The sequence below is a fragment of the Schistocerca cancellata genome, chromosome 7, assembly GCF_023864275.1.
Source record: "Schistocerca cancellata isolate TAMUIC-IGC-003103 chromosome 7, iqSchCanc2.1, whole genome shotgun sequence".
NCBI classification, from domain to species: Eukaryota; Metazoa; Arthropoda; class Insecta; order Orthoptera; family Acrididae; genus Schistocerca; species Schistocerca cancellata.
In genome coordinates this window covers 577,779,246-578,067,603 of record NC_064632.1, presented here as the reverse complement: position 1 = coordinate 578,067,603, position 288,358 = coordinate 577,779,246, and the positions used below count along the sequence as shown (strand labels likewise).

Here is a 288,358-nt window from a genome sequence, read left to right as displayed (position 1 = left end):
AGACAGGGATATGTTCTCCCACCCCTTGCTGCTCAATCTCTATATCAAATAAGCAATGACGGACATAACTGAAAGAGTAAAGTGTGGGATTAAACTTCTTGGTGAAATGATGAAATTCGGTGATGACATTGTCATGCTCAGTGACAGAAAGAACAATTACAAGCCCTGTTGAATGAAATGAACAATCTAACGAGCACACACTGTGGACTAAAAGTAAAAGCAAGAAAGACATAATAAGAAACAGCAGTAATGAGATTACCACTAAACTTAACGACGAAATTGGAGACCACGAAGAAGATGAAGTGTAGGGGCGAAGTTACAAAAAACGGACAGAGCAACGATAAGACGAAAGGCGGGCTAGCAAAAACAAAATGGACACTCATCGCCGAAAGAAGTCCATGAGTACCAAACATCGGCCTTAATTTGAAGAAGAAATTTTTCAGAATGTATGTAATGAGTGGAGCGCTAAATGAAAGTGAATTATCAAACGTGGGAAAAGAAAAGAATCGAAGCATTTGAAACTGAAAATTATGTTAACTGATAAGAAATGAGGAGGTTCTCTGCACATTTGTTGAGGAGAGAGACCTCTGAAAAACATTCACAAGACGAAGGGGCACGATGCTAGGACAGCAGTTAAGAATCAAGGAGTACTTGGGGAGCTATATGACGTAAAAACTGTAGGGAAAGACAGGCTGATACATAGTGTTGGGGCATGAGTTCGTAGTGTTTTTCCATAAAACATACATATAACAGAGACTTTAGTCATCAATAATACAGGGTGATTCGAAAAGAATACCACAACTTTAAAAATGTGTATTTAATGAAAGAAACATAATATAACCTTCTGTTATACATCATTACAAAGAGTATTTAAAAAGGTTTTTTTCACTCAAAAACAAGTTCAGAGATGTTCAATATGGCCCCCTCCAGACACTCGAGCAATATCAACCCGATACTCCAACTCGTTCCACACTCTCTGTAGCATATCAGGCGTAACAGTTTGGATAGCTGCTGTTATTTCTCGTTTCAAATCATCAATGGTGGCTGGGAGAGGTGGCCGAAACACCATATCCTTAACATACCCCCATAAGAAAAAATCGCACGGGGTAAGATCAGGGCTTCTTGGAGGCCAGTGATGAAGTGCTCTGTCACGGGCTGCCTGGCGGCCGATCCATCGCCTCGGGTAGTTGACGTTCAGGTTTCATAACTAACCTTTTTCGTAGGACTCTCCATACAGTTGATTGTGGAATTTGCAGCTCTCTGCTAGCTCTGCGAGTCGATTTTCCTGGGCTGCGAACAAATGCTTGCTGGATGCGTGCTACATTTTCATCACTCGTTCTCGGCCGTCCAGAACTTTTCCCTTTGCACAAACACCCATTCTCTGTAAACTGTTTATACCAACGTTTGATACACCACCTATCAGGAGGTTTAACACCATACTTCGTTCGAAATGCACGCTGAACAACTGTCGTCGATTCACTTCTGCCGTACTCAATAACACAAAAAGCTTTCTGTTGAGCGGTCGCCATCTTAGCATCAACTGACACTGACGCCTAGTCAGCAGCGCCTCAAGCGAACAAATGTACAACTAAATGAAACTTTATAGCTCCCTTAATTCGCCGACAGATCGTGCTTAGCTCTGCCTTTTGTCGTTGCAGAGTTTTAAATTCCTAAAGTTGTGGTATTCTTTTTGAATCACCCTGTATATTCTCCTTCACTATTTACAACAATCTGCCAATGCTGGGGTAACTTTTCGGTTCCGCGACTGTAGAAGTCACTTGGTTCTGAGGCGAAGAACTCATCGAGCCATGTTCGGAACGCATTTTCATTCGGAAAGAAAGTTCCTTTAAGGCTGTTCGAGAGCGAACGGAAAATGTGAAAATCTGAGGCGCAATATCAGTGAACAAGGTGAGTGCGGAATGACATCCTAACCTAACTACAGTGTAGTGTTTTTGTCAGTCTAGCAGAATTCGAGCGGGTATTGTGGAGTAACATCACTTCACACAGTCTTCCTGGTCGTTATTCTTGTACTGCGACGTATCAGTTGTTGACAACAAGCGTCAGCAGTGATGGTTACAGCAACTCGCAGTACACCACACACAGTCGCCGTTCCACCAGATGCATAACATTATCTCTTGTGGATGTGCGCAGATCTTTGTACGTGGAGTTGCCGCTTTGTTTGGGCTCAACCATTCCTTTCTTTTCCTTGAGTTACTACACTCCTGGAAATGGAAAAAAGAACACATTGACACCGGTGTGCCAGACCCACCATACTTGCTCCGGACACTGCGAGAGGGCTGTACAAGCAATGATCACACGCACGGCACAGCGGACACACCAGGAACCGCGGTGTTGGCCGTCGAATGGCGCTAGCTGCGCAGCATTTGTGCACCGCCGCCGTCAGTGTCAGCCAGTTTGCCGTGGCATACGGAGCTCCATCGCAGTCTTTAACACTGGTAGCATGCCGCGACAGCGTGGACGTGAACCGTATGTGCAGTTGACGGACTTTGAGCGAGGGCGTATAGTGGGCATGCGGGACGCCGGGTGGACGTACCGCCGAATTGCTCAACACGTGGGGCGTGAGGTCTCCACAGTACATCGATGTTGTCGCCAGTGGTCGGCGGAAGGTGCACGTGCCCGTCGACCTGGGACCGGACCGCAGCGACGCACGGATGCACGCCAAGACCGTAGGATCCTACGCAGTGCCGTAGGGGACCGCACCGCCACTTCCCAGCAAATTAGGGACACTGTTGCTCCTGGGGTATCGGCGAGGACCATTCGCAACCGTCTCCATGAAGCTGGGCTACGGTCCCGCACACCGTTAGGCCGTCTTCCGCTCACGCCCCAACATCGTGCAGCCCGCCTCCAGTGGTGTCGCGACAGGCGTGAATGGAGGGACGAATGGAGACGTGTCGTCTTCAGCGATGAGAGTCGCTTCTGCCTTGGTGCCAATGATGGTCGTATGCGTGTTTGGCGCCGTGCAGGTGAGCGCCACAATCAGGACTGCATACGACCGAGGCACACAGGGCCAACACCCGGCATCATGGTGTGGGGAGCGATCTCCTACACTGGCCGTACACCACTGGTGATCGTCGAGGGGACACTGAATAGTGCACGGTACATCCAAACCGTCATCGAACCCATCGTTCTACCATTCCTAGACCGGCAAGGGAACTTGCTGTTCCAACAGGACAATGCACGTCCGCATGTATCCCGTGCCACCCAACGTGCTCTAGAAGGTGTAAGTCAACTACCCTGGCCAGCAAGATCTCCGGATCTGTCCCCCATTGAGCATGTTTGGGACTGGATGAAGCGTCGTCTCACGCGGTCTGCACGTCCAGCACGAACGCTGGTCCAACTGAGGCGCCAGGTGGAAATGGCATGGCAAGCCGTTCCACAGGACTACATCCAGCATCTCTACGATCGTCTCCATGGGAGAATAGCAGCCTGCATTGCTGCGAAAGGTGGATATACACTGTACTAGTGCCGACATTGTGCATGCTCTGTTGCCTGTGTCTATGTGCCTGTGGTTCTGTCAGTGTGATCATGTGATGTATCTGACCCCAGGAATGTGTCAATAAAGTTTCCCCTTCCTGGGACAATGAATTCACGGTGTTCTTATTTCAATTTCCAGGAGTGTATCAAGACATCATTTCTCGTAACCAGTAACGACACAAGTTAGGAATAGTCGGTGTTGTTTGCAAGCCAATTGAAGCCGAGCAAACAAAGATGCGCATATGATCACCTGCTGATTTTTGTGATTTTAGCTTAGAGCATGCGGTATACGACTTTCTGAACGTTCCCCATTGGATGTAAATGTCGCGCGATATGGAGTGAACACAGTTCATCATATTTTCCCGTTCTCAAGTACAATGACGTGGATCATTGTGGATTAATGCGTTTAAACCATTTTGCGCAAACCCTGAAGGTCTTCCTGAATGTGGAGAGTCGCTAATGTCAAAAAGATCCAACTTAAAATGGGAAAACAATTTTTTTGCCGTGCTCTGCCCAGTGGTATTATTCCCATACACTCGGGGAAGATCAGTTTGGATTCCGTAGAAATATTGGAACATGTGAGGCAATACTGACCCTAAGACTTATCTTAGAAGCAAGATTAAGGAAAGACAAACCTACGTTTCTAGCATTTATAGACTTAGTGAAAGCTTTTGACAATGTTGACTGGAATAATCTCTTTCAAATCCTGAAGGTGGCAGGGGTAAAACACAGGGAGCGAAAGGCTATTTACAATTTATACAGAAAGCAGATGGCAGTTATAAGACTTGAGGGACATGAAAGGGAAGCAGTGGTTGGGAAGGTAGTGAGACAGGGTTGTAGCCTCTCTCCGATGCTATTCAATCTGTATATTGAGCAGGCAGTAAAGGAAACAAAAGAAAAGTTCGGAGTAGGTATTAAAATGCATGGAGAAGAAATAAGTGAGGTTCGCCGATGACATTGTAATTCTGTCAGAGACAGCAAGGGACTTGGAAGAGCAGTTGAACGGAATGGACAGTGTCTTGAAAGGAGGGTATAAGATGAACATCAACAAAAGCAAAACAAGGGTAATTGAATGTAGTCGAATTAAGTCGGGTGATGCTGAGGGAATTAGATTAGGAAATGAGACAATTAAAGCAGTAAAGGAGTTTTTCTATTTGGGGAGCAAAATAAATGATGATGGTCGAAGTAGAGAGGATATTAAAATGTAGACCGGCAATGGCAAGGAAAGCGTTTCTGAAGAAGAGAAATTTGTTACCATCGAGTATAGATTTAAGTGTCAGGAAGTCGTTTCTGAAAGTATTTGAATGGAGTGTAGCCATGTATGGAAGTGAAACATGGACGATAAATAGTTTTGACAAGAAGAGAATAAAAGCTTTCGAAATGTGGTGCTATAGAAGAATGCTGAAGATTAGATGGGTAGATCACATAACTAATGAGGAGGTATTGAATAGAATTGGGGAGAAGAGGAGTTTGTGGCACAACTTGACTAGAAGAAGGGATCGGTTGGTAGGACATGTTCTGAGGCATCAAGGGATCACCTGTTTAGTACTGGAGAGCAGCGTGGAGGGTAAAAATCGTAGAGGGAGACCAAGAGATGAATACACTAAGCAGATTCAGAAGGATGTTGCAAGAGGTCCGAGCAGATGTAATGCAGATGTAATTTTATGTAAGAGGTCCGAGCAGATGTAATTTAGATGTATTGCTCATGCGCTGCCTGCGATATGCAAGGTATAAGAGAATCGCTGACCAGAGAGCAGTGTTGACTGCAGTAGGAACTGTGTAGCTGTAGCAGTAAGTTGTTGCTAGTCTGCTCTGGTCTGGAGTCTGCTCTGGTCTGGTATGGTGCATCGTGTTGGCTGGCGGGTCGCGGTGCAGCGATGCCGGAGCCAGAGTATTATTGTATAAGGTAAAAAGCAGCCTCGCGCATATCTAGTATTGTTAACTGAACTACCATGCAAATGTTTTAAAAATGTCCTAATAATAATCTTTGTCACATACAGTAATTTTTTTTAACAAGCATTCATTTTAACTTAAAGAATTTACTAATTTCTCCAATCCATGATCATTCCGATTGTTGCAAACGAAAAATCAGTTGCTTCCTTTCATAAATGACAAATCTATCGGCCAGCATTGCACAGAGCTGTGCCGGAAAAATTTATTGTAAGAACAGATATATAGGGGGACTTTACTGAGGTAAGAATTTTTCCTCTTTTTATTCACAATGATCTTACAGGGCCATGACGCAGCACTGCTGTCGTCCAAAATTTACCAGGTTACTGAATTTATGTTTTTTATTACGAGGTTTAGGAATTTTTCTGTTTCGAGCTCACATTAGATGAGAAAAGAATTTTGTGGGTACATTAAATGGGAAACAAATTTTGTGTGGAGGTTAAATCTGAATGAATTTCTGTAGGGAAGTTATAAATGGGAACCAATTTTGTTCTGAGGTTACACAAAAATTAGAATCATATTCACATTATTATTTAGACAATTTTGTGGGGAGGTTACAATGTAGGCTGCAGTAGGTACTGGGAGATGAAGAAGCTTGCACAGGATAGAATAGCATGGAGAGCTGCATCAAACCAGTCTCAGGACTGAAGACCACAACAACAACAGCGCAAATATTTCTGGCAGCCGTCTCTGCTGGCACCCCTCTACTAAACTCAGACGAATATGTTGGAAATGTTCCGATTTCTCCACTTGAAAACACCATTTTCTAGCGTCCACAACCCCACTCACTATCTCCAAATGACAAATTGACTCTGTGTAAACTCAGATTCCAACAGTGAACTACAAATATACTATTGGCCATTAAAATTGTTACACCAAGAAGAAATGCAGATGATAAACGGGCATTCATTGGACAAATATATTATACTAGAACTGACATGTGATTACATTTTCACGCAATTTGGGTGCATAGATACTGAGAAATCAGTACCCAGAACAACCAACTCTGGCCGTAATAAATGCCTTGATACGCCTGGGCATTGAGTCAAACAGAGCTTGGATGGCGTGTACAGGTACAGCCACCCATGCAGCTTCAACACAATAGGCCGGCCGGAGTGGCCGTGCGGTTCTAGGCGCTGCAGTCTGGAGCCGAGCGGCCGCTACGGTCGCAGGTTCAAATCCTGCCTCGGGCATGGATGTTTGTGATGTCATTAGGTTAGTTAGGTTTAATTACTTCTAAGTTCTAGGCGACTGATGACCTCAGAAGTTAAGTCGCATAGTTCTCAGAGCCATTTGAACAAATCAACACGATACCACAGTTCATCAAGACAAGTGACTGGCGTATTGTGACGGCCACCATTGACCAGACGTTTTCAATTGGTGAGAGATCTGGAGAATGTGCTGGCCAGGGCAGCAGTCGACATTTTCTGTATCCAGAAAGGCCCGTACAGGACCTGCAACATGCGGTCGTGCATTATCCTGCCGAAATGTAGGGTTTCACAGGTATCGAATGAAGGGTAGAGCCACAAGTCGTAACACATCTGAAATGTAACGTCCACAGTTCAAAGTGCCGTCAGTACGAACAAGAGGTGACTGAGACGCGTAACCAATGGTACCCCATACCGTCACGCCGGGTGATACGCCAGTATGGCGATGACGAATACATGCTTCCAATGTGTGTTCACCGCGATGTCGCCAAACACGGATGCGACCATCATGATGCTGTAAACAGAACCTGGATTCATCCGAAAAAATGACGTTTTGCCATTCGTGCACCCAGGTTCGTCGTTGAGTACACCATCGCAGGCGCTCCTGCCTGTGATGCAGCGTCAAGGGTAATCGCAACCATGGTCTCCGAGCTGATAGTCCATGCTGCTGCAAACGTCGTCGAACTGTTTGCAGATGGAAACGTCCCCATCTGTTGACTCAGGAATCGAGACGTGGCAGCACGATCCGTTACAGCCATGCGGATAAGATGCCTGTCGTCTCGACTGCTAGTGATACGAGGCCGTTGTGATCCAGCTTGGCGTTCCGTATTACCCTTCTGAACCCACCAATTCCACATTCTGCTAACAGTCATTGGATCTCGACCAACGCGAGCAGCAATGTCGCGATACGATAAACCGCAATCGCGATAGGCTACAATCCGACCTTCATCAAAGTCGGAAACGTGATGGTACGCATTTCTCCTCCTTACACGAGGCATCACAACAACGTTTCACCAGGCAACGCCGGTCAACTGCTGTTTGTGTATGAGAAATCGGTTGGAAACTTCGCTCATGTCAGCACGTTGTAGGTGTCCCCAACGGCGCCAACCTTGTGTGAATGCTCAGAAAAGCTAATCATTTGCATATCACAGCATCTTCTTCCTGTCGGTTAAATTTCGCGTCTGTAGCACATCATCTTCGTGGTGTAGCAATTTTAATGGCCAGTAGGGGTAAAAAATGACAGTCGATAAATAAGAAACTGCCTGGCAGATTAAAACTGTGTGCCGGACAGAGACTCGAACTCCGGAGCTTTGCCTTTCGATAAATAAACCCATAGCATCCGGAATACCTACACGCAATACAAAAACGCTACCAACTTACGCACCAACCTAATATATCAAACAGACTGTTTAAAAAAAGTTATTATTTAACTTTGTGGCCAGATGCCTTTCCTGATGTCATAGTTCTCAAGGCGACCTGAGTGAATTCGTGTGCGCCATCCGTTTGTGGTTCGTGTAAACTTCGTTCTGTTCGTTATCGTATTGTAATTGTTTAGTGTATCGTATTCTCTGAGGCACAATTTGCGGAACATCCCAGCAGTTGCCTATACAAAATTGAGAAATAGCCGGTATACCAGCACACAGTACTTAATCCATCGCACACAGCTGATTCCGGTTTTGCTGATCTCCCAGTCTCACTAGATGGTGCATTGCACATTACACACATACGAAAATCTCCAAATACAAAATTAGTGTCCATGTCTCCAAGGTGAAACAGAGAGAGGAAACTATAAAATTACAATTTACGTGTGTGATGATAGGGTATGACATAGTGAAAAGAGATGAAACAGATTCCTTTCACATTCTGCTCGATCTAATCTGCAGAACATCAATTTTTGCTCAGCATAAACATCATGTTTAGCTCTATTCTTCCTTGAGTCTCAGACTGTGCTGAATGAAGTGGTCGTGTGGCATTGATGGCCGAGAGGCCCCACCTGGGGAAGTTCTGCCGCCGGGTTACAAATTCTTATCTCACGTGACGCCACAATGGGCGGCTTGCATGTCGGTGAGGGTGAGATGATGATGACAACACAACACCCAGTCCACGAGCGGAGAAAAATCTCCAATGCGGCCGGGAATCGAACCCGGGCCCGCTGCGTGGGAGGAAAACACGTTACCACTCAGCGAAGCAGGTGGACCTGTGCTGAATGGCGAATGTTTTTCAGAGTGACAGCCGCAAGTAACTCAGATGCAATACTCTGTAAACTACATAGCTACTTTCGGACTCGGAAGACGTAAAACCTCAAATAGCAGACTACCACCAGTAACGTACAGGGCACTTGGGAAGCTTCTGAGATGTTGTGATGTTTCATCTGGTGCGACTTTGCCCTCAGGACTACTGCACGGCTCTGCAGATTGCTGTGGGTCCTGCAAACCCGCCACGGTGGAGATCGTTGCTGGGATACGGCGCGGATGTCCATGTCAGAGGTAAGTCGTGGCGGCCGGGCACCTTCGATGCTAACCAGCACACGGCAACAGTGGAACGCTCAAATGTCGGAGCGATTGTCCAGGCTATAGTTACGTAAGCATGCAACGGGCGTTACACACCACACCACACTTAACAGTAGTACATAAAAATGACGATAGACATCTGAGACACGGTCAAGCCCTTCCAGAACATAGCCATGACACAGACGAAACACCAGTACATCTGGACACACCTAAACATAAAAGTAAATTAATCCTCCCCTCGCCAGAGGGCAGGTTACCGTATAATGAAACAATAATACAGATACAGGGTGTTTCAAAAATGACCGGTATATTTGAAACGGCAATAAAAACTAAACGAGCAGCGATAGAAATACACCGTTTGTTGCAATATGCTTGGGACAACAGTACATTTTCAGGCAGACAAACTTTCGAAATTACAGTAGTTACAATTTTCAACAACAGATGGCGCTGCAAGTGATGTGAAAGATATAGAAGACAACGCAGTCTGTGGGTGCGCCATTCTGTACGTCGTCTTTCTGCTGTAAGCGTGTGCTGTTCACAACGTGCAAGTGTGCTGTAGACAACATGGTTCATTCCTTAGAACAGAGGATTTTTCTGGTGTTGGAATTCCACCGCCTAGAACACAGTGTTGTTGCAACAAGACGAAGTTTTCAACGGAGGTTTAATGTAACCAAAGGACCGAAAAGCGATACAATAAAGGATCTGTTTGAAAAATTTCAACGGACTGGGAACGTGACGGACGAACGTGCTGGAAAGGTAGGGCGACCACGTACGGCAACCACAGAGGGCAACGCTCAGCTAGTGCAGCAGGTGATCCGACAGCGGCCTCGGGTTTCCGTTCGCCATGTTGCAGCTGCGGTCCAAATGACGCCAACGTCCACGTATCGTCTCATGCGCCAGAGTTTACACCTCTATCCACACAAAATTCAAACGCGGCAACCCCTCAGCGCCACTACTATTGCTGCACGAGAGACATTCGCTAACGATATAGTGCACAGGATTGATGACGGCAATATGCATGTGGGCAGCATTTGGTTTACTGACGAAGCTTATTTTTACCTGAACGGCTTCGTCAATAAACAGAACTGGCGCATATGGGGAACCGAAAAGCCCCATGTTGCAGTCCCATCGTCCCTGCATCCTCAAAAAGTACTGGTCTGGGCCGCCATTTCTTCCAAAGGAATCATTGACCCATTTTTCAGATCCGAAACGATTACTGCATCACGCTATCTGGACATTCTTCGTGAATTTGTGGCGGTACAAACTGCCTTAGACGACACTGCAAACACCTCGTGGTTTATGCAAGATGGTGCCCGGCCACATCGCACGGCCGACGTCTTTAATTTCCTGAATGAATATTTCGATGATCGTGTGATTGCTTTGGGCTATCCGAAACATACAGGAGGCAGCGTGGATTGGCCTCCCTATTCGCCAGACATGAACCCCTGTGACTTCTTTCTGTGGCGACACTTGAAAGACCAGGTGTACCGCCAGAATCCAGAAACAATTGAACAGCTGAAGCAGTACATCTCATCTGCATGTGAAGCCATTCCGCTAGACACGTTGTCAAAGGTTTCGGGTAATTTCATTCAGAGACTACGCCATATTATTGCTACGCATGGTGGATATGTGGAAAATATCGTACTATAGAGTTTCCCAGACCGCAGCGCCATCTGTTGTTGAAAATTGTAACTACTGTAATTTGGAAAGTTTGTCTGCCTGAAAATGTACTGTTGTCCCAAGCATATTGCAACAAACGGTGTATTTCTATCGCTGATCGTTTAGTTTTTATTGCCGTTTCAAATATACCGCTCATTTTTTAAACACCATGTAAATACGCACATCAAAAAAAGTTATGCATCACCCCAGTTCCCAGACTCCCGAGGACAGACGTTGATTGTGGATATTGTATCACAGACACAGTCCCTCTGACTGTTCAGAGATGTCACTAAACCCGCCCAAAGATGTAGACAAGCGCGTATGAACAGCGCCTAATACCTAGACGGTCAATACCGCGGTTCGATCGCGTCCGCGTTGTTACTTTGTGCCAGGATGGGCTCTCAACAAGGGAAGTGTCCAGGCGTCTCTGAGTGAACCAAAGCGATGTTGTTCGGACATGGAGGATATACAGAGACAGGAACTGTCGATAACATGCCTCGCTCAGGCCGTCCAAGGGCTACTACTGCAGTGGATGACCGCCATCTACGGATTATGGCTCGCAGGAACACTGAATAATGCTTTTCGTGCAGCCACAGGACGTCGTGTTACGACTCAAACTGTGCGTAATAGGCTGCATGATGCGCAACTTCACTCCCGACGTCCTTGGCGAAGTCCACCTTTGCAACCACGACACCATGCAGCGCTGCACAGATGGGCCAAACAACATGCCCAATGGACCACCCAGGATTGGCATCACGCCTTAGACGCACTGTCCCGCGAGTGCAGCAAGGTGTGGGTTCCCTGATGTTTTGGGTTGGCATCATGTGGGGCCGATGTACGCCGCTGGTGGTCATGGAAGGCGCCGTAACGGCTGTACAATACGTGAATGCCATCCTCCTCCCGATAGTGCAACCATATCGGCAGCATATTGGCGAGGCATTCGTCTTTATGGACGACAATTCTCGCCCCCATCGTGTACATCTTGTGATTGGCTTCCTTCACGATAGCGAGATCTCTTGACTAGAGTGGCCAGCATGTTCTCCAGCATGAACCCTACCGAACGTGCCTGGGATGGATTGAAAAGGGCTGTTTATGGACGACGTGACCCAACAACCACTCGGAGGGATCTACGCCGAATCGTCGTTGAGGAGTGGGACAATCAGTCGGCCTTTGTGGCCTAGCGGTTCTAGGCGCTTCAGTCCGGAACAGCGCTGCTGCTACGGTCGCAGGTTCGAGTCCTGCCTTTGGAATGGATGTGTGTGATGTCCTTAGATTAGTTAGGTTTAAGTAGTTCTAAGTCTAGGGGACTGGTGACCTCAGATGTTAAGTCCCATAGTGCTCAGAGCCATTTGAACCATTTGAAGTGGGACAATCTGGACAAACACTGCCTTGATGAACTTGTGGATAACATGCCACAACGAATACAGGCATGCATCAATGCAAGACGATGTGTTACTGGGTATTAGAGATACCGGTGTGTACAGCAATCTGGACCACCACCTCTGAAGGTCTCGCTGTATGGTGACACAAAATGCAACCTGTGGTTTTCATGAGCAATAAAAATGGCGGTTTATGTTAATCCCCATTCCAATTTTCTGTACAGGTTCCGGAACTCTCGGAACCGAGGTGATGCAAAACTTTTTCTGATGTGTGTATAAATATGACTCATCAACATGTAAATTATATAAACAAACTGTACGTTTCATCCACAGTGGGAATACGCACGAAAAGACAGCGCAGGTGCAAGAAACAATTGCCAGTGTGAAACAAACGCAAACTGTAAAATTCAAACAACAAAAAGTGACCATGCGCGGTATGGATAGTGAAAACAACATGAACACTCAAAAAGCTTGTTGTGGGTTGGCAGGAGAGCCAACACCGTATTATTAGAGGAAGCCGAAAGGCACGCGTTTTAGCTCACGCAGGCTGGCGTGAGGTCTGGAACAGGACAAGGAAATTAGACTTTAGAAAAACGGACGTAGCAGGTGGAATACTTAACTTTAATCCATTAATGATGAGCGTCGCTCTTGACTGTACATGACTCAATATCAATAGTAACTGGTAATGGCGCCTTGCTAGGTCGTAGCAAATGACGTAGCTGAAGGCTATGCTAACTATCGTCTCGGCAAATGAGAGCGTATTTTGTCAGTGAACCATCGCTAGCAAAGTCGGTTGTACAACTGGGGCGAGTGCTAGGAAGTCTCTCTAGACCTGCCGTGTGGCGGCGCTCGGTCTGCAATCACTGACAGTGGCGACACGCGGGTCCGACGTATACTAACGGACCGCGGCCGATTTAAAGGCTACCACCTAGCAAGCGTGGTGTCTGGCGGTGACACCACAAAGCTCACCCAAAAAAATAACAAAAATTTTCAACTGACGAGACTCCGCATCACTCAAAAACAGAAATTACATAAAGACAACAGAAATTACATCAATAGATAAACACCACGATCCGTTACATCAGAGCTACAAAGCCATGAAGTACGAGACAAAACAGACTATGATGACATCGAAGAGAATTGCGCCTGTGTCGACTGAAAAAGAAAGGAATTTATCAAATTGCGCTAGTACTAGTAACAAGACTGAATCGCCCACAGGGCGACACTATATGCTAACCCATCACTGAACAAACAGAATAATTCTAGGAACCGAAAACCTACCAACAAATAAACGCGAATTCTGTAATGTTTTACGCAGATCATGTGGATGAAGAAATGAAGCCCTTAAGCTTGACAATGTTTACAAAGACCTGGTATGTGAGTGTGGACACGTGTATCTCGATCACTCCCAGAGCGCGCCAAAGCGCTTACTTCTTACTAAATTTCCATAGTGAAAGACTTACAGTTAAACTATATGGGAAGCACGACGGTGGACGCAGAGCTTGGCAGGTTGGTGAACTGGTGAACGAGGTGTGCACGGACATATTGTGTCTACAATAACCGCACACACGAGATGGAAGAATTTCACGCATTCCGAGGGCGTATATGCAAACCACAGACGCAAACAAAGCCATGGCTGCAATCGTTGTAGTAAACACTGACTTTATAGTAACACAAATAACGCATATATGCACGCAGTCGAAAAGAACATCAGGCAAGAAAACATGGATCATCTCATCGATCTACGCCCGGCCTTTTGTTGAAGTAATAAAAGAAGTTCCGCAATTTGCAAATGGAAGACGTCTTCCTATCTTAACAGATGTAAATACTCGGTCAGCCCTAGGTAGTCTGACAGAACGGATGCCAGAGGATAAATTGTGGTGTCACCGCCAGACACCACACTTGCTAGGTGGTAGCTTTTAAATCGTCCGTGGTCCGCTAGTATACGACGGACCCGCGTGTCGCCACTGCCAGTGATTGCAGAACGAGCGCCGCCACACGGCAGGTCTAGAGAGACTTCCTAGCACTCGCCCCAGTTGTACAGCCGACTTTGCTAGCGAAGCTACTCTGACAAATACGCTCTCATTTGCCGAGACGATAGTTAGCATAGCCTTCAGCTACATCAACTGCTACGACCTAGCAAGGCGCCATTTATCCTTTGCTATGTATCTAATGAAGCATGAACCATCAGACCGATGTACTCCAATTATGGATTAAAGTTAAGTATTACATCAACTACGTACTTTATTTAGTAGACTCATCTCCTTTAACTGTTCCAGACCTCACGCCATCCTGCGTGAGATTATAGCGTGCATTTCGGCCTGCTCTAGCAACACGGTGTTGGCTCTTCTGCCAACACTACATAAATAATAGTCGACGTTATAAATGAATGTAATCTCACTTTTAACAAACTTCCCGCAGGAACAGTGGAGTAGGCAGCAACATTCATTAATATTTCTCTGGCAAGCGGCGCGTCATTAATACAGGTAGCGAACTGGCAGGTGCTCGATAGGAGGATAGGAGAACACTCAGAGATCATAACGCAATAATTGTATACCTAAAACAAACACAGACACAGAAACATCACAGCATCCGAGGCTGCTGCCACACAAAGCAAACTGGCAAATACTATGGCATGTGGTTGAAGTTTCCTCTGTGTCACCCAATAAAGTATCGATTATAGAGCTCACATTCTAACAGACGTTTTAGAGGGCACAAGTTTCAGCAATACCTGCAATACAAATCGCACCCAAACAAAGGGCACCATGTTCAGCACTATTAACAAGGCTAAGGAAAGCCACTCGTGATAAACGACGATATTAATAAAAATGGAATGCAGCACAGGAAAGAGAAATTAGACTTCAATACTACCTCGACGCTAAAACACCATACAAACACGAACAACGAGGGTGGTTTGAAAAGTTCTCGGAATCACCACGACAGGTCAGCACCAGCGCAACGAGTTGTTCGCGTGATCTTCATTGGACTGTTGCCTGTGAACACGTGTCACTTCAGTGTTCTTGGAAGAGAGCTGTGGGGGTGACATCGCTCTATTGTTACTCCCACGTAGTGATCTGCGAAGATGGAAAAAATCGAGATTCGAGCAGTGATTAAGTAGTTCGTAATGAAAGCAAAGGACATTCGTGAAGATTTCCAGAATACACTGGGGGACTTTGCTCGTTCATAGTCAACTGTTGCCAAGTGGACAAATGAATTTAAATTTGGTCGGGAGAGCTTAGATGATGATCCGCGCAGTGGTCGGCCAAGATGTGTCACTACTCCAGAAATCATAGCGAAAGTGCCCAAACCGGTCATGGAGGATCGCCGATTGAGAGTGTGTGAAATTGCTCAGGCTTGCCAGATATCATCTGAAAGGGATATACCACATACACTCCTGGAAATGGAAAAAAGAACACATTGACACCGGTGTGTCAGACCCACCATACTTGCTCCGGACACTGCGAGAGGGCTGTACAAGCAATGATCACACGCACGGCACAGCGGACACACCAGGAACCGCGGTGTTGGCCGTCGAATGGCGCTAGCTGCGCAGCATTTGTGCACCGCCGCCGTCAGTGTCAGCCAGTTTGCCGTGGCATACGGAGCTCCATCGCAGTCTTTAACACTGGTAGCATGCCGCGACAGCGTGGACGTGAACCGTATGTGCAGTTGACGGACTTTGAGCGAGGGCGTATAGTGGGCATGCGGGAGACCGGGTGGACGTACCGCCGAATTGCTCAACACGTGGGGCGTGGGGTCTCCACAGTACATCGATGTTGTCGCCAGTGGTCGGCGGAAGGTGCACGTGCCCGTCGACCTGGGACCGGACCGCAGCGACGCACGGATGCACGCCAAGACCGTAGGATCCTACGCAGTGCCGTAGGGGACCGCACCGCCACTTCCCAGCAAATTAGGGACACTGTTGCTCCTGGGGTATCGGCGAGGACCATTCGCAACCGTCTCCATGAAGCTGGGCTACGGTCCCGCACACCGTTAGGCCGTCTTCCGCTCACGCCCCAACATCGTGCAGCCCGCCTCCAATGGTGTCGCGACAGGCGTGAATGGAGGGACGAATGGAGACGTGTCGTCTTCAGCGATGAGAGTCGCTTCTGCCTTGGTGCCAATGATGGTCGTATGCGTGTTTGGCGCCGTGCAGGTGAGCGCCACAATCAGGACTGCATACGACCGAGGCACACAGGGCCAACACCCGGCATCATGGTGTGGGGAGCGATCTCCTACACTGGCCGTACACCACTGGTGATCGTCGAGGGCACACTGAATAGTGCACGGTACATCCAAACCGTCATCGAACCCATCGTTCTACCATTCCTAGACCGGCAAGGGAACTTGCTGTTCCAACAGGACAATGCACGTCCGCATGTATCCCGTGCCACCCAACGTGCTCTAGAAGGTGTAAGTCAACTACCCTGGCCAGCAAGATCTCCGGATCTGTCCCCCATTGAGCATGTTTGGGACTGGATGAAGCGTCGTCTCACGCGGTCTGCACGTCCAGCACGAACACTGGTCCAACTGAGGCGCCAGGTGGAAATGGCATGGCAAGCCGTTCCACAGGACTACATCCAGCATCTCTACGATCGTCTCCATGGGAGAATAGCAGCCTGAATTGCTGCGAAAGGTGGATATACACTGTACTAGTGCCGACATTGTGCATGCTCTGTTGCCTGTGTCTATGTGCCTGTGGTTCTGTCAGTGTGATCATGTGATGTATCTGACCCCAGGAATGTGTCAATAAAGTTTCCCCTTCCTGGGACAATGAATTCACGGTGTTCTTATTTCAATTTCCAGGAGTGTATTAACTGAAGAATTAGAAATGAAAAAAATGATCTGCAAGATGGGTGCCGTGACTCTTGGCACTGGATCAAAAACATGTGCCATCGCCATGGCAAAATTACACGAACTAAGGTATGAATTGTTGCCACACCAGCCTTATTCACCTGATATGGTTCTGTCAGACTTCCATCTCTTCCCAAAATTGAAAATTTTACTTGGTGGCCGAAGATTCACTTCAAACGAAGAATTGATAGCCAGAGTTGACAACTATTTTGCATGCCTGGAGGAAAATCATTTTCGAGACAGGATCAAGGCACTGGAACATCGTTGGACCAAGTGCATTAATCTACGAGGGGACTACATTGAAAAATAAAAAAGTTTCAATGATGTAAGTTCCTTTTTTGTATTCCATTCAGAGAACTTTTCAAACCACACTCGTATATAAAATTAGGAAAGACCATTGGGACACATATGTTAGAACAAACTTACAGATCAACATCTGGGAGGAGCCATTTAAACTGTAGACTGAACGTATCAAGACCTTGACAGTATTATCAACACTGTAGAAACCATATGGTACTAGCACAAGAGGTTAGAGATGCACAGCACAATATCTCTTCAACAAACTACTTGCTGAGGATGACTACACTCTGGATAACAAACTACATACCGACCTTCGCAGACTACTTGACGACAAACATGAAGAACGAACGCATCGCCATCCCCTTTGCTTGCGAGGAAGTTGCATTGGTAGTTCGCAAAATAAAGAACATAAGGGCTCCAGGCCCAGATGGCATCCACCCCGAAACCATCAAATGAGCTACTTCACTTACTGAATGATGCTCTACTAGAAGAACGAATGCCGAATCTGTGGAAGACGGAAATGCAGTAATAATCAAGAAAGCAGAGGACAAAGACCCGACTGACCCTAAGACATACAAGCTAACATGCTTCATTAATATTCTGGCAAAGGTGCAGAAGAGATGGCTGTGCCACAGCTTTCAGCTGTACCAGCGCCATTTGGTCTTAGCCCATATCAGTTTGGCTTTCAGTCACATAAATTCACCATAAATTCATCGACAATGCAGTAAACAGGGCCACAGAAATGACACAGACAATAAATGATAAATACATAGTAGCAATCCTAATTGACAACCTTTGGTGACCAGCAATGCTTGCAAGACTTGGAGAGATAAGTATTCTGCTGGCTCTATACAACTGCCTTAGAGATTATTGTAAAAATAGGGTACTAGAGCGGAAGACTGGTCGCCAAAAGTTTATAAAGAGGATAACCAGGGGCTGTCTGCAAGGATCCACATGTAGACATAGCCATAGAATAACTGCTGAATATGTTAGAAGACAACAACATGCAAATGGGGTGGTTGCATATTCAGGTGACCTTGTGGTCATGGTATGTGCAAACTCCAGGTTCTCATCAGAGAGTAAAGCCATGCACCTTGTGTTCATTGGTGAATGATAAAAGACAACAAACTCACAACAGCAACTAACAAAACTTTTTTCCTTGCATCTAAGAGGCACACTGAAGAGAAATCCAATTATAAAGTTAAATAACATATCTATAAAAAGAAAAACTATGACAAGATATCTTGGCATTTATACTGACAAACATTTACACTTGAATGATTATGCCGAACTAACAATTAACAAAGCGATGAAACTCATACACAGACTTACAAGACTGAACACTATATGATACAGACTACCCCTACAGACAATGAGGAACGCTCTTTAAGTAAATACACTCCTGGAAATTGAAATAAGAACACCGTGAATTCATTGTCCCAGGAAGGGGAAACTTTATTGACATATTTCTGGGGTCAGATACATCACATGATCACACTGACAGAACCACAGGCACATAGACACAGGCAACAGAGCATGCACAATGTCGGCACTAGTACAATGTATATCCACCTTTCGCAGCAATGCAGGCTGCTATTCTCCCATGGAGACGATCGTAGAGATGCTGGATGTAGTCCTGTGGCACGGCTTGCCATGCCATTTCCACCTGGCGCCTCAGTTGGACCAGCGTTCGTGCTGGACGTGCAGACCGCGTGAGACGACGCTTCATCCAGTCCCAAACATGCTCAATGGGGGACAGATCCGGAGATCTTGCTGGCCAGGGTAGTTGACTTACACCTTCTAGAGCACGTTGGGTGGCACGGGATACATGCGGACGTGCATTGTCCTGTTGGAACAGCAAGTTCCCTTGCCGGTCTAGGAATGGTAGAACGATGGGTTCGATGACGGTTTGGATGTACCGTGCACTATTCAGTGTGCCCTCGACGATCACCAGTGGTGTACGGCCAGTGTAGGAGATCGCTCCCCACACCATGATGCCGGGTGTTGGCCCTGTGTGCCTCGGTCGTATGCAGTCCTGATTGTGGCGCTCACCTGCACGGCGCCAAACACGCATACGACCATCATTGGCACCAAGGCAGAAGCGACTCTCATCGCTGAAGACGACACGTCTCCATTCGTCCCTCCATTCACGCCTGTCGCGACACCACTGGAGGCGGGCTGCACGATGTTGGGGCGTGAGCGGAAGACGGCCTAACGGTGTGCGGGACCGTAGCCCAGCTTCATGGAGACGGTTGCGAATGGTCCTCGCCGATACCTCAGGAGCAACAGTGTCCCTAATTTGCTGGGAAGTGGCGGTGCGGTCCCCTACGGCACTGCGTAGGATCCTACGGTCTTGGCGTGCATCCGTGCGTCGCTGCGGTCCGGTCCCAGGTCGACGGGCACATGCACCTTCCGCCGACCACTGGCGACAACATCGATGTACTGTGGAGACCCCACGCCCCACGTGTTGAGCAATTCGGCGGTACGTCCACCCGGCCTCCCGCATGCCCACTATACGCCCTCGCTCAAAGTCCGTCAACTGCACATACGGTTCACGTCCACACTGTCGCGGCATGCTACCAGTGTTAAAGACTGCGATGGAGCTCCGTATGCCACGGCAAACTGGCTGACACTGACGGCGGCGGTGCACAAATGCTGCGCAGCTAGCGCCATTCGACGGCCAACACCGCGGTTCCTGGTGTGTCTGCTGTGCCGTGCGTGTGATCATTGCTTGTACAGCCCTCTCGCAGTGTCCGGAGCAAGTATGGTGGGTCTGACACACTGGTGTCAATGTGTTCTTTTTTCCATTTCCAGGAGTGTAACTTGTTTTCTGGCTAGTGCTTTGGGACATTGATAATGCTTATGTACACATAAAACCACAATGAGGCACAACCAGAGGAGTGTTCTACTCAAATTCTCGCAGCTTTCAGTGTGACCTCAGTTGAGGCACTGTGTATGGTACTGGCAGTTTCACCTATAGGTACTACAGTTCAGCACAGAGTAGCAGCCTACTGGCTAAGGAGGGGAAGACATTACAAAACAGGAGAAGTAACTGGACAAAACATAACCGACAATTGGAAATTAAACAAGTGGAGTATTGACACATGGCAAAAAGACTGGGACACAACTGACAAGGGAAGATGAGTCTACCTATTCTTCCACAGTATCCAAGAGCAGATGAACTTGAAGTACATAAACCCAACACACAGCATGGTGCACTTTCTCATGGGCCATGGCCCATATCCTGTACACCTCCACAGGTTTGGCCTAAAACAGACTCACACTTGTGCCTGTGGTGATAATGGCCGACCTGAACACGTAGTGTCCGCTAGGACACGTGAGGCGGAGTTTATCTAATCAATACATAGGACAGTTAATATGCAGACAGCATGACTGTAACTCTGTGAACAACATCGCAGACAAAGAATTATGTGCACTACATACGACATACAAACAGAAGAGACCATATGCTCCACATCTGACAGATCAGCAGTACAGGGATCGTATATCACATACAGAAAGTGAAGACAGGATACACATACAAACGTAGTAAAAGTAAGCTAAGGTCTTCCACCATTAAATCGCCTCTATCTGAAAACGCAACTCTCTATGTAGTTGGTTGCTATACCATTCTGGAACATGTGACATTATCTGAAGATGTGACATTTATTCTTCTCTTGCTGCATCAGGTGTGTTTAGTTCCAAGTCTTACTGAGCCCTTGCGCCTGATGCAGATGATTATGACATTAAATCAGGTCCCAATCTCCACAATTACCGAAGTTCAGAAATATATTGTAACCTAAATGATCAATACACTACTAATTATTGCCCCATATGTACCACACAAGTATTACCACATATGTAGCAGATGTATACCAAACACATAAAAGGTATAAAGGGAAGAAATATCACATCATATCTAAGTCAAATTTAATGTAAACCAAACACACAGAGGTATAAAGGGAAGAAATGTCACATCATAATTATCTAACTCAAATTTATTGTAATTTCCTATGTCTTCCATTAAATACAATTTTAATTTTAACTCAAAATACACCCACAACCTTTCATGTATCTTATTTATTATCATTACGTATGTTAGCAACAAATTTAAACAAAACTGTATATATGCATTTGTACTTTATTGCTACTTTTCCTTTTTTTGTCCTTTTGTAAAATTCTTAAAAAATGTGCTTATAATAAAACGGAATTTGCGTGACATAACATGTAAAACCACAAGATGTACAACCTGCTATATAATAACAGACAGCTGGTCTTTACTTGAGAAATAAATAAATAAATAAATAAAAGATAAATCCATTCAATCATTCCATATGTCCCATCAAGAAAGACAGTGGTCAGGAAACTGCAACCTGACCAAAGCATACATTAACTAAAAGATAAGCAAATCGTAGGAACTTGAATTGTCTGTCCAACAAGCTGAGCCGAGTGCATGATATGTAAGCTCTGAAAGTTTGATATTCACCTGTAATTTTCTGTTTACTGCTATCACTTGGTATCAATATAGGCTTACTGAACGCAAGAAAAATGTTAGACATATAATATTAAATGAATTTTATTACTATCCCTTTACCATTAATGTACCACAGTCCAAATAACTGCACAAATTACTAAGTGCAATATAAGTATACTTATTTTTCTTGTTGACCAGAAGCTAATTGTTTCCTGTTAGGTGAACAAGAGACAAATCAATTGAAGCAAACGCATTATTTCTTGCCAGCTGGCTGCAGTATTGTTACTGTGGTACACATGTAACATGGCCAGGTGATGAGATGATGCGCAATGGCAGTGAACGAAGTAGTGCCATGTGATGATCTCGCCAAACTGTGTGTTTTGAGATGCCTGTATAACATTTAGTACTGATTCTCATGTTAGATTAGGAGCTGCAAGAGTACTTAGACACTGTAGTGTTCATTATCGGTGGGACAAAGCAAATATCGTAAATACTGGGCTAAGAGGTGACAGTCGTAGTGTTTCAAGCATTTAAATTTACCTAAGGAAAGCCAAAAGCAGAAAAAATGGCCAGTTCAGCGTTGCGAGGTTCAGCTCCTACAAAATAAGGTGGCCCATGTGTAGAAACGTATTCTCGTCATCGCCACTGGGTGAATCCATCAGTAGTAGGAAGATGGCAACAAGGATGCAATTTTGATATCAAACTGATGTACAAATTAATTAAGTTGATCAATTAATTACCCCCCAGATGACATCATGCGCTTTCCTCAGCTGGCATATGAGTCCCCGCCCTCTTCCTACCCCTCCGCCTCCTCCACCTACCCCATTGGTGGAAATTTCGAATTTTTGCGAGAATTTTGAATTTTGGCGGGAGTTTCAGAAATGGCCCCCAAGGCTGTGCTGACCTCCCACCCTAATCCCCACCTGGGAATTCGGGAGAAATTCGAAATGGCAGTGCCCTTTCCAGGCCTCGAACTGGAAGGAAAGCTTGAGTGCACCCCCCAACACAATTATACCGCCAGAGAAGCTACAAATTGGCAGTAGCCAATAAGAACGTAGCATCTGATCACATCAGGGATTTAAGGTGGGCTCAGCAACTCTGCAGCCTCAGTTGTAGTCAGCATGAAGTGCCGGCTGAGATTGTCCAGCACCACCCAGCAGCAGCAGACTAGCCGCAGAAGAGTAAGTACCCCTTATGTAATGTCTGTGTTTACTGTCTTGTGAGGAAGATGAAGTCTTTGTGCCGCTATTATTGCTTGTAACGATTTTTCTTCTTTGTTCATCGGTGGATGCGAAGGACTCCAGCCTGCTGGAGCCTGCAGCAGTGATGTGTCTCAGCCCATTGGGACCCACAGCAGTGGCAGCACCCTGGGATCGAGTTGCACGTCTGGTCAAGTTGTTGGAGTAGGACAATGAGCTGTCATTGTCAACTGAAGACACCCAGGCAGCTCCTGACTCACAGAAGTGCCCTGGGGTACTAATCAGCATAATGCAGGTCGGTATTGGACCCAATCATACATGCCATCACAGAATATTTCAGTGGTACTGCATGGATAAAGGGACGATGTAGCGGACGAGAAGATACCTATTAAATCCTGTGCACCACTACAGTTAACTTCAGTGTATAATTTAACTGCTGGTATAGAGGTACCCGCAGACAGAGACTGGCATGTTGTGACAGAGATAGAGAATGCAGCTAAAAGTGTTAAAGGGCAGTTTGTGGAGGTGGAATGGGATGAACTGTGTAGTGCAAAAGCCTACATCAGGCAGCAGTTGACTGCCGAGTATCATCCAAGCCGTCCTCCTCCAGAGACATACTGTGCTGCTCTTACTCTGTCCATTACAACAGTGTACCATGACTACACTTCACATGAAATCAGGTGATACATCCATTTATCTACGGCACTCCACCATTACAACCTTGTTCGGTTTACAGATGATGCTATCCATTGTGTTGGAAAGACTGAACAGATGACTGCCTTTTGTTAAAGCTGTATATAGGGACATTGTACTGTATCACTGTACGAACAGGATGCATGTAGATGACTTTGAACAGGGGTCAATATGGTACCAACGGAAACTAATGTACTGCCAATAAGTTTGGGAGAAATACATGCTGAATTCCGTGCCTACAAGAATGCTTTATTTCCTGTATTCTGTACTGGCGTTAAGATAAAGAAAGAGCCTGTTGATATAGTGCACCCCGTGTAGAATTACTGAATAAAAATGTATATAAACATGTATATGTTTTTATTGCTTACCTCTTATTATATTGCAAGTACTAAAGCTATTGCTATCAGTATTTCCACTGTAAACATGCAACAGCAAAAAATCACGTCATTTAACTAAATTCTCTGTAAAAGCCCATTGCACGCTAGTTCCTGACATGGTTTCATGGCAGGGGATGGTGTTCATTATTTTCCATAAAAACCCTTTGCACGCTTGACATAGTAGGTATTTCAGCAGGGTGGGTGAAGCCTAAAGACTTTGTTGTAAGCGACTGGAGCTGTGACGGGGAGCAGAAAGACTGGAAGAATGGCATACTCCTTCCCAACTACACATGTGCAATAATTGTAGGTCCATCCAACCGCAACAAGACAAATATTCTCATGTCACTGCTAACACAGCCAGATGGAGTCCGCTTTGAGGATGTATGTGTATTTTTAAAAACACTGTTTCAGCCCAAATACCAACTACTACAGGAGATATTGCAGGGTATAGATGTTGTGACATTCACGACATTCAGAGAGAGCAGTGATATCCCTCCACTGGAAAAAAAATAAACACATTGTTCATGTCTGTCGACGTTGCTGTGAAAAACCAAGATCAATTTCGACGATATTTCTGTTTTGGTCGTCATATCGCTGTCCATGTATTTTATCTGAGTCAATTCCAGAATCCCACAACAGCTGGAGAGGGATAATGCAAACCTGATTATAGCATTCAAACAGGACAATCCGAACCTAAAACACATTTACAAGGCTCATGTAGGAATCGATAAGTCGTTCAAAGAGTTTGTAAAGATATGTGTAGATTTCTGGAATCACTCACAGTATGGGTTTCTCGTTATTGATAAAACAAGAAAAGTGAATGATGGCAGGTATAGATGGTTTCGTGTACAACGAGATGTGGACGAAGCATAAAGTGATCGAGGCATGGAAGACCGTTTGAGAGAAGCTACGGTTGCTGAGATTAGGGCATTTGAAGAGAGAGCAGACACTATAGAAACCTTTAAACCAATTACTCAATCTCTCTACGAATTCTCAGCGAAATTCCACAGTGACGACGATAACGCCATTGCCGATTTCATTACCCATCACAGTGATGCTAGAACAGACAAAACATTCGATGTCAGTGGTAAAAAACCATACATGTTGGGCACGCAGCCTATAGCTTTAACAGGGAACACAATAAAGATCGCCAATAGACAGTTTCAAAGAACGTCCGGTCTACTGAACCTTATTTTCCTAACACCCACAAAAACTGTAAATTATTCGCCTAATAATCTGTAAATGTATCGTGAAATATTACTTCTGACTGATTTGCATAAGAATGCAAAAAGCCGAAGCAATGTGAAATACAAATCCATTATAAAATCTGTATTTGATGGTGAAAAAAATAGCAGGAGTGATGGTATTTGCAGTCAGCATGGAAGATTGAGCAATCGACTCCCACAGTATATATATTACGACGCCCCAATGAGCTAATAGATTGGCTACGACTGCTCATGGCATCAGCTGCCGCTGGTAACATAGGTCATTCGAATGAAGTTGTTTCAGTAACATCTTAGCACAGAGAGACATCATCGAATAAGCATGGAGACTGTAGTTCGAGAACTGCACAAACCAGCACGCAATATCCTCGAAGATATGTTATGATTAAAGTTTTGGACGACCTGTCGCAGGAGCATCTTCTCAACATGAGGGAATATTCACATGTGAATAACGGATTCAAATATATCTTAATGGTCAATGATACTTATTCTAAATTGAAAGTGAAAACAGGGAAGGACGTCACGCATGTGTTTGAAAAGTCATAAACGCCAATCTGGTCAACCGAGATAATCACAGTTTTCAAAGTGCGAAGAACGAATCCTATAACCTACCTCTTAAAGGACAGCAGCGGTACTGAGATTGCAGAATGCTTTTACACACAAGAGTTGCAGAAGAGCTCGGAACCAGACGAGCATTCTCGTAGAGAGTGTCATAACAGGGTGTGCAGACTACAGCCACCTCAATAGTATAAAACGCATGATAGGAGATGCACTAGAGGAGGAGGCACTATTCTAGACAAACTACCAGTCGAATCACACGTTCCTAGATATAACTACAGTGTACCTGGAATAAAACTTCAAAATTGATTGGTCGCAATGATAAGAGAATAAATCTGCTCGACGAAGCGTGTGTGGAACACGACATCGCATAAACAACCGATAAAAGTAAGGCAATACATGCGAGAAGGGATATTTGTATAGGTCAACGCATTGCAGCATTTGCAGGTGGAAAAACTATTAATGGTAAAGTTAAGTTGGGCTACGGTGTGAAGAAGTTCAGCCAAGTTATGACCGCTGCTCATAGGGTGCTAAGGAAGTAGATGACAACCAAAGGGTGCACGAAAAACTGCGCCATTACAGCGATGTATGCAGCTAAAAGTGCAGCAGAAAGGAGCAAGAAAAAGAAGATCGATTAAACCACGCAGGGTTCTACCAATACCCAAGACGTCGGATGGAAACATTCCCTTTGTCATTTCTGCCCTAGCTCGTCCCTCAGCGATGGGGTCACTGGCTGGGGGTGCTACTGCTATTGCCAGGATGCTCAAGAATGTCACAAAACACTCAGGAGCAATTGCAAGAGACACGAAGACATAATCCATGTTGGAGGCAGCAGCCTTCCTAAAAGGGCTATACTTGAAACCATACGAGAAATCATAAACATAAAAAGCCCACTAGCAGTCATACTAGACAGGGCGCTTACACATACAGATCTGCTTGAGTTTTTTAAGAAGAAATTCAACATTCCGAGATTCCAAGGGGTGTTTATGTGGAATGCATTACCAAAGACTATATGGAAATCTGGGGAATGCAGAATTGTGAATCTAGATGTAACAGGAGGACCTGGTACTCGCTGGGTAGCATATGGTAAAAAAATAAATACAAATAACGTCTACTACTTCGACTCATTCGGCGACCTGCAACCCCCAGAAGAACACTTTAATACATTCCTGTGTGGTCATCTATGCATCACGTTCCTCCTGACATTTATGAATGATATATAAGGATGGGCATTAACCATCCATTTACCAGTTGATATTTAGATGAAACATCGTACACTCTGACATTAAAAGAATGATCTCTGTATCACGTGCGAATTACTTCCCACGAATTGATTTAGGCTTTCGAGGTTGGAGTATCACACTGATGGGACTCTAGACATACAACACAATTCCAAATACTGCAGAGGCTAACAGTAAGCGGCATCTGGAAATTAATGGTAAGAACGAAATTGTGGGAATTGAACCTTAGTGCATTCGATATTCACAACTTGAGTGAAGTTTTAAAACAGTCTGGAGAAGGGATTGAGATCTGTGCAAACATCAGTACACTTAAATCTCAAATAAGGACGGTGAATGCATCGATAGACTTTAAGCAGAAAGATTCAATAGGCCCATTACTGGGTTTCACAAAGGGATGGGGTTTGAAGGTAGATCCCAGTAAATTTTACAAGTGTGATCAGACAGTGATTACTTTCCCTGTCAGTACAATCCGTGTTGAGTGTAACATTGCAACAAACTCTTATCTCAATAATAGATTGATTCATTCAGTTTACGGATTCTTCCCATCATTTGGAACAGTTATAAGATTGTTGGGACTCCTACCAATGCTGTATACCTTCCAGTGACAGTTCAGACATTGGACTACCTGGAGCTGTATATTGTGGACCAGAGCAACCAACTTTTTGACTTTCATGGTGAGAAAATCATTGTACGACTACATCTAAGACACGATAGGCATACAGTATAAATCCAGCGCACACAATGCACAGCACAGCATTTCGCAGCAGAGCCGCAAGGTGATAACACGAGCAAACTACGATTTTCTTACATCAGTAGGCTTGAAACCCCACAATGACGTCATCGCTCAGTGTATCTCACCAAGTGGAATATGATGAGTGAATCGTATGCCAGGAATATTTCTCACATAAACCTTATGCTTCAACAACATTTGACTTGAATGATGAAATTAGGATTGTCATCCAGCACCAAGTGGCTTTAACTCTTCCATTGAGAGTTTCATACATTTGGATGGATCATTTAAGAAAAAGGATAGTAGTCATACAGTGGGATCGAAGATTACACGTAATGCTTTGGCATTCCTGTTCTAGGAAATACGATATGATCTTAATGGGGTAGACATTGGTCATGCATGTAAAGTTGGCATAGCATCAACCCTTAAAACATATGTCTCACCATCATCCTCGGATTTGAATGGTTTAGAAAATGCAGGATGTTTCATAGATGAGCCTGTGACCAGAACAGCAGAAGAATACCGCCGATTTACTGCATGAATACCTCTAAAAATGCTTATGGGGCACTTTGAGGACATGCAGAGAATTATTATGAATGCTAAACAGGAACTTATTCTGATGTGGAGTGCAATGGATAGCAACTCATACATTCAAGGAGCTCAAGAGGTGAATCAGATTATCATCAATAAAATTATATGGAAAATGCCACACATCACTGTGGCGGACAAGAGGCGTTTGAAGCTTTTAAAAGTTCTGAATACTGATACATATCTGCCATTAACTTTCTGCCCATGAGAGGTTTTTGAGTATCCACAGTTACTGATGGCGAGCAGATAAGCATGAGCTATTAAAACCTCCATGCAGCTGGAAACACTGATATTCATCGTATTTTCATTTCAGACCAATAGAAGGGGAAATTTAGCAAATTATTCCACCATATTTGACAAATGTAATTTAACTAACGCCAGAATCTACTTGAATTCAGAATTCTATCTATATGACAATTTACTACTACAGTGGGACCAAAATGTATACAGTCTAGCATATGACATGTATGCACGGTTCTGTGCTTCTGTCTAGCGTATGACATGTATGCATGGTTCTGTGCTTCTAACTAGGATGGTGTTGAAGAAGAAGGATACCTACTCAAACCATGGAAATTCAAGGAGCTGTCACCAAACATTACAACAGACTGTTCTAACGTGAATGAGATAATAAAATCAGGACCAATAGATGAACGAATCGAATTTGAACCTTCATCCAATATCCCAGAACACACTGCTGCATATATTTTACTTCTACATGAAGATGTGATTAACTGTTGCCCACTTACTGGTGTTATGTAGCGTCTGTATAAATTACCAAGAGTTGTGTTGCACCCAGAGCATGATAACTTGGAGTATGAATGTCGTTGCTGACATTCAAGGTTTCTATGAAGATGAGTACAGGCAATTCGTATTCAAAGATTTTGCATTCATAGCATACAAAGAAGATTCCAGTACAACAGAGTTATTCTCAGGAAGAAATGCATCACTGAGGCCTTTCAAGGATGCGAATTGTGCTAAAACATGAAGGAGTGCAAAGTGGTTAACATGTTTCTTCCATGGACTTCAGTGGGACGATCCTGGTATACCTTATAAAGAAATGATGATGTCACTTTTTTAGTATTCGATCATCCTGATGCCACCATCTATGTCAAAGACGAGGAACAGATCACATGAATGCGACGAATCTTCAAGTTTGTATCTGTTCAAGACCTGGAATTCTATGGGTGCCCTGCTATCCATCAGCGGAAGAAGAAGATATGCGAAAATAGTGTTGTGTCTGCTTATGAAAATGTAAAATTACTTTTAAGTTGTTTTAGACAACATATCTATATGGAGATAAACAGCGATTAATTTACTTATAATCAATTATTCAAAATCACAGTCACAATCGCATTATTTATTTTGCCGCCAAACGGTTTCAACCCGCAATGGGGTCATCTTCAGGGCAATTTACACCATTTGGTCGCTCGCTGGAGTCGTCACCCTGCCTGTGCACGGTTGGTAACTATGCCAACCGTGCACAGGCAGAGTGACGACTCCAGCGTGCGACCAAATGGTGTAAATTGCCCTGAAGATGATCCCATGATAGGTTGAAACCGGTTGGCGGCAAAATAAATAATGCAATTGTGACTGTGATTTTGAATAATTGATTACTTTTAAGTTGGATTAATGAAAATAAATGAATTTTTTACCTCATGTACTATGTTTTTCTTTCTTTACACTCAGTTGCCACTTAGCTAGTATGTAACTTTGCCCAGACCCTACATGTGTGGCTTTGTTCAAGAACAGGTGATATAATTTCAGACATGTTTGCCATATGTCTTCGGAAGTGTACACAATCATGTTCTGTCTGTTCCCAAAATCCTACACACGAAGGACAATAGGTGAAATCCCATGCAATCATTCCATATATTTTGTTTCCTCCATCATAAATGTCACCTCCCTCATGCTTCAAACTAGTACCTTGTGCATCTTGCACAGCCTTTATACAAATTTGTAAGGGTAGGGATTTATGAATTAACTACAAAGACATATGGTAACAAATAACAATTTTTTATGCAGACATAAATATTCACACTAGTAAGACAGCTTAACATCCACAAATCTTGTTGTTTTTACAATACACAAAGTAATAATGCTTTTAAGCTCACCATTCTAGTTACTATTTCAAATTTTTTATTCACAGTTCTTGGTTTTGGAATAATAGTACTGGCTGGAAAAAATGTTTACTTTAGATTGCGATACTGATTAAAGCTATTGCAGAGGTACAGTTTCTCTTATACTAATACTGTTACTATTACAAGTGAAATATCACACAAGACTTAATTTATACATTGAGCTGGGTGGACCTAAAAAATTTTCCACCTAAATCAGGTGAAATAATTTATTAAAACAGTGAAGTGGATGGCCCTAAACTGTACATCCCAAACAGCTGCACTCAAACGAACTGGATGGAATTCACACTTAAAACTAGTGTGACTGCGACAGTTAACAGTAGGTGAAACTTAAAAAATATTCTATTTACACATGCACTCACACAATTACATATGTATATGAAGTGCAAAAAGAGAGAAAAATATGGTAAAACTATTTTTTCTCCATTTACAATTTTTAAACTTTTTTATGGTTTTACTCCAATTTTTAAACTTTCATATAAAAATTGCGTATTTCTAACTCTTTTTATGACTTTTATGATATTTTTTCCAGCGCAGGGTGCTTGTATATTCATGCATACATAGTATGCTACTTATTAAGAAAAAAAATGTATTTACAAACAGTCATACATATTTTCACAGGCATCCACACTCAAACGCACTCACAAGCATACACACAGACACATAAGCAATCACAGATGCAGGCACATCATACATCATGCACATACAATATTTGCACTATGATACCAGTCACTCTCTCTAATTCATGCTCTCAGTATCCCCCACCCCTTCTCTCATGCTTCATTCAAATAGTATGAGTACAGGATGGTTTCGATCCTGTCGTCACAAATGGCTCTCTATCATCATGAGGTGACAACACGATTGCAGCACAGTTTACACCTCATGACCATATAAAGTAACTTTGGTTCTGCAAAAGGAATTTTATCAAACTGGTAGTGGAAATGGTACATGCGGAGTTTGGAGATGTCCAGCATACACATATCCAAATATATAGGTTTTGTAAACTCTACCGAAACCTTCGACATCTCCACAGCAACAAAGTTCTCATTAAAAATAGTGAACTGTTTAAAGTTTGGTCTTGTGATGCAGTTTCTTAGGTCCCAAGGCCTCTCCTATTCAGTGCTAATCAAAATATCGTGTTCATTTCTTACATTCTGCATGGTTTTGCCGAAAATGGAATTATTCATTAAATTATAAAAATCTTTTTGAAAATCACTAGTCACACCCATCCTCTTTCCAGTATTGAATTCAATATACTCCAACCAGGGGGACTGATGAAGGAGATTGTCCAGGTGATCCTACCTAGCTCCATCCATAAGCTGAGGCACTGCTGGAGGTTACAATAATGAATGATGTACCTCTGCTAGTGTTCAGTAGTGGTCATCAGTTTAGGTATAGTGTTTCCTCGCAGCACTTGTTGCTCTGGACATAACAGCAAGTCATTTGTCATTTCATGCATACCAACAGAGTATTTGAGGTCTGCCTCCACCACATACCCTACATCATAATCAGCTGCCAGACCCATTATTTTTCCACCTAATACTTCTAATTCGATTTAGGTACCCATTGAAACCCATCAATTGGCAGTGATTGCATCATGGCGTGTCCATATAAGTTATTCACATCCAGATATAGAATATAACTTTAATTGAGGGATGCGTCGAATCCTGCACCCAAACATGGATTTTTTGCCTTAAGGTGCCTGTGGACACACTGGAAAAGTCCCCTACAGATCCTGTGCTCAAAGAAAATAGGCATATCAGCGTCAGTCAAAAGTTCGATGCTGTGCCTCATTTTCTTGTTCATCATGTCTCCGAACTACTCAGGTTCTGTGCAATAAGTGGTGGGGTCTAGAGAGTAATTTTCAAAAACATCTGTAAGCAAGCGCACATCGGTGTCCATGTATAATCTTGCATATTCACCCAAATTTGGAATGTTGAATTCCTGAAATACGTTCATGGTGTGCTCATAATCTGCACTAGTTATGGCATCGCCTGTAAGAGTACTGGTAAATGCATATATATGGGTAGGCTGGTTTCGCCACATTTCACCTTACTATCCAGATACTCTTTGGAGGAAACTCCTTTCCTAGCCACTAGCTGAAACTTTTCCTAATTGGGGTACGCAGATTGGGTGATATGCATACCCTCCTGAGGCAGAGTTTCAACGACTTAATGGAGTCATGCCTGCATAGAACGTAGTGTATCAAGGAAGAGGAATGTAATATTTGGCGTCGTTCATTTTGAGAAAGAAATATACTTCTCTACAATCTCAGACACGAGACTGACCTGATTTTTCTACCAGACAAAACTAACCAATTACTCAACAAGAAAGTGAGCGTCATACCCACTTAAATTACGGAAGAAGATGCGTACATGTCATGGTAACTTATACTTCAAATTGCATGCATTGTGAACTGCACAGTGGAGCTTCCCCATAAGATAACAATGATCTCTACAGGGAGTTTCAGCTTTTCTGTCTAACGACAGCCCACAAATACGACAGTTAACCACATCATTGTATAATTTTTTATCCTCCTCTGATCTGGTCTGTAAAGGAAGCGGGACACATCTTTGATCCATACATAATGCTGATTATTACCTTCAGGAAGTGCAGCACGTTAACATAAAGATCATCCTCACTCACATAATTCGCAAAATGGAGTGGTCCAACTACAGTATGTTTCTCCTGCTTGCTTTTCTGCTTCTTCAGGCCATAAACATGAACTGACATTCTGGGAATTTGTGCCTCAAATTTTGTTGTATCCTGAATCTGTACAGGGAACTCGATACCATCAAAGTTATAACATCCACGAATGTTAAGGGCTATTCCGTATTGAGATGTGTGCTCTGGGTTCTGTTTAATTTTTCTTTTGCAAGCTAGGATTGACCACGCAAAACAAGCATTGTCCTTTTCATTTCGAACATTAATATGAGCCTACTTGTTCTTAATGTCCTCAGGGAATTTGATATAGTTGAATCCTCCATTTAACGGATCATAGACATGAATATGGATGTCGAGGTGTGGTATTTGACTGAGTTCTTTAGCTGACCCTCTTACTTCCACCTTGGAAAACCGGACCAGTATAGGACACAAGGTGGATTCACAGTACCACTTGGCGATTAACATACTCCGAGATCTAACACCGTTATTACCCCAGATGTAGAGCAGTCTTTTCTCCTCAGCAGCACCCTAGTGTATGGAAGAGTGAGCCAACTCACAGCAGAACACTATGTTACATTCAATGGCATTAAATATTGGCCCATCTAGGGTTCTGGGGAGCTCTGCCTACAGCACTGTGATGCATGCTTCTAGAAACCTGACTATATTGCAATACTCTCCGGCTGGATTCTCAATTCTGCTGAACGAGGTGCACCCCTCAAAGCCCCTGGCAACCACTGAGTATACTAGAGGGGTCATGACGCTGCTAATCTGATGTCCTTCACTATCAGGGTTGGAGGGAGCACTAGTGCTAGCCACAGGTTCATTATCATTAACACTACAACTAGGAGACAACTGCATCCACCTGGTGGTTGATGTTGTTGGAGAAGGGGTGGCTTCTTGGGTTAGGTGTATGTGCCAAGGCACACATATATTTTGCTACCAGTGAGGGCGAACAGTTGGAGCCGGAGCAGGAGGAGAAGGTGGCAGTGAGCTCCTGAGGGAACATCCAGGCTGTGGAGCGGGTAGAGGGTACTCATTGAAGCTGCTGCATGCTGAAGCCATCGTCCACCTGTCGGGTGGGAGATCATTGCTCCCACTGAACCACACACAGACGCCAGAGGGTATGTAATAGTGTAGGGGGCAGAACTGCAGTAACCACAGCTGTTTCAGCTGCCTCTTGCACAGTCACGAGCAGCACTTTGCATGGCAGTGAACCTCACTTGGTACATGTTTGATGTCTGACCCCACAACCACCGCTCTAGGTGCCCATGCAACACTAAGCTGCTGTGATGGTGGTGTTGGTGGCACCTCTGTAACATACGAATAATGGAAAAAATTAAGTACACACACATGGCTCTGAGCACTATGGGACTCAACTGCTGAGGTCATTAGTCCCCTAGAACTTAGAACTAGTTAAACCTAACCAACCTAAGGACATCACAAACATCCGTGCCCGAGGCAGGATTCGAACCTGCGACTGTAGCGGTCTTGTGGTTCCAGACTGCAGCGCCTTTAACCGCACGGCCACTTCGGCCGGCAATTAAGTACAATGCTCAAGATTTTTTTTAATATATGCTGTCAACAAATAACAACATTTAAGTACATCTGCACCCAGAACAATAATTATATACTATAATGACAATGGTTACAGTCAGCTTTTACACTCTGGGTCCCAGGAATGAGCAGTTCAGTCGATCTTTCTGCTAGTTCTCCTACCCAATCAAATATTACCTCCTCCTCATCCAAAAATGGCGAGAAGGCACTGCCTTTCAGCAGCCGCCATCTCATGCAACCACTTCTATTTCACGATCGCTGGAATTGCTGTTGTGGAGCCACTGATCCATCTCACAGAAATGTCTACAACAAGATACTGGTTATAAGAAACAACAACAAAATAAATCTATGCTGAATTTGCTTGCAGTAAGATATTGATTATACTTAACAACGAAAATATAAAAAGTTCATACTAGATGTAAGTGATGACTCCTGGTGATCATTCTCGATGCATACCCCTGCTAGATTCTCATTTTCCGCTTGCTCCATAGTAACATCTACAACAATGAAGAAGATATACCCCACACCAATGTATACGATGAAAAAATATATCTAACAGCAATATATTACAAAAGTACTCACATTTTTTCTGCATTTTGCTATCCAGCAGCCACTCAGGATTGGTCAGCTGCAGCTCTTATGCTACAACAGTGACATCAAAAATTGTTTAAGGGGCTCTGGAACGCCCAATACTTGCAATGTTAAAGTAACGCTTATAAATTACATCTTTCCTCACAAAGTATTTGAGGTAGGAAGTTGAACTTTTTACAGATTATTTATTGGAATATGGGCTACAACTTAACATAGGGATTTTACAAAATTTTAGTTCAGTTATTAAAGATGATTTTTTTTCAATTGTAATGAAAATTCACAACATTTTTTTGCAATTTTTTATTTATATATTCAAAAATATACAGTTTTTTTTGGAAAAAGGCTGTGTTAAATTATGCAGAAGGTACTGTGTAACATTTACTGAAAGTTTGAAACAAATATGTTTGGAAGATCCTTAGAAAACATGTAATTAGTATGAGAAAATAAAAGTTTTGGGAATCGAGCGACAAAGATTGGATTAACTTTTTAGTGCATTCCAGGTCCATAGGATGGATTATCTTCATCCTCTGCAAACTCCTCCTCCAGCTTCCTCTTGTTCCTCCTCCTGTTTACTCTTGCTTGTATTTCTAGACTCTTTACAGCCCTGTCTGCAGCCCGAAGGCGTTTCTTGTCTAAAGCAAGCATCGCTCGTACCATTTTAGAACCTATCGTCTTTATTGTTTACAGTAATAACACATACCTTTGGCTTTCCAACATTTCTCCTTTTCTTAAAAGCCTTCAGAGGATTTCTAATAACTTTACTTTTACTCATTATTATACTTCAACAAAACAGACACTCAAGAAACAGAATTAATTACGAATATTTTCGCTGGCCGGAGTGGCCGAGCGGTTCTAGGCGCTACAGTCTGGAGCCAAGCGACCGCTACGGTCGCAGGTTCGAATCCTGTCTTGGGCATGGATGTGTGTGATGTCCTTAGGTTAGTTAGGTTTAAGTAGTTCTAAGTTCTAGGCGACTGATGACCTCAGAAGTTAAGTCGCATAGTGCTCCGAGCCATTTGAACGAATATTTTCGAGATAACGACAGAGTAAATAAATATGAAACAATCGACAATCACACCAGCGATATATATTGAACCATCACAGGTTAGCCACAACACATACTTTATCTCACATCACTAAAATGTACCTGATGAACACGGACGTTAATAATAACACCATTTGACTGCAGTTTAACAGCGCCACAGTGGGTCACGCCCATGTAGAACACATTTCAAAAAAAATTTAAAAATAGTTGTAGTCTTCGGAATTGAAAAATTATATATCTATTAAAAGGTAATAGTCTGCAGATTCAGAAAACGCAAAAAAGTAAAAATTGAACTTTTCATGATTTTGATCCTTTCCGGAGCCCCTTAAACACTTATTACGATTTGAATACATCAGGAACTGTTTTCCAAATATGCAAACTACCATGCAGAATTTGGGGATGTATTTACATGATGGTAGCACAACCTCTTCAGCTTCCTGGTGACTTTCACCTTCCAGCTGACACTCTAATTCAGCCAGCATTTCGGGAATGAATGCTAAAATAGCAAGAAAAAGAACTTTGGTAACCACTTGTCACGAAAATGTATCACAATCTCGAAAAATCTGAATACCTTGCTACATTTTATAACTGTCACAATTTAAACTCTTATTTTTTTTATAATAACTTACATCATAACTGCCCCAAGCTGGGCCGTTTCCCACCACCAATGCCACTGGCATCGCTACTGGCTGGCCTTTTCATATTGTGAGAGTCACACAGACACAATTAGGCACTGTCAAAGACTGAAGATGGATGTGTGTGTGGAGGGAGGGGGGAGGAGGGGGGCTGGGCTTTATATTCCTTCAGACTCAATCCTGTGTTTTACAAACGACCAATAGCAACTCAGATTGCCATACCAGCAAGTTCTAACTTTCCTTCTTTTTCTTCAAGCAGGCTGAACGAGGCTTGGTTCAGGTGGGTGAGAAACAGAATACTGCCGTGCAGAAGAAAAAAATTTTGGGATAAACAGATAGAGGGATCTATTGAAAACATCTGCACCATTGATCAAGAACTGATTGGAGCTCTCTGGTTTGAGCTGAGTGGAAGGATGCTATGTGATGACTCCCTAGCCTTATGACACGGAGTTAAAAACTGTAGGATCCCACTAATACATTCTAGGGATCAAAGAATGTTGCCCAGGTGGCTAACTGTGTGTGGAGTGCACACGGGGTGTTTTTTAGCCATAATTGACTCTTCATCCAATGCTGATAATAACAACTATAGGGGAGATATGGGCAATTAGCAGCATGGGGGACTGCTTGCGACCTGCTACTGGTTCTTGTGCAACCCACCAGGACAGCCAGAATTTTTATGTAACGTTTTATACCTCTTCTGAAATGTAAATCATTTTAAAAGGAGTGGCCCTCCCCTAGCCCCTACTTTCACAAAGTGGCCTCTGAGCTAAAACTATTGATCACACCTGCTGTGGGAGACACAGAAGTTGTAGCATGAAACCAGTGAACTGTCATCCAAAGAGGAAACAGTTAAAATCCTAGTGATAAACTTCTGAAACATTCACAACAAATTCATTCCCAAGAATCAGTGGTGCTCATATAATACTAGGTGCAGAGAGTGGGCTAAAACCCAAAATTGACAGCAGTCGGATTTTTTGGGAAAATCTAAGTGCATACAGACATAAAACATAATAACAATATAACGCTTTTTACAAGAAAATATCACTCGGGACCAGTACTGGATGAAATTAATGTCTCTCTATTTTTTTCAAATTAAACATGTCACCCACCATGAGGTAACGCTGACAGATCTTTCTTTTTTGTCAGACAGGCAGAAGAGAAGACATGATGATATAAGTCATAGTTTTAACGTCAGCTGGAAGTTAGTATTGTGTGTGCAGTGATAGATTCAAATGAAGACTGTATACTTATTTTTCTTGTTATTGAGCCTACTTGTTCCAAGTATGTACAAACTTAAGACATGTACTTGTTCCTGGTTCAGGAACACTTCTCCACACAAGTGACTTATCATATGGAGCCCCCATCCCCTTTCCCTTGTATACTTTCATGTGCCAATTTTTGCTACTAATTATGATTCACACTGCATACAAAAGAAGCCTTTCAGCTTGGCACCCCAGGGTGACGACTTGAGTCACTTCGGCCTTAAACTTACCCTACTTGTAGGTTAGATACAGCCACATGAGGTAGTGCATTTGTTAACGTGGCAACCTCAATTTTGAGGGGATGGAGCATGATGCAGCTGCCTGGCCATCCTGATCTAGATGTTCCATGGTTTTCTTCACGAAAATGCTGGGATGATTACTTCTACAAGGCCACATCTGACCACCTGGACTCCCTTTATCAAAAACGTGTATGTCAACACACACGAAAAATGAGACAACCTTAACTTTAGAATAGGGCACAACTGAACAAGTACAAAATTTCAGGTACATAGGCATCTTAATAAAGGAGGATGTGTTATGAATCCAAGAAATTCAGTCTAGAATTTCAGTGGCTGAGCAGCCATTCTGCAGGAGAAAGAAGCTACTTTGCGAAGAACTAAACAGACCACTAAGAGAAAGACCAGTTAAATATTTTATGAGATGTATACATTAAGAAAGGAAGATGAAAAAGGACTGCACCCTTTGAGAAGTGAATAAGGAGGGAGTACTGAGAAGAAAAAATGAACAGAAGGAGTTAATAATCAAGAAGTACGAGTTAGAGTTGGTGGAAAAAGGCAAATATTACACTAGATAATGGTGTCTAAGTGGGCTATCGACCCATTTTAACTATCCTCAAGATATGTCTCTCTCCTTCCCAAGAAATGAACTATTAACTCGGAAAGCTAGGTAGTATTTAGTCTGTCCCTTTAACTTTTACATGTGTTTTCTGGAGGCAAGGGTAGCGATTATGTCTCATAAATAGAGACAGGAATGTTTCACAAAAACGATAACGCGAAATCGATGGTTTTTAGCAAACTAACGCGAATTTGGCGAGATATTTACGAAATACTCTAAACGTTTCATTTTCCCGCATTATAAATGTAATAAATTTTAATAGGACAGTGTATCAATATTCGTAACTATATTTATCGAATGTGGAATTTTCTTTTTACCTTCATTTTTCCTTCAGACTGAAGTTCGTGTACTCATATAATTTTAGAATGACAATTATTTTCCTGTGTAATCATCTATGAAATTACGTCAAAAATAGCACAAAAATTGGCAAAAAATTTCGACCTTGGTAAGAAACACCGGATATGGCACAAAATTACAACGAATTTGATAAAAGAAACGCTGAATCATACATAATAAAGACCAATTCTGGTAAAAAGGAACACTGAATGTAGCAGAAAAGTAATTCTGAATCTAACAGAAGTTTACATCGAATATGGCAAGAAATTACACTGAGTTTGGCAAAAGAACAACACCGAGTTTGTCAAAAGTAACACTCAATTTGGCAAGAAATAACACAGAAAGTGACAAAAAAGCCTCAAAACAAGACAAAATAAACACCAAAAAAGAAAAAGTATAATACCGAAACTTGTAAAAAAAGTACCTGTGACATCGAATTTAGCAAAAAAAACTCACCAAATTGGCAAAAATCACAGGATGGCCAAACTGATCAAAACTAACACCAAATTCGCACAAATATAACACCGCATTTTCCATAAAGGTAACTTCGAAATTGAGAAAAAATAACAACAAATTCGGCAAAAAATAACACAGAATGCGATCATGAATCAAAACGGTTTTTTCCTGTGCCTGCTCATAAATTATTAGGTTTCCCAGTAAATTTTCCTTTCATAGAAACAAGTGTGTTGGCTTATTTTGCATGTTTTTATTCCATGTTGTCTTAAGAAATTATACTCTGGGGCAATGCACCCAAAGCAAATAATGTGTTTTTTTCAGCAGAAGCAAGCAGTAAGAATATTGTGGAAAGTAAACAGCCATAAATTTTGCAAAAGCCTGTTGCCCACAGAAATTATCCACTCACTGTGATTTCCCTTAATGCCTCCATAAATGATCAAACATGTTTCACAATATCAGTCTTATTAGCTATGGATTTGCCAATTAAGCCCATACAAGTTCAAACTATGTTTGTCAGTTAAACCTCAGTTTGAAGTAGATGCTGTTCATGTTCATGAGTATTTTGACAGTAGTGAGAACAGCTAAAAACACGCACAACACAGTCCTGGCGTTGACTTTGGCATTGTGATTAAAGGAGAAGAAAACAAAACTCTGGTCCAGCAAATGGCTTAAAATTAGTGATTTGTCCATGAAAATCTTCTAAGGGGAATATTACTCTCAGAACCTGATGATTGTTTCAATTTTCTTCCAATGCACAATTAAACTTTTTAAAACTTGTTAAGACCTGATAAAAGAGCAAACTTTTCTGTCAAGTTCTTTCTTATTTAGCCAGACATGTGTCAAACAAAATAGTACATATACTAATAAAGCTTGCTAATTTAACCTTACTTTTGAATCAGGTGCTTTTCGTCTATTCTTTATTTTGGCACTAATGGGAATGGCTACAAATGCGGATAAAGCATTTCTAACATTGACTTTGGCACTGTGTTTAAAGAAGAAGAAAAGAAGAAGGTAATCCAGGGACTGGTTTAAAATGAAAGAGAATAGAGGGGAATGGTACACTTAGTACATGATGATTACATCAGCTTTCTACTGATGGATAGCGAAACCCTTAATATCTTGTTTAGCGTTACGTTGCCCTTGCATTGAAAAAGAATACAAGTCTGCGAAATTTTGTTCCCTTTTACTTGGTCCTCTAACGACAGTTCATTAAAATATCACAACATGGGAACATCATCCATGGAAGAAACGGAGAACATTGATTTCCTTTATTTCATTCCACTCCTACTTGTATGATACTCTATGCATAAAATATTGATCTCCATGCATAATATATGGTTGATTTCGTTCTTAACTTCTTCAGGCGTAATAGGCCTATATGGCTTGGTAAACTGTGATTTCTCTACCATTTTGGCACTTGTCAGTGCTATTTTGTTTTTATACTTAATCATAGTTTCCAGATATATGGAAACACACGATACAGTGTAATAAATTGTAATGAAACTATTTGCAGCATACTCTTGAAGTCACCGTAAATGGTACATACAAGTGTCCTGAACTGCCACACGATGCAACTGCGGAGAAAGAGGTGCCACATAAGCAGTGACTCAAAGACAATGCGAAAGCAGCAATTTCACTAGCAAGTGCATTAGGAAAGTCCATTCCCGAGCTCGTGTTAACATGCACCCATGCAAGTGAAATTTGGGATATGTTATTGTACATGCACTTGTACCAGTAACTTACGAAAATTTAGTTTTGTAAGCATCCGAAAATCCTCAAAGTAACCTATTTCTCAAGGAATTATACAATGAAATAAGAGAACGATTATTTTTGAACGAAGATAGGCCTACCATTCTCAAAAATTATTAAAAGAACACAGTTTAGTTTAGGCCTACAATTGATGATAACAGTACTAGTTTACCACGGCGCTCTCGAATGTTCGAAATTTCACAATATATCACAGTACAAAAGGGTGTTGATACAATCAATGAAAGATTACACAGAAGCGGCGCTAACAGTAAAATATGGGAATCTAGAACTTTAAATCAGCAAGTGCATTAGGAAAGTCCATTCCCGAGCTCGTGTTAACATGCACCCATGCAAGTGAAATTTGGGATATGTTATTGTACATGCACTTGTACCAGTAACTTACGAAAATTTAGTTTTGTAAGCATCCGAAAATCCTCAAAGTAACCTATTTCTCAAGGAATTATACAATGAAATAAGAGAACGATTATTTTTGAACGAAGATAGGCCTACCATTCTCAAAAATTATTAAAAGAACACAGTTTAGTTTAGGCCTACAATTGATGATAACAGTACTAGTTTACCACGGCGCTCTCGAATGTTCGAAATTTCACAATATATCACAGTACAAAAGGGTGTTGATACAATCAATGAAAGATTACACAGAAGCGGCGCTAACAGTAAAATATGGGAATCTAGAACTTTAAATCAGCACATGATCTTGTACATGCAGCGTCACATAAGGGAATAAGTCGGCTGTTATAAATAAACGTGCTTATTGCACGGATTTTTCACTTTGCTGAATCTGTGCACACTTCTACATGAATAACACCACAGCGTTAGTTTATCTCGATCAAAATCGCTAAAATGTGCAGCACCAACAAACACGTCTTCTGCCTGTTGCAACTATCAATGCTCTAGCTCAATTAATCGAGTTGTTCAGTGATTTGTGATAGTGCAAGGGACATTCCTGATGATGAAGAAATTAGTTTTTGTGTAGATAGTGTGATGACAATTTGGACCCTCATGAAAGTTATTTGGGGTTCCATAAAACTCATTTGTGTGGAACAGACACAGCTGCACTCATCTGTGATATTGTTATAATATATTGCACTTACCTATAAGTAACCTTCACGGGCAGATATGTGATGGGGAATAAAATGTAGGTGGGATTCATAAAGGGACACAATCAGTAATAATTGACAAGCAAACTCTGCATATTGTATAGGCAAACTGCGTAATTTCAGAAATGTCAAAGACTCCATCAAAGCAGCAATTAGGAATACTATTTTCAAATACAAAAACAAAAGTCAAGTTTATTCTTGTTATTGGAGATGCGGTTGAAGGACTTGTCAGTAATATCACCAAGATCAAGGCTTTATGACCTACAAGATGGCTATATAGGTGGTCACAAATGAATGAAATTTTGAAAAAAAATTCTTTTGTTCTCAACATACTGAATGAACAAGGAAGGAACCATTGTTCTACTTAGTGTTTTTGATGCTGGTTTCATAATGGAAAAAGAAGTAATTAAGCTTCTAGAAATCTTGAACAAGCATTTCCAAGGACTTTACCCATGAGCTAAATTTGTAATTGAGGGCATTAACAATCGCAGGATGAATGAAAAGTTTTCCTCCTTATACAAGGAATGTAATGTTAACGTATCTGAGCTTGGCTTAGAACAGCTGCAACTTCCAAGGAAAGAAGAAGTTCCTAAGTAGTTGTCCGAGGGCACAGATCCAGATGAATTTCTATCGCTTGAAATCATTGAGATGGTCTTCCAAGATTTTAGGTTTGAATACTTGGCCAACCTTGCATGAAGAAACACATTTGCTTGGGAAAAGTGTTGTCAGAGAAGAAATAACATGACATGGAACCTCCATGCCCAATCAATATCCAGTCTTTGAAAATAGAGCTAGAACTCTTTCATTTACAGTACAACATAAAATGCCTGAAAGTCACTATAGATGTTTTGGTATCTATTTAAAAAGAAGTTTTAAGAATTATTTGCTAATGCTGAAGCACTGGTAAGACTTATGCTTCTGTGTCCAGCATCAAGCTGCAAAGCAGAACATAGTTTTCCTGCTCTATGATGACTGAAACACTATCTGCATTCAACAATCATACAACAGAGGCTCAGTTACATAGTAGTTTGCAGTGTGCAGAAGTTGCTGTTCAATCAAATAGACTTAGGAAATGTTGCTAGAATATTTATATCCAATTTTGATAACAGGAGGAGTGTGTCTGGATCACTATAGGATGAACTTTGTAAAACTATTTTATCTTATGCTCTTTACATTGTATTTAATTATTGTTTCTCACTTTTTAAAAACTTACATTTTTATTCCCTGTTTTCTTAGTTTTTTTGTTTGTGTTTTTAGATGTATTTTCAATGTTTGAAAACTAAACCGAATAAAATTGTATACATACTAGGCTATTTATTTACTTTTGCCATGAAAATCAAGCAAAATTTGGTTTCAAGAACTATTCAACTTGAAATAGATTCCATGGTAACCAGAATGAAATTTTCACTCTGCAGCGGAGTGTGCGCTGATATGAAACCTCCCGGTCCCGAGTTCAAGTCTTGGTTCAGCACTCAGTTTTAATCTGCCAGGAAGTTTCATATCAGTGCACAATCCACTGCACAGTGAAAATTTCATTCTGGGAACATCCTCAAGGCTGTGGCTAAGCCATGTCTCCGTTAGATCCTTTCTTATTCTGGCAGAACTGAAGCTGTGAGGATGTGTCGTGAGTAATGCTTGTGTAGTTCAGATGGTAGAGCACTTGCCCGATAAAGGAAAAAGATCCAAATTCGAGTCTCGGTCTGGCACACAGTTTTAATCTGCCAGAAAGTTTCACATCAATGCACACTCCAGTGCAGAGTGAAAATTTCATTCTGGAAACATCCCCAAGGCTGTGGCTAAGCTGTGTCTCCGCTATATCCTTTCGTCCAGGAGTGCTAGTTCTGCAAGCCTGTAGGAGAGCATCTGGGTAGAGCATTTGCCCACGAAGGGCAACGGTCCTGCATTCGAGTCTCAGAGCGGCACATAGTTTTAATTTGCCGGGAAGTTTCAGATTCCATGGTTGTTTAGTACATACTACTTAACGATCATACACACTGTCAATTTAAATGTTAATATTATATAACTTTTTATACTTGGTAATCATAAACTGTGTTTTAATCCAGGCTTAAACTTGCACACTTTAGGAGTTTTTAAGTCTATTGAAATATATGATCTGAGACATCTATAATGCCCCAAAAAAATGGTTTCAGGTCCTAATTTTTCACATGAGATCTCCTATTTAAACCCCCTTGTGACATATAATCTATCTATTGAGTCATGTCCCCCGTCCCTCACCCCATCCCTCAAATAATTTAATGCTGCCACCTGGGCTCTGGTCTAACATAAAACAAGAAAAAAGAAAATTGCAAAAACCTCATTAGCCACTCTTTTACAAATTATGTGGATATTTAGATTAAGGGATTGAAAAGTTCTGTTACCTACTTGGCAAGCAGGAGTTTTCATCCTAAATCTGCATGACATATTGATGAAGTGTGAATAGGACTCAGTGTTTACAAATGTTGGTAAATATTTTCTTTGAAAAATAACAAAATAACATTGTGATCAAGTAAATATTAAGCTCTCAATAAACAGCAGCTTTATAGTATAATTGAGGATGCAGATTTTTTTTTTAAGGGTTAGTAGCTATCTTTCTAATTACTCACTTAAATTTTGCTGTCATTAGCATAAATAGCATAAAATAATATTGTTCTAGATTAAGGTCCTTTGATTTCTTTGTCTTTAATTACTTTAATTAATATATGCCTTGACTTGATCCACATTCCTAAAGGTTATCCTCCTTGATGGAATCTGTGGAGCATGATGAATGAATGAATGAAGCTACTGACATAATTTAGCAGGGACGATGAAAGAAAAAAGAAAAGGAAGGAAGGAAGATTAGAGTTAATGTTGACAGCATGGTCATTAGAGATGGAGCCCAGGCTCGGATTACAAAGAGATTGGGTAGGAAATTGGCTATGTCTTATTCAAAGGAATCATCCTGGCAAATGTCTGGAGCAATTTTAGGAAAATCATGTAAAACCTAAATCTGGATGCTCGGAGGGTTATTTACGCAGCTGTCCTCCCAAATGCGAGTCCACTGTGCTATGCACTGCGACATCTGACTCCATAGCAGGAAAAGATACCAGTTGACAGATAAAGTGAACATACAAAACAATTATGTAATGACAAAAACAATAGCTGAATACAGAGAAAGATGGAGAACCTAGACATGCTTAATGGGCAGAACACTAAAATAAATATAAAATCTATGTATGAATTTTCCTTATGTTAAGTTGACAAATCCTGTATTATTATTAAATGCCCTAGAATGCATAATCACTAATCCTAATACTCCCTTTATTAAATATATTATGAAAATAGTGGTAACCTCACTTCATTGCATTGATGAAACTGTAACATCTAATTTACAAACACTAGTCATGTAGAGAAAATGATGCATGGAAAACCTATACTAGCAATCAAAATTGGCTGAAGCTTAAAATCAGAACATGACGTTGAAAATAGGTTTCCAAAATTTTATTTCCATCTTCCACAAGTTGTGTCATGTTATTCTTTCTTCATCTGGGACCCTTACCAAATACAATTTATAAAAGACGTAGGAAAAATACAAGGAAGAGCCGTACTTTTTGTCATGAGTTGACCTAGCAAGAATGTGAGCATCACAGAGATGTGTGTCCAACTTAAGTGACACACATTAGTAGAGAGTTTTACTGCTACAATTCTGAGTGTGCATGTTTCAAGAAGTGTCAAGCATGTGCTCTCCCATGTATCTCTTAAAATGACCATGATGGTAAAATGACTGCTTACTAGCAGTCATCTGTTCTACTCACAATTCGGCAATAGAAGAAGAAAGGGGGGGGGGGGGGGGGGGAGGAGGACGGGGGAGCGATCACAAGGGTACCAAAAGTATCCCCACTATCCACAGTAATGTAGTTTGTGTATTATACTTACAGATGTATACACTGTATACAGGATGAACCATGTAACAGTTACTTCCCAAGCATATCATAGCTGTATCTATAGGTATTTAAACAAAGTTGCCAACAAATGGGAGCAAGCAAAAGCACAGGTAATTTAGTCTGCCCGGCTAGCTGTGAGGTGTAACGCGCTGCTTACTGAGTGGGAAGACGTGCTGGTCCCCAGCACGAATCCGTCTGGTGGATTAGTGTCGGGGAGGTCCGGTGTGCCGGCAAGCCTGTGGATGGTTTTTAAGGCGGTTTTCCATCTGCCTCAGTGAATGCGGGCTGGTTCCCCTTATCCCACCTCAGTTATACTGTGTCAGTGATTGCTGTGCAGACACTGTCTCCACGTATGCGTACGTCATAGTTACTCTACCACGCAAACATCTGAGGCTACACTTGTCTGCTATGAGATGTTCCTGGGGCGGGGGGCGAATTGCACAATAACCCTGGGTTCGGTGTGGGGCAGCGGTGGGACGTGTAGACCGCTGTGGCCTGTTGTGGGGTTGTGAACCACTGAGGGATACAGCGGTACGAAGCTTCTCTGTCATTTTTAGGTCCCTGGTTCAATACACAATACACACACGTAGCTAATTTGTTGTATTGGTGACAGTTTGTAATATATCATTCTCACCCGTGACATGGGCCATCCTCTTGGTGGATAGGGACGCCACAATTGGGTGCTGGTATTCTGGTGAAAGAGGGTTTTGTACAGTTTGGAGCTGATTGGTTGATCTTTATGTAACCAATCTCATGCAGTATGTGGTCAGAATGCACTAGACTTGTTAAGGGCATGTGAATTTTCCATGAAGGCAGCCATTCTCCCCCTCCTGTTGGAAATAAACTTCTGAAAAGTTCTGGCAGAAGCCAGCACTTTTCATAGAAGTTTTATTAGTGGAGGCGGGAAATGGTGGAAGAAAATGCGTGTACTTCAGCTCCTGGGGACAACTAGCTTAAAGGCCTTAATGCTAAAAGGATTTTGTGGAGCTGTATGATAACCTCCTGAGTGCACACGGTAAATCTTGGGCCCTGTGTGGGAGATGATGTTTTAAGTGTGTTGCATATATCTAGTCAGGTATGAGTTATCATTCACGATCCACAATGTTATATGTCAGTACAGAAAACCTCTTGTAATTCCCCAGTGCATTTCCATGTACGGGAGTAGAATTCTGGTTGAGCCGCTTCTGACTCTCTAGTTGAAAGTTCTGGATTCATGAGTGTGGGTGTGCTCAGGAGCAAGAAGCCTCTTTATCAGAACATGGAACATGCAGCCAATAGCTGTCTAGGGACAGTATTTAATAAAAGCGACACACTTGAATTGCAGTTTTTTGTGATTATGGAAGTATACTGCCTGATGAAAGAAAAATTTAGCACTCATGAGAGGAGGAGCAAATGAAACAAAACTTCATGGGTTAGAGGGTATGTTAAATTTAGTGATTAAAAAATTAGTCAAATTTAGAACTAACTTGCCAATATGAGCCCACTTACCAGTATGGCATTGCACATCCTCTGACCTGGATGCATGCACTGATTTGGTTGGGAAGGGTGTGATAGAGTTGTTGTAGCACCTCCTGAGACAAGCTGGCCCACAGTTGATGTAACTAGTTCTCGATATTCTGGATACTGGCACTGGGATGAGTTGACGTCTGAGCTGGTCCTATACGAGTCCTATTGGGGGCAGATCTTGGGAGTTGCTGGCCAGGGGAGTACCTCAATATTACACAGACAGTTTACAGAGACATGTGCCGTGTATGGACGAGCATTGGCTTGTTGAAAGATGGCAACACAACACTGCTGCGTGAGAGGATGCAGGATGTCCGTGACACTTTGTGCCGCTAGAGTTCTCGCAATCATTTCCAGCCATCACCTGAAGTCATACCTGGAGGTACCCCACACCTTGACCCCAGGAATAACATGACTGTGCCTCTCCTAAACACTGGAAGAATGGGACCTCTCCCCAGGTTGCCTCCTTATTTGCCAACAATGGTTATCCATGGTGGCGCAGAACCACAATTCATCACTGAACACAATGTGGCATCATTCATCGGCAGTCCATGCCTCCTAGCCACAGCACCATTCCAAACACAGCCATTTGTGTTGTGGTGTTAATGGCAGCCTACTCATTGGACAGTAATTCCCTAGTCCGGCTCTGTTAGTCTCCCGCCTATGGTGCTGGATGCCACAGAATGTTGGCAGCTCGATTACTTGTTCCGGGATGGCAGAAACAGATGTACAGGGGTTATTACGTTGTCCTCGGTGCACAATATTGTGACCGTCTCTTGTGGTGGTCAGACATAGTCAACTGGAATGATGATGATGGGTGTGCCTGCCATCACGTTCCCACGCAGTTCATTGGGCCAATGTCGCATCTGAATACCCTGCAAATCTGGATAAACTTCTGAAAAGTACCAACTTGACAGAAAATCCTGGGAAGTTCTGGTCTTAACGTTAAATCAGTAAGTGGATCGAAACAGCATATCCAGACACTCTGGGATGATAATGGCATTGAAACAGAGGATGACAAGTGTAAAGATTAAATACTAAACAACTTTTTCCAAAGCTGTTTCACAGGGGAAGATCGCACTGCAGTTCCTTCTCTAAATCCTCGCATGAACGAAAAAATGGCTAACATCGAAATAAGTGTCTAACGAATAGAAAAGCAACTGAAATCACTCAACAGAGGAAAGTCCACTGGACCTGACGGGATACCAATTCGATTCTACACAGAGTATGCGAAAGAACTTGCCTCCCTTCTAACAGCCATGTACTGTAAGTCTCTAGAGGAACAGAAGGTTCCAAATGATTGGAAAAGAGCACAAGTAGTTCCAGTTTTCAAGAAGGGTCGTCGAGCAGATGTGCAAAACTATAGGCCTATATTTCTGAACATCGATCTGTTGTAGAATTTTAGAACATGTTTTTTGCTCGCGTATCATGTCATTTCTGGAAACCCAGAATCTACTCTGTAGGAATCAACATGGATTCCGGAAACAGCGATCATGTGAAACCCAACTCGCTTTATTTGTTCATGAGACCCAGAAAATATTAGATACCAGCTCCCAAGTACATGCCATTTTCCTTGACTTCCAGAAGGCATTCAATACAGTTCCACACTGTCACCTAATAAACAAAGTAAGAGCCTATGGAATATCAGACCAGCTGTGTGGCTGGAGTGAAGAGTTTTTAGCAAACATAACACAGCATGTTGTTCTCAATGGAGAGACATCTACAGACCTTAAAGTAACCTCTGATGTGCCACAGGGGAGTGTTATGGGACTATTGCTTTTCACAATATATATATAAATGACCTAGTAGATAGTTCCATGCGGCTTTTCCTGGATGTTGCTGTACTATACAGAGAAGTTGCAGCATTAGAAAATTGCAGCGAAATACAGGAAGATCTGCGGCGGATAGGCACTTGGTGCAGGGAGTGGCAACTGACCCTTAACACAGACAAATGTAATGTACTGCGAATACATAGAAAGAAGGATCCTATATTGTATGATTATATGATAGCGGAACAAACACTGGTAGCAGTTACTGCTGTAAAATATCTGGGAGTATGCATACGGAACAATTTGAAGTGGAATGGTCATATTAAATTAATTGTTGGTAACGTGGGTGCCAGGTTGAGATTCATTGGGAAAGTCCTTAGAAAATGTAGTCCATCAATAAAGGAGGTGGATTACAAAACACTCGTTCAACCTATTGCTCATCAGTGTCGAATCTGTATCAGGTCTGGTTGACAGAGGAGATAGAGAAGATCCAAAGAAGAGTGGCATGTTTCTTCGCAGAGTTATTTGGTAAGCGTGATGGCGTTATGGAGATGTTTAGCAAACTCAAGTGGCAGACTCTGCAAGAGAGGCGCTCTGCATCGCAGTATAGCTTGCTGTCCAGGTTTCGAGAGGGTGCGTTTCTGGATGAGGTATCAAATATATTGCTTCCCCCTACTCCCGAGGAGATCACGAATGTATAATTAGAGAGATTCAAGTGTGCAAGGAGGCTTTCGGGCAGTCATTCTTCCCACGAACCATACGTGACTGGAACAGGGAAAGGGAGGTAATGACAGTGGCACATAAAGTGCCCTCCACTGTTTTAGGGCACAAAAACAACCTAGGGTCATACACACCCATGTCAAAACTGTAGAACACAAAGAGTAGTGGAGTTAAAAATGATTACACATCAATCCCAATCAACGGAAGAGGAGACAGCTAAAAACAGGGACTGTTGGGTGGCTTGCGGAGTATAAATGTAGATGTAGATGAATCAACCAGCTTACCAAATGTACACCCACCATGAGCCTCCTTTTAAACTGTCAGGTACTGATAACGCTGTGTCTCACAAATAAGTGGCATCTCCATGTTCTTCACAGTTAGCACTCAACATCTGACTGTGTTCACACCCCTTATTTCCCTACAGGCCACTTAGCAGCACTAAACATGAACTATGGTCATTCTTTATTAACAGCAGTGAAACACCTTGAGAAAGTGGAATTTAGTAAAAGATCATTGAGAGAGTTCTTTCTCCCTGGAATTTTCATTGTTGATGTACAAAATAATAAATATATAGGCACACACACACACAATATTGAACCAAAAGTACTCGTTGGAGGTTTATTTATTACATAGTACTTGCAAGACTGAATTTACCTTAGAGGTTTTAGATAGGTATAAAGAAAAGTCCAAAATAAGATATAGCTGAAGCAGTTGTCAAGCAGGACTGACCTGTCACCATAATAATGTGAGTGAAGTCTCCACCTATGCATATTATAAAAATGAGTATATGTATGTATATCAATTAACAATAAAATTAAAGGGACACTTTTTTGAAACCCCATCATTTTCCCCCAGTGTGATGCAGAAGTTCGAAATTTGGCTGGAAGGTGCCTACAATCTTCCCCTGTAATGATCAAAAGTCTGCCATCTTGTGACATCAACCTCATGCTCAGGGACACCTCAAACAGAAATATGCTCACAGACATCTCAGACAGCAAGGTGCAACAGAAAGGTCAGAGCTGTGAAAGTCATGTAAGATTGAAGGGGAGGTAATGATATCACATTGACACTACATTTCACCATAGCTCTGCCAATGGCCACTCCAGATGTGTCACACCGTGGGAAAATAATTACACCTCCTCTTACCCACATCTCATCCCTTCTCTTGATGCCTCTGCAACAGGAGTCAGAACTGCGATGTCCAATGCTTAAGTCCCACAATTTTCTTATGAGTGGCCAAAGAAAATATTTTGGACATACAGATGCTCAGAACTGACACGAAAAGGCTTCAGGAGGTATCATAAAGGGCATGAACAAAGCCATCTCTTCCCTTAGGGCATTCATTTTCACACATTTCCCACTCAGAAATGACACTTTGGAGTACAGTGTGCAGCAGGATGACATTGTTGACTACCATTGACACTGCTGACACCTCCCAAAAAATTCAGCCACTCTCTAAGGGCATTGCATGGCTGCAACACCTTTGAACATGATCTCTCCCTTTTGGAGTGCAGTACAAAGGGTGGACCACTTAAAACAATTCCAGGTTATTTGAACGTGATCTAAAGCAGAAAAGGGTGTTTTTCATGCCTTCCTGTGATGTGTGCAAGGGGGGGGTGGGGGGTGGGCACACTGAGACATATGTGAATAAAATAGCAAAGGGTTCCTCCAAGAATCCACAGTTTGGTAATGCCCTCAGTTCACTTTTGTTGCGTACTGTAAAAATGACCCTGTACACAGACACCTATTCCCCAATTGGAACACTTTTGTGTCATTATGGAGCGAAGCTTTTAATTGCCTTCAAGTCATATATAGAACTTCTGCACTGCAGTGGGAGAATATGGTGGGGTTTCAAAGAAGTTACCCTTTAATTTTGTTGTGCAGTTTACTTATAAATGTTCCACATCTCCTCCTAAACCACTGGACCGGTTTCAACCAAACTGGATACTTGTATCCTTTATTGTTTTGAAAGACGCACTGTGGAAGCACTTTGGGAGTACGAACCACCTAACTGCCATTGGGGAAGAGGTGGGTAAAAGCAGGATAAAGGAGCTGGAAAGAGAGAGGCAGAGAAGGAGATGGACAAAGAGAGGGGGAGTGGGTTGCATAGAGAGAGGGGGAGGAGGAAATGAACACAGAGATGGTACTGAGGAGATAGACAGAGAGAGAGGGGAGGGAGGAGGAGATGAACAGCCTGGCCCCCCGGGGATGGCATATCTGCAGTGACAACAACTCCCTTGCTCAGTATGCTGAGGGTCTCACCACGGCCTTCACAGACAAACACTGTCCCCAGACTTAGTCTGCAAACAGATCTCCCCCTGCCATCTCCCTTCACATCCCCAAACCTCACTCCACCCCCAAGAACAAGCCAGGAAGAAATGTCCCCTATGTCACCCATTACCACTTTGTACTGCAACAAGTGAACCACATCCTTCGTCAGGTGTCTGATTACCTATCATCATGCCCTGAAATGAGGGGCATCATACCCAAGATACTTCCCACCTCAAATACAATTATTTGTGTGGCTTTTTTTGTTTTGTTTTGTTCTGTTTTAGGGCACAAAAACAACTAGGGTCATACACACCCATGTCAAAACTGTAGAACACAAAGAGTAGTGGAGTTAAAAATGATTACACATCAATCCCAATCAACGGAAGAGGAGACAGCTAAAAACAGGGACGTGGAGAAATGTCTGTAAAATACGCCATAGAGAAATGAAGTCCAGAACTAAACAATAAATGGGTTTCTCCACATTGCTACAACAGACAAAAAGTAACACGCGGTCAACAGCCTGGGCATTGTTTGCTAAAATGGCTGATAACTCAGACAGAAAACACAAATGAGAAAGTATGCAGTTAAAAAATGGGTATTCTGTCAGAAAATGGTGGATCATCAAAACATTAGCGCAATGTGCACAAAGTGGTGGGGAGCACCACTTAACAAATGGCAAAGGCTAAAAAGATAGTGCCCAATACTCAACCTAGTTAAAGCGATCTCCTTGTGGCAAGAAAGCCATTGGGTGAGGCTTAATAACCCAGAGCTTATTCTCATGAAGGGAATAACAGTGGTGATGCCAAAGTGACACCACTTGCTGACGCACAGCAACACAGAGATCATCAGAGGGAATGTAAGAACTGGTGGGCTGACGTACGAGGACTGCAGCCTTGGCAGCAGCATCAGTGGTCATGCTTCCTGTCAGTCCAACATGACCAGGAACCTATATAAACATCAGAGTGGCCCCAATCAGAGTGAGCAAGTGACAGCTTTATTAGACCTGTTGGGCTAAGGTACGAAGAGCATACAGCACACAGAGGATCTGAAGGGCACTGAGAGATTCTGAGCAGATGATGCAACTGAAAAGCCTGTGTCGCCAGATGTACCGCATGGCCTGACCTCTACTGCAAATACTGAGCAGTGTTCTGGAAGCTGATACCAAAAACCATTGCTACCATCGAAGAAGGCACACCCGACATTACGCTCAGTCCAAGAGCCAACTATCGCCATGTTCCATGCGGAGGTCATGAAACTGAAGGCGATAGAGCCAGGCTGAAGTAGTGTCCTTAGGAAGTGAATGAAGGCCAAGATGAACACAGGCCACTGCACGAAGCCAAGGCGGTGAAGGATTTACACCCACCAGGAAAGTTGCAGGTAGCGTGAAGTGAAGCTGCCGGAGCAAGAGCCGAAAGTGAATTCCAGGAGGTAACAGAGAAGAGAGATGTGCCCCACACTGGTGATCAAGGAGTCATCCAAGAAGGAGGCATAGGATGGGTTGCCATGCATAGCAGACAAATGGCATGCGTATCTGCTGAGGAGAAAGTCACAGAGGAAGGTAGTGGTAGTTCGTCAGCTTCTGCATACAACCAGGCTAGCGTAAAAGGCACCAGGGCCAAATGGGTTCCACGATGGTGGTATTGAGACATCATAAGAGGGGTGGATGTGCATATGCATAAACAAAACACCCATAGTCTAGTTCAAATGGACAAGGGACCGGTACCAATTGAGGAGGGTGGTTCGATCTTAGAAGAAAGATTAAGGAAAGGCAAACCTACATTTCTAGCATTTGTCGACTTAGAGAAAGCTTTTGACAATGTTGACTGGAATACTATCTTTCAAATTCTGAAGGTGACAGGGGTAAAATACAGGGAGCGAAAGGCTATTTACAATTTATACAGAAAGCAGATGGCAGTTATAAGAGTTGAGGGACATGAAAGGGAAGCAGTGGTTGGGAAGGGAGTGAGACAGGGTTGTAGCCTCTCTCCGTTGCTATTCAATCTGTATATTGAGCAGGCAGTGAAGGAAACAAAAGAAAAGTTCGGAGTAGGTATTAAAATGCGTGGAGAAGAAATAAAAACTTTGTGGTTCGCCGATGACATTGTAATTCTGTCAGAGACAGCAAGGGACTTGGAAGAGCAGTTGAACGGAATGGACAGTGTCTTAAAAGGAGGGTATAAGATGAACATCAACAAAAGCAAAATAAGGATAATTGAATGTAGTCGAATTAAGTCGGGTGATGCTGAGGGAATTAGATTAGGAAATGAGACACTTAAAGTAGTAAACGAGTTTTGCTATTTGGGGAGCAAAATAAATGATGATGGTCGAAGTAGAGAGGATATTAAAATGTAGACCGGCAATGGCAAGGAAAGCGTTTCTGAAGAAGAGAAATTTGTTAACATCGAGTATAGATTTAAGTGTCAGGAAGTCGTTTCTGAAATTATTTGTATGGAGTGTAGCCATGTATGGAAGTGAAACATGGATGATAAATAGTTTGGACAAGAAGAGAATAGAAGCTTTCGAAATGTGGTGCTACAGAAGAATGCTGAAGATTAGATGGGTAGATCACATAACTAATGAGGATGTATTGAATAGAATTGGGGAGAAGAGGAGTTTGTGGCACAACTTGACAAGACGAAGGGACTGGTTGGTAGGACATGTTCTGAGGCATCAAGGGATCACAAATTTAGCATTGGAGGGCAGTGTGGAGGGTAAAAATCATAGAGGGAGACCAAGAAATGAATACACTAAGCAGATTCAGAAGGACGTTGGTTGCAGTAAGTACTGGGAGATGAAGAAGCTTGCACATGATAGAGTAGCATGGAGAGCTGCATCAAACCAGTCTCAGGACTGAAGACCACAACAACAAAAACGATTCAATCTGCACCCCAGGAAGTACCATGAGGACATGTAGGACACTGAGGGACCATATACGGTGGGCTGCCAGGTAAGACATGTGAGAGGACCTAGAGTGTTTCCTATCAAGCGTGAGCCCCAGGAATTTCCAAGTTTCAACAAACGGAAGAGCAACTGGCCCAAATGTAAGGACAGTGGAAGAAACCAATTGCACCACCAGAAATTCATACAAACAGTTTTTCCAGTGGAAAATGAATGCTGTCATCGATGCTCCATGAGTAAAGACGATCGACACACAGTTGAAGGTGCCACTCAATGAGACTGGTCCATGGAGAACTGCAATAGATGGCAAAATCGTCAACAAAAAGGGAGCCAGAGATGTCCGGTGGGAGACATGCTGTGGTGTGCGTACTGTAAGACCTTTGGTACACACACCATCAGATTATTTGACTTGTCGCTCTAACGAAGTAGGCGAGTGTCAGCAATATGTCTCGTGGTCTTATCGTGGCGTGTTTATCTTCTGCCGTTAGGTCAGACAATACAAATGCCACTTGCACGCTTAGAGTAACAGATTGACGGTGACCAACTTTAAACAGAACTTGATTAATTTTCACACACATTTATTAAAATAATAATAAGCATAAAATTACTTAACTTGATTCTGGATGCTGTTTACAATTGACAATCTGAAGTTCCTTTGGTCTTGGTACGTTAATCTTATTCTCACATATCTCTGATATTTGACAAAGTGTCTATACATTTCTCTTCATGGCTATGTACAGGAATATGGTAATCTTATTAGGCACAGACTGATACTTGACTATAGACTGGTACAGACTAATGCAGACTGATGAAGACTAATGCAGACTGACCAATCAGAGGGCTGTACACTCGTTATAATACCTCGAGCGTTCAGGTATCACTGCACGAGCGTGATCCGCGAGGAGGAAAGGTTCTACGTTAGCAGCAATCTCATTGGCTGCGAGACATATTAATACGTGGATCGGCGGAAGCAGAATTTGGTGCATCTCTAAGACAGCGCCATCTCGTAGTGCGGAGATGGACAAGCGCTGCGCCTGCGCTGTTGTGCTTAGCGGGGCGCGCTCTAGTGGGAAAGTTGTGTACGCGCTGACTATGCGGAACTATGTACACAACACATGCCATTACAGGGTTATTGGCGATAGCAAAGAGGATGATGCTCAGGACGGAACCCTAGGCACACCGTTTTCCTGGATAAAGGACTCTGACAAGGCAGAACCCACACATACCTTGAAAACTCGGTCTTTTAAAAATTCCTGAAGAAACTGGGGCAGATGGCCATGGAAGCCCCACATGTGGAGAGTACGGTGGATACCAGTCCTCCAGCAAGTGTCGTAAGCTTTCTCCAAATCGAAAAACACGGCCGCAGTCTAGGATTTCTGCAGAAAACCATTCATGACATGGGTGGACAAAGCGACGAGTCATCACCCGATGGACTGCTACGACACCCTGATCAGAGAGGTACATTTGGATTTCTGCCTCAGTCAGACCATTGAGCAGCCTAGTGTAAATAACACCACGGAAAGAATTCAGCATTCGATGGACCTCGACACGAACAGGATAGCCATGGAGGACTGAAGTTGCAGCAGCAGTGCTTGAGAATTGGAAGTAGTCTCCAAAAGCGAAGTGCCATTGCATAAACGAGAGCAGGATTTCAATGGGCCAGCAATTGTGTCAACACCTTTCTGAATAATAAACAGATCTGATAGTGAAGAACTGACCATCTTCAGTCCAACTGGAAGCCCCCTCCAGAAGGGGGTGCACCCGCATTAGGTGATTGTTCACACCTCAGGTTACACCTCCCAAACACCTGATAGAGGGATCAATTGGCAATTTGGGAAGGTAGTAGCTCAGCCAGCCTCCCCCTCCTGGGCCTGGCCTGTACCAGAAAGTACGTCCAAACCCTATCTGTCAACCTGGGGCTGGGAATAATGCAATACCCAGTCACTTGTTACGCATCAGATGTGTATTCTGGCCTTCAGGAGTGCACAGCGAGGAAGAAGAAAAAGAGGAACCTCAAACAAGAAAACAGAGGAAGGATAGGTGATGGGGAACAAAAAAAGAAAGAAGGATATATCAGCAATTGAATTGCAGAACACATTTCCAACAACATTCCAGACATGTTCCCCAAGGAAGGGGAAAAAGAACAGCAAGAAGAAAGACATGCAGCATGGAAGGGAAAAGATGCTGCAAAGGCTGGGGTCCTGTGGCACAAACCCACCCAAGAGCAGTGAGCCCCCTGGGGGACAGAAGTGGTGATCCATCGCTCACCCAACCTCCAAAACATCCTAGCCCATCCCTATGTTACTCCCCATCCCCATCCCATCCCAACAGGGATCATATCCCTGTTGAGAGACCCAGGAGTAAAACCTGCCCAATCCATCCACCCAGCACTTTCTATTCCAGTCGTGTGACAGGTTTATCCTACCCCATCATGGATCAGGCCACCTGTGAAAGCGGTCATGTCATTTACCAGCTCTACTGCAATCATCACACAGCTTTCTATATCGGTATGGCAACCAACCAGCTATCCACCACGACGAATAGCCACTGCAAAACTGTAGCCAAGAGCAAAGTAGACCACCCTGTAGTGTAACATGCAGCTGAACCTAACATGCTTGATTTCAATGGCAGCTTCACTACCCAAGCCATCTGGATCCTCTCCTCACCACCAGTTTTCCTGAACTGCGCAAATGGGAATCATCCCTACAACACATTCTCTGCTCTTTTAATTATTCTGGCCTCAACCTTTGTTACATACTGTCCCCACGCCGTTCACCCAACAGTTCCACCCTGTTTTCCCATAACCTGCTCCTCATTCTTGGCTCCCACCATTTTGTTTGTCACCCTCTGCCAATGCACCCGACCATCTTTCCCTGCTCCTCTAATTCTTTTGCTCCTTTTTTTCCCACCAACCTGCCCCACAACCTCCTGATGCTGTGTCTGTTGACATTCTAGTCCTGCACGCTCTGCCACACAATGTTTGTCTCTCTCTCTCTCTCTCTCTCCACCCGTAAACTACTACCCTTTCCTCTTCCCTGTCCCCTCCAAATTGCTGCTTACATTCCCCACGATATTTGCATTCCGGCCCAAGATGCTCAAGATGATGGTCATGTGTGGTTGCTTGTAGGTAGCAATGGTGTGTTTTTCTCTTTTGCTCATGAAGACTGTGGCCAAAAGCTTTATGCAAATGTTTTTAATTGTGGCTGTCTGCAGCTTAATGTGTCTTCTTTATGGTAAGTAGCAATCTTATCTTTTCCTGCATTGTTGATATTCCTACCTAGACTTTCCATTGTTTGATTTAAACAAGACGTGTTAATCTTGTTAACTTGCTTTGGACTGCCTTAATATGTATGACATAATGGTCTAGCAACTTTTAGCAATGTACTTGAGATTGGCATAAATGCCGAAATCTTGATAGCACACAAGATAAATATAGTAATACACAGTCAAATGGCAGTTTACTCTTTTAAGAAATATGTCATGACTGTGACTCAGCACCTTCAAAAACTCTTTGTGTTCTCAGCCTTGGCCTATCTTAACACTACTTCATGTATTTCGGCTTTGCTTGATCCTTCTCCAAATTAATCACTACAGTGTGACATTTCATTTAGCAGTGGGAAGTGACATCGTTTCTTTCAACCTGTGGTGTGGCATTTTACAGTCAGTATGACTTTCTTCAGTGCGGCAGAATCATGGGGGCTGCACTTTTTATCCTTTGCTGTTTGCTGAAAGTGTAAAGTAATTTGAAATGTCCAGTGACTCTTTGTGCAAAAGGTTCCATAATCAATGGATACTGCAAATTTCTGTAGAATGGAATAACACAAATAGTCACTAAGAACATAAAGACTTGCTTGACTATGAGAAAACAAAAAGTTACAATGATCAATTGACAATTTGTACAGGATTCGTTTTATACATAAAGAAGCACTCTGTGCTAAATTTGCAGGCATGGAGCATGTGATCAAATTAGTGGTACTTAGTACATTTTCTGAAGCAGCACTAATTATTACACCATCAGTTTCAATAGTTTTTAATGAAACTGAACAAAGAGCATGGAGACAGTATAATTACTGTGAAGTGGATTAGTTACGTCAGGGTGTATGTATGGAATGATTTTTTGATTTAAGACCTGCTATTGTAGAGTTTATAAAGGAGCCAAATTTACAATATCCAGGATCGATTGCAGATCTTGCTTGTTGTGGACTTCACTGCACACTGCCCTCAGTAAGACAAGAAGCAACTTATTTCTGATTTGATTGGGAAAGTGGATGCATTTGTACTGAAAATTGTGTTTTTGGAAGACAAAATTTTTGACAAAGAACACCGCTAATTTTCCTAAGCTCTCTGGCATTAAAGGAAACCCAAGGTTTGATGAACTCTTTGCGGTGTTGCAAAGTCTATAGGAACAGAATGAGATTTTCACTCTGCAGTGAAGTGTGCGCCGATATGAAACTTCCTCACAGATTAAAACTGTGTGCCAGACCGAGACTTGAGTGACTTTGCCTTTCGTGGGCAAGTGCTCTACCAACCGAGCTACCCAAGCATGACTCACAACCTGCCCTCACAACTTCAATTCTGCCAGTACCTCGCCTCCTACCTTTCAAACTTCACAGAAGCTCTTCTGCAAACCTTGCAGAATTAACACTCCAGTAAGAAAGGATATTAGCTACAACATGGGGGATGTTTCCAGAATGAGATTTTCACTCTTCAGCGGAGTGTGCACTGATGTGAAACTTCCTGGCAAATTAAAACTGTGTGCCAGAGTGAGACTTGAACTCGGGACCTGAGCTCAGTTGGTAGAGCACTTGCCCACAAAAGGCAAATGTTCAGAGTTCGAGACTTGGTCCGGCACACAGTTTTAATCTGCCAGGAAGTTTCTATAGGAACAGCCTTCTAAAAATTTTCAGAACACTGTCAGTCTCACATCTGTTTTTGAGATTGTTAACCATTTCTGTTGAAAGTGCTCACGTACATGTGCAGACGGAACCGACTGATCTGTAATTCCCATTTGAAAGCCAAATAATTTTACTTTAAAACTGTCCAGGAGTACTACGTTGTTTTCCTCAGGTAGTTTTTCCACATCTCCATAATGAGGCTGCAAAAGTGATGTCAGTCTTTTGATCAACATGTGTGTGTGATATCAAACAATGGAAAATCCACGATGGAATGTAACAATATTGTGAAAAGGAAAGTTGCTACTCGCCATATAGCAGAGATTCTGAGTCGCAGATACGCACAACAAAAAGACTTTTGGCCAGTAAGGTCTTCGTCAAAATTAGATGACAAACACACATATACACACTCTCGCAAATGCAACTCACCCATACACGACTGCAGTCTCGGGCAACTGAGGCTACACTCAGAGTGTGGTCTCAGTTGCCTGAGACTGCAGTCGTGTATGGGTGAGTTGCATTTGTGAAAGTGTGTATGTATGTGTGTGTGTGTCTGTGTGTTAGTTGTCCTTACTGGCCGAAAGCTATGTTTGTGACAGTCTCTTTGTTGTGCCTATCTGCGACTCAGAATCTCTACTATGTGGTGAGTAGCAACTTTCCTTTACACAATATTGTGTACGTGATATGCTTTTTTAATAATTATTATCATGAAACTTAATAAGGCACAGTTACATGGAAACCTAAGTGATGAAAATTTGCGAAAGTCCGTGTCTATTCATACATCAACAGTTTCTGCCAAATATAAATATTATTACGTCTTCGGCAGGAAACATGAAACCAAGTTGTTCAAAGTTCTTTGCAAGACTAAAGTGCCGCCATCTAATGTGGCACATCCACAGTTTCCCCATCTTCCCACTCAGACAGTGTGGGAATGGTTATGGGTGAAGTGTACAGTAACACAAGAGAGATCCACAGTGTTCTTGGCTGCCTTCATTTTGGAGAATCTAGTAAGTTTAGTGAAAGGCATATTTATATACATCTGTGTATCAACTTTACTGAAGTGTGATACTAGTTTCAGTCAATACGGACCACCTTTTTGCATTTCATCTAACAAAGATTGGAAATACATGTATGATCACATTTTATTCAATAGTTGTTCTAAAATTTACGGTTAGCCTAGTTTGAGAGATACAGAGGTGAAATTTTGCAGTTAACTGTTAATTCACCACAAAACTCCACCCTACAAACCACACTTGGTCACCATTCCTATTTTAGGCATTACTGAAATTTTATGATACTTCACATTTTTTCTGTATCAGTTACATACGGAGCACTAGAAATATTTAAGACATAGTATATACTTTTTGGTATAGAATAAAGAAAGTAATACAACTGTTCTGGGTCATATTGAACACTCGTAGAGAAAAATTATTATTTATGCAAGAAAAATTGCTATGTATAGCACATGTTCTGACTGACTGTCTTGTAGAGGAATACTGGCCTGTGAAAGCAGGAGAGCTGCAAGTCACCTAGGAAGGTGACTGACCGATTGAATAAAGAATTGAACTGGACCATCTTACATTTCTGAGCTTGGAAATGAAATCATGATATGGCATTACTGGTTGGAAACCCCCATCTGGGGTAGTTCAGCCACCTAGTGCAAGTCCTTTTTTATTTGAAGTCACTTCAGAGACTCTCACATCAAGGATGACAACAACATAGCTCACAGTCCCCAAGCGGATAAAATCTGTGACCCAACCAGGAATCAAACCCAGCATGGCAGTAAGCCACCTGCTACTGGGGCAGATAATTGGTCTCATTTAGTGGACTACAATGCTTCTGGATACCAGAGCAAGCAAATTGTCTCATGTTGTTTGGTGAGAGGATCTGTGTTGTTTGGTCATCTTGCACATCAGAACATTGAAATAGTATGGGACTTAAAGAGTATTTCTAAACAATGTCTTCACTGGACATGTTTTCTTCCCCAAGTGTTCACGAATCAGGATACAAACTTTTCATGTCATGAAGGACTTTGAATTATTTTTGAGTGATGTGGTGTTGGGAACTCGTACTGCCTCTCAGGACAGTAAACATTCTCTTATTGTATATCATCCTTTAAATTCTGAATGGCAACTGAAACATTTTTCATGACTGAATTATGAAATGTTCATCAAATAATTTTTCTATGCAGGAAGCATGGATTCACAACACATTGGTTCTGAGAAGTGTGTGTATGTGTATCTAGTTTTTGTCTGATATCTTAGTTTACTTTTAAATGTGTCGGTCTGCCTCCCAATGCCTTCTCTTTGGTATGTAGCAATCTATCTGAATTCATTTTGTTATTCTATCCTTTATTTTCCATCATTTCATTTCACCTAGTGGCCTCATACACACAATTCAGTCAAGATTTTGTACCTCCTAGAGTAATCATTTGTGGTACCAACGGTAGCACATCTCGGTTGATTTTCTATTGTCTGCATTATTCTACACCTGAAGGATTGAAACACCTTTTATTTGAATTAGCTGTTGAACTTTTAATTACTTACTAAACATACTTGGCAGGACTCATTATCCATAGCCTACAGCTCACAACATACTAATGGAAGAAAGTGAGGGATGAAATTGTGCAACAGAGCACAAAATAAACTGTCCCAGAAGCACAGTGGTTTGCAATACTCATACAATTTTATACATTTTGTCCCCAAACTCCACATCAAAGATGTTCATTTAAAGAGACACATCATTTTGATACCAGCTTTTCATAAGCAATGTATTTCTTTTTTTCTATTTACACCTCCATAAAAAATTGTCATTATCATGGACACATGAATGGGTGCTAACAGTTAACTCTTTGCATCTGATTAGGTGGCTGCAAGCATATCTTAACAAAGTCACAAGCGTCTGTGTAAATTGGTGGTGTATGGTAGCAGGTTAGAGTTCAAATTCCACCAACAGTCATATTAGAGGTGCAATCTATATTCTGCTGACAATGAACTAAATCTGCTAAGGGATTTATTTGCCAGCAGGGAGTCTGAGACTAATGTAAATCAGGATTTAAACCCACTTCTCCAAACATGAGTTGTGTCTTATCACTACGCAAGTTTCTTCAGTAACTCAAGACTTTGTTCTCTAAAAGATTACTGGCAATTACCTTCAAGTGTTAATAAAGCATTCTGTTTTAGTACATATTGATGAATCCTGAACTATATGGGATACTCACATAATGCTATACCACTGTCAGATGCAAACTTGTGACACTTTCCCAAAGAAAATGTATTTTTCAGATTTGAGCACAGATATGCTTGTGAACATCTGTCCCAGTTATCTAAAAAGGTGACGGGCATCATCCATCTCTGCCAAATTAAGGCAATTGTGAATTTAATACCAATAAATAAACATCCTAACAGTTACCTGAAATATTTCAGAAAGCTCAGTGTGGATTTCAGTCCCACTCCTGAACATCAGTATGTATCCAGAATGAGATTTTCACTCTGCAGCGGAGTGTGCGCTGATATGAAACTTCCTGGCAGATTAAAACTGTGTGCCCGACCGAGACTCGAACTCGGGACCTTTGCCTTTCGCGGGCAAGTGCTCTACCAACTGAGCTACCGAAGCACGACTCACGCCCGGTACTCACAGCTTTACTTCCGCCAGTACCTCGTCTCCTACCTTCCAAACTTTACAGAAGCTCTCCTGCGAACCTTGCAGAACTAGCACTCCTGAAAGAAAGGATATTGCGGAGACATGGCTTAGCCACAGCCTGGGGGATGTTTCCAGAATGAGATTTTCACTCTGCAGCGGAGTGTGCGCTGATATGAAACTTCCTGGCAGATTAAAACTGTGTGCCCGACCGAGACTCGAACTCGGGACCTTTGCCTTTCGCGGGCAAGTGCTCTACCAACTGAGCTAGTTCTGCAAGGTTCGCAGGAGAGCTTCTGTAAAGTTTGGAAGGTAGGAGACGAGGTACTGGCGGAAGTAAAGCTGTGAGTACCGGGCGTGAGTCGTGCTTCGGTAGCTCAGTTGGTAGAGCACTTGCCCGCGAAAGGCAAAGGTCCCGAGTTCGAGTCTCGGTCGGGCACACAGTTTTAATCTGCCAGGAAGCTTCATATCAGCGCACACTCCGCTGCAGAGTGAAAATCTCATTCTGGAAACATCCCCCAGGCTGTGGCTAAGCCATGTCTCCGCAATATCCTTTCTTTCAGGAGTGCTAGTTCTGCAAGGTTCGCAGGAGAGCTTCTGTAAAGTTTGGAAGGTAGGAGACGAGGTACTGGCGGAAGTAAAGCTGTGAGTACCGGGCGTGAGTCGTGCTTCGGTAGCTCAGTTGGTAGAGCACTTGCCCGCGAAAGGCAAAGGTCCCGAGTTCGAGTCTCGGTCGGGCACACAGTTTTAATCTGCCAGGAAGTTTCATATCAGCGCACACTCCGCTGCAGAGTGAAAATCTCATTCTGGAAACATCCCCCAGGCTGTGGCTAAGCCATGTCTCCGCAATATCCTTTCTTTCAGGAGTGCTAGTTCTGCAAGGTTCGCAGGAGAGCTTCTGTAAAGTTTGGAAGGTAGGAGACGAGGTACTGGCGGAAGTAAAGCTGTGAGTACCGGGCGTGAGTCGTGCTTCGGTAGCTCAGTTGGTAGAGCACTTGCCCGCGAAAGGCAAAGGTCCCGAGTTCGAGTCTCGGTCGGGCACACAGTTTTAATCTGCCAGGAAGTTTCATATCAGCGCACACTCCGCTGCAGAGTGAAAATCTCATTCTGGAAACATCCCCCAGGCTGTGGCTAAGCCATGTCTCCGCAATATCCTTTCTTTCAGGAGTGCTAGTTCTGCAAGGTTCGCAGGAGAGCTTCTGTAAAGTTTGGAAGGTAGGAGACGAGGTACTGGCGGAAGTAAAGCTGTGAGTACCGGGCGTGAGTCGTGCTTCGGTAGCTCAGTTGGTAGAGCACTTGCCCGCGAAAGGCAAAGGTCCCGAGTTCGAGTCTCGGTCGGGCACACAGTTTTAATCTGCCAGGAAGTTTCATATCAGCGCACACTCCGCTGCAGAGTGAAAATCTCATTCTGGAAACATCCCCCAGGCTGTGGCTAAGCCATGTCTCCGCAATATCCTTTCTTTCAGGAGTGCTAGTTCTGCAAGGTTCGCAGGAGAGCTTCTGTAAAGTTTGGAAGGTAGGAGACGAGGTACTGGCGGAAGTAAAGCTGTGAGTACCGGGCGTGAGTCGTGCTTCGGTAGCTCAGTTGGTAGAGCACTTGCCCGCGAAAGGCAAAGGTCCCGAGTTCGAGTCTCGGTCGGGCACACAGTTTTAATCTGCCAGGAAGTTTCATATCAGCGCACACTCCGCTGCAGAGTGAAAATCTCATTCTGGAAACATCCCCCAGGCTGTGGCTAAGCCATGTCTCCGCAATATCCTTTCTTTCAGGAGTGCTAGTTCTGCAAGGTTCGCAGGAGAGCTTCTGTAAAGTTTGGAAGGTAGGAGACGAGGTACTGGCGGAAGTAAAGCTGTGAGTACCGGGCGTGAGTCGTGCTTCGGTAGCTCAGTTGGTAGAGCACTTGCCCGCGAAAGGCAAAGGTCCCGAGTTCGAGTCTCGGTCGGGCACACAGTTTTAATCTGCCAGGAAGTTTCATATCAGCGCACACTCCGCTGCAGAGTGAAAATCTCATTCTGGAAACATCCCCCAGGCTGTGGCTAAGCCATGTCTCCGCAATATCCTTTCTTTCAGGAGTGCTAGTTCTGCAAGGTTCGCAGGAGAGCTTCTGTAAAGTTTGGAAGGTAGGAGACGAGGTACTGGCGGAAGTAAAGCTGTGAGTACCGGGCGTGAGTCGTGCTTCGGTAGCTCAGTTGGTAGAGCACTTGCCCGCGAAAGGCAAAGGTCCCGAGTTCGAGTCTCGGTCGGGCACACAGTTTTAATCTGCCAGGAAGTTTCATATCAGCGCACACTCCGCTGCAGAGTGAAAATCTCATTCTGGAAACATCCCCCAGGCTGTGGCTAAGCCATGTCTCCGCAATATCCTTTCTTTCAGGAGTGCTAGTTCTGCAAGGTTCGCAGGAGAGCTTCTGTAAAGTTTGGAAGGTAGGAGACGAGGTACTGGCGGAAGTAAAGCTGTGAGTACCGGGCGTGAGTCGTGCTTCGGTAGCTCAGTTGGTAGAGCACTTGCCCGCGAAAGGCAAAGGTCCCGAGTTCGAGTCTCGGTCGGGCACACAGTTTTAATCTGCCAGGAAGTTTCATATCAGCGCACACTCCGCTGCAGAGTGAAAATCTCATTCTGGAAACATCCCCCAGGCTGTGGCTAAGCCATGTCTCCGCAATATCCTTTCTTTCAGGAGTGCTAGTTCTGCAAGGTTCGCAGGAGAGCTTCTGTAAAGTTTGGAAGGTAGGAGACGAGGTACTGGCGGAAGTAAAGCTGTGAGTACCGGGCGTGAGTCGTGCTTCGGTAGCTCAGTTGGTAGAGCACTTGCCCGCGAAAGGCAAAGGTCCCGAGTTCGAGTCTCGGTCGGGCACACAGTTTTAATCTGCCAGGAAGTTTCATATCAGCGCACACTCCGCTGCAGAGTGAAAATCTCATTCTGGAAACATCCCCCAGGCTGTGGCTAAGCCATGTCTCCGCAATATCCTTTCTTTCAGGAGTGCTAGTTCTGCAAGGTTCGCAGGAGAGCTTCTGTAAAGTTTGGAAGGTAGGAGACGAGGTACTGGCGGAAGTAAAGCTGTGAGTACCGGGCGTGAGTCGTGCTTCGGTAGCTCAGTTGGTAGAGCACTTGCCCGCGAAAGGCAAAGGTCCCGAGTTCGAGTCTCGGTCGGGCACACAGTTTTAATCTGCCAGGAAGTTTCATATCAGCGCACACTCCGCTGCAGAGTGAAAATCTCATTCTGGAAACATCCCCCAGGCTGTGGCTAAGCCATGTCTCCGCAATATCCTTTCTTTCAGGAGTGCTAGTTCTGCAAGGTTCGCAGGAGAGCTTCTGTAAAGTTTGGAAGGTAGGAGACGAGGTACTGGCGGAAGTAAAGCTGTGAGTACCGGGCGTGAGTCGTGCTTCGGTAGCTCAGTTGGTAGAGCACTTGCCCGCGAAAGGCAAAGGTCCCGAGTTCGAGTCTCGGTCGGGCACACAGTTTTAATCTGCCAGGAAGTTTCATATCAGCGCACACTCCGCTGCAGAGTGAAAATCTCATTCTGGAAACATCCCCCAGGCTGTGGCTAAGCCATGTCTCCGCAATATCCTTTCTTTCAGGAGTGCTAGTTCTGCAAGGTTCGCAGGAGAGCTTCTGTAAAGTTTGGAAGGTAGGAGACGAGGTACTGGCGGAAGTAAAGCTGTGAGTACCGGGCGTGAGTCGTGCTTCGGTAGCTCAGTTGGTAGAGCACTTGCCCGCGAAAGGCAAAGGTCCCGAGTTCGAGTCTCGGTCGGGCACACAGTTTTAATCTGCCAGGAAGTTTCATATCAGCGCACACTCCGCTGCAGAGTGAAAATCTCATTCTGGAAACATCCCCCAGGCTGTGGCTAAGCCATGTCTCCGCAATATCCTTTCTTTCAGGAGTGCTAGTTCTGAAAGGTTCGCAGGAGAGCTTCTGTAAAGTTTGGAAGGTAGGAGACGAGGTACTGGCGGAAGTAAAGCTGTGAGTACCGGGCGTGAGTCGTGCTTCGGTAGCTCAGTTGGTAGAGCACTTGCCCGCGAAAGGCAAAGGTCCCGAGTTCGAGTCTCGGTCGGGCACACAGTTTTAATCTGCCAGGAAGTTTCACATCAGTATGTAGTTGTAATCATTGGGTATCACCGTAAAAGGCCTACATCAGCTCCAACATTGTTCCGGCACAGGATAATGTAACGCATTCTTATTTCACAGTGCACATGAAATATAACAACTTAGCTGTTTATCAGAAAAACAAGATTAATTAATTTTCTTGCTAGATTGCTGTATTGGTCATTTGAGCATACAAAATGAACAAATGATTAATTTTTGTCATCAGAATACTGTCCTGTATATTATTCTTTCATGAATCTTGCTCATATGATTTGTACATGTACATTACATGTTAGTAGTAATCACAATCACAGTGCACAGATAAATAATTTTAGAACATGCACACACAATTCATTTTGGCAAATAAATGCTCTGGTTTTATGTCAACAAATGCACAATGCAGCTCACATAATTTTATTACAGCCTTTTTTCTGTTAGATCATTGTTAGAATATTTATAAATATAAGCCCTTATTACATTACCATCTCGTTGTAACAATATATTGTGCAATTACAACTATGTAAAGATCTAATGACATCATCACACTTTTTAAGTTGTCAAAAAGTTGCTGTAGTAACATAATAGAGGCATGTAGGTCTTTGTATGGTAAAAAAATTCCACTCAAAAACAACCACAAAACTTTCAGAATAAAGTTATGTAACATTATGTTCCGTACTCCACTGAAGAAAAAAATTTCACTATCACAGTAATAAAAGGTGAAAAGCTGAAACACTCTCAAATGTAACTGCTTTTGTGACAGTATTCCTAAAACACAGCTAACCATCTGCTAGACCTTACTATTGTATATAAGTCCTTCAAAACACACATATCTTTAAAAAGAAGTCAATGTCCAATTTGCAATTAACTTTAGTTTTTGATTCACATCTGTGACATTTGTGCATTATTAAATAAAAGAATTCTGTTTTCAAAGCAGCCAAATGTGGATGATCTATACAACCACTAATTTTGAGAACTGAAAGAAACACACAGAAATGGCATAAGACTGTATAATTAAAACACAGTCGGTTTTCTATAGCACTTATACTTAACAGGTCTTTGGTTGTAATCCACTACAGAACAATACTACATAAAAGGAACATAATAGGCAAGTAACTGTGCTAACATCCTTCCAATATAAGTGTAATTATATATTTTTAAAAATCATAACCCCTTCATAACAGCAGACTGTACAAGCACACTTAACAGCAATAAAAGTACACAAAAAGCAATTATTTCAGCTATGAAGTATGGAAATCATACTGCACTGAGGCAACAGAGTCACCATTTCTGTCACAAACAAATATTATAGTGTTAAAGAAAAATGGAAACACTGATATGTCTATGTGTTTGTTCAGTACATCATTTTTTTTTAAATTTTTTTCGTTACCAAGTGATACTGTGTGATGACTGTAAAAATGACAATATATTGTCATTTCAATAGGTAATGGAATACTATACTGGACAACATACACTGCAAATCAGTTTTTTTTATTTTTATAGAGCATCATCAGATCCTGAAGTACAAAGAAGTTATGAATGAGATTCTTAATGTAAAAAAAAAAAAAAAAGTGTTCTGAAATTCGTATTGACTACGTACCTACCCCTCAGCTGTCTTGCACACAGCAGTATATTTGAATTTTCTTTTCACAACAATAATAAAAAATGCAGCATGCAGGAAACAAAGGTAAATCAGCACCAATTACATGAATTATGCCCACTTTCTATATAAAAGTATTAGTAACACTTGCTGAAAAAAAATTACTCCAATTTACTGCCTTCTTTTAATTAAGTGCTGATTTTAACACAATTCCTGTACATAACATGCCCACTCAATATACATAAAATGTCACACAGCCATTTAAACAATCATAATAGGTACATAATTTCTGTCACTTGCAACCATAATTACTGTACTGCATAATGTATCAATTTCCAAATTACAATATGGAAAATTTTCTACATAAAAAAAGAGGAAGAAGAAAGAAGAATAAACAATAATCTGGCAAAGCAACTGCAAAGTTCATTATCAGATATTTTATTCAAACCCAAAGGATGGTGAGTAGTTTCACATGCGAACATAACACAGTTTCTTTGAAACTGTTGACAATTAATGTCGACAAGATGTTATCATATTTTGTTTTATATTCTTTTCCAGTTTGAGGATTCACTATAATACATCAAAAATTTTAAATCTGAAAAGAAACAAAACTGCGCTTAGATAACTATGTTCATGGACTCATCACGCCATCTATACACATCATATTTATAGATATATATGTATATAAAAATATATTTTGCAATGAACTTATTTAAGCTACTATTCATATGAAGACATATGTATGTTGCAACACTGATAAACAACTGAATGTCACTGCCTTTTTCTATGTGCAAATGAGCTATTAAATTAAAGTAATACCAATAACAAAATTCAGAATACAAATTAAGCACTCCAGTATACATTTATGTTTGCAAACTGGGCAAAATAACATGATCAGAAATTTTGTTTACTATCACAAAATGAACAAAATACATAGAGCAAGCTCTAGACTTTATACAGGAAAATTACTATTATACTCTCATATAGAAAGTTACATGAGGACACAGAATCTGAATTTAGATTTACATTTAGGACAGTACATAAATAAGTTTTCCTACTGTAATTTTTTCATATTTCTTGTCAGCTAATATACATATCTAACAGCTATAATTTATATTTGTTTTAATGGACTGTTCCAGTACTTAAATACATCTTAAAAAGATCATTCATTACGTGACGAATTAGCTTGACATTGACAAAATACACTCCTCAGCAATATATGAAGGAATCTTTTCTGTATTTACCTATTTCCATGTATCATACAAATTTCACATTTTGATCCAGCAAAAGCAATTCCAACAGAGACCAAATGCCTGACTATGTTCTACTACTGAATGTGCTCCACAAATGTTTTGTTTTGGTCTTAGTTGTTCACATCCAAAATTACTCAGTTACACACTCACTTTTATTCTTGTTCAGGTCATTTGTTTCTAAACTTCAGAGTAAAATTATGTACATATAAATTTTCATTAAAGTATAATAAAATGTGTAACTCTCATAGAGAATATGTAGCACCACCCAATCAGTAATAATATAGTATAATTTTAATCCACTTCATGTATTCTTTACATTGTTTGAACATTACTTTTCAAATCAATGTAAAGCTAAGTCCCATAACAACACTATTCACTATATCACAAAAGAAAATTTATACTGATACGTCCACAAACAACAGGTAAAGTAATTCACATCAAAGCACCAAGTATAAACTGCATACATACCTCTTCAAGAAAATAAAAGAAGACTGATTTTCCAGCTGTTTCTATAACACAATTAGATATCCAAAAATAATTACACAAACAAAAAAATACTTTCTGAACTGTAGCGATGAGTCAGGCAAAGCAATTGACAGTTTATTTTTGCTCAATATTGATGTGAAATCAATGACATAAGTTTGGAGGTGTATTGTTTGCTTTCAACTGTGCGGGAACTTTTTGTTTACAAGTTGGCAACATTTTGAGATTGCACAACCCGAGCGGTATATCGTTTTGTCATGTCGGAAGCCCTCAAACTGTAACCACTGGTCCACTATCACAAGACGAGGCTCTGCAATTCCTTGAGCAGCTCATCTTCCTTTTTAATCTTTTCGAGCTGATTGAGTTCCAGTTGGCGACCTGCAGCACGTTGCTCCTTCAGGCGTGATATTTCAGTCAGCTTCTAAAAATAGAAACAATCAAATAACCTTTTGATTCAACATAAGTAACACAATGTCAACAATTCACACCTCTACTTTTATCATAATCACTCTATCTTCTCCTCCTCCTCTCCTTGTTACTACTACTATTACAAAAGTAGCTAAGAAGGTTTTGCATTATGTGGCTCACACTGAACAAATTAAAATTTTGTTCTGTGCATGTTTTGATACATGCCCACATGCACTATAACCTCTCCTATTGACTTTGTCACTACTGTTGAAAGTTAGCAATCAAAAGGTACCACATTTGTAGAAGATAAGCATATTCAAGGCACATCTTTCCTGATGCTTAAAAGTTGGTCATTGCTATTATGAAACATGTTTCACATTTGAAATGGATTTTAATCATCATTTTGGCATATTTGGATGGCTCAGAGAATTTCCAAGGCTTAACTTGCATATTTGCATATCTAAAATGCTTCCATTTGGCCCACCTTTCTTCAAGAGTCCACTCATGATAGAAATATATTGGCTCTATTGCCTACAGATAGACCTGAGGATGTCCACTTGTAACTGGTATCAGTGACCATAAGGCAGCTGTAGCCACAGTGTTTACCACATTATAAATGGAAACAAAAAGAAGTAGAAAGATTTAGATGTCAATCAAAATAGATAATGAGACAGTCAATAGTATCATATCTCAATGAAGAGATCTAGCTCTGGACAGAAGCATAAAAAAAAAAAAGAAAAAGAAAAAAAAAAAAGAATTGTGGTTCACTTTTAAGAGCGTTGTTCCCAATGCACTAGATAAGATATGTACCTAATAGAACAGTTCACGCTGGATAGGACCCTATGCAATCACTGAAAAGACACTTCTAAACCAACAGAGACTTCTGTGCAATTGGTTCAAAACAAAGAACAGGGACATAGATAGACAGATGATGAATGAAATGAGTTTGGCTTTCGAGAAGGCAATGTGTGAAGCCTTCAATGACTACTGTAGCAGAATATTATCAAAATTCTGGTCGTATGTAATGGTTATTTGTGGCACCAATGTTAGTCCTCTAATGACACAATAACCAAAATTGATGGTCGCAAAGCAAAGGCAAGAATGTTGATCTCAGTTTTCAAATGTTTCTTTACAAAGGAAAACAAATAAGTATTGCCCCAATTTAATCTTTGCAGCACTGCAAAGATGAAATAGACAGTAGCATCAGTGGTGTTAAGGAGCAGCTGACACTGCTAAACTTCAACAAAACTTAATCAGGGTTGCCACAAGTTTCCCTGACAAAAATTCCCTATTTCCCTGATTTCCAGACAGTTTTTAACATTTTTCCCTGACAAATTTTGACATCTCAAGGATAACTTAAGACGTAAGCTGACACACTTCTTTGCAGCTATGATACAAGAAACAATAGAATAGTGCAAATGACAAAACATCTAACAAAAACTTGTAAGCAGATGATGTTTCCTGATATGAGCAAAAATATTATGTACTAATATCAACATCTTTTGTAATAAACTGTTTTTAAATGGAGAAAGCAAGCCAAATGGTATACGTTTTTCATTTAGACTACTGATGTTATTTTATTTCAATAAAACAAAACGCATTTGGTGACAAAAATATGAATTTCTTGGAGTCGCAAGACAGATCTAAAATACCTTCACTGATTTCAGAAATAACTTCAGAAAAAAAATTAGGCCCCTTGAAAGAAGGGTATAAGGTGGGGAAGAATTGTGTAAACCTATACTGCAATAGAATGTTGGTTCTACTACGTTCATTATTGTTGGTTACTACCCACTGTGTTCTATCTATTATTTTACAGGTATTTTGTGGTTTTTATTTCGAGTAATCTATGAGTACATAGCATACAAACTGTCAGCGACTGACACAATTTTCTTCTTCTTATTGTCCATACTTTCCAACATATAAACTACTTTTGAAGTGCAAAAATGTACCAGAACAAATAAAGCGCTTACAAAATGCCACACTGTACAACGCACTTGTGGCGAGGTATTTGCAAATCCTGAAATCCCTCACCCGTGGCCTCTGGCGTACTGATGAGCACCACAGTCCTGGGTCCATGGATAAACCATAAAAATCTCCTGCTTTACTCCACATACAAACAGACCTGGCCAGCAGGGAGATCGGGGAGACTAGATCTGATGACCAGGGTCTGCACATTAATGGGAACCGAATGTCTTCAGATCAGCAGGCACAATCCATTACAGATACCCGCAGAAACGGCCTGCGGTTTTGGCCTGTTGTAGAAATCCACTCGTGTGGCCAGCTATTCATGAGCCAAAGACAACATGTTGTTGAAATGAGACCACAGTCATCAATCCATGCAACAATAATTTGTTCAAATACTCTGAGAATCAATAAAAATGAGGACAGGTAGCAACTCACCAAAGAGATAATTGCTGAGCTGCTGACAGGCATGTAGAAAAGACAATTAATACTCTCACAACTAAATTTTCAGCCATAGCTTTTGTCAGAAAATGAGAGCATACGCACATCCACACAATCACTCAGACACAACTCATGCACACATGACTGCCATCTCCAGCCGCTGCGTCTACAATCTCTGAGAATCAGGTCCAAACAAACCACTCCTCATGCCCCCCTGCCTCTTGTTGGCAGCTGCTAGGCTAGTGGCAAAAAGGAGTGGCAGCACTGACTGCAAGCTGAAGGGAGTGGTAGGAAGGAGAGAAGCAGTAGTAATGACCGAGTAGGGAAGCAGCGCACTGACTCAGCTGCACGTAATCGACAATAATGCACGACACCTCAGTAAAGAAACAATTTCATCTAATGAGACAAAAACAAGATTTTTCCTGTGTTTTTTTTTTATTTTTTCCCCCAAATTTCCCTGATTTCCTTGACGTATTTGAAATTCCCTGATTTCCAGAACCTATGGCAACCCTGTTAATGGCCTGATGGAATCTCTACAGATTCTATACAGAACTGAGTAAGTTCCCATTTTAATCATAGCAAATGAAACATTCCTAGAAAATGCAAGAACGACCAGTATGAATTCCCAAATCATCACGCAAAATTCAATTCATGCTTTCCTCACACAATACCCTGAAAGCCAAAGCCATAGATCAGGGTAGTCGGGTAAATGCAGTATTTTCTGAGTTCTGAAAAGCAACTGTTTCAGTACCACACCTATGGTTATCATTGGAAGTAAGATTGTTCGGGGTATGAAGTGAAATTTGCAGCTGGACGGAAGATTTCTTGGTAGGAAGGACAAAGCATGTACTTTGGATGCAGTCATTGACAGATATAAAAGTAACTACAGATTTGCCCGGGGGAAATGTTTTGGGACCCTTGCTGTTCATATTGCGTATTAACGATTTCCAGACAATATCAACACTATTATTTTTTCATGGATGTCGCTGCTATCTATAATTCTTTACTGTCTGAAAAAAGTTGCACAATTAGTCAGATCTTGATAAGATTTTAAAGTGGTGCAAAGATCAGCAAGTTGCTTTAACAGGTTTGGATATGTAAAATTTTCCACTTTACAAAATGGAAAAAACGTAGTATCCGAGAATGACAGCATCAATGAATCACTACTGGAACTGATTGCTCATACAAATACTTAGGTATAGCTATACTGAATCCTAATACTTATCTTCCAAGGTAAGCTGAAGAAATCAACCTCACTTATATAGCATTTGTGGACTTAAAGAAAGCTTTTGACAAGGTTAACTGGACTACATTATTTGAAATTCTGAAGGTAGCATGGATAAAACACAAGGAGCAAAAGGTTATTTACTGGTAGTACAGAAATCAGATTGCAATAATAAGAGTTGGAGGGCAGAAAGGTGTTATAACGTTCAAGTTGAACACATATATTTCAAAACGACACAACACATATAAATCACTGAGTAAGTTGACAAAACGAGGCATGTGAACAAGGTAAAATTCGAATGAACACTGAGTCCAAGTCTAGCGGCCGCTGCCTGGCTGGCCGCTTAGGCGGCGCAGCTGCTGCATGGCTGGCAGACAGCGCTGCATGTAGAGGACGCGCGTAATTGCGCGGCGGCACTTTGAATGATCGGTGAGTCACAACAAAGGGGAAGTAGATGTGCAGAATGTAGTGGAACATGACTGTAGCCTATCCTCAATATTATTTGATCTGTACAATGAGCAAGCAATAAAGGAAACTAAGAAAGGGAATTACAGTTGAGAGAGAAGAAATAAATATTTTGAGGTTTGCTGATGACAATGCAATTCTCTCAAACACAGCAAAGTACTTGCAAAAGTAGGCAACCGGAATAGGTAATGTCTTGGTAACAGGTTGTAAGATGAACAACAACAAAAGTCAAACAACAGTAATCGAATGTAGTTTAATTAATCAGGTGATGCTGAAGAAATTTCATTTGGAACTGAGACACTAAAAGTAGTAAATGAGTTTTGCTATTCGGACAGTAAAATAACTGATTATGGCTGAAGTAGAGGGGGTATTAAAGTGCAGACTGGCTATAGCAAGAAAAACATTTCTGAGAAAGAGGAATTTGTGAACATCTAAGATGAATTTAGATATTAGGAAGTCTCATCTGATGTAATCTGTATCTAGTGTAGCCCCCTACAGAAGGGCAATGTGGACAATAAGCAGTTCACACAAGAGAATGAAAGCTTTTAAAATGTAGTGCTAAAGAAGGATGCTGGAATTACAGGGATAAAGTTATAAACTGATGACGAAGTCTGAATTGATTTGGAAAGAATAGATGTGTGTGTGTGTGTGGGGGGGGGGGGGGGTGATTAAAAATTGTAGAGGGAGACCAAGCAATGAACACTGTACACAGATTCAAATGAATGTAGGCTGCTGCAATTATTTGGACATGAAAAGGGTCGCATGTGATACTCTGGCGTGGAAGTCACGTCAGATCAGTCTTTGGAGTGGTAATCACCACCACCACCACCACCACCACCAGCAACAATGATAACAACTTGTATGGATATGTAATGGAACAATTACATAGGTTAAGACATGTAAAACAGGTTCAGTGGCAGGATACTGGGAAAATGCAATCGTTCTACAAAGCAGGTCTTACAAATCATTCATGCAACCTACAATACTGGTCAAGTGTGTGAGGCCCATACCAATACGAATAGCAAGAGGCATTGAACAAATATGGAAGAAGGGTTGCATGGAACAGTCACAGGCTTGCTTAACCCATGGGAGAGAAAGTAGTGGAGATGCTGAATTGGCAGATGCTTTAAGACAGATGTGAACTATTCCATAAATATGTAGTTACAAAGTTTCAAGAATAAATTTTAATTGAGGAATCTAGGATTATACTACAACCCATAGGGTTCAAGGGGACAAAATTATTCTAATTACAGAGCGCACAGAGATATTTAAGCAGTCAGTCTTCTTGCCTTCAATATGTACATGGAATCGGAGGTAACCCAAATAATTGGTAGAATGGGAAGTATTCTCTTTCATGCACTTCACTGTGTTTTGCAGTGTATAAATTAGATATGTTTCATAGATGCTCATCTTTATACAAATTATTTTGCAAAAATAAATAAATAGAATCTCCAAAAGGAACAATCTGTGTCCAAAATTGTATTTACACGTTTTGTCCGCTATATTATAAAGACATCTTCCATATTCCAATGACTCAAAAAAAAAAGAGAGAGAGAGAGAGAGAATGATTTGATCCTGTAAATTGGATGAAAAGGATTATGTACTGCTATTATAGTAGAAGGCAACTGAATCTAGGAAGAATGCTGCTAAATCCACATCTGATGCAGCCAATCAGAACCTTACAATGTTCATTTGAAGACTACAGGACTTGCAATGCACAACATGTATCGTACTGTGAGTCAGGAGATTAGGAGTGTGAACAGACATGTGTCAGTTTTGGCTATTTCTTTAACCTCTTAATGCCGGCTATTGCAAATCTTCATCATAGTAATGTGACTCTAAAAAGTGAAGGGGTAAATGTTTTTGAGCACCAGTGCCAGCAGGCATAGATTCTACATGAAGCTACCAACACTTCTGACATCTGTCGTCTCCTGAGTGTTTTGGGTAGATATAGAGCAACATTATTTTTAATTTTTTTCTTCCATAAGAAATTTATTCAGGTATTAATCTATTAATGGCAATAACTGGCATTTAATGTTGATTTATTCTGATGGAATACAACAGACCTATAATTCTGCAAATATTAAATCTTTCACCAATCACCTTTAACATATAATGAATAATTATTGTTACATTTCTCTGCAATCACATTAAAAATATAAGAGTTTTAGTTTTAAATAGCCCGTTTAAACACAGGAGTCTTTAATGGTGTCTATAAATGAGTAACACATTTTTCAATTCTGTCTGTGTTCCTCATTGCCACAATAGAAAGTGCCAAAAACAATATATTTTGCACCTGAAAATATCTGTTAATAAAACTAAACAATAGACAGAGCAACAACATGGAATATATAGATTGCTACTAGCCACACAGAGGAGGCATCAAGTCGCAGGCAGACACAATGAAAAAAAAAACTGCTCAAATAATAAAACATTTGAGCAGTCCATTTTACTGTGCGTATCTGCCACTCAATGGGTGAATAGCAATCTATCCTTTCCATATATCATCTAACAAAACTAGTTTGTTCATTTGTTGGGTCAAACAGAAACTTAGCTAATTTTACTTCATTACAGTTCATCTTGTGCCTTTCATTACAGAATCTACAGCATTACTGGTGCGTATGGTGCCAGCCTTGTTATATGAGGAGCATTCAAATAAGTAATACAACCATTTTTTCTCACCCAATTTCAGCTTAAAAATGTGAAATTTTGTTGTGGAACATCATGGAATATTCCCGCTTCAGCCCCAAGAGTTTCATGAAGTCTAGCGGCGCTATACGTAGCCTTCAAAATGGTGTCTATTACAGATGTGCGTTTCAACCAGAGGGCTCTTATTGAGTTTCTTCTGGTGGAAAACCAGAGCACTGCAGGTTTTCATAGGTGCTTCCAGAACGTCTACAAAGACCTGGCAGTGAACAAAAGCATGGTGAGTAATTGGGCAAGGTGTCTGTCACCATTGGACTGTTCCTCGTCATCCACTTGACAGCCTGGATCTCGCACCTTCTGGCTTATGACTGTTTGGTCTAATGAAGGAAAGCAGCACCTGGATGACATGGAGATTGCTGATGCAATAAGATGTTGGCTCCAACATCGACCAGTACAATGGTACCACGTGGGCATAAAGGCCCTCCCAGTAAGGTGGTATAAGGCTGTCACATTTAATGCAGATTTTGTTGAAAAATATGGTTTTGTCACCAAAAGAATGGGGGATAACATGGTGTATTGGAATACTGAATAAAATCAACCTGTTTTCAGAAAAAAGGTGTTGCGTTAATTATTGAGCACTTCTCATAGCATAACTTACCAATGTTCATTGATATTGTATTGACAATTTATGATTGTTGTTTAACTTATATGCTAATAATTTCTGCTTTATTACATTTTCAATTTCAATAATTTCTTTGTGCAACGATAATGGCAAACATTTTCAAGCACTAAATTGAACCATCAATCTCTGATGATGTGCCTTTGATCTAATTTCACTACACTGCTGGAGACCAAATTTTAAACATGCCACAGAAAAGAAGGGAATTTCCTGAGGAAGAGGAGGCTAATGAAACTTGGGGATAAGAGAGATCTTTGACAAAACTCTCATCACTGAATGAAAAGGTAAGTAAATGATTGCTCGATAAGCTATTTCAAGGTAGTACAGACACAGCTGCATACCTCTCTCTTTATGAAACAGATTTTCTTTTCCAGATTTTCTGTCACTATTCTGATGATTTGTTATTTGTCAAAATAGAGTGAAATCAACTGATAATATGATTAAATTTATTTAAGGAATACAAGAGAAATGTATAAAATACTCTTGACATTGTTTTGTTTTGCTTTGTTTTTAGGGTGCAAAAAAACAAGTGGGGTCATACGCACCCAAGTCAAAACTATACAATATGATTACAGAGAGGAGGGAAACGACTATACGTCACTCCCAATGGAAAGAATAGGAGACAGCTAAAAACAGGGACGTGGAAAAAGGGCTAAAAATATACCATACGAAAATGGAGGTCCAAAACTAAAAATTAAATGGCCTTCGCCACAATGCTTCAGTGAATAAAAGGTAAAATGCGGTCAGCAGCCCATGCGTCATTAGCTAAAATGGTTAATAAATCAGACGGCAAACCCAAGCTGGAACGTAAATTGTTAAAAAAAAGGGCATTCCAGCAGGAAGTGGCGGACAGTTAAAATTTGGCCGCAAAGCATACAAAGTGGCAGGGTAGTGCCACTGAGAAAATGAGACGATGGCTAAAAACGCAGTGCCCAATACGTAGCCGAGTTAAAATAATCTCCTCCTTGTGGGAGAGCCAAAAGGTCGTCCAAGGGGCCAGGAGAGGCTTAATAAGCCCTTGCTTATTCCTGTGAAGGGAGGACCATTTGCGCTGTCAAAGGGACACCACCTCCTGACAGATGGCAATGCTGAGATCATCGGAGGGAATATAGGCACTTGTGGGCTGAGGTACGAGAACTGCAGCCTTGGTAGCAGCATCAGCAGCCTCGTTTCCAGGCAGACCGACATGACCAGGGCCCCCACAGAGACATGAAATTGGTTCCACCAAAAGTGAGCAAGTGACAGTTTTCCTGGACCCGCTGCACTAAGGGATGAGCAGTGCACAGCACACAGAGAGTGCTGAGTGAGCCTGAGCAGAGGACACAATTGGGAAAACTATGTCACTGGATGTACTTCGTGGCCTGATACAAGGCGAAAATCTCAGCTATAAATACTGAGGAATGTGCTGGAAGCCGATATTGAAAGACACGGGCGCCAATGACGAAGGCACACCCGACCCCATGGTCAGTACCAGAGCCATCAGTGTATACAAAGGTACTATCACGAAGTTCCATGTGAAGGTCGTGAAACTGAAGGTGATAGACTGAGGCTGGAGTAGTGTCCTTAGGAAGCGAATGAAGGCCAAGGTTAACATGGGCTGCTTCACGAAGCCAAGGTGGTGAAAGGTTCACACCCACTGGGAAAGTTGCAGGTAGCATGAAGTTAAGCCACTGTAGCAAGTGGCGAAAGCTGACTCCAGGAGGTAACAGAGAAGAGGGACGAGCCCCATACTGATGATCAAAGCAATCATCAAAGAAAGAGGCATAGGAGGGGTGGCCACACATGGCAGACAAATGGCATGCGTACCTGCTGAGGAGAAAGTCACGGCAGTAGGACAATCTTAGTTCAGCAGCTTCAGCATACAGACTCTCAGCCGGGCTGGTGTAAAAGGTGCCAATGGCCAAAAGGATGCCATGACAACGGATACTGTTGAGGCGGCGTAAAAGGGATGGGCGTGCAGATGGATAAAGAGAGCACCCATGGTCGAGTTTCGAACGGACAAGGGAGCGGTACAAACGGAGGACGGTGGTTTGATCGGCACCCCAGGAAGTACCATTGAGGACACGTAGGACATTGAGGGACTGTGTACAGCGGGCTGACAAGTAAGATACAAGGGAGGACCAAGAAAGTTTCCTATTGAGCAAGAGCCACAGGAATTTTGTAGTCTCAATGAACGGAAGGGAAATAGGGCCAAGATGGAGACATGGTGGGAGAAACCATTTGCGCTGCCAGAAATTCATACAGACGGTTTTGACAGGGGAAAAGCGAAAGCCATTGTCGATGCTCCAGGAGTGAAGACGATCAAGACAGCGCTGAAGGTGCCGCTCGGTGGGACAGGTCCATAGGGAACTGCAATAGATGGCAAAATCATCGACAAAAAGGGAGCTGGAGATGTCCAGTGGGAGACAGACAACTATAGGTGACAGCAAAGAGGACGACGCTCGGGACGGAACCCTGAGGCACACCACTTTCGTGGCTAAAGGTGTCTGACAAGGCAGAACCCACATGCACCTTGAAAACTCCGTCTTGTAAAAATGCCCAAAGAAAACAGGGCAGGTGCCCACAGAAGCCCCACGTGTAAAGAGTACAGAGAATACCAATTCTCCAGCAGATGTCGTAGGCCCTCCAAATTGAAAAACATGACCAGTCTGGGATTTTCACAGAAAACCATTCATGACATGGGTGGACAAAGTAACAAGATGGCCAACTGCAGGACGCCACACTCGAAATCCACACTGTGCATTCATTAGTAAATGGCGAGGCTCGAGCCACCACACCAGCTGGGTATGAACTGTAAGTTCCATCACCTTGCAAACACAGCTGGTAAGAGAGATGGGGCGGTAGTTAGAAGGAAGGTTTTTGTCTTTACCGGGCTTAGGTATGAGTATTACTGTGGCTTCATGCCAGTGTCCAGGAAATATGCCCTCAGCCAAGATGCCGTTGTACGTGTTAAGCAAAAAATGCTTGCCCACAAGAGAGATGTGCTAAAACGTCTGAATGTGGATGGTGTCTGCCCTTGGGGTGGAGGATTGGGATGAACTGAGAGCATGATACAGCTCCCTCACTGGTGGCATTGTAGCACTCACGATTCTGAGAAGAGAAGGGTATCACCCAAGTCTCCTCCACTCGTTTCTGATGGATGAAGGCAGGGTGATAGTGGTAAGAGCTCGAAACTTCTGCAAAATGACAGCCCAAGGTGTTGGGGATAGCAATAGGGTCCACAATGACATCGTCAGCTACCGTCAGGCCAGAAATTGGGGAATGGATCTTGGTTCCAGAGGGCTGTTGGAGGTTGGCCCACACGACAGAGGAAGGTGTGGAACTGTTAAAATAACTAGTTAATGAAATCCAGCTAGCTCTTTTGCTATCCCGAAGAACCTGACAATACTTTGCACACATCTGTTTATAATGAATGCAGTCTTCCAGCATAGGGTGGCAGTTAAAAATGCGGAGATCACGTCTCCGTGCGTGAATTGCGTCGTGGCATACCTCAGTCCACCGAGGGACTGGGACACGATGTGGTAAAGAGGAAGTGCGAGGAATGGAACATTCTGCAGCAGTGAGGATAACATTGGTGAGACAGTCCACACGGTCATCACAACAAATCTTGTTCTTTGTAGGTCGCCAGGGAGGAGTAAAGCTGCCAGTCAGCCTTAGTAAGCTGCCATTTTGGTGTGCATGCGGATGGGGTAGGAGTCAGCAGATGGAGGGCACACAGGAAATGGTCACTCAAGTAGGCGTCAGGAAGAATGAACCTCTCAAGACGATGGGCAAGCTGGGCAGTGCAAAAGGATAGGTCCAAATGGAAACAGGTGTGTGAGGAGTCTGAAAGGAAAGTGGGTGCTCCAGTGTTTAGGCAGAAGAGGTTAAGTTGGTTAAGTACGCCAGCCACGAGGGCACCTCTTTGGGATGTCCTGGGAGAACCCCAAAGAGGATGATGCACATTAAAGTCACCGAGTAGCAGAAATGGGGAATGTAGCTGCCCAATAAGTTGAAAGAAGTCGGCCCTGGTGACAGCGAATGAAATGATGGAGGGACATATATGGTACAGGGGGAAAAAGTAAGGGGGGGGGGGGGGGGGAGGAAGGAAAATGGAGAACTGCAACAGCTTGAAAACTGGTAGTCAGGAAGATGGGTTGACTATGAATGTCATCCCGTATGAGCAGCATGATGCCCTCATGAGAGAATGCCAACCACAGGGGGAACGTCAAAGGGAACGTCAAAATGAATCGGTAAATAATGTGAAAGCTCAAAGCGGTTGTGAGGGCACAATTTCGTTTCCTGAAGGCAGAGTACAAGGGAATGCTGCGATGCTAAAAGCAGCCGTAAATCCTCTTTGTGGGACTGAAGGCCATGAACGTTCCATTGGAGGACAGTCATGAGGAGGAAGAGATGCAGGTGTATCAACTTGACGGTTGCCATGTGACAGCCGGCGGAGAGTCGCTACTACAGGGCACATAAGCAGGAGGATCCTGCTCCGTGGGGTACACAGAAGCATCGGCGTGCTTGTGCTGTCGGTCTGTGGAGTCCAACACTGAAAAACGGTTGGTGGTGCGCACCGGTGAGATGGAGGCTGGTTAAGGGACCATGTTGCGACACCTTCGAGCAGGATCTTTGAGTTGGCGAAGGAGAAGACCATTTGTGGTGTTGTTTGGCTGGAGGGATGGAGGAAGTCTTCACGGGAGTACTCCTTCCGTCCTTTCCTGGCTGCTGGTTGTGTAGTGAGTGGCTTTGCCCCTTGAGGCAAGAGTTTGACGGTTTGTTACACAGTGGGACGGCGGTGCTACCTTGACACTAGGCGATTTCTCAACCTCAGAGCCGAATTTGAGGTTGCATGTCTGCAAGGCCATGTCCTTCATGGAGCGGGGGGGTAAAAAGAACAGAACTACAGATGCCAGAAGGGAGAACACAGGGTTTGTGACTAGTCAGAGACTTGCGAGCTACTGGGTAAGGCACTTTTTCCTTTACCCGAATCTCTTGAACAGACCACTCATCTAGATACATGGGACAATCCCAAGAGGATATGGCATGGCCACCATCACAGTTGATACAGCAGGGAAGAGGCGACAGACATTCACCCTCGTGCGCATCCCTGCCACAGGTTATGCATTTGGCTGGGTGTCTAAAAGATCTTCGAGTATAGTTGAAACGATGACACTTGTAGCAGTGCATCGCATTTGGAATGTACAATTTGAATGTGATAATTTCATAGCCTGCTTTGATCTTGGACGGCAGCACCACCTTATCAAAGGTGAGGAAAATAGTGCAGGTTGGCACCAAGGAGGAATCTACCTTTTTCATTACACAATGGACGGCAATAACATCCTGATCAGAGAGGTAAGATTGTATTTCAGCCTCAGTTAGACGGTCAAGCAGCCTGGTGTAAATTACACCACGGGAAGAATTCAAAGTTGTGTGTGCCTCGACACAAACAGGGTAGCCATGGAGAAGCGAGGCAGGAAGCCGTTGTTATGTTTGAGAATCAGAAGCCGTCTCCAAAAGCAAAGTGCCATTCTGTAAACGAGATCATGATTTCACAGGTGGAGCAATTGCTTTCAACACCTTTCTGAATAATAAGCAGACTGACCGTCTTCAGTACACGAGACCACAAGGAACTGTGGTGCAGGGGGAAGGATCTTTGAATCAGGAGCCTCATTAGGTTTATGTTTCACAGACATTGATGGGGAGGATGATTGAAATTACCGTGATTGCCAGCATCCTCGATGGCGAGCTCCTTCCAACTGGGGGCCCCCTTCACAAGGAGGTGCACCTGCCTTATGTGATTGTTCACACCTCAGGACACACGTCCTGAACACCTGATGGAGGTACCAATCGGCAATTTGGAGACGTTACAGCTCAGGCAATCACCCCTACATGGGCCTGGCTTGTACCAGGGACTACGTGCGAACCACACCTGTCGACCTGGGGACTGGGAATTATGCGTTACCCAGTCACCTGCTACGTGTCAGATGTGTGGGACGGTCTTCAGAATTGCACAGGAAGGAAGAAGAAGAAGAAAAGAGGATCCTTAAACACTGAAACGGAGCAATGAGAGTAGATGGGAAACAAAGAAAGGAAAAGGGAGCCAAAAACAAAGTTGTGACTGACTGTAAGTCAGTGACAGAATGCAGAACATTGAAAATAATACCCCAGACATGTTCCTTATATACAAATATTCCGCATGTCCAGGGCCTCGCTGCAATGGAGCACTTCCTTTCACACCGATCACCTGCCACCCTACCTAAAACCTCTTTCCTCATTACCTTAGCCAGCTTCATCCTGACCCACAACTTCTTCACTTTTTAAGGCCAGACATACCAACAATTAAAGGGAACAGCCATGGGTACCAGGATGGCCCCCTCGTACGCCAACCTATTCATGGGTCGCTTAGAGGAAGCCTTCTTGGTTACCCAGGCCTGCAAACCCAAAGTTTGGTACAGATTTATTGATGACATCTTCATGATCTGGACTCACAGTGAAGAAGAACTCCAGAATTTCCTCTCCAACCTCAACTCCTTTGGCTCCATCAGATTCACTGGTCCTACTCTAAATCCCATGCCACTTTCCTTGACGTTGACCTCCATCTGTCCAATGGCCAGCTTCACACGTCCGTCCACATCAAACCCACCAACAAGCAACAGTACCTCCATTATGACAGCTGCCACCCATTCCACATCAAACGGTCCCTTCCCTACAGCCTAGGTCTTCGTGGCAAACGTATCTGCTCCAGTCCGGAATCCCTGAACCATTACACCAACAACCTGAAAACAGCTTTCGCATCCCGCAACTACCCTCACGACTTGGTACAGAAGCAAATAACCAGAGCCACTTCCTCATCCCTTCAAACCCAGAACTTCCCACAGAAGAACCCCAAAAGTGCCCCACTTGTGACAGGATACTTTCCGGGACTGGATCAGACTCTGAATGTGGCACTCCAGCAGGGATATGACTTCCTCAAATCCTGCCCTGAAATGAGATCCATCCTTCATGAAATCCTCCCCACTCCACCACGAGTGTCTTTCCGCCATCCACCTAACCTTCGTAACCTCTTAGTTCATCCCTATGAAATCCCCAAACCACCTTCCCTACCCTCTGGCTCCTACCCTTGTAACTGCCCCCGGTGTAAAACCTGTCCCATGCACCCTCCCACCACCACCTACTCCAGTCCTGTAACCCGGAAGGTGTACACGATCAAAGGCAGAGCCACGTGTGAAAGCACCCACGTGATTTACCAACTGACCTGCCTACACTGTGAAGCCTTCTATGTGGGAATGAACAGCAACAAACTGTCCATTCGCATGAATGTTGGTAATGAGGATCACCCCGTGGCTAAACATGCCTTGGTGCACAGCCAGCACATCTTGGCACAGTGTTACACCGTCCGGGTTATCTGGATACTTCCCACTAACACCAACCTGTCAGAACTCCGGAGATGGGAACTTGCCCTTCAGCATATCCTCTCTTCTCGCTATCCGCCAGGCCTCAATCTCCGCTAATTTCTAATTTCAATTTACCGCCGCTCATACCTTAGGGGGAAAAAAGGACGGGTACACACTCGCGCGCACACACACACATATCCATCCACACATATACAGACACAAGCAGACATATTTTTTAAATATATATATATATATATATATATATATATATATATATATATATATATATATATAGGAAAGAGGGAAGGAGAGGGAAAGACGAAAGGATGTGGGTTTTAAGGGAGAGGGTAAGGAGTCATTCCAGTCCCGGGAGCGGAAAGACTTACCTTATGGGGAAAAAAGGATGGGTATACACTCGCACACACACACATATCCATCCACACATATACAGACACAATCAGACATATTTAAAGACAAGCACTTTCATTTGGTAAGTCACATCATCTTTGTTTTTATCTATATATATATACCAAACAAAAGCGCTGGCAAGTCGACAGACACACAAACAAACACAAACACACACACAAAATTCCAGCCCCCGCAACCAACGGCCATCCCGTCAGGAAAGAGGGAAGGAGAAGGAAAGACAAAAGGATATGGGTTTCAAGCACCATGCACCCTCCCACCACCACCTATTCCAGTCCTGTAACCCGGAAGGTGTACACGATCAAAGGCAGAGCCACGTGTGAAAGCACCCACGTGATTTACCAACTGACCTGCCTACACTGTGAAGCGTTCTATGTGGGAATGACCAGCAACAAACTGTCCATTCGCATGAATGGACACAGGCAGACAGTGTTTGTTGGTAATGAGGATCACCCTGTGGCTAAACATGCCTTGGTGCACGGCCAGCACATCTTGGCACAGTGTTACACCGTCCGGGTTATCTGGATACTTCCCACTAACACCAACCTGTCAGAACTCCGGAGATGGGAACTTGCCCTTCAGCATATCCTCTCTTCTCGCTATCCGCCAGGCCTCAATCTCCGCTAATTCCTAATTTCAATCTGCCGCCGCTCATACCTCACCTGTCTTTCAACATCATCTTTGCCTCTATACTTCCGTCCCGACTGACATCTCTGCTCAAACTCTTTGCCTTTACAAATGTCTGCTTGTGTCTTGTATGTATGGATGGATATGTGTGTGTGTGCGAGTGTATACCTGTCCTTTTTTCCCCCTAAGGTAAGTCTTTCCGCTCCCGGGATTGGAATGACTCCTTACCCTCTCCCTTAAAACCCATATCCTTTTGTCTTTCCTTCTCCTTCCCTCTTTCCTGACGAGGCAACCTTTGGTTGCGAAAGCTAGAGTTTTGTGTGTATGTTTGTGTTTATTTGTGTGTCTATCGACCTGCCAGCGCTTTTGTTGGGTAAGTCTCATCATCTTTCTTTTTATATATATATATATATATATATATATATATATATATATATATATATATATATATATATATATATGGAAACATCCCACATGGGAAAAATATATCTAAAAACAAAGATGATGTGACATGTGACTTACCAAACGAAAGCGCTGGCATGTTGATAGACACACAAACATACACACAAAATTCCAGTTTTCGCAACCAATGGTTGCTTCATCAGAAAGAGGGAAGGAGAGGGAAAGATGAAAGGATGTGGGTTTTAAGGGAGAGGGTAAGGAGCCATTCCAGTCCCAGGAGCGGAAAGACTTACCTTAGGGGGGGAAAAAGGACAGGTATACACCCACGCGCACATATACACATATCCATCCGCACATACACAGACACACGCAGACATTTGTAAATGCAAATAGCCAGTAAGTCTTTCCGCTCCCGGGATTGGAATGACTCCTTACCCTCTCCCTTAAAACCCACATCCTTTCGTTTTTCCCTCTCCTTCCCTCTTTCCTGACGAAGCAACCGTTGGTTGTGAAAACTTGAATTTTGTGTGTATGTTTGTGTTTGTTTGAGTGTCTATCGACGTGCCAGCGCTTTCGTTTGCTGAGTCACATCATCTTTGTTTTTAGATATATTTTTCCCACGTGGGATATTTCCCTCTGTTACATTCATATCATTAATTTGAACCCAACAATTACGTTTGTTATTGTCACTGTTGCATTTCGAAATCTTTTCTGTCATCTTACTTTATCTCTCTGTTTTTGCAAGCAGTTTCACTTTGTATTCACCTTCTCCTTTTTACCGTAATCTACCATACAATTTTATCCCGCCTATATATACTCAATAGTACGTAACCCACTTCCAAACTATAACAAAAAAAAATTTTTTTTCCGCTTTCAAAACTACTGCTGCTATCCACCGTTTCCAGTTCACAAACAGTTCCTTTCACCTATTAAACCACCATTTCGGCTAGTTCTAATAACTTCGCTTTATTTCCATTTCTGTTTTTCCCACATCACTGATCATTTTTAGCCGCCTCCCACAGGTTTTAACGTCATTATTTCTTTGTCAGACAATTGTTAGCCTCATTTTCATAATCTGCCACCACAAAACCACTCCTTTAATACATTTACACACAGTTTTTTTCGAAATTTTCCCAAATTTCTCCACCCTTTATAGTGTGTAGGCGGCAACACAACCACCTAACCTTTGTGCACATCGTTGTTTACCAACCCAAGTTCACCACAGGATCAACATAGCTCATCTTTAACCAACACCTTTTCGACTTTTTTCACAGCAGATCTCCAGTTGCTTTCTAGTTCACCTTTATCTCTCCCCATATATTTTTATTTTCATTTTCATTTCATCCTCATGTTACACTTTCCACCGTCTAGTATCATGTCACCGTCACAACATCCCCACAACGACCCCATTAAGTTTTATTTACATTCCCTCGGCAAACATGCCTTCGCCCTAGCCAGATTACAATCCCATATTTTATTTACTCAGGCTTGTCTGACATTTGGCACTACCCCCAAAGGCCTCACACTCAAAGTTCCCATCTCTGGCTGTAACCCTTCTTTCATCAGTCCCTATACCAGTTCCAAACTGAACAATCCATTGCCCTCACCCACCTAATCCTTCTCCTACAAAAGCCCAAACTCTTTGCCTTTACAAATGTCTGCTTGTGTCTGTGGATGTGTGTGTGTGTGTGTGTGTGTGTGTGTGTATGTGTGTGTGTGTGTGTGCGTGTGTGTGTGCGTGTGTGCATATACACGGACAAATGTCTGCTTGTGCCTGTGTATATGCGGATGGATATGTGTGTGTGTGTGCGCGCGAGTGTATACCCGTCAGCGCTTTTGTTTGGTAAGTCTCATCATCTTTCTTTTTAGATATATTTTTCCCATGTGTAATGTTTCCCTCTATTATATTCACATCTTTGTTTTTAGATATATATACAAAAGCGCTGGCAGGTCGATAGACACACAAACAAACACAAACATAAACACAAAATTCAAGCTTTCGCAACAAACAGTTGCTTCGTCAGGAAAGAGGGAAGGAGAGGGAAAGACGAAAGGATGTGGGTTTTAAGGGAGGGGGTAAGGAGTCATTCCAATCCCGGGATCGGAAAGACTTACCTTAAGGGGGGAAAAAGGACAGGTATACACTCGCGCGCGCGCGCGCATACACACACACACACACACACACACACACACACACACATCCATCCGCACATACACAGACACAATCAGACATTTGTAAAGGTAAAGAGTTTGGGCAGAGACGTCAGTCGAGGCGGAAGTACAGAGGCAAAGATGTTGTTGAAAGACAGGTGAGGTATGACATTTGTAAAGGCAAAGAGTTTGGGCTAAACTCTTTGCCTTTACAAATGTCTGCTTGTGTCTGTGTATGTGTGGATGGATATGTGTGTGTGTGCGAGTGTACACCTGTCCTTTTTTCCCCCTAAGGTAAGTCTTTCCGCTCCCGGGATTGGAATGACTCCTTACCCTCTCCCTTAAAACCCATATCCTTTTGTCTTTCCTTCTCCTTCCCTCTTTCCTGACGAGGCAACCGTTGGTTGCGAAAGCTTGAATTTTGTATGTATGTTTGTGTGTCTGTCGACCTGCCAGCACTATATATATATATATATATATATATATATATATATATATATATATATACCCCCCTGTAACCGCCCCCGGTGTAAAACCTGTCCCATGCACCCTCCCACCACCACCTATTCCAGTCCTGTAACCCGGAAGGTGTACACGATCAAAGGCAGAGCCACGTGTGAAAGCACCCACGTGATTTACCAACTGACCTGCCGACACTGTGAAGCGTTCTATGTGGGAATGACCAGCAACAAACTGTCCATTCACATGAATGGACACAGGCAGACAGTGTTTGTTGGTAATGAGGATCACCCTGTGGCTAAACATGCCTTGGTGCACGGCCAGCACATCTTGGCACAGTGTTACACCGTCCGGGTAATCTGGACACTTCCCACTAACACCAACCTGTCAGAACTCCGGAGATGGGAACTTGCCCTTCAGCATATCCTCTCTTCTCGCTATCTGCCAGGCCTCAATCTCCGCTAATTTCTAATTTCAATTTGCCGCCGCTCATACCTCACCTGTCTCTCAACATCATCTTTGCCTCTGTACTTCCGCCCCGACTGACATCTCTGCCCAAACTCTTTGCCTTTACAAATGTCTGCTTGTGTCTGTGTATATGCGGATGGATATGTGTGTGTGTGCGCGAGTGTATACCTGTCCTTTTTTCCCCCTAAGGTAAGGCTTTCCACTCCCGGGATTGGTATGACTCCTTACCCTCTCCCTTAAAACTCAAATCCTTTTGTCTTTCCCTCTCCTTCCCTCTTTCCTGACGAGGCAACCGTTGGTTGCGAAAGCTAGAATTTTGTGTGTATGTTTGTGTTTGTTTGTGTGTCTGTCGACCTGCCAGCGCTTTTGTTTGGTAAGTCTCATCATCTTTCTTTTTAGATATATTTTTCCCACGTGGAATGTTTCCCTCTATTATATTCATATCATTAATTTGAACCCAACAATCACGTTTGTTATTGTTATTGTCACAGTTACATTTCGTAGTCTTTTCTGTCGTCTTATTTCCTCCTTCTGTTTTTGCCAGCAGTTTCACTTTCTATTCCCCTTCTCCTTTTTTACCGTAATCCAGTATACAACTTTATCCCGCCGATATATACTCAATAATACGTAACCCACTTCCAAACCATAACCAAAAATTTTTTTTTCCGCTTTCAACACTACCGCTGCTATAAAATCCACCGTTTCCAGTTCAAAAACAGTTCCTTTCAGCTATTAAACAACCTTTTCGGCTAGTTTTAATAACTTTTGCTTTATTTCCATTTCCGTTTTTCTCACATCACCTATCATTTTTAGCCGCTTCCCACAGGTTTTAACGTCATTATTTCTTCATCAGACAATTGTTAGCCTCATTTCCATAATCTGCCACCACCAAACCACTCCTTTTAATACATCCTCAAGTAGTTTTTTCGAAATTTTCCCGTATTTCTCCACCCTTTAACGTGTTTTGGCGGTAACACAACCACCTAACCTTTATGCACATCATTATCTACCTACACAAGTTCACCACAGGATCAACATAGCCCAGCTCTAACCAACCCTTTTTCGCCTTTTTTCACACCAGATCTCCATTTGCTTTCTAGTTTTACCTTTATCTCTCCCCATATATTTTTATATTTATTTTCATTTTCATTTCAGCCTCATGTTACACTTTCCACCTTCTAGTACCATGTCACCAACACAACACCTCCATAATGACCCCATTTAGTTTTATTTACATTCCCTCCTAAACATGCCTTCGCCCTAGCCAGATTACACTCCCATATTTTCTTTTCTCAGGCTTGTCTGACATTTGGCATCACCCCCAAAGGCCTCACACTTAAAGTTCCCATCTCTGGCTGCAACCCTTCATTCCATCAGTCCCTATACCAGTTCCAAACCGAACAATCCATTGCCCTCACCCACCTAATCCTTCACCTACACATCCACTCAGCCAATCAACACACCCATCAACTCCTATCCTTAATAAAAGTCCTCAATCTTTCCTCTCCCACATCCACACCGGCTGTTCAGAGCATCCTCCTACAGGCCAACCGCAAATTAGAACAGCATGCCACCTCCACCTTAAAAAACTATCCAATCTCCTGGTTTCCCACCTCCGGAAAGGCAACTCACTCACCCTTCACAACCTTTCCAGCAAACCTCAACCTCCTCTCATTGCACACAAACCCAGTCTCTCCCATCTACTCAATCTCCCACTTCCAGCTCCACTCCCTCCAAAACCTCAAAATTCCAATCAACACAATCTGGAACCACAACACCCCAATTCAGTAGTTAACCTTTCCTCCAAACCTCTCTCCCAATCCAAAACCTCTGTCCTATCCAAAGGCCTCACCTTCAGCCCCACTCCCAGATTTAACCAAACAGCCCTCGTCAAAGATTTACTGTCCTACACCCGTACTCTCTGCTGGAAATATCACTTTGCCACGAAGAAAAATGATCCTAATCCTACCTCTAATGATCCAACTCCCCAAGACACTATCCAAATTGAACCATGCCTGGAACAGTTCCGTCCTCCGTCACAGTGGGACCCACCTCCTCTTCCTCAAAATCACCCTCTCCTAACCTTCCAGGAATTTCTGACTTCCAGCCTTGCCTCTCAATCCTTCTTAAAAAACCTTAATCCTACTCCCAACATCACCACTGCTGAAGCCAAGGCTATCCGTGATCTGGAGGCTGACCAATCCATCGTCATTCTTCCGGCGGACAAGGGTTCCACGACTGTGGTACTTGATCGTCGGGAGTATGTGGCTGAGGGACTGCGTCAGCTTTCAGACAACACTACTTACAAAGTTTGCCAAGGTAATCCCATTCCTGATGTCCAGGCAGAGCTTCAAGGAATCCTCAGAACCTTAGGCCCCCTACAAAACCTTTCACCTGACTCCATCAACCTCCTGCCCCACCAACACCCCACACCCCTACCTTCTACCTTCTTCCTAAAATTCACAAACCCAATCATCCCGGCCGTCCCATTGTAGCTGGTTACCAAGCCCCCACAGACACATCTCTGCCTACGTAGATCAACACCTTCAACCTATTACATGCAGTCTCCCATCTTTCATCAAAGACACCAACCACTTTCTCGAACGCCTGAAATCCCTACCCAGTCTGTTACCCCCGGAAGCCATCCTTGTAACCATTGATGCCACTTCCTTATACACAAATATTCCGGATGTCCAGGGCCTCGCTGCGATGGAGCACTTCCTTTCACGCCGATCACCTGCCGCCCTACCTAAAACCTCTTTCCTCATTACCTTAGCCAGCTTCATCCTGACCCACAACTTCTTCACTTTTGAAGGCCAGACCTACCAACAATTAAAGGGAACAGCCATGGGTACCAGGATGGCCCCTCGTATGCCAACCTATTCATGGGTCGCTTAGAGGAAGCCTTCTTGATTACCCAGGCCTGCCAACCCAAAGTTTGGTACAGATTTATTGATGACATTTTCATGATCTGGACTCACAGTGAAGAAGAACTCCAGAATTTCCTCTCCAACCTCAACTCCTTTGGTTCCATCAGATTCACCTGGTCCTACTCCAAATCCCATGCCACTTTCCTTGACGTTGACCTCCACCTGTCCAATGGCCAGCTTCACACGTCCGTCCACATCAAACACACCAACAAGCAACAGTACCTCCATTGTGACAGCTGCCACCCATTCCACATCAAACGGTCCCTTCCCTACAGCCTAGGTCTTCGTGGCAAACGAATCTGCTCCAGTCCGAAATCCTTGAACCATTACACCAACAACCTGAAAACAGCTTTTGCATCCCGTAACTACCCTCCCGACCTGGTACAGAAGCAAATAACCAGAGCCACTTCCTCATCTCCTCAAACCCGGAACCTTCCACAGAAGAACCCCAAAAGTGCCCCAATTGTGACAGGATACTTTCCGGGACTGGATCAGATTCTGAGCGTGGCTCTCCAGCAAGGATACGACTTCCTCAAATCCTGCCCTGAAATGAGATCCATCCTTCATTAAATCCTCCCCACTCCACCAAGAGTGTCTTTCCGCCGTCCACCTAACCTTCGTAACCTCTTAGTTCATCCCTATGAAATCCCCAAACCACCTTCCCTACCCTCTGGCTCCTACCCCTGTAACCGCCCCCGGTGTAAAACCTGTCCCATGCACCCTCCCACCACCACCTATTCCAGTCCTGTAACCCGGAAGGTGTACACGATCAAAGGCAGAGCCACGTGTGAAAGCACCCACGCGATTTACCAACTGACCTGCCTACACTGTGAAGCATTCTATGTGGGAATGACCAGCAACAAACTGTCCATTCGCATGAATGGACACAGGCAGACAGTGTTTGTTGGTAATGAGGATCACCCTGTGGCTAAACATGCCTTGGTGCACGGCCAGCACATCTTGGCACAGTGTTACACCGTCCGGGTTATCTGGATACTTCCCACTAACACCAACCTGTCAGAACTCCGGAGATGGGAACTTGCCCTTCAGCATATCCTCTCTTCTCGCTATCCGCCATGCCTCAATCTCCGCTAATTTCTAATTTCAATTTGCCGCCGCTCATACCTCACCTGTCTCTCAACATCATTTTTGCCTCTGTACTTCCGCCCCGACTGACATCTCTGCCCAAACTCTTTGCCTTTACAAATGTCTGCTTGTGTCTGTGTATATGCGGATGGATATGTGTGTGTGTGCGAGTGTATACCTGTCCTTTTTTCCCCCTAAGGTAAGTCTTTCCGCTCCCGGGATTGGAATGACTCCTTACCCTCTCCCTTAAAACCCAAATCCTTTTGTCCTTCCCTCTCCTTCCCTCTTTCCTGACGAGGCAACCGTTGGTTGCGAAAGCTAGAATTTTGTGTGTATGTTTGTTTGTGTGTCTATCGACCTGCCAGCGCTTTTGTTTGGTAAGTCTCATCATCTTTCTTTTTAGATATATTTTTCCCACGTGGAATGTTTCCCTCTATTATTTATATAATAGAAGGAAACATTCCACATAGGAAAAATATACCTAAAAACAAAGATGATGTGACTTACCAAATGAAAGTGCTGGCAGGTCGACAGACACACAAACGAACACAAACATACACACAAAATTCAAGCTTTCGCAACAAACTGTTGCCTCATCAGGAAAGAGGGAAGGAGAGGGAAAGACGAAAGGATGTGGGTTTTAAGGGAGAGGGTAAGGATTCATTCCAGTTCCGGGAGCGGAAAGACTTACCTTAGGGGGACAAAAAGGACGGGTATACACTCGCGCACACACACACATTTCCATCCACACATATACCACACATATATCCACACATATTTGAGGATTTGAGGAAGTCGTATCCCTGCTGGAGAGCCACATTCAGAATCTGATCCAGTCCCGGAAAGTATCCTGTCACAAGTGGGGCACTTTTGGGGTTGTTCTGTGGAAGGTTCCGGGTTTGATGAGATGAGGAAGTGGCTCTGGTTATTTGCTTCTGTACCAGGTCGGGAGGGTAGTTACAGGATGCAAAAGCTGTTTTCAGGTTGTTGGTGTAATGGTTCAAGGATTCCGGACTGGAGCAGATTCGTTTGCCACGAAGACCTAGGCTGTAGGGAAGGGACCGTTTGATGTGGAATGGGTGGCAGCTGTCATAATGGAGGTACTGTTGCTTGTTGGTGGGTTTGATGTGGACGGATGTGTGAAGCTGGCCATTCGGCAGGTGGAGGTCAACGTCAAGGAAAGTGGCATGGGATTTAGAGTGGGACCAGGTGAATCTGATGGAACCAAAGGAGTTGAGGTTGGAGAGGAAATTCTGGAGTTCTTCTTCACTGTGAGTCCAGATCATGAAAATGTCATCAATAAATCTGTACCAAACTTTGGATTGGCAGGCCTGGGTAACCAAGAAGGCTTCCTCTAAGCGACCCATGAATAGGTTGGCATACGAGGGGGCCATCCTGGTACCCATGGCTGTTCCCTTTAATTGTTGGTAGGTCTGGCCTTCAAAAGTGAAGAAGTTGTGGGTCAGGATGAAGCTGGCTAAGGTGATGAGGAAAGAGATTTTAGGTAGGGTGGCAGGTGATCGGCGTGAAAGGAAGTGCTCCATCGCAGCGAGGCTCTGTGCATGCGGAATATTTGTGTACAAGGATGTGGCATCAATGGTTACAAGGATGGTTTCCGGGGGTAACAGACTGGGTAGGGAATCCAGGTGTTCGAGAAAGTGGTTGGTGTCTTTGATGAAGGATGGGAGACTGCATGTAATGGGTTGAAGGTGTTGATCTACGTAGGCAGAGATGCGTTCTGTGGGGGCTTGGTAACCAGCTACAATGGTACGGCCGGGATGATTGGGTTTGTGAATTTTAGGAAGAAGGTAGAAGGTAGGGGTGCGGGGTGTTGGTGGGGTCAGGAGGTTGATGGAGTCAGGTGAAAGGTTTTGTAGGGGGCCTAAGGTTCTGAGGAGTCCTTGAAGCTCCGCCTGGACATCAGGGATGGGATTACCTTGGCAAACTTTGTAGGTAGTGTTGTCTGAAAGCTGACGCAGTCCCTCAGCCACATACTCCCGACAATCAAGTACCACAGTCGTGGAACCCTTGTCCGCCGGAAGAATGACGATGGATTGGTCAGCCTTCAGATCACGGATAGCCTGGGATTCAGCAGTGGTGATGTTGGGTGTAGGATTAAGGTTTTTTAAGAAGGATTGAGAGGCAAGGCTGGAAGTCAGAAATTCCTGGAAGGTTAGGAGAGGGTGATTTTGAGGAAGAGGAGGTGGGTCCCGCTGTGACGGAGGACGGAACTGTTCCAGGCATGGTTCAATTTGGATAGTGTCATGGGGAGTTGGATCATTAGGAGTAGGATTAGGATTAGGATAATTTTTCTTCGTGGCAAAGTGATATTTCCAACAAAGAGTACGGGTGTAGGACAGTAAATCTTTGACGAGGGCTGTTTGGTTAAATCTGGGAGTGGGGCTGAAGGTGAGGCCTTTGGATAGGACAGAGGTTTTGGATTGGGAGAGAGGTTTGGAGGAAAGGTTAACTACTGAATTGGGGTGTTGTGGTTCCAGATTGTGTTGATTGGAATTTTGAGGTTTTGGAGGGAGTGGAGCTGGAAGTGGGAGATTGAGTAGATGGGAGAGACTGGGTTTGTGTGCAATGAGAGGAGGTTGAGGTTTGCTGGAAAGGTTGTGAAGGGTGAGTGAGTTGCCTTTCCGGAGGTGGGAAACCAGGAGATTGGATAGTTTTTTAAGGTGGAGGGTGGCATGCTGTTCTAATTTGCGGTTGGCCTGTAGGAGGATGCTCTGAACAGCCGGTGTGGATGTGGGAGAGGAAAGATTGAGGACTTTTATTAAGGATAGGAGTTGATGGGTGTGTTGATTGGCTGAGTGGATGTGTAAGTGAAGGATTAGGTGGGTGAGGGCAATGGATTGTTCGGTTTGGAACTGGTATAGGGACTGATGGAATGAAGGGTTGCAGCCAGAGATGGGAACTTTAAGTGTGAGGCCTTTGGGGGTGATGCCAAATGTCAGACAAGCCTGAGAAAAGAAAATATGGGAGTGTAATCTGGCTAGGGCGAAGGCATGTTTAGGAGGGAATGTAAATAAAACTAAATGGGGTCGTTGTGGAGGTGTTGTGTTGGTGACATGGTACTAGAAGGTGGAAAGTGTAACATGAGGCTGAAATGAAAATGAAAATAAATATAAAAATATATGGAGAGAGATAAAGGTGAACTAGAAAGCAAAAGAAGATCTGGTGTGAAAAAAGGCAAAAAAGGGTTGGTTAGAGCTGGGCTATGTTGATCCTGTGGTGAACTTGTGTAGGTAGATAATGATGTGCATAAAGGTTAGGTGGTTGTGTTGCCGCCTAAACATGTTAAAGGGTGGAGAAATTCGGGAAAATTCCGAAAAAACTATGTGAGGATGTATTAAAAGGAGTGGTTTGGTGGTGGCAGATTATGGAAATGAGGCTAACAATTGTCTGATGAAGAAATAATGACGTTAAAACCTGTGGGAAGCGGCTAAAAATGATAGGTGATGTGAGAAAAACGGAAATGGAAATAAAGCAAAAGTTATTAAAAGTAGCCGAAAAGGTTGTTTAATAGCTGAAAGGAACTATTTGTGAACTAGAAATGGTGGATTTTATAGCAGCGGTAGTGTTGAAAGCGGAAAAAAAATTTTTTGGTTATGGTTTGGAAGTGGGTTACGTATTATTACGTATTATTGAGTATATATCGGCGGAATAAAATTGTATACAGGATTACGGTAAAAAAGGAGACGGTGAATACAAAGTGATGGCAAAAACAGAAGGAGGAAATAAGACGACAGAAAAGATTACGAAATGTAACAGTGACAATAACAAACGTAATTGTTGGGTTCAAATTAATGATATGAATATAATAGAGGGAAACATTCCACGTGGGAAAAATTTATCTAAAAAGAAAGATGATGAGACTTACCAAACAAAAGCGCTGGCAGGTCGATACACACACAAACACAGGCAGACAGTGTTTGTTGGTAATGAGGATCACCCTGTGGCTAAACATGCCTTGGTGCACGGCCAGCACATCTTGGCACAGTGTTACACCGTCCGGGTTATCTGGATACTTCCCACTAACACCAACCTGTCAGAACTCCGGAGATGGGAACTTGCCCTTCAGCATATCCTCTCTTCTCACTATCCGCCAGGCCTCAATCTCCGCTAATTTCTAATTTCAATTTGCCGCCGCTCATACCTCACCTGTCTTTCAACATCATCTTTGCCTCTGTACTTCCGCCTCGACTGACATCTCTACCCAAACTCTTTGCCTCTACAAATGTCTGCTTGTGTCTGTGTATATGCGGATGGATATGTGTGTGTGTGCGCGCGAGTGTATACCTGTCCTTTTTTCCCCCTAAGGTAAGTCTTTCCGCTCCCGGGATTGGAATGACTCCTTACCCTCTCCCTTAAAACCCACATCCTTTCGTCTTTCCCTCTCCTTCCCTCTTTCCTGATGAAGCAACTGTTGGTTCCAAAAGCTTGAATTTTGTATGTTTGTGTGTCTATCAACCTGCCAGCACTTTCGTTTGGTAAGTCACATCATCTTTAGTGTGTGCGCGCATGCGTGCGTTAAGAATAAATAATTAACTTACACTCTTAATCTTCTTGATTTTCTTGCTTTTCTCGGGATCGTCGGGCATTTCCACTTCTGCAATTGCTGGTGGGAGCTTCACTGTGTGTGAGGTTACTGGAGCTGATTCTCCATTTGTAACAACCTGAGAATTGTCTTGCTCTTTCCGTGCCTTCTTGGCTTCTCGTTTCTTTTTTTGTTTCAAGGCAGCTTTGGATGGGTTGGCTGTAGGGAAAAAAATACATTTTCTCTATATATACAAAAAACAGAAGCATTCTTCAAGAACAAAATTTTGTGGCTAAATTCCACAATTATTATTATTATTGTTGTTGTTGTTAGTGTCAAACCTCCGTATAGCAATTACCAATACAATGATAAACCCGGGTACAGCAATAATTTTATATGGTCCCGGCAGATTTCCTATATGTACTATGTTAATTACCCTCATTACAATGATGAACTTAATTTAGCAACACCTGGTTATAACAAAGACAACATTTTGAGCAATTTACTGTTTCCTACTTCTAAGAAGCTCACTATAGTGCACTATAGAAGCTACTAGACTTTCAGCGCTTTATTTCCTGAAGTTTCGCTACACAAAACTGTATTTATCCTAGCGGTAAAGAGAATAGCACACAGCCACAGGCAGGCTGTGCTGAGCGGCAAATGTCAAGAGAGCTCCTTTGTTTGAACGAGTGTTTAGTTTGTCTGTTGTTGAGATTCAGTAGCAAACAGAAGTGTTTTGTTGGGCTCACAAGCAGCTTATCTGCATGATTTTTGCAATCTGTGAATGTTTTTAATTAATGAAAACACTTTGGACTTTGCTAAAATTTGGACAATGACTGCAACTCAAAAATAAATAAGGTTGGAGACAAAAACAGAGATTTCCAAGGACACTGATAATGGAATGAAACAAGTAGATGTGGAGAGGAAGTATGGATTTGCACGATCGACATTATCTACAACCCATAAAAAATGAAAAGAAATTGAAGAAAGTTTTGCAGGTGGCAAATTTAACCCTTCAAGAAAAAGAATGAAGATGGCTGCTGCTGATGATGTGGACAGTGCTAAACTGCAGTGGTTTAATGAGATCTATGCACAGAATGTACCAATTGATGGTCCACTGATATGTCAAAAAGCTTTAGTCACTTAGTGATTCTAATTTTAAGGCAAGTAAAGGATGGTTGCAAAGATTTAAGGACAGGCATGGGATCATTTTTAAAGCCATTTCAGGAGAAGAAAAATCAGCATCTTCAGGTGATGCAGTATGTTGGAGGAAAAACACCACGTTTAAACTGTTAGAAAAATACAGTCCTGAAAATTTGTACAATCCCGGTGGGACAGGATTGTTTTATCAACTGATGCCAGAGAAAACGATGGCCTTTAGAGGAGAAAAGTGTAAAGGAGGGGAGCAATTTAAAGTACACCTAACTGTTCTTCTCTGCAGCAGTGCATCAGGGACACACAAATTGACACCACTGGTGATCAGACTGTCAGCAAACCCATGGTGCTTCAAAAATGTAAGAAGCTTACCAGGTAACAGGGTACATACATTTTATTTTACCTTCCTATAATTTATAAGTTAATTCAGTCCAGTATAGCTTCAGCTGTAATGTTTTGCTACAGACATATTGTGAATGTGATTTCTTTTATTGCAGTCAATTACAAGGCAAATCGAAAAGCATGGATGATGTCTACTCTCTTTACTGAGCAGTTGCTTTCGCTTGATAAAGAGATGTCAATGAAGAATAAGGGAATTGTAGTGCTGGTGGATAACTGTAGTGTGCGTAACAACATGCCAGCTTTGAAGAACACTGAACTATGCTACTTCCCCTCGAACTGTACTTCGATTCTTCAGCCACTAGATATGGGGAAAATGTGAGCAATTCCAACAGTTTCAATGTGAAGCAGGTTTGTGACATGATTGCTAGTTCCTGGAACAGTGTACAGCCGAACGTGATTGTGAACAGCTGAAAAAATGCAAGAATTTCCTAAAGTGAAGATGTTGGTGAGAATGTTGTGGTGGATTAAATAACACAGGATGATATTCAAAGTTATCTGGAGATTTATTCAGCAGTTACTGGTAAAACCATAGGTGCTTTAGTAGTTGAATACTTGTCAGTGGATGACGAGGCGTTGGTGTTTGAAGCATATACCGACAAATCTACCATCGAGGAGTTAAAAGAGTAATTCACCTATTGAAGACACTGACGATGACAGTGATGTGATAAGTGCGATCCCCCCTCCTCTGATGAGCTAATAGGTCAGCTGGAAACCATTCAGCAAGTAGCATCTTCAATCCCCAGTGTTTCAGCACAGAAATTGATTACGTTAGAGGAGATAAAGACAATATGCACAAAGAGAATATTTAGAGAAAAGAAGCAAAGGAAAATAAGTGAATTTTTCTGTACCCAAAACTAAGATTTTCTACAGGTACAGTATTAATAATGAAGTGAACAAAATGTGTTTCATTATTTGTCTTTTAATGTTATTTTTCATCAGAAAATTACTACAGTAATGCACTTCTCAGCCATGAAAACATGGCTCCTTGCTCCGAGTCATGGCAACAAAACCTCATTATAAAAATAGCCCTGGTACAGTTTGGTTGGTTTGTGGGGGGTTGAAGGGACCAGACTACAAAGGCCATCGGTCCCTTTTTTCCACGGCCATGAAACACCCACAAGGAAGAAAAACAAGCAACAGAGATAACAAGGAAGACACAGACAAAGACCAGAAAAAAGGAAATAAGAGCACACAGAGTTTTACAGTGGTTGGCCAACCATGGAAAAAAAAGGGAAAACCCAACCACCAAGAGACACACTAAAAACCCCAATATAAAACCGTAGGCCAAAGGCCTGACTCAACACTCAAAAGAAACAAACCCTCAGATTGAGCGATAAAAGCCCCCTGCGCAAATAAAACTCAAAACTAAGCCTGCCATTGCAGCATTATCCGTTAAAAGTGCAGGGAGCGTATCGGGCAGCGCAAACGTCTGCCTGGGCGCAGTTAAAAGTGGACAGTCCAACAAAATGTGAATCACTGTACGCTGAACCACAGTGACAGAGAAGTGGGTCCTCACGGTGCAATAAATAACCGTGCATCAGCCAGGTGTGGCCAATGCGTAGCTGGCAGAGTACATCGGAGTCCTTGCGAGAGGCCCACAAGGAGGAGCACCAAACACTGGTAGTCTCCTTGATGACCTGAAGTTTGTTGGGTAAAGGCAGGGTGCTCCATTCATCACCCCAAGCACCAAGGACCTTCTGCCGCAAAAAGGACTGGAGATCACACTCCGAAGGGCCAATCTCCAGGGCCAGTGCACCAACAGCCTGTTTGGCCAGCCTGTCAACCCATTCATTACCCGGTATGCCGACATGACCCAGGGTCCACACAAAAACCACAGAGTGGCCGCAACAGGCAAGAGTATGGAGGGACTCCTCGAGAGTCATCACCAGACAAGAGCGAGAAAAACACTGGTCAATAGCTTGTAAGCCCCTCAGGGAGTCACTACAGATGACTAAGGACTCACCTGGGCAGGAGTGGACATACATGAGGGCGTGAGAGATGGCTACCAGCTCCGCAGTGAAAACACTGCAGCCATCCAGGAACGAGTGTTGTTCAGAGTGATCCCCAAGAGTAAAAGCATAACCAACTCGACCAGCAACCATCAAACTGTTGGTATAGACTACAGCGGAGCTGGCAAACGCGGAAAGGATGGAAAGAAAGCGGCAGCAGAGGGACATGGATATGGAAAGGAGGCAGGAGAGGGAAAAACTCAAGCCCAGAGAGAAGAGACTGGACGCAAACCACAATTGGACACCCTGACTGGGGTCGCCGTTCTGGAAGATGGACGACCGAGTTGGGGAACAGGAGACGGTAATTAGGATGACCGAGCAAGCTACAAACATGTGCAGCATAAGCGGCCAGCAGTTGTTGGCGCCTGATCTGCAACAGAGTGACATCAGCCTGCACAAGTGGGCTGTCGACAGGGCTTGTGTGGAAAGCTCCAGTGGTGAGTCGGATCCTGCAGTGAATGATGGGGTCAAGCAACCGCAACCCTGAAGTGATGCCAAACCATAAGCCAGGCTCCCATAATCGAGACGGGACTGAATCGATGCACGATACAGACGGAGAAGGGTAGACCAATCGGCACCCCAGCTGATGTGACTCGAGCAATGAAGAGCATTAAGATGGCGCCAGCATGTTTGTTTAAGCTGCCTAAAATGAGGGATCAAGTCAACCAGGTATCAAAAAGCAAGCCCAAAAACCAATGTGTCTCCACTAGGCAAGAGGTTCGCTGTCAAGATAAAGCCTCGGCTCAGAGTGAACAGTGTGACACCGGCAGAAATGCATGATGCAAGTCTTGGCGGCCGAGAACTGGAACCTGTGCGTGACGGCCCAAGACTGTGCCCAGCGGATAGTGCCCTGTGGCTGCCATTCAGCAACCGCAATGCCAGTGGAGCTATAGTATAGGCAAAAGTCATCAGCATACAAATAAGCCGATACGAACATTCCCACAGCAGCAGCTAGTCCATTGATAGCAACTAAAAAGAGCTACACTCAAGACAGAGCCTTGAGGGACCCTATTCTCTTGAGCTCGGGAGGAACTATGGGAGGGACCAACTTGCACCCAGAAGGAACAAAGCGACTGAAAATTTTGAATAAAAATTGGGAGCAGGCCCCTAAGACCCCACCCATGAAGCATGGTGAGGATGTGATGTCGCATTGTTGTATCATATGCCTTCCGCATTTCAAAAAAAAGACGGCAACCAGATGCTGACGGGGGGCAAGTTCCATACGGATGGCAGACTCCAGGCAGACCAGATTATCAGTGGCAGAGCGGCCCTTATGGAACCCACCCTGAGACAGAGCCAGAATGCCCCGAGACTCAAGAATGCCCCGAGACTCAAGAAGCCAACTCAACCTCCGGCTCACCATGCATTCGAGCAACTTGCACAGAACATTGGTCAGGCTAATGGAGTGGTAGCTGTCCACCTCCGGTGGGTTTTTGCCAGGCTTCAACACTGGTATGCTAATGCTTTCCTATCACTGAGAGGGGACCTCACCCTCAACCCAGATATGATTGAAAAGGTCTAGGAGGTGTTGCTGGCAGTCCACCGACAGGTGTTTGAGCATCTGATAGGGGATGCATTCCAGGCTGGGAGCCATATCAGGGCAAGCAGCTAAGGCACTTTGGAATTCCGCTCAATGAATGGAGAATTGTACAATTTGGGGTGGCGTGTATGGAAGGAAAGGCTCCGACGTTCCAACCACTCTTTCAGGGAGCAAAAGGCCAGCAGGTAATTTGGAGAAGCGGAACTCTGAGCATAATGCTCTGCGAAGACTTCGGCAATCATGTCTGAGTCAGTACAAATGGCTCCATTCAGGAAACGCCCAGGGACACTGATGGGGGCTTGATATCCATACAGTCACCTAATCTTGGTTCAAACCTGCAATGGAGAGGTACGGATGCCAATAGTGGAGACATACGTTTCCCAGCACTCCTGCTTTGGTTGGCGAATAAGGCAACGGGCTCGGGCACGGAGCCGCTTAAAGGCAATAAGGTGGTGCAGGAATGGGTGCCTCTTATGACACTGGAGGGCCCGCCTGCGATCTCAAATCCCCTCAGCAATATCTGGTGACCACCAAGGCACAGTCCTCTGCCGAGGGGACCCGGAAGAGCAGGGGATCGCAGATTTCGATACAGAAATGATGCTGGTGATTATCGCGTGAACCACCACATCAATGGCATCATGAGAAAGAGGCGCAATATTGGCAATGGAGGCAAACAAGTACCAGTCAGCCTTATTCAAAGCCCACCTGGCAAGGCGCCCAAAAGAGTGACGCTGCAGCAGTGACAAAAAAATCGGAAAGTCGTCATGCACACTACAGTGGACGGATGGTAGAAGGCCAGGGCTGCAGACCAAAAAGTCGATGGCTGAGTACATGCCATATGCCACACTGAAATGTGTGGAGGCACCATCATTTAAGAGAGAAAGGTCAAGCTGCACCAACATGACAGTGCCTCGGCCCGTTGCCACCAATCCACCCCACAAATGATTATGGGCATTAAAGTCGCCCAGTAACAGAAAAGACGGCAGCAGTTGGGCCACCAGCGCAGCCAATACATGCTGCGGGATATCACCATCCGGTGGAAGATAAAGGCTGCAGACAGTAACAGCCTGCGGCATCCACACCCTACAAGCGACAGCCTCTAAAGGTGTTTGAAGAGGGACACGCTCACTGTAGAGTGAAGAACGTAAATGCAGACTCCTCGATACCCTTTCATAAGCTTCCCGATTCTTATAATAACCACGATAGCCATGGAGGGCGGAGGTTTGCAATGCCAGAAACCAAGTTTTCTGGAGAGCAATGCAGAAGAAAGGGTGGAGGCTGAGAAGTTGTCAGAGCTCAGCAAGGTGGTGGGAAAAACCACTGCAATTCTACTGGAGGATGACACTGTCTGCATCCGGAAAAGGCGTGAAGGGACCTAGGGGTCAGATTACGCTGCTGGGTCATCGACCGCCACCGAAGGAGAGCCTGAATCGAGAATCAGTGTGTCTGAGGTAGGGACGAGATTGAGGTCGTTGGGGGACGCCAAAAATCTGCAGATCCAACTCAGATTCAGAACTGGGAAGAACAGGGGGCACAGAGGCAACCTGAACCTCGGCCGTCTTACCCAGTCAATTCTTCTTCTTCTTCTTCTTCTTCTTCTTCGCCTCCTCCTGCTGCTCCTTAGGAGCAACCTGGGAGGGAGACTCAGAAGGAGCATCAGGGACAGACAAAGAGTGGAAAGCTCTTCAATCCGCCTGAGCCACTGACTGATGTCAGCTGTCGCACTGGAGGAGGCCTTAGAAGGTAGACTTCCAAGGGAATCTTTCCGCAAGAGAGAAGCTGGAGGAGGCTGCTATACCTCTGGCGGGAGGGGGGTGGGTGGGGGGAGGGAGGGGTGTCCGATATCCCCGTCAGTTTCAGGGGTTGGTCTCCCAAAGGAGGTACCTTGGGAGTACCAGAAGAAACAACGTCTCCCATCACAGACACGGGGGGAAGAGCCAGGGTCACCCCGAGGGCCCATTGGAGGCTTAACAACCGCAGGGACAGCCGTCGTCACAGCGAGCAATGAAGACCGCAATCCCTGCATGTGGCGCTGGAAGTACAACGAGATGACGTGTGACCAAACTTCCAACACTTGAAGCACTGCTTACGGGGAGAGACATATGATTTCACGCCACAATGGTAAACCATCACCTTGACCTTTCAGGCAACGAGTCACCCTCAAAGCCAAGATGAAGGCACTGGTAGCAACTCTGTTATCTTTGTGTCCCCTATGCATGTGCCGGACGAAGTGGACACCCCGCCACTCTAAGTTGGTGTGTAGCTCCTCATCCGACTGCAAAAGGAGGTCACAATGGAAAATAAGACCCTGGACCAAGTTAAGGCTTTTATGGGGAGTAAACAAACAACGCCCGTGACTGGGCAGGGGAGGCCGCTTGGATCAAAAATGCCCCGCTGCACATTTTAGACAACGCCGCCACTTCCCCAAACCTATCTCCTAGGTGGTATACAAAAAAGTGGGGCTTCGTTGCCTGAAAGGTCTCTGCATCAGTCCTGCTGCAAACCAGGTACCAAGGCGAATACGGCTCACAAAACCGAGTCGCCCTAGGGTCCTCCCAAAGCGTGGCCGGGTGAGGAGGGTGGGCTGGGGGGTTGCGGGGGAGCTGCAATCGGCAATCACAGGTCGCAGCATCAAATTCATTTCGTACGTCCTTTGAGACTGCTGGGGCTAAGCATCCATCAGATTGAGTTGATTTAACGTATTTCATTGCAGGTCATCCTCCCTGATGCCACCCACTCCGATCAGGGGCTCCTCCCACGGGCGCCACCCAGCTGCAACAAGGGCCACCTGGTAGGATGGCCATTGCCAGGAGTCCTGGGGCCCCAGAAAGGATGGGCACCTACTCCTTGGCATATGCAGGAAGGTTGTAGCTCACGCATCAGCAGTGGGATCCATGTGTTGTCAGGGGGCTACCACCAAGAGGGTACTTGACAACACCACCATGACGGACTGGCCACCGCACTGGATTTAGGGTGGCTAAATGGTCCAGAATTGTCGGAGGGGCGAAGGATGGTACGGTGCAGGAAACGAGAAGTAGGCAACCTACAAGACTGAGGGGGCCAAGCCCGCCACAGGACAATAAGTAGCATGCAAGATCTCAGTGCACGATGGACAAACAAAAAACACCATGTAAGGCATCCTTCCCCAAATGGCACACACTATCAACAGAAAAGGTGGAGGTCAAACCCAAAAGGGGACCATCACAGAAAAGCCAAAACGATGGAGACTCCTTTTAGTCGCCTCTTACGACAGGCAGAAATACCGTGGACCAATTCTAAACCCCGAACCCGCAAGGGGGGAACCCCTGTACAACAGCTTAATTTTCATGGTCCCAAGATGTTCGTCATATTGAGGTTTGACTGTATTGCAACTATTATTCTCACACTTTCTGTAACAACAAAAAACAATGCAAGTAATATACAAAAACATCATTACAAGGAGTTGTGTAAAACAATTATCTGCAGGAATAAATGAGAAAATGAATGAGGTGCAGGCTGTGACATGTAGATGGGAGGAAGTAAGTATGGTGCATGTGGAAGTGATCACAAAACAAAGAGGGTTCAAAGGAGCAAAAAATAGTCAATTGTTGGTTAAGATGAGATAGCTGCCAAGTGACATCGTTTAGATAGCACATTTACATGAGCTGACATGTAGAGGGGCACAACAATCACCACAGTTTATGGGATTTTATTGTAAGAATGATTTTACTAATCTTTGCCACCCGAGCTTTGATATACTTTCTTCTCATTTTCTTGAGTCTGGTTATTTGAAGGTGTGGGTTATATAGGGTGACAATCTGCGTGACAATGAGAGATATTCCGTATATGTGTTGGAGGAGGTGGTACAGACAGTGTTGCTTAAATAAATCAGGATACGATATGCAATGAGATGACCCATGATGCTCAAATTGGGTCTCCGTCATGAACTACAAGTAAATCCTAAGACTTCATACTAGTGGGTAGTGTTCACTGTGACACAATGATGACAGCTCAGGCTTCAGTGCACAGGTAACAACTGGACTGCATTGCCGATATTTAAGACCATAAATCCTGGTTGACTAATCTTAGCTTTTCTCTGAGGATATAACAGAGGAATGAAAACATTGCATTCACAATGTCTTGATAACAATGTTGTCCAAATTTCTGCAATTCTTCACAGTTTCTGAACATTACACTACAGTTATACATCAAGATGTGATGAATTAACTGAATTTTGAGACAATTCATCATTTTTCATAAAGCATGATTCATTATCTGATGTGGGACAATAATGATTAATCATTACATATCTGACTGAAACAGTCCTTTGGCGAACATGATAGCAGTCTGAAATCAGAATCTATTAAAAAATCATAATATTTGAGTTTAATATTCCATATTTCCGACCAATATTTCAATGACCGATCTAGTTGTGGTGTCAGGTGACTTTGTCAATCAACATAATATTTTGAAGAAAGATTTAGAGTTGTCAAGCTGGCTACATCGATCAAATTTTATCACAATTGCAAAGGAAACTACATTAATTCTGATGCTATGCTTACACTCTGGTTTAAGGTTGGTTGGTGGTTCATCTTCATGTAGCCGAAAGTTGCTCTCCCTGCCACGAGCTGATGGCGGTCGGTATACTTGAGTTGAGGCTGTAACAGAATTAACAACAAATATCACTATTATCACCAACACTAATATCAGTCATTATGTCATGAAATAATTAGTTGGCCATTAGGAACCAAGTCAGAGAGATTGTGACACTGTCCTTTGTAGAAAATTAGTAGAACAATGAGTCTGAATAGTCAACCCTTTCTGTATAATTTGTTTCATGTACAATGGGCATCATAAGGACATTTTATATTCAGAGAGTATATCTTTAAATATGTCTGCTTGTGTCTGTATATGTGTGGATGGATATGTGTGTGTGTGCGCGAGTGTATACCTGTCCCTTTTTCCCCCTAAGGTAAGTCTTTCCGCTCCCGGGACTGGAATGACTCCTTACCCTCTCCCTTAAAACCCACATCCTTTCGTCTTTCCCTCTCCTTCCCTCTTTCCTGATGAGGCAACAGTTTGTTGCGAAAGCTTGAATTTTGTGTGTATGTTTGTGTTCGTTTGTGTGTCTGTCGACCTGCCAGCACTTTCATTTGGTAAGTCACATCATCTTTGTTTTTAGGTAAACTATTTGGTTTTATATATAAAATAAGAGAAAGGCATCCACACATGTATAGCAGACTAATGTGTGGCAAATAGACACATGTAACACAAACAGTGTTCATTAGCTTTTGAGCTCTTTGACTCTTCTTCTGGTAGAAAGTACGCAGACATCCAATGTATACGCAGACATTCAAATGTATGCTAACGTGGTGACATTGGTTATTGATTATCAATCACTGAGAGCAGTTGCCTGACTGATGGGTGTGGGGACAGGGTAGGGACGGATACACGAGACAAGAAGGGGCAGTGGGGTAGTGTGAGGCAGGGGGTGGGAAGGACAGATGACTTAGACCACACAACGAGACAAAAGAAGTTCTGAGGAGGTACAGCACAAAGAAGAAGACCCACAGAGTTCAAAAGCTGCTGAACACTGTTCTCTGTTACATGTGTTTATCATCAGGCAACCATACGATACTGGTTGCCTTTCTGTTATTTTATTTATGTTCCACCCACGAATTTAAATTATTTAGTTTTGTTTTATTTGTGTATTTCTAAATTCAGTAATTAATTAAATTCCCTGAACAACTTCCCTCTTTCTGAACTGAAAACTATTTGGCAGATTTATTTTTTAACTGGGTAGTCACCTAACCACTTCATTCTACCAACTGACAAAATAAATTGCAACGGGGAAATCACTTCACAGTTTGTTGTGTCTTAAAGCAACAGAACCCACTGGCTTTAATACAGTGGACACCGCTGGGATGTTTTATAAGTGTCTGCCACCAGATGGAGGAGAAAAGAGAATGGGAGACAAAGAGAGCAGGGAGAGGAGTGGGAGAAAACAAGGAGGGAAGAGAGCAGGAAGAGGAGTGGGAAAAGGAAGGGAGAAAGCAAGGAGGGAAGGGGGAGGGGGGAGGGGGGGAAGGGACAAGAAAAAGAGAGAGAGAGAGAGAGAGAGAGAGAGAGAGAGAGAGCGAGCGAGAGAGAGTGAATATATTTGCATCGGGGGGAGGGGAGAGATTAGGAGAAACCAGTTTTATTTTGTTTTAGGGCGCAAAAACAATTAGGGTTGTACGCACCCATGTCAAAACTATAGAACGCAAAGACAGAGAGGAGTTAAAAATGACTACAGATCAATCACAATCGAAGGAAGAGAAGACAGCTAACAACAGAGACATGGAGAAAGGTCTATAAAATACACCATAGAGAAACGGAGGTCCAGAGCTAAAAAATTAATGTCCTTCGACATATTGCTACAACGGATAAAAAGTAAAATGCAGTTGACAAACGGCACATCATTCGCTAAAACGGCCAATACCTCCAATGGCAAACACAAACAGGAACATAAGCTATTAAAACAAAAACATTCCGTCAGAAAATGGCGGACAGTTATAAGTTAGGTATGATGTGCACGAAGTGGTGGGGGAGCACCACTGAACAAATGGAAATGGCTAAAGACACAGCGCCCAATAGGCAACCTAATTAAAATGATCTCCTCGCGGCGAGATGGACGAGAGGAGGTCATCCTAGCTACTGGGAAAGGCTTAATAGCTCGGAGCTTGTTCTGATAAAGGGAGAACCAGTTGTCATGCCAAAGTGACACCACATGCTGACATATGGCAACACAGAGATCATCTGAGGGAATACAAGAACTAGTGGGATGAGGTACAAGGACTGCAGCCTCGGCAGCAGTGTCGGTGACCTCGTTTACTGTCAGACCGATGTGGCCAGGAACCCACATAAACATCTCAGAACTTCCATCAAGAGTGAGCAATTGACAGCTTTACTGGGCCTGCTGCACTAAGAGAAGGACAATGTGCAACAAACAGAGACTTCGGAGGGCACTGAGAGAGTCTGAGCAGGTATTGCAATTGAAAAGCTTGTGTCGCTGGATGTACTGCATGGCCTGATACAGGACGAAGCGCTCTGCTGTAAATACTGAGCAGTGTTCCAGAAGCAGATACCGAAAAACATCTGCGCCAATTAAGAAGGTACATCCGACACTACGCTGAGTCCAAGAGCCAACAGTGTACACAAAGATGCTACGGCAAAATTCCGTGCGAATGTCGTGAAACTGTAGGCAACAGAGTAGTGTCCTTAGGAAGCGAATGACAGACAAGGTGAACATTAAGCCAAGGTGGTGAAGGACCACTTCCACCGGGAAAGTTGCAGGTAGTGTGGCGGAGCAAGAGGTGAAAGTGAACTCCAGCAGGTAACACAGAAGAGGGACACGCCCCATACTGGTGATCACAGACAAATGGCAAGCATATCTGCTGAGGAGAAAGTCACGGCAGTACGACACTGGTAGTTCGGCAGCTTCTGCATACAGACACTCAACCCGGCTAGCGTAACAGGCACCAGGACCAAATGGATGCCACAATGGTGGATAGTATTGTGACATCATGAGAGGGATGGACATCCAGATGCATAAACGGAACACTCATAGGCTAGTTTCAAACAGACAAGGGACCGGTACAAACGGAGGAGGGTGGCTCGATCTGCACCCCAAGAAGTACCACTGAGGACACGTGGGACACTGAGGGACCGTATACAGCAGTCGGCCAGGTAAGACATGTGGGAGGACCAAGAGAGTTTCCTCTGGAGCATGAGCCCCAGGAATTTCATAGTTTCAACAAATGAAGGATCAACAGCACAAGATGTAAAGACGGTGGAAGAAACCAATTTTCTGCCAGAAATGCATACAAATGGTTTTGTCAGTGGAAAAACAAAAGTTTCCGTCAATGCTCCACGAGTAAAGATGACTGACAAATTGCTGAAGATGTCGCTCAATGAGACAAATCCGTGGAGAACTGCAATAGATTGCAAAATCATCAATGAAAAGGCAGCCAGCCGGAGATGCCCAGCGGGAGACAGGCCATTACAGGGTTAACGGTGATCACAAAGGTGCTCAGGACGAAACCCTAGGCACATCGTTTTCCTGGATAAAGATGTCAGACAAGGCAGAACCCACATGAACTGTGAAAAAACATTCTTTTAAAAATGCCGGAAATAAATGGGGCACCTGGACGCTGAAGCCCCATGTGTAGAGACTATGAAGGATACCAGTCTTCCAGCACATGTCGTAGCCTTTCTCCATATCAAAGACCGTGGCGACAGTCTCACATTTCCACAGAGAACCATTCGTGACATGGGTGGACAAAGTGATGAGATGGTCAACTGCAAAATGGCGCACTCGAAAGCCACACTGTGCAGTCATCAGCAAATTGCGAGACTTGAGCCTCCATACCAGCCGGGCATGAATCATACGTTCCATCACCTTGCAAACACAGCTGGTGAGAGAAATAGGGTTGTAGCTAGAAGCAAGGTGTTTGTCCTTACTGGGCTTAGGCATGGATACGACAGTTGCTTCACACCAGCACCTGGAAAACCTGCCCTCCGCACAGATGCAAGTGTATGTATGAAGGAGAAAGTGCTCGCCTGCAAGAGACAGGTGCTGCAGCACCTAAATGTGAACTTTGTCTGGCCTTGGGGCAAAGGACCAGGTTGAAGTGAGAGAATGGTCCAGCTCCCTCATAGTAAAGGCGACACTGTATCAATTATAATTCTGAGAACAGAAAGGTATGCCCAAGCCTCCTCCACTCATTTCCGATGGGGGAAGGCAGGGTGATAGTGGAAGGAGCTCAAAACTCTGCAACACAGCGCGCCAAGGTGTCGGAGATAGCAATAGCGTCCACGATGACATTGTCTACTACTGTCAGGCTGGAAACTGGGGAATTGGTCCCAGACAGCCGGCGGAGGTTCGTGCACTGGCAACACAGAGGTCAGCCAGGTGAGGATATCGTGTGGCAACACCAGTGAAGAGGATCTTCGATTCGGTGAAAGATAAGACCATTTGCCTATATTTGACTTCTTGGAGCCTTTCCTGTTAGCAGAGCAAGACTCAGATGTATGTTGGTTGGAGGGATGTAAGAAGTCTTCACGAAAGTATTCCTTCTATCCTTTCTGGCCTGCTGGTTGTATAGCTGGTGACTTCGACCCGTGAGGCAAAAGTTTGGTGTGTTGCACAGGTGAAGGAGGAGACAGGGACACCACGACACTGGATGATTTTGCAACTGCCGTGCTAAATTTGAGGTCGCATGTCTGCTTGGCCATCTCCTTCGTGGAGTGACAGGTAGCAAGAATAGTACTGTAGGTGCCAGATGGTAGAACACAGGGTTTCTGACTAGCCAAAAACTTGTGAGCCATCGGGTAAGACAACTTTTCCTTCACCCGAATCTCCTGGACAGCCCACTCATCGAGATACACAGGACAATCGTGGGATGCCCTCGTGAGCATATCTGTCACAGGCTATAGATTTGGCTGGGTGTCGACAGGATTCTCGAGTGTAGTTGAAACGATGACACTGGTAGCAGCACGTTAGGTTCGTAATATATGGTCTGACTGTGATAACGTCATAACTCACTTTGATATCTGACGGAAGAACCACTCTATCAAAAGGAGAAAAAGAGTACGTGTGGGCACTAATGAGGCATCTACTTTTTTCGTCACCCGATGGACTGCTATGACACCCTGATCAGAGAGGTACGTTTAGATTTCTGCCCTTGTCTGACTATGGAGGCTGCCTAGAGTGAATAACACCACGGGAAGAATTCAGCATTCAATGGGCCTCGACATGAACAGGATAGGAGGAGCGAAGCTGCAAGCAGTTGTTGTGCTTGAGAATCAGAATCTCTCTCCAAAAGAAAAGTACCACTGTGTAAACAAGAGCAGGATTTCACAGGGGCAGCAACTGCATCAACACCTTTCTGAATAATAAATGGATTTACCTTTGCGAAGGACTGACCGTCTTCAGTATGGGAAACCATGAGGAACCTTGATGCAGCTGGGAATTCCATTTACGTTTCGTAGTCATTCACTGTGAAGATGATTGGCTCATTGTAAGAAAATCCCCCACGATTGCCAGCATCTCTGACGGCTCGCTCCTTCCAACTGGCAGCCCTTCACTGAAGGGGGCGCACCGGTCTTGGTGTGTGATTGTTCACACACCACAGGTCACACTTTCCAAACACCTGACAGAGGGACCAATCAGCAATTTGGGAAGGTGCAACTCAGGCAATCACCGCTCCCTGGGCCTGGCTTGTACCAGGGGGTACGTGTAAAACCTATTGTCGACCTGGGACTGGGAATTACATGTTACCATTACAAGTAGACAGTTGGCTACTTGTCATGCCAACATAGAATGCTGCACAAATAATTTCAGCATAGCCTGTATGTAACATGGTTGCTTCCACAAATGGCCCTGTCTTTTACAGTGTAGGAAATACCTGTGACTGGACTGCGGTAGGAAATAGTGGGTGGATGTATGGGATAGGTCTTGCACCTGGGTCAGCCATAGGGGATAGGTCTTGCACCTGGGTCAGCCATAGGGGAATGGCCTATGGGGTGCAGGATTGAAGCAGAGATGAACAAGGATATTCTGTCAGTTGGGTGAGCTACTTTGGATGATGTGGGTACGATTCTAGGAAGGATATCTCTAAGCTTGAACATGAACTCAGCATTCAAATTGTATTTAGAAGCTTGATATACCACAGTGATTACGATGGTGACAGCATTTGATTGTGATACTCTTGTTTTGTCCACTAGAAAACTTTAAAAGTGTGCATGAGGTTTCTCCTTCAAATGCATGAACCAATCTGCAGAATGACAATAGGCACATTTGGCTAAAGCAGTATCCTCAGCATCAAATTCTTGAACTGCAAAATCAAATGCCACTTGAATCACATTTTTTAGTTCATCAACATGTACAGGGGTACTGTAACCAGCTGCTTGCCAGGAATATTGAAGCATAGGCCGATACACTGGAGCACTGGATATGAATAATAGAATGCATTTTAATTGTGATAATTCCATTTCCTATTTTTCTGTCGAAGTCACTGCAGAGTCCTTATAGAGTCTTTTGTCCTTCTTGCGTATATTTTACATTGCCTAAAGAAAAATAAATCCAAAGGCTGTAAGTATTTTATCATTTTTTGGCAGAGTGATCATGCATTCAATGTTTTTACCAGAAAATGAATCATTTACTATTTTTGTCTCCTTGTGACTACTCCAAGAGCCAAAAAGTAGTACAAACTCCTGGATATTTGCAACATCGACATTAGCAGCATTCACAAAAAAGGATTTTAAATGTTCCTTTGGCATTTTCCCTCATACGCTAGCCTCCAGATCTATTTTTGGTGGAAGACTGTCAATTCAAAGCAACCTTTCAACCTGACCCTCTCAGATTTCTTTCAAGTTTGGTGCATTCAATGACCCAGATAAGAGATGGAAAAATACCAATTTGCAGATGTGTATTACAACTGTGAAGAAAGTTACAGGTGTGGAAAGTTTGGCATTTGTAGTAAATTTACATGCGAATGTGACAACATAAATGACCGTAATTCTGGTTCTAATTCAGTTACAGCAATGAAAATGGTACCAGTGGAAAGCTAACTAATAGACCTTTACATTGATATGCCACATGACAGGTTTCTGAGAATTTTCATACTAAAGGTAACTGGCCTTGGCCTTTGACCTTTAATATCTCAAAACACCCCATTTTCAATTTTTTTGAAAAAAAGATATTTAATTGCACCAGTATGTACTATAAATATGGTAAATATCAAAATGGCACACCAAAGGCATCATGCACAAAAAATTATTTGGTCAACTTAAGTACACCATCAACATGCGGTAAGCAGCTACATATCCAGTTAATTAACTAAAATCTCATAGAAAATTGGATAAACAAGTTACACAAATGCAAAAGTCACATTTATCTTGGTTGCTTGACGTGCATTCTGAGTAGTATGGGACGTGCTGGTTATCGATTCAAACAAACCCTGAACTCAACCACAAGACAATAAGAATTCATTTCTAATACATTGGGCTGAATATTAACACTGAAATGAACCCAACAGCACACAGTGGAAGAAATGGAAGAGAATACTAAAGCATCTGATAGGAACAGTCAACAGTAGCGACAACGACTAACTTTGGCAATATGGCCGGGTTACTGAATCACCATTTTAGCGGAATGTGAACGTCAACCACGGCTGAACAAAGGTGTATGATAGGTCTTACTTTGACTGATGCACACTCCGATGAATAGCTACTGGTACCGAGACACAGTCTTGCTACCACACTGGCAAAATAGAGGAAACAGCACTGATAGGGTTTCCATAACGCCTTGAATCAGACACCTCTATTGAGACCCAAAGCCAGTAACCTTATCGAGGCCACATCCACACTAGGCATAGAGCATCGACAACTGTCGCACTTCTCGTGACCACTCGCCACTCCCGGCCTTCCCACTCACCCTCAATTGCGCGTGCAACGAGGAACTGCTTCATACAGAGCACACAGCGACTCCTTGGGATCACTGGTCAAGAAAATATGGCGTGTGGCAGGAATTGAAGTTAATGCTGCAAGTGACATTAAGAGGCAGAGGAATCAAACTGTGAACACACAGTTCAGTCAGAGATTTTCTCCATTCAGGGACTAGGTGTTGTGTTGTTCTAATCATCACTATTTCATCCCCATCGATGCACAAGTTGCCGCAGTGGCATCAAATCAAAAGAATTGCACCCAGCGAACGGTCTACCCGACGGGAGGCCCTAGTCGCGCGACATTTACATCTCTTATCTTAATTTTCAATTCAATGTCCTTTCCTTCCAGATTCGTATCTTACTTCAAGGTCGCCACATGGGATGGTTCTGGGTGATAAAATCATAAACATATTATCCTGATGTAATTTTAGTTTCAATATATTAGTCATTTACTATTCTTCTGTACTTTTTTATTTGTAGTTCACTGTTGGTATTTGCATTTAAATATTGTCATACTGTCATTTCGAGATAGTGAGTGGAGATGTGGATGGTAAAATATGGAGCGGCAAGTGGAGAATTCGGAACATTTCTGACATATCCTTCTGTTTGTGTTCCATAGACGGGTGACAGCAGCGGAGGCAGCCAGAAACATCTGTGCCAAGAATAGGATAATGCCCCTGGGCAGAGCATGGGAATGAAATGGTTTTCTCATTTGCAGGAGGATCGTTTTGATATTAGTAATTTTCCACATTCAGGAAGACCTTTAGGGTTTGTTGACGATTGTTTAAATGCATTAATTCACAACGATCCACATCGTACTCGAGAACTAGAAAATGTGATCATTCCACCATCGTGCAACATTTGCAAGCAATCGGCAAAATCCAAAAATTGGGTCTATGGGTAACACACGGTTTAAGTCAAAATCAAAAATTCTGTGGGTGACCATATGTACATCTCTGTTTGCTCGGCATCAACTGGCTCGTGAACAACACCGACCGTTCCTATCCTGTATCATTTACTGCTGATGCCAAATCATGTCTTTACGCTAACATAAGGAAAAGAAAGGAATGGCTGAGCCCATACAAAGCAGCAACTCCCAGTACAAAGACCCGCATGCATCCACAAGGGATAATGTTATGCATCTGGTGGAACAGCAACAGTGTGGTGTGCTACGAATTGCTTCCCCGATGTATAACGATCACTGTTGACATTTGCTGTCAACAACAGAGACTTTTTGCAGATGTAATCCAAGAACAATGACCAGGAAGACTGCATTTAGTGATGGTACTCCACAATAACACCTGCCCGCATTCTGCTAGACTGATGAGAAACAGGAGGTGGTTTGGGAAGTCATTCTGCACCCACCTTATTCACTTGATCTTGCACCCTCAGATTTTCACGTTTTCCGCTCTCTATCGAACAATCTTCAAGGAATTTCCTTTCCAGATGAAAATGTGCTCTGAACATGGCTTGACGAGTTCTTCACCTCAAAATAACTTGATTTCTACAGTTGCGGAATAAAAAAGTTACCCCAGTGTTGGCAAACTGTTGTAAATAGTGAAGGAGAATATACACTCCTGGAAATTGAAATAAGAACACCGTGAATTCATTGTCCCAGGAAGGGGAAACTTTATTGACACATTCCTGGGGTCAGATACATCACATGATCACACTGACAGAACCACAGGCACATAGACACAGGCAACAGAGCATGCACAATGTCGGCACTAGTACAGTGTATATCCACCTTTCGCAGCAATGCAGGCTGCTATTCTCCCATGGAGACGATCGTAGAGATGCTGGATGTAGTCCTGTGGAACGGCTTGCCATGCCATTTCCACCTGGCGCCTCAGTTGGACCAGCGTTCGTGCTGGACGTGCAGACCGCGTGAGACGACGCTTCATCCAGTCCCAAACATGCTCAATGGGGGACAGATCCGGAGATCTTGCTGGCCAGGGTAGTTGACTTACACCTTCTAGAGCACGTTGGGTGGCACGGGATACATGCGGACGTGCATTGTCCTGTTGGAACAGCAAGTTCCCTTGCCGGTCTAGGAATGGTAGAACGATGGGTTCGATGACGGTTTGGATGTACCGTGCACTATTCAGTGTCCCCTCGACGATCACCAGTGGTGTACGGCCAGTGTAGGAGATCGCTCCCCACACCATGATGCCGGGTGTTGGCCCTGTGTGCCTCGGTCATATGCAGTCCTGATTGTGGCGCTCACCTGCACGGCGCCAAACACGCATACGACCATCATTGGCACCAAGGCAGAAGCGACTCTCATTGCTGAAGACGACACGTCTCCATTCGTCCCTCCATTCACGCCTGTCGCGACACCACTGGAGGCGGGCTGCACGATGTTGGGGCGTGAGCGGAAGACGGCCTAACGGCGTGCGGGACCGTAGCCCAGCTTCATGGAGACGGTTGCGAATGGTCCTCGCCGATACCCCAGGAGCAACAGTGTCCCTAATTTGCTGGGAAGTGGCGGTGCGGTCCCCTACGGCACTGCGTAGGATCCTACGGTCTTGGCGGGCATCCGTGCGTCGCTGCAGTCCGGTCCCAGGTCAACGGGCATGTGCACCTTCCACCGACCACTGGCGACAACATCGATGTACTGTGGAGACCTCACGCCCCACGTGTTGAGCAATTCCGCAGTACGTCCACCCGGCCTCCCGCATGCCCACTATACGCCCTTGCTCAAAGTCCGTCAACTGCACATACGGTTCACGTCCACGCTGTCGCGGCATGCTACCAGTGTTAAAGACTGTGATGGAGCTCCGTATGCCACGGCAAACTGGCTGACACTGACGGCAGCGGTGCACAAATGCTGCGCAGCTAGCGCCATTCGACGGCCAACACCGCGGTTCCTGGTGTGTCCGCTGTGCCGTGCGTGTGATCATTGCTTGTACAGCCGTCTCGCAGTGTCCGGAGCAAGTATGGTGAGTCTGACACACCGGTGTCAATGTGTTCTTTTTTCCATTTCCAGGAGTGTATTATAGATGACTAAAGTCCCTGTTATGTGTATCTTTGTGTTTATTAAACTTATGGAAAAGAGTTACAAATTTATGCACTTACCTAATATAACTATGAACATATAGATATATACATTTTCAGTGTGGATACACTCTTAACACACACTAAAATGATCTGCCATTCTAAAAACATCCTCCAGGCCATGGCTAAGCCATGGCTCTGCAATACCCTTTCTTCCAGTAGTACTAGCCCTGCAAGTTCCGCAGGAGAACTTCTGTGGAGTTTGGAAGGTAGGAGATGAGGTATTGGCAGAAGTGAAATTGTGAGGATAGGTCATGAGTCGTGCATGGGTAGCTCAGTTGGTAGAGCACTTGCCCGCGAAAGGCAAAGATCCCGAGTTCGAGTCTTGTTCCGTCACACAGTTTTAACCTGCCAGGAAGTTTCAGATCTGCCAATATTTTACAATTCATTGTTGACAAATGTTCTTCACTAAAGGATTAACATTGCCTATCCTATGGCTATCTTTCAGCAGTCTGCGTGGTGTCGTAAACTCCATATTATAATACAACACAAACAAATATTTGTGGTAACACATGATATCATATGTATAAAAATGTGCCCCTGCACATTAATTGAAGCTTACTCTCTGATGTAGCGTTGACATACAACAAGTTCTCTCTTTCACAGATGATAAGGATGCACAAGTCATCACACCTCTGACTTTTAAGAGAAAATCCTGAATTTGATTCTGTACAAATTCTGTACTCTCACTAGCTGGACAGGATCGCAATTCATATTTACACACTAACAATCACTTATTATGGTGTCATATGCAACATAATCTTGACATTGCCTTAAAGTGAAGTAATATGAGAAAAAGAGGATGCTGCACACTGTTGGCAAGACAGACATTTCAAGTGATCCCAGTTGACAGTGTCCATAGGATATTATAGTCACCAAGCCCCCGCTTGGCAAGTAGCTTGTTTTATCTATCCACTCACATTATATTGTGAAAAACTGATTATTTTTGTTGTTATAGGTCACACTAAACCAGACCTATACAAGAATCAAATTAGCGATGATTGGCTATGCTTGTAATGGATGAGGTACATTGAGTCGAGCTGAACTTCCAATGCCAAATTCCTGTCATAACCTACATGAATATTTGACCTTTTATGGGTGAAGCTGGTTAAGAGCTATTCCTTCTTGAGGAAGAAACAACATTTACAAAGATTTCTGCTTTTGTGACAGCTGACTTGTTCTGTAAACATCCACTAGTTCGCAATGAATTGGAATTTCCCCCCCACTCCTCGTACTACTACTATTTCTTGTGCCTCTGTCCACATCATCATACGGTTAGCACAGTTATGAATGGATTGGCCACAATCAGTGTAAGGGGTGGCCCGATGCCTTTTCTGTCACCATCCTGTTAATCCTGGGATGGAATGTGTGTATCCAAACTGTCTGCAGTTAGTGTTATTCAGGCGAAAGCAAGTAAAAGTCTTCCAAATGTAATTGAGGCAGTACTATGGTACCAGTCCAATATTCATCTAGTGGGATGTAGAACACCGCCTAAAAATCACATCAAGGATGGCTGGCACAAGAACCCTAATTTTTAATCTGTTAAGTGGAATGGTGCACCTCCCAGTTCTGGAAGCAGCAATTTAACTTGCACAGCTATCCACGAGGGTAAATACTAAGATCTTCTTCTAAGGAATATATCTCACCTGGCTTCTACAAGAGGAGTTCTTTACAGATGGTAGGGATGGTCTTGAAATATCATTAATAGCCACTTCCTGAAATTAGCTGAAGAGTAAAATAAAAATTTTGCTGATGAAGTACACAGAAGCAAGTGTTTCAAGACAGTTATGTATTATACAGTTATAGAAAACAAGACAAGGATGAAACTGACTGAATTATCAAAAAGAAAAAAATAGAGTGTAAAATCTCTCACATACAACAGGTGTATCAATGCTCACTACCAGTTGTAAGGGATATATTCAGTATCACAGATTGCTTGTATTAGTTCAAGTAGATACTTTATCACATTTAGAGAGACTTATTTTCGTAACTCAACTGTTACACCTTTCACTGACAATTTATCATTCTTTCGCTTCCTCATCTTCTTCACAATTTCTGTATTACCCTTTTTGTGGTTACTACAATTTTTTAAGTGTTCTTACCTGGAGTCTGGCTAGGCTGAATTCCTTCTACAGGTTTGTAACTGATTGGAGGTTCCTTAAATACTCCTTGAGGAAACTGCTGCCAGAGGACCTCCCATAATTCTTCTTGTTTGTTCCAAGGGCGTTCATACAACAACGAACCAGTGTAGTGCCATATTTTAAATCTGTGAACATTATTCAGTAATCAAGGGAAGCGCTCAAAAACACTATATAACTGTAATAATACCTTAAATAGTACAAGCCCTATTTATCCGAGTTGACTATAAGACGAGGAGCCGCCCCCCCCCCCCCCCCTCCAATATTATTCATTCGAAAAATACATGGTTGTCTTACATTCAGGGTAAAGCATTGTGTAATAGCTTAATATATGGCTGTCTTACATCCAGAGACTGTGCTTTGGTAGCTGAGGTCACACATATGTTTAATTTGACAATTTGAAAAGGATGGGATGGGGTGTGGTGCCACCAGTCCAGCCCAGTGTTGGGAGGGTAGAGGCAAGCAGGCAGCAAATATCTGTCATGCTGCCAACCATCCCATATACCTTGCTTTTTATGAACGTCAACCACATTTGAACTGCAGTTCAGCTGAATCTAAATGTAGTTGGAACTGACTGACTTTACAAATGGGCAAATGCTCAGCAATATTACACATTCCTGCAGGAGGCAATTTAATTCTAATATTAATATGTTCACACAGAACATCCTAAATGTGGCATAATAAATTAAACATGAAGGTTATCAAAGGTGCTAAAACAACTACTGTTTGACAGTACTATTGTTTTTCAAGGTTGGCAACAAATGATGAAATACACTGTTAGCTCAAAGTGGTCCCATTTCTGCTGATTCAGCAGAATAACATAATATTGTTACTCAGTTTGTTTAGAGCTGTAAAAACTGTAAATTATAGCAACTGATAATGGATGCAAATCACAGCCACAACAGTTGAGAAATGTGGTTCTAAGAGTTTGCAGTCCACAACTGGTTCAATCAGACAATAGAAAACTAATTTTAAGTTAATTGTTAATCATGATGCAAAAGCTACACACAACAGTGCAATGGGAAGAAAATTTGATGTCACAGAAACAAATGCAGTGAAATGACAAAATTTCAGAGACTTTACTGGTCTCATGTAGATATAATTTATGCATATAGACTCGAGCGGCGAGTGAAAATTTGTACAAAGGCCGGGAACCAAACCCATGTCATCTGCTTACTAGGCAGGTGCATTAGCCGCTGAGCACCCTGGCATGCCTCCCTCCTCGATCCAAATTCTCGCTGCCACTGCAGTCTACTTTAAGTTCACCCTTACACACGAACAGAATGCCAGAGTAATACATGCAGTTTTGTAAACCGCTGTGCCAATGTGGCTAGTGGCTAATACACCTGCCTAGTAAGCAGCCTTGGTACAATTTTTCATTCATTTCTGCAGTCTATATACATAAAAACAGAAACAAATGTTTGTATGTAGCTTCAGATGGAGAATGAACCATTTTTACATACCAAACTTTCAGGGGACCAAATCATCGAAAATTTCACAAATAGTAGCACCAGGTTGTTCAGTATATGCAAGAGAATCACAATTAAGGCTTCCCTATTACTTGGGAAATTATCTGAATGAAGTCACTGTAGATAAAGAGGAATTTTCCAACTGCATATGTCGCAGATTCCAAAGCAAGCACAAGCCGGTGTATGACTGCAATGAAGAGGGTGGGGATTACATTATGATGTAGAACAACACAAGCTTACAAACTTCCCGTAGCTTTAGGCGAGTAACTACTTCCACATCAGCATCACATAATCCATCAAGAGACACACAGATAGAAACAAAGTGTTGACTTTTTTAAGCAGATGTTAAGATATTTTACGTCAATAAAGCAGTCTCTAAATTCAATTAGTCAGAATTCAATAAAACAAAAATTTCTCAACGAGCTGCTTTGTCTCATCCTCCCCCTCCTCCATTGTCTTATATTCAGGGTTGTCTTGAACATTTCCCCCAGTATCTGGTAAAAGCCTGAACCAAAATTTTTATTTACACTACTGGCCATTAAAATTGCTACACCATGAAGATGACGTGCTACAGACGCGAAATTTAACCGACAGGAAGAAGATGCTGTGATATGCAAATGATTAGCTTTTCAGAGCATTCACATAAGGCTGGCGCTGGTCGCGACACCTACAACGTGCTGACACGAGGAAAGTTTCCAACCGATTTCTCATACACTAACAGCAGTTGACCGGTGTTGCCTGGTGAAACGTTGTTGTGATGCCTCGTGTAAGGAGGAGACATGCGTACCATCACGTTTCCGACTTTGATAAAGGTCGGATTGTAGCCTATCGCGATTGCGGTTTATCGTATCGCGATTGCGGTTTATCGTATCGCGATATTGCTGCTCGCGTTGGTCGAGATCCAATGACTGTTAGCAGAATATGGAATCGGTGGGTTCAGGAGGGTAATAGAGAACGCCGTGCTGGATCCTAACAGCCTCGTATCGCTAGCCGTCAAGATGACTGGCATCTTATCTGCATGACTAACAGATCGTGCAGCCACGTCTCGATCCCTGTGTCAACAGATGGGGACGTTTGCAAGACAACAACCATCTGCACGAACTGTTCAACGATGTTTGCAGCAGCATGGACTATCAGTTCAGAGACCATGGCTGCTGTTACCCTCGACGCTGCATCAAAGACAGGAGCGCCTGCAATGGTGTACTCAACAACGTACCTGGCTGCACGAATGGCAAAACGTCATTTTTTCAGATGAATCCAGTTCTTTTTACAGCATCATGATAGTCGCATCCGTGTTTGGCAACATTGCGGCGAACGCACATTGGAAGCATGTATTCATCACTGCCATACTGGCGTATCACCCAGTGTGATCGTCTGGGGTGCCATTGGTTACACGTCTGTTCACACTGATGGCACTTTGAACAGTAGACATTACAATTCAGATGTGTTACGACCCACGGCTCTACCCTGGAAAACCCTACATTTCAGCAGTATAATGCATGACCACATGTTGCAGGTCCTGTATGGTCCTTTCTGGATACAGAAAATGATCAACAGCTGCCCTGGCCAGCACATTCTACAGATCTCTCACCAACTGAAAATGTCTGGTCAATGGTGGCCGAGCAACTGGGTCATCCCAATACCTGCACACACCATCCAAGCTCTGTTTGTCTCAATGCCCAGGCATATCAAGGCCATTATTACGAAAGAGATGGTTGTTATGGGTACTGATTTCTCAGGATTTACACACCCAAATTGCATGAAAATGCAATCACATATCAATTCTAGTATAATATATTTGTCCAATGAATAATCGTTTATCATCTGCATTTCTTCTTGGTGTAGCAATTTTAATGGCCAGTAGTGTATGTTTTTCTAAAGTTGCATATGATGCAGCATACTTTCTCTTGAAATCTGGTGTCAACAATGAAGCCCTGTTACGCTTCGAAGTCTTCACAACAGGAGTTATTTTAAACAGATGCATGGACAGTGGAGGGATAATTCCTGGGATTAGCAACTTGTGCTCAGAACAGTGAGCACAGTGTATGGTCCATGTGGCAAACATCAAATGGAATTTTTTACAGGACACTGTATTATATGGTTGTTTACATTTTGGAGAAAGACATAAACTTATGTACTTTCTATGTGTTTACACATTTATTTACCAGTAACAGCAATGGTGCTGAATTGTTGCTGCAATGGATGCAGTTTGAAATTTTTCCATAGTTTTCATTGCCTAAAGATTAATTACAGTTATCATGCTAGTAAGAAGCACTTTGTGTGTTGTTTATTATGAAACACACTGTAATGAAGGCATAAGTAAAATTGTGGAACTACTTTATGTGACGGTATGGCCATATATTTATGATATATGCATTGGATAATTTTGGTAGTATGAGAGTGTACTACCGATCAGTTTGTTGAAGGTGCACACATTTTCAGCAATGTTGCCCTGTAGATAAAATTTATATAAGAAAACCTGAGTCATTTCTATGCTTCACATTAATCAATTTTCCAAACCATTGAGCTTTCTCTGCGGTAATCATGAAGTTCCTATGATGCATGAATGATTATGTGCAATTAATATTTTTGTTTTCTTAAGGATGAACAAAGAATAATAAGATTGTACCAGAAAGTAAAAACAGAAGATTTCATGTTGAAAAATAATTCAGAGTGAGGTAAATCAATAATTTGCTGTATGTGACAGCTCAAAATTCTAATTTTTTTGAGATGCTTTCACTTTGGCATACTAGGAAGCCGTTTTGCAATGGAGCCACAGTATAATTCATAAAAAATATGATGAAGCAAATCAATAAAGAATAGTAAAGATTAGACTATTCTTTCTTTTCCTATAACGCACATGCACACAGTAACATTTGAACTGTACTGCTTGCTGCGAACATGTGAAATACCCTTGGAATTTCTCTCTTCAAAGGCTTAAGTCAACATCGTACCAGATATCAAATTCAAATTATAACAATACCTATAAGATGCAGGTAGGAAGCCCATTTTACTTTTGAATGGGATCTGTTTGTACTAGTGATGTAATGACACATAATCTGCAAGGTGCTTATGGACAACCTTACATCATACCACATCAATGTGACTGTTGCTGTCGATTCATGTGAGAGGCAAAAATTATTTTCTGTCCGTACAAATGCTTACTCCATTGATATTCCTACCATATGACTAGGAAATGTTTAATATTAAAACCTTGATATGACAACCCCTACACTATCAGCCAATGTCTTGGGGCACATTTCTTGCTGTAGTGACACCCACTCACATTACAAGAGCTAAGCAAATAACCTCTTATTACAGACCCATTAAAGTCCTTCCAGTCTTGCCAACAGTTTTAAGAAAGTGGTCTATAACCGAATGATAGCTCATTAGTCTGAGCAGGACTTGTCAACTGCCTTCAGCTGGGTTTCCAAAAAACAATTCTCCACAGCAAAAAATCATGCTAGACCTCAAAATCGCAGATCTAGCAAGTGATCTAGTTACTGGGAAAATTAAAAAGTTGAGGTATTAACAGCATCCCTCATGCATTCGAGTCTTAACTTTTTAACAGAAAGCAGACATTCACAGAGTCATACTGTGTCCCAGAAGTGAAATTAACTTCGGAATGCCTTCTTCCATGAAGAAGGCATACAAAAACTTGTGCCACACTACGACAAGAGCCTACAAAATTTCAGGAGCTATGTAGAAAAGTAGTTTAACAGTTGCAGATTTTTGTACAATAAATATTTTTTCTGTATCTGTACACGTTTGTTTTATATAACCAAAGGGAACTTACTTTGTTGATGACCCTCGTATTTCTAGTATTCTTTTTGATTGTGCTTATCTGTGACTTCATGCCTCCTCTATGCCATCTCAAGTAGAGGTGAGTAGCAATATATCCTTTCTACATAATTGTTGTTATTCCATTGTTGGGAATGTAGTAAACACAGATAAAATGCATGCTGTATCAATGACGAGTTTATGATATACAAACATTTTCATTGCTTGGTTTGTTCTTTTTGTTTAAGTTACTCTCAAGAATAGAACAGGCAGTGGAAGCAAGGCACGAAAAGAAAGAAATGCAGTGAATGAAATTGCATTAGTTTCATGTTCCCTGGACCATTTGCACAGTAAATCATGATGAAGTGGAATAAGTCATTTTATATTCAGATCAGGAACTTTTTTGTAAATATAGCTGCATATTGATTATTTATAGGTTTTATTTCATTTTTATTTTAGTGACATAAAAGAAAAGTGTCCACCCATCACCTCTTACACATTACAATAATAGAAATTCTTTTAAGGAATATGAGGAGTTGTCAAGGAGAAACTTTTTCAGCTTTTTTTCAAATTCTCCATTGCTATCTGTCATACATTTTACATCACTGGATAAGTGACAAAAATTTTTTGGCTTCACCACTGAACACTCCTATTGTGCTAAAGACAACCTTAATGTGGAGTAATGACTTTTTTCCCTTCTCGAATTGTAATTACGTACACCATTGTTCCTTTTCAACCGCAGTGGGTTATTTACAACAAAATTCGTAAGGCAACAAATGTACTGAGAAGCAGTAGCAAAAATGCCTAACACCTCAAACAGATGCCTTCAAGATGACTGTGGGTGAGCACCACATACCAGTCTTACAACACATTTTTGGGCAAGGTAGAATTCCTTTTTAAACATGAATTACCCCAGAACAATATTCCATATGAAATTATTGAATGAAAAAATGAAAAATATTGCAACTTACTGATTTCTCTCTCCCCAAGTTCTGAAATGATCCTAAGTCTAAGTACAAATGTGGTTGAAATAAGTTGGATTGATTACAACACTAGTAACATCTGCAAAAACAACTAATTTTCATTGTTTTACATTAGACAGAAGATCAGTTTTATTTATAGGAGGAACAATAGTAGATGTAATGCAATCCTGGATTTTCTATTCTTTAATAGCAGACCTAAGACTGAGCCTCGGGAACCACCATACACGATTTCTCCCCAGTCGGAATAGCGTTCACTGACTACATTGGCTGAATTACTAATTTATTATTCTTTTGGTTAGATACGACACCAACGCACTGGATGGCTATACCATCAATCCCAAAAAACTTTTTTATCTGTAATTCACAAAAACGCCTTAGACAGATAGCAGAAAATACCATCTGGGACTATTTTGTCATTTAATGCCTTCAATATTTAGTGAGTGCCCATGTAAATGGTGGTCTCAGTAGAGCAACTCTTCTTAAACCTAAACTGTTGCCTCTTATGAGTCCTCAGTCTTCTGACAGGTTTGATGCAGCCCACCATGAATTCCTCTTCTATGCCAACCCCTTCATCTCAGAGTAGCACTTGCAAACCTATACCCTCAATTATTTGCAAGATGTATTCCAATCTCTGTCCTCCCCTTCACCCTCTACAGCTTCCTCTAGAAAGCTGGAAATTATTCATTGATGTCTTAACAGATATCGTATCACCCTAACCTATCTTCCTATCAGCATTATCCAAGTACGCCTTTCCTTGTCGATTCTGTGTACAACCCCTTCATTTCTTACATAATTTTCAACATTCTTTTGTAGCAACAAATCTCAAATGCTTTGATTCTCTTCTGCTCCAGTTTTCTCACAGTCTATGTTTCAGTATCATACAATGTTGTGCTCCAAACATACATTCTCGAAAGTTTCTTGCTCAAATTAAGGCCTGTGTTTGATATTAGAAGACTTCTCTTGGCCAGGAATGTCCTCTGTCCTCGTGCTAGTCTGCTTTTTATGTCATCCGGACTTCATCCATCACAAGTTAAGTTATCTTGATGCCTAGGCACCACCAGTTCCAATGTTAAGTTTCTTGCTGACCTAATTTCTGCTACTTCTCATTACTTCTATCTTTTTTCAGTTTACTCTCAATTCATATTTCATACTCGATCTTCCACTGTTTCATATTCCGTACTCATTAGACTGTTAATTCCATTCGACCAATACCACAACTTCAATGGTCATTAGCGCCCGCACTACTCTAAGAATGCACCGCGAGGCACAAGTTGACAACAACAACTAAAAGGGAAAACACGATAAAAGACAGACTGACAGGCATAGGATTAAAAAACAGCATCATCAAATGTCCTTAGCGAGGTTTGTCAAATTGATAAAACGAAGAACACGAGCAGCTGCTCGTGGGTCATCCGCTAAAATGGCATCGAAAGTATTTGGCAGGTTAAGATCTAGGCGCAGTGTGTTATGATCTGGACAGGACATTAAAATGTGTCTAACCGTCAGCAAGTGCCCACATGGGCAGAACGGCGCCGGCGCAGCCGTCAGCAGATGGCGATGGCTGAACCGGCAGTGTCCAATTCTTAACCGGGCTAAAACGACCTCCTCCCGCTGAGAAGGGCGTGAGGAGGACGTCCAAGCCACGGGAAGAGGTTTTAAGGCCCGAAGCTTGTTGTCGGTAAGTGCAGCCCAATCGGCATGCCACAGCGATAAAATGCGCCGACAAATGACCCTGCTAAAATCGGACGAAGGGACACAACAAGAAGCTGTCCGAGGCTGGAGGACCGCAGCCTTGGCCGCGGCATCTGCAGCTTCGTTCCCAGGGATACCGACGTGGCCAGGAACCCACATAAAGCTAACCGGAGAACCGACGTCCACCAGCTGCTGAAGAGAGCGTTGGATCCGGTGTACGAAAGGGTGAACCGGGTACGGATCACTGAGGCTCTGGATGGCGCTCAGGGAATCTGAGCAGATGACATAAGCAGAATGTCGGTGGCGGCAGATGTAAAGAACAGCCTGGTAGAGGGCAAAGAGCTCAGCTGTGAAGACCGAACAATGGCCATGGAGCCGGTATTTGAAACTTTGTGCCTCGACAATAAAGGAACACCCGCCCCCGTCATTGGTCTTAGAACCATCTGTATAAATGAAAGTCATGTTGATGAACTTCGAACGAAGTTCCAGAAAACGGGAGTGGTAGACCGAACCGGGGGTGACCTCTTTTGGGAGCGAGCTGAGGTCAAGGTGAACGCGGACCTGAGCCTGGAGCCAAGGTGGCGTGTGGCTCTCGCCCACTCGAAAGGTTGCAGGGAGTGAAAAATTAAGGTGTTGAAGGAGGCGACGAAAGCGAACTCCAGGGGGTAGCAGGGCAGAGACATACAACCCGTATTGACGGTCAAGAGAGTCGTCAAAAAAGGAACGATAAGACGGATGGTCGGGCATTGACAGTAGCCGACAGGCATACCGACAAAGCAGTATATCGCGCCGGTAGGTGAGTGGCAATTCACCAGCGTCAGCATGAAGACTCTCTACGGGACTAGTATAAAATGCTCCGATCGCAAGTCGTAAACCCCGATGTTGTATGGAGTTGAGGCGGCGTAAGATGGATGGCCGTGCAGAGGAGTATACGAAGCTCCCATAATCCAGCTTGGAGCGGACGATCGACCGATATAGACGAAGTAGGACGGTTCGATCCGCTCCCCACGACATACCACTGAGAACACGGAGGACATTTAAAGAACGGGTACAACGGGCGGCCAAATATGACACATGTGGAGACCAGCTAAGTTTCCTGTCAAATGTAAGGCCTAAAAATTTGGTTGTCTCCACGATTGGGAGAGCAACGGGACCGAGTCGTAAGGACGGTGGGAGAAACTCTTTGTAGCGCCAGAAGTTAATACAGACCGTCTTCTCGGCAGAAAAACGGAAGCCATTGGCGACACTCCAGGAGTAAAGACGGTCAAGAGAACGCTGAAGACAGCGCTCCAGGACACGTGTACACTGCGCGCTGCAATAGATGGTAAAATCGTCCACGAAAAGGGAGCCTGATACATCAGCTGGGAGGCAATCCATTATTGGATTGATCGCGATGGCGAAGAGAGCGACTCTCAAAACTGAGCCCTGTGGCACCCCACTCTCCTGGCGAAAGGTGTCGGACAGGACAGAACCCACACGTACCCTGAACTGTCGATCCATTAAAAAGGAACGAATAAAAAGAGGGAGGCGACCGCGAAGGCCCCATGTATGCATGGTGCGGAGAATGCCCGCCCTCCAACAGGTGTCGTAAGCCTTCTCCAAATCAAAGAACACAGCCGCGGTCGGGCGCTTCCGCAAGAAGTTATTCATAATGAAGGTCGACAAGGTAACCAGATGGTCAACAGCAGAGCGGCGCCTACGAAATCCACATTGTACATTGGTAAGTAGGCGTCGGGACTCGAGCAGCCAAACCAATCGAGAGTTAACCATTCGCTCCATCACTTTACAGACACAGCTGGTAGGCGAGATAGGTCGATAACTGGAAGGCAAGTGCTTGTCCTTCCCCGGCTTAGGAATCGGGACAACAATAGACTCGCGCCAGCATGCGGGAACATGTCCCTCAATCCAGATGCGATTGTATGTACGAAGAAGAAAACCTTTACCCGCAGGAGAAAGGTTCTTCAGCATCCGAATATGAATAGAATCTGGCCCTGGAGCGGAGGACCGTGATCGGCCAAGTGCGTTTTCGAGTTCCCGCAAGGTGAATGGGGCATTATAACTTTCACAATTCGAGGAGCGGAAGTTAGGTGGCCTAGCCTCCTCTGCCTGTTTGCGGGGGAGGAAGGCAGGGTGGTAATGAGCGGAGCTCGAAACCTCTGCGAAAAAGCGGCCGAAGGCATTGGAGACAGCCTCAGGGGCCACAAGGACGTCATTCGCGACCTTCAAGCCAGAAACTGGTGAGTGGACCTTAGTGCCAGATAGCCGGTGCAGGCTACCCCAGACAACAGAAGAAGGAGTAAAACTGTTGAAGGTGCTTGTGAAAGCAGCCCAGCTGGCTTTCTTGCTTTCTTTGATAATACGACGACACTGAGCACGTAACCGTTTATAATTGATACAATTCGCCACTGTAGGGTGGCGTTTAAATGTGCGTAAAGCACGTTGACGAGCACGTAAAGCGTCTCTACATGCTGCGGTCCACCAGGGGACCGGTACGCGACGTGGAGAAGAAGTAGGGTGAGGGATGGAATATTCAGCAGCAGCGAGAATGACTTCCGTGAGGTGTGCGACCTGACGGTCGCAGCTTGTGAAGGTTTGATCCTGAAAGGTCACCCTGGAAGAGAAGAGCCCCCAGTCTGCCTTGGAGATGGTCCAATTAGAGGAGCACGGAGAGGGGGTATGCTGCAGGAGATGGATAACACACGGGAAGTGGTCGCTCGAATATGTATCAGAAAGTGCATACCACTCAAACCGGCGTGCAAGTTGGGGAGTACATATAGAGAGGTCTAAATGGGAATAGGTGTGAGATGTGTCCGAAAGAAAAGTAGGGGCGCCAGTATTGAGGCAGACAAGATTGAGCTGGTTGAAAAGGTCTGCTAACAAGGAGCCCCTCGGGCAGGATGCTGGAGAGCCCCAAAGGGGATGGTGGGCATTGAAGTCTCCAGTTAACAAAAATGGTGCAGGTAGCTGAGCAATAAGTTGCATCATGTCTGCCTTGGTAACGGCAGATGATGGAGTGTAAACGGTACAAAAGGAAAACGTAAAAGTGGGGAGAGTAATGCGGATGGCAACTGCCTGCAGGCCGGTGTGCAACGTGATGGGATCGTAGTAAATATCATCCCGGACCAGCAACATAACCCCTCCACGAGCTGGGATACCTACCACAGGGGGTAGGTCAAAACGCACACAGGTGTAGTGTGCCAAGGCAATTTGATCGCATGGGCGTAGCTTCGTTTCCTGGAGGGCTACGACGAGCGGACGGTGCAAGCGGAGCAGCAACTTCAAGTCCTCTCGGTTGGAGCGAATGCTGCGAATATTCCAGTGAATAAGTGCCATCGTAAGAAAAGGAAGATGATAGAAGGGGTCACCTCGAAGGCCGCTTAGGGCCTGGCTTCGAGCGAGCACTGCCGCCGCTATCAGTAGGCGGACAGTCATCGTCCATTGGGTCTATAGGTTCATCGGCCATCTCGGGAGGATGGCCGGGAGGGGGAGCTTCCTCCGCCGGTGAACGGCCAGATGTACGGCTACCAGCGGTGCAGCCAGGCGAAACGGATGACGGCCTGGGGCGGCAACCGCTGGGTGGCGCAGGAGAAGAAATGCGCCGTGGCGGAGGAGGAGAACTGTGCTTCCTATGAGCCTTTTTGGAAGGACGTTTGGTGGAAGTACCGGTCGAAGGCTGAGAGGTCGAGGTACGTAGGAAGTCTGCACGGGATGGTTCCTTCTTGAAGGCCCGTGCATCTGACTTCGAGGTCTTCGACTTAGCAGAAGCTGATGAAGGGGCTGGTGTCTGTGGGGTGATGGGAGGAAGAGGAGACGTCGACCGCGCGATCTTAGCACTGGCCGAACGGACGACCGTGGTGCTGAAGGTCAGATCGCATGTCTGGGTTGCTACCTCCCTGGTAGTCCGAGGAGAGACGAGGACAGTACTGTATTTCCCCGCTGGGAGCAGCGTGGGCTTCCTACTAGCCAATAGCTTGCGAGCAGCCGAGGTGGACACTTTCTCTTTGACCCGAATTTCTTGGATACAGCGTTCTTCCTTATAGACAGGACAGTCGCGGGAGGATGCGGCATGGTCACCCTGACAGTTCACACAACGAGGAGACGGAGGTGGGCAGTCACCCTCATGGGCATCCCTGCCACAAGTGACACATTTAGCCGCATTGGAACAAGACTGTCGAGTGTGATTGAAACGCTGACACTGGTAGCAGCGCGTAGGTGTCAGGACATAGGGGCGAACAGAAATAACCTCGTAGCCCGCCTTGATGCGCGATGGCAGCTTAACACTATCGAAGGTCAAGAAAAGTGTCCGGGTCGGTACAAGGTCATTGTTGACCTTTTTCATGACCCTATGGACAGCCGTCACGCCCTGCTCAGCGAGGAAAGATTGAAGCTCCTCGTCAGTCAATCCGTCGAGGGAGCTAGTATAGACTACACCACGAGACGAATTCAAAGTTCGGTGGGCCTCCACCCGGACAGGGAACGTGTACAGGAGTGTGGCCCGAAGCAGTTTTTGTGCCTGAAAGGCACTCTCAGTTTCTAGTAATAAGGTACCGTTACGCAACCTGGTACAAGATTTGACAGATCCGGCTATGGCATCTACACCCTTCTGAATAACGAAAGGGTTGACAGAGGAAAAATCCTTTCCGTCCTCAGATCGAGAAACGACGAGGAACTGTGGGGCAGGCGGTAGTACTTTTGTCACTGTTGGCTGGTCACGTTTCTGTTTTTGGGCAGAAGTCGAGAGAGATGGAGTAGAATCCATTGCGGAGGAATCCCCCATGATTGCCAGCGTCTCCGATGGCGCGCTCCTTCCTTGTGGGGACCCTCTCAGAGGGCACTCCCGCCTTAGGTGAATGTTTACATCTCAGGTCACACCTCCCGAGAAACAGACGGAGGGACCAATCGGCATGGTCAGAAGGTATCAGCTCAGGCAATCACCCCTCCCCGGGCCTGGCCTTTACCAGGGGGTACGCGCGTGCCTTACATGTCTACCCAGGGCGGGGACTTACGCGTTACCCCGTCACCGGCTACGCGTGCAAACGCGTGGGTCGGCCTTCAGGCACGCACAGGGAGGAAGGAAGAAGAGGAAAAAGAAGAGAGAGGGAGAAAGAGGACAGACTGTCTCAAACGCCGAGGCGGAGACCAGAGAAGGCAAGGAGAAGAAGGCAATGAGAAGGCAAGGAGAAGAAGGCAATGAGAAGGCAAGGAGAAGAAGGCAAGGAGAAGGCAAGGAGAAGAAGGCAATGAGAAGGCAAGGAGAAGAAGGCAATGAGAAGGCAAGGAGAAGTCAAGGGAAAGAGTAAGGAAGACAGTGAGGTGGAGAAGAGCAAAGAAAGGAACCAACAAAAGGAAGGAAGAAACGAGAAGTGAAAAACCAAAAAGACCACAATAATAGGTCGAGGAACCGTCCGTCTCCGGACGCAGGCGCAAACTACCCCCGTGAGGGGGATGGACTCCTTTTAGTCGCCTCTTACGACAGGCAGGAATACCTCGGGCCTATTCTAATCCCCGGACCCGCAGGGGGGGCTAAGGATTGCAATGTCATCAGGGAATCTTATCACCGATATCCCTTCAGCTTGAATTTTAATGCCACCCCTGAACCTTTCTTTTACTTTCACCATTGTTTCTTCGATGTATAAATTGAACAGTAGGGGTGAAAGACTGTATCTTGTCTTACAGCCTTTTCAATTCAAACACTTCATTCTCGGTCTTCCAGTCTTGTTGTGTATTGCATATTATCTGTCTTTCCCTATAGCTTAACTCTAATTTTCTCATTATTTCAAGCATTTTGCACTATTTTACATTGTTAAATGCTTTTCCCAGAACAACAAATCCTATGAACGTGTCTTGATTTTTCTTAAGTCTTGCTTCCATAATCAACTGCAACATCAGAGCTGCCTCTATGGTGCCTTCATCTTCCTCCCGACTACTCCTGAACAGTCCATTAAGGCCCAACGGTACAGACAGGCCGCCGCGTCATCCTCAGTCCAAAGGCGTCACTGGATGCATATATGGTGGGGCTTGTAGTCAGCACACTGCTCTCCCAGCTGTATGTCAGTTTCCAAGAATGGAGTCGCTACTTCTCAATCGAGTAGCTCCTGTTTGCCTCACAAGGGCTGAGTGCACCACGCTTGCCAACAGCACTTGGCAGATCGGACGGTCAACCATCCGTGTGCTAGCCCATCCCAATAGCGCTTAACTTCGGTGATCTAACGGGAACCGGTGTTACCATTGCGGCAAGGCCATTGGCTTCCCTGAAGCCAAAATGGTCACCATCCAACAGATTCTGTTTTCTTTTCCACTCATCTGTATAATGTTCACGTCAGCAACTTGGACATATGAGCTGTTAAGCTGATTGCGTGATAATCCTCACACTTCTCAGCTCTTTTTATCTTCAGAACGGGGGGATGATGTTTTTTGAATGTCTGACAGTATACAGCCGGTCTCAAAAATTCTACATACCAAAGTGAATAGTCGTTTTGTTCCCACTTTCACCAATGATTTTAGTTAGAAATTCCAATTGAATTATATCCATCCCTTCTGCCTTATTTGATCTCAGGTCTTATAAAGTTCTTTTAAATTCTCATTCTAATATTGGAATCCCATCTTTTCCCTATTGACTCTTGTTTCCCCTCTCCCTATCGCATTGCCAGACACGTCCTTCCCCACATAGAGGCCTTCAATGTATTCTTTCCACCTACCCACTCCCTCCTCTGCATTTAACAGTGGAATTCCAACTGAACTCTTGATGTTGCCGCCCTTGTTCTTAATTTCACCGAAGGTTGTTTAGACTTTTCTATATGCCAAGCCAATCCTTCCGACAATCCTTTCTTTTTCAACTTCTTTACATTTTCCATTCAGCCATTCCACCTTAGCTTCCCTGCACTTCCTATTTATTTCGTTCTTAAGTGACTTGTATTTCCGTATTCCTTAACTTCCTTAAACATTTTTGTACTTCCTTCTTTCATCAATCAATTGAAGTACCTTTGTTTTCCTTACCAACTTTTGTGATTGCTCTTCTTAGTGTGATACTATTCAGTACCACAGTATCGACAGCCTCTGAGAACTTCAAGCATATCTCATCATTCCCTCATATTTCCATATCCCACTACTCAGCACATTGATTCTGCCTGACTTGTCTAATCACTATCATTACTAAATTGTGATTTGAATCTCTATCTGCTCCTGGGTACACCTTACAATCCAATATCTGATATCAGAATCTCTTCTCAACCATGATGTCCCAACTGAAATCTTCCGCATCTCCAGGATTTTTACAAGTATACATCCTCCTCTTGTGCTTCCTGAACAGGGTTTTTAGTATTACTGCCAGAAATTTATTAAAGAACTTTTTGTCTTTCTCCTCTCTCACTCCTACTACCAAGCCCATATTCCCCCTTAATCCTTCCTTCCAGCCCTCCTCCTACGACCGCATTCCAATGACTATTATATTTTCATCTCCCTTAATCTACTTCATTACCCGTTCAATACCCTCATATAATTTCTTTACCTCTTCATCTTCAGCTTGCAACATTGGCATGCATACATGAACTATTGTAGTCTGTGTTGATCTGCTGTTGAATATGATGAGAACAACACTATCACTGAATTATTCTCAGTACCTACCTCTCTGCCCTAATTTCCCATTCATAATGAATCCTACTCCCACAATACGATTTTCTGCTGCTGGTGGTATTACCCTGTACTCACCTGACCAGAAATCTTTGTGTTCTTTCTGATAAATTAAGTCTTAGCATTTCTCTTTTTCGTTTTTCTAGCTTACCTATCATGTTCAAACTTCTAACGTTCCACACCTTGACTCTTAGAACTTTATCCTTTCCTTGGTTATTCAATCTTTTCTCGTGGTGACCTCCCCCCTTGGTAGTCCTAGTCCCTTCCCAGAGATCAAAATGGGGGACTAGTCTGGAATCTTTAGCCCATAGAGAGATCGTCATATCACTTTGTCAATTACAGGCCGCATGTCCTATGGATACAAATTATTTGACATTAATGCAGCAGTTTCCACTGCCTTTTTTATTCTCATGACTTAAATCATTGCTGATCCTTGCACCTTTTAAGGGCAGTTTCCCACCCCAAGTACAGGAGTGTGTCCTGAAACTCCATCCACTCCTCCACCCTCTTTCACAAGGCCATTGGCAGAATGGAGGTGACTTTTTGTGCTGTAAGTCTTCAGACACCATTGCTGATGATTTTTACACAAAATTTAAGCAGTGGCGGGGTTTGAACCAGGGACCTAGGATGTTCTTAATTGCTAGTCAAAGATGCTACCCATAGACCATGGTTGCAACTGTGATTTGAGGAAAATATTATTGTTGCTCAGATAAGATGGTACACAACAATATATGACTTTCTCAAGAGTTTTGGAAAATGACGTCAGTAGTGAGCAAATTGGTGTGAAAGTGTTTACAAATATATCTGCACAGGTTTTGGATAAAATAAAATAATATTTTAATTATGTTTGTAATGTAAAAAAAGCTTCTGTATAACTTAATTTACATAATGTCATTTCGTAAATTGATCCAAGGTAAAATAAATAGCACTATTAACAGCACTGCTGGTCTTCAGATCGCACAGGCAGTGATAGAAATAGCCATTTGTGTATCATGCAAGCATTGACCTGTAAGTGGTTCTTTCTTTCAGTTACATTTAATCTTGTCAGATACACAAGGGGAAAGCAGTTGTGCTCTAGTACTTCTTAACACCATCTATGCAGAATATATTGCATATTGATCTACATGTCATCATACGTTGTGGGGCAATGGGCAACAATTTTTACAATATCAGAAATGTGGCCACCTCCATCTAATACGAGGATGCAGATAGCGTTTTCCTGATAATGAGTATGCTAGGTAAAATTTACTAGGGGAGGGGAGGGAGGGAAGAGAGAGAGAGAGAGAGAGAGAGAGAGAGAGAGAGAGAGAGAGAGAGAGAGAGAAAATATAAATGCCCCACGATGACAAGTTGATTAGAAATAGTACATTTGCTCAAACTGACATGCAGTTAAAAACTGGTGACAGTTTTTTCAAAGGAACCATTGTAGCATCCACCATAGGCATTTCAAGGAAACCATGGAAAAGGTACATCAAAAAGGACCAGGGGGATATGAACTCCTGTCCTGAATGAGAATTCAGTGTTTTAATCACTGGACCATTTGCTGAATCAGAATTTTCTGTTGTTTCTAGTGGAGTACTGTGTGAAAGTGCTGTGGATACACTGCTGTATGGGAATGCTATCCAGTTGTTTCACCTCTACAATATTAAGTGCTCCTGTGAAATGAAGCAGTTCGATAGAGCTTTATCACCATACCTCTTCTAAAAACAATAGTGATATTTTTTAAAAAATATTTATTGCCTGACACAAGTGCATAAGCTGTTTCAACTGTAGAAAATTGTCACCTTCAGATAAATATGCAGCAATGTGTTTTTAAGTCTTGAAGTCAATGCAGGATCCTCAATAAGACTAAAGCCATCATGCTGCACACTTATATTAAAATGGTTCTGTGGTTCACTTGAAAGTGGTCTTATTAGAATATACTTTGATTGTGCCATGATGTATGTATTTTTGTAAACAAATATCAGTCACAGGTCTCTTCATATAGTTGTGATGTCAAATTTAATAAAACTGGGTATTTTGCCAGACGTTTTTTCACTTTCAGATTCGGAATTAATGTTATTTTGACACGTCAATATTTTAGGATGCTCTAATTTGCATAATTCACTATTTTTATTCACTAACACGACTGTTTAACTGCCAAGTATCACATATCCACATTCAAGTTATCAAGAGTAAATATCTTTTTTTATTTGTCACAGACTATTTTCTTACATACTTGGCAACTACAGAACAATGAGCATTATAGTAATATGCTGATTCTGGAATGTTAGAGCACGACAAGATGAAAATTTAATTTCCATGACATTAAAGAAAATTTTGCCATGGACATCATTGGCAGGTGTGGACTGGTGGCACAAGTTAACTCAACAAGCCACTATAAGCACATTCAATGCTGTTCAGAGATATTTTCATTAATTTCAAACAATATTCACTGCCATTTGCAAAGAAATGACAATTAGGGCAGATTATCTGTAGAATAAAACAAAGTTTTTAAGAAGTAGTAGTAGTAGTAACTTGGTAATGACCAGCTCCTCATATCTATTGGAGATGGCAGCAGTAGCAGCTGCTGCTGCTACTGTTGTTGTTGTTACAACAATAATCATAATCTAATGTTAAATCAAACTAAATATAACATGAAAAGCTTAATGGTAACTGATTCTAGTAAATCATGTTGAAATTAAAACTATTTGTAAGTAAGGTTTTTTATTCAAGCTTCAGACAGTTACAATCTTATGTTCATGGAGACAATAACAGGAAATCTGGGTATCTCCATGACTACAACAAATAGTAGTAATAGAAATTCAGTCATAGCTTTACTTACCCATTGCCCACTCTGAGCCGTGGAGCAGTTGTGGCAGTCATGAAATGTTCACCATCTGGTGACCATAAGAGTAATGTTGTATCAGGGGCACTCATTTTTGTTATCAGCTTCTTTGCTTGTGTGTCCCAGATTTCTACATAGCCTTGCAAATTACCAAAGCCTCCCAGCAAAAGAAGTAGATAAAAGTCAAGGAATACATATGATAAAAAATACAATAATTTATATGCCGTTAATACACAGTTATAACATCATGACAGTTATGTAACCATCAAGTCACTACCCCCCCCTCCTTGCAAAAGCACCACATGGCTTTTAACACCAAAATATTTGCTACAAAGAACTAACAGCAACTTATTAAATGCTACTGGCTACTGATTACCACAAGCAATTTTGGACCACTTCTAACAAAAACACACAATCACTGCAAAACTGTGAGATACAGGGAAACATCAGTACATCTAGCAAATATGTTCCTATTGACAGGACATATAAAAAATAATGTGAATACTAACATGAGAAGTATGCACGGTTAACTGGTGTTATGTCTGTGAAACGCATGCTGTTCACAGGCAAACAGCTGTAAGGACATTATGAACAAACTGACAATCTCTCAGGTACATTATTTATGTATTTTTAAATTAAGAAATGACCATCCACTGTACCATTAAAACACGATAACTGACAAAAGATGCAGTTTGTATGATAGGTACGAACTTTATAAGAACCAAATTTATAGTTACATTACAAAGTACGCTATGAACTAAGCCAGGGTCAGCCAAGGCGTGCAAAACTGCACACGCGCACAGTGCACTGCAAGCGCATGGTCCGAAGCGTTGGCCTGTCTTAGCACTGCTCAGTCCTCCTTCGAACCATTCTGAACAGCATGACATTTCATTTAGTCCAGCTATGTGACATTGTTTCTTCCAACATCTTATGCAGAATTTTTTGGCTGGCACACCTTTTTCCAGTTACATGGAATCTAGTTTTGGTGCTGTTTATCCTTCACTATTTATTTGTGGAGTAAAGGGAGTTCACAGGTTAAGTGGTTGTTTGCAAAAATAGAGGCTGCATAGTGATTTATAATCTCAAGTTTTAAAAATGTGTAGAAACCATAGAAGGATGAGAATTCTCAATGGTTATTTTGCAATCACATAATTGATGGGTACCACAAATTTGCAATAGAATGACATTACATCACCATACAGACAGAAAGATTTAGTTGACAATGAAAGAGCAAAAAATTACAATGATCAACAGACTCATTGTGCTGTACATCAAGAAGTATTTTGTGCTACATTAGCAGGCATGGAGCACATGATGCAATTGGTGGTATGAATAGTAAATTTTCTTAAGTCACATGTGCTATTAGACTATCAGTTGCAACTGTTGTTCATGCAATTGAACGAAAAGCGTGGAGACATTATATATTATTGCAAAGTACATTGTTTAAGTCAAGGGGCATGTTTGGAATGATTTCTCAATTTAAGACCTACTATCGTTGAATTTCTGAAAGAAAAAGGAAAGCAGGAAGGAAAATTAGATAATCCAGAATGGATTTTAGACTTCGCATTTTAATGGCTTTACTTTACACTGTGCATGGTAAAACAATGCAAGGTGAAAAACATCCTATTCCTGATTTGGTTGGGATACATTGCGAAAGAAAATCACATTGTGATAGGGATAACTTCTAACAAAAATGTTGTCCATTTCCCTGAGCATTAAAGAAAACATGTATTCTGAAGAATTCATGGTGGTACTGAAGGAATTACAAGAATAGTTTTCTAAACATTTTGAAGACACTGCCAATCTTATATTTGTTTTAAAGCTGGTTTTGAGATCATTTGCTGTTCCAGCTGAATGTGCCCCTGTCCATGTGTAAATGGAACTGATTGATCTGCAATGCAATTCCTGTTTAAAACTAATTTTTTATGTTAAAACAGTCCACTAGTCTTACTTGTTTTCCTCGGGAAGAATTTCCATGTCTCCATAAAGACGCTGCAAACATAATACAATGTTTCTGACAACATATTTGTAGAACAGCCTTTTCTCAACTATGAAATTAATTGGAAAGTCGCAATTACATGGGAACCTGACTGACAAAAATCGGCAAACGTGTCTTGTCTCTGTCCGTATGCTGACAGTCTGTGCTAGGTATAAATTTTATTGTCTTCAGTGTGCCTAAAATAATCAAATAATACTGAATTTTTCTCATCTCTTTGTGATCCATGTTGTCATGAAATATGAAGCCAGGCCACATGCAAGGACTTAGTGTTCCTCGCATGACGTGTTGCCATCTAAATGTGAGACATTCACAGTTTTCCATTTTTTCTGTTCTAATATAACAATAACATAATTTCCTAAGTGTTGGTCATGGAACATTTAATTTTCTGGAACAGATAAATGTATCTATTGGGAATGTTACCTGAAATGGGTCACTACCCTATACTACATAATGGTCAAACATAAATTCTTATTTTTAATGAAACATTTTGTGTTATATTAAGCCACAATGATATAAAAGAAATTGGTCAGACAGTTAAGAGGGAAGAAAAATTTAATTGTGATGGGGGATTGGAATGCGATAGTAGTAAAGGAAAGAGAAGGACATATAGGAGAATATTGGCTGGAGGAAAGGAATGAAAGAACAAGCCGCCCTGCAGAATTTTGCACAGACCGTACGTTAATCATCACTAACACTTGGTTTACTACTCGTGAAAGAAGACTGTATAAGTGGAAGACACGTGGAGACACCAGAAGGTTTCAGATTGATTATATAATGTTAAGACAGAAATTTTGGAACCAAATTATACGACATTTCCATGAGCAGATGTACACTCCAACAACAATTTATTGGTTATGTACTGTACACTGAAACTGAAGAAACTGCAAAAAGGTAGGAAGATTTTGGTTTAACACCCTGTCAACAGAGATCAGAGATGAAGCACAAGTTTGGAGTGTTAAAGGCTGGGAAAAGAAACCAGCCATGCCCTTTAAAATGAACCATCCCAGCATTTGCCTGAAGTTATTTTGGCAAATCACGAAATCCCAAATCTGGGTGGCTGGGTACAGATTCAAACCATAGTACTCCTGAATGCGGGTCCAGTGTGCAAGCCACTGTGCCATCTCGCTCTGTGCAAAAAGGCAGGAAATGAGACCTGGATAGGATGAAAGAACCAGAGATTGTAGAAAGTTTCAGAGTAAGCATTAGGTAATGACTGACAAGAAATGGGGAAACGAATAGAGTAGAAGAATAATGCATAGCTTTAACAGATGAAACAGTGAAGGCAGCAGGGGATGAAATAGGGCAAAAGGCAATGACTAGTATAAATCCTTGGATGCCACAGGAGGTGTTGAATTTAACTGACGGAAGGAGAAAATATAAAAATGCACCAGATAAAGCAGGCGAAAGGAAATACAGGCATCTAAAAATAATTCTGGCCATACTTAAAAATAAAAAATTAAAAAAAAAAATGTTGCTCATCCTATGAAGGATGAAGTATATAAAATGGCTCCACCTCTCAGCGATTTATGGGGAATAGTACTTATTTGCAGCAATTTACATAGAATTTAGGTTGTTGGACACTTAAAATTACTGTTACATCACAAACACTGCAACACAGAGAATTCACAATATGTACTGAAATATTCCGAGTGGAACTCAGGCAGCTGGGCCCATAAAGACTTTTAGGTCTGTACTGCAACTTGTGTTTGAGTCATTCATCAGTCTTCCCATATCACATGAATGTCATCCAAAGTATTTTATCTTTCAAAAAAATATAGTGTTTTCACCAAAGCTACATTTTGGCTTGACAAAGTATCACACTTGATTTAAAGGTACAAATTTAGTGAAGTGCAATGTACGTTCACGACACTGATTTGTATTGTTTCTGTTAGAGCTCAGACACGATACTTCATGAGATTACTTTTTTAACATTCCAAACAATTTAAAATGTAAACTTACAAGGCCAGAAATGTCATAATTAATAAAATGCTCCTGGCTATTATGCTGTAGTCGAACGGATTTCACCTTCAAAACCCAGTGTTTCATCCCCATCTGAAGAGGACATTTCCATGGCGGATCATAGCTTCTTTGAATGACTGGTTCACACCCTGGCTCGCTACTGACTACAGCAAAATTCTGCTTCTGTGCAGTGGAGTGACGTTTCATTTTTTTTTAATGTGCAAACACAGTTGGCTGTTGTCGACTGCTGTCATTGTCACCCCAAGTTGGAAGACTGGTACACATTTTCTTCAGCACTGGAATCCAAATGTCATTCAATTTCATGCCCTCTTCCTCCATACTGAAATGCCTGGGGTGTTTTACAACCTCTATGGCCTCTCTCTATAGCCTTTCATGGTATCCGCCTTTGGTTGCCGATAATTGAGTCCTATAGAAATGAATGTGGTGGTCTCCAGGCTGTAAAGCATTTTCTGCAACAGCTCATCCATCAGTCTCCCCTCTTCTGCAGTTGTCCTTGTGCTCTTCTAGTCGTTTTTTGACCGTTATTTTTGTAGTACCCAGATACACCTCCCCACAACTATACAAAATCCTATAAATTCCTGCTTTTTCCAGTGTTTGGTGAGCATTCTTAACCAATTTTAGGTCATCTTGTATCTTCTGGGTGGGTTTGTTTGTTACTGAGATGTTCCGCTTCAAGATTTTTCCTACACAGTCAGTAAAGTCCTCACTGAAATTCAGGAAAACTTTTGATTTCACCAGCACTTGAGCATTGCTATTATTTCTATGCAGTGGTCTAACGTTATTTTCACCTCAGCGAACAAATAACCATTCTTGAGCAATGAACGCACTGGTGAGATGTTTTAATTCTGCATCAATCAGCTCTGGTTCGCACATTTTCCTTGCTCTGTCCGCCACCGTTTTTATGAAGCCTCGCTTTTGTTGTTGTTGGTGGTTCGAATCCCTGGACAGGTAATAGTCTATGTGCATGTGTGTTCAGTAAACCACATGGCCCAAGCAACCATATTCTTTCTTGAAGACTAGCACATCAAGAAAATTCAGTCTTCCACCTGCTTTCTCCTCCACGGTAAACTGACTCTTCAGATTGATCCCATTCAGATGTTTATGAAATTGATCCAGTTCCTCCCTGCCATGCCGCCACAAAACAAATGTTATCATCCATATACCAGAAGCAAATATTTGGTTTCTTGTTCACAGTTTCCAATGCCTGCTCCTTGAATTTTTCCATAAAGAAGTTCACTATAACTCAGCTTAAATGGCTCCCCATAGGAACACCATCCATCTGTTAATAGAAATCATCATTCCATTTGAAATACATGGATGTGAGGCAATATTTAAACAGTTGTGCAGCATCAGGGGGAAAAATTTGATTCAGCTGTTGCAACACTTCATTGAGTGGAACCATAGTGAACAGCAATATCACATCAAAACTAACTAATATGTCCTCTGTCTGTAACACTATGCCATTTGATTTACTGATTAAATGTGCCAAATTCTTTATATACAAATCTAATCGGCCAACATACCATCATAATAAAGTAGTCAAGAACTTGGCAATCGAATAGGTGGGCTAACCAATAGCAATCACTAAGGAACAAGTTTTTTGTGCACATTTGGCAATCCATAAAGTCTTGGTGGTAGCACAACTGAATTCAATAGACTTTTCTGAATGCTCTGTTCGACAGAGGACTTCTTTACCAACTGCATAACAGTTCTAAGCATCTTTTCAGTGGGGCCTCTACTCAGTTTCCTTTGCGTCTGCTGATCTAATAAGTCGTTAATCTTACTATCATAGTTGGTCATAATCACTATCACAGTTGGTCATAGTCTTACTATCATAATTGGTCACAACTTATTGGATCTACAGACATACAGGAAACTGAGTAAGGAACCCACTGTCAATGTACTTAGAACTGTTAAGCAGTTGATACAGAAGTTCTCTGTCGAACAGAGCATTCAGAAAAGTTTGTTCAATTCAGTTGTGTTACCACGAAGACTTTATGGATTGCCAAATGTGCACAAAGATCATGTACCTCTAAGGCCCATAGTGATTGGTATTGGTTTGCCTACCTATTTGCTTGCCAAGTCAAGTACTTGACTACTTAATTGTGACCATATGTGGGCCGACTGGATTCATATATCATGAATTTGGCACATTTTGTCAGTAAATAAAATGGCATAATGGTACAGCCAGAGGATGCATTAGTTAGTTCTGATGTGGTATCACTATTCACTATGGTTCCACTCAATGAGATATTGCAACAGCTGAACAGGATTTTTCTTCCTGATGTTGCAGAACTGTCTAAATATTGCCTCACAACCACATACTTCAAATGGAATGATGAGTTCTATGAAGAGACTGTCACTATAGGGAACCCCTTAAACCCGGTTATAGCGAACTTCTTTATGGAAAAATTTGAGGAGCTGCCATTGGAAAATGCGAAAATACACCGAATATTTGGTTTCTGGTACATGAGTGATATGTTTGTTTTGTGGCAGCATGGGAGGGAGGAACTAGATTGTTTTCATAAATATCTGAACGGCATCAATCCGAAGATTCAGTTTACCATGGAGGACGAGGCAGACAGAAGATTGAATTTTTTTTATGTGCTAGTTTTCAAGAAAGAAGATGGTAGCTTAGGTCAGTCAACTTACCAAAAACCCATGCACACATACCGCTACATACACTATGATTCAAACCACCACCCACAACAATAGTGAGGCAGAATAAAAATGTTGGCTGATAGAGCAGGGAAAATCTGCAAACCAGAGCTGCTTGACACAGAATTGAAACATCTCACCGAAGCATTCATTGCTCAAAAATAATTATTCGTTCGCTGATGTGAAAAGAGCATTCAGACCACTGCATAGAAATCATAGCAATGCTCAAGTGCTGGTGAAATCAAAAGTTTTACTGCATTTCCGTAAGGATGTTACTGACTGCATAGGAAAAATCTTGAAAAACCCACCCTGAACATACAAGATCAGCTAAGATCACGTGAGGATGCTCGCCAACTGCTGGGAAACGAGGAATTTATAGGAGTCCGTGTAGTTGTGGGGAGGTGTATGTGGGTATTACAAAAAGACTAGTCAAAAACAACTAGAAGAGCACAAAACCAATTTCAGAAGAGGAAAGAATGACAGATAAGCTGTTGCAGAAAATGCTTTGCAGCCATGAGAACACCACATCTATTTCTATAGGACTCAAATACTGGGAGCCACAAGCGGATATCATGACAGTTACAGAGAGAGGTCATAGAGATTGTAAAACATCTCCAGAATTTCAATAGGGAGGAGGAGGGTGTGGAATCAAATGACATCCAGAGGCTCACATATGCTTATGGTAGACCAAATAGACTGTGCTATGAAGTATGAAGAAACCCTCAATAATGTGGCAAACAACTTTACAACACATAACAGAACAAAATGACATTACTATGAATATTTGAAAAACTGCTAAATTTGAAGATGAGCAATATAAATTTGAATTTCCCTGTGATAAAAAAATAATTAACATTTAATACTGGAGACACTAACACAGCGGTTTCTGTGGCGAAACAACTCCTTTTGCTGGCTTCTACTGGCATTTTTTGAAACTTCTAAGGTGCAGGAGAATTTTCAGACCACCAAAATTGGAGAAAAAGGTTTGCTGGCATTTGGATAAATATAGTACACACAACATCTATACAAGGGAGGCACTATCATATCAGGAGAAGAGGATATAGATGAAGATGAGATGGGGGATATGATACCACGAGAAAAGTTGACAATCACAGAAAGACCTAAGTTGAGACAAGGTACCTGGAATAGATGACATTCCAACAGAATTACCGATATACATGGGAGAGAATGCCATGACAAAACTATTCCATCCTGTGTGCAAGGTGTATGAGACAGCTGAGATACCCTCAGACTTCAAGAAGAGTGTCATAATTCCAATTCCAAAGAATGCAGCTGCTACACATGTGAATATTACCGAACTATCAGTTGGGGAAGGTCAATTTGGATTTGGGAAAAATGTAGGAACATGCAAGGCAATACTGACCCTATGACTACACTTAGAACATATGTTAAGGAAAGGCAAACCTACATCTATGACATTTACGGGCATAGAGAAATCTTTTGACAAAGTAGATTGGAATACGCACTCTGAAATTCTGAAGGTAGCAGGGGTAAAAATATAGGGAGCAAAAAACTATCTACAACTTGTACAGAAACCAGATGTCAGGTATAAAGAGTCGAGTGGCATGAAGGAGAAGCAGTTGTTGAGAAGTCAGTGAGACAGGGTTCTGGCCTATCCATGACGTTATTCAATCTGTAAATTGAGCAAGCAATAAAGGAAACTAAAGAAAAATTTGGAGAAGGAATTAAAGTTGATGCAAAAGAAATAAGAACTTCAAGGTTTGCCAATGACAATGTCATTCTTTCAGAGACAGCAAAGCAGTTGGAAGAGCAGTTGAATGGAATGGACAGTCCTCAAAAGGAGTATATAAGATGATGATCAACAAAAACAAAACAAGGATAATAAAATGTAATCGAATTAAATCAGGTGATGCTGAAACAATCAAATTACAAAATGAAACAATTAAAATAGTAGACAAGTTTTGCTATTTGGGCAGCAAAATAACAGATGATGGCCGAAGTAGAGAGGATGTACAATGTAGACTGGCAATGGCAGGAAAAGCATTTCTGTATACAAGAAATTTGTTAGCACTGAATGCAGATTTAAGAGTTAAGAAGTCTTTCCCAAAGGTATTTGTCTGGAGTGTAATCATGTATGGAAGGGAAAAAAGACAATAAACAGTTTGGACAAGAAGAGAACAGAAACTTTTGAAATGATGTGCTACAGAAGAATGCTGAAGATTAGAAGGATAGATCAAGTAACTAATTGAGGAGGTACAGAACAGAACTGGGGAGAAAATAAGTTTGAGGCACAACTTGACTAAGAGAAGGGATTGGTTAATAGGACACATTGTGAGATGTCAAGGGATCACCAATTTAGTAATGGAAAGAAGTGTGTGTGTGTGTGTGTGGGGGGGGGGGGGGGGGGGGGGGGGGGGGGGGGGGATGAAAATTGTAGGAGGAGATCATGAAATGAATACAATAAGCAGATTCAGAAGGATGGTAGGTTGTAGTAGTTGTTTGAAGAAAAACAGGCCTGCGCAGGATAGAGTAGCATGGAGAGCCACATCAAACCAATCTTAGGTCTAATACCACAGCAACGCAACATATTAACGCCACATATTGTTGCATGATATGCTATTTCGTTTCTCATTCACAATTGCTGAATTACAATTTCACAACATGCATTTCTTCATATTTGTTTATCCCTGGGAATCTTAACGGAAATCTGATTTTAGTCTCCACAGCCCACCCAACTAGTCACATCTTGTCACCGACTAGTCACAATTTGGTGAAGAGATTCCTTGTCTTCCTGTCAATTATTTTAAGAATTATTTCCCAAGATTGTGTGGGCAATTAGCTTGGTTTTTTATTGGATTTTAATTAGCATGTCATTCTCATTAATTTCTTTTACTGTCTACTTATAAGCTTTTCTTTTTGCCTAGAATGCTTTTGTTATGGTTCTTTATGCCTCAGCTCTCTTCAATGTAGGATGTCAATCACTACTGTTGGTTTTTTTCCCCTCCCAGGTACTCAAGAGCCCATGACCCTCTCAAATTTTTAGTATTTATTTATTTATTGTTCATCTAACTTAGTCCCTTACAAGGTGTAGACTTTTTAATCTTAAACTAACAAATACAATTTTAGTAGCTGTTCCATGTCTCTGTATCCTACTGTCTTCTGCCAATTGCATGCAATTTATTCTTTATCCCAGCAGTTGGGTAATCTGCCTTGTGGTCCTAGTTTTATTTTTCTAGAACTCCAATCTATTTATTTTTATTTTTATTTTTATGTACACGTCAAGTTCTGTAGGACCAAACTGAGGAGCAGATCTCCACGGTCATGGAACGTGTCAGTACATGACAGTACAACACAAAAGCAAGAACAGATAAAAATAAAATGTTTATGAAGTTGAAAAAAAGTCAGTCCAAAAGTTTAAGTAAACACAATCAACAATACAACAAGAATCAGATTAATTTTTCAAGGAACCCCACCAGAATAGAAGGAGTGAGCCATGAGGAAACTCTTTAGTTTCGATTTGGAAGCTCATGGATTACTGCTAATTTTTTTTTAATTCTACTGGTAGCTTATTGAAAATGGATGCAGCAGTCCATATGCAGGTTTGATTTCTACCAAGTATTAACTGAGTGAAAGCTGCTTATTCTGGTGAATATGCTAATATTGTTAAACAAGAAATGACAGTAAGGAATATATATGTATATTGAGAGGCCAATGTCAAAATACCCAGACTCATGAACAGGGGTCGAAAGAGGTTCGTGAACTTACACCAATTATTGCCCAAACCACACGTTTCTGAGGCAAGAAACATCCTTTTAGAATGGGAAGAGTTACCCCAAAATATAATACCATATGACATAAGCGAATGAAAATAAGCAAAGTAGACCAATTTTTGTGTCAAACTATCACTCGCTTCAGATACAGACTCGAATAGTAAAAATGGCAGCATTAAGTCTTTGAACAAGATACTGAACGTGGGCTTTCCACAACAGTTTACTATCTATCTGAACACGGAAAAATTTGAAACTGTTCACTTTCACTAATCATATGCCCATTCTGTGAAATTAAAATGCCGGATTTTGTTGAATTGTGTGTTAGAAACTGTAAAAACTGAATCTTACTGTGATTTAACGTTAGTTTATTTTCCATGAACTTATCTCATTAACTGCACTATTTGAAACCAAGCCAATGTTGCATACAACATCCTTTACTACCAAGCTAGTGTAATCAGCAAACAGAAATATTTTAGAGTTACCCGTCATAGAAAGGGCATATCATTTATATAAATAAGGAACAAGAGTGGCCCCAACACTGATCCCTGGGGCATCCCCCCCCCCCCCCCCCCCCCACCCCCCCCCCCCCCCCCCCCCCCCCCCCCCCCCGCCCACTTGACCGTACCCCACTCAGATCTCACATCACAGCCATTCTCAACACTGTGAATTATGACCTTTTGCTGTTTGTTGCTAAAGTAAGAGGTGAACTAATTGTGAGCTACTCCCCGTATTCCATAATGGTGCAACTTCTGGAGCAATATTTTGTGATCAACACAATCAAATGCCTTAGTTAAATACAAAAAATATGCCTAGCGTTCGAAACCTATTGTTTAACCCATCCAGTACCTCACAGAGAAAAGAGAATATGGCATTTTCAGTTGTTAAACTACTTCCAAAGCCGAACTGTACATTTGACAGCAAATTGTATTATATAAAATGATCAATTATCCTTACATAAAAAGCCTTTTCAATAACTTTAAAAAAAAAACTGCTGGCATAGAAATAGGTCTAAAATTGTCTACATTATCCCCTTCTCCCTTTTTATAAAGCGGCTTTACTACTGAGTACTTTAATTGTTAAGGAAATTGACCATTTCTAAAGGAAAAATTACAAATACGGCTAAATACAGGGCTAACATGTGCAGCACTGTACTTTAATATTCTGTTAGGCACTCCATCATACCCACGAGAGTCCTTAGTCTTCAGTGATTTAATTATTAACTTACTCTCCTTCTTGTCTGTATTGCAGAGGAGTATTTCAGACATCAATCTAAGAAAGCCACTTGCCAAGAAAGTTATATGACTCCCTGTAAAAAATTAAATTTTTATTTAATTCACCAGCGATGCTCAGAAAATGATTGTTGAATACTGTACATATATCCGATTTATCAGTAACAGAGATATTTTTACTATGAACTGACTTTATATTGTCGACCTTGTGCTGCTGACCAGACACTTCCTTCACAACTGATTGTATGGTTTTAATTTTATCCTGTGAATTATCTATTCTACAAGGTGTACAACTTTGCTTCCGCCATTTTTTCCCCACCATTTGAGGCTTTAATGAAACAAATTGGTTACACATGTATCATTCAAAGTATTTTCCATCACTGACCACTACTTTCTCCAATCTTTCGGGCAGTGTATGAATCCCACGTCGAAAAAATCATTCATCTTCTGAAGCAATCCATGAATCGATCCAATCTGTGACTTCTTCATGAGATTGGAAGCCAGGCCATGCGCCAGTGATCTAAACAGGTGATAGTCAGAGGGAGCAACGTCTGGAGAATACGGCGGGTGGGGTAGGACTTCCCATTTTAACGTTTCCAAGTACATTTTGACCTCGTCTGCAACATGGGGTTGAGTGTTGCCGGGCTGAAAAATCACTTTACCGTGCCTCTCACTGTTGGTTGGTTTGTGGGATTGAAGGGACCAGACTACTAGGGCCATAGGTCCCTTTTTCCATGAACTTGAAACATACACAAGGAATAAAAACAAACAATGCAGATGACAAGAAACGACACAGGACAAGAAAGATACAGACAAAGACCAGACAAAAGTAATTAAAATCACACCTAATGTGACAGTGATTGGCCGACCATCGAAAAAAAAAGAGGAAAAGCCAACCACCAAGAAATGCACTAAAGACCCCAGTCTAAAATTGTAGGCCAAAGGCCAGACTCAACACTAAAAAAAGGACAATCACTTAGATCAAGTGATAAAAAACCCCTGCACGAATAGAACTGCCATCGCAACGACATCTAATAAAAGTTCAGGAAGCGTACCAGGCAGCGCAAACGTCTGCCTGAGCGGAGTTAAAAAGCGGGCAGTCCAACAAGATGCGGACCACAGTCAAAGCTGACCCGCAGCGACATACAGGTGGGTCCTCGCGATGCAATAAATAGCTGTGTGTCATCGAGGTGTGGCCACTGCGCAGCTCGCAGAGGACAACAGAGTCCTTGCACGAGACTAGCAAGGAGGAGCGTCATGCACCGGTAGCCTCCTTGATGGCCCGAAGTTTGTTGGGTGAAGGAAGGGCGCGCCATTCTTCACCCCAGGTGCGAAGTACCTTCTGCCGCAAAACTCACCTAAGGTCACTCTCCAAAGGGCCAATCTCCAAGGCTGGTGCACCAAGAGCCTGTTTGGCCAGCGTGTCAACACGTTCATTTCCCAGGATGCCTACATGACCCAGGGTCCACACAAAGACCACAGAGCGGCCGCAACAGGCAAGAGTATGAAGGGACTCCTGGATAGCCATCACCAGACGAGAGCGAGGGAAACACTGGTCGATAGCTCGTAAACCGCTCAGGGAGTCACTACAGATAACGAAGGACTCACCTGAGCAGGAGCGGATATACTCTAGGGCGTGAGAGATGGCGACCAGCTCGGCAGTGAAAACACTGCAGCTGGCAGACGATGAGTGTTGTTCATAATGATACCCTAGAGTAAGAGCATAATTCACACGACCAGCAACCAAGGAACCGTCAGTATAGACAACATCAGAGCCTTGAAACAAGGCAAGGATTGAAATAAATCAGCAGCAGAGGGCCTCAGGAGGGACTGAGACCTTCGGGCCCTGTCCCAAATCGAGCCCAAGGCATGGGCGGGACACACAATGGGAGTGTATGCAGAGGGGCCCGGAAAAGAGGTGGAAGACAGAAAACCTCAAGCCCAGAGAGAAGAGCTCCGACACAAACCGCGATCATACACCCTGACTGGGGCCACCGTTCCGGAAGATGGATGACCGACTGAAGGAGCAGGAGACAATTATTTGGATGCCCAGGCGAGCTAGAAACATATGTAGCATAAGCGGCCATTAATCATTGGCACCGGAACCACAATGGAAGGACACGTGCCCCCACAAGTATACTGTTGACAGGGCTTGTCTGGCAAGCTCCAGTGGCGAGTCAGATCCCGCTGTGAAGGATGGGCTCCAGCAACTGCAATTCGGAAGGGGATGCCGAACCATAAGCCAGGCTCCCATAATCTACATGGGACTGAATTAACGCCTGGTACAGCCGTAGATACTAAAAGGTATCAGATAGATTATATAATGGTAAGACAGAGATTTAGGAACCAGGTTTTAAATTGTAAGACATTTCCAGGGGCAGATGTGGACTCTGACCACAATCTATTGGTTATGACCTGTAGATTAAAACTGAAGAAACTGCAAAAAGGTGGGAATTTAAGGAGATGGGACCTGGATAAACTGAAAGAACCAGAGGTTGTACAGAGTTTCAGGGAGAGCATAAGGGAACAATTGACAGGAATGGGGGAAAGAAATACAGTAGAAGAGGAATGGGTAGCTTTGAGGGATGAAGTAGTGAAGGCAGCAGAGGATCAAGTAGGTAAAAAGACGAGGGCTAGTAGAAATCCTTGGGTAACAGAAGAAATATTGAATTTAATTGATGAAAGGAGAAAATATAAAAATGCAGTAAATGAAGCAGGCAAAATGGAATACAAACGTCTCAAAAATGAGATCGACAGGAAGTGCTGAATGGCTAAGCAGGGATGGCTAGAGGACAAATGTAAGGATGTAGAGGCTTATCTCACTAGGGGTAAGATAGATACTGCCTACAGGAAAATTAAAGAGACCTTTGGAGATAAGAGAACCACTTGTATGAACATCAAGAGCTCAGATGGAAACCCAGTTCTAAGCAAAGAAGGGAAAGCAGAAAGGTGGAAGGAGTATATAGAGGGTCTATACAAGGGCGATGTACTTGAGGACAATATTATGGAAATGGAAGAGGATGTAGATGAAGATGAAATGGGAGATACGATACTGCGTGAAGAGTTTGACAGAGCACTGAAAGACCTGAGTCGAAACAAGGCCCCCGGAGTAGACAACATTCCATTGGAACTACTGACGGCCTTGGGAGAGCCAGTCCTGACAAAACTCTACCATCTGGTCAGCAAGATGTATGAGACAGGTGAAATACCCTCAGACTTCAAGAAGAATATAATAATTCCAATCCCAAAGAAAGCAGGTGTTGACAGATGTGAAAATTACCGAACAATCAGTTTAATAAGCCACAGCTGCAAAATACTAACACGAATTCTTTACAGACGAATGGAAAAACTAGTAGAAGCCAACCTCGGGGAAGATCAGTTTGGATTCCGTAGAAATACTGGAACACGTGAGGCAATTCTGACCTTACGACTTATCTTAGAAGAAAGATTAAGGAAAGGCAAACCTACGTTTCTAGCATTTGTAGACTTAGAGAAAGCTTTTGACAATGTTGACTGGAATACTCTCTTTCAAATTCTAAAGGTGGCAGGGGTAAAATACAGGGAGCGAAAGGCTATTTACAATTTGTACAGAAACCAGATGGCTGTTATAAGAGTCGAGGGACATGAAAGGGAAGCAGGAGAGGGGAAGGGAGTAAGACAGGGTTGTAGCCTCTCCACGATGTTATTCAATCTGTATATTGAGCAAGCAGTAAAGGAAACAAAAGAAAATTTCGGAGTAGGTATTAAAATCCATGGAGAAGAAATAAAAACTTTGAGGTTTGCCGATGACATTGTAATTCTGTCAGAGACAGCAAAGGACTTGGAAGAGCAGTTGAATTGAATGGATGGTATCTTGAAGGGAGGATATAAGATGAACATCAACAAGAGCAAAACGAGGATAATGGAATGTAATCGAATTAAGTCGGGTGATGCTGCGGGAATTAGATTAGGAAATGAGACACTTAAAGTAGTAAAGGAGTTTTGCTATTTGGGGAGCAAAATAACTGATGATGGTCGAAGTAGAGAGGATATAAAATGTAGACTGGCAATGGCAAGGAAAGCGTTTCTGAAGAAGAGAAATTTGTTAACATCGAGTATAGATTTAAGTGTCAGGAAGTCATTTCTGAAAGTATTTGTATGGAGTGTAGCCATGTATGGAAGTGAAACATGGACGGTAAATAGTTTGGACAAGAAGAGAATAGAAGCTTTCGAAATGTGGTGCTACAGAAGAATGCTGAAGATTAGATGGGTAGATCACATAACTGATGAGGAAGTATTGAATAGGATTGGGGAGAAGAGAAGTTTGTGGCACAACTTGACCAGAAGAAGGAATCGGTTGGTAGGACATGTTCTGAGGCATCAAGGGATCACCAATTTAGTATTGGAGGGCAGCGCGGAGGGTAAAAATCATAGGGGGAGACCAAGAGATGAATACACTAAGCAGATTCTGAAGGATGTAGGTTGCAGTAGGTACTGGGAGATGAAGAAGCTTGCACAGGATAGAGTAGCATGGAGAGCTGCATCAAACCAGTCTCAGGACTGAAGACCACAACAACAACAACAACAACAACAGCCGTAGAAGGGTAGACCGATCGGCACCCCGGCTGGTGTGACTCAAGCATCGAGTGTGACTCAAGCATCGAAGAGGGTTAAGATGCCACCAGCATGTTTGTTTAAGATGCCGAATATGAGGCAGCCAAGTCAACAGTGTATCGAAAACCAATCCCAAAAACCGATGCGTCTCCACCACAGCAAGATGTTCGCCGTCAAGATAAAGCCGTGGCTCAGGGTTAACAGTGCTTCACTGGCAGAAATGCATAACGCAGGTCTTGGCTGCTGAAATCTGGAAGTCATACACTACAGCCCAAGACTGCACCTTTTGGATTGCGCCCTGCAGCTGTCGTTCAGCAGCTGCAATGCCAGAGGAGCTATAGTATAGGCAGAAGTAGTCAGCATACAAGGAAGCTGAGACAGACGTTCCCACCACTGCAGCAAGTCCATTAATTGCAACCAAAAAGAGGCAGACACTTAAGACAGATCCTTGCGGTATCCCATTCTCCTGAACTATGTAGGAACTGTGGGAGGCCACCAACTTGCACACGGAAGGAACAAAGCGACAGAAAATTTTGTATGAAAATCGGGAGGGGACCCCGAAGACCCCATCCATTAAGCCTAGAGAGGATGTGATGTCGCCTTGTCATATGGTATGCCTTCCGCATGTCAAAAAAGACGGCGACCAGATGCTGATGGCGGAAAAGGCCGTACGGATGGCAGACTCCAGGCACACCAGATTATCGGTGACAGAGCGGCCCTTACGGAATCCACCCTGAGACGAAGCCAGAATGCCCCGAGACTCAAGTAGCCAACTCAACCTCCGGCTCACCACGCGTTCGAGCAACTTGCAAAGAACGTTGGTGAGGCTAATGGGGCAGCAGCTGTCCATCTCCAATGGGTTCGTGCCAGGTTTCAACACGGGGATTACGACACTTACCTGCCACTGCGATGGGAACTAACCCTCAACCCAGATACGGTTGAAAAGGTCTAGGAGGCGTCACTGGCAGTCCACTGAGAGGTGTTTGAGCATCTGACAGTGGATGCGATCTGGCCCGGGAGCCATATCAGGCAAGCGGATAGGGCACTTTGGAATTCTCACTCGCTGAATGGAGCATTGTACGATTCAGGGTGTGCATGTGAAATGAAAGGCTCCGACGTTCCAACTGCTCTTTCAGGGAGTGGAAGGCCAGTGGGTAATTCGCAGAAGCGAAACTCTGAGCAAAATGCTCCACTAAGCAGTTTGCAGTTGTGTCAGAGTCAGTACAGACTGCTCCATTCAGTGAAAGTGTGCTGACAGGGGTCCAATAGCCATAGAGTCACGTAATCTTTGCCCAAACCTGCGATGGAGAGGTATGGAGGTCAATGGTGGAGACATACTTTTCCCAGCATTTCTGCTTGCGTTGGCGAATGAGGCAGCGGGCTCGCGCACAGAGCCGTTTAAAGGTGATGAGGTGTTCCAATGAGGGATGCCGCTTGTGACACTGGAGTGCCCGCCTGCAATCTTTAACCGCCTCAGTGATCTCGGGCGACCACCAAGGCACAGTCCTCTGCCGAGGGGACCCAGAAGAACAGGGAATGGGAGATTCTGCGGCAGTAACGATGCCAGTGGTGAGACCGAGTGAACCACTGCATCAATAGTGCCATTGGAAAGAGACTCAATAGTGGCAACGGAGGTGAACAAGTCCCAGTCAGCCTTATTCATAGCCCAACTGCAGAGGTGCCCAGAAGAGTGACACTGTGGCTGTGACAGAAAGATCGGAAAGTGGTCACTACTGCACAAGTTGTCATGCACACTCCATTGGACAGATGGTAATAGGCTAGGGCTGCAGATAGAAAGGTCGATGGCTGATTATGTACCATGAGCCATACTGATACGTGTGAAGTTACCATTATTTAAAAGAGAAAGGTCAAGCTGTGCAAATACTTGCTCAACGATGCTGCCTCGGACTGTTGCCACTGTTCCACCCCACAGAGAGTTATGGGCATTGAAGTCACCCAGTAACAGAAAAGGTGGCGGCAATTGTCCGATCAGCGCAGCCAAGACATGCTGCGGGACATCACCATCCGTAGGAAGATAGGGACTGCAGACAGTAACAGCTTGAGGCGTCCACACCCGAACAGTGACAGCCTCTAAAGGTGTTTGTAGAGGGACAGACCTGATGTAAAGGGAGTGAAGGATGTAGATGCAGTGCCACGAGATACCCTCTCATAAGCTGACTGGTTCTTATAATAACCCTGATAGCCACGGAGGGCGGGGGTTCGCATTGCTGGAAACCAAGTTTCCTGAAGGACAAAGCAGAGGAAAGGGTGAAGGCTGAGAAGTTGTTGGAGCTCAGCAAGATGGTGGAAAACCCACTGCAGTTCCACTGGAGGATGACATTGTCCATGGCCAAGAAAGGTGTGAATGGACCGAGGAGGCAGATTACCCTGCTGGGTCACCTGCTGCCACCGATTGAGCACGTGTGTGAGTGACATCCATTGCGTCTGAGAGTCTGGCGAAATCTAGGCCCTCAGTGGACGCCAGAATCTCTACCTCGCCCTCAGATGCAGAGCTTGTAGGTTGTGGTTGGGTGGGTGCCACCGCAAGTTCCTTTGTCTTAGAGGTCTTCTTCTTGGACTTTTCTCGCTGCTCCTTGGGTTTCGCTGGCTGGGATTGCTTCACTGATTCAGTTTCCAGGACAGAGGAGGATTGCAGAGTCCTACGACCAGCTGCTTGTGGGCACTTATGCCACTTATGCCTTCCCACTTGTGGAAACCCGGGAAGGGAGGGACTTGAGGGACCCAAGAGACCCCTTGCAAGCAAGAGGAGCCGAAGAAGTTGGACGCTTCTCCAGCTTAGAAGCGGTGACGTACGTCCCCGATGGGTGGGTGGGTGGGGGGTGGGGTGCTGCTCCAGAGGTAGTTGGTGCAGGAGCAACAGGGTGGGTAGTGCCCCCCCCCCACCCGCATGGGCAAGGGGGCATGTGGAGTTATACAGCTTGGTGAGCCGACTGGAATGCGCTGAACTGATGGGGCTATATGAGGAAGTCATTTGCACAGGTTGGAGTTGTTCAAATTTCCTCTTAGCCTCAGTATAGGTCAGTCGGTCCAGGGTCTTATATTCCATGATTTTCCGCTCTTTCTGTAAGATCCTGCAGTCTGGCGAGCAAGGTGAAAGATGCTCTCTGCAGTTGACACAGATGGGAGGCAGGGCACATGGAGTATTGGGATGTGATGGGCATCCGCTATCTCGACATGTGAGGCCGAAAGTACAGTGACATGACATATGGCCGAACTTCCAGCACTTAAAACACTGCATTGGGGGAGGAATATAGGGCTTGACATCACTGCGGTAGACCGCCACCTTGACCTTTTCCGGTAATGTATCACCCTCAAAGGTCAAGATGAAGGCACTGGTAGCAATCTGATTATCCTTCGGATCCCGATGAACGCATCGGCCGAAATAAACACCTCAATGCTCTAAATTAGTGCGCAGCTCGTCATCAGACTTCAAACGAAGGTCCCTATGGAAAATACCCTGGACCATTTTTAAACTCTTATGGGGTGTGATGGTGACTGAAACATCCGCCAACTTGTCACAAGCAAGTAACCTTTGTGACTGGGCAGAGGATGCTGTTTTTATCAATACTGACCCAGAGCGCATTTTGGACAAGCCCTTCACATCCCCAAACTTGTCCTCTAAATGCTCTACGAAGAATTGAGGCTTCACTGACATGGAAGACTCCCCCATCAGCTCTAGAACAAACTAGGAACCAGGGCGAATAAGTGTCACTGCCATCCTGAGCCTTACACTCCTCCCATGGTGTGGCCAGGGAGGGGAACAATTTGGGATCATATTTCTGAGTGTTGAATTGAGCCCGAGAACGCTTAAAGACTGCTAGCAGCTGCCACCAGCAAGAGATGATTTACCACGCTTCATTGCGGGTCATCCGCCATCATGCCACCCACTCCGATCAAGGGCCCTCCCCAGGGGCGCCACCCAGCCTCAGCAAGGGAGTCCCGATGCCCCAGCGAGATAGGCATCTACTCCCTGGCATACGTGGGGAGTTAACGGCACAGACATCAGCAGAGCGATTCTTGTGTTGTCAGGAGGCTACAACCAACAGGGAACATGGTGGTCTCATCACAATGGACTGGCTACCGTGCTGAATATTAGGTGCAAGGAAGTCCCTGATCGACGTCTCCGCAAAAAGCAACACTACACAGTGCATGGTGGAAATCGCACCCACAGATGTATCCTCGCCCAAGAGATGGAGAACGAGCGGGGTGGCAATGCAACCATGGGAAAACTGGCTAAAGGTCTCAATGCACGATGGACACAATGCACCATATAAGGTGCCCTTCCCCAATTGGCTCCCTCTTGGGAAGAATTTGGGAATATGAAGGTCAAACCCGAGAGGGGACCATCACATATAGGCCGAAACGTTTGAGACTCCTTTTAGTCACCTCTTACGACAGGCAGGAATACCACGGGCCTATCCTAACCCCCGAATCCGCAGGGGGTGCCTCTCGCTGTATTGCGGCCATTTGTCTCTTAATGCTCTGCTCAAATGCGTTGATTGCGTTTGATAACGAGCACCTATGATTGTTTCACTTGGTTTTAACACCTCATAGTACACAACACCGAGCTGGTCTCACCAAATGCAGAGCATGATCTTGCAGCTGTGAATATTCAGTTTGGCCGTCGATGTGTAAGCATGGTCGGGATATCCTCATGATTTTTTGCATTTAGGGTTGTAGTAATGAACCCATTTTTTGTCCCCAGTCACAATGCGATGCAGAAATCCCTTCAATTTTTGCCTCTGAAGCAACTGTCCACAAACACACAAATGCCGTTCAACGTCTCTTGGTTTCAGCTCACACAGGACCCAAGTTCCTTCTTTCTGAATCATGCCCATTGCCTTGAGACATTTTGAAATGGCTTGCTGTGTCACTCCCACTAATCATGCCAGTTCTTCTTCAGTTTGACGCGAGTCTTCACTCAGTAATTTCTCCAATTCTGCATCTTTGAAAACATTCTCTCTACCACCAGTATGCCGGTCTACGACATTAAAATCACCGTTCTTGAAGCGTTGAAACCACTCACGACACGTTCTTTCACTAATAGTATCCTTACCACACATACTTGAGAGTATTCGATGAGACTCAGCTGCTGTTTTCTTCATATTGAAACAAAACGGTAACACCTCCCGCAAATGATGAGAATTAGGCTCGTAAACTGACATTTTCAATCAAGAACAACTTTATGATGGAGACACAAACTGACTAACATTTGAATGAGATTATGTTGACCAAAATCCAAGCTAACTGCCTGACGTCTGCGATCTGTTTCTTTCAACCGCTTCTTACCGTTGTCATCACCTATCAGCAAATGGAGGAAGCAAATTTGTACACCTTGTATTTGCATATCATATACTCTTTGCCTTCCCAATAACATTTTTAAGCACCTTACAATACTGTTTGCAATGGGCTATTGTAGCTTGAGTGTGACTACTTCTAACATTTGGATATAATTCCCACTTTGTTCTACATGATATCTTTATCCCACTAGTCAACCACCCAGGCTGCCCATTACTGCTAGTACCTCGTTTAGAATGTTCTAATGGAAAGCAACTCTCAAAGAGCCTGAGAAATGTGTTAGACAAAGCATTATATTTATCATCTATGTTATCAGCACTATAAACATCCTGCCACTCTTGTTCGTTGACAAGGTCTAAAAAACTCTATTGCTGTTGGATTAACTTTCCTACATCGTTTGTAATTATATGTGACATTCGTTTGAGTATAAAAGCCTTATAATGTTGAAATTTGTGCATCACGGTCTGAAAGGCCATTCACCCTTTTACTAACAGAATGCCCATCTAGTTATGAAGAATGAATAAAAATATTATCTATGGCTGTGCTACTGTTCTCCTGCACCCTGGTTGGAAAAAACATAGCCTGCAACAGATCATATGAATTTAGGATATCTACCAACATCCTTTTTCTTGTACCATCATATAAAAAATTTATATTGAAGTCACCACATATAACTAATTTCTAGTACTTCTTACAAAGTGAATCAAGAGCCCTCTCTAGCTTGAACAGAAATGCTCTGAAGTCAGAGTTGGGGCCCTATAAACAACCAATTAGAAGTTTATATCTAAAAACAAAGATGATGTGACTTACCAAACGAAAATGCTGTAAGGTCGATAGACGCACAAACAAACACAAACATACACACAAAATTCAAGCTTTCAAACAAACGGTTGCTTCATCAGGAAAGAGGGAAGGAGAGGGAAAGACGAAAGGATGTGGGTTTTAAGGGAGAGGGTAAGGTGTCATTCCAATCCCGGGAGCGGAAAGACTTACCTTAGGGGGAAAAAAGGACAGGTATACACTCGCACACACACACATATCCATCTACACATTGACAGACACAAGCAGACATTTGTAAAGGCAAGGAGTTTGGGCAGAGATGTCAGTCGAGGCGGAAGTACAGAGGCCTCTGTACTTCCGCCTCGACTGACATCTCTGCCCAAACTCTTTGCCTTTACAAATGTCTGCTTGTGTCTGTCTGTGTGTGTGTGTGTGTGTGTGTGTGTGTGTGTGTGTGTGTGTGCGCGCGCGTGTATACCTGTCCTTTTTCCCCCTGAAGGTAAGTCTTTCCGCTCCCGGGATTGGAATGACTCCTTACCCTCTCCCTTAAAACACACATCCTTTCGTCTTTCCCTCTTTCCTCATGAAGCAACCGTTTGTTGCGAAAGCTCGAATTTTGTGTGTATGTTTGTGTTTTTTTGTGCGTCTATTGACCTGCCAGCACTTTTGTTTGGTAAGTCACATCATCTTTGTTTTTAGATATATTTTTCCCATGTGGAATGTTTCCCTCTATTATATACATATCATCAATTAGAAGTTTAGTTTCACTAAATTCAACTGACCCTGAACAACATTCAAATATCTGTTCAGTGCAGTGCAGTGATATGTCTATGGACTCAAATTGAATACTGTTTTTTACAAACATAGCCACTCCCCCACACCGCAAAGAACTCCTTGAAAAACAGTCAGCTAATCTGTATCCTGATAAAGGAAGCCTCTGAATTGTCCAATTATTTAAGTTGTGCTCTGATATACCAATAATTTCAGAATCAACATCTATAAGCAGTTCACTAAATTTATCTCTAATACCTCTTATATTTTGATGAAATTGCTAATTTCTTCTCTACTTGGAAACATGACGTCCTCTGAAGGTGAGCCCTTAGTTAAAGGGACTTCCTTTAAGCAAGTATACCTAACAGTGACTTCATTCTAAAAAAGGTGCAGCTTCAACACCAACTACTACAAGAATTTTTCAGTGAGTGATCCCACCACCACCCACAACACTTGTCACCTATAAGCTTTGCTAGCCCCCTCCCCCCCCCCCCCTCCCCCTTTCCCATACCTATTGAGGTACTGCGATTCTCCATCTTCCATTGTTTGTTAATGCGATATGTCCTGCACATTTCCATTTTAGAGCTTTTACCATTTCGACAATATCCTGAATGCCTGTTATTGCTCTTACATCTTCACTTCTTTTCTGACCTTTCTTAGTGGTACCTAGCAGTAACCTTCCCATAACTCTGAGTTATTCGTCGTTTTCTTTTGAAAAACCAGTTTAAAGTCAATGCCATATGCTAGTATGGAAAGAACACACTGACTGAAAACAGCTTTTTTAAATGTTTGTTGGCAAATTAGATTTAAAAACAGTTGCAATTCTTCCGTAAGCAATCCAAATTTTGTAGAGGGAGCCAAGGCTGGAAAACAGCTAGCAGGCTCAAATGTCTTCAACTGACTACTGAATCAAAGGTAAGCCACAGATCACTCAGGTGTTGGAACAGTTTTTTACTAGTACATTGCAAACAAAGGAATGTCAAAACATTGGATGCATGCATCAAATTAGCAGTCCTTGAATATTCAGCATAATCAGCAAGTAGTAAAACACTACTCTTGCTGAATTCAGACATACTTAATACACATAATGAATGTGACTGCATGTTCATTTTTATATAGAGTCTATAACTACGCGTAAAATACAACCACAAGTGAAATATATTGTCAGAATGCAATTCAAAACACAATAAATAAAGACAAATTGCAGTAAAAAGGATATTATTCCCATGAGGATTGTAATGCACACAATTACGAGGTCCTGTGCCAAAATCAAATACTGGTTCACATTTGATATTATATAAAGTAGCTTTCGCAGGAACAAAACCATAAATAACACAGAATTCATTGCCCTTCGGACTCCACTCCACACTGTAAATTGGACCTTCTTTACCTAAAAAAAAAGTTGAAAGCAGTAAATGATGCTGCATATATGAAGGTATGAAAGATCTCAAAAGCAAACACACAAATGGAAAACTCACTAAGCAAAACCATAGCAGTTTCGCCTTTAGTGCTGATAAAATGAAGAGCTTGTTTTCCGTAATATGAGGATCCTGATTTGTCAACCTCAGTACTTGTCATTAGCAGCACACCATTTCCTTTCTTATTCCACATCATTTCAACTTTATCAGCCTGAAATGTAAGAGTTTGTTACATAATTACACAACTAAGATATTTCTGAATTACAAATTTTCTACAAAACCTAATTTTTAAAATTTTTCCATCAAATCAGTGTCTCAAAATAAAGAAAATTTTTCCATGAAGTTTTGGGAATGGTTGTCACACAAAATATCATGGCAAGATGTCGACATCATCTAGCTGCAATCCCAAAACCTCTTGGAATAATACTGAGAAAACTTCAAGACACACAAAGGAAATTCTGTTTCTGAAAACAAATTGTGTGAAAGAAGTAAATTACTATCTCTATGAAAATATACAAAAAGGATAGTTGCTACTCACCATATAGTGGAGATGCTGAATCACAGAAAGGCACAACGAAAAGACTGTTAGAACAAGACCTTTGTCAGTACAAACATGCACACACTCAAGCAAACACAACTCACACATACACGACCACAGTCGCTGGCAGCTGGAACTGGACTCTGCCCAGAGTCTGGCTCCAGATGCCAGAGACTGTGGTCATTTGGGTGTGAGTTGCATTTGCACGAGTGTGTGCATGTGTGTACGTTGGCTATTTTGACAAAGGCCTTGTTGGCCGAAAGCCATTTTTCTGACAGTCTTTTTGTTGAGCCTTACTGCGACTCAGCATCTCTGCTAAAAGGTGAGTAGCAACTATCCTTTTCATTATACTGTTACATTCCAGCCTGGATTTTCCATTGTTTAAAAAAGACAAACATATGCACAGGCAAAACAGTTTTTTTTTTTCCACTTCACTGATCCCCACTTATCTAAAATGAGCTTTTGCATTTTCCTTTTTGGAGTTTATTGCCCATTCATATAACGTTATCCCTTGGTTGCATATTCCATCTTTTCCTCAAGTTCAGCTCCCCTTCGTAAGTCCCCTCATGGAAATCTGAATGGGGGACTAATTTGGTATCTCTTGCCATTGAAAAGATAATCATGACACTTTTTCAATTGAGGCCACACTCCTGTAGATACATGCTACATGTCTTTAATGCAGTGGCTTCCACTGTCATGCTATTGATCATTGCTGATTCTTCTGCCTTTTTGGGGCAGTTTTCTAACACAAGGACAAGTGAGTGCCCTGAATCTCTATATGTTCCTCTGCCTACTTTGACGAGGCCATGGTCTGAGCGAGGGTGACTTCTTATTGGTAGTCTTCAACTGCCACTGCTGATGATTTTTATTCAAAATTTAAGCAGTGAGTGGGTTCGAACCTGTGATCCAGGACGTTTTGAATATTGGTCAAAAGCTGGATTAACATGATGGAAGGAAAGGAGATTGGAAGAACTGTATTCCATCATTACTATTTGTTTTCTTGTGACATGACACACAAGAAAAGGCTGAAAATTAGTGACTACTGGAGCAAAGACATACTTCTGGATATTTCAGTTTTCAGCTAAACTATGTTGGTTGGTTTTTTTTGTGGAAGGGGACCAAACAGCGAGTTCATTGGTCCCATCAGATTAGGGAATGCTGGGGAAGGTAGTCAGCCTTGCCATTTCAGAGGAACCATGCCGACATTTGCCTGAAGCGATTTAGGGAATCATGGAAAACCCAAATCAGAATGGTCGGACACCAACTCGAACTGTCATCCTCACGAATGCAAATCCAGTGTGCTAACCACTGCACCACCTCGCTTGGGAATATTATGTTCAGAGACGGTTTTCTGTTAATTCTGAGAATGCTTCACTTCAGCTACAACTCTGCCAGTGACAGGGACAGGTTATTCAATAACAGAAGCATTCCAGAATGAAATTTTCACTCAGCCACAGAGTGTGTGCTGGTATGAAACTTCCTGGCAGATTAAAAGTGTGTGCCAGACTGAGACTCAAACTCAGGACCTTAGCCTTTCGCGGGCAAGTGCTCTACCAACTGAGCTATCCATGCATGACTGACGACCCATCTTCACAGTTTCACTTCCGCCACTAACTTCGTCTCCTACCTTCCAAACTTTACAGAAGCTCTCCTGTGAACCTTCCAAGATTAGTGCTTCTGGAAGAAAGGATAAAAAGAAAAAAAAATTCATTCTGGAAACATCCCCCAGGCTGTGGCTAACCCATGTTACCCTTTTTTCCACAAGTGCTAGTCTTGTATGGTTTGCAGGAGAGCTTCTGTGCAGTTTGGAAGGTAGGAGATGATGTACTGGCAGAAGTGAAACCGTGAGGATGGGTCGTCAATTGTGCTTGGGCAACTCATTTGGTAGAGCACTTGCCCGCGAAATGCAAAGGTCCAGAGTTCAACTCTCTGTCGCCACAGTTTAAATCCACCAGGAAGTTTCAATAGAAGCATCATCAATAATGTTTCTACAGTACTTCACAGTGCACAGTTTGTCCATATCAAAAGCTGTGCACTGACAAAAACCTCTTACATTTCAAAGGGCGGTTATTTTTCAAATAATATATTCTGTCCAAAAGAATTAGGTTCGGAATAAAAAATATTTGTGCTCTATGAATGTTGGACTTATGTGTTGGATTTATTGTGTAGACAGGTGCAAAAACAAAATCTGGCTTCCACAAACTGGGGAAAAGTGGGAGTGTTGTTGTAACACTCATGGAGTTGTATTCTGAATGGAGAGACACTCTTAAGTGTCGACAACTACCCCAGACCTGTTTCTCTGACTTATGAATTGTGGGATAACCACTTTTCATGATGTGCTCAAGAACAGGCACAAGATGCCAAAACTACAGCACAAACTGAATCAAGAAGAAAGAACTGAAGCAAGAGAGCACCTGCAGGCGAAAGGCAAAGGTCCCGAGTTTGAGTCTCGGTCCGGCACACAATTTTAATCTGCCAGAAAGCTTCATATCAGCGCACACTCCGCTGCAGAGCGAAAATCTCATTCTGGAAGAAGAAACCAAGTTTATGTCCACTGGTATAATGCTTGCCATGAAGTGGGGCAATAAATGTGAAGTGTGAAACTTGACAACCTGGAATATCTCATAATAGTTTAAGATGGGGGAAAACTAAGACTGGTCAAAGAACCAAGAAACTGTACTGTGTTGTAGATTTACAATTAGAGTATGAGGCACTGACAAGCAACTGAGTTTGCCGAATCCGTACAGAAGAATGAAGTGGTACAAGAAATTCATTTTCCACACACTGGACCTGTGCATTTTTAATGGTCATGCTCTTTATGAGGTGGTAACAACATGAAAAAAGTTTCATCTGCATCTGGTGAAAACTTGTTCAAGCTTATTTCACACAAGAGAAAAATCCAGCAGAAAAGACAGTCTGATGATAAAAATTGCCTATTATTTACCGGGAGGCACATTCCAAATATTGTTGAGAGTGAACACTCAAAGACAGATATGCCAGTATGCCAGTTTGCCAGTGGGTAGTTTGCTTAAAACAAAAAGTACTGCAAGAAACCAGATAAGAATGCAGAACATGCACAATAGCTTTACATGTTGTCCCATGTTTTACAATTTATCATTATAAAAAAAAAAAAGAAAAAACTTTTTAACAATGACTAACTGTATAGTAAGGATGACCTTACATTGAGAATGCTTCAAAAAAAGAGAAGGCAGAAGACAGACAACCAGAGAGAGAGAGAGAGAGATGAATTACTGTGCTAGTAAACACACAAACTTCACAAATTTAATACACTGGTATATCTATTTAGCATATGAAGTATGAAAATTAAAAACACAGCATACATTGTGTTGCTGGAACACGTTTATACAGAACAGCCTATTTGCAATATGCAACATTTATTTGGACACCTACAAAAAATAGTGAGAATCATTTATTATTTAGTTTTGAGGGCAGCCAACAGAAAGTTTTGGGGTTTGTGCTTGAAATGTAACAGTACTTCTGAGGTGTTTTCTGGTACGAACATCTTCTCTTGAAATTTGTTTGCAAAAGACTTACTGTCCTCACACAGATGAATAGGAATGGTTGGACATTTCATTTTCTATAGCTGTTGGAGTCAAGGGGCATGAAAGGAAAGCAGTGGTTGAGAAGGTAGTGAGACAGGATTGTAGCCTATCCATAATGTTATTCAATCTGCACATTTAGCAAGCAGTAAAGGAAACCAAAGAAAAATATGGAGAAAGAATTAAAGTTCAGGGAGAATAAAAATAAAAGCTTTGAGGTCTGCCAATGACGTCATAGTTCTGTCAGAGACAGCAAAGGACTTGGAAGGATATTTTAATGGAATGGACAGTGTCTTGAGAAGAGGATATAAAATGAGCATCAACATAAGCAAAACAAAGATAACAGAATGTAATCGAGCTAAATCAGGTGATGCTGAGGGAATTAGAATAGGAAACGAGATGTAGTGGACGAGTTTTGTAAAATAACTGATGATGGCCAAAGTAGAGAGGATATAAAATGTAGACTGGCAATGATAAGAAAAGCTTTTCTAAAGAAGAGAAGTTTGTTAACACTGAATATAGAGTCAAGTGTTAATAAGATTTTTCTGAAGGTATTTGTCTGGATTGTGGACAAACAGTCTAGACAAGAAGAGAATATAAGATTTTGAAATGAGGTGCTAAATACTAATGCTGAAGTAACTAATAAGGAGACATTGAGCAGAACTGGGGAGAAAACATGTTTGTGGCACAGTATGACTAAGAGAAGGGATCAATTAATAGGACACATGCTTCAATGGATCACCAGTTTAGTATTGGAAGGAAGCGTGGGGTGTAAAAATCATAGAGGGAGACAAAGACCTGAATATAGTAAACAGATTAAGAAGGAAGTAGGTTGCAGTAGTTATATAGATATGAAGAGGCTTGCACAGGTTAGAGTAACATGGACTGCTGTATCAAATCAGTCTTTGGATTGAAGACCACAACAACAGCACAGTTTATTTCATAAATTACTTATACAAAACTCACTATTGCTGTGCCAAAAGAAGTTCGGTTGGAGATAGTCAACCATTCCCAACTGACAAGAAATGATCCAAAATTAAAGTATTCTTTGGTTAGTCACAATGCAGGACAGCAACATCCATCCCTCACTAATATTGTTCACCGATATAGTTATTACAGGTGGACAAATTGTCCACCTGTGATTAAGCACCTAGTTTCCTATAATCTAAGGAACAGAACATAAAAGAAATTACCAAACACCTCTCATGTAACAAATACAACAAGACTGACTAAAAATGTTCTTACTATGGTTCACAATAAATGCCGATTATGAAAGCGATATGACATACAGTCAAATATCCCTTTCTCCCACAACAATGTAATAGGATGTTTTGACCTACAAAACCACCCATAGGCAGTGGTTTGTTCTATTCTCCCTTGATTTAGAGCAGCAAGGAATACATTGCAAAGACCAGGTATTAAGGATGAGTACGAGGGAAAACTGAACTACTTTTATGAATCTAAAAGTCTCCGTCAAGAAAATAATTTTAATGACTCCGTGAAACTGTGCAGTTATTCATCTGAAGAGAAGCTTCAAAGCCAATAATTGGTACATTAAATGATTTGCTATCCACTAACAGCCAACTTTCAGGGCATGAAAGCTTTGATACAATATCTTAGAGATTGCTACCATCCAACCACACTGTACAAGCTGTGATCAAAATGTAATGGGAATTTTTGTTTTTCTTAAAATATCTTTATTTATTCATCAATATCAACTCTGTCCCTTTCAATTTAATCCCCCCCCCCCCCCCCCCCCCAGATACAACACAACTGTGCCAGCACTTTTTTCAATCTTGGAAGCAGTTCTGGAAATCACTTTTCCATTATGGCATCCAGCTGCTTCACCCATTCTGTTTTTATCTCATCAATGGTGGCAAAATGATGTCCTTTCATGGTTCTCTTCATCGTTCTCTTCATCCTCGGGACTGGAAAGAAGTTGCAGAGGGCCATGACCAATGAGTACAGCGCCTGAAGCAACATAACCTGTTAAGTTTTTGTAAGAAAATCATGAATATGCATTGAGGCATTAGTGGGGGCATTATTGAGATGCAATTTTTAGGAGTGGCTTTACCACAAATCCAGCCATTTTCTTCGGACTGCTTCATATACGTGGCACGTAACTTCCACAAAATATTCCTTATTGACCATACAAGCATAAGCCACGTACTCATGATGCACTATCCCACTGTAATCTAACATAACAGTGAGGAGAACCTTCACAATCGAACTTGTGAAGTTTTTTTTGGTCTTTGCTCTTCAGGAGATTTTCATTGGGATGACAGAACCTTGGTTTAGACTTCATACCCGTATGCCCATGTTTTGTCATTTGTTGTAACCTTCCTTAGAAGTTCTGGATCATTGTCAGCTTCATTCAGCAGTTCCTGGGCAATATCTACACAGCTTTGTTTTTGGTCGAAATTCAACAATTTTGAAACAAACTTTGCTGCTACACATTTCATGCCCAAAACAACCCAAAAAATTGCTTGGCACGAGGTAAAGGATATGCCGACATCATTAGCAACCTCTCTGATGGTGATTCGGTGATATTCCAGAAAAACTTTCTTTATTTGTTCCACATTGTTATCAGCAACTGACATGTTAGGGCATCCAGTGCAGTCGTCGTCGTCGTCATCGTCATCTTCAATATCTTCTTGACCCTCTCTGAAACATTTAGATCACTTGTAAACTCCTTTCTTACTCATAGTAGAGTCATGGAAAGCCACAATCAACGTTTTAAGGCAGTGCTGCACTTTATTCCATTTTTCAAACAAAACTGAATGCAAATTCTTTGATCCATCTTTTTCGTAAGTAAAAATTCTCCACACACTCAAAAACACCTATAATCATTTTTGATTGCCAACAATAAAGACTCAAAACAGCTGAAAATACAAACATACATCAGTAATGTGTGTACCAACAAGATTAAAGAAAAATTTTGAAAATCAAATGTATAAAGCCCGTGAAATTAAAAAATTCCCATTACTTTTTCATCACATCTCATACATGCCGATATTTGCCTTAGATGTATCCAAATCATATTCCTAGAGCAATTTATCAATAGTTGATTAGCAACATGACCAAATTTACTATGCATGAAAATATATCTCATTTGAATTTATTTGAGCTAACCAAAGATGGTGGCTATGAGAAGTAGGAGGAGGAGGAGGAGGAGGAGGAGCCCATTTGTCTATGGTTCAAGACACCACTTCACATTCAAAACCACATACCAGGTGTACTGCGATAAAATGAGCATTAAGATACAAATGTGTCGATAAGGAACATTTGTTGTGAGCGAGCCTTAATTTTTTTTGTTTGGTTGGTATGACATCTGTCAGAGATATTTAGTATGCATCAAGTCATGGAACAAAAAACATCATGTGTTTTCATTGTGTTAACAATGTCAAATTCTGTAACAGAAAGTGACGATTTGCGGAAAGCATTAATTTTTTGTTTTCATTTGAAAAAAAGTGTTGCAGTGTCACATCGAATGCTTGTCGAGGCATATGGTGATCATTCTCTATCAGAAGCAACATGCAAAAGATGGTTTCAATGGTTCAGAAATAATGATTTTGATGTAAGAAATAAAGAACGTGGAAGACCACCAAAAAAGTTCGAAGATGCCGAATTGCAAGCAATATTGGATGAAGATCCTACTTTGAGTCAGAAGCAAAAGGCAGCAATGCTAAATGTTGCACAACAAACAATTTCTGACCGTTTGAAAGCTACGGGAAAGATCCAAAAGTGTGGAAAATGGGTACCACCTGAATTGAATGAAAGCCAGATGGAAAACCAAAAAACCATTTGTCAAATTTTGCTTCAAAGACATGAAAGAAAATCAATTTTGCATCGAATTGCTACTGGCGATGAAAAATGGATTTATTTTAAGAATCCTAAACGGGAAAAATCATGTGTTAATCCGGGACAACCGTCAACATCGACTGCAAAACCAGATCGATTCGGCAAGAAGACAATGCTCTGTGTTTAGTGGGATCAGGAAGGTGTGGTGTATCATGAGCTTCTAAAACCCGGTGAAACTGTGAATACTAATCGCTACCAGGGTGTCTACGTGGACAAGAAAAAAAAATTCCCGGATTTCACGGTTAAAAACACAATTTCTCCCGGATGAAATTGCGTATACAGCGGGTGAAAATACATCCGGGTTAAGTAACAGTATACTTTCCCTCGGAGCTATAAAACGTATCAGTCCTTCGAATCGTAAAGGTCTTATACCAGCGGAGGACGTCCCACCACTTTAGGAAACGAAATCCTGGAAAAACAATGCGTTTGGAAAGTTGTTTGATGCGAGACAACTATTTTCGTATTGCGAAAGTATTTACACAAATTCCACAAATTACAGCACGGTGGCTTCCGAAACTCTAAAATAGAGATTGCGTTGAGCGATGCACTTTTGTCAGCCAGTCATAGTTCATGTCAAGTGACCTCGCTAGCGAATGACGGCAGTTATTCAGAGCACGAGGCCTACGAGAAAGGCAGGCCACGGCGCCTACGTCACGAAGTTACGCCGAGCTCGCTCAACTCAGCTAAGTGCGTTTCTACACCGGTTAACTCGTAAGCAGATGTGTATGTACGAACGAGAATTGCATCGTCTATTGGCATCCACTGTTATTAGTCCTACAATAATAAGAAGTCCGTAGGCCTACTAACAGGCTCTAATTTGGCAATTAAAATCGTGCCAAAATGATTATCAGTTGCGTAGAAAAGTCCAAGTGTTCTGGCATGAAGAGACTTGTGACATTGAACAGTAACACATTATGCACATTTTTTTGAAGGTCAATTACACTTTTTGGCATCAATTGCATAATTTTTTATCTATGAAAGAACAACATTAAATATGAAAACTAACCTGAAGCTCGGTCTTTTTTTCGCGTGTGTTACATGTTAAGTCATATCAAATACAAATGTGCCGGTAAAATTTTAAATAGTGGCATAAATGACTTATCTTCTGGGCCCGACAGTTTTCAAATGGCTGATCCTCAAAGTGTTACGTTTTGAATGAGAGTTATAACGCCCTGTGATTTAAGAAATTCACTGCACATTCTCACAGGTAACATAAATCATCTTGCATGGAAATTTACTTTGAAAGTAACACATCTCAAGCCACTATTCTTAATATTTTCTGGTGATCTGTTAGAAATTTAAACAATTGTGACGTCACGCACATAGAATGCACGTTAGTTGTTACGGACGTACTGCATAATCTTCGATCTAAAGCCTTTGACACTTTTCGGTGTCGGCAAACTGGTCTGTGCATTGTGTAAATTACCCATTTTCTATCCAACTAAACTTTTATTTTGGTGTTATTCTCTGATTTATGTTTCATTGCTGCAGTATTATTCAGTAGTAGTTCTTTGTCAGCGTATCTGATCTTACATGTCAAACCTACAAAACTAACTGAAATCTAAAACAATGAAAAATCCCGGCATTCTAAAAAATTCCCGGGTTTTTCCCGGATTTGTCCCGGATGAAAAAATTCCCGGGTTTTTCCCGGATCTCCCGGATGTCCCGGGCCGTATACACCCTGGCTACAGACAACAAACGATCAATTTGAACTCTGCATTGATCGAAAAAAAAGACCAGAATGGACCAGAAGACATGGCAACGTAATTTTTTTACACGACAATGCACCTGCACGCAAAGCAAAACTGCTTCAGGATACAATCAAAACACTTCGCTGGGAGCTGCTACCCCACCCGCTGTATTCACCAGACTTGGCCCCTTCTGACTACCATTTGTTTTCATCAATGGGACACGCATTGGCTGAGGAACACTTCGATTCCTACAAAGAAGTCGAAAATTGGGTGTCTGATTGGTTGGCTTCAAAACACGAACATTTTTATTGGCGTGGTGTCCACAAATTGCCAGAAAGGTGGTCAAAATGTATAGAAAGCAATGGTCAGTACTTTGAATAAAATGTTTTTACTTTTCAATTCAAAAAACGCTCATTTCATACTGGTACACCTGGTAGAAGACATAAATTTTACACAGAAAACACTGAAAATTGTAACAAGAATTATGATAAATCTTTCTTGAAACTGTGACAACTTGATCAGTTTTTCAAACTTCTCCAGTGTAACACTCATAAGGTGCAATCTGCTCCTGAATTTACTAGCAAATATTGCGCTGAAAAAGCAATCCTTACTAAATATCACATATGTGACTCACTAACATGTACAATTATGGACCCATTTGCACCCTGTTACGAAGACTCTAATATGATCAGGTTACAATACTTTGAGGGTAGAGCTCACAGCTGTCACAGCGCAACTGCTTCTGGTTATCGCTGCCAACAACCAAAATGGATGGATCTGTTAGTAATGTGGCACAAATACGGCCACACAACAACACGTCTTCAGTTCGCAGGCTTGTATGAAACGGCCGCCAACAAATCATACTTGTCTGCTGGTAAAACACTGCATGTTGACTGGCTTTGCTACACACACAACTTTGGATCTGGATTACAGTTTTATTTAGCTCACTTGTTTTTGCAATGCTGTTCACTCTTATAATTCAACTCTGCTGCACTTATCAGTACCCTCTTTCCATCTTACTCTACGGACAACTAATGTGACAGTACAGACCTTTGAACTCTGCTGCTCTGATTAGAGTCTGTCAGTGTAAATAATATTTGTGTAGGCAGTGCTACAGTAAATGCCCTTTAATGCTGACAGTAACACCGATATAATGAATTACTATGAATGTGGTCACATACCAGAGTATGTTTTCAAGTGCCACTTTGTACAAATGAGAAGTTTAATTTCTGGTACCACTGGGTGTCCTACACAATTACAAATCATGGGTAGTCTAAAATAAATCATCTTGTCAGGAGAGTAATGGATATTAAGATTGTCTGTGCCTTCTGCCCTTTTATGATGCTGTACTGGAAAGAGACAATGTCTGCATATATTACGTATTTGTAGGATTTCTTTGTGATATACCAAATATAATTTCCTCATAGGCCACCTTTTTCATGAAGAAGGTAATCAATGAAATGTGTGTGTGTTGTCATAGCAACTAATCCATCCATTTCCTTAAAAAATTGCCAACAGACTCTAAAGACAATTGTCTGATAGGGAATATATAATAAATAATAATAATAATAATAATAATAATAAACCAGACAGTTCCACAACATGCTGAAAGAGGAGCACATTGTGGCTTCACCAAACACTCATTTTACATCAATTGTGTGTTTTATTGTAGTCTGAATTCTTAAAAAGATTTTAATGTTAGTCACATGTGATAATGTTCACAGCTTTGTATAACTAAGATCACCATGTCTTTACGTGTATGTGCACATGGAGAAACCACAACAGCTATCTAACAGTGTAATACAGATGAATATCTTCACTTCACACTCTGAAACCATAAAAAGAACAAGCTGATTAATTTCCAGAAGATAAAATTACCTGGAAGAAGCTCTTGTTTGCTAAGGAACTGTTGCTGTCAAATTTCGGATACTGAAATAGTCTGCCAAAGGATGGTCCAGATTTTCCTAGAAAAATACATGAAAAATACAATATGGAAGAAGTGTGATGTGGAGAACCGTTAATAAGTACAAAAACAAAAATAACAGCATTCACAATGTTTTAGCTTACATAAATTTCAGATTAACTATGCTGCTAATGAGTCAGTAGAAGTGCGGCTGTTTGATGATTCACCATATTACAAGTCAGCCTTATTTCAGAAGAAACTGTGTGGTATCCACAATGTTGTCCAGGAGTCAACAATATCACAAACATTATTTATTAAAAGGGTTCAATAACTGAAATTGTAATTGTGCATGTTAAGAGCTCCTTAAATACACACACACACACACACACACACACACACACACACACACACACATTCATTCACAGAAGCAAGCACACCTGATGCACGCATGACTACAATCTCCGGCAGCTTGGACCAGAATTCCAGTTTGAGCTGCTGGAGATGGCAGTTGTGTGCATGAGGTATGCTTGCTTGTGTGTGTGTGTGTGTGTGTGTGTGTGTGTGTGTGTGTGTGGTCTATTGTTACAAAGGCCTTGTTGGCCGAAAGCTCATTATGTGACAGTCTTTTTGTTGTGCCTATCTGCGACTCAGTATCACTGCTATATGGTGAGTAGCAACTATCCTTTTCATAATATTGTTACATTCAATCCTGGATTTTCCATTGTTTGATCTAGAAAATTACATAAATTACCCAAATTTGGTGGAAACTGGGAGTCACAGCAGTAGACAGGGCATTCACAATATGGTCCATACAAGTTGATCACTTTTCCAGTCATCCAATCCCCATGTGAACCAGATTACTTTTTGGCTCAGTTAGATAAGAGTAAATCAAAATGTAATTAAAAAAAATCAATAATTATTCATACACTCCTCTATAAGTAAAACCACTGGACAATGATCCAGTGAGCCATAACTTGGCCACCAACTAGAGAACAGCTATGTGTACACATTTTTAGAGCTCAATCTGTACTTAATTAGTAATTGACAATCATCAATTAAACTATTGTTTAGGGACCTGTAACATATGTAGGAATAGTGGTGCTAAATTTGATAATGAAACTGTTCTTTCTTGTGTGTTCGTGTATTTACCAAAAATAGTTCTGCATTGTAACATCTGTGTAGTGCGTAATGCCACCTTCTTTTGTATGGATAGGGACTGTGATTGCTGTTTACAGATGCGAGTCAAGTTGGTGACCCTTTGCTCATTTCTCCATGCAGTGCTGGCTTTGGTTATGCAGCTTGAGGCTGTTGTCCATGGGCATTACAGTGGGGGGGAGGAGCATTCTCAGGGACGTCCACCAGCACATCCCATGTGTCCTAAATCAGTCCACTACTGCGGCTGCCCTCATTACAGCCTGCACTGAGACAGACCCCTCACCCATGGCCGAGTGGGAGATTGTTGACAAGTGTGGCAGGCAATGAAAAACTTCCCAGGGTGTGAATTAAGAGGCCTTTCTTGAGATTTCAGGCACTACCTGTGTCTGGTGAAGTACCTGAGCCAGAGGGAATCACTTGCCCTGTTTCAGAGAAAGCCACTTCGTCTGCAAAATTTGGACAGTTACAGAGGGTGGGGTTACTGGTAGTTTCGAGCTCCAATGTTGGGCACGTAATGGAGATCCTTAGGGATATGGCTGCCTAGGAGGGGAAGAAGTCTAGGCTGCACTCTGTGTGCACACTGGGGTTGGGAGTCATCCCCGAAGTGGAGTGGGTGCTTCCAGCTGTCATGAAGAGCACATGATGAAACCGACTACAGGTGGTGGCTCATGTAGGTGCTAACAATATCTGTCACTTTGCATTGGAAGAGATTCTCTCTGGTTTTGGGTGGCTATCTGAAGTGTTGAAGACTGCCAGTCTTGCTTGTGAGATGAAGGCAGAGCTCACCACCTGTAGCATCGTCAACAGGACCGAGTGCACGCCTTTGGTACAGAGCTGAACGGAGGGTCTAAACCGGAGGCTCAGACAATTCTGTAACCTACATCTCAACTTGCACCATAGGGTGGTGGGTTTTCAGGTTCCACTTAGTATATCAGGGGTCTACTGTCCATACGAAGCAACTACATGGGTAGCAGGGGCTGTATGGAATGGACTGGGCAGGTTTTCAGCTTAGAGGATCTCAGAAAATTACAGGAAAGGTTCCAGTCTCAAAGCATGTATGGCAAATGCAGGATGAGGGTACACCTAGCAATAGCCAATCTGTTGTTGTAAACTGTCACAGCTGTGTTTGGAAGAACCAGGGATCCAAGTGCCAACAGAAAGCACTGAAGCTCAAATCATTATAGGTACCGAAAGCTAGTTAAAGCCATAGATAAGTTCAGCTAACATTTTTGTGATGGACCTAACGGTGTTCTGAAAGGGCAGATTTAAGTACAGATGGTGATGAAGTATCTAGAGCTGTTAGAAGTAGTTTACCTTGTAGCGAAACTGGAACAGATGTTCTAGTCGCTGTGAGTCAGTAGACTAGAGTTTATCTTTAAAACCAGACTAAATTAATAATTGGCTTCTTTTAACGATCCCAGACTCAGATGACAGTTGTTGAACAGTTCAAAGAACACTAAGTCTCATTTCAAATAAGTACCCCACCCACACAATTACATTTGGGGACGACTTCAATCTACCTTTGATAGATTGGTTAAAATGCATGGTTAACATCGGTCATTGGCATAAAACGTCAACCAAAATTGTACTTAGTTTTCTCTGCAAATTATTTTGAATAATTCATTAATGAGCCCACTCGAAATGTAAATGGTTGCAAAAACATACCTGATGGCTTAACAACAAATAATCCTGAACAAATAGGGAGCATAACGGGGAACATGGGGATTGTTGTAGCAAGACTGAATATTATAATATTCAAATCCACCAAAAATAAATGCAAAATACGAGAGATAGAATCCAAAATTTTTGGGATTGGTGCTGCCATCTGGAAAGTAGGGGTAGTAGATCTTTGCACCGCTGGGTAGCGGGAGCTGCATATCTGACGAGTCGGTGTGCGGAGTGGCTTTCAGCTGGGAGGACGTGTTGCGTGTCCACAGTGATTTCCGCATACTACTGTGACATTTTGGGACAGCTCCATGACAACGTGCAGCGACGGCAGCCCGAACTTTGGCGTCAAGGGAACTGGCTGCTGCATCACGGCAATATGCCCTATCACACGTCCTTGCTCGCCAGGACCGTTTTGGCAAAAAACAACATGGCGGTTGTACCCCACCCACCGTACTCGCCAGATTTGGCACCTTACACCTTCGCACTACTCCCAAAACTGAAACTCAAGTTGAAAGGTTGTCAGTTCGACACTCTAGAGAGGATTCAAGAAGCATTGCTGGCAGTGATTAACGCCTTCAAAGAACAGGACTTCCAGAAAGTGCAGAAGTGCTGGGATCAGTGTGTACGTGCGGATGGGAACTACTTCGAGGGTGATGATGACTATTAGTCCAGAGGTAAGGTTTTTAACACCAGCAACAAACTGTCCATTCGCATGAATGGACACAGGCAGACAGTGTTTGTTGGTAATGAGGATCACCCTGTGGCTAAACATGCCTTGGTGCACAGCCAGCACATCTTGGCACAGTGTTACACCGTCCGGGTTATCTGGATACTTCCCACTAACACCAACCTGTCAGAACTCCGGAGATGGGAACTTGCCCTTCAGCATATCCTCTCTTCTCGCTATCCGCCAGGCCTCAATCTCCGCTAATTTCTAATTTCAATTTGCCGCCGATCATACCTCACCTGTCTTTCATCTTTGCCTCTGTACTTCCGCCCCGACTGACATCTCTGCCCAAACTCTTTGCCTTTACAAATGTCTGCTTGTATCTGTGTATATGCGGATGGATATGTGTGTGTGTGTGTGTGTGTGTGTGTGTGTGTGCGCGCGAGTGTATACCTGTCCTTTTTTCCCCCTAAGGTAAGTCTTTCCGCTCCCGGGATTGGAATGACTCCTTACCCTCTCCCTTAAAACCCAGATCCTTTTGTCTTTCCCTCTCCTTCCCTCTTTCCTGACGAGGCAACCATTGGTTGCGAAAGCTAGAATTTTGTGTGTATGTTTGTGTTTGTTTGTGTGTCTATCGACCTGCCAGCGCTTTTGTTTGGTAAGTCTCATCATCTTTCTTTTTAGAAATATTTTTTCCACGTGATCACCTGCCACCCTACCTAAAACATCTTTCCTCATTACCTTAGCCAGCTTCATCCTGACCCACAACTTCTTCACTTTTGAAAACCAGACATACCAACAATTAAAGGGAACAGCCATAGGTACCAGGATGGCCCCCTCGTACGCCAACCTATTCATGGGTCGCTTAGAGGAAGCCTTCTTGGTTACCGAGGCCTGCCAATCCAAAGTTTGGTACAGATTTATTGATGACATCTTCATGATCTGGACTCACAGTGAAGAAGAACTCCAGAATTTCCTCTCCAACCTCAACTCCTTTGGTTCCATCAGATTCACCTGGTCCTACTCCAAATCCCATGCCACTTTCCTTGATGTTGACCTTCACCTGTCCAATGGCCAGCTTCACACGTCCGTCCACATCAAACCCACCAACAAGCAACAGTACCTCCATTACGACAGCTGCCACCCATTCCACATCAAACGGTCCCTTCCCTACAGCCTAGGTCTTCGTGGCAAACGAATCTGCTCCAGTCCGGAATCCCTGAAGCATTACACCAACAACCTGACAACAGCTTTCGCATCCCGCAACTACCCTCCCGACCTGGTACAGAAGCAAATAACCAGAGCCACTTCCTCATCCTCTCAAACCCAGAACCTCTCACAGAAGAACCACAAAAGTGCCCCACTTGTGACAGGATACTTTCCGGGACTGGATCAGATTCTGAATGTGGCTCTCCAGCAGGGATACGACTTCCTCAAATCCTGCCCTGAAATGAGATCCATCCTTCATGAAATCCTCCCCACTCCACCACGAGTGTCTTTCCGCCATCCACCTAACCTTCGTAACCTCTTAGTTCATCCCTATGAAATCCCCAAACCACCTTCCCTACCCTCTGGCTCCTACCCTTGTAACTGCCCCCGGTGTAAAACCTGTCCCATGCACCCTCCCACCACCACCTACTCCAGTCCTGTAACCCGGAGGGTGTACACAATCAAAGGCAGAGCCACGTGTGAAAGCACCCACGTGATCTACCAACTGACCTGCCTACACTGTGATGCATTCTATGTGGGAATGACCAGCAACAAACTGTCCATTCGCATGAATGGACACAGGCAGACAGTGTTTGTTGGTAATGAGGATCACCCTGTGGCTAAACATGCCTTGGTGCACGAACAGCACATCTTGGCGCAGTGTTACACCGTCCGGGTTATCTGGATACTTCCTACTAACACCAACCTATCCGAACTCCGGAGATGGGAACTTGCTCTTCAATATACCCTCTCTTCCCGTTATCCACCAGGCCTCAATCTCCGCTAATTTCAAATTTCTGCCACTCATACCTCACCTGTCATTCATCAACATCTTTGCCTCTGCACTTCTGTCTCGACTGACATCTCTGCCCAAACTCTTTGTCTTTAAATATGTCTGCTTGTGTCTGCATATGTGTGGATGGATATGTGTGTGTGTGTGCGCGAGTGTATACCCGTCCTTTTTTCCCCCTAAGGTAAGTCTTTCCGCTCCCGGGACTGTAATGACTCCTTACCCTCTCCCTTAAAACCCACATCCTTTCGTCTTTCCCTCTCCTTCCCTCTTTCCTGATGAGTCAACAGTTTGTTGCGAAAGCTTGAATTTTGTGTGTATGTTTGTGTGTCTGTCGACCTGCCAGCACTTTCATTTGGTAAGTCACATCATCTTTGTTTTTAGGTATATTTTTCCTTCGTGGAATGTTTCCTTCTATTATATATATATATATATATATATATATATAATAGAGGGAAACATTCCACGTGGGAAAAATATATTTAAAAAGAAAGATGATGAGACTTACCAAACAAAAGCGCTGGCAGGTCGATAGACACACAAACAAACACAAACATACACACAAAATCTAGCTTTCGCAACCAACGGTTGCCTCGTCAGGAAAGAGGGAAGGAGAAGGAAAGACAAAAGGATATGGGTTTTAAGGGAGAGGGTAAGCAGTCATTCCAATCCCGGGAGCGGAAAGACTTACCTTAGGGGGAAAAAAGGACAGGTATACACTCGCACACACACACATATCCATCCATACATACAAGACACACGCAGACATTTGTAAAGGCAAAGAGTTTGGCTCAAACTCTTTGCCTTTACAAATGTCTGCTTGTGTCTTGTATGTATGGATGGATATGTGTGTGTGTGCGAGTGTATACCTGTCCTTTTTTCCCCCTAAGGTAAGTCTTTCCGCTCCCGGGATTGGAATGACTCCTTACCCTCTCCCTTAAAACCCATATCCTTTTGTCTTTCCTTCTCCTTCCCTCTTTCCTGACGAGGCAACCGTTGGTTGCGAAAGCTAGATTTTGTGTGCATGTTTGTGTGTATATATATATATATATATATATATATATATATAGTCTTTAAATATGTCTGCTTGTGTCTGTATATGTGTGGATGGATATGTGTGTGTGTGCGAGTGTATACCCGTCCTTTTTTCCCCATAAGGTAAGTCTTTCCGCTCCCGGGACTGGAATGACTCCTTACCCTCTCCCTTAAAACCCACATCCTTTCGTCTGTGTATATGAGGATGGATATGTGTGTGTGTGCGAGTGTATACCTGTCCTTTTTTCCCCCTAAGGTAAGTCTTTCCGCTCCCGGGATTGGAATGACTCCTTACCCTCTCCCTTAAAACCCAAATCCTTTTGTCTTTCCCTCTCCTTCCCTCTTTCCTGACGAGGCAACCATTGGTTGCGAAAGCTAGATTTTGTGTGTATGTTTGTGTTTGTTTGTGTGTCTATCGACCTGCCAGCGCTTTTGTTTGGTAAGTCTCATCATCTTTCTTTTTAAATATATTTTTCCCACGTGGAACGTTTCCCTCTATTATATTCATATATATATATATATATATATATATATATATATATATATATATATATATATATACAAGAGATGGTACTGATTCCCTGTGTTATACAAAACAGTTAAGAACACTGTTACAGAAGCAGTGAAACAAAGCATGCCAAATTTAAAAGAATGCCTAACTCCACAATTGGTGATGTTTTACTGAAGCTCAAAATTTAGCACTGACTTGAATGTGAGATGCTTTTAACAGTTTCTGCAATGAAACTCTGTCTCGAAATCTGGCAGAAAATCCAAAGAGATTCTGATTGTGTGTAAAGTACCTCAGCAGCAAGACACAACCAATACCTTCACTGTGTGATAGCAATGGTAATGTTATCAATGAAAGTACCACTAAAGCAAACACAGTTTTCCGAAAGTCCTTCACTGAAGAAGACAAATTAAATGTTTCAGTTCAAATCAAGAACAACTGACAAAATTAGTAAATTACAAGCAGATATCCTTAGCATAGCAAAGCAACTTAAATCACTTAATAAAGGAAAATCCTCCAGTCAATATAACAATTAGAGTCCTTTCAGAATATGCTGACAGAATAGCTCAATACTTAGCAATCATTTACGACTGCTAGAATGGCGGAAAGATCCAGACCTAAAGACTGGAAAGTTGTGTGGGTCATATCAATACTCAATAAAGGAAAACTGCTGAATTACAGATCTATATCACTAATGTTGATTTGAGTAGGATATTGGAACATATACTGTGTTCGAAAATTATGAATTATCTTGAATAATACTATCTATTGGCAAACAGTCAACACAGATTCAGACAATATCATTCTTGTGAAATATCACTAGCTCTTTATTTACACAAAATAATGAGTGTGATATGCTGGGACCTCACATCAACTCCATATTTCTAGATTTCCAAAAGGTTTTTGACACCATTCCTCACAAGCAACTTCTAATCAAAGTGTGTGCCTACAGACGATCGTCTCAGTAGTGCAACTCAATTCATGACTTCCTGTCACAAAGGCCACACAGTTTGTAGTAATTGACAGAAAGTCATCCAGTAAAACAAAACTGATATCTGGCGTTCCCCAAAGAAGTGTTATACACCCTTTGCTATTTCTAATCTATACAAGCACCTTAGAAGATAATCTGAGCAGCCATCTTCGAATGTCTTTTACTATCTCACAAAGTGATCAAATGATCAAAAACAACTACAAAATGATTTAAACAACATATCTGTATGGTGCAAAAAGTGGCAACAGATCCAAATAATGAAACGTGTGAAGTCATCCACATGAATACTAAAAGGAATCCATCCAATATATTTTGGTTACATGATTGCACTTATCTAAAAATTGTTGCTGTGATAAAAGGGAAAGGTTTTAGTGTTTGCTGTAAAGTGTTATTCCTTGGTATTTCTGAAATATTCTTGTTTTTATATAAATAATTTATTTGAAGTTTGTTTAATTTATGAAGTAAAGCTGTACCTCGAGAAAATATGCCGTTCCTAAGGAAAACTGTGTTCTTCAGGTTTTATAATTTACAACAGGTTTTGGGCCCAGACCACATCTAAATGAATGAAACAGTCTAAAAAAATAATAAATAAATAAATAAACTGATTCAATCCAATGTGTGCTGGCACAAGAATGTTTTGTTGAAACGAGTTGTACAGTAAGAACACGGCTACAAATGGAGATTGTAAAGTGAATGCTGATGAACTTGAAAGACCTGACAATTGGTCAAAATGGAAATGGGACATCTATGGCGCTCCGTTGATATTCCTGAAGTGGTTTCATTAGGAAGGTACTAACATGCATGCATTTGGTCAAGGAACAGTCTGTGTCAAAATAAGACAAAACAATAAATGGTACTGTGCTGGAATGGAAAATGTTTGCTATATGGCGATGCAAGCACTCATCTGTTCTCAGCCAGAGCAATTTCATGTAATGCCTATGACATAATATTTGACAGCAAAAGTATTGGAATTCGGGAAAAAGCCAGTGGTGACATCGTCCTGACATGCTATGTGGAAAATGAGCTGTACATGTTGAATATGTATGTTATTAGACCAGAAAAGGGTAATGAAGTAAACATATTGCATCTTCTGAAATATTACAAATGTACCATGAAAGATTAGATCACCAGAATAAACAACACGTCAAGAACACTTTGAAGAAACTTAACATCAATGTAGAACGTTGTAAGGATGAATTTTGAGACGGTTGTGCATTACGGAAGATGTAAGACTACCATTCAGACAATGAGCAAATCCCTCCACAGATGCTGGCAAATTAATTCACATAGATGTCAATGGACCATTTAGTGCAGAGTTGTTTGGAGATGGTCATTATTATGTATGTTTTACAGATGATTTCAGCAAATTTCCTTGAATTTTCTTTTTGAAGCACATACATGAAGTGTATAATGTGCTTAAACAATTTTTAAATGAAGCTCAAACCAAAGGTCATGCTGTTAAACAGTTTAGAAATGATGGAGGTAAGGAATTTAATAACAACAGAGTTAAGGAACTGCTCATAGATAAGGGAACAAAATTACTAATTCCCCACCCTATGCTCCTGAACAAAATGGTTTGGTCGAATGTGAAAATAGAACAACTACTAAAGCTGCATGTTCGATGCTGAACACAATCAAACTACTGAGAGGATTGTGGGCAGAAGCTTGCAATACAGCAATCTATATTTTAAATCATATTGGAAGGTCTTCAGTCCCAGATGAGAGGATTGTGGGCAGAAGCTTGCAATACAGCAATCTATATTTTAAATCATACTGGAAGGTCTTCTGCAGGTTCAGACAAATTTCCTTATGAGCTGTGGTGTAGGAAAACTTGATCACCTCAGAATTTTTGGCACAGGCTCCTCCATTCACATAAACACTTTTGTTCAAAGTTTGATGATAAGGCTTATTGGGTATGCCAGTGTCAAAGATGAATTTAGAGTCTCGATTCCTTCCAAAAAGAAAGTGGTCTTGAGTCATGATACAGAATTTAAGCCAGAAATAGTTTGTAATTTCCATAGTGACATTCCTGAGCATTCTGCTTCTGGAGGAAGACAAAGTGAAGAAAAATTTAACGCACTTAATTCTGGAGGAAGTCAAGTATCAGATGACTATAACATAGAATCAACAGAATTCCTGAAAGCCGGAACTCACAAATTTTCTGATGAATATAAATTGGAGAGCACAAGATAATGAAGAAAACCAGCCTGGATAGAAAGTGGTGAGTTCTTAATGCTAACAAAATTCAGTGTTGGCAGACATAAAGATTCAAATTTTTTTCTGACATTTTGCTTTCAAATGAAAAGGAAAAAGGATGGAAGCTATTAATGAAGAAACAGAAACACTCAATAGAAACAATATGTGGGTGTTAGTTGAAAGTCCCACAAATGCCAATGTACTGCAAAATCTACATCTATACTCTGAAAACCACCATGAGGTGCACAGCAGAGGGTATACTCCATTATACCAATTATTAGCTTTTCTTCCCATTCCATCCTCACATGGAGCACAGAAACAATTGACTGACCAAATGCCTCTGTGCATTGATTATTAAGATGCATATAAAACTACCTGGCAGATTAAAACTGTGTGCTGGACCGAGACTCGAACTCAGGACCTTTGCCTTTCATGGTGCAAGTGCTCTACCAACTGAGCTACCCAAGCATGACTCACAACCTGCCCTCACAGCTTAAGTTCTGCCAGTACCTTGTCTCCTACCTTCCAAACTTCACAGAAGCTCTTCTGCGAACCTGGCAGAAAGACTCTCATTCTGGAAGATGCATACAGTCCTGTTGCACATCATGACACTAATCAAGTTTTGCTAGCAGTAACTGCTTAAAGAAGATGGTGATGAAACAATTTGATGTGGAGATGGCCTTTTTGAATACAATACTTCAGGATGAAGTGTATACGGAACAAACAGAAGGCTTCGATGATAATACACATCAAGTGCGTTTCTTGAAAGGGAGTCCCTATGGACCCAGACAAGCACCGCGTTGCTGATTTTATGGGAGTTGTGAGTAAAGTGGATTTTCAAAACAGTGCTGTAGATCCTTGTTTGTTTTATTGTAAGTACAATGGAAACAGACTTTAAGTAGTAATTTACGGTGATGATGGTCTAATTGTTGGCAACGACAAAGAAGAAATTACAGCTTTTCTGGATATTTTACAATATAAATTTGATATAACAATGGGGATCTTTGACGATTTCCTTGGCATAAAAATAAAGCAAAATGAAGATGGAGCAATTACAATAAGTCAAGAAAAACACATGAAATAAATATTGGAAAGATTTCGAAAAGCAGAATCCAACATGATTTCAACTGCAACTGGGTACGAAGAAAATTACCAAGATGAAGCAGTTTCATCCTCAGTTCAGTATCGCGAGGCAATTACATGTCTTACGTATTTCACAAAAGCAGCTTGTCCAGACATAATTCCTCGAGTGAATAAAACTGCTTGAGCTATGGAAGAGCCATCCACTGAGGACTGGAATCGACTGAAACATTTCGGTAACTGAAAGGTACATTTCATTATGGTGTTATCTACGATAGAGAAGGAAATTCCAGGATTTACAGTGGTGCTGGCTTCACTGGCGACAAGTAGGCACAACATTAAACAACTGGCATTGTGGTGGGGCAATATCAGGGACAAGTCAGTTGCAGAAGGTTGTGGCGACATCTACAACCGAAGCAGAGATTATTTCAGCAAGTGAAGGAGCTAATGAATTCATTTAGTTACGTCATTAATTAAGTAAAGTAGTTGACATGCTATGACAACCTCCAACATTTTATATGGACAATGCCAGTGCACTAAAATTGACAGAAAAAACCTTAGTATCACTGCCAATCAAAATATATAGAGCACTTTTATGTTTGTGAAAGGTTTCTGAATGGCGAAATTATGTTGGAATGTATAGTTGGAAAGAACCAGCTGGCTGATCTTCTGACAAAGCCACTTTAGTTTGCTGTGTGCAGAGGGTGGTGTGCAGGAAGTCAAGCAGTAACTTGTTATATATTTATTTGTTTGATTTTTTATTTTATTTTTCCTTCTGGTGCAAGTGTTGTGTTAAAATGAAAAGTGCTTTAGCATGCAGTGTAAAGTGTTATTCCTTAGCTATTTCTGAAATATTCTTGTTTATATGTAATCTCTTTGAAGTTTGTTTAAATTATAAAGTAAAGTTGTATCTTGAGCATATATACCATTCATAAGTAAAACTGTGTTGTTCACACTTTATAATTAACAACAATTGTGAATTCAACTAAATACTTAGGGAACAGCTGCAAATAACTTAAAATGAAATGATTACACAGAAAATGTTATGGGGAAAACTAACCAAAGTCTGAGCTTTACTAGCTGAACACTTAACAAGATGCAACAGATCTACTAAAGAAACTGCCTACACTATGCTTATCCATCCTCGTACAGGGTACTGCTGTATGGTAAGGGATCCACATCCAATAGGATTAACGGAGGACATCGAACAAGTTCGAAGAAGGCCACCACATTTATCATAAATACCGAAGAGAGTGTCATGGATATGATATGCAAGTTGTGGTGGAACAATTAAAACAAAGGTGTTCATTGTGGCAAGATCTTTCCACAAAATTTCAGTCACCAACTTTGTTCTACAAATGAAAAATATTTTTTTGGCAATCACCTACATAAGAAGAAATAATCATCATAATACGATAAGAGAAATCAGAGCTTATTAGGAAAGATTTAAGGGTTTGTTTCTCCCAAGCACTGTTCAAGAGTGGAACAGCAGAGAAATAGCTTGAAGGCCATTCATGAACACACTGCCAGCCACTTAAGGGTGAATTGTAGAGCAATCATGTAGATGTAAATGTAAATATGGATGCAGGTATGTCAGTCATTTGCCCATCAGGTTACTAAACCAACTTGTTTCCAGAAAGAGCAAGAATTAGAACAACATCTACCAATGTACGTGTAGAAAAAAAAGACAGTGTGAAGCCATGAGTAGTAACTGTGAAGAAACACTGAGATGTTAGAAATTAACATAAATTAAAGCCAGGCAGGTGGCTAGAACCACGGACATGCATGTCATAGTGCCAGTTCCAACCTATCACTTGTGGTGAAACAGTCACCATGGTCAAAACTGTCATGTTGTAGAGCATTCTCTGCAACAGGATATTGTGTGTTGCCAGTATTCAACATTTGCCTATGCCCATTCATCCTAACTGATAACTTGGAGGTAGTCATGCTGATGTAAAGGGCCAAATAATGATTACTTAATAGCTGGTATATAATATGTGTAGTTTCAAAAGTGGTTCTCTCTTTGATAGTATATGTCTTGCCAGTTACAGGGCCGGTATAGGTGGTGGTAGGAAGGTGCACAGAGCAAGTCTAGCAGTGGGGATGGTCAAAGGGATAAGAGCTATAGGGTAAGGAGATGGTTGCAGAAGGAACACATAGTCTGACAAGGATATTGCGGAGATTGGGAGGGCAACGAAAAGGAATGGTGGGCAAAATCTCATACAGAATGAATCTCATACAGAATGGATCTCATTTCAGGGCATGATTTTAGGAAGTCATGTCCTTGTTGAAGTAGCTGATTAATACATTCAAGATCAGGATAATCCCGAGTGAGAGCACAGCTCTGCAGTTTTTCGGTGGGATCAGCAATACCAGGATTCGGTGTGATGGCCCGGAGAATCTGATTTTGAAAAAAATGGTTCAAATGTCTCTGAGCACTATGGGACTTAACATCTATGGTCATCAGTCCCCTAGAACTTAGAACTACTTAAACCTAACTAACCTAAGGACATCACACAACACCCAGTCATCACGAGGCAGAGAAAATCCCTGACCCCGCCGGGAATCGAACCCAGGAACCTCTGATTTTGAACTAAGCTGATGGGGGTAATCTGTCAGTTAACAATTTTAAGTAACCCAGACTTGAAACAATTTGAAAATAGAATGAGTCACACTAGTAACATACCTTGGTTACCGTTCATAGCATATCACTCAAATTAATTCTATAAAGATTCGTTACTTTTAAAAACCACTGTTGACATTAGGTATCATTACACTCACCAGGACAATAACAGAGGACGTGGTATGGTGGAGTACCAGGAGCAAGACTAAAGTTTTCCACCTTCTGAATATGAATCTTATTTGCAACTGCATTAAAATTAGCATTTTCATAAAAAATAACATCATTGTTCACAATGCGGGCACATATCTTCTCATCCTGGCTCCATTGTGGTTCCCTGCAAAAGAAAGAGATTTCTGTCAAGTTAATATTAAAGGTCATTATAAACATAAAATATATGTTACTGTTGTGCTGTGAGTGTGTTTTCTGAGAAAACAATCTGACACTTTCAAGGAACATGCCAAGTCATATAATTACGGTGAAATGCATCCATTAAGTAAAATTAATACTCCATATTACGTCTTAAGAGGTCCTCAGAACTCTGTCTTCGTAGTGACCATGAAGATGCTCAATAATGTAGAATTCACATGTATTGAGATTCCAGTCACAAGCAAGGCAAAGCAGTGAATGGTGAAAAAATAGCTTCGAAGGTGTTCTCACACAGCACTATATTGACATGCTAAGAGAATATGCAGCAGAGCAAGATGATTATCAAAATCTTTTGTGGATCAATAATGAATCTTTCAATGAATTGGTGAACTTCATCATATCTTATTTACAAAGAAAAGATACCGATCATATACTCATTGTACTTTGCTTTCCACAATGTTAGTAGTGATCTATAAACCTGAAAAGACTAAGATACATTACTTTAGACACATTACTTTTGTTGACTGTTTCTATAGCTAATTACTAAATAAATATTAAATATGTAATCATCTACTCCCCTGTGTATACTTCAACAGATGATTCTTTTCACCTACCTTTCCTCATGTATTCATAGTCATCATATGAGGTCACTGTCTTAGTTGTTCGCATGTCCATAAACCACGAAGTCTCGACAGGAACCGATATGTATTACACAATATCCCACCAGGCGGTTCAACATACTACACAATACATTAAGCATGCATCAATATATGTAAAACTCTTCACTCTCCTTAAATATATTGCACAAACTGTCTGTACCGCTCTCAGATGGCCAATGATATTGTGCAATATAAGGACCCTTTAAAATGCTGCTTGTTTTCACTACCTTTATTTATTTATTTATTTGGTTTTCATGATACATATAAACGAGAAATCAGAAAGTGTGTTGGTATTTGTATGATGTTGTTGCTACATGTTCAGCTATTATGGAATGTTGGATGCCATTATTTCAAACAATGCTCTAACTCAAGTGTGGACCCACTGCATCGTTAATAGAGAGGCACTCACATTAAAATATTCAAGATTTTCACTAAATCTAGCCTTAAGACACACACACACACACACACACACACACACACACACACACACAGAGTCTCTGGCTGCTGAGGCCAGACTGCTAGCAGCAACACATGATAGGAGAAGCAACCAGATGGTGGGGGTAAGGAGGATGCTGGGGCACTGAGAGGGAGGGGTAGCAGGGTAGGGTGGGGGGCAGTAAATTTTTGCTTGTGGGAGTGTACAGGTATGAGGCGGAGAGAGGGTATGGCAGCTAGATGCAGTCGGGAGGGGAGGTTAGATGCAGTTGGGAGGGGAGGTTAGATGTAGGGAAAGGGAGGAGGGGAGTGTAGTGGAAAAGGAGAGAAGTAAAAAGACTGTCAGTGCATTGTTGGAATAGAGGCCTGTGTAGTGCTGTATTGGGAACAGGGGCACTAAAGATGCTACCACTTCACAACACTATTAATTTTCAAGGTTGGCAACAAATGGTGAAGTGTACAGTTAGCCCAAAGTGACCCAATTTCTGCCATTTCAGCAAAGGACAACATATTTCCATTACTCAGTTTGCTTAGATTGTCAGGACTGTAAGAGCAGTAAATTGTAGCAATTAATAACGGTTGCAGCTCATAGCTATGACTCTGTTGAGAAACATGGTTCTAAAAGTCCACAGCTCACAAATGGTTCACACAGACCGTGTGGATCTAATTTCAAGTATCAGTGACTCGTGAAATAAAGGCCACAAAAAACCATGAGGCAGGAAGAAAATTTGATGTCACAGAGGTGAAATTTCCAAGGTGGCAACATATGAAGAATACCAGTTCTACACATCAAAGTTTCAGGGGTCCAAAGCAGGGAAGGTTTCATGAATTGGAGCAGCAGGTCATTCAGTACGTGTAAAAGGCTTCCCAATTACTCAAAGAAACTATCCAAATGAAAGCTCATACAGTAATGAAGAATCTTTATACTACATGTATCGCTGCATTCATAGCAAGTACCAGGTGGTACTTGATGATGAAGAGGATGGGGCTTACATAACAGACCAACACTACCTCCATCACTTCCTGCAGCACTGGACAAAATATTATTTGCATATCAGTGTCATATAAGCTATCTAAGAAAAGGATGACCGCTAGGCAATATGGGGAACATCAATTAGATTCCATTGGTTGTAGATGAAGCAGACTTTTAAGAGAATCTATAATGAAAGGATTCAGAAAGTGGTACATATCAAATGCCATGGATGGCTCAGGAGATGACATATTATGAGCATCCAGGAAGGAAGAGATGGCAGCAAGCTTACATACGGATTATCATCATCATCATCATCATCATCATCATCATCACAATCATTAAAAAGACAGTGATACTGCAAATACTGGCTTAGATACTTAAAAAGAAAGAAAGAAAGAAAGAGAGAGAGAGAGAGAGAGAGAGAGAGAGAGAGGATAAAAATTCATGTAATGCATTTCTAACAATGGAAAATTCAGGATGGAATGTAACAATGTTGTTGTTGTTGTTGTGGTCTTCAGTCCTGAGACTGGTTTGATGCAGCTCTCCATGCTACTATATCCTGTGGAAGCTGCTTCATCTCCCACTACCTACTGCAACCTACATCCTTCTGAATCTGCTCAGTGTATTCATCTCTTGGTCTCCCTCTACGATTTTTACCCTCCGTGCTGCCCTCCAATACTAAATTGGTGACCCCTTTATGCTTCAGAATATGTCCTACCAACCGATCCCTTCTTCTAGTCAAGTTGTGCCACAAATTTCTCTTCTCCCCAATTCTATTCAATACTTCCTCCTTAGTTATGCGATCTACCCATCTAATCTTCAGCATCCTTCTGTAGCACCACATTTTGAAAGCTTCTATTCTCTTTTTGTCTAAACTATTTATCATACACATTTCACTTCCATACATGGCTACACTCCATACAAATACTTTCAGAAAAGACTTCCTGACCCTTAAATTTGCTACTCACCATATGGCGGAGATGCTGAGTTGCAGATAGGCACAACAAAAAGATTTTCACACTTAAAGCTTTCGGCCAATGGCCTTTGTCAACAACAGGCACACATACGCGCACACACACATACACGCAAACACAGTTCACACACACGACTGCAGTCTCAGGTAACTGAAACCACACTGTGAGCAGCAGCATCACTGCACGATGGGAGTGGCGACTGGGTGGGGGTAAGGAGGGGGCTGGGGCGGGGAGGGGGAAGGATAGTATGGTGGGGATGGCAGACAATAAAGTGCTGCAGGTTGGGCGGCGGGCAGGGGAGAGATGGGGATGGGGGGGGGGTGAAGTAGCCTAAAAGGACAGAAATAGATAATTAAAAATAAAATAAAATAAGAAAAAAAAGATTGTGTGTTGCGGTGGAATGACGGCTATATAGTGCCGGAACGGGTGCAGGGAAGGAGCTGGATGGGTGAGGACAGCGACTAACGAAGGTTGAGGCCAGGAGGGTTATGGAAATGTAGGATGTATTGCAGGGAAAGTTCCCACCTGCGCAGTTCAGCAAAGGTGGTGGTGGTGGGAAGGATCCATTTGGCACAGGATGTGAAGTAGTCACTGAAATGAAGAATATCATGTTTGGCAGTATGTTCAGCAACAGGGCGGTCCACTTGTTTCTTGGCCATAGCTTGTTGGTGGCCATTCATCCGGACAGACAGCTTGTTGGTTGTCACGCCTACATAGGATGCAGCACAGTGGTTGCAGCTTAGCTTGTAGACCACACGATTGGTTTCACTGGTAGCCCTGCCTTTGATGGGATAGGTGAAGTTGGTGACTGGACTGGAGTAGGTGGTGGTGGAAGGATGTATGGGACAGGTCTTGCATCTACGTCTATTACAGGGGTATGAGGCATAAAGTAAGGGACTGGGAGCAGGTGTATTCCTCCCGAATGCAGGTCCAGTGTGCAAGCCATTGTGCCTCCTTGCTCTATGCAAAAAGGCAGGAAATGGGACCTGGATAAGGTGAAAGAACCAGAGGTTGTAGAAAGTTTCAGAGGGAGTATTAGGTAACAACTGACACAAAGTGGGGAAAAGAATACAGCAGGAAAAGAATGGGTAGCTTTGACAGATGAAACAGTGAAGGCAGCAGGGGATGAAATAGGGCAAAAGGCAATGACTAGTATAAATCCTTGGATACCACAGTAGATGTCGAATTTAACTGACGAAAGGAGAAAATATAAAAAATGCACCAGATAAAGCATGCGAAAGGGAATACAGAAATCTAAAAATAATCTTTAGCCATATTTAAAAAACAAAACAAATATTCCTCATCATATGAAGGATGAAGTATAAAATGGCCTCACCTCTCAGCAATTTGTGGGGAGTAGTACTTATCTGCAGTAATTTACATGGAATTAAATTTAGCCTGTTGGACACTTAAAATTACACATCACAAACCCTGCAGCACTGAGAATTCACAATATCTACAGAAATATTCTGAGCGGAACCCTGGCAGCTGGGCCCACTAAAACATTTAAGTCTGTACTGCAACTTGTGTTCGAGTTCTTCATCAGTCTTCCCATATCACATGAATGTCATCCGAAGAATTTTATCTTTCAAAGAAATGTAGCGTTTTCACCAAAGCTACATTTTGGCTTGACAATGTGTCACACTTGATTTAAAGGTATAAATTTGGTGAAGGGCAATGTACATTTCAAGACACTGATTTGTATTGTTTCTGTTAGAGGTGAGACAGGATACTTTATGAGATTACTTGTTTAGCATTCTAGAATGAAATTTTCACTCTACAGTGGAGTGTAAGCTGATATGAAACTTCCTGGCAGATTATACCTGTGTGCCGGACCGAGACTCCAGCTCAGGACCTTCGCCTTTCGCAGGCAAGTGCTCTACCAACTGAGCTACCCAAGCACTTCCCCGCGAAAGGCAAAGGTCCCGAGTTCGAGTCTCCGTCTGGCACACAGTTTTAATCTGACAGGAAATTTTTTAACATTCTAAACAATATAAAATGTAAACTTATAAGGCTGGAAATGTCACAATTAATGTTCCTGGCTATTATGCCGTGGTCGAATGGATTTCACCTTCAAAACCAAACGTTTCATCCCCATCTGCAGAGGATATTTTCAAGGCGGATCGTAGCTTCTTTGAATCATCAATTCACACCCTGGCTCGCTACTGATTACAACAAAATTGTGCTTCCTCGTAGTGGCATGACGTCACAGTTTTTGAATGTGTGAACAAAATCAGCGGCTGGCGACTGCCGTCGTCCGATATTGGTATCACCCCAGCACTGGGAATCCAGATGTCATTCTGGCGTTGTCTCCTGCTCCCAATCCCCTAACTCATGGCTCATACCCCTGTAATAGACCTAGATGCAAGACATGTCCCATACATCCTTCCACCACCACCTACTCCAGTCCAGTCACCAACATCACCTATCCCATCATAGGCAGGGCTACCTGTGAAACCAGTCATGTGGTCTACAAACTTAGCTGCAACCACTGTGCTGCATTCTATTTAGGCGTGACAACCAACAAGCTGTATGTCCGCACGAATGGCCACCAACAAACTGTGGCCAAGAAACAAGTGGACCACCTTGTTGCTGAACACACTGCCAAACATGATATCCTTCATTTCAATGACTGCCTGTGCTATACGGATCCTTCCCACCAACACCAGCTTTTCTGAACTGCACAGGAGGAAACTTTCCCTGCAATACATCCTATGTTCCTATAACCCTCCTGGCCTCAACCTTCATTAGTCGCTGTCCTCACACATCCAGCCCCTTCCCTGCTCCCATTCCAGCACTACACAGCCATCATTCCACCACCACAGCCAGTCATTTTTCCACCCAGTCGCCACTCCCATCATGCACTGGTGCTGCTGCCCACAGTGTGGTTTCAGTTGCCTGAGACTGCAGTCGTTTGTGTGTGTGTGTGTGTGTGTGTGTGTGTGTGTGTGTGTGTGTGTGTGTGTGTGTGTGTATGGTGAGTAGCAAATTTCCTTCTCATAATATTGTAAACCACTTCTTTTTTTTTTTTTGTTTCTCCTTGTATTAACAAAGCCTATAAATGAAGTTTTTGAGATATTTTATGTCAATAAAATAGTTTCAAATTTTGAACAAAATTCAGGATGGAATAATGATTATTATGTAAAGGATAGATAGCTACTCACTATATAGTGGAAAGGTTGAGTCACAGACAGGCACAATAAAACGACTGCTACACATGTAAGCTTTTGGCAAAAAAAAATTCTTCTGAATTAGACAACACACACACACACACACACACACACACACACACACACACACACACACACACGCACTCACATGACCACTGTCTCTGACTGCTGAGACCGACTGACTTAGCAGCATTTTAGTTGTGCCTGTCTGCAACTCAACGTCTCCACTATACGGTGAGTATCAATCTATGCATTTCATATCGTCATAGTTTCAAATTTTGATTAGTCAGAGTATGTTAAAAATAAAGGAGTCTCTTTAAAAAAAAATTGATGTAATCTTATATAGAGAGTGGTCTTATAGTCTCCTACTTAGTCTATCTACTCTTGCGTGAAATAACTGGACACTGACTCCCATGCATGGATTAAATGTTAATGGCTTTCTTTAATGAGCTGCTGGTGTGTAAATTAATTGTGCACCAAGCTGTTCTGGATATTAAGATTTGAAGGGAAGTAGTATGAATTCCGATGCAGCAGTTGAAAATCAAGTTGTTCTGGATGTTAAGATTTGAAAGGAAGAAGAAGGAATTGTGGTACAGCACTTGAGAAACCGCGTATCAAAATTGGAAATTTTGCATTTAGAATGGAGGCAACTACAAAAACATGGTGGAGAATCATCGGACATTCATGGCAGCAGGTTGGGGAGGGGGCGGAGAATTTTTTTTTTTAAAGTACTTGAGGAAACAACAGTTGCTAATGCTCTGATTGTAAATGGTATTGAAAAAGATAGCTAATTTTTTTATCAGTCAAGGAAGTCCAAAACTGATGCAAGGAACTAATTGCCAGTTATTCGAGAAAGAGAGTTTCTGAGAGCAGAGGGGCAGCCGTGAAGGGGCGAGGCAGAAGGAAATATGACATTTAACAATTCAATAGGATATCAGTATGGCTACTCAAACTCGAGAAAAAAAGTTCCCAAGAATTCCAGGTACGTGAAGGAAGATGGTGTCATAAGCAGCTCCAGGGGGAGCAAGGGGATGGGGATGAGGGTGAGGGTCGGGGTGCGGGTGAAGGTAGGGTTGGAGGTGGGGTGGGGGTAGGGGTGGAGGTGGGGTGGGGGTAGGGGTGGAGGTGGGGTGGGGGTGCGGGTGGGGGTGGGGGTGCGGGTGGGGGTGGGGGTGGGGGTGGGGGTGGGGGTGGAGGTGAGGTGAGTGTGTGGGAGCATACCACAGTAACAACTTTCCTTCATTCTCAGTTGTGATATATTACTCATAAGCAGTAGTTTAACTGCAGTTTTTAAACATCACTAATGTACCTAGAATAATATTCATACACACCTTGAAATATTAAGTATTTTAAAATTTGTGATTTAGAAAAACCAGAACCATAAAATTTCAATGCTAGGTTAAAAACACAGAATTCTCTGAGATTTTATGAAATTACTTAAGATTTCCATGATTTTTCCAGGTAAAATGAAATTCCCTGAGAGTTCCAGGTTGCCTGTAGAATTGTCACCCTGGATACGTATTTGTACACTCCTGATATAAATTTTACACATAAATGTATTTAAAACTAAAAGAAAATGGAAAGTGCATTACTCATCCAATTCTGCTAATTTTATGTATATTTTGGTCATTTAACATGGTGTGTATGTCGACAAGAAAGAGAAACTGCCATATTTCCCGGTTTAAAACACACTTTTTCTGGGTGAAAATACACTATACCCTGGGCCAAAGCACATTTTTTCTGTGTTGTGTGTCAATTTATTTACCCTTGAAGCTGTACAACGTATCAATCCTTTGAATGGTGAGGTTTTTACACACTGCCGCAGAACTCCCTGGCACTCACAGCAAAAAACATCACATTTTGGAAATATCTTAAATGCGCAGCAACATTTACAGCATATTTTGGTATTACGAAAGTATAAATTCGGATTCGCCAAATACAGCATGGCATTTTCCAAACTCAGAACACCAAAAATACAAGGAGTTGTGATACCCATGCACAGATACAGATACTGAAACCATAGCAGTGTTCCAAGTTGCTGGCAGTGAACTTCGAATTAGGGAAAATATTGGGGCGGTAACATCTATTCTCACTTTGCGAATTATGACAACCAGATGATATTTTTCATCAAGTAAAGCTAATCTTTGGTATACAGGATGTTACAAAAAGGTACGGCCAAACTTTCAGGAAACATTCCTCACACACAAAGAAAGAAAATATGTAATGTGGACATGTGTCCGGACCGAGCGAGGTGGCGCAGTGGTTAGCACACTGGACTCGCATTCGGGAGGACGACGGTTCAATCCCGTCTCCGGCCATCCTGATTTAGGTTTTCCGTGATTTCCCTAAATCGCTTCAGGCAAATGCCGGGATGGTTCCTTTGAAAGGGCACGGCCGATTTCCTTCCCCATCCTTCCCTCACCCGATCTTGCGCTCCGTCTCTAATGACCTCGTTGTCGACGGGACGTTAAACACTAATTTCCTCCTCCTCCTCCTCCATGTGTCCGGAAACGCTTACTTTCCATGTTAGAGCTCATTTTATTACTTCTCTACAAATCACATTAATCATGGAATGGAAACAAACAGCAACAGAACGTACCAGAGTGACTTCAAACACTTTGTTACAGGAAATGTTCAAAATATCCTCCGTTAGTGAGGATACATGCATCCACCCTCCGTCGCATGGAATCCCTGATGCGCTGATGCAGCCCTGCAGAATGGTGTATTGTATCACAGCCGTCCACAATACGAGCACGAAGAGTCTCTACAGTTGGTACCGGGGTTGCGTAGACAAGAGCTTTCAAATGCCCCCGTAAATGAAAGTTCAGAGGTTTGAGGCCAGGAGAGCATGGAGGCCATGGAATTAGTCCGCCTCTACCAATCCATCAGTTACCGAACCTGTTGTCGAGAAGCGTACGAACACTTCAACTGAAATGTGGAGGAGCTCCATCGTGCATGAACCACATGTCGTGTCGTACTTGTAAAGGCACATGTTCTAGCAGCACAGGTAGAGTATCCCGTATGAAATCATGATAATGTGCTCCATTGAGTGTAGGTGGAAGAACATGGGGCCCAATCAAGACATCACCAACAATGCCTGCCCAAACGTTCATAGAAAATCTGTGTTGATGACGTGATTGCACAATTGCGTGCGGATTATCGTCAGGCCACACATGTTGATTGTGAAAATTCACAATTTGATCACATTGGAATGAAGCCTTATCCGTAAAGAGAACATTTGCACTGAAATGAGGATTGGCACATTGTTGGATGAACCATTCGCAGAAGTGTACCCATAGAGGCCAATCAGCTGCTGATAGTGCCTGCACACGCTGTACATGGTACAGAAACAACTGGTTCTCCCGTAGCACTCTCCATACAGTGACGTGGTCAACGTTACATTGTACAGCAGTAAGTTCTCTGACGCTGACATTAGGGTTATCGTCAACTGCACGAAGAATTGCTTCGTCCATTGCAGGTGTCCTCATTGTTCTAGGTCTTCCCCAGTCGTGAGTCATAGGCTGGAATGTTCCGTGCTCCCTAAGATGCCGATCAATTGCTTCGAACGTCTTCCTGTCGGGACACCTTCGTTCTGGAAATCTGTCTCGATACAAACGTACAGCACCACGACTATTGCCCTGTGCTAATCCATACATCAAATGGGTATCTGCCAACTCTGCATTTGTAAACATTGCACTGACTGCAAAACCACGTTTGTGATGAACACTAACCTGTTGATGCTACGTATTGATGTGCTTGATGCTAGTACTGTAGAGCAATGAGTCGCATGTCAACACAAGCACCAAAGTTAACATTACCTTCCTTCAATCGGGCCAACTGGCGGTGAATCGAGGAAGCACAGTACATACTGACGAAACTAAAATGAGCTCTAACATGGAAATTAAGCGTTTCCGGACACATGCCCACATAACATCTTTTCTTTATTTGTGTGTGAGGAATGTTTCCTGAAAGTTTGGCCGTACCTTTCTGTAACACACTGTATAACACTGGTCTACCCCCCCCCCCTCCCCCCCCCCCTCCGCGCCCCATCGAGATTATGGTTAGGCAGGATCTTTTCCATAGATAATCTGATTACGTTTGAAATTCTCAACAACTCACTGCACAATTTTTTTAATGTATAATTATGCTTTTTGCCATCGTTACTGCTCAACTTGTAATGAATGAAAGAACTAAAACAAATATGGAGAACTAGCCTTGAAGATTGGTCTTTTTCAGTGTGTGTCACCCTTTAAGATCTATCGCACACTGAAGTGTCAGAAAATTTTAAATGATGGTGTAAATGGCTGGTCCTCTGCCTGAATTTTTTTCTACGTGGTTGGTCCTCAAAATATTATATGTTGACAGAGTCAAATACTCCATGATTTAAGAAATTCATTGCATATTCTCACATGTAGCATAATTCATCTTGCATAGAAGGAAATTTACTTTAAAAGCAATGTTTCTCAAACCACCATTCACAATATTTTCCCGTGACCTGTTAGAAATGTGCACAGTTGTGATGTCAAACTCATCAAAAGCAGTTTGCTGTTACAAAGAATTGCATAGTCCTTGTCCTAAATATTTTGACATATTATGCTGGTGGCAGATGCTAGTATGTGCACTGTGTTTTGTTGTTGTGAACAGCAAACTTTCTTTGCAACTTAAGTTTTATTTTGGTGTTGTCTTATTTATGTTTTATTGCTGCAATATTATTCTGTAGTAACGGACTAAAGTGAAATTATCAGTTCTTACCTATCAAAATTTCTGAAATTTAACTGACAACTAAAATAATGAAAAATTTCCAGAATCCTGAAAAATTCCTAAGTATTTCCTGGATTTTCCCCGATGCAAAAATTCCTGATTTTTCATGGATCTCCCAATTGTCCCTGGGCATAGACACCATTTTACAGCAGTGGTGTTTCGCTTGTATTTATGCTGCTGGAATCATGTATCAGAAATTATTCTCAGAAGCATTTTTGAATGAAAGCTGAGCTGTATAAATACAGGGCAGACTACATCAGTCTTTGAAAGTTCAAAATGCTTTGTATGGAATTGATATTATTAAATTCAAAACTGAAAAGGTAAAAAAATACCTGGATCAAGTCAATGTTTTTGGAATTCTCAATTGCGTAAATAATTTAGGGGTAATGTAGACAATTCGCCAAATAGTAGAAGCAAGAGGCAGCAGGTATACAGGGTAAGAATGTGACACTTATACACAGAAGTTGGTGAATTTGTGTGGGACACAATGAGGATAACATGGAGCAATGGGTTGGGAAGGAGAGACAGGACCAAAGAAGGGGAGAGTGTTGAGTAGAGGGTAGAGGGGGTGGGTGCAGCGTGTTAACTGAGGTCAGACCAGGAGGATTATGGAGCCAAAGATGTGTTGCAGAGATGACTCCCATCTGTGCAGTACGCAAAAGTTGGTGATAGGGGCAAGCCAGATGGGATGGGCTAGAAACAGCCACTGAAGATGAGCATGTTTTGCTGAACAACAGGTTCTATCACTTGATGGTAAACTCTACTCTTCATCACAGTCTGGCAGTGGCCTCATGACCACCAGAAGCAAATGTTCCATATACTGAGATTAATTCCATTTTATGTCTATAGTCATCCAATTATTTCAGTGTGAAGATTTCAAGTTACCCTGTTTGCATTTGTGCTTGTCTGTCCTCAGTTTATTCACCCTATACAATGTTGAATGATTATTGCTTAGCAATAATGCCAACAAAACCATTTCAGACAATTGTCATACGTGCATTAAGGATTTTGTATTTCTTACTATAATACGATTGATATGCTTACTAGATGAAGATAATATTCCTCTACAAAATAGTGGTGAAGCAGATAATAGCAAGATCTGCACACCAGAACACTAAATCCATCCGAGTCCTCGACTAGGTGTGAAGGTCTACATGTAAATTATTATTTTCCTGTCTTGTATGGTGTTTATGTCAGTCACATTTCGACTGAAACTGATTTTTTATTTTAACACTAAGTATCATTAAGAACTAAAACTACTGGGAAACGAGTACCAAAACTTAAACATGTTAGAAGAGGCCTTAACAATACGTGCAATTCCATACAAAGTACTTCATGCTTGCTTTTGTTGAATGAATACTTTACATACATTAGCTGTACTGCCCCAGAAGATGGTTGCACAAGAAGAAGGAAGTGAAAGTAATCAAAATAAGCCAGCATCATGTTCTACAAGTCAGATCAACGAGAGATACTTTTGAAGTGATAAACATGCCAGACAAAGATTCCTGATCAGTTTGTGAATATGTTGACTATTTAAGGTTGCTACCCAGCTGAACCACAAAGACATTTTACTCACAGTGCTTCACTTAGTATGTGGCCATTAACTTCTATTTCAGGTACCAGTAGGTCATTTTTAATTGTTTAAATGTTATATCATCAGTACTTTTGAGATTAAGACTTTAGCTATTGGCTATGAACAAGTTGTAGAATTGTTGACTTACCGTATTTACTCGAATCTAAGCCGCGCTTTTTTTCCGGTTTTTGTAATCCAAAAAACCGCCTGCGGCTTAGAATCGAGTGCAAAGTAAGCGGAAGTTCTGTAAAATGTTGGTAGGTGCCGCCACAAGTAACTTTTGCCGTCGAATATATGTAGCGCTACACAGGCATGCTTTGCAGGCACAAAGATAAATACTGGCGCCAAAACCTCTGCGTCAGAAAAAAAAAAAAAAAAAAATGGGTGGAAGACGAGCTTTTTTCTCCGCCTGAGTTTCGACCACTGCATTTTCATACATTATCCAACAAAGTAAATACAAATTCCGTATTGTTCATCTTCGAATGTAGCAGCCTTTGAATGTACTACGAAAATCCGACTGGCAAGACTGTTTGGGATGTTTGTCAATATGGCTAACTCTATGTTCTGAATTTTTTCCTACCTGTGACAAGAGATGGTTGCTAATAGGAACTTTTATGAATTGTGAATCACATGCAGTATTCTCTTCATCATAAGAATAATACGAATATAAACATTTTGCCATGTATTCTTTTGTGTTTGCTGCTACTTCATTTAAATCCTGTCTGCCTAATAAACTACGAAACTAGAGTGAGACAACAGCAATCGCGGAAGAATATACATATTATGCCATGTTTATATTAGTATTATTCTTACGCCGATTAGAGATACAGTCAGAAATGAAGCACGACAACTGACTAGATTTTTAAATTTAAGATGACTCTAATTTCTGTGCAGAAGGTAATGTACTAAAGAGGCATCTGCAAAGATATTCAAACGGAGAAAAATTTTCGCTAAACTCTCCTTCACAACATCTTCTATCACACGCAGTCTATTATTTGGTTCTTGTTGATCATTATCAAAGAAAGCACAATGCGTGACACAGTACAATAATGCATTTTCAGCTTAGAGTGACGTAAACACCTAAAACAAAGTAACGGCACTTATCAGATCAAAGAAAAATAAGCAATCAATTCAACCCAGACGAAGCACGTGAAAAAGGAAGGGTACCCGTATAAATACGGACAGAGCGCCTGACGCATAGCACTGGCTACCTGGTAAAGCTTAACTGCTAAGCTTACGACTTGAACCAAACTACTGTAGCTGTATCGTCATTCATTCGACCCAAATTGTGTCTCATATTACAATGAACCAACTTTGTTTCGATTTGGAGGTGCGGCCTAAAACTTTTCTCTCCCCTTGAATTTCGAATCTCAAATTTTAGGTGCGGCTTAGATCCGGGAAAAATTTTTTTCCTTGATTTCGAGTCTCATTTTTCAGGTGTGGCTTAGATTCGAGTGTGGCTTAGATTCGAGTAAATACGGTATCACTCGTTTATGTTTGGAATAACTGAATTTGCGCTCTTGTTTACATTTGTATCACGGCAAAGGGTGTTCAGTAGTAGAGTTAGCGAGTTTCAGCTATACCATTGCCAGTTAGGAGGGGGAAAGAACATAAGAAAATTGAGTGAATGGACCTACTTGTGAATGAAAGTTTGTAAGGGCGACGACAATGATAATTTATTTCTATTTGAGAGTAATTTCTGTTGTCAAAGGAACTACTTTATGTTACATCTACATTACACAATCTTTAAGTTACTTATTTAAACTTACCAGCCAGAAAGCTTCTTTTGCACGAATTCTTTTATTAAATCTCCAGTGTCCGACTTCCAGATGTAAAGATTTGGTCCTCCTTGTGGATTTGCTGGGGTAACTGCAAAAAAGAAATTCCCCAGAAGCAATGTTAAATTTCTAACATTTTGGATGCTTCCCATTAATATTTCATAAGCAAACCACCTATGAACACACAGGTAGCCTCTGAAACTTCCTGACAGATTAAAACGGTGTGCCGGATCGAGACTCGAATTCGGGACCTTTGCCTTTGCCTAGGTCCCGAGTTCGAGTCTCGGTCCAGCACACCGTTTTAATCTGTCAGGAAGTTTCATATCAGTGCACACTGCACTGCAGAGTGAAAATCTCATTCTGGAAACATCCCCTAGGCTGTGGCTAAGCCATGTCTCCGCAGTATCCTTTCTTCCAGGAGTGCTAGTTCTGCAAGGTTCACGGAAGAGCTTCTGTGAAGTTTGGAAGGTAGGAGGCGAGGTACTGGCAGAATTGAAGCTGTGAGGACGGGTTGTGAGTCATGCTTGGGTAGCTCAGTTGGTAGAGCGCATGCCCGCAAAAGGCAAAGATCCCGAGTTCGAGTCTCGGTCTGGCACACCGTTTTAATCTGTCAGGAAGTTTCATATCAGCGCACACTCAGCTGCAGAGTGAAAACCTCATTCAGGTAGCCTCTGATTCATAGATACATTTGTTTTGCAATAGCAAATTTTAAGATAGTCCAGGTTGTAGTTGTAGTGTGTCAAAAAAATCAAGACATATGCTTAAACACAGGAAAAAGATCATATGAATTTGACGATGTTCAGAACGTGCCTCAGTATGAATTTCTTAATGAAGCATACTGTGTAGGACCTTTAGAATGGAATGACATAACCAGAATAAGGAAAGGGAGGGGAGGGGGAACTATGTGAGAGGTGTGCTGGGAAAGGGTCATTGCTCATTAGGCCCTGCAAAAATTGTGCTTTAGTCTCAGCAATGACTGAAACTTTGGAAATTATTACCCAAACACTAATGTTCATTTGAGTTAGCTAATGTCAGATTGTGAATACATAAAGGGTGTTAAAGATGCTGTCCAAGTTACAATACTCTGTGCTAGTGGATTAATGATGTGCTTCCTTTTGACCATTGCCTCCATCCCCTTTCATTGTTCAGTTTTCCTAATCATTGGGGAGTCATCTAGTTCAGTAGTAGTGTATACTAATTAAATAGAGCAATATTATGAAAACGATAGTTGCTACTCACCATACAGCAGAGATGCTGAGTCGCCGATAGGTACAACAAAACGGCTGTCAGAAAGTGAGCTTAGGCCTTCATCAGTAATAGACAAAACACACACACACACACACACACACTTACACACACACACACACACACGCCCAACTTGCAGACAGACTGTGGTCGTGGTCACGTGCGTGTGCGTGAGGGCGTGCATGCATTCCAACAAAGGCCTTGTTGACCAAAAGCTCATTTTCTGACAGTCTTATGCTTGTGCTTATCGATGACTCAGTATCTCCGCTATATGGTGTGTAGCAGCTACTCCTACCATAAATTGTTACATTCCATCCAGTACCTTCACCTGTTTAATTAAATATAGGTCATACATTCTGTCATGTCTGACATTACTGCTGAAGGTACACAAAGTGTGCTGTAGGTCTTTGTTAGGCTTGCTCTAGCAAAGAGAAAATAAAAACAAACAAATATCAAACAGAAATACACCCTACAATCACGACTACTCATTGGTGTATCAGGCAAATGGAGTTAAGAATGTTTTATGGAACTATAGCATATAGGTAACTTAATAATTATCATTCGGAAAACATTTGCATGGACTGGGGCTGACTGATGCATTTCTTTATATGTGTGGAGCGGGAGATGTGAACCACATACCCTCAGGATTTCCTGAAAAGGAAGCCTTACAGCTTTAGATCAAACACTGAAACAGTTCAGTGTTATGAGGTACAAAGAAGCCACTGGATTGCCACTCTACTGTAAACAGAACAGGAGGTGGCAGCATTTATAAACTCCTGTATGCAATCCTCAAGAATTAGGAGTGTCCATATTATCAGCCACTGGAAAATTTGGATACTGTAAAAAAGTCAAGGAGCTTTTTTTTCCTTGTACATATGCTAGAAAGAACATTCTGGAATAGGGGAGAGCCAGAGAAGACCTGCAATACAAGACCACATGTGAATACAGCCACTCTGAGGTGTCAGTATCAGCAAGAACCGAAATGAAGAAAGGTATCGCCTAGGGAAATAATTAAGTACTCAAGTACTCAGCACAACAGAAGGCAGAATGGACATACACATTGTGGTGCATACATGTAGAATAGAATAGAATAGAATATTTTCATTCACCTTTCAGTATTTTTCATACTACTGGCTTCGTCAAAGTATACAGTGGTGTCAAGTTCAATACAATAATCAATTACATGTACAGAAAATAAAAAGGAAAATCACATATTATAATGTTTAGTTTCTAGGAATTCTTCAATTGAATAGAATTAATTGCATGTAATATGCTCTTACATGGCACTGTACAAGCTGAGTATGGCAGCTTATTGAAAAATTTTATGCTCAAGCATTTATAGTTATTATGGACTAGGTAATGTCATTATGCCAAGACATTTAAAGTGGTTTCTACAGGACTCTTTGGTGAAAATCCTACTAAATATTTGATTGTCATCTTCTGCCATCTGAAAACACGTGTAGTGACAAATGAAGAGAGCAAAATATGAGTGGAGCTACAACTGTTTGCTCATACTGTTCCTTAATTTATACAATAAAAAAGGACATGAGCTAGTGTGCTGCAGTGCTGCACAGACAATTTGTGTGTTCTTCCCAAGACGGTTTTAGCCTATGAACAGTGCGAATAGTTTTACTGTTTTATTTTAATTTTTGGTTATCTTTTGATTAAAAATTATTTCTTATGTTTTTGTTTGGTTTGTGCACAGCTGATCGGCCAGACTCAAATAATTAGTCATTTGCATTTTTTCCCCGTTGTTAGCTAGTACACTTTGTAAATTCTCAGCTGTGGTTATTAATGTCATATCAGCAGCATGTAGTATGGTTTTACATGTCACCTAACTTGAAAAGTGATTAATGCAGACAACAGAAAGGAAAGGTCCAAGAACAGAGCCTTGGGGTATTCCTCTTTTTATCAAGAGTATTGCTGATCTCTGCTTATACGCATAAACAAGCTGTAACTTACTGCTTAAATAAGATTTGAATAAACTGCGTGATTTATCTTCTATGCCACAGTACTGTAGTGATGCTTATGTCTTGTGTCACTGAGTCAAATGCTTTGTTAGGTTAGTATGTGTTTCAGACATAGATATCCTTTTTTTCATCCCCCTCAAATATTATTCACCAAAGCTTCAAATGCTTTTACAGTAGATATGTGAGACCTGCATCTGAATTGTTGATCATTTAAAATTTTGTTGCTTTCAAAATATCTGTATATCTGTTTATGAATACAATTTTCTATTATCCTGGGTATGATTGGTACTTTTGAAATGAGTCTGTAATTACTTAGGTGGTTTGATCACCTTTTTTATACATAGGTAATGTAACCGTGAGCTTGAAGCATTCTGGGAAAATTCCTTCATCTAGTACTATGTCAAACAGTGCGAGAAGTGGTATTTTGATTTCCTTTGCTATACACTTTGTGAAGAAACTACAGAGTGCAAAATAGTCTTCTGTTTTGAAATTGCTCAGTTTACATAGTGATTTATAAACATCATTTAAAGTGATTGGGTTCAAATAAATTTCTCACTTTTATGTTTTGCATGAGTTAGCAGGGATTCTGCACCTAATGAATTATTGAGTGGAGTGGTAGTACTGGCACTATTCAAAAAAATATTCACTGAGTGTATCACAGTCAATAGGGATACTGTTTTCTTTATTGATACTATTAATTTCCCTTTTAATGAGTTCCAAGCTGCTTTACAATTATTTTTGGAATTTAAAATATACTCATCATTTACACTGTGCCTAGCATTTATTATTTTGGATCTGTAGAGTTTTCTCATGTTTATGTATTTTTTTCTTTTCACAGTCATTTTTATGAAACTTTTCTTTCACAATTCATAGCAGTATCCTAAGTTTTTAAGGTTTTGGAGTGTACCAGTTGTTGGTATGATGCTGCTTATGTGTAATATCAGTATGATATCTTTTGGCTATAGTGGGGCACATCTTTTCTACAATGCACTTAATCTCAGTCAAGAAAATGGAAAAGCATTTGTCAAAATCATTTGTTATCATCCATTATGAGAGCAATCTATTTCCTTTAACTGATCTGTCTCCTAGTAGTCTACATCACTTCTCATCCTCCAGTACTGGGAGCTGAATTTTTAATTTGAAGCCACAGCCCTACATGATCTGGCATTCCTAATTCTATGACATCACATTCAAGAGAGTCTCTGTGTACATTACTAATTACATGTATCATCATCTACAATTATAAATTTATGCTGTTTATATTTGGTCAACTGCAATGTTAAAGTACTAAGTTTCTCTATAAATACAATCACATTAGAGCCTGGAGTTCAATAAACTGAGACAATTACAATTTGTGGGATGCAATGAAGGAGCCCCCCCCGAAGATTGCGACAGCAAGATAAAAACGAGAAACGCAATCGGGTGCACCCTGGGCAACGTTGATCTATCAGTGGCTAATCCTTCAACAACCGGAACGGACTTCTGAGAAAATGAAGACCAATAAGACCCTACCCAAACGGTCTGTTCTAAGGCCACTTGTGACAATGTCGATAAACATTGAAGGAATATCGAGAGACATAGAAGTTCTATTATCTGACCTGTGTAAAGAATATCAATGTGACTTCCTCCTGATTCAAGAAACTCATCGGGGCAGTACAAGACCCACACCCAAAATAGATGGAATGAAGATGATCTTGGAGAGACCACATGAACGGTACGGTAGTGCCATCTTGGCCAGGCCAGGAATTAGAGTCACTTCTGCATCACTGACTGACAGGCAAGACATTGAGATATTAACCGTTCAAACTCAGCAGTATAACATTACCTCTGTGTACAAGCCCCCAGAATCAGATTTTGTCTTCACTGAGCCTGGCAATTTCAGTTACCAAGACTTTAATTTTGTATTGGGCAATTTCAACTGTCAGAGCACTACAAGGGGCTATAAAGAAACAGCAGCGGATTGGAACTAGAGATCTGGGCTGAAGTACACGACCTACTGCTCATACAGGACCCGAAACTGCCAAGCTCCTTTAATAGTAGCAGATGGAAGAAAGGGTACAATCCCGATAACATCTTTGTTAGCAAGAAAATCGCTGACCAATGTGAAAAACTGATTGGGAAGCCAATTCCCCAAACACAGCATCGGCCCATAATTTGCACAGTCAATGCAGTTGTTAAGCCTGAACAAGTTCCTTTCAAAAGAAGGTTCAATTTTAAAAAGGCCAATTGGAAGAAATTTAGAGAACTCATTGATGTAGAAATAACAAAAATCCCACCACAACCTGAGATGTACGACTCTTTTGTCAAACTCGTTCAGAAGGTGTCTAGGAAACCAATACTGCGGGGATGCAGAACACAGTATATTATGGGACTGTTTGAGGACGCAAAGCCACTACTGGAAAGATACCAGAAACTCTTCGATAATGACCCATTTAATGATGAGACACTCCTAGCAGGTGATGAACTCATGTCAGTCATAGCTGAGAACTGCAAAGCCAAATGGTGTAACCTCGTGGAGAACCTGGACATGAAAGTGAACAGTAGGCGAGCTTGGAAACTGTTAAAGAACCTTAATGGTGACGCCATAAAGTCAAATGATAAATTTACTAAAGTCACATCAGACCAAGTCGCCGCTATACTCCTTATGAATGGCAAAACCCATGGCAGAAAGTACCAGGAACCATTAGCACGTGATCCGGCAGAGGAAAATCATCACCTCAAGGCACCATTTACAATGTCAGAACTTACTGCAGCCATTTCCAGCTTGAAGATTAACGGAGCTCCTGGTATCGATGAACTTAGAGTCGAGCAAATTAAAAACTTTGGCAGTAATACCCTACAGTGGCTGCTAGATTTGATAAATGCATATGTAGAAAGGCTCCATATTCCAAAGATGTGGAGGAAAACCTGAGTGGTTGCGCTTCTGAAACCAGGAAAGGACTCTGATGATCCAAAAAACTTCCTACCTGTGTCTCTTTTATGTCACTGTTTTAAGATCTTGGAACGCCTGACGGTAAGTCACATAGAAAGCGTCTTTTAACAACAGATCATCCCACAGCAGGCAGGTTTCCGACCAGGCAAATCGTGCTGCGGTCAAGTTCTGAACCTGACCCAACATATCGAGGATGGGTTTGAGAGGAAAGAGATCACGCGAGTGGCATTTATAGACCTTTCGGCTGCATATGATACTGTAAACCATTGGAGGCTCCTTAGGAATGTATATAATGTGACAAGAGATTACCATTTAACATCACTGATAGGTACTTTCCTGCATAATATGAGATTTTTCGTCTGTCTCCAGGGCAAGAAGAGCAGGTGAAGAAATCAGAGGAATGGCCTACCCCAGCTCTGTATAATATATATACAAATGACCAACCAGTGCCAAACATCAAGCACCAATTTATGTATGCCGGTGACACTGCAGTTGCAGCCCAAGGTAACAATTTTATGGATGTAGAGAAGAAATTAACCAGTACCTTAGAAGCTCTCTCCCAGTATTATGATGCAAACCACCTAAGGCCGAACCCTTCCAAGAGCAGGTATGTGCATTTCATTTAAAGAACAGGGAGGCAAATCGTGAATTAAATATAATATGGAGAGGTGAACGTCTCGAGCATTGTAAAACGCCCAAATATTTTGGTGTCACATTGCACCGCACACTGACCTATAAACATCATTGTAATGCCACAAGGGAAAAAGTCTCAACTAGAAACAACATCATCAGGAAACTAACAAGCGGATCCTGGGGTGCAAACCCAAAAGCCCTGAGAACTTCAGCCCTTGCGCTCAGTGTGTCAGCTGTGAATACGCCGCTCCAGTATGGTCTGCATCAACACACGCGAGAAAAGTTGATGTCGTGGCGAATGAAATGGCACGGATTGTTACCGGATGCGAGGCCAACCCCAGTGCACAAGATGTACTTAAGCATGGGGATCACACCGCCCAACATACGACATGACATCGCTTCCGAAGCCGAAAAAACCAAGCAAGAAAAGGACATGCGTCACCCTTTATATGGACACCAGCCTGCTGACCGACGGCTTTGTTCGAGGAAGAGTTTCCTGTCACGTACCCGAGCCCTGGAAGGGTCGGCTGCAGAGAATCATGTGAAAAGGTGGGAAATCAACCTGAGAAACCCGCATAAAGATGTAAAAGAAGAACTGGCGCCTGGTGGAGACCTACCATACACAGTCTGGAGAACCCTAAACTGTATGAGGGCAGAAGTGCCAAAGTGTAAGACAAACCTGCAGCAATGGGGTTTCCTAAAAGAGAATGAGAACACTCTCTGTCTGTGTGGTTCTGTCCAGGATCCTCAACACCTGCCTATCTGTCCATATTTAGACCAGCCCTGCACAATGAATGACTTATGGGAGGCAAATGACAAGGCCATATTGGCTGCTGATTTTTGGAAGTCTGAAGTCTAGTTCCGGACATGGAAAGTAAGTACGTATTACAATTTGTGTGTGCATTAGCATACCAGCTACTTCAAATATGCCTTCAAGGCATATTCTGCTAAGGTCTATGACTGAGCAATGTAAAATTACTTTTAATGTAGTTTGAGACCCAACCAAGTGGCATGCTTTTTCTGCAGTAGCTAGTAACTAGCAAGTGTCCATGAGGAACAAGCAGGTCTTTTTCAGACTCACTAACCACGTGTTCATTGATACACAAAACACTGCAGTTAATTTTATCAAGCCAGTATTGTAGATCACTGACTTTACCTCTAAGAGATTGTACATTTACACGAAAAAAGAGAGCTTCAGTACAGAAAGGTATTTTGATTTCACCATGTCTTACACAATCATTTAATTAACTGAGTGATCTACAATGGCACCATTATCTAAATGAATTAGTCTGCTGCAGTTTTCTGTTAATGTGGTTCCTACCCTTCCTTCCCTTGTAATGTAGTTTTCCCTTAAAAAATGAGGTACACTAACATGCACAGAAAGACTGTCTCTTAAAATGAGACTGTTGCATTCACAAATTTCTTGTACAATTATGTTTATCTTTTGACACACAAGTTTCTCATGTTCAGTGTGCTGAGTTTTCTCTAGTCTACTAATATCTATCACATTTCATTTTGCTAAGTGGAGTATAGTTGTGTGATTTTTAACACTGGTTTTAAGGATCTCTTTGTTAACACATGAATTAAAGATTAGGTCATGTTTATGAGGTATCATCGCAACAACAGTGTTTTCATCTTGTTCATGTCTAAAAAATTCTTCAAGCGTGTTATACAATTTTTGGCTTCATTGTTTGCACCAATCACATAAACAACAAAGTCACTATCTTCAGTATATTCTTATGTTTTGAGATGTCTTCAATAATGTTTTTCATTTTTGTGCCGGATTTCACAATGCCGGTTGCACAAAAGTTCATATTAATGGCCCGTAAAATGCTATCTAACTTTCTTTTGAGGTTGTTCACTAGAAACAGCATGTTGCCTTTCCTAGACAGTTCTTTTTTATTACTTCCATTTTATATTGACTTTAACACGGGCTGAAATGTTCACTTTAAATGTTTATGAAGTCACTGCTGCTTTCCAATAAAACACTATACCTGTTTGTGCATAAGAGATTAGTTTTATACAATGAATTCTGTCAAAAGTGAGGCATGTATTTAATCACTTTGTTAGGCATTTGAAGAGAGCAAGGAAGTGTGTTTGAATTGTTTACACACTTTTGGCTGTTACTTCCACTGGGAAGAATGCCTGTATTGTTTACACACTGATGGCTATTTTTCTTCACTAGCACACTGTAAACATTTCTGCATATGAATATATCATATCATTTGTTGTTTTCCATATCACTTTTGTAGCTTGTAAATTGCTTTGAATACTACTTGAAGCCAATGTTTGTAACTCACAGCTTTCATTTCTATAATTAGCATTTTCTCGCCTCAGAATATCAACTTGCTGAAGGCTTTTTAAACATTCATTTAATTCCTCAATTGCACCTTTACACTAATCACAAACACAGTTTTCTGTAAAGTAAATATAACCTTTGGTCATATCAATATTACTTGACACCATCTATAAAGAATTTAACAACAAATTTGTGTAAATTATGCCTTTTACTGGTAAATGAAATGCATTTTTCTTTTCTGTAATGGCAATAATATTGTTATTACTACATGACCGTCACTGTACATAGGTAACACTCAAAACTGATAACTTTTAATGTGGATACATTAGAGGTGGCTACATGGTCAAGCAACTAAATGCTGATAATAAAGAAAAAATCTCATCCACCAACAATGTGCCACTGCTGTCATTTAGCTGTACCTATGTCCAATCATTTCCATAAACACACAAAATATACACTACCTTATTTAATGCAGCTTTCATTGGCATTATCAGCTTATGAACACATCGTGCATCCATTATTTTGATAACTATCTTTGTCTAATGAAATCTCTCAGGTTTACTAGGCCTGATTAATTAATGGTGTGCTTAGGGTATTCTGCTGAGTTATTGGATCCTTTTCCATCAGAACGGAAATAATAGCTCGGCAGAACATTTGAAAGCACACCGTTTATCCCGTATCTTTCCTCTTTTTTTTTTTTTCAGTTTGTTTGTAAATCTCATCTCATTCATAAACTGCAGCTATCCTGTAATACATGCAGAGGAGTTTCTTATAGTGCCTTTTGCACAGCCATAAATACGGATGCAATCATTCTGATAATATTTCAGACAACAAGAGCACACTGCACCATCGTAACTAATTAAAGACTGCAGCATGTCAAAGACAACATTCTTGGAATTCCAATCTGAGCTGCCCGAGATGGCGGTCAGATGTGCATGAGGTGTGCTTGCTTGTATGAAGGAATGTGCGTATGTATTTCCTTTTCTGTAGAAGGCATTGGCCAAAAGCTAATGTGTAAGTGTCTTTTTGTTGTGCCTATCTGCAACTGAACTTGTCATCTTTACAGTGAGCAGCAATCTATCTTTTCCTTATATTGTTGATATTCAAACCTGAAGTTTGCTTTAGTTGAACAATACACAATGATAAAAATTTCAAATTTATATCTAGATGGCCTTTATTAAAAATAAAGATTTTTCAAAAAAATTGAAGAAAGAAAGGACATAATTTGTTACCCATGTACTGCTCCCAAGTCATGATGTATGTCCCTTTTGGTGAGAATGTGATATTGGAAACTTTTGGTCTTGGAATTTCTGCCAACACTTTCCACGTGTTTGTGCTGGCAATCTTCACACTAAAACATAAAATAAATGAAAGAATATAAATATATAGTTTTAACTTGTCTATCATCATTTGTATACAGTTTTGGAGTTCCTATTTATTTCCTCTACCAAAGTCTGCCTTGAAACTAATCCTACGACCAAGCAAGCAAAAAATATAAATGGTACACAATAACTTATTAATGGTGTACAAACTATTTTAAAACACAATAAAAGTAAAGAAATCCAAATATGTTATAGGATCAAAAATTAAATTTAGTGAGGACATCCAAAACAACTTCAGAAAATCTACAAACTGTTATGTTATACAAGTGAATCATAAACAACTGATGATTCATACTGCTTCACAGATTACAAAACCCTCAGCTCTTATTATTAGTTTTTCGTTGGGAGACTGCCCCCCCCCCCCCCCCCCCCCACCTCCCACCTCCTACTGCAAATATCGAAAGTGATACCTTTGTCGAAAAGTGGTACTAAGCGTAAAGTTGAAAATTATTAATCCTTTTTACTCCTCTCAATATTCTCTAAAGTAACTGACAAATTAATGAGACAATGAATCACCACATACTTAAGTGACCGCAGTCTACTGAATAATAATCAGCGTGGCTTTCAAACAGATAGAAGTACAGAAACAGCGATACTGGATTACACCTTTGAAATAGTTAGAAACTACCAATAAAAGGATAGAGGTCTCTTAACCGTTGGCAGTTCAATCATATAACAAATAATGGTACCCCTTAGTGAAATAGCAGTAGGGCAGAAGAAGGAACACCAGGTGCACGCAGTGTGTATACCAGGGGGCCTCATGCAACAAGTTGAAGAGACTATCCTAGCAGCCACTGAGGGAATAGGGTGCAGCCAACTGCAGATTGTGGTGCACTTTGAAACAAAGGATGTATGTCTTCTGGACACTGGAATTGAATAATACCTGCATCTGGCAGAAGAGGTTGAGAAGCTCACAATTTACAGCATTGTCCCCAAAAATACATTTACATGATTACTCTGCTATTCACAATAAAGTGCCTGGCAGAGGCCCCTGGTTCGGAGTCGAGTGGAAGGATTGAGGGTTCTGTGTCTTCTTGGACTTGCACCATAGTGTTGAGAGCTGTAGAGTCAGCTGTGCACTACACATTAGAGGCTGCTACACAGGTAGTGGACAGTATGTGGGGGTGCACAGAAAGGTTTTTTGGATTGGGCAGCCATCCATCCAGTCCAGATAACAATAACAGTAGGAAACCCAGAAACATCAGTGTAAGATCGCAAGAAATGACTCCCACAAGTGAGAGTATTAAAATAGTAAACTGCCACAGCATTTGCAATGAGATGCCAGAATTTGAAGTGCTCATGAGAAGCAGTGAAGCTCCTGTAATACTAGGTATAGAAAGCTAGTTAAAACATGAAGCCGACAGTAGTGAGATTTGTGGGGGAAATTTAAATATATATCAAAAGGACAGGCAAATGGGGAAATGGAGGTGACGTATTTGTCACAGTAGACGAGACTCAAATCCATCGAGATAAAAACTCGAGCTGCATGCGAGATTTTTGGTAAAGATTCAGTATCAGTGGGCATATAATTATAATTGGTTTCTTTTACAGACCACCTCTTGATGTAACTGAAAAGTTTAGAGGTAATGGAAAGTTTAGAGAAAACTTCAGTTCACTTGTACATAGACTCCCTGTTCATGCTGTAACCACTGGTGGCAACTTTAATAATTAATCAACTGGAAGAATCGTTTTCCTTTTTTTTTTTTTTTTTTTTTTTATGGTTTTAGGGCGCAAAACTGCTAAGGTCATTAGCGCCCGGTCTGTGACTTAGGAAACAGTAAAAAAACGAAAACGGAAACTAGCAGCAATGGGAACAAAAGTGATAAAATTGGAGAAACTAAAAGCAGAAGGAAGGCTGAAAAATTCACTACAGAAGGGGGTTGGTTGTCCCAAAAAAACCTTCAAATGACTGACGACATTTTACTGGCACGAATGAACGCTAGAATGCGATCGGCCGATCGCGTGTCATCTGCTAAAATTGACGATATATCAGGCAACAGCTGTAGACGGGCGCGTAACGGAGTAAAATAGGGGCACTCAATTAAAAGGTGTCTTACTGTCCACAACTGAGAGCAGTGGGGACAGAGTGGGGGAGGATCGCCGCTTAAAAGATGTCTATGGCTAAAAAGACAGTGCCCTATCCGGAGTCTAGTTAAAATTACCTCCTCCCGACGACGCGTTCGGGAGGAAGAGGTCCAAGCACAAGGAAGAGTTTTCACGTCCCGCAATTTATTTTAGGGAAGTGTCGACCAGTGCGCGTGCCATAAATGAACAACACGATGATATAAAACGCTCCGTAGATTGGCGACGGGAATCGATGGAATAGCTAGCCGAAGAAGAGAGACTGCAGCCTTGGCTGCAATATCGGCCGCCTTATTTCCGCAGATACCAACGTGTCCCGGGAGCCAGAGGAACGCCACCGAGACGCCCCCCAGGTGGAGCAAGCGCAGACAGTCCTGAATCCGGTGGACCAGAGGGTGCACAGGGTAAAGAGCTTGGAGACTGAGGAGAGAGCTGAGAGAATCGGAGCAGATAACGTACTGTATCCGCTGATGGCGGCGGATGTAGTGGACAGCCCGGAGAACAGCGTAAAGCTCCGCAGTATAGACCGAACACTGGTCGGGAAGCCGAAAGTGATTTGAGGTGTCGCCAACAACATAGGCACTCCCTACACATAACGATGTTTTCGAGCCATCGGTGTAAATAAAGGTGGCTTCCGTCATTTGTGCACACAGAGCAGCAAATGCCCGACGATAAACAAGTGAAGGGGTACCATCCTTGGGAAATCGACAAAGATTACAGAGCAGGCAGATCCGGGGACGGAGCCAGGGCGGTGCTGTACCCCAAGTTGTCAAGAAGGTTTTAGGAAAGCGGAAGGAAAGAGAATGGAGCAGTTGACGGAAGCGGACTCCCGGTGGTAGTAGGGAGGGGGGGGCGGCCTGCATACCCTACATCAAAGGAGGCGTCGAAAAATAGGTCATGGGCTGGATTAGCAGGCATGGAAGACAGATGGCTGGCATAACGGCTCAGAAGGACTGCTAGCCGATTGGACAGCGGAGGTTCAGCAGTCTCAGCATAAAGGCTTTCCACAGGGCTGGTGTAAAAAGCTCCAGACACTAAACGTAATCCACGGTGGTGGATAGAGTCGAGACGCCGAAGAATAGACGGCCGAGCAGAGGAGTAGACTATGCTTCCATAGTCCAATTTCGAGCGCACTAAGGCGCGATAGAGGCGGAGAAGGACCACTCGGTCCGCTCCCCAGGAGGTACCATTCAGGATACGGAGGGTGTTGAGGGATCGCAGACAGCGAGCCGAAAGATACGAAATGTGGGAGGACCAGCATAGTTTTCTGTCAAACATAAGACCCAAGAATTTAGCGACGTCGGAAAACGGAAGGTTGACAGGTCCTAGATGTAAGGAGGGTGGAAGAAACTCCTTACGTCGCCAAAAATTAACACAAACGGTCTTACTGGGAGAAAAACGGAAGCCGGTTTCGACGCTCCAAGAGTGGAGGTGATCGAGACATCCTTGAAGACGTCGTTCAAGAAGGCTGGTCCGTTGAGAGCTGTAGTAGATCGCAAAATCGTCCACAAAGAGGGAGCCCGAGACATCAGGAAGGAGACAAGCCATAATTGGATTGATGGCAATGGCAAACAGTACAACACTCGGCACGGAGTCCTGGGGTACCCCGTTTTCTTGGGAGAAAGTACGGGAGAGAGTAGTGTTCACCCGCACCCTAAATGTGCGCTCTGCCATAAATTCGTGAAGAAAGAGGGGCAGCCGACCTCGAAAGCCCCAAGAGAACAGTGTGCGGAGGATACCTGTCCTCCAACAGGTATCGTATGCTCTCTCCAGATCAAAAAATATTGCTACTGTTCGGCGTTTATGGAGAAAATTATTCATGATATAAGTGGAGAGAGCAACAAGATGGTCAACGGCAGAACGATGCTTTCGGAATCCGCATTGGGCAGGTGTTAAAAGACTGCGGGATTCCAGCCACCAAGCTAAACGGTAATTCACCATACGCTCCAAAACCTTACAGACACTACTCGTGAGAGAAATGGGGCGATAGCTAGAGGGGAGATGTTTGTCCTTTCCAGGTTTCGGAACGGGAACGACGATAGCTTCCCGCCATCGTCTGGGAAAAGTACTGTCGGTCCAAATTCGATTATAAAGGCGAAGGAGGTAATGCAGACTATGGGTTGATAAATGCAGCAACATTTGGACGTGGATACCATCCGGTCCTGGGGCGGAGGAGCGAGAAGAAGAGAGTGCATGTTGGAGTTCCCGCATGGAGAAAACAGTATTATAGCTTTCGCGATTTTGAGAGGAGAAAGCAAGAGGTCGCACTTCCGCTGCACGTTTCTTCGGGAGAAACGCTGGCGGGTAATTAGAAGAGCTCGAAATCTCAGCAAAGTGCTGACCCAACGAGTTAGAAATTGCGATGGGGTCCACGAATGTATCATGCGCGACAGTGAGCCCAGAGACCGGGGAGAAACTAGGTGCGCCTGAGAACCGTCGAAGCCGACTCCAAACTTCCGAGGAGGGAGTGAAGGTGTTAAATGAGCTAATAAAGAATTTCCAGCTTGCCTTCTTGCTATCGCGGATGATGCGACGGCATCGCGCACGGAACTGCTTATAGCGGATACAGTTGGCCAAAGTAGGATGGTGGCGGAAAACGCGGAGAGCATGTCGCCGCTCACGTATTGCATCACTGCATGCCTCGTTCCACCAAGGAACTGGGGGGCGCCGGGGCAATTCGGAGGTGCGTGGTAATGAATGTTCCGCAGCCGTAAGAATAACGTCGGTAATATGTGTGACCTCATCGTCGATGCTGGGAAAGTGACGGTCATCGAATGTCGCTAGAGACGAAAAAAGTGTCCAATCAGCTTGGCCAAACTTCCATCATCGCGGGCGCATGTATGGCAGTTGAGGCTGCAGTCTAAGGACACATGGAAAGTGGTCACTTGAGTGTGTATCATCAAGGGCGAACCATTCAAAGCGCCGAGCTAGTGGAACAGTACCGACCGCAAGGTCCAAATGAGAGAAATTTGTCGTGGAGGCAGATAAAAATGTAGGGATCCCAGTGTTGAGGCAAACTAGATCTGCTTGGTGGAAGACGTCTAGCAATAGTGAGCCACGTGGACAAGGATGTGGAGATCCCCAAAGCGGGTGGTAGGCATTGAAGTCCCCAACCAGCAAATAGGGGGGTGGAAGCTGACCAAGAAGATGAAGGAGATCAGCTCGTGCCATTGGTGTTGACGATGGAATGTATACAGTACAAAGAGAGAACGTGTATCCGGAAAGGGAAAGACGGACGGCGACAGCTTGGAAGGAAGTGTTTAAGGGGATTGGGTGATAATGGAGAGTATCATGGAGAAGAATCATGAGTCCTCGATGGGCTGGAGTGCCTTCAACAGAGGGGAGATCATATCGGACGGACTGAAAATGAGGGAGAACAAAGCGGTCATGGGGACGCAGCTTTGTTTCCTGAAGACAGAAGATGACCGGCGAGTAGGATCGACAATTCATCCCTATTGGCTCGAATGCCGCGGATATTCCAGTGGATAATGGACATGGGGTGAACAGAAAATGGAGGAACGTGACCACAGTTGCTGTCAACTCAAAGACTGCTCGGAGCTAGCGACCGACAGCATGGAATGGCATTCAGCCGAAGGCAGAAGATCCTGATCCATAGGTTGGTCAGGAGCAGCTCCTGCCACCAGCGATCGGCCAGTTGACCGGCCACCAGCAGTGCGCCTCGGCGACACAGAAGACGGCCGAGGGCAATTTCCGCCAGGTGGTGCTGTAGACGGGACACGCCTTGGCGGAGAAGGAGAGGAACTGGGTTTCTTTGTAGCCTTCTTAGAAGTATGATGTTTAGATGAAGGAGGAACCGACGGTTGGGAAGCCGCGGCACGTAAAAACTCTTCACGAGTATGCTCTTTTTTGGAAGGCTTGGTGTCTGACTTTTGGGCTCGAGATTTAGCAGAACCCGATGAAGGGTGAGCCATAGAGTGGGCAGGTGAAAGTGGTGAGGTTGAACGGGCGATCTTTGCGCTGGCCGATCTGACGACCGTGGCACTAAAGGTGAGGTCGCAAGTCTGCGTGGCCGCCTCCTTTGTGGGCCGAGGAGAAGCAAGGACAGTGCTGTATTTTCCTGTCTGAGGCACGGTGGGCTGGCGACTGGCAAATAATTTTCGAGCAGCAAAGGTCGACACCTTTCCCTTCACTCTTATTTCCTGGATGAGCTTTTCGTTCTTAAAAACGGGGCAATCTCGAGAGGAAGCAGCGTGGTCACCCATACAAGTTGATGCAGCGAGGGGATGGAGGTGGACAAGCACCCTCATGGGCATCCTTGCCACACGTAACACATTTGGCCGGATTGGAACAGGACTGGCTGGTTGGTGTGATTGAACCGCTGACACCGATAGCAATGCGTAGGGTTTGGGACATAAGGGCGAACGGAAATTATCTCATAACCTGCTTTGATTTTCGATGGGAGTTGAACTTTGTCAAATGTCAAGAAGACAGTGCGGGTTGGAATGATGTTCGTGTCAACCCTTTTCATAACTCTACGAACAGCCGTTACGCCCTGGTCAGACAGGTAGTGCTGAATTTCTTCGTCAGACAATCGATCGAGGGAGCGTGTATAAACGACTCCACGCGAGGAATTTAAGGTACGGTGCGGTTCCACCCGGACAGGGAAGGTGTGGAGCAGAGAAGTACGCAGCAATTTTTGCGCCTGGAGGGCACTGACTGTTTCTAACAACAGGGTGCCATTCCGTAATCTGGAACAAGACTTTACAGGACCTGCAATTGCGTCGACACCTTTCTGAATAATGAAAGGGTTGACCGTGGAGAAGTCGTGACCTTCGTCAGACCGAGAAACAACAAGGAACTGTGGCAACGATGGAAGAACTGTCTGTGGCTGAGACTCAGTGAACTTAACGTTTGTGAGCAGACATAGTGGAAGGTGAGGAAACCATTGCGGAAGAATCCCCCATGATTACCAGCGTCTCCGATGGCGCGCTCCTCCCTTGTGGGGGCCCTCACTGAGGGCACTCCCGCCTTAGGTGATTGTTCACACCTCAGGTCACACCTCCCGACAAACGGACGGAGGGACCAATCGGCACTTTCGGAAGGTATCAGCTCAGGTAATCACCCCTCCCTGGGCCTGGCCGTTACCAGGGGGTACGTACGTGTCCTACCTGTCTACCCGGGGCGGGGAATTACGCATTACCCCGTCACCGGCTACGCATGGAAGTGCGTGGGTCGGCCTTCAGACACGCACAGGGAGGAAAAAAGAGAAAGGGAAAGGTAAGAAGAGGGGTCTCAAACGCCGCAGCGGAGAAAAGTGCAGAGAGAAGCGGGAAGGAAAAGAGAAGGACAGAGGAAGGACGAAGACTTGCAAGTATAGAAAGCAAGGAATTTGTAACAGTTTAGAGCGTCCGTCTCCAGACGTAGGCACAAACCATACTCCCAGAGGGGGAGAAAGGGAAGGAAAGAGCCAGAGGTGAGGGGGGGGGGCCAAGATGGGGGAGGGGGAAGGATGAGGAAAGGGAACGTATGCAGCCCGGAAAGGAAGGAGGGCCACATTAGCTCGGGGTCCCGTGCTCGCTATGCACGTGTCCACAAAAGAGTTGTGAACCCCCTGGGGGTGGGGAATCGGTTTTGTTAATGGTGGCTGTAACAAGACATCCTGAGAAACATTACTAAATTCTTTCCCTGGAAACTACTTAGAACACACAGTTCAGACTCCAATCGTGATGGAAAAATATTATGTATAATGGCAACAAACAGACCAGATCTCTACGAGGATGTCTGCATTGAAACTGATACCATCGACCATGAGGTGGTTGTGGCACCAATGACTACCAAGGTACAAAGGGCAACTAAAACAAGTTGGAAGATATATTTGTTCAACACACTAGATAAAAAGCAGCAGTAGTGTCATAGCTCAATGAAGAACTTGAAACTTTTACAAAAGGACAGCAGCGTGTAGAGAAACAATGGACCCAGTTTTAAAAAAAGAAAAGCTGACCATGCACTGGATAGATAAGTGCACAGTAGAACAGTTCATAAAAAGGAGTGAGGACCCTCCATGGTATACAATCAGTGTAAAGAAACATTTACAAAAACAGAGATTGTGTAATAGGTGTAAAACAAAGCATAGGACTTTACGTAGAGAAATGCTAAATAAAATGTGTTTGGCTGTCAAGTTGGCAATGCATGATGCCTTCAGTGACTACTATTTTCAAATGATCTTTCACAAAGCCCAAAGAGAGTCTGGTCACACGTAAAGGCTGTTAGTGGCACCCAAGTTAGTGTCCAGTCCCTAGCGAATGAGACACGAATAGAAATTGACGGTAGCAAAGTAAAAGTTGAAATGCTTAACTCCATTTTCAAATGTACCTTTACAAACAAAAACGCAGGAGTATGCCCCACCTTAATCCTCGTACCACTGAAATGATGAGTTAAGTAAGTGTTACTGTCAGTGATGTTGAGAAATAAATGAAATCATTAAAACTGAACAAAGCTCCAGGGACCTATGGAACCCCTATATATTCTGTACCAAACTAGCTTAGTGCCCACTGCTTCGCTCGTGTATGCTGTATGACCTGCAGAGTTTTTTTGTTTTTATTTAATCGAATTTTTATATTTTTCACAATTTGGAGCACCTTCTTAGCTTTGTACACTAATTAAGGCCATATAAGCATAGTCTTTTCTGAACATACTTCTGATCAAAAAGCAGTTCTGGCAGCTGGAGTCCAAAGTTTTTATTTATCATGCCTTTTGCATTCTTGTGGAGAGATTTGCGTAGCAACTTTCATACCTTAACTAATATTTCTTTGTATCTAACCAAGAACTGAACTACCAATTTTCATAAATTTAGCTTTAAAATTTTTTAATGTAACAAAATATTTTCTTGAAAATTTTCGTCCCGTATTGCACTACCTTGGGGGTTGAATTTCCAAAAACAGTGACATACATATTTTTTATTTGTAACAGAGAAGCCAAATACAAATTTTCATAGATTTAGCTTCAAATATGCTTGCAGAATGAAATATTTCCATAAAAACTTTCATCCCTATGTCACCCCCACAGCAGTTGGATTTCCAAAAAGACTGAAACATGTATTTATTTCTGACTAAGAAACCAAATACCAATTTCTGTAGGTCTAGCTTCAAAATTGCCTTAATAGTGACAATTTTCAAAAAAATGGTTCATCCCCTATTTCACTCCCTTAGTGATGGAATTTCGGAAACTTCTTTCTTAAATGACACCTAATAGTATAAGATCCATACCTCCAAATTTCAAGTTTCTATCCTTAGCAGTTTGCGCTGGACAATGATGAGTCAGTCATTCAGGACATTGCCTTTTATATAGTGAGATTTGCGGCTGAGTTAGCTCCTCTGCTAACTATAATCTATTGAGGATCCCTCGAACAAAAAACTGTCACTTAGTTGGAAGAAAGTGCAGGTCACACCATTTTCCAAGAAACGCAGGAAAAGTGAGCCACAAAATTACTGTCCAACATTCTCAACACTGATTTATTTTAGAATGTAAGAACATATTCTGAGCTCCAACATAATGAGAAATCTCGACGGAATGACCTCCTTCATGCTAATCAACATGTACTGTGAAAACATCCATCAGGTGAAACCCAACTCGCACTTTTGACAGGACATACTGAAATCTTTGAACCAAGGCAGTAAAGTAGATGTTATACTTCTTGATTTTTGAAAAGTATTTGACTCAGTATCATACCTACACTTATTATCAAACTTTGTGACTGGAGTGAGGACTTTTTGGTAGGAGGACACAGCATGTTATCTTGGACGGAAAGTTGTCAACAGATATATAAGTCTTCTTTATACTTTTGTCAAAATTAGCTGCAAAATGTCCCCCCCCCCCCCCCCCCAAAGGGTGCAGAAACAACTGAGATCATAAGCCCCCTTAGAACACTAATATAAAAAAGAAGTTAAAAGCAACTACATGTTAAGTCCAACCAATGGGGCCAAAGACAGCTAAGAACAAGGGGTTCCTCTTGGACAAAGGTCCACAAAATATGCCGTACACACAGCAGAGGTCCCAAACTAAAGATTACATGTCCTCCTCCTTATTGCTGCGACAGACAAAAAGTAAAACGCGGTCGACAGCCCACATCTAAATCTATACCCTGCTATTCACAATAAAGTGCCTCGTAGAGAGTGCAATGAACCACCTTCAAGCTCTCTCTACCATTCCACTCTAAAATGGCAAGCGGGAAAAAAGAGCACTTAAATTTTTCTGTGTGAGCCCTGATATCTCTTATTTTATCACAATGATCATTTCCCCATTTGTAGGTGGGTGGCAACAATGTTTTCGCAATCAGAGGAGAAAACTGGTGACTGAAATTTCATAAGAAGATCTCGCCACAATGAAAAACACCTTTGTTTTAATGATTGCCCCTTAGGGATATGGCGGCTAAGGAGGGGAAGAAATCCAGTGTGCACTCCGTGTGCATTTCGGGTGGAGTCATTCCTGATGTGGAAAGGGTCCTTCCGGATGCCATGAAGAGCACAGGGTGCAGCCAGCTGCAGGTGGTGGCACATGTCGGCACTAATGACGTGTGTTGCTTTGGATCTGAGGAAATTCTCTCTGGATTCCAGCGGCTATCTGATTTGGTGAAGGCTGCCGGTCTTGCTTACGAGATGAAGGCAGAGCTCACCATCTGCAGCATCGTCAACAGAACTGACTGCGGACCTTTGGTGCAGAGCCAGGTGGAGGGTCTGAATCAGAGGCTCAGACGGTTTTGCGACCGTGTTGGCTGCAGATTCCTTGACTTGTGCCATAGGGTGGTGGGGTTTCGGGTTCCGCTGAATAGGTCAGGAGTTCACTACACTCAGCAGGCGGCTACACGGGTAGCGGTGGCTGTGTGGCGTGGACTGGGCAGTTTTTTAGGTTAGAAGGCCTCGGGAAAGTACGAGGTGGGCTGTAACCCCAAAGGGTGCATGGCAAATACAGGACGTGCTTGGATCAAGGAACAGTCAGAATTGTAGTTGTAAATTGTTGTAGTTGTCCTGGGAAAGTCCCTGAGCTTCAACTGCTAATAGAAAGTACAGATGCTGAAATCGTTATAGGTACAGAAAGCTGGCTAAAGCCTGAAATAAGTTCTGCGGAAATTTTTACAAAGTCTCAGACAGTGTTCAGGAAAGATAGATTAGGCAGAATTGGTGGTGGAGTGTTTGTCTCTGTCAGTAGTTGTTTATCTTGTAGTGAAGTCGAAGTAGATACTCCGTGTGAATTGCTATGGGTGGAGGTTATACTTAACACCTGAACTAAGTTAATAATTGGCTCCTTCTACTGACCCCCCACACTCCGATGATATAGTTGCTGAACAGTTCAGAGAAAATTTGAGTCTCATAACAAATAAATACCCCACTCATACGGTTATAGTTGGTGGTGACTTCAACCTTCCCTCGATATGTTGGCAAAAATACTTGTTCAAACCGGTGGTAGGCAGAAAACATCTCCTGAGAGTGTCCTAAATGCTTTCTCCGAAAATTGTTTCTAGCAGTTAGTCTACGAACCCACGCGAATTGTAAATAGTTGCAAAAACACACTTGACCTCTTAGCCACAAACAATACAGAGCTAATAGAGAGCATCATGACTGATACAGGGATTAGTGATCACAAGGTCATTATAGCTAGGCTCAATACCGTTTCTTCCAAATCCACCAGAAACAAACGCAAAATAATTTTATTTAAAAAAGCGGATAAAGTGTCACTAGAAGCCTTCCTAAGAGACAATCTCCATTCCTTCCGAACTGACTATGCAAATGTAGACAAGATGTGGCTCAAATTCAAAGATATAGTAGCAACAGCAATTGAGAGATTCATACCTCATAAATTAGTAAGAGATGGAACTGATCCCCCATGGTACACAAAACAGGTCAGAAAACTGTTGCAGAGGCAACGGAAAAAGCATGCGAAGTTCAGGAGAACGCAAAATCCCGAAGATTGGCTAAAATTTACAGACGCGCGAAATTTGGCACAGACTTCAATGCGAGATGCCTTTAATAGGTTCTACAATGAAACATTGTCTCGAAATTTGGTAGAAAATCCGAAGAAATTCTGGACGTATGTAAAGTACACAAGTGGCAAGACGCAGTCAATACCTTCGCTGCGCAGTGCCGGTGGTACTGTTACCGACGACTGTGCCGCTAAAGCGGAGTTATTGAACGCAGTTTTCCGAAATTCCTTCACCAGGGAAGACGAATGGAATGTTCCAGAATTTGATACACGAACAGCTGCTAGCATGAGTTTCTTAGAAGTAGATACCTTAGGGGTTGCGAAGCAACTCAAATAGCTTGATACGGGCAAGTCTTCAGGTCCAGATTGTATACCGATTAGGTTCCTTTCATTTACGCTGATACAATAGCTCCCTACTTAGCAATCATATACAACCGCTCGCTCACCGATAGATCTGTACCTGCAGATTGGAAAATTGTGCAGGTCGCACCAGTGTTTAAGAGGGGTAGTAGGAGTAATCCATCGAACTACAGACCTATATCATTGACGTCGGTTTGCAGTAGGGTTTTGGAGCATATACTGTATTCAAACATTATGAATCACCTCGAAGGGAACGATCTATTGATACGTAATCAGCATGGTTTCAGAAAACATCGTTCTTGTGCAATGCAGCTAGCTCTTTATTCGCACGAAGTAATGGTTGCTATCGACAGGGGATCTCAAGTTGATTCCGTATTTCTAGATTTCCGGAAAGCTTTTGACACCGTTCCTCACAAGTGACTTCTAATCAAGCTGCGGGCCTATGGGGTATCGTCTCAGTTGTGCGACTGGATTCGTGATTTCCTGTCAGGAAGGTAGCAGTTCGTAGTAATAGACGGCAAATCATTGAGTAAAACTGAAGTGATATCAGGTGTTCCCAGGGAAGCGTCCTGGGACCTCTGCTGTTCCTGATCTATATAAATGACCTGGGTGACAATCTGAGCAGTTCTCTGAGGTTGTTCGCAGATGATGCTGTAATTTACCATTTAGTAAGGTCCTCCGAAGACCAGTATCAGTTGCAAAGCGATTTAGAAAAGATTGCTGTATGGTGTGACAGGTGGCAGTTGACACTAAATAACGAAAAGTGTGAGGTGATCCACATGAGTTCCAAAAGAAATCCGTTGGAATTCAATTACTCGATAAATAGTACAATTCTCAAGGCTGTCAATTCAACTAAGTACCTGGGTGTTAAAATTACGAACAACTTCAGTTGGAAAGACCACATAGATAATATTGTGGGGAAGGCGAGCCGAAGGTTGCTTTTCATTGGCACGACACTTAGAAGATGCAACAAGTCCACTGAAGAGACAGCTTACACTACACTCGTTTGTCCTCTGTTGGAATATTGCTGCGCGGTGTGGGATCCTTACCAGGTGGGATTGACGGAGGACATCGAAAGGGTGCAAACAAGGGCAGCTCGTTTTGTATTATCACGTAATAGGGGAGAGAGTGTGGCAGATAGTATGATTGTGGTTCGATGAACCCTCTGCCAAGCACTTAAATGTGAATTGCGGAGTAATCATGTAGATGTAGATGTAGAATTCACGTATCATGTCTGTGGCACTATCTCCCCTATTTTGGGATAGTACAAAACGAGCCACCCTTCTTTGAACTTTTTCGGTATCATCTGTCAGTCCCACCTGATGCGGATCCCAAACCCCACAGCAATACTCCAGAATAGGGCGGCCAAGTATGATGTAAGCAGCCTCTTTAAAGGACCTGCTGCACCTTCTGTGTGTTCTGCCAATGAATCACAGTCTTTGGTTTTGCTCTACCCGCAACATTATCTATGTGGTAGTTCCAATTTAGGTTATTTGTAATTGTAATCCATTAAGTTGAATTTACAGCCTTAATATTTGTGTGACTTATCACGTAATTGAAATATAGTGGATTTATTTTAGTACTCATGTGAATAACTTCAAACTTTTCTTTATTCAAGATCAATTGCCACTTTTTGCACCATACAGTTTATCTAAATCATTTTGCAATTTGTTTTAGTCATCTGATGACTTTAAAAGACGGTAAATGACAGCATCATCTGCATACAATCTAATAGGGCTACTCAGATGGTCTCCTATCTCACTGATATAGATCAGGAGCAATAGAGGGCCTATAACACTTTCTTGGGGAACACCGGTTATTACTTCTGTTTTACTCGATGACTTTCCATCTATGATTACGAAATGTGACCTTTCTGACAGGGAATCATGAATCCAGTCGCACAACTGAGGCGATGTTCCACAGACACCCAGTTTGGTTAGAAGACACTTGTGAGTAACAGTGTCAAAAGCCTTCTGGAAATCTAAAAATATGCAATCAATTTGACATACTCAATACTTCATGAGTATAAAGAGCTACATGCATTTCATGAGAATGATGTTTTCTGAATCTGTGCTGACTATGTGTCCATAAATCGTTTTCTTCTAGGTAATTCATAATGTTCGAGCACGGTATATGTTCCAAAAACCTACTGCAAATCGGCGTTAGTGATATGGGTCTGTAATTCAGTATATTACTCCTATTTCCCTTTTTGGGTGTTGGTGTGACTTGAGCAATTTTCCAGTCTTTAGGTATGGAACTTTCTGTTGTATGTGTGACGGTATTCAGCCTAGCACCAACTACTTAACTACTTTATGGTTGCTAATCCCTGTATTTGTCACGATACTCCCTATTTGTCCAGGATTCTCTGTTGCTAAGAGGGCAAGTATGCTTTTGCAACCATTTACACTTCGAGTGGGCTCATGAACTAACTGTTCAAAATAATTTTCTGAGAAAGCATTCAGTACAATTTTGGGTGACGTTTTATGTTTGCCGCAGGTTTTAAACATATAATTTTTCTAGCATATCGAGGGTAGATTGAAGTCACCACCGAGTATAATTATATGAGTGGGGTACCTATCTGAAATGAGGCTCAAGTTTTCTTTGAACTGTTCAGAAACTATATCTTCCCAAGAGGGGGGATCGGTAAAACGATCCAATTAATAGTTTAGCCCAATTGTCAAGTATGACCTCTACCCTTACTATTTCGCAGGAACTATCTACTTCAACTTCACAATGAGGTAAACTACTTCTGACAGGTTCCCAACGCCCAATTACCAATCTCAAGCTGCAAGGTGGTATGTTCCATATAATAATGGAACTTCTGCAGGGCAAAAAGAACTGCCAGTGCCTCAAGCTCCTAAACTGAGTATTTCCTCTCCACATCAGATAATACCCCCAATGCATATGCAATCCAAAATCGGGCAACACCAAAATTGGAGCTGAGGAAAATGCTTCTTTCAGTGCCTGAAAGGCAGCTTGTTGTGATGGATCCCACTCAAACTTCTGCCATTTCGTCTGACATGGTTCAACAGGGATGCCTTTTAGGCAAACTGAAGGACAAAATTCCTAAAAACATTTGCCATGCCAATAAAACTGGCTAAGATAGATCTTGGACAACTCAGAAATGCTTGTACTCTCTTGGGGATCGACTACTTCCTCTGCAAACACTATATGACCCAGTAACACTCTCTGTGCAAACTTCACCTTATCTGGGTTAACAGTCAACCCAGCATTACACAATCTACCAAAGACTTCGTTCAAATTACCCCAATGTCCACCCATAGCCCTATTACACACAAGCATATCACCCAGTCACTGGAACACAAACTACAACTCGATGTATGAGAACTGTGATAATACTGCCGCCCCAGTGGCCACACCAAATGGATCCTTGCAAATTCAAATAAATTGCAGTCTGTAATAAATGCAGTGATTTTCCTAGAGTCCTTATGTAAGGGGATCTGATGGTAGGCCTGGTTTAAATCAAGTACTGTAAACAGTTCTGTGCCCTCGAACCAGGAGAAACATGAAAATCAGGTATTGGAATTGACCTAAGAACCACCTTTCTATATATAGGCTCATTATAATCTACAACCAGTCTTGAGCCTCCATCTGGTTCGGGGATTAAAAATATCGATGCCATATAAGGAAATCTTGACAGTGTAATGACCCATTGCTGTAGTACCTTCTCAATGCACCCTTCAAGCTCCTTTAGTCTGGGTGCAGATTATCAGTATGGCACCTTCCTCGCAGGCACTTGATCAATGAGCAGTCTCATATTCCACTTGCAAAGTGATTCTCAACTCAATACAACACAGTTTAGGTACTTGGAATACAACACTGTTCAGGTACTTGGAGCCTCTGCTCATTACTGAAATGCTCCAAATCATTTAAGTGCCACCTTCCCTTACTGGTGTTGCCTCCCCTTCTGCCTCAGGAATATTTCCTTGTATCATCCCAGTTGGCCTACCATGATAACACAACCGATACCTCAGAATTTGAGCACACTTGTAAGAGTAACTACTGCCTGCCCAGTCAAAAACTACCATGATCTTCCTTATCAAATGTGAGCCAATGATTAACGGAGTTGACAAACACAATCATCATAACCTTAACCTTCCATCTTGTATTCTCAATCCAATAACCAGCACTCCTTGGACATCCAGCTGAGTGTTGCTAGCTGCCACTGACAGCACGGATTCCTTTTCAGTTTTTCCCCATTTGCAAAAACTACTATTTCTAATGGCCCACTGCAGGTCCAATGTCATCACGACACTGCCCGAATCCAGCAAGCCACTGACTGGCTCATTATTAACATAACGAAATATTTACGGCATCTGTTTAGACAGTCTCAATTTCCATGGTTGTAACTGCCCCAACCTGCACCTCTCCCATAGTCACCACACAGGATGAGTGGTCCGACTGGCACTGTTCTGTTCCCCTGCCTCAACCTACAGGACAGTGCCAGGCTAAGTGACTGTGTCATCCACAAGCAAAAAACATTAAGTTGCATTGGGCCGCAGACGTGGCACTGTCATGTAGTTTGGCTTCCATAGTTCCTTTCTCTTTCTTTCACTCACCGACATAAGCAATCCCTTGCATATGGCAACCATATCACTCAAGGTAATATAATGAAGGGTTTTTTACACAACACCAATCTCTTGTCAGTTCGCTGGCTCTACCCTCTAGAATATGCCGTAAACTTCCGACTTAACTCTACCTACATAGTAGGTGAACCACTGCTGAAGATCCTGCTCGCACCCATAATTCAATCAAATGAGCTCCTGCATCACCCTATGGGGTAAGGATCCCCTGCATATCGTGTAATGAAATGCATGCAAGGTTTCACCCTGAAAAACGGTAATTTTGCACCTTCTCCAACATGACCCCATCAACCTTCGTGGCTACTACTATTAACAATTCCTCCTGTCTAATGTTTAAGGCTCCACCCTTCTCTTCCAATTAATCAAAAATATACAAAAACTTAACTGCTTGCAGTGCCCCTCCCCCCCCTCTTCTACAAAGCAGATTGAACATCTTACCAAAGTGACTAAACCCAATATTCCCTACTGTTTTATCTACCAACCCCCCCCCCCCTTCTCTCGACCTCAATCTAAAACTAGACCACCATAGTTAGAAGGTAAAACAGCTGTCTTGCAGTTCCACCAACTGTGACCTATTAAAAATAATTTTTGTCACTTAGAAGTAATTTCAGTCACCAACATCAAATCCTTAATTCTGTTCCTGTAATGTTCCAGCCCTGCACCGAGCTTCTGAACCTGACCTGCAGATGGAACAGAATAAACTAACAGGTTATGACAAATATCAAGCTCTTCCAACACTGTCTCAATGACTGGAAGTGCAGCTTCTATCTCATGCTCCTCCTTGGACAACACTACTGGTTGTTTCAAGCCAACCACCTCTGTCTGCTTCAACATCTCTCTCTCAATGTAATTTCATAGATCAATTCCTCCTTACAGAGATCACTATGACCTTGAATTAATCTTGGTTCTATCTTCTGCCATTGCAGTATTTATATGGGGACATAAGAGATTGACCATAACTCATCCTTAAAATGCCATTCTCAGTATCTTTTTAAAGGCAATAGTGTATTTTCCTCTACAGAAACGGAAAGGGCATTCAATTTTGAGCATAAAAATTGCAATACATTTATACAACAGGGGTGACAGGCAATGTGATATTAGACAAATATGACAGCAAATGGTTTTCACACATTTTGAGTTCTCTCTATTTCTATTTTTCTTTTGTTATTGTTATTCAATGAAGGAAATTCATTTGTTTAAGTCAGCTTGTTTGTTGATCTTTTATTTGTACTCCCATAGTGATACTCTTACAGGTTTGTTGACATGGGCACATGTTTATCCAGCACCAATTTAAATGCCATAAGAACATTACCTACTATTCGTAGTGAACTCCACTTCAGTTTGTAATCATGGACACTTGATACAACAGGCTGTAGTACAAATTGAAAATGGTAGATTTTCGAAATACTTTATTTTTTGATGAGGCAACATTCACAAATCATGCTCAAGTGAACCGACATAATACGTCAGCGGGATCGTTACAGGAAGCTGAGCATCAAAAGCAGTGGAGTCTTGAGTGTTTGGTGTGGAATTCTGGGATTACGTATCACTGGACCGTACTTCAGTGATGGTAAACTAAATGGTCAGAAAGAGGGAAAGCTTTTGGACCAAGAACTTCCAGTGTTGCTAGAAGATGTGCCCCTTGTGGAACAGGGTGCCATGTGGTATCAACACAACAGTTGCTCATTACTCAGCTATAGCTTGCGAAATACTAAACAGAGATTATGAAGATCAATGAATAGAACGTAGAGGGCCTGTTCTTTGGCCTGGTTGCTTCCTGGATCTCACTTCTCCAGACTTTTTCTTATGGGGATACATTAAAGACAAAGTTTAGCAAAAAATGTCAACTACACTCAAAAATCTATGTCAACAAATTACAAATGTGTTTACTGGTATCAGCAAAGAAATGTTGAGGCATGTTCAACACTTTTGAAGCACATTTTCGGAAATGCATCAAAGTTAATGGTTGTAACTTTGAACATTTAGTAAACTGAAATTGTTTGTAATGTGGACACAAATTATGGTTATGCTGTGTACAAGTGTACTGTACATATTGTACGTAAATGGATTCCAGTAAAGTCAAAGTATGTGAAAACCATTTGCTGTCTTATTTGTCCAATATCACATCACCTATCACTCCTACTGGATAAACGCACTACAACTTGGGGGTAAAGCATCTATATAATCAGTCAATTTTTCTATGTGACAAATGATGAGCCTCCACCATAAAAAAGAATTTTATAACGCCACAGCAGTTACAGGGACTCAAAGTATTATCCATTTGTTCTTATAAACAAAGCCAAACATAAAGCCACAACTGTTTCTGATTTTAAGCGTTTTGATGTTCACAAAATTCAAATGTGTCCAGTTGTTGCATCTTTAGAATAGATTACAGGACTTCTGGCTTGTGCCCATGACAATACATGGTGGACAGCCTCTGTGCTATCAAGAGATGGAAAAGTAGAAGTAAACCTTCTATTTACACATCACTGTGGAACACAACTTTCTTGTTTGATAATCAACAATACCAGATGAATCGATTGCAATTAAAAAACGTCAAACTTTTTAAGTTAAATCCCACAATTACCATGGGAAGAACATAAAGACTATCAGATGAAGAGCAACAAAAAGCCTCAGATTGTATTAGGAAAGAACATGTTGTTACATCAATAATCTGCCACTATTGCTTGGGAGTACTAGGTCATGGCAGTTGAAAGAAAACTGCAATACATAATTGTAGACTCTAATAAAATAATTAGTGTGTCATCATAAAATCTTTCTTGTTGAAGACGAACAAAAAAAAAAAATTCTCTTTTCAAGGCACTCGAGTAATACACCGTTAAATAACAACAGCTATATCACAGTTTAATTAATAATACTGATTAATATTAATGTTTCACCAACTGCGACATAGTCGCGTATACACACAGTGATACAATACTGTCAAATGATTTTTATTCCAGTCTTTGATCACAATATCAATTCTTTAGAGGATGTCCGGTTTCAGTCCGTAATGACCATCCTCAGATCATTCTTACACCATGTCCTAAAGTGATAAGGCCATAATGGCATCATCAAAACACACAAATATAATCAGCACAGCATTGTCACATAGATCTAAAATAAGGCGTAGAATAAGCCATATCATTCACACAGTCATTATTGCAACTGGCTACTCAAAATTGATATTGTGATCAAAGACTGGAATAAAAAACATTTAGTATTAATGTATTTGAAAAATGAATGTGTAATTAAGTAAATTATTCATAGCCTTTTTTGAGCATGTGTTGTTAAGCTGTATGTTAAAATATTATACGGAGAGACTGGAATATAGCTTTCAGTCACAATCCCATTGGTTTGCTATTATTCACGCGTATCCAGATTTTATGATGATGATGTTTGGGTTATGGGGCGCTCAACAGCGCGGTTATCAGCACCCGTACAATTTCCCAACCTTTGCTCAGTCCAATTTCGCCACTTTCCTGCATGATGAGGACAACACAAACACCCAGTCATCTCGAGGCAGGTGAAAATCCCTGACCCCGCCGGGAATCGAACCCGGGTCCCCGTGCTCGGGAAGCGAGAACGCTACCGCGAGACCACGAGCGGCGGACTCCAGATTTTAGCTATAAACACCCATCTTTAGAGCATTTCAATGAGTTATAACCAAACAAACTCCTTGCAATACACGTCACCAAACTCCTGCCTGTACACCAATAAAGTCCTATCGTGACGTACACTGCTAGGACTTTGTTGGATTATAACTCACTCAAATGCACTAAAGATGGCTATGTACAGTTGAAATCTGGATATGCACAAATAATAAAAACCCTACGGGATTGCGACTGAATGCTATATTCCTATACTTTCTTATAATATTTTACTGTCATTGTGCATAGAAGTTTCATATGGAGCCAATGTTGGTGTTAAAATATGTTCACGGTTAACATGGGAAAGTCAACTGTGAATTTAAATTTAAATGTAGTTGTAATAATGGAATGAACTGATTGTCACTAAATAAAAAGTTATAATTTGACACCCTTACTTGGTTTTTGTCATCATACACCGCAATAACAAGTCCAAAGTCCTACAGGATATGTATCAGGTGCTGCACTTACCAGTAAAATGAAATTTATTTTAATATGTTCCCTTTGGAACACCATCAGGAAATCTGGTGTACGCATTAACGAATAAAACACACTTTTTTCCCAAAACAAAAAAAAAATACAGATTTTGAAATTAAAAATAATTTAATCTGGAAAAATTCAAGTTTCTTATGAATATCGCCAATTAGCACAAATTTTTAAAGCTTACAAGAAACAGAATAAAATTATACGAATTTTATAAATAATTTTGGAGGTTTTAAAAAGTAATTCCAGAATGAGAGGTCCAAAAAACTTCAATATGAGATTTTTCATGTGAACAATTACCACTACAAATGTACATAAAAATTATCAAAATCTAAGATGTCAAGAACCAGACTACTGGTTGATGTCATATGGACTGATCCTCTTACAAGGACTGATACAGCCGACAAATCATCCAAAAAGCTAATGAAGAACTTGTGAGAAGAAACCCCTTAACCATTTGTATTTTTCTTTAAGAGTTTCACTGAAATTTTATCTAAAATAAAATGTGAATTGTTCCAAAATGTGCCTTAATAATAATTTATAGTGCTCACTCACAATCATCCTTTAAATCTCTACTTAAGGAGGTGGGAATTTTGGCTACTGCTTGACAGTACATTTATTCCCTCATGAAGTATGTTGCACATAATTTGCAACTTCACGGCAGCTATCTTTTGTCTCAAAAATGGTAATTAATTAAAAAATTCTGACCTGTGTGGAAGATTAGTTCATATGTAAATGTTACCATGAGTGAATCGTCAGATCTCAAGCGTCATTGCTCTGGAAATGTCTTCACATGTTTGATTCTTTCAGTTTTGGTATGAGGTCATAATGCATTGTGTATATGTTCAAGAAGCTTCTCCTAAACAGCAGTTTGTAGGCGTCATTGCAGGAATGTGCAACAGTGGTACAGTACATTAACAGTTTGTCCATGTAGCATGAAATGGCACAAAAACACTCCTCGAACATCAAAGGCTATGATGAACATTAATCTGACAGGAGAAGAATTGCGACAAAATTTATGCGTGCATGGTGAGCGTGGAAGACGCCAATCTGCAGACTGGCATTTCAGTTATGGCGAATAGGCACTGGCAAAAAATTCATCTATGGCAATAATTCTCGTAAGCATATTGTCTCCCTTGTCTCGTAATGTGCTAGATGAACACTACAAGATCCATAATGTGTCCACTTTCCCATTTCACTTAGTGCACGAGGCACCCACTTAGCAGCAACTTAATGCATATGTGGCTCGTTGCATAAAATCCTATAGATTGTTGTCTTCTTAATACCAGTACGGCACAGTAATTCTTCCAACGCCCACCTTCCGTCATTCTCCAAGCACTGGACGACCTGGGTACGAACACAGTCTGTACGCACACCGACAGGCCACCCGAACCGGTGCAGATAGGCCCTTGCAGCTCTGCCGTGCTTGAATGGACCTACCCATCGAGCAACCATTTGGTACGTAGAATGGCATTTCCTACCACTTCCGTAAGCTCCTTGTGTCACTGTCACGCATTCCTTCCATGGTGAGCTGCAGTCTTTATGTAAGAGTACTATTCAAGTTGGGTAACATCCATCCTGAATGGCTGCTGAAATCACACTGTGGTATCTCTTCACACTTCATTCTCCTGGAAAGGGCTGCCAACTAGCATCACATCATGTTATGTTACTTTGGACTCTTGGGGAGACTCCTAATGCCATGGAATGTGCGTTCTTTGTAATGTACTAAGGTGTGCTGTTGCAATTGACAGTGTAGCATGTTAGCAATGACAAACGATTTTTGCGACTTTTTCTTATCTTTATGGCGGTGTGTGTGTTCCTCCATCTCCCTACATGTAATATTTAAATACTGACTGACCTTCTGTTCGCATATTTCATAATTTTTTAATTTGTTACCATTTTTTGAGACAAAAGATAGCTACCATGACTTTTGCAATTTATAAACACTCATAAATGTTCACCACATATCTACATATACAAATTAATCTGCGACGTGATGTAAAATGACTCATTCCACATCATCACAATTTATTGTGCAAATGATCCATAGGACATGAAACTAACTAGGTGGCAGCCTATTCGGTAGTCAAACACTTTATCTTCTAGAGGGCAGAGAATTCACACTATTCACAAACTATGTTTTCAAAGGTTCTTTTACAAAGGAGAACTTAGGACTATTACACCAATTTAAATTTCGTTCCACTGCAAAGATGAGTGAAATAGATATAAGTGTCAGTGCTGTTGAGAAACAGATGAAATAACTGACACTGAACGAAGTCCCAGTGCGTGCTGGAATCCCTGTCAGATTCTGTACCCAGTTTGAATCTGGGCTAGCCCCTTTGTCAACTATAATTTATCGTAGATCCCTCTAACCAAAACCCTGCCCAGCAGCTGGAAGAAGAGTGCAGATCACACTTATCTACAAGAAGGGTAGTAGAAGTGATCCACAAAACTACTGTCCAACAAGGTGGCTACCCAAACTAAGGAAAAATAATAATAATAATAATAATAATAATAATAAACCCCGTGGAGGCCCGGGAAAAGAATAGGCCTCCAGTATGTTCTGCCAGTCATAAAAGGCGACAAAAAGAACAAACCACTTATAGGGCTAATCCCCCTTTTAGTGTGATTACTTGGTTCAGGACAGAACTAAAGAAGCCTCGGATAAGCGCCGTCATGGTCGGGGACGACGCTTGAACCCTATGCCCGCCCACAATGGTAACGACACTGCTAGCCAACTGGAAAATGATTTAAATCCAAATAGAGGTGTTTTGCAGGATATGCTTCCTGCAACCACCCTAGAAGGAAAACAAAGACAGAGGATGAGATGGTCCGATGAAGTTAATCGACACCTCATGTTCTGTTATTACCAAGCAACAAACCTACGAACCAACACAACTGGATACAGATCACAAGTATACACAACATTTATTACCCGATACCCGGAATTAAAATTTTCAACAGAACGACGACTAGCTGATCAGATCCGTGTAATAATAAAAAATAACAGGATACCCCAGTCAGAATTAGAAAACATCAAACAAGTACAACAAATACTGGAACAAAATAATGTGCAATTAGAAAATTCTAGCTTTCGCAACCAACGGTTGCCTCGTCAGGAAAGAGGGAAGGAGAGGGAAAGATGAAAGGATTTGGGTTTTAAGGGAGAGGGTAAGGAGTCATTCCAATCCCGGGAGCGGAAAGACTTACCTTAGGGGGAAAAAAGGACAGGTATACACTCGCACACACACACATATCCATCCGCATATACACAGACACAAGCAGACATTTGTAAAGGCAAAGAGTTTGGGCATCTCTGCCCAAACTCTTTGCCTTTACAAATGTCTGCTTGTGTCTGTGTATATGCGGATGGAATGGGTGTGTGTGTGTGTGTGTGTGTGTGTGTGTGTGTGTGTGTGTGTGTGAGTGTATACCTGTACTTTTTCCCCCCTAAGGTAAGTCTTTCCGCTCCCGGGATTGGAATGACTCCTTACCCTCTCCCTTAAAACCCAAATCCTTTCATCTTTCCCTCTCCTTCCCTCTTTCCTGACGAGGCAACCGTTGGTTGCGAAAGCCAGAATTTTGTGGGTTTGTGTGTGTGTCTATCGACCTGCCAGTGCTTTTGTTTGGTAAGTCTCATCATCTTTCTTTTTAGATATATTTTTTCCACGTGGAATGTTTCCCTCTATTATATTCATTAAATTATTTAACAGTTACATTGCAGACCCATACGCATTCCCTGATATACTTACACATGGAATAACCTATCTGAAACCTAAAGATCAAGCAGACGCAGCAAACCCAGCTAAATATCGCCCCATAACATGCCTACCAACAATCTACAAAATATTAACTTCAGTCATTACACAGAAATTAATGACACATACAACACAGAACAAAATTATAAATGAAGAACAAAAAGGCTGCTGCAAAGGAGCACAAGGATGTAAAGAGCAACTGATAATAGATACAGAGGTGACATATCAAGCTAAAACTAAACAAAGGTCGCTACACTACGCATACATTGATTACCAAAAAGCTTTTGATAGTGTACCCCACTCATGGTTACTACAGATATTGGAAATATACAAAGTAGATCCTAAATTGATACAGTTCCTAAACATAGTAATGAAAAACTGGGAAACCACACTTAATATCCAAACAAATTCAGATAATATCACATCACAGCCAATACAGATTAAGCGTGGAATATACCGAGAAGACTCATTAAGTCCTTTCTGGTTCTGTCTTGCTCTGAACCCACTATCCAACATGCGAAATAATACAAATTATGGATATAATATTACTGGAACATACCCACACAAAATCACACATTTGCTATACATGGATGATCTAAAACTACTGTCAGCAACCAATCAACAACTCAACCAATTACTAAAGATAACAGAAGTATTCAGCAATGATATAAATATGGCTTTTGGAACAGACAAATGTAAGAAAAATAGCATAGTCAAGGGAAAACACACTAAACAACAAGATTACATATTGAATAACCACAGTGACTCCATAGAAGCGATGGAAAAAACAGATGCCTATAAATATCTAGGATACAGACAAAAAATAGGAATAGATAATACAAATATTAAAGAAGAACTAAAAGAAAAATATAGACAAAGACTAACAAAAATATTGAAAACAGAATTGACAGCAAGAAACAAGACAAAAGCTATAAATACTTATGCTATACCAATATTGACCTACTCATTTGGAGTAGTGAAATGGAGTAACACAGACCTAGAAGCACTCAATACACTTACATGTTCACAATGCCACAAATATAGAATACATCACATACATTCAGCAACAGAAAGATTCACATTAAGCAGAAAGGAAGGAGGAAGGGGATTCATCGACATAAGAAACTTACATTATGGACAGGTAGACAATTTAAGAAAATTCTTTCTAGAATGAGCAGAAACTAGCAAAATACACAAAGCAATCAATCATATAAATACATCGGCTACACCACTGCAATTTCATAACCACTTCTACAACCCTTTAGATCACAAAACATCAACAGATACGAAGAAAGTAAATTGGAAAAAGAAAACACTACATGGCAAGCACCTGTATCATCTAACACAGCCACACATCGATCAAGACGCATCCAACACATGGCTAAGAAAAGGCAATATATACAGTGAGACGGAAGGATTCATGATTGCAATACAGGATCAAACAATAAACACCAGATATTACAGCAAGCATATTATTAAAGATCCCAATACCACAACAGATAAATGCAGACTTTGCAAACAACAAATAGAAACAGTAGATCACATCACAAGTGGATGTACAATACTAGCAAATACAGAATACCCCAGAAGACATGAAAATGTAGCAAAAATAATACATCAACAACTTGCCATAAAACATAAACTAATAAAACAACACGTTCCCACATACAAGTATGCACCACAAAATGCACTGGAGAATAATGAATACAAATTATACTGGAACAGAACCATTATAACAGATAAAACAACACCACATAACAAACCTGACATCATACTCACCAATAAAAAGAAGAAATTAACACAACTAATCGAAATATCCATACCCAATACAACAAATATACAGAAGAAAACAGGAGAAAAAATTGAAAAATACATCCAACTGGCTGAGGAAGACAAGGACATGTGGCATCAGGATAAAGTTGACATTATACCGATTATACTATCAACTACAGGAGTCATACCACACAATATCCACCAGTACATCAATGCAATACAGCTACATCCAAACGTATATATACAACTACAGAAATCCGTAATTATTGATACATGTTCAATAACCCGAAAGTTCCTAAATACAATGTAATGAATATAATAGAGGGAAACATTCCACGTGGGAAAAATATATCTAAAAAGAAAGATGATGAGACTTACCAAACAAAAGCGCTGGCAGGTCGATAGACACACAAACAAACACAAACATACACACAAAATTCTAGCTTTCGCAACCAACGGTTGCCTCGTCAGGAAAGAGGGGAGGAGAGGGAAAGACAAAAGGATTTGGGTTTTAAGGGAGAGGGTAAGGAGTCATTCCAATCCCGGGAGCGGAAAGACTTACCTTAGGGGGAAAAAAGGACAGGTATACACTCGCACACACACACATATCCATCCGCATATACATCCGCATATACACAGACACAAGCAGACATTTGTAAAGGCAAAGAGTTTGGGCAGAGATGTCAGTCGGGGCGGAAGTACAGAGGCAAAGATGAAAGACAGGTGAGGTATGAGCGGCGGCAAATTGAAATTAGAAATTAGCAGAGATTGAGGCCTGGCGGATAGCGAGAAGAGAGGATATGCTGAAGGGCAAGTTCCCATCTCCGGAGTTCTGACAGGTTGGTGTTAGTGGGAAGTATCCAGATAACCCGGACGGTGTAACACTGTGCCAAGATGTGCTGGCCGATGAATGGACACAGGCAGACAGTGTTTGTTGGTAATGAGGATCACCCTGTGGCTAAACATGCCTTGGTGCACGGCCAGCACATCTTGGCACAGTGTTACACCGTCCGGGTTATCTGGATACTTCCCACTAACACCAACCTGTCAGAACTCCGGAGATGGGAACTTGCCCTTCAGCATATCCTCTCTTCTCGCTATCCGCCAGGCCTCAATCTCCGCTAATTTCTAATTTCAATTTGCCGCCGCTCATACCTCACCTGTCTTTCATCTTTGCCTCTGTACTTCCGCCCCGACTGACATCTCTGCCCAAACTCTTTGCCTTTACAAATGTCTGCTTGTGTCTGTGTATATGCGGATGGATATGTGTGTGTGTGTGTGCGCGCGCGAGTGTATACCTGTCCTTTTTTCCCCCTAAGGTAAGTCTTTCCGCTCCCGGGATTGGAATGACTCCTTACCCTCTCCCTTAAAACCCAAATCCTTTTGTCTTTCCCTCTCCTTCCCTCTTTCCTGACGAGGCAACCGTTGGTTGCGAAAGCTAGAATTTTGTTTGTATGTTTGTGTTTGTTTGCGTTTCTATCGACCTGCCAGCGCTTTTGTTTGGTAAGTCTCATCATCTTTCTTTTTAGATATAAATACAATGTAACATATACCATACAGTTAAAAGGAAGTCACGCTTGATGAAGGTCCGCGTCACTTTCCATTTTTAACCAGACCTAAGGTTTGAGAAAAATAGAAATAATAATAATAGTAAATTCCTGAGAATTCCAGCTATGGAGAAATTATAGGTGGATGGGTGAGTGGGGAGTAGGCATATCACAGTGACTTTTCTTTCCTCTTGGCAGTAGCCTGTAGTTTAACTGGAGTTCTTACACATTGATAATTTATATTCCCTCACAAGGGACACTGCCTTCTAGTTGGGGGTTGGGTCAATGGGCCAACGCCCCATTATCCACAGAAAACTTCCACAAGGTTGGTTGGTTTGTTGGTTTAAAGGTGGGAGAAGGGACCAAACTATGAGGTCATCGGTCCCTTGTTCCCAATAAAACAATACCACAAGTGTGAAATAAAACAGACAAAACATATAGCACAAAACGGAAACAAAGGAAAAGCCACAAGAACGAAGGGAAGGCAATGAACACTAAAAGGAACAAAAGAGGACAAGAAAACAACAGAGAGATGCTAGAAACAGAAGAGAGTAAAACATGAGAGCAGATTACAGTGGCTGGCCAACCACGAGAATAAAAAGGGAAAGCCAGCCACTCTGCAACACATTAAAACCTCCACCCTAAAAGCACTTGGGTGGAGGACACAGAGAGGCAAAGAACAAGCGCAAAAACCTACATAGAAGTATAAAACCCACTCTAACGCATAAAACATAAAACTAAAGCTGCTGTGGAGGCATTGTCGCCCAACACTGAAGGCAGGATGCTGGGAAAGTTAAAAGTCTGCCGCAGAGCAGCTAAAAGTGGACAGTCCAGCAAGAGCTGGACGACTGTCATTTGGGAGACACAGCGACACTGAAGTGGGTCCTCGCAATGTAGTAGGTAACCATGCATTAGCCACGTATGGCCAATGCAGAGCCGGCAGAGGGCAACTGATTCCCTGCAAGAGGCCTGCATGGAAGACTTCCACACATTCATAGTCTCCTTAACGACACGCAATTTGTTGTGCGTGCTGTTATGCCATTCCATCTCCCAAAGCCGGAAAAACCTGCAGTATAAGACAGAACGCAGGTCAGCTTCAGAGATGCGTATCTCCAGAAGCGGTTTCTGTGTCACCTGTTTGGCCAGCCTGTCGGTAAGTTCGTTGCCGGGGATTCCGACATGTCCTGGGGTCCACACAAACACCATGGAATGGCGGGACTATTCTAGGGCCTAGATGGACTCCTGAATGGACGCTACCAGAAGGTGGCAAGGGTAGCACAGGTCGATAGCTTGTAGGCTGCTCAATGAGTCAGTAAACAGGAGAAATGACTCGCCAGGGCATGAGCGGATGTATTCGAGAGCAAGAGATATGTCCGCCAGCTCTGTAGTGAAACCACTGCAGCCATCTGGCAAGGAGTGCTGCTCAATACGTCCTCCATGAACATATGCAAAGCCAATGTGACCATCAGTCATTGAGCCGTCGATGTAAACCACTTCAGGGCCCCGGAACACATCACGAATTGAGAGGAAGAGGTGTGGAGAGGGTCGGGGTTAATGGAGTCCTTAGGGCCATGCAAAAGATCCAGATGAAGCTGCGGCCGAGGCATACACCATGGAGGCATGCATGAATGGATCGCAAATAGAAGTGGTAAAGGGAAGGACTCCAGTTTGGCGAGAAGGGAGTGCACACAAACCGCAATCGTTAGCCCCGAACTGGGCCGCCGATGCGGGAGATGGACTGCCGCGGATGGGAAAAGGAGACGGCAATTCGGATGCTCAGGGGAACTATGAATGTGTGCAGCGTAACTAGCGAGCAGTTGCGCACGTCTGATCTGCAGTGGAGGGACACCAGCCTCCACCAGTACACCGGTCACCGGACTCATCCTAAAAGCTCCTGTCAGTAATTGAACCCCACAGTGGTGCACAGGGTCAAGTAAATGCAATGCTGAAGGCACTGCCAAACTATCAACCACACTTCCATAGTCAATTCATGATTGGACAAGGGCTCTGTAGAGCTGCAGCAGCGTACAGCTCAGGCAACGGAGTGCATTGAGGTGCTGCCAGCACTTCCGCTTAAGCTGACAAAGATGAGGGAGCCAAGTTAATCGAGCATTGAAAACCAGTCCTAGGAATTGATACGTCTCCACTACAGTGAGTGGATTGTCATTAAGGTAAAGTGCAGGTTCCGGATGAACGGTACGGCGCCGACAGAAACACATGGCACACGACTTTAGAGTTGAAAACTGGAAGCCATGGGCTAGACCCCATGACTGCGCCTTGTGGATGGCTCGCCTGGAGGTGCCGCTCAGCAACAACAGTACTGGAGCAGCAGTACGAAATGCAGAAGTCGTCTGCATATAGAGAAGGTGAGACGGAGTGCCCGACAGCTGCTGCTAGACTGTTAATGGCCACTAAAAATAGATAGACACTCAATACAGAGCCCTGCAGGACTCTTATTCTCCTCGATATGGATGAACTATGAGAGTCACCAACTTGGACACGGAAAGTACGGAGCGACAGGAAGTTTTGGATAAAAATCAGGAGTGGTCCCTGGAGACCCCTCTCATACAATGTGGCAAGGATATGATGTCGCCAAGTCGTGTCGTATGCTTTACATAAGTCAAAAAAGACGGCAATCAGGTGTTGCCATCTGGAAAAGGCTGTTCGGATGGCAGACTCAATGGACACAGGATTACCAGTAGCAGAGCGACCCTGGCGGTAGCCGCCCTGACATGGAGCCAGCAAGCCACGTGACTCCAGAACCCAACCCAACCGCCGACATACCATACGTTCCAGGAGCTTACAGAGAATGTTGTTGGGGCTGATGGGTCGATAGCTATCCACATCAAACAGGTTTTTAATGGGTTTGAGCACTGGAATGATGGTGCTCTCCCGCCATTGTGATGGAAAGACACCATTGCACTAGATCCGGTTGAAGATGACGAGACGTCGGTTGTAGTCAGATGAGATACCTTCAATCATCTGGCTGTGGATGCCATCAGGCCCAGGGGCTATGTCGGGGCAATGTGCAAGGGCACTGAGGAGTTCCCACTCTGTAAATGGGGCAGCGTGTAGTGAATGAGAGGACGTTCCCTTCCAGCTTCCCTTTGAGTGTGCGAAAGGCTGGGGGTTAATTCTCCGACACAGTGGCTCGAGCTAAGTGCTCGGCAATTGCGTTTGCGTCGGTACATAACACACCATTTATGGTAACACGGGGGACAGCGGTTGGGGCCTGGTACCTGAAAAGACATTTGATTTTTGCCCAGACTTGGCAAGGTGACGTGTGGCACCCAATGGTGGAGACGTATCTCTCCCAACACTCCTTCTTCCAGTGTTTGATAAGGTAGCAAACACGGGCATGAAGCCGTTTAAAGACTATGAGGTGCTCCAGGGAACCGTGCCGCTTATGCCACTGTAGAGCTTGCCGACGCTGCTTAATTACTTCAGTCACTTCCAGCAACCACCAAGGGACTGCCTTACGCCTCTGGCACCCTAAAGAGTGAGAGATCGCATTTTCTGCTGCAGAAACAATTGTGCTAGTCACCTGCTCAACCATCACATCAATGTTACCATGTGGGAGAGATTCAGCGGTGACAGCGAGGTTAAAGTCCGTCTTGTTCAAAGCCCATCTGGGCAGGCGTCTGGGCAGCTGACACTGGGGCAGTGACAGGAAGATGGGGAAGTGGTCACTACCACACGGGTCGTCATGTGCTCTCCAGTGGATAGATGGGACAAGTCCTGGGCTGCAAATTGATAAATCAATGGCCGAGTAACTACCATGAGCTGCACTGAAATGTGTGACGGCCCCTGTATTTAAGAGGCAGAGGTCGAACTGAGACAGTAAAGTTTCAACATCTCTGCCTCGGCCAGTAAGCATGGTACCACCCCACAAGGGGTTATGGGCATTAAAATCTCCCAGAAGTAGGAAAGGTTTAGGGAGTTGATCAATCTGTGCAGCTAACACATTCAGGGGTACTGCACCATCTGGAGGAAGATATACATTGCAGACAGTTATTTCCTGCATCATCCTTATTCTGACAGCCACAGCTTCAAGAGGGGCACATGTTCACTACAGACCAAGTTTAGGACATAAATGCAAACTCCACCTGACACTCAATTATAGTCACTACAGTTCCTGTAATATCCCTTATAGCAGCGGAGGACAGGGGTCCGCATTGCTGAGAACCAGGTTTCCTGGAGGGCAATGCAGATAGCAGGTGTAAAGCATAACAGTTGCCATAGCTCAACCAGGCGGTGGAAGAAACACCACAATTCCACAGGAGGATGACATCGTGAGACTGGGAAGGCATGGAACATTCAATGAGGCAGTTTACACCTAAGAGTCACCTGCTGCCACCGATTTATTGCCTGAGCAGTCTATATCCATTGTGTCTGAGGGTCTGGAGAGTTCTAGGTCATCAGCGGATGCCAAATTCTCCACCCCATCCTCAGCCACAGAGATTGTAGGTAACAGAGGTATGGGTGCCACCGCAATTTTCTTTTATGGAATTCTATCGCTACTCCTGGCTGGAAGAACTTCACTGGGTCAGTCTCCAGGACTGAGGATGAGCGTGAAGCCCTATGACCAGCTGCTTTTGGGCTCTTCGGCTATTGGCGGGTGTCGTCTTTCCCACTAGAAGAAACCTGGGAAGGGAATGACCCAAGGGACCCCTTCCTAGCGAGAGAAGCCAAATAAGACTTACATTTCTCTGGCTTAGAAGTGGGGACGGACATCCCTGATGGGAGGGGGTCGGGGTGTTGCTCCCGAAGTAAGTGGAGCAGGAGCAACAGGGAGGAAAATGCCCCCCCCCCCCCCACCATCAAGGGGCCAGTTGTAGTCTTCCGGCTCTGAGAGGTGACCTGGGCTGGCGGAGCTGATGGTGCCAGAACTGTTGTAGCAGCGGCGTAAGATGATGTCATACACACAGGATGTAGGCATTCAAATTTTCTCTTTGCCTCAGTGTAGGTCAGTCTGTCCAGGGTCTTGTACTCCATAATTTTCCTTTCCTTCTGGAGAATCCTGCAGTCAGGCCAGCAAGGCGAATGGTGCTTTCCGCAGTTGACACAGATGGGAGGCAGGGCACATGGAGTATTGGGTCATAATGAGCGTCCGCAATCTCAGCATGTGACGCTGGAAGTACAGAGGGAAGACATTTGGATGAACTTCCAACACAAAGCGCCACATCGGAGGAGGGATATAGGGCTTTACATCACATCAGTAGACCATCACCTTGACCATCTCGGGTAATGTATCACCCTCAAAGGTCAAGATGAAGGCACCGGTGGCGACCTGATTATCCTTCAGACCCCAGAGGACACGCTGCATGAAATGTATACCAATTCGTTCTAAATTGGCATGCAGCTCATCGTTGGACTGCAAAAGAAGGTCTCTGTGAAATATGATCATATTTAAGCTGGATCATATTTAAGCTCTTATGGGATGTGATGGTTACGGAAACATCCCCCAGCTTGTCACAAGCGAGTAACTCCTGTGACTGGGCAGAGGATGCTGTTTTGATCAAGACTGACCCAGGTCTCATTTTGGACAAGCCTTCCACCTCCCCGAACTTGTCCTCTAAATGCTCAACAAAAAACTGAAGCTTCATCGTCATGAAAGATTCCCCATCAACTCTCAAACATACAAGGTACCGGTGCAAATAAGATCTGTTGCCATCCTTAGCCTGACATTCCTCCCATGGTGTGGCCAGGGAGGGGAACGATTTGGGGTCGTACTTCTGTGTGCTAAATTGAGCTCGTGATCGCTTAGAGACTGCTGGTGTTTCATCACCAGCAAGAGATGATGGACTATGTTTCATCGTGTGTCATCTGCCCTGATGCCATCCACTTCGACCAGGGGCCCTCCCCACGTGTGCCACCCAGCCGCAGCAAAGGCCACCTGGCAGGATTGCCATTGCCGGGAGTCCCGATGCCCCAGGGGTATGGGCATCTACCCCTTGGCATACTTGGGGAGTTAACAGCGCAGGCATCAGCAGAGCGATCCCTGAGTGGTCAGGGAGCTACAACCACCAGGGTACATGGCAGCCCCACCACAACAGACTGGCTACCGTGCTGGATATCAGGTGCAAAGAAGTGCATGGTCATCGTCGATGCAGAAATCGACACAGCATAGTGCATGATGGAAAACGCACCCAGGAAGGAGTCCTTGCCCAAGAGATGGAGAATGGGCAAGGCTGCAATGCGACGATGAGAAACTGAGCTAAAGATCTCAATGCACGATGGACACGATGCACCTCATAAGGCGCCCTTCCCCAATTGGCTCGCTCTTCAGGAAAATTTTGAAGAATGGAGGTCAAAGCCTATAGGGGACCATCACACAAAGGCCAAAATGTGTCAAACTCCTTTTAGTCGCCTCATACAACATACCTTGGGCCTATTCTAACCCCCTGACCTGCAGGGGGCAACTTCCACAAGCTCAAGAATCTAAAGTGGAGCCTCAGAAATCAGACAGATGCACTAGATAAAGAGGTTTGGCGGAGGATAACAGGAACAGAACAAGACATTATCAATTAATTTTTGTATTGATTAATCCTGTAATAATAATAATTAATAATAATATAATTTATATGAACTAATATTCAAACAATTGACACACATTTTTAGTATTTTAAAACTTGTGACTTGTAAAGCTCAACAACATTAAACTACACTGTTAGGTTAAAAACACACAACTCCCTGAGATTTTATGAATTCTTGAAATTCCCTGAGACTTCCCTGTTTCTTCTTGCTAAAATGTAAACCAATTCCAGGTTTTCCAGAAGAATCATCACCCTTGTTTAAAATCCTCAACACTGATTTGTTGTAAAATCTTAGAACATATTCTGAGCTCCAATATAATGAATTATCTCCAAAGCATGGCCTCCTCCAACACCAACTAATAGATTTCGGAAACGTGAATCATGTGAAACCCAACTCGCACTTTTCTCACATGACGTACGGAAAGCCATGGATCAAGGCAGTCAGGTAGCTGCCATATTCCTCGATTTTCAAAAAGCATTTGACTTAGTACCACACTTGTACTTAGTATCAAAAGTACAATTGTATGGTGTATCAAGCGGAATCTGTGACTGGATTGTAGATTTTTTGGTAGGAGGTTGGAGCAAGTTATCTTGGATGGAGATTCATTGACAGATGTACATTTAACTTTGAATGTCCCCCGAGGAAGTTGGGTCCACAGCTGTTCACAGGGTACATTAATGACCTTCAAACAATATTAATAGTAACCTCAGATTTTTATCACATGATGAAGTTATCTGCAATCAAGTACACTCAAAAAGAAGCTGCATATATATTTTGTCAGATCTTGGTAAGATTTCAAAGCTGTGCACAGATTGGCAACATGCTTTAAACGTTCAGAAATGTAAAATGGTGCATTCCAGAAACAAAAACAGTAGTATCCTATGCCTATGGTATGAACAAGCCACAGTTGTAATCAATAAATTCTTCCAAATACCTGTGTGTTTGTCATGGGTAAACTGGTAGCAGACTTAGATTTATTGGTAGTATACCAGGGAAATGCAATCAGTCAACAAAGGAGATTGCTTACAAATCACTCATGTGACACAGCCTAGAATATTGCTCAAGTGTGTGGAACCCTGCCAAATAGGACTAACAGGTGATACTGAACGTATACAGAGAAGATCAGCACAAATTGTCACAGGTTTGGTTTACCCATGGGAGAGAGTTACAGTGATGCTGAAGAAATTGAACTGGCATGCACTGACAAACTAGTCCAAGAAAGCCTACATACAAAGTTACAATAACTAGCTTTAAATGTTAACTTTTAGAAATACACTACAACCCCCCTACACGTCACTCAAGGATAATGAGGACAAGATTAGATTAATTATAGCACACACAAGAGCATTTAAACAGCCATTCTTTCTGCTACCCATACATAAATGGGACAAGAAAAAGCCCTTCGTACAAGGGAATGTACTCCCTCCCATGCACTTCATAGTAGTTTGTAGACTGTAGATGTAGACCATAAGTCATTAACATTTGCCTTTATGAAGACACTGATATGGCAGAAGGCAATGATCCAGAAATATTCTTTACCATTTTAACAATATTTTTCACCTGATGGGTCGCAGCTACTTTCTGATAATTCCACAGGTAAATTCAGACCACATGTTGTTCTAACATACCAACAAGTCTTCCATGTACTACACGAGTTTACTGATACTGGCATCAGACGCACAGTGGACTGGATTACACAGTGCTTCATTTGGGATTCACTGAAAAAATATGTAAAGTTGTGGGCAAAAACATGTATTTGCTGCTAATGAGCAAAAGTTTCTTATGATACAAACATTGCTTCCTGTGAAGTTAACAATTACTTCCTGCATGCCCACGTTGGTGTGGTGAGGCCACTATCTTGCTCTCAGTGCTCTGTGTATCTCTTAACAGTGATTGACAGGCTTACATATGGGCCAGAGAACTTCTCTGCAGAAAATGTTGACTGCACTCTTATCATTGTGGTTTGCTCATTTTGGAGTCCTAAAAACCACCACCACCAACAGAGGATGACAGAGACTGTCAGCTGTTCGCTCACCTCACAAACCCCTAGGCCTACTCCTCATCAAAATCAACGTTTACCTCCAGCATCAGATGGTTAAGTTGAACATTAACATCGTAGCCTTAAGGCAACATCAAGTGTCTGATTTTAATGGGTCTCCATGCTTATTTGATTCCAGAATATAACTCCATTGCTGCAGAAATGACTTACAGCATGACAACAAGGCTTCCAATTGTTTCAAATACTAACAAAGAGATAGAGGGGCTGGCCAGTACTTACCTCAGCTCAGTACAGCCGATAGATACACACAAAACAGAACCGAAAATTTACATTCCTAGCTTTCGGAACAAATGTTCCTTCAACAGGGAGGAGAGAGGGGAAAGAAAGAGAAGAAGGGAAAGGAGATTCAGTTACTCACAACCCAGGCTATGAAGCAACAGGGAAAGGAAAATAGGGAGGGTAGCAAGGATGGAGTCAAAGATAAACACAACTATGTAGGATGAAAAGATGCGTGAATGGCTAAAGAGGAAAGGGAAAGAGGAGAAGACTGAAGAGTAAATGGGAGTGAGGTTGTTTAACGTAGGTTCAGTCCAGGGGGATGGCGGGATGAAAGGATGTGTTGGAGTGCAAGTTCCCATCTCCGCAGTTCAGAGGGACTGGTGTTGGGTGGGAGAAGCCAAATGGCACATACGGTGTAGCAGGTTCCTAGGTCCCTAGAACTATGCTGGAGGGCATGCTTCGCTACTGGGTATTGGGCATCTCCTAGGCGGACAGTTCGTCTGTGTCCGTTCATGCGCTCAGCCAGTTTAGTTGTTGTCATGCCGATGTGATGAATCCCTCAACAATTACACCAATAACCTGACCAGTGCTTTCCTCTCCCGCAACTATCCTGCAGACCTTGTCCACAAACAGATCTCCAGAGCAATACATTCCTCCCCGTCCAACAACAATGTTCCTACCCCCAGACCACACAGAAGCATCCCCCTTGTCACCCAATATTATCCTGGCCTCGAAAACATCAACAAATTACTCCGCCACGGATATGACTTTCTCAAGTCAACCCCTGAAATGAGATCATCCCTTGACAAAATTCTCCCCACACCACCCAGAGTTGCCTTTCGTCGCCCCCCTAACCTCCGTAACATCCTTGTTAAACCCTACAATATTCCCAGACTACCTTCTCTACCCAGCGGTTCCTACCCCTGTAACCGACCCCGCTGCAAAACCTGCCCCATGCATCCCCCCACAACCACCTACTCCAGCCCCGCTACTGGTAAAACGTACACAATTCAAGGCAGGGCCACGTGTGAAACTACACGTCATTTATCAACTGACATGCCTGCACTGCACAGCCTTTTACATCGGCATGACAACAACTAAACTGGCTGAGCGCATGAACGGACACAGACGAACTGTCCGCCTAGGAGATGCCCAATACCCAGTAGCGAAGCATGCCCTCCAGCATAGTTCTAGGGACCTAGGAACCTGCTACACCGTATGTGCCATTTGGCTTCTCCCACCCAACACCAGTCCCTCTGAACTGCGGAGATGGGAACTTGCACTCCAACACATCCTTTCATCCTGCCATCCCCCTGGACTGAACCTACGTTAAACAACCTCACTCCCATTTACTCTTCAGTCTTCTCCTCTTTCCCTTTCCTCTTTAGCCATTCACGCATCTTTTCATCCTACATAGTTGTGTTTATCTTTACACTATATACCTCTTTACTTCTGTATGCATCCTCTTTGGTTTGAAGCTGGCACAGTACTTACAGTAGAATATCTTTGGCTTCCCTCTGACAACCATGCCTCCATCCTTGCTACCCTCCCTATTTTCCTTTCCCTGTTGCTTCATAGCCTGGGTTGTGAGTAACTGAATCTCCTTTCCCTTCTTCCCTTTCTTTCCCCTCTCTCCTCCCTGTTGAAGGAACATTTGTTCCGAAAGCTAGGAATGTAAATTTTCGGTTCTGTTTTATGTGTATCTATCGGCTGTACTGAGCTGAGGTAAGTACTGGCCAGCCCCTCTATCTCTTTGTTAGTATTTGTTTCACATCTTTATATGAGATCTTCCAATTGTTTCTTTAATCCTACACCAGTGGGTTGTGAACATTACACCTTTCATTTTCAAGTTGATGCAGCAGACTGCATTATTTAAACTGATACAGGTTCAGATCATGCTACAAAATTGCCTTAATCCACCCTGAAATTACTACCTCTTCAAAGTATTTGTAACACATGATACACAGAGGACACCTGCCCCATCTATCTAGGATGGACCATATTTGATACATGCCCTGAAAAGCACTTCGTTGTTGAAACACTTCTTGGTCAGAAGGCCGTATCCACATACAGATTGAAGCCAGACTTCCTGGCGAAGAATACAGATCCCATTAAGCCCACATTAACTTCAAGTAAACAGCCGGCTTCAGCCGTTAAAACTGCAGAGTGTCATCAACCAATCCAACAAAGTAACCATTCTGGTTGCATAGTGCATTTCCCAAAGAAATACCTGTACATTGTTTTTAAGGGGGTAGTTGTATGTGGCTGGGTAGCTGACACTGTAAAATGCAAATTCTGCTACAAGTATTGACACATAATGCATTAATTAGTCTTTTACTTTTGTTTATGCTTTCCTTGGCAACATAGTTGTTAAAATATATGCACATTCATGATAGGGTGTTGTTGTTGTTTCTGTTCGTGTGCAACAAAAGTAGTGTTAAGATAAGTAATTTTAATCAGAAGCAAAGTACTGTGGCAACAATACATCTACATATTTCATAAGTAACCAAGATAAGTGAAGGCCCCTCTAAGAATCCATTTAATGAAATATCAGTCAGTACAGCAGCAACAGACATTAATAAAACCACTTAGAAAATATGAAGCTCTAGCTCCTCTATTTTATGTCGTTTACTTATATTGAAGAACCAAAAACCACCTACAGTAACTACTATTACCTAGTAATTTGAGACATTTCATATTTCACAGATGAATAAGCATAGTTGCAATATTCTCATCAGGAATTCCATGACATTTTACAAACAACTCACTCTATATCTCTCTAATGGAAAACAGCTCAAATTTTCTGCAGGAAAATTTCTTCCCCCTTGAAAGTGTCAGATCAATAGTAAAATTCGATACTAATTGTTGGCTTTGACCAGTGATTTAATGTCAACAATTGCTGTGGTATCACCTTTTGGTTTGTGTTTTGAAAGTTCAGTTGTTAGTTGGGGAAGCTAGCAAAGGCGGGGGGAAAAAATCCATGGCTACGGTGACAGTATGACCTTTAGCTGCACCCATTTTTATATCCACTGATATGATGCCACGATCGCTACGCTGTTTACAGCATTTGTCGCATGCTTCCTATGGCACTGACCAAAGCTGACAACTAGTATCAAACATTCCTCTTTATCCCCAGTATCTTCACATTACATATTTAATCACATGCATTCATTCACAAATATGATAGGCCTACTGTCAATATTTGATGATGTCACAAGTTCCATAACAACGAAGATCCCTATGGTATTCAACACAGGTACAAAGGTTACGCATGCTGCTTAAGGGAAACACATTGACCATCTTGCAAATAAATGTATTAAATCCTGTTTTTCAGGCTTGTGGTCAAAATTGTATCATATCTGGTTTTAACTTCTTATTAAGCAAACATTATTTGATCTGGATACATTACATAGTAACTCTTGAAAATGAGGAGGACAACACTCTGGTTAAAGTAAAACTGGTTCTCATGCAATTTGTGTGACCAAGGATGAGAAGAAATTTATTTCAACACAGTTCCTGGCAAAATTTCTTCAGCATTGGTGGTTTATAGAAGAGATCTTAAAGAAGTGTCAGCCGCTGAAAAAAGAATGTTATTTACAGTTGGTGCCCTCAAGTAAATGGCCAGTTCAGTACGCTAAATATTCCAGCCAAAAATATCACATGTATTAGATCTTTTAGTGCAGCTAACATGTTGGGAGGATAGGATAAACATATGACATATGGCTGTTGCACTGTAATACATCAGTAGTTTTTCAGATGCAAAGGGGCATTTTTTTAAAACAATCCCTTGTTATTTAAAGATGGGGAAAACTAGACTCATGAGGTCCGATAGCATTACTGCGACTGTAAATAGTGGATTGTAATTGATCATACTGGTCCATAAACGTAATTTTCCAATGGATGCAAAAATGTTAGAATTATTGCAATAGCATTACATAAAACTATTCACAAACGCAGAGTACAACACTAGAAACGTTGGTAGCAGCGCCGCGATTTAAAACAAACATCTCTTCACTCACCATGTTCCGTTCGCCCAGGCAAAGTATTTTCCAGTTGGATCGAATGCCATAGTCCTGCATGTTTTGCTGTCCTCTCTTGCAAACGATGAGACAAGATCATAACTGGGTGGACCCAAACTGATTGAAATGCCCGTTGATCCCCGAACTGTCAAACACAAAATCAAACTCTGCGTAAAACACGCGTGTCTGCCAACAATCTAGGTAAAGCGAGAGTTGTCTAGTTTAGCAAAATATTATGGTTTACACTAATGAACTTCCTGGATAGACATAAATGCCGGTAAAAAACGAAAAGAAACATGCTCTCGCATAACCTAGATTCGCACAGTTGCAAAAGTAACTCTACAATAAAGAGGCCCTCGTAGTCAAAATTCCCGTAACGTGTTTATCAACTGAGTCAACTTCTTTACCCTCGGTGTCTTATACTATTCCATAAAATCTATTTCACCCTTACGTATGGTGACAACAGCAGCACGGGATTCACGAATACAAATTATTGTGCTACGTGTCTTTGACCAGCCCTGTCGTTTCAGATACCAATTAGTGTGAAAAATGGTGTACCAAGAAAAAGTTTGTTCATTCTGTTAGACTCACACGTAGGCAGTATACGAAAAAAGTATCACCATTACCTGCAACAACGGGCACATTCGCCGCCATCTTTACTCTGACCATGTGCAACGTAAATGAAAATAGATTAGGAATATCGGTGTTTTCTTACAGAAGTGCTTTGAAATGCGTGTCCCATGTCATGCTGCTGTAGTGCTGTTTATTTGTTTGGTAAGGCCTAAGAATGGTGGTGTTAATTGGAGGAATATGCTCGAACTAAGAAATTGTATGTAATAAACACACGTAATATAACTGGTATGATAATTATCATGTATGAACAGATTTGTCCAGATAGCGTTTTCAACGCTAAAAAGTTTGACCATGTAGCAGTAAACAGCATTCTGTCAAAAGTTTTTATTTAGTCAACAGGCTTTACAATTCTCATTGCATTAGATTGACTACCAATAATTCGTTCGCTGGAAGAATCATTAGGTGTCACTTTTTTGTTCTTTGTACATTGTATCAGAAAAAAACAAAGATTTCTTTCAGGAAAAACTTGTTTCATTCAAAATCACTTTTTTTCTCACAAAAGAAAACTTTCTCTGTGTTCGTGAGTTACATCAACACCATTGAATGTTGCGAAAATGAAATCCATTTTTTTGTCCGATGGGAATTCCTGAATAAATGAAGTGATCAATCTTGTCCAGATTAGGTATAACATTGTATGAAAGACTGTTGCATATCACTATTATTTACTAAAAATACTATAGTTGTGCAGTGCTTCATTTTTTTTTATTTCTTCCCAGCCATTCGTTTATTTATTGCAGTATATAGTACCGCTTATGCATATATTTTAAGATAAAATAGTGTTACAGTGTATGTATACTAGGCACCATTTCACAAAAGAGTTAAACTGTGGTGGAGGATGTCATCAGACTCTAACCACTTTTTTGCAAAATTGATATTGATAGGACATTCTTAAAAACTTTGAGCTATGTCAGTGGTATTTCTAAAAACCCACAAGTGAATGTTATCAGGTAGGCCTACAGTTTAAGACGTTTTTCTTGCCCTCACCTAGCTAGAAATTCCTGCCAACTCCAAGCAGAACATTGGAAACAACACTGCCTTTGCAGGTACTTCTACAACAAAATATCCCTGTGGTATGCTGCACTGTCCCAGCTAAGGTTGGCAACCGATAGAAACAATCCATAATGGGCTGAAGTCATCCAGTTTCAACCGATTACTGCAATCCCAAAGAAGACCAAGTTATATTGTGTGTATAGTAGGAGGAGATCAGGAATGTCATTATTCGTAGTTAACATAATTAGTTTTAACAATCATGTTGGATGAACATCCACAACTGAGCATTATACCAGACGTTGAAAGGAATTTAACAACGGAAGCGGTATTTTCAACCTCTGGTATTACCAGTTTTAGTTTCTATTCCATTGTTTCTGATTTTATTTAAAATTTTCTTGCAATACTATTTGGAAATTGTTATCTCAGCTTTGTATTAGGCTCCTGAGTTTTTTCTGGAACTTACATATGCACTATTTGTGGAGTCCTTTTTTATAATTTGGAGTTAATCAGCCTGTGTAGTTGTGGGTTTTCATGTTTTCCATTAAGGAGCGCAGGGTAGTTACAGTGGGTCAATTGGTGTGCAACTGCATTAAAATTGCTTGGCACATCACAAACATTGTAAAAATTACATATGGGATGCCCCCAAAGCATCTTTTTAATATAGCATGGACATAAAAATTAGATTACACTACTGGTTGGTCTGTTACCATAACCCCCATTTGGCTTTCACATCTGTTGGCCTCACCAGCTCTTAACCAAATTGTTACCTTTCAACCTAATGTAGCACTTGGACTGAGCTACAGGTCAGTCTGTCACCACAACTATAACATTTCAGGAGGGTAATCTAAGCATGTTACAAGTTATCATTTTTTAAACACTCTGCTTATAGTAGTAAATTTCTTCATTGTCATTGTATATAGTTTGCTCCCAACACAAGATTTGGACACATGAAACCCAAGTCAGGAATAGAACCTTCAGTAAACACAATTATATTCTGAACAGTGTGATCCTGGTATGATAGAAAACACTAATCATAAGCCTATAAGCTGTGTAAGACAACAGGCCCACTCAACAGTTTGTACAGTCAGGCAAGTGAAATTCGTACAATGAAATGATACTGAATGTATCTTAATATTGTCATGTAGGTTTTCTTAGTGTTACTAACATCACTTACATGTCCTGTTAATGTTATTATGTTTAAAAGTAATTTCCTCACTTGACAGTTGTAGACTTAACAACAAAATTTCTATTTCCAGTATATTCCTGCATCTCTTTCATGAAAGTGTTACTCTTACAAGCTTTAAAACTACTTATAATTTACTTTCTTTACCTAGAATTTCCTATATATGATAGTTCCCCATAAATACAATATATTATACACCAACACACTATAGATGTGCTTTAACTGCTATGTACTAATCATTTATATTAAATAACCTGTCATTCTGCCATACAAAAGCCATCTCCTTGCTGGGAATTAAACTTGAGTGAATGAGTAGGAGAATATTAGTCTTATAACTCTGCATCAGTTTAATGACATCTGAATGAGAGAAAGCACTGCTTACATGAGGAAAAGGTTATGTAAGAGCTGGATGATGACGTGCCCACCCTGCTGAAGCCAGACACTTTCATTGATGCAACCAAAATTTGATACTTCATTACCTAAACACACATTAACTCAACTCTAGTTGTCTTGCTAGGCCACATAGTGAGCTGTCTGCACATAAAACTCAATAAGCAGCTCTGATCAGATTTTTAGAGATACAACTTGAACTCTGTTTTCACAAGCAGGCCAGAAGAAGGGAGTGGCAGTAAAGATAGACTGAACTAGCTGTCTGAAATGATTTTATGAAAAGCATGTGAAGTTTTAATCTCAGTAGTTGATGTAGAATGTGAATTAACTGTGCATTTCTTCTTAGTTCATTTGCTCTCCACTCTAGAATGAAAATTGTTCTCTCTTTCGCTGTTTCTCTGATACAAAGCAGTGGACTGCCTACTGGGTATAGGAGCTGCCCTGTAGTATTCATAAAGTATACTTATTACCTAATGTGCCATAGACAACCAACTACACATTTCCTAGTAGTAGTTGCAGGAACACTGCAACTCTCTCTCTCTTGCTCTGTGTGTGTGTGTGTGTGTGTGTGTGTAATGGTGGTGGCAGTGGTGGAAGTGGAGATATTTAAAGAAAGGGGATTATGGAAGTCACCGATTCCACCCGTCTTCTTTGACCCATGACATCATCAATATGGCAGAAATGGCTATTCTAAGGGTCTCCAATATGGCGCCTATGATGTCACTACATACACACGGCAACATCTCCCTACAAAAATACAATCAAACTAAAGGGGTAGTCGGGGGAAAATGGGGGTTTTAGGGAGGGGACAAGCTAAATATAACAGTAAAAAAAAAAAAAAACACCACGATCCCAAAACATACAAAATGACGAACAAAAAAAATTTACAAAATCTACAGGAATTGGACACTTCACTTGACCTATATAGATCAACCGCAGCTGACGATACCAAAACACCAATGCCTACAGCAAAAACTACGAAAATTGGAATCAGATATTTCCCTTATCCACAGCTGACAATACCAAAACACCAATACCTACATACAAAACTACGAAAATTGGAATCAGTCATTTCCCTTGACCTATATAGGTCAACGATAACTATTGATACAAAAAAACCACCACCTACAACTATGAAAAACAAAAACAAAACCACAACACCTGAAAATTCAAAAGTCAAACACACCTAAGTAAATTAAAACATATTCAATACACAAAACATTACAACTTGCGGGGAAAAAACACACACACCGAGAGAGAGAGAGAGAGAGAGAGAGAGAGAGAGAGAGAGAGCGCACCATCAAACACAACAAGACAACATCTACAAACACAACCAACTCATAAACTCCATGCCATTACGACATAACACACCACAACACCATTGTGTCAAAGCAGCCAGTTGGAATCGGGCGCTTCTGTTGACCCAAAGAGAGTGTGAATTCCAGAGTAGAAGCAATATGAATTGGTTCTTTAACTCATGAACGGTACAATCATTTTCTTCTAACTTCATTCTGATAATTATTTTTAACGCAAACACATTGTATGTGGATTAATTGATCATTGATTGAATTAAACTGGGAATGCTCCATTTCATTTCTCAGTCAATTTTTTTCTAGTGAAGCATAATGTATTCAGTTTTAAGAAATTTTTTCTTTAGGAAACCTAGCCATTTCTGCAGCTTATCAGCACTGTTACAAATGCTGCAGAAGTATTCAGGCTCATCTTGATAAAACATCAAAGTGATGAAAAGATTGGCAAAATTCATAAATGGTCACATATGTAAAACTGTGTATTTCACAGAATTCAAAATCAAAGCATCCTGTAAGTAGAATATCAGTAATTCACAGTTGTAATTAGTCAGCTCATATGTTGTTGTTGTTGTCGTTGTTGTTGTGGCCTTCAGTCCTGAGTCTGGTTTGATGCAGCTCTCCACACTACTCTATCCTGTGTGAGCTTCTTCATTTCCCAGTACCTACAGCAGCCTACATCCTTCTGAATCTGCTTAGTGTATTCATCTCTTGGTCTCCCTCTACGATTTTTACCCTCCACCCTGCCCTCCAGTACTAAATTGGTGATCCCTTGATGTCTCAGAACATGTCCTACCAACTGATACCTTCTTCTAGTCAAGTTGTGCCACAAACTCCTCTTCTCCCCACTTCTATTCAATACTTCCTCATTAGTTATGTGATCTACCCATCTAATCTTCAGCATTCTTCTGTAGCACCACATTTCGAAAGCTTCTATTCTCTTCTTGTCTAAACTATTTATCGTCCATGTTTCACTCCCATACAGGGCTACACTCCATACAAATACTTTCAGAAACGGCTTACTGACACTTAAATCAATACTCGATGATAACAAATTTCTCTTCTTCAGAAACGCTTTCCTTGCCATTGCCAGTCTACATGTTATATCCTCTCTACTTTGACCATCATCAATTATTTTGCTCCCCAAATAGTCTCCTTTACTACTTTAAGTATCTCATTTCCTAATCTAATTCCCTCAGCATCACCTGACTTAATTCAACTACATTCTATTATCCTCGTTTTGCTTTTGTTGATGTTCATCTTATGCCCTCCTTTCAAGAGACTGTCCATTCCATTCAGCTTCTCTTCCAAGTCCTTTGCTGTCTCTGACAGAATTACAATGTCATCGGCAAACCTCAAAGTTTTAATTTCTTCTCCATGGATTTTAATACCTACTCCGAACTTTTCTTTTGTTTTCTTTACTACTTGCTCAATATACAGATTGAATAGCATCAGGGAGAGGCTACAACCCTGTCTCACTCCCTTCCCAACCACTGCTTCCCTTTCATGTCCCTCGACTCTTATAACTGCCATCTGCTTTCTGTACAAATTGTAAATAGCCTTTCGCTCCCTGTATTTTACCCCTGCCACCTTCAGAATTTGAAAGAGAGTATTCCAGTCAACATTGTCAAAAGCTTTCTCGAAGTCTACAAATGCTAGAAATGTAGGTTTGCCTTTCCTTAATCTTTCTTATAAGATAAGTCATAGGGTCAGCGTTGCTTCACGTGTTCCAACATTTCTACGGAATCCAAACTGATCTTCCCCGAGGTCGGCTTGTACTGTAAAGAATTCGCGTTGGTATTTTGCAGCTGTGACTTATTAAACTGATAGTTCGGTAATTTTCACACCTGTCAACACCTGCTTTCTTTGGGATTCTTGAAGTCTGAGGGTATTTTGCCTGTCTCATACATCTTGCTCACCAGATAGTAGAGTTTTGTCAGGACTAGCTCTCCAAAGGCTATCAGTACTTCTAATGGAATGTTGTCTACTCCCAGGGCCTTGTTTCAACTTAGATCTTTCAGTGCTCTGTCGAACTCTTCACACAGTATCGTATCATATCTCCCATTTCATCTTCATCTACATCCTCTTCCATTTCCATAATATTGTCCTCCAGAACATCACCCATGTATAGACCCTCTATATACTCCTTCCACTTTTCTGCTTTCCCTTCTTTGTTTAGAACTGGGTTTCCATCTGAGCTCTTGATATTCATGCAAGTGGTTCTCTTTTCCTTCAAGGTCTCTTTAATTTTCCTGTAGGCAGTATCTATCTCACCCCTCGTGAGATAAGACTCTGCATCCTTACATTTGTCCTCTAGCCATCCCTGCTTAGCCATTTTGCACTTCCTTTCAATCTCATTTTTGAGACATTTGTATTTCTTTTTGCCTGCTTCATTTACTGCATTTTTATATTTTCTCCTTTCATCAATTAAATTCAATATTTCTTCTGTTACCTAAGGGTTTCTACTAGCCCTCGTTTTTTTACCTATTTGATCCTCTGCTGCCTTCACTATTTCATCCCTCAAAGCTACCCATTCTTCTTCTACTGTATTTCTTTCCCCCATTCCTGTCAATTGTTCCCTTATGCTCTCCCTGAAACTCTGTACAACCTCTGGTTTAGTCAGTTTATCCAGGTCCCATCTCCTTAAATTCCCACATTTTTGCAGTTTCTTCAGTTTTAATCTACAGTTCATAACCAATAGATTGTGGTCAGAGTCCACATCTGCCTCTGGAAATGTCTTACAATTTAAAACCTGGTTCCTAAATCTCTGTCTTACCATTATATAATGTATCTGATACCTTTTAGTATCTCCAGGGTTCTTCCATGTATACAACCTTCTTTTATGATTCTTGAACCAAGTGTTAGCTATGATTAACTTATGCTCTGCGCAAAATTCTACCAGGCGGCTTCCTCTTTCATTTCTTAGCCCTAATCCATATTCACCTATGTTTCCTTCTCTCCCTTTTCCTACTCTCGAATTCCAGTCACCCATGACTATTAAATTTTCGTCTCCCTTCACTACCTGAATAATTTCTTTTATCTCATCATACATTTCATCAATTTCTCCGTCATCTGCAGAGCTAGTTGGCATATAAACTTGTACTACTGTAGTAGACGTGGGCTTCATGTTTATCTTAGCCACAATAATGCCTTCACTATGCTGTTTGTAGTAGCTTTATTCATTATTAAACCTACTCCTGCATTACACCTATTTGATTTTGTATTTATAACCCTGTATTCACCTGACCGGAAGTCTTGTTCCTCCTGCCACTGAACTTCACTAATTCCAACTATATCTAACTTTAACCTATCCATTTCTCTTTTTAAATTTTCTAACCTACCTGCCCGATTAAGGGATCTGACATTCCACGCTCTGATCCGTAGAACGCCAGTTTTCTTCCTCCTGATAACGACGTCTTCTTGAGTAGTCCCCGCCCGAAGATCCAAATGGGGGACTATTTTACCTGTGGAATATTTTACCCAAGAGGATGCCATCATCATTTAATCATACAGTAAAGCTGCGTGCCCTCGGGGAAAATGACGGCTGTAGTTTCCCCTTGCTTTCAGCCGTTCGCAGTACCACAACAGCAAGGCCGTTTTGGTTAGTGTTACAAGGCCAGATCAGTCAATCATCCAGACTGTTGCCCCTGCAACTACTGAAAAGGCTGCTGCCCCTCTTCAGGAACCACACATTTGTCTGGTCTCTCAACAGATACCCCTTCGTTGTGGTTGCACGTACGGTACGGCTATCTGTATCATTGAGGCACGCAAGCCTCCCCACCAACAGCAAGGTCTATGGTTCGAGGGGAGGGGGGGGGGGGGTCAGCTCATATAATGAGTAACAATTTGTGGGGATATAAAATGGAATGATCACATAGGCTCACCCCCCAGGGGGTCCACAACTCTTTTGTGGATACGTGCGTAGCGAGCACGGGACCCCGAGCTAATGTGACCTTCCTTCCTTTCCGGGCTGCATACCTTCCCTTTCCGCATCCTTCCCCATCCCTATCTTCGCCCCTCCTCCCCTCACCTCTGGCTCTTTCCTTCCCTTTCTCCCCATCTGGGAGTATGGTTCGTGCCTACGTCCGGAGACGGACGCTTGTAAATGTACTGCATTCTTCGCCTTCCTTGCTTTTATGTCTTCTTCCTTCCTTTGTCCTTCTCTTTTCCTTACCTCTTCTTTCCCTTTTCTCCGCTGCGGCGTTTGAGACCCCTCTTCTTTCCTTTCCCTTTCTCTTTCTTCCTCCCTGTGCGTGTCTGAAGGCCGACCCACGCCTTTTGTGCGTAGCCGGTGACGGGGTAACGCGTAATTCCCCGCCCCGGGTAGACAGGTAGGACACGTACGTACCCCCTGGTAACGGCCAGGCCCAGGGAGGGGTGATTACCCGAGCTGATACCTTCCGAAAGTGCCGATTGGTCCCTCCGTCCGTTTGTTGGGAGGTGTGACCTGAGGTGTGAACAACCACCTAAGGTGGGAGTGCCCTCAGAGAGGGCCCCCACAAGGGAGGAGCGCGCCATCGGAGACGCCGGTAATCATGGGGGATTCTTCCGCAATGGTTTCCTCACCTTCCACTATGTCTGCTCACAAACGTAAGTATACTCAGTCTCAGTCACAGACGATTCTTCCATCGTTGCCACAGTTCCTTGTTGTTTCTCGGTCTGATGAAGGTCACGACTTCTCTACGGTCAACCCTTTCATTATTCAGAAAGGTGTCGACGCAATTGCAGGTCCTGTAAAGTCTTGTTCCAGATTACGGAATGGCACCCTGTTGTTAGAAACACACAGTGCCCTCCAGGCACAAAAATTGCTGCGTACTTCTCTGCTCCACACCTTCTCTGTCCGGGTGGAACCGCACCGTACCTTAAATTCCTCGTGTGGAGTCGTTTATACGCGCTCCCTCGATGGTTTGTCTGACGAAGAAATTCAGCACTACCTGTCTGACCAGGGCATAACGGCTGTTCATATAGTTATGAAAAGGGTTGACATGAACATCATTCCAACCCACACTGTCTTCTTGACATTTGACAAAGTTCAACTCCCATCGAAAATCAAAGCAGGCTATGAGATAATTACCATTCGCCCTTATGTCCCAAACCCTACGTGTTGCTATCGGTGTCAGCGGTTCAATCACACCAGCCAGTCCTGTTCCAATCCGGCCAAATGTGTTACGTGTGGCAAGGATGCCCATGAGGGTGCTTGTCCACCTCCATCCCCTCGCTGCATCAACTGTATGGGTGACCACGCTGCTTCCTCTCGAGATTGCCCCATTTTTAAGGATGAAAAGCTCATCCAGGAAATAAGAGTGAAGGAAAAGGTGTCGACCTTTGCTGCTCGAAAATTATTCGCCAGTCGCAAGCCCACCGTGCCTCAGACAGGAAAATACAGCACTGTCCTTGCTTCTCCTCGGCCAACAAAGGAGGCGGCCACGCAGACTTGCGACCTCACCTTTAGTGCCACGGTCGTCAGATCGGCCAGCGCAAAGATCGCTCGTTCAACCTCACCACTTTCGCCTGCCCACTCTATGGCTCACCCTTCGTCGGGTTCTGCTAAATCTCGAGCCCAAAAGTCAGACGCCAAGTCTTTGAAAAAAGAGCATACTCGTGAAGAGTTTTTCCGTACTGCAACTTCACAACCATCGGTTCCTCCTTCATCTAAACATCATACTTCCAAGAAGGCTACAAAGAAACCCAGTTCCTCTCCTTCTCCGCCAAGGCGTGTCCCATCTACAGCACCACCTGGCGGAAATCGCCCTCGGCCGTCTTCTGTGTCACCGAGGCGCACTGCTGGTGGCCGGTCAACCGGCCGATCGCTGGTGGCAGGGGCTGCTCCTGACCAACCTATGGATCAGGATCTTCTGCCTTCGGCTGAATGCCATTCCATGCTGTCGGTTGCTAGCTCCGAGCAGTCTTTGAGTTGACGGCAACTTTGGTCACATTCCTCCATTTTCTGTTCACCCCATGTCCATTATCCACTGGAATATCCGCGGCATTCGAGCCAATAGGGATGAATTGTCGATCCTCTTTCGATCCTACTCGCCGGTCATCTTCTGTCTTCAGGAAACAAAGCTGCGTCCCCACGACCGCTTTGTTCTCCCTCATTTTCAGTCCGTCCGATACGACCTCCCCTCTGTTGAAGGCACTCCAGCCCATGGAGGACTCATGATTCTTCTCCATGATACTCTCCATTATCACCCAATCCCCTTAAACAGTTCCTTCCAAGCTGTCGCCGTCCGTCTTTCCCTTTCTGGATACACGTTCTCTCTTTGTACTGTATACATTCCATCATCCACACCAATGGCACGAGCTGATCTCCTTCATCTTCTTGGTCAGCTTCCACCCCCCTATTTGCTGGTTGGGGACTTCAATGCCCACCACCCGCTTTGGAGATCTCCACATCCTTGTCCACGTGGCTCTCTATTGCTAGACGTCTTCCACCAAGCGGATCTAGTTTGCCTCAACACTGGGGTCCCCACATTTTTGTCTGCCTCCACGACAAATTTATCTCATTTGGACCTTGCGGTCGGTACTGTTCCGCTAGCTCGGCGCTTCGAATGGTTCGCCCTTGATGATACACACTCGAGTGACCACTTTCCATGTGTCCTTAGACTGCAGCCTCCACTGCCATATATGCGCTCGCGACGCTGGAAATTTGCCCAAGCCGATTGGACACTTTTTTCATCTCTAGCGACATTAGATGACCATCGCTTTCCCAGCGTCGACGATGAGGTCACACATATTACCGACGTTATTCTTACAGCTGCGGAACGTTCAATACCACGCACCTCCGAATTGCCCCGGCGCCCCCCAGTTCCTTGGTGGAACGAGGCATGCCGTGATGCAATACGTGAGCGGCGACGTGCTCTTCGCATTTTCCGTCACCATCCTACTTTGGCCAACTGTATCCGCTATAAGCAGCTCCGTGCGCGATGCCGTCGCGTCATCCGCGATAGCAAGAAGGCAAGCTGGAAATTCTTTATTAGCTCATTTAACACCTTCACTCCCTCCTCGGAAGTTTGGAGTCGGCTTCGACGGTTCTCAGGCGCGCCTAGTTTCTCCCCGGTCTCTGGGCTCACTGTCGCGCATGATACCATAGTGGACCCCGTCGCAATTCCTAACTCGTTGGGTCAGCACTCTGCTGAGATTTCGAGCTCTTCCAATTACCCGCCAGCGTTTCTCCTGAAGAAACGTACAGCGGAAGTGCAACATCTTGCTTTCTCCTCTCAAAATCACGAAAGCTACAATACTGTTTTCTCCATGTGGGAACTCCAACATGCCCTCTCTTCTTCTCGCTCCTCCGCCCCAGGACCGGATGGTATCCATGTCCAAATGTTGCTGCATTTATCAACCCATAGTCTGCGTTACCTCCTTCGCCTTTATAATCAAATTTGGACCGACAGTACCTTTCCCAGACGGTGGCGGGAAGCTGTTGTTGTTCCCGTTCCGAAACCTGGAAAGGACAAACATCTCCCCTCTAGCTATCGCCCCATTTCTCTCACGAGTAGTGTCTGTAAGGTTTTGGAGCGTATGGTGAATTACCGTTTATCTTGGTGGCTGGAATCCCGCAGTCTTTTAACACCAGCCCAATGCGGATTTCGGAAGCATCGTTCTGCAGTTGACCATCTTGTTGCTCTCTCCACTTATATCATGAACAATTTTCTCCGGAAACGCCAAACGGTAGCAATATTTTTAGATCTGGAGAGAGCATACGATACCTGTTGGAGGACAGGCATCCTCCGCACACTGTTCTCTTGGGGCTTTCGAGGCCGGCTGCCCCTTTTTCTTCGCGAATTTATGGCAGAGCGCACCTTTAGGGTGCGGGTGAACACTACTCTCTCCCGTACTTTCTCCCAAGAAAACGGGGTACCCCAGGGATCCATGCTGAGTGTTGTACTGTTTGCCATCGCCATAAATCCAATTATGGATTGTCTCCTTCCTGATGTCTCGGGCTCCCTCTTTGTGGATGATTTTGCGATCTACTACAGCTCTCAACGGACCAGCCTTCTTGAACGACGTCTTCAAGGATGTCTCGATCGCCTCCACTCTTGGAGCATCGAAACCGGCTTCCGTTTCTCACCCAGTAAGACTGTTTGTGTCAATTTTTGGCGACGTAAGGAGTTTCTTCCGCCCTCCTTACATCTAGGTCCTGTCAACCTTCCGTTTTCAGACGTCGCTAAATTCTTGGGTCTTCTGTTTGACAGAAAACTGTGCTGGTCCTCCCACGTTTCCTATCTTTCGGCTCGCTGTCTGCGATCGCTTAACACCCTCCGTGTCCTGAATGGTACCTCCTGGGGAGCGGACCGAGTGGTCCTTCTCCGCCTCTATCGCGCCTTAGTGCGCTCGAAATTGGATTATGGAAGCATAGTCTACTCCTCTGCTCGGCCGTCTATTCTTCGGCGTCTCGACTCTATCCACCACCGTGGATTACGTTTAGTGTCTGGAGCTTTTTACACTAGCCCTGTGGAAAGCCTTTATGCTGAGACTGCTGAACCTCCGCTGTCCAATCGGCGAGCAGTCCTCCTGAGTCGTTATGCTAGCCATCTGTCTTCCATGCCTGCTAATCCAGCCCATGACCTTTTTTTCGACGCCTCCTTTGATGCAGGGTATGCAGGCCGCTCCTCCTCCCTACTACCCCCGGGAGTCCGCTTCCGTCAACTGCTCCATTCTCTTTCCTTCCGCTTTCCTAAAACCTTCTTGACAACTTGGGGTACAGCACCGCCTTGGCTCCGTCCCCGGATCTGCCTGCTCCGTGACCTTTGTCAATTTCCCAAGGATGGTACCCCTCTACTTGTTTATCGTCGGGCATTTGCTGCTCTATGTGCAGAAATGATGGACGCCACATTTATTTACACCGACGGCTCGAAAACATCGTTAGGTGTAGGGAGTGCCTATATTGTTGGCGACACCCCAAATCGCTTTCGGCTTCCCGACCAGTGTTCGGTTTATACTGCGGAGCTTTACGCTGTTCTCCAGGCTGTCCACTACATCCGCCACCATCAGCGGATACAGTACATTATCTGCTCAGATTCTCTCAGCTCTCTCCTCAGTCTCCAAGCTCTTTACCCTGTGCACCCTCTCGTCCACTGGATTCAGGACTGTCTGCGCTTGCTCCACCTGGGGGGCGTCTCGGTGGCGTTCCTCTGGCTCCCTGGACACGCTGGTATCTGTGGGAATGAGGCGGCCGATATAGCGGCCAAGGCTGCAGTCTCTCTTCCTCGGCCATCTATTCAGTCGCTTCCCTTCACCGATCTACGGAGCGGTTTATGTCGCAAAGTTGCTCATTTATGGCATGCGCATTGGTCAACACTTCCCCGTAATAAATTGCGGGAAGTGAAAGCCCTTCCTTGCGCTTGGACCTCTTCCTCCCGAACGCGTCGTCGGGAGGAGGTAATTTTAGCTCGACTCCGGATAGGGCACTGTCTTTTTAGTCATCGACATCTTTTAAGCGGCGATCCTCCCCCACTCTGTCCCCACTGCTCTCAGCTGTGGACGGTAAGACACCTTTTAATTGAATGCCCCTATTTTAATCCGTTACGCTCCCGTCTACAGCTATCGCCTGATCTATCGTCGATTTTAGCAGATGACACGCGCTCAGCCGACCGCGTTCTCCAGTTTATTAGTGACAGTGAAATGACGTCAGTCATTTGAAGCTTTTTTTGGGGACAACCACCCCCTTTCTGTAGTGGATTTTTAAGTATTCCTTCTATTTTTAGTTTCTCCAATTTTATGACTTTGTTCCCATTGCTGCTGGTTTTCAATTTCGGTTTTTTACTGTCTTAAGTCACGGGCTGGGCGCTAATGACCATAGAAGTTTTGCGCCCCCCCCCCCCCCCCAAAAAAAAAAAAAAAAAAAAAAAAAAAAAAAAAAAAAAAAAAAAAAAAAAACCAACGGCTCAGTTGTAGATAGCATGTGGTAAACTTCATTTCATTCATAGTGTACTGGGAAAATGCAGGCAGTCTGCAGATTCCTTATAAATCGCTTATGCACATGAGTCGTGTGTGTGAGTTGTGTTTGCGTGAGTGTGTGTGTGCGTATTTGTGTCTCTTGTTGACAGAGGCCATTGGCCGAAAGCTTTAAGTGTGAAAATTTTTTTGTTGTACCTATCTGCGAATCAGCATCTTGGCTATATGGCGAGTAGCAACTTTCTGCCTCATAATATTGTTACAAACTACAAACTTAGATGTAGATGTGTGGTTGTCAGCAGATTTTCTTGCGATGAAACCATTTACCCGGAAATCATTTTACAGAGACTGCTGCCCGATACGTTCCAGGTGACTGACCTTGTATATGTGTGTCCCCTCCCTATGGCAGGAAGTTCTCAGCAGCATCAGGTGTCTGTTGTGCCACTGTGTAGTAAGCGCTAGCTGTGCAGTGCTCAAGTACTGAAATGAAAATGCTGCCTGTGGCAATGTGAACACCAACTATTGATCCCATAAATGACATTGTAGCTGGAAAGTATGTAATATATAATTTATTTGCATTTATCATTGTGCAGAAGACAAACAGCATTGCACAGAAAGAGAAATTTAGCTTTAATATACTGTCAACAATAAGGTTATTCATTAGTATCATACCACAAACTCAAATTGGAGAAGAATGGGAAAGGCAGTAAGCTGCATCGTAATTCAAAAGAAGCGTCTCGATATTTCTATTAAGTGTTTTTGGGAAATGATAGCACACCTAAATCTGAGTGACTGAACAGAAATTTGATTCCTCCTCCATCCAAATGCAAGACCAGTGCCGTAACCACTATGCCACTTTTAAAATAATGCACAACAACATTAATGAACATTCACAATTGCAGTATTGTTACTGTGACTTTTAAATAAAGTTGTTGTACATGCATATTGGTCTCTTTATGACATCCTAGTTCCCCTCTCCCCAAATGACATTTTCTGATTTTTGGGAAATCCAGAATATCTAATGAAAATTTTTATTCTACATTTTCAACATTATGCATTAGTTAATTTTCAATTCAGAATGCTATTTTCCCTCTGCAGCAAAGTATGCTATGACCTCTCTTTCTTTCTTTCTTTCTTTCTTTCTTTCTTTCGTTCTTCACCAGATAATTTACTTGGTAAGAGCATTGTCAAGGAAAGTTAAAGGTCCAGTTTTGAGTCCTAGTCCACCACGTGGTTTTAATCTCCCAGGATTTTAAAGTCACTTTCATGTGTACTGTTCCAAGTTTTGCTATAATCTTGTTAAAACATTTGAAACTTCTTAAATAAGCCATAAATTTTAGAGTGTTACATAGGCATCAAAGTAGTATAGTACAACATTTATACTCCACATACTGTGCTTATTAAAAAATAACAGAGGAAAAAAATATATTTTCTAGGCTTATGGCTCCAGCAACCATGTGTTATTTAAGTTGATGAAAAACAACCAGAGATTACAAGAGCCCTTGACTGACACAAATTTCAAAATAATGTTTCAGTGATCTATATTACTAAATGGCTAAAACTCGTATGAGCATGTTTCCTATTGCAGATTGCCTAGTTAACAGCTTGTAAGGCCAACAAAAATTTGATTTTCAGCATTCATGTAATTAGAATGAGATTTTCACTCTGCAGTGAAGTGTGCGCTGATATGAAACTTCCTGGCAGATTAAAACTGTGTACCAGACTGAGACTCTTAACTCGGAACCTTTGCCTTTCGTGAGCAAGTGCTCTACCAACTGAGCTACCCAAGCACAACTCAGGATCCGTCCCCACAGCTTTACTTCTGCCAGTACCTCGTCTCCTACCTTCCAAACTTTACAGAAGCTCTCCTGTGAACCCTGCAGAACTAGCACTCCTGAAAGAAAGGATATTGCGGAGACATGGCTTAGCCACAGCCTAGGGGATGTTTCCAGAATGAGATTTCCACTCCGCAGTGGAGTGTTCGCTGGAAACATCCCCTAGGCTGTGGCTAAGCCATGTCTCCGCAATATCCTTTCTTTCAGGAGTGCTGTTCTGCAAGGTTCGCAGGAGAGCCTAACTGTAAAGTTTGGAAGGTAGGAGATGAGGTACTGGCAGAAGTAAAGCTGTGAGGATAGGGCGTGAGTCGTGCTTGGGTAGCTCAGTTGGCAGAGCACTTGCCTGCAAAAGGCAAAGGTCCCGATTAGAGTCTTGGTTCAGAACACAGATTTAATCTGCCAGTAAGTTTCATTCATGTAATTGTTGGCAAAATTTAAAATCCTCCCATAATCTGTTCATTACCAGGTATTAACGCTGAACGTTTAATACAATAAGAGAAGTAATAAAGTTAAAACTTTGTAGAAGTCCAGAGTCAGTGTAACTCACAGTATGCAAATTGCCCAGAATATATTTGTCCAGCATTTGAGAATGAGCGCCCATTGGGACTTCCAAACTTTACTCATAATTTCAAACATTTTCAAAGCTTTTTCTACTGTTTGACAATTTCGTTGCATGCAAAATTATATCACTGTATGATACAAGATGTATAGCTGCCCCCCCCCCCCCCCCCCCATGAACCATGAACCTTGCAATTGGTGGGGAGGCTTGTGTACATCAGCAATAGAGATAGCCGTACCATAGATGCAACCACAATGATGGGGTATCTGTTGAGAGGCCAGAGAAACATGTGGTTCCTGAAGAGGGGCAGTAGTCTTTTAGTATTGCAGCAGCAACAGTCTGAATGATTGAACTGGCCTTGTAACACCAACCAAAACAGCATTGCTGTAGTCGTATGGTTGCGAAACTTGGGTATGTGACTAACCACATCAAAAACCAGCTCCAAGTTTTTATTAACCGCTGTTTTCAGTGCATTTTAAATGTGAGATCGCCAGATAATGACAAATTAGCAACCAATCAATATACAAATCAAGGAAAGACATGGAACTGGATTGAGCATACATTGAGGAAACCAGATGGAGCTGTTTGAAGGGGTGGCGTTGGTCTAACTCAAGGAGTTAGAAAACGTGGTCATCCCAAACAGACCTGAAAAGGACGATCGACAGAGAAGCTGCAGAGGATGGGACAACCTGGAGTGAAGAGAAGAGACTTGCTAGAAATCGTACCAGGTGGAGGAATTTCGTTACAGCCCTATGTTCCAGAGGGAACAACAGGAACTAAGTCAAGTCAAAAGAGCTTTAAAATTTTGACACAAATAATAATGAAATTTTGTCCCTTGTTTGCATTGGGATATTGATGGGTACACTGAAACTGCCCCAGGTGAGACTTCACAGGAACATGCAACTTGATATTCCTCATCAACACTGATGAGAGGCACGTATTAAAAATTAAGGAACAATCTGCATTTTGTGAATAATTTGGAGGATCAGGACACAAGGGACACACAGGAAGGTGTGACTAGCAAATAAACTTCCTCAAGTCACATGCAGAAGCTACTTCCACTTGTTCTTTGATGTGGAAACACACCCAGCAAGTTGACTTCCACAAGTTCTTCAACTTGCAGGCGTAGGTTCCACAACTTAGTGTAAACAGTTGATTAAAGTTTGCTGCAGTTGCCTTGTAGTAGTCTGCTCAAGTACAGATTTATTCCCCATATATATTAATTACTGGATGTATCCTATTCGTAGTTCGGGTTACATTAGTGAATTAGAAGAAAGGAGTAATCAGAGAAAAAAGTAATGTCAAAGAATACATAACAGAAAAGTAGACAAAGAATATTTACGTACTTCGTATCAGTGTGTCTGCACATTCACAGAAGTAGCACTAATCACTACATAATTACAACCCCCCCCCCCCCCTTTCGCCTGTGTCAACGATATTTCATCTTGAATCTGACATGATGCACAGAATGTGTTGTCACAGCATTCTTGAATCCAGGGATGTCTGGTTGAAGGGTGAGTAAGTTTGACATTGACTTCTACATGGTAATGCCCAGTGTCTGTCGTAGGCTGTCAGCAAGGCAGTATGCAGAAGGATCTTTAGTTGCGGCATCTTTGCTTCTTGTTAACTGGTGGTGCTACCTTTCTCGTGGTGTCTTGCATATCAAGAAATGCAAGCTTGGTCCAGTCAAGGACAACTGTAGTCGACACACCATGAATATCAACTCTGAATGTGTTGCAGCTTCTACTTAATAATGCTTGTGGTGCCTCATAAGGTGGTTTAAGTGGTTTGTGAAGAGTGTCATTGTGCAAAAATACGTGTGTGCAGCTGTTTAAGTCTGTGAAAACGAATGGATGTCATCCAGTTTGCTCTCTGGGAATGATGGGGCAGAAGCTAGCATGCATGTGCACTGTCAATTTAACAGCAAAATCCAATGACGCTACACTGTCATCTGTTCCATCATGCATGAATTCTGCCAGAAATTGTAATTTTTGGCCATAGATGAGTTTGGCAGCCATGGCTATAAGACAACTCTTGAAAGATGGTCATATCCCAAGGAGCACAATAGGCAGTGCCTCATTCCACTTCTGTGCAGTACTGACTTGGGCTGCCGATGTAGGCACTCTACTGTGCCATCTGCTGTAGGATGGTAGGTCGTGGCACTTACATATTTAATAACTAGTAACATTGCCAGTGCCTTGAGAAGACATGCTTCAAATTGGCTTTCTAGGTCAGTAGTGATGTGTAAAGGCATGCCAAGTTGAGCGATCCACACACAAAAAAATGTCTTTGATGCCAATCATTATGAATGGTGCTGGCCACCATGTGAATCCGTCCACTGTTGTGAGGCAGTAACTGTTACCTTCAGAAATGAGATGTCCTACAATGGCAATGAAGACATATGCAGATTGTTGGTTAGGGGATACAAATGCACTCAGTGGCCCCCTGGCATGTTGTGAGATTTTATTCCTTTGACATGCCATCCAGCACTTGGCAATTCCTTTGTAGTTTGTGTGCTGTCTGGGCCATATGTAACTTTGCTTGAACAACTTAATGGTGCCTCAAACTTCAGGATGTGCTAAACTGTGTGCAGCTGCTATCACCTGAGTTTGAAATTGTTTTGGTACAATCAGTCATGGTCTTGCACCAGAAGTGTTACAGTACAGTGTGGAATTTGTTTGAAATTGAAGTGTTTGCTGACTGATGTGGCTATAGTTGGTGTAGCTGCAGTCCTGATTGTTGTGTGAGCAAATGCATAATTCCTCATCAAGCTGTTGTGCCTGTGCTGGAGCATCAAAATCAGTGGCTGTAACTATAGTTTGGATTTGTGCTGTTATATGCTGTGGTATGTTCAAGGTTACAACACAGGATAGTGCATCTGCATGTTGCCTTATACACAAACAAATCGCGTTGAAAATTGATCAATATAGTCTCATTGCTTTTGTTGTCTTGGAGATGTCTTGCCCTGTTTCACCTCAAAAACAGAAGTCAAAGGCTTGTGGTCTGTATAAATGCTAAATTGTTGACCTCCCAAGTAGAATTTGAATTTTTTGATTGCAGCATAGATAGTATATAATTCACAGTTTATGTCACCCAGGGGAGGGGGAAGGGGGGTGACCACTCGTGGCTGTAAAACGTGAGTGCTTGCCAACAGTGGTCTTCTGACTGTTGCACTACTGCGCTAATAGTGGTAGCAGAGGCATCAACCGTTAATGCAAGTGGAGTTTGCTCTATAGAATGTGCACCAATCACATAGTGTCTGCTATTGCCATCTTTGTGGCCTAGAAATCAGAGTCTGTTTCACTTGTCCAGTCTGTAATCTGTCATTCGGCGTTGGTGCTTCCTTGTTGTTTGTTGTTGTTGTCTTCAGTCCTGAGACTGGTTTGATGCAGCTCTCCATGCTACTCTATCCTGTGCATCTCCCAGTACCTACTGCAACCTACATCCTTCTGAATCTGCTTAGTGTATTCATCTCTTGGTCTCCCCCTACGATTTTTACCCTCCACGCTGCCTTCCAATACTAAATTGGTGATCCCTTGATGATGCCTCAGAACATGTCCTACCAACCGATCCCTTCTTCTGGCCAAGTTGTGCCACAAACTTCTCTTCTCCCCAATCCTATTCAATACTTCCTCATTAGTTATGTGATCTACCCATCTAATCTTCAGCATTCTTCTGTAGCACCACATTTCAAAAGCTTCTATTCTCTTCTTGTCCAAACTATTTACCGTCCATGTTTCACTTCCATACATGGCTACACTCCATACAAATACTTTCAGAAATGACTTCCTGACACTTAAATCTATACTCGATGTTAACAAATTTCTCTTCTTCAGAAACGCTTTCCTTGCCATTGCCAGTCTACATTTTATATCCTCTCTACTTCGACCATCATCAGTTATTTTGCTCCCCAAATAGCAAAACTCCTTTACTACTTTAAGTGTCTCATTTCCTAATCTAATACCCTCAGCATCACCCGACTTAATTCGACTACATTCCATTATCCTCGTTTTGCTTTTGTTGATGTTCATCTTATATCCTCCCTTCAAGACACCATCCATTCCGTTCAACTGCTCTTCCAAGTCCTTTGCTGTCTCTGACAGAATTACAATGTCATCGGCGAACCTCAAAGTTTTTATTTCTTCTCCATGGATTTTAATACCTACTCCAAATTTTTCTTTTGTTTCCTTTACTGCTTGCTCAATATACAGATTGAATAACATTGGGGAGAGGTTGCAACCCTGTCTCACTCCCTTCCCAACCGCTGCTTCCCTCTCATGCCCCTCGACTCTTATAACTGCCATCTGGTTTCTGTACAAATTGTAAATAGCCTTTCACTCCCTGTATTTTACCCCTGCCACCTTTAGAATTTGAAAGAGAGTATTCCAGTCAACATTGTCAAAAGCTTTCTCTAAGTCTACAAATGCTAGAAACGTAGGTTTGCCTTTCCTTAATCTTTCTTCTAAGATAAGTCGTAAGGTCAGTATTGCCTCACGTGTTCCAGTATTTCTACGGAATCCAAACTGATCTTCCCCGAGGTCGGCTTCTACTAGTTTTTCCATTCGTCTGTAAAGAATTCGTGTTAGTATTTTGCAGCTGTGGCTTATTAAACTGATTGTTCGGTAATTTTCACATCTGTCAACACCTGCTTTCTTTGGGATTGGAATGATTATATTCTTCTTGAAGTCTGAGGGTATTTCGCCTGTTTCATACATCTTGCTCACCAGATGGTAGAGTTTTGTCAGGACTGGCTCTCCCAAGGCCGTCAGTAGTTCTACTGGAATGTTGTCTACTCCGGGAGCCTTGTTTCGACTCAGGTCTTTCAGTGCTCTGTCAAACTCTTCACGCAGTATCGTATCTCCCATTTCATCTTCATCTACATCCACTTCCATTTCCATAATATTGTCCTCAAGTACATCGCCCTTGTATAGACCCTCTATATACTCCTTCCACCTTTCTGCTTTCCGTTCTTTGCTTAGAACTGGGTTTCCATCTGAGCTCTTGATGTTCATACAAGTGGTTCTCTACTCTCCAAAGGTCTCTTTAATTTTCCTGTAGGCAGTATCTATCTTACCCCTAGTGAGATAAGCCTCTACATCCTTACATTTGTCCTCTAGCCATCCCTGCTTAGCCATTCTGCACTTCCTGTCAATCTCATTTTTGAGACGTTTGTATTCCTTTTTGCCTGCTTCATTTACTGCATTTTTGTATTTTCTCCTTTCATCAATTAAATTCAATATTTCTTCTGTTACCCAAGGATTTCTACTAGCCCTCGCCTTTTTACCTACTTGATCCTCTGCTGCCTTCACTACTTCATCCCTCAAAGCTACCCATTCTTCTTCTACTGTATTTCTTTCCCCCATTCCTGTCAATTGTTCCCTTATGCTCTCCCTGAAACTCTCAACAACCTCTGATTCTTTCAGTTTATCCAGGTCCCATCTCCTTAAATTCCCACCTTTTTGCAGTTTCTTCAGTTTTAATCTACAGGTCATAACCAATAGATTGTGGTCAGAGTACACATCTGCCCCTGGAAATGTCTTACAATTTAAAACCTGGTTCCTAAATCTCCGTCTTACCATTATATAATCTATCTGATACCTTTTAGTATCTCCAGGGTTCTTCCATGTATACAACCTTCTATCATGATTCTTAAACCAAGTGTTAGCTATGATTAAGTTGTGCTCTGTGCAAAATTCTACCAGGCGGCTTCCTCTTTCATTTCTTAGCCCCAATCCATATTCACCTACTATGTTTCCTTCTCTCTCTTTTCCTACACTCGAATTCCAGTCACCCATGACTATTAAATTTTCGTCTCCATTCACTATCTGAATAATTTCTTTTATTTCATCATACATTTCTTCAATTTCTTCATCTTCTGCAGAGCTAGTTGGCATATAAACTTGTACTACTGTAGTAGGTGTGGGCTTCGTATCTATCTTGGCCACAATAATGCGTTCACTATGCTGTTTGTAGTAGCTTACCCGCATTCCTATTTTCCTATTCATTATTAAACCTACTCCTGCATTACCCCTATTTGACTTTGTGTTTATAACCCTGTAGTCACCTGACCAGAAGTCTTGTTCCTCCTGCCACCGAACTTCACTAATTCCCACTATATCTAACTTTAACCTATCCATTTCCCTTTTTAAATTTTCTAACCTACCTGCCCGATTCAGGGATCTGACATTCCACGCTCCGATCCGTAGAACGCCAGTTTTCTTTCTCCTGCTAACGACATCCTCTTGAGTAGCCCCCGCCCGGAGATCCGAATGGGGGACTATTTTACCTCCGGAATATTTTACCCAAGAAGACGCCATCATAATTTAATCATACAGTAAAGCTGCATGCCCTCGGGAAAAATTACGGCCGTAGTTTCCCCTTGCTTTCAGCCGTTCGCAGTACCAGCACAGCAAGGCCGCTTTGGTTATTGTTACAAGGCCAGATCAGTCAATCATCCAGACTGTTGCCCCTGCAACTACTGAAAAGGCTGCTGCCCCTCTTCAGGAACCACACGTTTGTCTGGCCTCTCAACAGATACCCCTCCGTTGTGGTTGTACCTACGGTACGGCTATCTGTATCGCTGAGGCACGCAAGCCTGCCCACCAAGAGCAAGGTCCATGGTTCATGGTTCATGGTTCATTTATGAAGCCATGATCAGAGCATAACTGGAAATGAAACATTGGTAAAACCTTATGTTGCCATGAAACCAACGAAGCGCTCTAATTGTGACTAGACAAGAGTATACGATTATGGCTTGTACTTTATCTTCAGGAGGGCGTATGTTATTTGCGTGTTCAGTGTATCCCAGGAAATGTACTTCTTTTGCCAAAAAATACATATTGAAAGGTTATTACTAGACCATGCATGCGTAAATGGTCGAACAACAGAGTTCAGTGCTGTAAATGTTTCTCCTGAGACATCGACATTACAAGAACATCATGTATGTAAACATAGCAGAAACTGAAGCCTCACATGACCTTATGCTTGAAATGCTGGAACGTTTGTGTCGCATTACAGAGACCAAACAGCATTCTTTTAAACTTGAACACTCCAAAAGATGTAGTGCCAGCTGTTTTAGGGATATCCTCCATGGCCACAGGTATCTTGTAATATGCATGTACTAATTCGACTGTGGGAAAAATTGTCTTGTTATGCACATCGATGGATAAATCTTACATATGTGGCACAGGATAATGGTACGGAATGGTCCTTGCATTTAACTGGTGGCAGTCACCACATGGATGCCAACCTTAGTTCTTCTTTGGAATGATTGTGCAGTGGGGCTGACCAGCTGTTACTTGAAGTTCAACATGTGTCTTATGATAATGCATTGCGAAATTCCTGCTTGACTGTTTATAGCTATTCAGGTTCCAGGCACGTAGGATGGGTGTTGGTAGATGGACCCAGTGTGGTGAAATGTGGTGCACTGTTGTATGCTCAACTGGTAGTTCAGGAAAATCCTTCAACAGGTGTGGGTTTTGTGTATCCTCAGTGATTACATATACTGTCATGAGGGGCAGTACAGTTGACCTTCCGTTGAGCATTTAGATTTGTTGTCACATCATTCACACACTGCCATCGCAAGTCAGCAACCAAATCATACAAAGACAGGAAATCTGCCTCCAAGAGGCCACTGTGAACTGCCATTTGAACACTTGGCAGAAACCAAGATTAAGTATGAATATAACTTGTCCATAGTTCGTAATCTTCAACTCATTGCCAGCGTATAATTTAATAATTATCCCAGTTACTATGCAGTAATTTAGTTGCTGGATACACTGACACTTTAGCTCATGTGTTCACTAAATGTTGCAACTTTCTGCTGCAATGTGTGACGAATAATTGGCATGTATTACTAGCGGAGGTAGCTGTAGCTGCTACAGATTCCTTGTCATGCTTCCATTTATATGGTGGTATACATTTTCATGTGTCCTTAGCGAATTTTTTTAATGATATCAGCAGGTGTTTGACACCGCAAGCAAGCAGTTACAGCTTCTCGATGAATGTCCATGCAGCCATTGTTTGGTATGAGCTGTTTGCAATGCGACAACCTGTGTACTTACTTCCGCTAACTGAGACTTCAACAATGCTAAAGTCACTGCAGCTGTGTTATGCTGTCGCAACATCAGTGTTGCAATGCTGGTTAAGGGCTACATCTCCTTGATCTTATCTGCTGTTTGTGCTAATGCATTCAGATCTCCTGGACACACCGTTAGAATTCTTTGAGCATCGGCAAGTAACCTCAACAACCAGATATTACATAACACATCATCACTGACTATGTTGCTGGCTAGTGTGCATTGGTTCTGTAGGAGCTATGATGGAGTGCAGTCTCCTAGTTATTCCACCCGTAGTTTTTCAACGTGCATTGCTCTGACTGAGATGGGTGCGGAATCAGAGCATTCTTTGTAGCATCATACCTTTCCACTGCTGCTGGTGTTGCGATGATGTCTTGCTCCTCAGTGGCCGAGTTTTCTGTTAGTGCTGCAATCATGTAACTATACTTTTGTTTCATCTGAAGAAATTTGCACTAAAATGAACTGGCTGTCTATCTGCACAAACCATAATACTGGGCTGTGCTGTCAGAATTGTGACTCTTCCAGTCGTCGCGCTACTCTAGGCTGTCTCGATAATAGCTGTTGAAGTATTCATTTGTGTGCGAAAATACACCCAACACAGCTGGCGCAGATTTAACATGCATGTATATTCTGATGTGACTCGGAATGTCGAAACCAGCACTGTTGTACTAATGTATTTGTATCACATCGGTGTCACCAAATACGTGGTAGTCTGCTCAAATACAGATGTAGTCCACATTTATATTAATTTTAGGGTGTGTGCTATTCGTAGCACTAGTTCCTTTAGTGAGTAAGAAGCAAGGAGTAATCGGAGAAAAAAGTTAACATCAAAGAATATATAACAGAAAAATAGACACACATAATATTTATGTACTTTGCATCACTGTGTATGCCCGTTCACACAAATAGCATGAGTCACTACAACTTGCTGATTTTGCCTGTTGCTGGAAGTTTTTGTGGAACTTGCAGAAATATTGTGTATACAGTATGAAATTTCAGCATCAAAATACAAGTCGACTTGTGGAAACTGCAGTTAATTCAGAGTGTCAAAGCCATTCCTGTATTGTGAGTACAAAAGATGTGGATTTTAAAAGTATAATTAAGAAGCAAGATACATTGGAAAATATTGCAACAGAGTATGAAACAACAGATGCAGAAGTAGGCCTATGTAGAAAAATTTCATAATTTGTGCGAACAGTATGGTCAGGAAATCAACAAAATGAAAAAAAAAAAATGTAAAAGTGGCCAAAGTACTGATATGATTTTTACAGAAGCAAATGGGAGTTTTTTGATTCCATGAAATTTATGGTTTGCTCCTGCAACTTTCTTACAGCAGTGTTTATTACTTTTGTTAAAAATGTATTTATGTTTACACTAACATAAAAGAATCAGCTAAAATTTAAAAGTGTCTGTATTAACATTCTACATCCCCTTCTGGTGAAACGAAGTAATCTGTAAATTCATTCCACACTTCCGTGGCTGACTGTAGCCAGTTATGTTTTTTATAGGGTTTCAATGGTTCATTTATTTCTGTCTTTGTGCCATTTTCCTTGAGTTTGTAATTCTTGAATATCAGTTGCACCAAGCAGGGCATAAAGTGAATTGCTATTCTTCCCTGTTATTAAGCAGTTGTGGAGAGCATAGATTTCTTTCACAGTTTGCCTTCATTTTTCTGGGTTTAGAAGAATTGGAGTTTGTAATAGTCGAAACTGTGTGTATACAAGCCCAAAAAAGTTTTCAGTCATATTACTTGTTCTTGAGGACAGATAATCAATCACCCAATTTCACATTGGTTGGTTTTAGAGCATATGCATTATCAGCAAAGACAACATATGGTTTCTGACTAGTTCTACATGGTTAAGTTTGGGAAATTGGTAAACTCAACGAGTAAGATTCAAGGCATTGTGACTGTTTACAATTATTAGAAGCTCCTCCATCAGACATTCTGCCATTAGTGCCTACATCAAAGCATGTAACTACATTTTTCCTTCCATAGCATCAATATGATGTACAAAATCCCTTCTAGTGATTTGTAATAATTCTTCTTCTGTTGAAGGTGCCATACCTAAAACTATAGAAAACGAAATTATATCTGAAATGTATTCCTTTTGAGGCTACATACTACATCATGATATTCATTGTAGGTACCAGAAAACATCTGGCAAGAAAATGAGTGAGAGACAAATTCTCTTCTAGATAACACAGATACACTGCAATGGAAGCTGTACAGAAGACTTATGATAAGTTCGAGGTGTTGGGGATTATGTGGCATCTGAGCTACTTTCATTATTGTGGACATGAAAGGTGGTGGTGGTGGTGGGGGGGGGGGGGGGGGGAATGCATAGTACAACAGTTTCTGTGTAGAGTGACAATGTAACTGCCTACAATACGTCTTGGATGTCAGGTGAAACAAATTTCACATGTGCACAATCCAGAGAAGTTATTTTCCTAATACTACTGAATTGCACAATCCACAAGATATTTGTTTTCTAAATTTTGTGCTTAAGCAAATTATTTGAGTGAGGTATGAGTGAGTTACAAAATACTAACCTTCAAATATTATGTTTTCAAACATTCAATTAGATCCACACAGCAGTCCAGTGCAGCATGAGATGTTATGCCCACTGCTGCTCAGAAAAGGTACATAGCAAGTGGAAACAATCACCTAAAAGAGTTCAGTGAAATAAGTACAACTTTAGTTATGGACAATAAATATTTATTTTATTTGAAAGATGTTCTCATGGTGATGTAGCTTACCACATTTTTGTATACTGCTTTCGATTATTTGATTCTACTGTAGGCAAGAGATGTTCAAAACTCTTGTACAGCATTCTCAAGAAGTTTTTAGTCTGAGTGAAGTCCTCTGATTTTAGTTCATTCAATAACGTTTCTTGAAAACTTGAAACATGTACCCCTCTGTATTGATTTCATCATCTAAACACTTCTTTTTTTCTCACCTTTTTGTTTTTTGTCATGATTTCTCTTTAATAATAAAAATGCAGCTACTGTGGTGGCTTCTCTGTTTTTAAGCATGATATTGTACATTTCCATTTGCCTGACCCACAATGTGACTCTATTGGAAGCACTTCTGCAAGTACTTGCAGCAAGTTCCTGAAATTTAACTTGTCCAAGCAATTTGCTGACGTAAACTTGTGCAGAAGTTACTTGCTAGTAGACATGTTCCTTTGGACATGTAATGAATGCTTTTAAAAACAAATGTATTACTGTACGAAGGTTTTGTCTTCTGTCGCTGGATGAGTGGACAGTACCATTTATGGGGAGGTGTAGCCTGCAGACATATGTTCCTTCTGAACCCAGTTCCCCTGGCAAGAATAATTTTATTTTGGCTTCTTCAGATGGAGTTGCTCTTGATTTTTCCATTTACGCTAGCAAAGGGCAATATTACAAAAAGGATAGTTGCTACTCACCATATAGTGGAGATGCTGAGTCGTAGATAGGCGCAACCAAAAAGGCTGTCAAACAAAGCTTTGAGCTAAACAGGCTCTCATCAGAATAGACAACGTACACACACTTGCACACTCACAAATGCAACACACACACGTGACCACAGTCTCTGGCTGTCGAAGCCAGACAGTCAGATCTTGGCAGCCAGAGACGGGATGTGTGTGTGAGTTGTGCTTTTGTGTGTGTGTGTGTGTGTGTGTGTGTGGTTATTCTGATGAAGGCATGTTTGGCCGAAAGCTGTGTTTCACAAGTCTTTTTGTTATGCCTATCTGCAACTCAGCATCTCTGCTATATGGTGAGTAGCAACTAGCCTTTTCATAATATTGTCATTATTCCATCCTGGATTTTACACTATCAAAAGAACTATTCCTGGATTATATCATGAAGGACATAGCTTGGGACTGGGTAGCCTACTCACAAATTTCCGGCTGACACTGTTTCCAAAAATTGTAATCATGTGATTTACAGTGAAAAATTTATCACCAGTCTGAAAGCTGTTCAGATTTCATTAGAAAAGAATATATTTTGTACAAGAACTGTGATGACAAATAAGGTGAAAGCAGTTGCTTCTAAGTTCAAGAAGGATCAAGAGCTGCAGTGGGGACACTGGGATGAGAACACAAGGGAGGACCAGAATCTTTGCACCCTAACATAGAAAGGACAATAAATCCGTCATATTGTTATCTTCAGTCACAGGAAGTGAACCAGAGGATACCTGCAAACATCTGTCCAGTTCAGAAAAAGCAAAGGTTAGTGTTACACAGCCAGCCACAGTAAAAAGCTATAATTCCAATATGGGTGCAACAGATTCCTGGCATGCTACAGCATCAGAACCAAAAAGTGGACCACCAAAGTGTTCTTCACCAATTTAACCGTCATTAACTCATGGATTATGTACAAAAAAAATTTCTTTAGTGGAAGGATACAAAAAAAATGGATGTCCGCCATAGAATTCATTTGGCTAATGACTTGATAAAGTCTTCAAAAATTGTATACTCACTAACACTGCCCAAAAAATTTCTCCGAGTTTTTGTTAGAAAGATTTGGACAGTTTTGATGAAGAGCATTACCAGCCTGCAGAACAAATACAAATTGTGCCAAAGCCAACTATAGAAAAGAAATGCAATAAGATTGACCAGCTTCTCAAACATATTGAGTAGTTTAGCCTCAAGTTGTCAGTTACCAGGATGTTAAGTCACATACCAGAGTGATTTGTAAAAAGTGCAAAGTATATTTGTGTCTTAAAAACAATTGTTTTGCCAAATTTAAATAAATGTGAATGTGTACATTTTTCGTCGTAAATAAAAATATAACAGTGAAATGAGATGTTAAGACCCAATAAACATTCAGTTATTCAGATACTGAATAAACAAAATTTCAAAAATTTATGTTCCTTTGAGACCATCTCATCTCAGAAGTCGTGTGAACTTAGCACCCCTTTATCAAGAAATATACATTTTTTTCGTAGTTCTTGATAGATGTGCCATAGTTCTACAGTTCTTTGTAGATTTGAATAGTTCTGCAGACTCGAAGGAAACAACAATACTCGAAAAATTTTCGTGTTGAAAACATTCTTTGTCAATTTACGCAAAATGTAAATTCCTATAACAGTTCTGAACAGAATTACAAGAGTTCTATCGAAAATTCTAATAATATTTTTTTGTGCAGCTAAGAGTTTACGAGGATATATATTCAAAGTTCTCGATAGATATACCATAGTTCTAGAGTTCTTTGTACAAAATTTGAATTGTTCTTATAGCGAAGAAAACAACAATGTATAAGATAGCTGCTTCAGTAACCCTTCTGATACAATTCTTACTGTTGCCACAATATATCATTTGTGCATAGATTCCAACCGTATTGATCATTACAAAAATATAACCATGGGCCAACGGCACACATTTCTTGCAGAGTTGTACAAAGCATTCAACTATTGCAAAATTTACAGTGGATGGCTTGCGTTTATTAAATGGCTTGCGTTTATTTTCAGTGTCAGCATCTATCGAATTATCTTCATGCAAACGTGATGCCAGGATCACACACTGCCCCTTTTTAGGTACGGAGGAAACTAGAGTTCAGTCTTGTGGAAGCCAAAAAAGGAACTGTGGGCAGCCCTTCCTTTACTGATAGCAAACTCCAGAGAAATCTCACGCTTGTTTTTCTTCATCGTGCCAACAAAAGAAAAATTCTCCCTTCGTAGCTCTATTATCAATCCAATACTAGTAAACCAGTTGTCCGCTTTCAAATTTCGATGTGACTGATATATAGGTTTACACAGTCACAGAACAACATCGAAATGTTTATTGCTCAGTTGGTACAATCCTTCTGGTAGGAACACAGCGTATATTTTCAAATTGTACAGGTAAAATACTTAAGAATCCACAAAAGCATGGATTTTACATCCATATTTGTTTGTTTTGATAGGTACATATTGGCGCAAACTGCACCTTCCGCAGAATCCTTCCAGCTTCTTGTCTACTGTAACGTTTTCTCCGAGGGTATTTCTGGTAGTTGCGTACAAACACAGTAAATATTTCCCGAATTGCTGTTAGCTTGTCTA

At 42.4% G+C, this 288,358-nt stretch overlaps 1 protein-coding gene across 1 annotated transcript; it reads right to left on the bottom strand.

Moving 5' to 3' along the window:
• Positions 1–68,683: 68,683 nt before the first annotated feature.
• On the bottom strand, positions 68,684–258,148 carry LOC126091853 (eukaryotic translation initiation factor 2A). Its single transcript, XM_049907118.1, has 13 exons — positions 258,085–258,148; positions 257,459–257,603; positions 216,285–216,403; positions 205,965–206,064; positions 191,443–191,618; positions 177,338–177,423; positions 165,870–166,020; positions 165,611–165,781; positions 141,308–141,482; positions 122,895–123,058; positions 109,810–109,905; positions 100,179–100,381; positions 68,684–72,286 (listed from the first exon to the last, which is right to left on the bottom strand). The coding sequence occupies exons 1-13, from the start codon at positions 258,125–258,127 to the stop codon at positions 72,161–72,163; spliced, it is 1,755 nt and encodes a 584-aa protein (XP_049763075.1). The 5' UTR covers positions 258,128–258,148; the 3' UTR covers positions 68,684–72,160.
• Positions 258,149–288,358: the final 30,210 nt, after the last annotated feature.

Excerpts from the sequence above, each read along its gene's own strand:
- LOC126091853 (XM_049907118.1), bottom strand. The coding sequence starts at position 258,127 with ATGGTCAGAGTAAAGATGGCGGCGAATGTGCCCGTTGTTGCAG. Across the intron at positions 257,604-258,084 it reads GAATGTGCCCGTTGTTGCAG|TTCGGGGATCAACGGGCATT; the intron begins GTAATGGTGATA and ends TGTGTTTGACAG. Across the intron at positions 123,059-141,307 it reads CGGCTCAGAGTGGGCAATGG|ATTTAAAATATGGCACTACA; the intron begins GTAAGTAAAGCT and ends TAATGTTCACAG.